At 39.8% G+C, this 282,016-nt stretch overlaps 21 protein-coding genes and 1 long non-coding RNA gene across 37 annotated transcripts in view; 7 read left to right on the forward strand and 15 right to left on the reverse strand.

Annotated features, from left to right (window-relative positions):
- Positions 1-16,918: 16,918 nt before the first annotated feature.
- On the reverse strand, positions 16,919-30,279 carry pde11al (phosphodiesterase 11a, like). Its single transcript, XM_084944199.1, has 20 exons — positions 29,182-30,279; positions 28,254-28,412; positions 27,103-27,192; positions 26,766-26,906; positions 26,549-26,613; positions 26,256-26,388; positions 26,035-26,110; positions 25,882-25,949; positions 25,682-25,774; positions 23,695-23,745; positions 23,366-23,512; positions 23,172-23,279; positions 22,759-22,868; positions 22,588-22,678; positions 21,692-21,792; positions 21,382-21,459; positions 21,225-21,288; positions 20,268-20,342; positions 20,110-20,193; positions 16,919-20,018 (listed from the first exon to the last, which is right to left on the reverse strand). Exons 1-20 carry the CDS (start codon positions 29,953-29,955, stop codon positions 19,773-19,775), a joined length of 2,754 nt encoding a protein of 917 aa, XP_084800325.1. The 5' UTR covers positions 29,956-30,279; the 3' UTR covers positions 16,919-19,772.
- A 6,566-nt stretch (positions 30,280-36,845) lies between these two features.
- On the forward strand, positions 36,846-41,094 carry spmip4 (sperm microtubule inner protein 4). The gene is made up of 5 exons (XM_084944156.1): positions 36,846-37,030; positions 37,101-37,189; positions 37,268-37,442; positions 39,101-39,189; positions 39,266-41,094. The coding sequence occupies exons 1-5, from the start codon at positions 36,847-36,849 to the stop codon at positions 40,160-40,162; spliced, it is 1,434 nt and encodes a 477-aa protein (XP_084800282.1). The 5' UTR covers position 36,846; the 3' UTR covers positions 40,163-41,094.
- Positions 41,095-42,042: 948 nt separating this feature from the next.
- osbpl3b (oxysterol binding protein-like 3b) lies at positions 42,043-81,474 on the forward strand. Of its 3 annotated transcripts, none has more exons than XM_084943218.1 (23): positions 42,043-42,262; positions 59,448-59,597; positions 62,043-62,159; positions 62,822-62,875; positions 63,188-63,301; positions 63,579-63,743; positions 63,956-64,079; positions 66,461-66,564; positions 66,801-66,893; positions 66,986-67,145; positions 67,697-67,827; positions 68,494-68,595; positions 69,646-69,783; positions 70,416-70,509; positions 70,642-70,886; positions 72,765-72,902; positions 73,046-73,109; positions 73,210-73,288; positions 73,570-73,714; positions 79,020-79,164; positions 79,264-79,390; positions 80,265-80,387; positions 80,538-81,474. In XM_084943218.1, the coding sequence occupies exons 2-23, from the start codon at positions 59,502-59,504 to the stop codon at positions 80,632-80,634; spliced, it is 2,655 nt and encodes an 884-aa protein (XP_084799344.1). In that variant the 5' UTR covers positions 42,043-42,262; positions 59,448-59,501; the 3' UTR covers positions 80,635-81,474. The 3 variants fall into 3 exon arrangements, with proteins under 3 accessions (XP_084799344.1, XP_084799345.1, XP_084799346.1); XM_084943219.1 differs by having other exon boundaries at positions 59,470-59,597; XM_084943220.1 differs by lacking the exon at positions 68,494-68,595.
- A 1,268-nt stretch (positions 81,475-82,742) lies between these two features.
- On the forward strand, positions 82,743-88,719 carry gsdmeb (gasdermin Eb). The gene is made up of 10 exons (XM_084942941.1): positions 82,743-82,869; positions 83,167-83,396; positions 83,501-83,693; positions 83,933-84,107; positions 85,249-85,369; positions 85,546-85,671; positions 87,426-87,553; positions 87,671-87,854; positions 87,996-88,069; positions 88,188-88,719. Exons 2-10 carry the CDS (start codon positions 83,192-83,194, stop codon positions 88,404-88,406), a joined length of 1,425 nt encoding a protein of 474 aa, XP_084799067.1. The 5' UTR covers positions 82,743-82,869; positions 83,167-83,191; the 3' UTR covers positions 88,407-88,719.
- Positions 88,720-89,443: 724 nt separating this feature from the next.
- On the reverse strand, positions 89,444-101,537 carry pals2a (protein associated with LIN7 2, MAGUK p55 family member a). Of its 3 annotated transcripts, none has more exons than XM_084942937.1 (14): positions 100,362-101,537; positions 99,077-99,161; positions 98,430-98,553; positions 97,573-97,691; positions 96,040-96,192; positions 95,494-95,643; positions 95,049-95,276; positions 92,344-92,475; positions 91,616-91,718; positions 91,426-91,497; positions 91,171-91,332; positions 90,864-91,066; positions 90,654-90,782; positions 89,444-90,536 (listed from the first exon to the last, which is right to left on the reverse strand). In XM_084942937.1, exons 3-14 carry the CDS (start codon positions 98,458-98,460, stop codon positions 90,360-90,362), a joined length of 1,659 nt encoding a protein of 552 aa, XP_084799063.1. In that variant the 5' UTR covers positions 98,461-98,553; positions 99,077-99,161; positions 100,362-101,537; the 3' UTR covers positions 89,444-90,359. The 3 variants fall into 3 exon arrangements, with proteins under 3 accessions (XP_084799063.1, XP_084799064.1, XP_084799065.1); XM_084942938.1 differs by lacking the exon at positions 100,362-101,537 and adding an exon at positions 99,267-99,711; XM_084942939.1 differs by lacking the exon at positions 98,430-98,553.
- On the forward strand, positions 99,783-106,913 carry LOC146377604 (uncharacterized). Its single transcript, XR_014801600.1, has 3 exons — positions 99,783-99,884; positions 105,966-106,119; positions 106,650-106,913. It is a non-coding gene; the product is annotated as an uncharacterized LOC146377604 (long non-coding RNA).
- Positions 101,623-105,866, reverse strand: LOC146377605 (peptide YY-like). 2 transcript variants are annotated; one of them, XM_084942943.1, is made up of 4 exons: positions 102,520-105,866; positions 102,119-102,301; positions 101,943-102,032; positions 101,623-101,756 (listed from the first exon to the last, which is right to left on the reverse strand). In XM_084942943.1, exons 2-4 carry the CDS (start codon positions 102,280-102,282, stop codon positions 101,732-101,734), a joined length of 279 nt encoding a protein of 92 aa, XP_084799069.1. In that variant the 5' UTR covers positions 102,283-102,301; positions 102,520-105,866; the 3' UTR covers positions 101,623-101,731. The 2 variants fall into 2 exon arrangements, with proteins under 2 accessions (XP_084799069.1, XP_084799070.1); XM_084942944.1 differs by lacking the exon at positions 102,520-105,866 and having other exon boundaries at positions 102,119-102,510.
- Positions 106,114-109,375, reverse strand: malsu1 (mitochondrial assembly of ribosomal large subunit 1). Its single transcript, XM_084942942.1, has 4 exons — positions 108,951-109,375; positions 107,597-107,772; positions 107,434-107,515; positions 106,114-107,342 (listed from the first exon to the last, which is right to left on the reverse strand). Exons 1-4 carry the CDS (start codon positions 109,285-109,287, stop codon positions 107,188-107,190), a joined length of 750 nt encoding a protein of 249 aa, XP_084799068.1. The 5' UTR covers positions 109,288-109,375; the 3' UTR covers positions 106,114-107,187.
- A 3,540-nt stretch (positions 109,376-112,915) lies between these two features.
- Positions 112,916-117,366, reverse strand: smpd5 (sphingomyelin phosphodiesterase 5). 2 transcript variants are annotated; one of them, XM_084942936.1, is made up of 9 exons: positions 117,131-117,366; positions 115,451-116,134; positions 114,944-115,306; positions 114,360-114,435; positions 114,097-114,237; positions 113,911-114,000; positions 113,754-113,817; positions 113,485-113,644; positions 112,916-113,297 (listed from the first exon to the last, which is right to left on the reverse strand). In XM_084942936.1, exons 2-9 carry the CDS (start codon positions 116,033-116,035, stop codon positions 113,190-113,192), a joined length of 1,587 nt encoding a protein of 528 aa, XP_084799062.1. In that variant the 5' UTR covers positions 116,036-116,134; positions 117,131-117,366; the 3' UTR covers positions 112,916-113,189. The 2 variants fall into 2 exon arrangements, with proteins under 2 accessions (XP_084799062.1, XP_084799061.1); XM_084942935.1 differs by having other exon boundaries at positions 114,944-116,134.
- Positions 117,367-118,521: 1,155 nt separating this feature from the next.
- LOC146377608 (speriolin-like protein) lies at positions 118,522-120,541 on the reverse strand. The gene is made up of 4 exons (XM_084944396.1): positions 120,382-120,541; positions 119,275-119,493; positions 119,051-119,175; positions 118,522-118,930 (listed from the first exon to the last, which is right to left on the reverse strand). The coding sequence occupies exons 1-4, from the start codon at positions 120,539-120,541 to the stop codon at positions 118,598-118,600; spliced, it is 837 nt and encodes a 278-aa protein (XP_084800522.1). The 3' UTR covers positions 118,522-118,597.
- Positions 120,542-120,629: 88 nt separating this feature from the next.
- grinab (glutamate receptor, ionotropic, N-methyl D-aspartate-associated protein 1b (glutamate binding)) lies at positions 120,630-124,858 on the reverse strand. The gene is made up of 7 exons (XM_084944395.1): positions 124,690-124,858; positions 123,758-124,111; positions 123,587-123,687; positions 123,173-123,373; positions 122,803-122,931; positions 122,563-122,706; positions 120,630-121,515 (listed from the first exon to the last, which is right to left on the reverse strand). Exons 2-7 carry the CDS (start codon positions 124,053-124,055, stop codon positions 121,363-121,365), a joined length of 1,026 nt encoding a protein of 341 aa, XP_084800521.1. The 5' UTR covers positions 124,056-124,111; positions 124,690-124,858; the 3' UTR covers positions 120,630-121,362.
- Positions 124,859-126,328: 1,470 nt separating this feature from the next.
- On the reverse strand, positions 126,329-133,495 carry rbm24b (RNA binding motif protein 24b). Its single transcript, XM_084942956.1, has 4 exons — positions 131,045-133,495; positions 130,808-130,931; positions 130,565-130,619; positions 126,329-127,927 (listed from the first exon to the last, which is right to left on the reverse strand). The coding sequence occupies exons 1-4, from the start codon at positions 131,210-131,212 to the stop codon at positions 127,567-127,569; spliced, it is 708 nt and encodes a 235-aa protein (XP_084799082.1). The 5' UTR covers positions 131,213-133,495; the 3' UTR covers positions 126,329-127,566.
- A 1,373-nt stretch (positions 133,496-134,868) lies between these two features.
- Positions 134,869-172,598, reverse strand: kif13a (kinesin family member 13A). Of its 5 annotated transcripts, none has more exons than XM_084942946.1 (40): positions 172,237-172,598; positions 171,920-172,010; positions 161,506-161,518; positions 159,038-159,098; positions 158,003-158,095; positions 157,241-157,421; positions 155,085-155,172; positions 154,431-154,565; positions 154,202-154,314; positions 154,006-154,117; positions 153,700-153,912; positions 153,476-153,586; positions 153,250-153,384; positions 151,185-151,315; positions 150,828-150,914; positions 150,568-150,743; positions 149,826-150,045; positions 149,338-149,500; positions 149,061-149,204; positions 148,821-148,970; positions 148,298-148,462; positions 147,994-148,167; positions 147,715-147,866; positions 147,503-147,635; positions 147,243-147,389; positions 146,675-146,707; positions 145,633-145,732; positions 145,425-145,551; positions 145,268-145,323; positions 145,062-145,186; positions 144,028-144,204; positions 143,818-143,910; positions 143,581-143,733; positions 143,390-143,458; positions 143,227-143,277; positions 143,050-143,134; positions 142,823-142,974; positions 140,932-141,096; positions 137,567-138,773; positions 134,869-135,371 (listed from the first exon to the last, which is right to left on the reverse strand). In XM_084942946.1, the coding sequence occupies exons 1-40, from the start codon at positions 172,289-172,291 to the stop codon at positions 135,238-135,240; spliced, it is 5,970 nt and encodes a 1,989-aa protein (XP_084799072.1). In that variant the 5' UTR covers positions 172,292-172,598; the 3' UTR covers positions 134,869-135,237. The 5 variants fall into 5 exon arrangements, with proteins under 5 accessions (XP_084799072.1, XP_084799071.1, XP_084799073.1 ...); XM_084942945.1 differs by having other exon boundaries at positions 143,381-143,458; XM_084942947.1 differs by lacking the exon at positions 146,675-146,707 and having other exon boundaries at positions 143,381-143,458; positions 172,237-172,597.
- Positions 172,599-173,245: 647 nt separating this feature from the next.
- Positions 173,246-175,547, reverse strand: LOC146377612 (E3 ubiquitin-protein ligase NHLRC1-like). Its single transcript, XM_084942955.1, has one exon. The coding sequence runs from the start codon at positions 174,941-174,943 to the stop codon at positions 173,705-173,707; it is 1,239 nt and encodes a 412-aa protein (XP_084799081.1). The 5' UTR covers positions 174,944-175,547; the 3' UTR covers positions 173,246-173,704.
- Positions 175,548-175,642: 95 nt separating this feature from the next.
- Positions 175,643-186,657, reverse strand: ptdss1a (phosphatidylserine synthase 1a). Its single transcript, XM_084942954.1, has 13 exons — positions 186,018-186,657; positions 185,420-185,511; positions 185,073-185,117; positions 184,869-184,993; positions 184,591-184,749; positions 184,193-184,344; positions 183,798-183,939; positions 179,425-179,537; positions 179,243-179,308; positions 178,737-178,836; positions 178,501-178,569; positions 177,403-177,469; positions 175,643-177,200 (listed from the first exon to the last, which is right to left on the reverse strand). Exons 1-13 carry the CDS (start codon positions 186,197-186,199, stop codon positions 177,106-177,108), a joined length of 1,407 nt encoding a protein of 468 aa, XP_084799080.1. The 5' UTR covers positions 186,200-186,657; the 3' UTR covers positions 175,643-177,105.
- Positions 186,658-188,418: 1,761 nt separating this feature from the next.
- LOC146377614 (uncharacterized) lies at positions 188,419-191,337 on the reverse strand. Its single transcript, XM_084942958.1, has 7 exons — positions 191,252-191,337; positions 191,005-191,170; positions 190,750-190,845; positions 190,575-190,631; positions 190,093-190,191; positions 189,872-189,988; positions 188,419-189,744 (listed from the first exon to the last, which is right to left on the reverse strand). Exons 2-7 carry the CDS (start codon positions 191,164-191,166, stop codon positions 189,715-189,717), a joined length of 561 nt encoding a protein of 186 aa, XP_084799084.1. The 5' UTR covers positions 191,167-191,170; positions 191,252-191,337; the 3' UTR covers positions 188,419-189,714.
- Positions 191,338-191,351: 14 nt separating this feature from the next.
- Positions 191,352-198,854, forward strand: LOC146377615 (uncharacterized). Of its 2 annotated transcripts, none has more exons than XM_084942959.1 (6): positions 191,352-191,751; positions 193,757-193,933; positions 197,362-197,481; positions 197,570-197,626; positions 197,731-197,838; positions 197,930-198,854. In XM_084942959.1, the coding sequence occupies exons 2-6, from the start codon at positions 193,769-193,771 to the stop codon at positions 198,029-198,031; spliced, it is 552 nt and encodes a 183-aa protein (XP_084799085.1). In that variant the 5' UTR covers positions 191,352-191,751; positions 193,757-193,768; the 3' UTR covers positions 198,032-198,854. The 2 variants fall into 2 exon arrangements, with proteins under 2 accessions (XP_084799085.1, XP_084799086.1); XM_084942960.1 differs by having other exon boundaries at positions 197,933-198,854.
- Positions 198,586-228,405, reverse strand: plekhg4b (pleckstrin homology domain containing, family G (with RhoGef domain) member 4B). Of its 3 annotated transcripts, none has more exons than XM_084942951.1 (24): positions 228,293-228,405; positions 218,113-218,310; positions 215,956-217,189; positions 211,288-211,491; positions 210,436-210,559; positions 209,919-210,012; positions 209,304-209,390; positions 208,962-209,078; positions 208,442-208,540; positions 208,096-208,238; positions 207,845-207,983; positions 207,631-207,753; positions 207,378-207,539; positions 206,373-207,244; positions 205,544-205,793; positions 205,179-205,268; positions 204,585-204,809; positions 204,241-204,411; positions 203,972-204,149; positions 203,735-203,851; positions 203,269-203,547; positions 202,614-202,840; positions 200,984-201,053; positions 198,586-198,925 (listed from the first exon to the last, which is right to left on the reverse strand). In XM_084942951.1, the coding sequence occupies exons 1-23, from the start codon at positions 228,368-228,370 to the stop codon at positions 201,009-201,011; spliced, it is 5,256 nt and encodes a 1,751-aa protein (XP_084799077.1). In that variant the 5' UTR covers positions 228,371-228,405; the 3' UTR covers positions 198,586-198,925; positions 200,984-201,008. The 3 variants fall into 3 exon arrangements, with proteins under 3 accessions (XP_084799077.1, XP_084799078.1, XP_084799079.1); XM_084942952.1 differs by lacking the exon at positions 228,293-228,405 and adding an exon at positions 223,261-223,517; XM_084942953.1 differs by lacking the exon at positions 200,984-201,053.
- Positions 228,406-236,780: 8,375 nt separating this feature from the next.
- Positions 236,781-261,715, reverse strand: nkd2b (NKD inhibitor of WNT signaling pathway 2b). Of its 2 annotated transcripts, none has more exons than XM_084943761.1 (10): positions 261,445-261,715; positions 261,291-261,317; positions 261,081-261,172; positions 241,294-241,354; positions 240,676-240,803; positions 239,174-239,269; positions 238,740-238,881; positions 238,450-238,507; positions 238,224-238,345; positions 236,781-238,084 (listed from the first exon to the last, which is right to left on the reverse strand). In XM_084943761.1, the coding sequence occupies exons 1-10, from the start codon at positions 261,467-261,469 to the stop codon at positions 237,468-237,470; spliced, it is 1,368 nt and encodes a 455-aa protein (XP_084799887.1). In that variant the 5' UTR covers positions 261,470-261,715; the 3' UTR covers positions 236,781-237,467. The 2 variants fall into 2 exon arrangements, with proteins under 2 accessions (XP_084799887.1, XP_084799886.1); XM_084943760.1 differs by having other exon boundaries at positions 238,224-238,348.
- Positions 261,716-265,164: 3,449 nt separating this feature from the next.
- Positions 265,165-273,023, reverse strand: trip13 (thyroid hormone receptor interactor 13). Its single transcript, XM_084944399.1, has 14 exons — positions 272,891-273,023; positions 272,601-272,684; positions 272,154-272,313; positions 271,933-272,059; positions 269,418-269,473; positions 269,225-269,315; positions 269,062-269,134; positions 268,906-268,969; positions 268,733-268,819; positions 268,513-268,619; positions 267,815-267,968; positions 266,639-266,751; positions 266,475-266,544; positions 265,165-266,399 (listed from the first exon to the last, which is right to left on the reverse strand). Exons 2-14 carry the CDS (start codon positions 272,672-272,674, stop codon positions 266,304-266,306), a joined length of 1,272 nt encoding a protein of 423 aa, XP_084800525.1. The 5' UTR covers positions 272,675-272,684; positions 272,891-273,023; the 3' UTR covers positions 265,165-266,303.
- Positions 273,024-273,049: 26 nt separating this feature from the next.
- On the forward strand, positions 273,050-279,220 carry brd9 (bromodomain containing 9). 2 transcript variants are annotated; one of them, XM_084944398.1, is made up of 17 exons: positions 273,050-273,205; positions 273,751-273,971; positions 274,353-274,487; positions 274,578-274,707; positions 274,801-274,858; positions 275,589-275,733; positions 275,845-275,955; positions 276,502-276,689; positions 276,866-276,998; positions 277,128-277,203; positions 277,318-277,413; positions 277,506-277,638; positions 277,726-277,837; positions 277,945-278,001; positions 278,108-278,213; positions 278,655-278,825; positions 278,932-279,220. In XM_084944398.1, the coding sequence occupies exons 1-17, from the start codon at positions 273,157-273,159 to the stop codon at positions 279,030-279,032; spliced, it is 2,022 nt and encodes a 673-aa protein (XP_084800524.1). In that variant the 5' UTR covers positions 273,050-273,156; the 3' UTR covers positions 279,033-279,220. The 2 variants fall into 2 exon arrangements, with proteins under 2 accessions (XP_084800524.1, XP_084800523.1); XM_084944397.1 differs by having other exon boundaries at positions 276,866-277,203.
- Positions 279,221-280,958: 1,738 nt separating this feature from the next.
- The window catches only part of zdhhc11 (zDHHC palmitoyltransferase 11), a 3,041-nt gene continuing 1,983 nt past the window's right edge, over positions 280,959-282,016 (forward strand). The window contains exon 1 of the mRNA XM_084944940.1: positions 280,959-281,241. Within this exon, the coding sequence (XP_084801066.1) occupies positions 281,218-281,241 (24 nt within the window). The 5' untranslated portion in view covers positions 280,959-281,217. The remainder of the gene's footprint in view (positions 281,242-282,016) is intronic.

Below are 282,016 nucleotides of genomic sequence, written 5' to 3' on the forward strand. Positions count from 1 at the left end.
TTCCATTCAGAGATATTGAAGAGGAAGAATTTGATTATGAAAAGGACTGTCAAGGTGGTTATTTTGCCACACACACTGAGAAAACGAACTTCAAAACGTTTAACTATGCAGAGCACAACATGCATGACCCTGAAAGTAACATTGACCCAGATACCCACTTCTACAATAACACCAATAATACTTGTGAGTACTATACAGATGACCAATTCAATATGAATATTAAAATGGCAAATGCATTGTCGGTCATACATTTCAATAGTAGAAGACTGTATAAAAAAATTTCTAAAATTACAGAATGTTTAAGTAAGTTAAAAAAGTTTAATATAATTGCAATATCAGAAACATGGCTCGATAATGAGAAAGCCAGTGAAATGGGACTGGAAGGATACGAATTATTTACAATGAACAGGGTGAATAAAAAAGGAGGTGGTGTTGCTTTATATGTAGATAAAGTTTTGAAATGTAGTCTGATTGAATGTATGTCAAGCACCATAGATAACGTATTGGAATGTGTTACTATTGAAATCCATGTTGAAAAAGCTAACAATATAATTATAAGTTGCATCTATAGGACACCAGGTTCATGCCTTGAGACATTCAATGAAAAACTTGCTATGTTTAGCAACCTAAATGATAAAAAAGTGCAAATAATTTGTGGTGATTTTAATATAGATTTGCTGAACCCAAATGGACATCAGAAAACAACAGATTTCATCAATACAATGTGTAGTAACTCCCTTTTCCCTGTAATTATAAAACCAAGTAGAATAACAATTGATACAGCTACACTGATAGATAATATATTCACAAATAAAATTGACCATGAAATAGTAGGTGGACTTCTTATAACTGATATAAGCGATCATCTTCCTGTTTTTGCAATTTTTCAAAATTATTTTGGGATTAAAACTAAACAAAAGAATCAAATATTTGATATGATACACATAGAACAACAAGAGCCACTGCTGCCCTCCAGGTGGACTTAAAGGAACACAATTGGAATGAGGTTTTTGCAAATGAAGATTCAAATAGTGCATATGATGCATTCTTATCAACTGTAATTTCACTATATGAAAAACATTGTCCTTTAATGAAAATCACTAGAAAGCATCACAGATCAAATAAGCCATGGATCACAAAGGGGATAGAAGATGCATGTAAAAAGAAAAATAATCTATATAAGAGATTCATAAAACAGAGTACAAAAGATGCTGAAATAAAGTACAAGTTATATAAAAATAGATTAGTAAATATTATAAGAACAAGTAAGAAAGAATATTACCACAAATTATTGGAGCAAAGTAGAAGTAACACACAAGAAACATGGAGGATATTAAATAGTATAATCAAAAAGGGCTCAAAAAATAAGAATTATCCAGATTATTTAAAAAAAGATAAAGATATTGTGCTTGATAAAACTAAAGACATTGCAAATGAATTTAATGATTTCTTTGTAAATGTTGGCTTTAATTTAGCAAAAGAAATTCCAGAGTCAAGAAATAATAACGACCTAAATAAACATATTACTCAGAATGTGTCCTCCATGTTTATTGGTGCTGTAACTCATAGAGAAATAATTAACATTGTGAAGACATTTAAAAATAAAAAGTCCACTGACTGTTTTGGTATTGACATGATATTAGTTAAAAGTATTATAGAATATATAGTGCAACCTCTCGCATACATTTGTAATCTGTCCTTTCAAACTGGTGTATTTCCCTCACAAATGAAAATAGCAAAAGTTATTCCCATCCATAAAAACGGAGAGAGATGTCAGTTTACCAATTACAGGCCAATATCACTACTCCCACAGTTCTCAAAAATTTTAGAAAAGTTATTTGTTAATAGACTTGATAAATATATTGAGAAGCATAATCTCCTAAGTGATAACCAATATGGCTTTAGAGTGAAAAGGTCCACTTCGATGGCAGTGATGGAACCTGTAGAAGGGATATCTAATGCTATAGATAATAAGGAATATACTGTTGGTGTTTTTATAGACTTAAAAAAGGCGTTTGATACAATTGATCATTCTATATTAATGAATAAACTAGAGAGATATGGCATAAGAGGCATAGCATACAAGTGGATGAAAAGTTACCTGGATGACAGATATCAATATGTCGAATTCAATAATGTAAAATCTAAGCAGTTGAAGGTAACTTGTGGTGTTCCTCAGGGCTCTGTGCTGGGCCCTAAATTATTTATATTATATATAAATGACATATGTAGTGTTTCCAAACTGTTAAAATGTGTATTGTTTGCTGATGATACCACTCTGTATTGCTCAGGTAAAAACCTAGAACAGCTTCTGACTACAGCGGAAAAGGAGTTAAATATATTAAAAAACTGGTTTGATGTAAATAAGTTATCATTAAATATAAAGAAAACAAAATTGATTATTTTTGGCACTAGACAAATGAAAAATGTATCTAAAATCAGGGTTAATGGAATTGAAATTGAAAGAGTGTACGAAAATAAATTTCTTGGAGTGATGATTGATGATAAGCTGAGCTGGAAGTCTCATATAAACCATGTGAAAACAAAAATGTCAAAAACCATTGCTATTCTCTATAAAACAAAGCATGTCCTGAACAAAAAATCATTATACACACTTTATTGTACTCTGTTGCTTCCATATATGACTTACTGTCTGGAGATATGGGGTAATGCATATAAAACGAACACTCTTCCTATTTTCAAGTTACAAAAAAGAGCTATAAGAATTATAAACCAATCAAACTATATAGAACCAACTAACATTTTGTTTATTAATCTGAATACCCTGAAATTTTATGATTTAGTTGAATATAAAATGGCACAGATAATGTATAAAGCACAAAATAACTTACTTTGCCCCAGTACTCAGAAGCTGTTCAAAGTCAGAGAGAGTCAATATGACTTAAGGGGAACAGATTTCTTTAAAAAAAACAAGATAAGGACAAATATAAAGCAGAGATGTGTTTCTGTTAGAGGAGTTAACCTGTGGAATAGTTATGACAGTGATTTAAAAAGGTGTAGTTCATTTTCCTTGTTTAAAAATATGTTTAAAAATAGAGTATTAGAAAAATATATATATCAAGAATGAAAAGAGCAAAAAAACAAAACAAAAAACCCCCCAACTCTTGATTCTTTTGCTTTGATGTAGTTACTTATCTAAGGTGGAAAGTTGTTGTTTTTTTTTTTTTTGTTCGTTTGTTTGTTTTGTTTTTGCTTTGTTTTATTATTTGCTTCGAGCCCTGTGTACAGGAGCTGCATGCAAAAAGATCTTTTGTTAAAAGGGTTGTCGTAATAAGCAAATGCTTCAGCCAATACCTTTTGATTAGCCTTGTCTCATGCTTTCTTGCTTTGTGGTAGATCTTTGTTCTGTCTTCACTGAGATATTTGAATGCTAATCAATAAAATCAAATCAAAATCAAAAATTTGATATGAATCTATAGTGTGTTAATAATATTATAATATCAGACTGACTCTCTAAAATACATTATTTTTGTCTGAGAATAACTGGCTGCTAGCCTATAAGCATGCTGATTTCAAGAAGAGGAGGTTTTATAATCTACTTTGCAAAAATAAGAGCTTTTTTTAGGGATCCTGGGGGAAAATGGTAAACTATATTCAAACTATAACTATATTCAAAATCAAAAATGTACATAATCAGCATTAGACAGAATAAACATGCAGCGTATCAGTGTCAAAAATCACTCAGTGTTGAAATATACGTTTAAATATGTAAGTTTACATACATTCGTGAATGTCTTGGTAATTTTAGGGCTTTTAACAATTTCTTAGAATTTAAAATGAATCTTTGAAAAACAAGAATTAGGGTGAACAAAGTTTGAATTTATTTGGATTTTTATCCACACAGAGTCGAAATTATACATGAACTCACTTAAATCTTTTAGTAATGAGACCCAAACTGATATTACAGAGGAAATTGGTTATGATATTCAAGAACAATCCAGGAACCACAAAGGCTCAAGTTTATGATGAACGGGAAACTGCCAGAACACCAGCATCAATGTCCACAGCCTGCAATTACTGTAATATTTATGCTCAAGATGAGTGTATGCAAACTTCTGACCACAACTGACCACAACTGTAAATACAATAGCAAAATACTGTTGGAAATCACTGGACATCCTGTCGCCCCTGTCTGTTTGCTACTGGTTTTAACACTTAAAAGTCTGACTATACTCTGCTCCTAAATTATGTCTACACCACCACACACATCCTTACTCCTCTTCCACTGGCAGGTAGTTACCTTCATAAAATATTTATCAGAGTAGTCTCCTTCATGTTCACAAATTGTTGCAACTCACTCGCTCTCAGGCTCCATAAATGCTTTACAATACTCGTACATCATAATCGACACCTGTGCGCTCAGCAGATTTTAGCAATACGATGAACTATTCTAACACGTGATGACTCACACAGTGAAACAATGTAGTGAAGTGCTGAGAGTAAAACTGTTCTGCTTGCAGAAATGTCATATCTGGCAATCACTAAAACTTATTTAAGCAGTTACTGTTCAAACTGAGGAGTGGAAATTTCAAATTTAAGGATTATGATTTTTAGAGAGTTGGCTTTAAGATTTGTATTTATTTATTTATTCTTTCAGATGGGGGCTTCTGTATAGGATTACATTTTGGGTTAGGATCATGACTTCTTGCAGTCTCAGCTGGCTGGCAACTGCAGTTCATGAAACAAAGTCAGTCCCCATAGACACCCATGTTATAAAAAGTGCTGTTCACAACCTGATGCAAAAGAATATTTTGGACCTTGCGGATACTTTTCATAACAACTGCATGATTCTTTTTTAAATAACTCAAAAGTTAAGAGCCTGGCTGCTTTGATTAACAGTTGTGCTTACAGGGAGTTGTAATAGACTGATGTCTCATAGGCCTTGTAGTTGCTAATTTAGTCACACAGGCCTAGACACTCGTCAGCGATCCACTTACAACCACCAGTTCCTAGGGAAAAATGTGAACTGCTCAACTGATTGGCAAGCGGTTGCTGGCTGTTGCTTGGTGATTTTGGACACAAAGAAGTTTATGGTCCAATGCCAAAATCCTCTGTGGTTGGTTTTACTACCACTTGGTGAGTAATTATGAAATTATGAAAAGTGCAACACAAACAAATGCCTATAAAGTAAAATTTTTGGCTTTTGAAAAATGTTGGTTGCAGTGGTAAAGCACAACTTTTACTTTGAAACCAAACATCTTTCTGGTTTGTGTCACACCTTTTTAAATTTCACAACAATCAGCATGTAGTTGATGAGTGTCTGCAGACAATGCAGTGTCTTCTTTGCACTCAGCCAAAGCAATAACAAGGAGCTGCTGCACCCTTGTTGCGACCAGTTACACCTAGCAACTCCAGCAACAACTTGTACAACTTGTAGGGGGAAAGGCACCTTTCCTAGCAACTGGAGGTTGCCAGGGAGTCCCTGACTGGTCTCTAAGCCTACCTCACTGATGCCTTGTGCTACTGAACTGGACCTCTTCTCCATTATTGTGGGGTTAATACCTTCTGGAGCATTTTAAAAGAAATATCTTAAAAATTGTCTATTATTTAGTACCAATTAGCAGACATGTACAGAGTAACGCGTTACTGTAATCCGATTACCTTTTTCAAGTAACGAGTAAAGTAAGGGATTACTATTGCAAAAACGGTAATTAGATTACCGTTACTTTCCCGTAGGAACGCTGCGTTACTGCGTTACTAAAACCGTGATTTTTTTGCGAGAATGTCTCATGACAGTGACGTTTGTGACAACAGCTGTCTGCAGATCAACAGTGGATAATATATCAAGTGCGGAGAGAGTATGAGCGTGCAGCGTTTAAAGCGTGGAAGTACTGACCTTACTTTGAGTTTGATTCCATAAAAAGTGACAAAAACATTAGCATCCGTTGTGCATGGGAAGAAAACTTCTTTTTACAGCGAATAAACCCACCCCCCTAAACTTCCAAGCAAGCACCGAGTGCGCAACGACGTAATGGGAAATTCACAGAGAAACTCGCGGATTCTTCCACTGACCACCGCGGCACACCTGCACCAGGGTAAACCTCCGCCTACCCTACTCCTGCTTTACAGGTGAAAATAGAGCAAAAGGACCGCTAGTCTTTGATTTTATTTATTTTCTGTTGTGTTTTACTTGCATCTATTTGAAAGAGTGAGTGTAAACACAAAAAAAAAAATTATGTGCTGGAATGTGCAGAAAATAGGTTTAAATATTAAACAAATTTCTTCCAGTCAGAGAATGTTGCATATAATAAAATTTTTGCTTGATGCATAAAGTTAAAAGATTAAAACTAATAAAACAAGTTTTAAAAAGGGACTTTTCCATTTGATTACATTTTGTATGATGGATTATGCAGAAAAAGTAGAATTGGGCTGAAAGATCTATCGCTTTATCACCTATTCAGGTTGTAAATCGTGTTTTTAAAAAGTAACTAAGTAACTAAGTAATTAATTACTTTTGAAAATAAGTAATCAGTAAAGTAACGGGATTACTTTTTTGGGGAAGTAATCAGTAATTAGTTACTGATTACTTTTTTCAAGTAACTTGACCAACACTGGACATGTATGTGTCTCCCTTGAATCTGTTTGGTTTATGCCACATGCTAATCAAGCTAGCTAGGGCTAGATGGTAAACCTGTTGTACAAATATAGTAACTTTTCAGAAAGAAAAATAATATTCCTGTAGCCAAATCACTAAGACTTCAAAAGGAAAGCATCAAAGGGAATATATCCACCTTTTGCATACAGTCTATTGTTTTAACATATCACACTCCAAAGGTCATGCCCAGGCTGGCCAATCCATTTTAAGCGTAGAGTGCTTTCAGTGTCATCTGCGAAATGTTATCCTCGTGTCTAACTATTAAAATATCTTGTCCCTTTCATGCCAGCAGGGTTTTGATCCCACCTTTAATCACTGACCATTGTGAAGCCATGGTGCTAATGTGGTCAGATTGATAGCTTATACTCAATCCAATCTTAACTTGTAAACTTTTGCCTTAATATTTAGTATACAGCTAAATGAGTAGTGTCTATTTTCTAATTATTGGAAGCTAAAAGTTTTCCTTTAGTCATTTGCAGTTCAAGGGGGAAAACCAAGATGTGTAACATTTGTCCGACATATGCACCACATAAGTCTGAGTTCATTAAAATCACAGCCTCCACTCTTTGTAAGCAAGACAGCTTTATACTTGCCCTGAAATAGTTCCTAGTGTCAAAATTTGTTTCCATAGCTTCCTTTCCGCAAGTTGGTATGGAGTGCTGAAAAACCACGAGCACTCCCTTGGTTTGAACCGCTGCCTGGTCCTGACAAACCATGAATGTGATTTACATTGTCCCTCCTCCAAAATGTCATTTTCAATTTGAATCCTATCAAGGGCTAATCTGGAAACTGTTACTCAGTGTGTCTTGAATATAAATTGTTTGCAGCTGAGAGTCAAAAGTGGACCGGTGGTAGCGGAGGGGAGGGGGCAATACGGCAAAGTCTCTCCTGTGAAATGCCATGTTTAGGCTGATGCACAGGAAACAAGCTCTTACCAGCCAGGAAATGAAGTGGCAAGCACAGGCCGGCTTGTATTTCCCCTCCTGCTTTCAGATGGGCCTTGTTAGTGTGGAGACATCAGGGCTCCAGCTTTTTGTTCACATAGAGCTGCAGCGTTTTGAAGATGTTAAGTGTTTGTGATGGCTGACTGGTATGTTGCTACGAGGTCTTGAGTTTCTCAGACCTCCAGAACCACTCCCCAGCTGCCCCCATCCCCCATCCCCTGCCTCTACCCTCCCTCTGTCTTTATGGTTGAGATGAGTGATGTGAAAGAGCTGAAACACACTTATGTGTAAGCAAAAGATAAAATCTCTGTGCGATACGCTGTAACAGTGAAATTTGTGGCTGTACTAAAGCTTGTGCTGTTGTTTCTCTTTTCCCATGCCATAATAAATAACAAAAAGGATTTGTGAGTTCCACTTTAGATGAGTATTGATAAAATACTCATTAATAAAATCAATACTCATGACAAAACACATCTGTTCTTTAGACTCCCTCCCTGCTCACTTGAAATACTCCAATACTGGCTGACTTGCATGAACAGCCTAAAAACCAAAATTGTCATCCACACATTTTCTAAAGATGAAAACTGGTGTTACACTGAAACAGACAAAGTATGTTTTGTGTTTCATGTTCACTCAAAGGGATGGATAAGCCTCACATCTGCCAGCGTTTTTCTACAAGTTCAGGCTGAACCTGTAGACTTTAAGAATCTGAAACGCTGACGTCAGATCAAACCAAACAGAAGCAATTAGACAGAGAATGGTCCCTTCATCTGAAAATGAAGAATCACATCAAAAAATGTCAGGTTAAAAATCACAAGTGTGATACAAAACTTGTGAGTTCTCTTAGCTCTCTTGAAAAAAAAATCAATCAACTCTGGAGAATAAAGTCAGGACATTTTCCAACCTTAATTTTGACACAGAGCACACAGCAGCTTCACATGGAGTCAGACTACTGGAAACAGCGGTTTTAGAGACAGCGCAGGATGGGCAGAGTGCACTGGAGATGCGAGACCTCCCCGCTCTCCATGAATCCACTGGACAGTTAAATGCACTGTTCTCACATGGGTGCAATCTGACATCACGCAGACCTTTTTTTTTACGAGGTAACCGAGTTTAAAAACTGTTTAATGTCTGATTACACTGGAACACTTGCACGTCTGGCGGCTGAGGTTCAAGGCTGCAGTGCACGTATGAAAGCAGCTTGGGTAAAAGTTAAACATTGTAGGTAATTTTTTGATCAGCTCTGGTCTTTTGTTTTTCAATTCACACAGAATTCCGATTATTAGCTATACTATGGTATCAACGCCAGGATGTTCAGGAGTAGCCAACCTTTTAGTAGCATTTTAGTTGGAGGCAGGATGACAGGTGACCGAGGCTCACGTAGAAACAGATTTCCTGTTTGCATTCACATGTTCCAAGGTCAGAGCTGGCTTCATGCCCACACAAACCCGCCGCTGCTTCTCTAAAAGGACCACCTAAGTGTGAAGGCCTGTCACGACGGTGGTGAGTAGTGATTCATAGCCTAGACCTCAGGGCTAAGCTGAAGTCAGTATAAACATTTATAGCTGAGAGGGATGTATGCTGAGTGTGTTTGTGAGTCAGAGAGTGGTGAAAAGAGAGAAAAGAGAAATACTGCTTTCTGACTGAGCTGGGACTCAGTGTACACATTTGCCTGGATTATACCTTCTTCTCACAGGGAAACAGCGATGATTCACTGTTCGGAGAGTCTAAGCTGCTCTCTTCGGCACTCACGTATGAACGGTCATAGAACACATAATGATCATGGTGCGTTAAAGGGCTGCAGTTAATGTCATAGAGCCTAAACACTGCAGTAGCATTGTGACTACCAGACACACAACAGACTCTGAGTTTTCTGTACATACAGTCAGTTACATAAAGGTAGCGAGGGAAAAACAAACATCTCTCTGGCCTTGTAGAATAATAAAACGATTGCCTGTAGGAGTACGAACAGAAGTAAATCCCTGTGTTATGAGGTTATTCAAGTTTGAACAGTATATTGATGGCCAAGGCCTGTGTTTATATATAATGTTGTTCACAAGACTAGCGGAAAGTTTAGAGGTGAATAAAATTGTCTTACCTCAGATACAGCTCACATCTGTAGACACACGAGGCACTTCTTTGCTGGTAGTGATGTTGAGTGTGGATATACATGTGATTGAGCGTTTATTACCCAAGTATCATACAGACCACCTGGACTTATTTTGTAACTGTCACCGTAAGATTAGAAAACAATTCTTATATTTCTGGAACCATTTGAATTTTCTCTCCCTGTGAATGCTTTGTGCTACCATGGCTTTTTCTATCTGAAAACATTTGCATTTCACCTCAAGCACAAACGGTAACAAAGTTGCAGTCATTTAAAGAGCGCTTGTAAAATGGGCCATGAGCCTCGTGGCAAAATTAACTACATTTTTTAATAGCGTTCTGGTGTTTAAACTAAATTCACATTTGTATATACACCTTCATTTACAGGGTGGCACAGTGGTCCAGTGGTGAGCAATATTGCCTTACAGTTAATACTGACTATTTTCTGTGTGGCCAACACATAAACAACACATAAATTATAAATAATTTTGGGACATGAAAGCAAATTAACGCTGTTTCCATATTATCATGTGGATTTTAGTATCTGAAGGCAGGTGTCTGACGTGGGGTTCAAAACCAAAGCTGACTTTCTTTGTTCTTTCTCATGAATATGGAGTATTTCTTCTTATTTTTCTTTGACCTGTGAACACATAGACACACTACTGGACTATTGCATTGAGCTAATTAGAATTTTGTGGTCTAAGAACATGGTCAATGAGAGACCACAAAACACATTTTCTGCCAAAACTCAATAATAACAAAATTATGTACTGATGACGTTTTATATTTGAAAGAACAAAGGTCAACAGAGACATCATATATTTCACAAAAAGGCTTTTCTTCCCATAATTCACTCTGTAACTCAGGAACAGAGGGAGAGAATTACATTATGTTTCACATTTGTTTGGATAAGAAATTATTGGTTGTTATATTTTTGGTGCTTTTAATTGACATTGAATTCATTTAAAGTCTTAATTACACATAAAATATCAATCTGGATGGATGTATATCAGCTGTCACGTGATTTGTTGATGGAGCCACACAGTAGCATGAGAAGCTCAGCTTTCTTCTCCAGCGCTGGTAACTACTTATCACAGGCAGACGTTGCATCACTTTTGCACTCCTCGTCTTATGGTTGTTTCCATCTGCCTGGAAAGAGGTTAGAAGTTGACTGGCAGAGGTCCTGTTCTTTAAGAGTTAGTGGCTCACTGCAAGGGGCTTGTTTCTATCAGGGGTGAAACAGCCGCCCGTCCATCATCCTGACAGAGCTGACAGCCATTCAGCCAAACCAGAGGAGTTTCTGCCAACAATCAAAGGGCTTTTCATTGAAGGAATTCAGTTCTGGTCTGTCATCAGGGAGGGGCGTTCCCAGCTGTCAGCAGGCCAGGGGGACACTCTGATTCCTCCTCTGCTTTCTTTTTTCCTCTCTGGTCAGATCCATGGATTGGTCAAGAGCACACGCTCCACCCTCTCTCTCTCTCTCTCTCTGTCTCTCTCTGTCTCTCTCTGCCCTTGAAAGTCAGTGTGCCATCTACTTTATTTATGCAAGCAATTCAGCTCAGCTGTGTTGTGTGACATTGCACAGCTGTCTGCATTGTGGTAGTTTACTTGTACGCTTTCATTATTTTTGATTTCTCATTATACCACATGTATTTTTTAGTAACTACTCTCTCCAAGTACCCTGCAGAAATGTTACTTTTCTTATTCACCACTTGAGGGAAGCAAAACCAAGGAAAACGCAAGGAAGTGCCACTGTTATCTGTAGTATTCAGATACATGACACATTTATCCTGACTATAATAATGCAGTTACATAAATTTTTTACTTGATTTTAGGATATTTCCCACCAAGCATGAAACAACCTATTTTCATCTTGCTCAGATGACTTTTTTTCACAGTTTTTTTTTTTTACGTTTTCTTGCTTTTTCATCGGGTTGGATGAATGAAAACACCATTTTTTGGGCTGAAGCTATTAGCTATCTTTATTATCATTTATTGTGACAGTTATTTTTAATAAATATTTAACTGTGCGGTATTTCAAACCCCATGAATATTGTAAAACTTAACAGTGGCTGTTTTCAAAATCTAAAGAAATTAAAAAATCATCACATGCTGATATCAGCAGTGATGATTTCTATTTGATGCACAATTAATGCATGTTTGCTGAATAATACACAGTTGATTGACTGATAGATTACAATGGAGAAACGTGACACCCTGATTTTAACACCATTCAATGTTCTTTAGTATGTTTATAGTGTGTAGCTAAACTGTGGTTTATAGTGTTTCTATCTTAATATAATATAGTGTATATAGTACTTGTGTAATCTTTGCACTATATTTTCTTACCACATATTCTTTATTCTTCATGTGCATGTTTAAATGTTTGCATTTGCACCATTTTTTGTAATGTTTTGCATGTCAGGAGGTGCTCAAATAATTTCATTGTTTTGCTACCCTAGTTTGCAATGACAATAAAGCCACTCAATAAACCAATTAATAATAATTTGTAATCAAATCATTTGACAAATTTGACACACATGCACTAAATATCAACAAGCTGCTGTAACATTTATGTCTTTACTTGCGGCACAGTTTCAGAGTAGGGTACTCTCTGATGCTTCATTACATAACCAGTGAGCTGCCTGCGTGAATCAATTATTTATCTGCATGTTGTAACACTGAGGATACTTTGATTGTGACAGACACCAGCCAGACAAGGCAGATCAGTAAATGGCAGAAAAAGAAAAAAAAAACCCACCAATCTCCACTGGATGTGGCTGTGCAATGTGACTGCAGAGGGAAAGAACCTTCAGATAAAACATGTTTCTCCACCTAGACAGAAAGACAGCGAGGATGCTTGATTTTAAAAACAGCCCTTGGCAGTAGAGGAATCAGCACAAAATTATTTGTCTGCAGGTCTTTCCACGTGGGATTTGTAATGAAGCGGTCAGAGAAGTACAGGCAAAAGAAGGAAGATATGTCTTTCTCTTTGTGCTTCATGCCTCTGTCCTTTTTTATTTAACTCTCATTAAGGCAGGTAATACTGACTAAGTGGTTAAAAAGGTGCAGTGCATCTTGATTTACCTACCAGGATAATCAGCCATGAGCATCTGTTCTGTAAAACATATCTGATAGCCTATAATGAAATGATTACAGGCTGTAAAGGTTCAAAGCTTATTTATTTCTTTATTTTTTAAGATAGCTGTGACTTTCTCTCTGCATTCAGAGATGAAAAAACTGGCCTATTCATGTCCACAGTACAACACAAGGTAAAAACTCACCATGCTTCATTGTGAGACTGTGTCCTTCACTTCCTTTGTATATTTTCTCCTAAGTCACAGCTCTGCAAAACACTATCTGAGCTGAAGTAATAGTATATTAGTCTCCTGTCACTAAAGTTATCATTAAAATTCTTTGCTAGTTTCTTTTGAAAGCTACAATAGCCACACTTCAGCGTCTTAATGCGCACGCACAAACATACATTTTGATCTATAATGGGTCCTCGTCCAACCAATGAAAAATCATTTATTCAGCCACCATATTTAGAGAATTTCATATATGGCGTCTGTTGGCAGATGGCATAAATTGAATAGAATACCGGACATTTTTATGGGCTGACTTCATGTGTGTAAACAGTGCACAAGTATTTTACTAAAAGCAAGAATAATTTTGCAAATATGGCGGTGAAAAGCTTTACAACAACTACTAAATGGACCTTAAATTATGTTTTCATCCACACTTTATAATTCCATTTTTAGTGATATGAGATATTCTGCCTTCCAAGCAGATTCTTAGAGTCGCCATGGAATAAAGGGGAAGTAAATACACTAGCTTCTACTTTGTTGATTTACTTTTATACAGAAACTGTGCAATAGTCTTGAGTCACTGCTCATTTCTGTATCTTTTGCTTCCTGACTTTTTTGCAATATTTAAAGTGGTCAAGGAATGTTTCTTTGTTGAATCAGTGTTGGGTCTACATTTAAAAGACCACTTAGCAAATAAACAAGTTTAAATTGTATCTTTAGATAATTTATTACTAACAGCCTGTCACGAAAACTCATGATTTGTTCTCATTTATTTAAATGAATCCATGAATAATTCCAAAGATAACACAGTTACAAACATAAAATAGTATTTCTGCACCAATAAGTTGAAAATCAATGGCAACAGGTCTTAGGATCAAATCATCATCTGTGGAGGCTCTGTCATGTTTTGGGGCTGCATTCTGTGGTGTTGGCGATCTTGTCAAAATCGATGGACTAATAATTGCAGAAAAGTACCATCAGATGTCGATCCACCATGGCGTACCATCTGAAAGCATCTGATTAGCCACAGCTTCACTTTTCAGCCACATAATGACCTCAAACCCATGACCAATGCAGTTAAAGCATGGATAGAACACACAGTGGAAACACTATCAGTTATGGAGCCTGGACCTCAGCATTGTTGAAGCAGTGTGGGATCATCTTGGCAGAAAACGGGACAAAAAGAAGCCAACATCCAAAGAAGAGCTTTGAATATCCTTCAAGAGGCCCAGAGAACTATTCCTGAAGACTACTTAAAGAACATGTTTCAATAAATCACTGCACCTATTGTCCATTTTCCTAGAAAAATATATGGAAATGAGGAGTGGCTCAAGGTATGTACTGTAGTTCTCTAAGTACAGTAAATGTAAATGTAAACAAATAGTGATTTACAATCACTGAAGTGTTTTAATTTTTTCTCCCCCAAAGTTTCTTGTTTGCTGTGTTCAGACTTGATGTGGTGTTGAATATGTGATTATTGAAGCCATCACACTGATGCATGCCCAACAAGTGCAGTCTGCTTTAAAATTCATAATAGAGTTCCGGCATTGTATCATAAAAAAGATTTGCACATAATCAAATAAATAATCATGAGGCGAACACAGCTATTTCTAGTACACCACCATTAGTAAGAGTGTGTATTAATATTTATAGTCTGCTTCACACTATTACATTTGCATGGCAATCTAGTTTCTAAAAATGGATAAAGGACATTTCCTCTAGATTTACAAAGCAGCAGTTGGGGCGATTTCTCATTACTGTGATAATGTTTACACACACTGTTTAAAACCTTCACTGTAACTCATTCTCAGAGATTATTTCTTATTATGTGTTTTTATTTTTTGAGCTCTGGTTCATAAAAAATGACTCAGAATATAAACTAGGCATATAAATAGGTTATTAAACATTACATGTGTCTCTTTGGGGTGTTTGTTTTCCACACAGACATTTATGCACTGCATCTTTTTGTCAGCGTGTACCTATAGTACAGTATGTCAGACAGGATATGAGTTAGAGATGCTGCTTCTGTGTGTGAGGGAGACAAAAAAACAAAAAACAAAAAAAAAACAAGCGCAGCGAAGAGGAAGCGAGAGCAGCAGAGAGATCAAAGACTGTGCTGGAGCCAGACTCTGTATCAAAAATGAGGTTGGAAGGCTCTCTCTCCTGTCTCCATCCAGTTCTCCCTGATCACGGACCCTGAGGAGAATAAACTCAATCCATGTTAAATTATAGATTAAGGCCCGGGTCTGGCTATGGCTTGGCAGCTGGCGGCTGAATACGCATCAAGCTGTACTGGGTTTTATACATTACTTCTGCTTCTACTGTTGCCTCACCTATTAAAATCAACATCAAACACTCTCCACAGACCAATACGAGGATTTAACAGAGGCTGTATGAATATGTAAAGAATCTCTATACAATGTTTCAGCTTCTGTTTTGAGGCTTTGCGGATGATTCAACCTTTATCGTTACTTTTCAGTGTTTTTCTCATTGGCAGTCTTTCATGTCACTTTGCTCTTTTACCTGAGACGATTTTGAAAGTGCAAGTTCGTCTTTTCTTATGTGCTGTCAAATATAAAAAGGTAAAAAGAGATATTGTTGCTCTCCATGTTGTTCTTCAGTATTCCAAAGAGACAGGGAAATCTCAAAGCCACTGCGTATCATAAATACAGATGCTGTCTATTTCAGTCACATAAACTCTATTAATATCCATATGCACAAGAAAATCAAACAAAAACGCTTTACTCTTATTCTACTTTTTATGAAAGACATAAGAAATAAATGCAACTTGAAATTAGAAGCATTAAATTCCAAGTTTAATGACATTCAGGTAGCAGATGTGGACAGATGTTGTTTTGTTATCTGTGATGCTGCAGATATGCACAAGCAACGTGTTTGGTCTGTATCAACAGTGAGAGAAGCCACACCTACAGTCATGTGAAAAACAAAGTGTTAACAGGCCTGTATGGAGCCATGTGAAAAACTACATCTACGCTGATTTTCCATAAAAATTAAGAGCTTATATAGCAGAAAACTGTTTCTTATCAAATGCAAAAACAGAAGTTTGGCAGTTTGCTGGTCTGGACAAATTAGATGTGTGTTAACACAATCTTCACAACACAAGGAATGGATGTCACAGCAAATTCACCATGAAGTCAGACTGTGCAGTGCTGCGAGAAACTGCAAAAAACCTCAGGGTCTACAGACCTCAGTTAGTGTCTGAAATGTTAAATTCCTAACAATACAATACTCAGAGAACGCAGCCCATCAGCCTGTTATGGCATCATTTTGATTCCATAGGATGTCTTATTGAAAAAATAAAACTAGTGTTGTAAAGCTTTCCCCGTGCCCTTTCATTTGATATGTTACTCGATATTGTTTCTTAAAAAAAATTTCAAGGTCAACTTTGACACTGGACACTAACAGCGACTGCCAAGGTCAAATGCTTAGCCAACCTAGGTACTTAGCTCCCCCATGGCCTGGTATACTGTTGTAAAGTTTGAAGATGATCCAAACCCAAACTGTGAGTTTTTACTTCAAGTTATTGCTGCTAAAACTGTTCCTACAAGCTAATGAATCATGGGGATTGCATGTTTAATTGATTCATAATCTTCCAGAACTCAGCTGCCTCAATGTGCTTCAGTGAAAGAGTGCATCAGCATCATCCTTGGCCACAGTGCATTGTCACATTAGGCATATTGTGTATATCATTTACAGTGGAGAATGTACTTGATGGATTATCATATTTATTCATGTATTTTATTTTATTTTGTTGCCAATAGCCTTACAACAGTAACAATACATTCACATCATGGTGCTACTTCCTCCTTCTGAATGTCAGTAAACTTCACAATTGTCAGACGGTCTGATATAAAGAAGCAGCTACTGTAATTTTAAACAATAGCTATGACATAACTCTGGTTACATAAACACCAAACAAACAGTTTTCATGCCACAGAGTTTTATTCACAAAACCAGATGGAGACACATTTAATACTTGCTTCTCCCTTTTGTCTGAAGTGAAACGCCGTCCTGTCTTCTCTAAGAATTTATTTTAGGGAATAATTATAAATATAGAGCCCGGTGTATGAAAAATAATGAATGTATCATTTTGGTACAGTTTGTGATCTAAAATAGAAATCTGTATCTGTTCTCAACAACAGTAGTGCAGTAGCAACATTTCGTATTTCCATTATAATACTTTCATGCAAAACAAATCTCATTGGGCAGTCGAAGGCATTGAGATAATGTCCAGTGTCAATATTAAATATGATGCATGCAGTTTCAACATAATCACCATGCATCAGCAAATAAATGAAAGCATAGTGTAAAGTGCCATGAAAGAGTATTTGCCCCATTCCTGATTTCTTAGTTTTAGTATTTCTCAGACTTAAATGTTTCAAACCATCAAACAAATTTTAATATTATAATATTAGGAAAAGATAACCAGACTAAATACACAATGCAGTTTAAAAATAATGATTTCATTTACTAAGGGTACAAAAGCCATCCGTACCTACACAGCCGTATTTGAAAAATTAATTGTCTCCTAAGCAAAGTAGCTGTTTGTGCCACCCTTGGCAGCAGGACTTGAAATTAAGCATTTGTGATAGCTAGCAATGAGTCTTTCACATTGCTATTAAGGAATTCTGGCCCATTCTTCTTTGCAGAATAGTTTTTATTCAGACAGATTGTAGAGTTAGGATGCATGAAGAAAGCATCTCAATTGGATTTCAAATTTTTATTTTTATTTTTATTTTTTGGGAGCCATTGGACTTGCTGGCGTGTTTTGGGTCACTGTCCTGCATTGTCTTTAGAGCACAAACTGATGGCTGGACATTCTCCTCCAGGGTTTACCAGAAGAATTCATGGTTCAGTCGGTTACAGCAAGTTGTCCAGGTCCTGAAGCAGAAAGCACCTGCGGACCATCACACTACCACCACCATGTTTGACTGTTGGCATGATGTTCTTTTCCTGAAATGATGGTTAGTTTTATGTCAGGTGTAATGGGACTCAAACCTTTTAAAAAAGTTCAACTTTTGCTTCATCAGTCCACAGAGTTTTGACAAATGTGAGCTCAGCTATGTCCTCTTCCTGGTCAGCAGTGGTTTTCTCCTTGGAGTTCTCCCATGGATGTCATTTTTGTTTAGTTTCTTTCTTATTGTTGAGTAATGAACTTTGACCTGAAGTGAGGCAAGTGAGGCCTGTGGTTCTTTAGATGCAGTTCTGGGTTCTTTGGTGACCTCCAGGATGTGATCGAGCTCTCTTGGAGTAATTTTGTTAGGAAGGTTCACCACTGTTCCAAGTTTTCTCCATTTGTGGATAGTGCTGTCCTTACCGCTGTGGTTCACTGGAGTCCTAAAGCTTTAGAAATGGTTTTATAACCCTTTCCAGACTGATAGATGTCAGTGACTTTGTTTCTCAGCTGTTGCTTTTTGAGGTCTTTTAACCTACTTCACTTTGTCAAATAGGTTCCATTTAAGTGATTCTCTGATTCAACAGGTCTGGTAGTAATCAGTTCTGGGTTTAGCTCATGAAACTGAACTCAGCTTTTTTCTTTTATATGAAAATGCGGTTAATCAAATTATTTTCATGATTTTCATTATTTTCAATGAGGCAGGCCATGACTTCACATAGATTAGGTTTGGCTAGCTTTTTTCCTTAATAAATGAAGTCATCATTTAGCATTTCTTTGATTATCTGAAACATGTAATTGTGACAAAAATACACAAAGCTTAGAAATCAGTAAGGGGGAAAATACTTTTCATGGCACCGTATATACTGTATGTACACAATCTGCTTTATGAAACTTCCAGTTGGATATTTTTCCATATTTTATATGTACAACACCGAAATCTTGTAAAGGCCATAGTACGGGCACTGAGAAGTCTTCTTTTTTAGCGAGAGTAAGACAAACTCATCCCACTGTGTGTAGTTTAAAGACAGTAAACAATAAAATTAGTAGCTTACAGTCGGGGCACATGTAAAGAGAAAGTAGATCTAACACTGAACTGAACACATGGACATGGACTTATAGGCATTCATGTATTTTTCTCAATCAAGTGAGCATTCATTAAACATTTTATGAGTCTGGAAATTAAACTATCCCGCTGCAATAAATTATTTTAAGATTCATTAAATAACTACCTAACCATGATATAACACAGACTCACAGAGACACGCGCATACAACAAGCCAGCAGACTTTTAACCCTGACCTCTTGTTTGAGTCTTTGACGCATATCTGCCTGTTTTCCCCCAGAAAATACACGTATTGCACACAACACTGAAAATTACACCATATAGCCAAAGATTTGCAACTGAGGTACCACAGCTTTATCCAGAACACAATCATGCTCCAGTAAACATTCATAATGGCAATTTATATGATTTGTCACAGTGATTCTTTTTTGTTTTGTAAAGGCATTCCAATAGTTTTGGGATTTCTAACACAGTTCCCATTAAAAATATTATAATATTAAGAGACCTTCTTTGGTTTCTTATTCATCCTTCATTCTTATTCAATTCTCATTCATCCCATGACAAGCTCTCAGATACATCTGAGGGAGTCTGACCAGTAGGGATAAAGCTCAGTCCTGAGTTTAACGTAGTGCTTGGGACACCTAGCAGATGAAAGCTGCATTTCATTTACCAATAGTGGGTAGTGCATTTCTCATCAAATCAGAGGACATTTGAATGTTTTCAACTTAATGCAAAGCTTGCCAAACACTTAGCTTATTTTACTTCTTTCCTGCAGATGCTATGTTTCCACCTCCTTGTTTTCTCTGCATCTTTGATCCTAACTGCACTTTGACCCAAACAGTGAGTTTTCGACTGGCTTCGCAGTTTCTCTAGACTCTAGGTTTTCATTGTTTTCTCCATCTTCTTCACCTGACTCAGTGTTCTGACCTGATTCTGTACTCTGATTAGACACCGAAGCTCTGCGTGTCTGCTGATAGGATGAGCAGAGATCCTGCCATTTCTTTCGATTGGCATCGATGCCATCCATCATTGGCTGTAACTTTCTGTTGAGTTTCAGCAGTGCCTGGAGAGAAAGAATGATATTAATAGTTTAATTACTATTACCTTTTCATAAGACCTAAATGCTTAACTTAAATCATAAAGGGTTGTCTGACCTGGTAAAGAGGTTTACAGATCCCATCAATCCATTCAAGCTGTAAGGCAGGTAGTTCATCTTTGCGATTGCGGTCAAAGATTGCCTAGAGAGAGATCTAGTTATATTAAGAAAATTGTGGAAAATTGTGTGACTGACTTTTAAAGCTTCCTTACTTACTGCTGGGATTAACTTAAGCTCTGATCTCTCCCTATCACCTTGCTCGAAGAATTCACTTGTAACCAGCTCTGCAACCTGTGCAGATCGAGGGAAACAAATTAGTTAACTCTAAAAATGATGTACCAGTTTGCTGTTAATAATGACTTAAACGTACTTTGCTACTTTGTCCTTATTTTCATTTAAATTAAATGAGAAGAACAATTATCTTTCTATTAGTATGGTACTATTATGAGTCATGCTAACGCATCACCTGCATTATTTTAGAAAAAAACCCACATGCACAGGACTGTAAACTAAGCTTTGGAAATATAATTTGGTTGTATATAAAAAAATCAAATGAGTGTTTGTGTCCAAGTAAAATTAAGTAAATGGATTAGTGAGCTAATTTAATTTAATGAGAAAGCTCTAGGAAATATGCATCCTTGACCTAGATAGAGCAACTGTATGGGTCAAGGATGCAAAAAAAGCTTTTTAAATGGCCTTTAGGAAGTGCCCTTATGCTCTTTTTGGAAAAGTCCCAAAGAAACTGAAGCGATGTTTGTGGCACTACCTTAGATGGATTTTTTAATCTAATCTATCCTCCAGTGTCCTGTACCTGTAACATATTCATGACATGGATATATTATAAGAATCCTCTTAATATAGCCATGACTCAGGGCCACTAGGAAGCAAGTGCATATTCCGGAGTGTATGGAAAAGACCTTCTTTGGTTGTATTCCAATTATGTACTTCTTAGCATATATTGAAAAAAAAAAAAAAAGATGTATCACAATAAGGATTATTATAAATGCAGCTTCTAACAATATCACAATGCCCTGGTGTATAAGGTCATGTACACAACCTAGCATCCTTTCCGGCCATTCGGACCCATACATAGCAAGAGCAGCTGCGTTATTAATTACTATCAGTGATTAAAACATTAGCAGCCTGGATGAAGGGATAGTGAAAGGCTCAAACCTGTTTAGATATCTTCCAGGGACGAGTGACTGCACCCAGATCACATGCTGTCATCAACATAGACCTGTTGATGACATTAAAGCTCATTTCCATCTCTTTTTTTAAATTCAGTTATAGTTTGTGCTATTTTGATTTATTTGTATATAAATGTAGAAACCTAAGAACTTCTCTGTGTCCTTCATCAGTCCAGCTGAACTCTCCAGACAGAACATATTCAAAAAACTTGGTTCTGCGCCTTGCAATTAAAAGAGATAATCAAGGACAGAAAAAAAAGTTGAAGCACAATTTGTCCCCCTCCCCAACTTGGTAACCACCCAAGTGGAAGAGCTTTGCAATGACACAAAAATGTGAAAATTATTGTTAAGAATATGGTAATACATCTAATAATTTATAATGATGTATGTAAGTTTACAAGTCACAAACTATTTTGGCCTTGAATGCCGTGAGGAAAAAAAAGCAACACTTACTCAAAGTGCAAAGTAAGGTCTGTGGAGAGAATAGCCTGCTTCAATAGTTGCATCATGTTGCTATACTCTTTAGAGCTTAGGTTTGCAAAGATATTGTGACCCTGTGAAATAAAAACACAATAGCATGCAATACAGTGGGTACACACGCAAAAGCAGACGAGGATGAGTAATAGTGGCTAAAATGTCTCCTTAAATCCAATGCACCGGTAAAGTCATTGCTCACTGTCAAAAGAAGCTCCCTTTAGAAATGTTAATTAGCAGCGTGTTTGGACTTTCTCTGTCCGCTGCTAAAAGAAATCGATAAAAAACACGGATCCCAATGATCAAACTGATTTTCACCTGAGACAAAGCAGCCTCTCGACTTTACTCGAACTCTTTAAACAGTGGCTTTCTGTTAGCCTAATGGTCTCAGTCCAACACTTTTAAATTGAATGCAGTCTGTGCATTTGTGTTTTCTGTTATTTTGAATGTGTTTTCTTGCTGAGCTGATGTTTAGTTTAATCTAAAGGGACAGAAATTGCAGACTAGCCTCAGGCTATAGCATGTATTACTGATCCACAATTGAGCTGATTAAATAAGATTTCAAAAATACACCAATGTCTGTCCTTGATTTTTTTTTGACTCTGGCATTTTCGTTTCATATTTAAACTGCTATCTATAAGAAAATAAAGAAAAAAATATTAATTTATCTATCTAACTGACACCATATGACGTTATTTATTCAAATGAATCATCAAGATTTCATTAAGGATTACGTAAATATTATTTTCTTTTATCAGCTGGAAGTTACAGAACCTTGAACAAGGAAAGCAAACTACTAAGATAAAAAAGAAACCTCTGCAAAAACATAAGAATTACATGGACTTGATCAAAAAATAGAAAAATATTAGCCTGACCTCACTTTGCAGGATCATGACTGCATGGTTGAAGTGATGATGCTCCAGGGTGGCTGATGTCCCGTAAAGCAGGGCCAGAGCAGAACCTGTCCTGCAGGAACAACAGAGTAGTTACACTTCTCTGCATCAACAAGACACCAGTTCCAAAATCCACAGGCCTCTGTGGCGTACTTAGCTTGAAATGCATTGTTGGTGCCTCGGTGGTCTAAGTCATGGCACAAACAGCCAACCATCAGTGCCAATATCTCTGCATCTGACAGGACATCCTGGAAACTTGCTGTCTACACAATGCAAAGCAGATGGCCACATTCTTACCAAGTAATTTTAAATCTATTCTGTTTCATTTATTTTAACTAAATATTTAATGTACTTTTATAGGATAGGACATAGAAGCAACCCTAAGCAATAAGAGACCAAATCCACCACCATATGACTTCTTAGAAATTCCTTGGATATACCTCTTAGAAATTTTTATATAGTTTATTCCATAGATCTATCTATTTGTGGGCATGCAAAACAACTTTACATCATTGCTTTCTTTAAAGATATACATCTGACTTTTTTTGCTCTATGTTAAAATTTACCGTGATCATAACGAACATGCACTGCGACACATTGAAAGCATGCCTCCAGTTATGGTATGCCACAGTTCGATAGTTCTTCCTCACAGTCAGAAGCCAGCGGCACAAAACCTACAGACAGATATACAGAAGGTATGAATATGTTTATGTATGGATGGATAAACATGCATATTACAAGGCACATTTCATGGCCTTACCTCATAGTCAATTTTAAACTTTTGGACAACACCAAGTTCCAGAAACATCCTGAGAGAAGCCGTGATCATGGCGTCGTTGTCCAATGAAAAGTCGTTGAAGTGAAACTCATCAATGCCTAACTCACTGCTCAGGGGGATCTTGGCAGCCTTAGGGGGAGAGGACAGTGCTGTCAGTCACAGAGTGCCACTGAAGGATGACAGCATAGGCAAACAGCCTTCCAGTTTACGTTGCACCTTTATCTACTGACACATTTCACTATTTTCCTGACGTTGGTATAGTGCCTTTATGCATTATATAATGTTTTTATTTGATTAGTTCTGAGGATTACCTTCAGTCTGTCAACTTCCACCTTGGAGCAGGTAGCGTGATAGGACAACATCTGAAAAACAGAAAATAATGCAAAACACTGACATATTCAAAAAAAAAACTGTCCCAGATAGTGAGGTGATGTCATGAGGGGATGGCCTAAATAACATAAGACTAGCTCTCTAATGTACACTCACTGCTAAACAAGATAATTAATATTTACCAAGAGTGTTGATGTTTTTTATCTGTGTTCACCGTCCTATGTAATCAGATCAAAGTAAATATGTATCTGCTTTTAAAGCCAATTTGTTGCTATATTATCTCTAATCACAAAAGAAACATCAAAGATTGTGTGACAGAAATACAGCTGTGTTTGTTGTCCTTGATGAAAACTGAGCAGACCTGCACGTGTATTTATCATTAATAATTTAAAAGCAACTAAAATATTTATGGTAAAGAAGAGGAATCATGTTTTCTGAGGATAATGTGACTGCTCAGGTTAGATACTGGGCACTGGAACAGAACGCAGACTGAGACACCAATGAATGTAAAGAGCCTCTGCTAAGATTAGCAGTAACAGTGGTGACACAGCATTTTTCTGGAATCGATAATTTCTCATACAGGTAGTTTGAATTCATTTTACTGTGTGTCCTAAAATATGTTTTCATTTTAGAGTAGTGTCACTGAAAATTATTATTTTTTCCCGTGTATACCACATATTTCTAATACTGCTCCCAAATTGCTTAGTAATTTGTAATATCTTACAGTTTTGGAATTGTAAGATTTAGCATTTTTTGTATATATAAAACATTAAGTTTATTGAAGTTTGCTTTTTTCCCCACAATAAATATAGACCCATTTATGAATAAGAGTTTATTGGATTATTGCTACAGCTTATATTGTTATTGATACCATTGACCATAGTATGTTACTGCAGAGATCAGAACACACTGAAAGTATTAAAGGAATCCAGCTCTGCAATAGCGTGACTCTATCTGATAGATTCCAATTTGCGTGTGTAAATGGGGTTACACATAAAAGTTAGTCATGGAGCTCCACAGCGTTGCATGCTGGTATCAATACTTTTAATATTTTACATGCTTCCCTTAGGCTGTATAATTAGAAGACATTACAGATATTTCCATTGCTATGCAGATGACACTCAGCTTTATTTACTCATTCACACTGTCCTGTATCTCTAAAATTAGCAATATTCTGTTTCAAAGTGATGCTGAAAAGCTAGTTCATGCATTTATCTAATACTTTTACTCTTGTAATTCATTATTTTCAGGGCACTCTAAAAGCTCCCTGAAAAACCTTCAGTTGAGCCAAAATGCTGAAACAAGAGTACCGACAGGGACCAGAAAGAGAGATCATATATCTCCCATATTAGTTTCTCTTCACTGGCTCACTGTTAAATTTAGAATAGAATTAAAAATAAATTTCCTTACATACAAAGTAATCGGGTAAAGGCTGCTGGCCTACTTTTTATTTGTAGAGTTTCTAAAAGTAGAATGGTAGGCAGAACCTTCAGCTTTCAGGCTCCCTTTTTCCTTCGTACTCTTATAAAGTGCTTCCTTATTTAGGGTTGTGTGATTGATGGGGTTTTCTTTCTAATTTTGTTGGGTCTTTACTCTTACTTTGATGCAACTGTAGTTGTGAACTTGCACTATATAAATAAAATTGATTTGAATTGATATCAGATTATACTAGCCATTTGATAGACTGGTAACTTGTGTAAACCACCACTCTCCTGTGTCAACTAGAAAGGCTTCAGCTCCTCTGCAACCGTAGTTAGAGAACTGGTTAAGAAAATCGATGGATGGATTACATGGAATCATCAAAACATAAAAGAAAACATAAAGTAAAGTGCTGTACAAATACAGGCCATTTACCATAAAAGAAAACTGGCACATGACAAAAAAGAAGAAATTATTGTATAGAAAGATACATAAATATATTTTATCCTCCAGAGAGACATAGAGTGATGGATAGAAGAACAGGCTTACATCCAGTGCTACAGACTGTTTAGCCCATGTCTTCTTAACTTGATTGTACATCATTGTGTTGTTGATTCCAAGGCCACAGAATATCACAAATGCCTGCACACAAACAATAGGCCAGAGGAAAAATATGAAACATGAAAAGAACCTGCGGATCTACAGTGTCACAGTGCAGACCAAACAGAAGGTTGCTAGTGTAGCTTAACCTCAAATAGCCTCTGATCTGCATCATCGAAGGTCTTCCTGTCCAGGCGGTTCAGAATTTGTGCAACCCCTGTGGAAAATATACATAAATCATGACTATAACATGAGGACTCGTTTCCAGTGAAACAAAACTGATTATTTTCTGGTTCACTTACCAATTATCTGATGAGTTCGATTCCAGATAGGAACACATAACACTGATCTGATATGAAACCCTGAAGCTTGATCTGCCTGCAAAGAGAGAAGCCATTTTTTACTTTTTTGGGGGGGAAACTGATATTCTTGCAGTGATAACAACGGTGCAAATGGCTCGTATTATCTGGCTGTTTTTTAAATAAAAGCCTCAGATCTGATAAATACACTACACTGTGCATACCTCAGCATCAAAGCGTGGGTCCTGGCACACATCACTGATGTTAACAGGCAGTCCTGTTGAAGCCACCAGCTCAGCAATACTGTTATTGATTAGCCAGTCAGAACAGGATAACTTCTCCATGCTGATGTGGGCACTATTACAAAGAGGAAGCAACAGTCATGTGCAAACATTAATATACAGAAACACTGACTACCATTTTTGTCACAGTGAAATGCAAGTCTTCTTTTAATGTTAATCATATTTGTGTTTATTGTAATTCTGCAGTAGTGATCTATGAGCAAAATCTCTTTAACCTGATGTCACGGTCCACATTGCACAAAGGAGACATGAGTTCAAATGTCTTTGAGAACTTCACAACCTATGAGAAAAATCATATATCACTGCAATCAGAAATAAAGTCATTCAGCAAATTTAAAAAAAAAAAAAGGTTATAATGACTTTGGTTTAGTTATACACTGAAAATCAAGCAACAGATGAATCTGTGAGGAAATGGGAAAAGAAAGGTCTCACAGGTGAGTCAATGTCCTCCAGAAGAAGCACAGAGCAACGTTCACACTGCAGCAGAGTCAGCGCTCGCTGCATGATCTTCCTGACAATCTTTTCCAGGTCGGTCTGTTCCTCAAACAGGTCATTGACCACCTCCAGCAAAGCCTGTGGCAGCAACAATAAACACCGTAACTTTATTTGTTCATTACACAAACATATTTCCACATTCCTGATAGAATATCACGCTGCTGAAGTTAATGTAAGCCTAACTTGTGAAAGGCAAGCATACATGTTAATGTGTTTTGGAGTGATTATTGTGTTCAGTTATGTTTTTGTAAATGCACAGTTTAAAACTTCTCACCCTGCTCCTTTCATACTCCTTGCGAGACTCTGAAAACAACTTAGCATTGGAAATCGATATTCCACAGAATGGTAGATACATCTGCAGCACCTGAATGAAAGCACAAAAAAGTGGAGAAAGGCATGCGCAATGTCTGCATGCTAATAATGACATAAAGCCGAATAAGAGAACCAGAAAGAGTAAATGCGCATACAAAGATCATGATGGAGTCAGCTGCTTCTCAGTGCAAATTTCTCTCAAATAGATTTGCTGTTAATGAGGTACTGATTCAGAGAAAGAGACTTAGTAAGACATCAAGGGCCTTAAAATGTCTGGACAAGCTGCCGGATGGAGCTTTTTCTCCTCCCTATTTTTACAGTCCTTGTTGCTGAAAAATCGTTTCTGAGGTTGCTCTGCCAAAGTTATATTTAGTGTTTTGTTTTATATACACTTGAAAAAAAAGCTTAAATCTCTCACAGCTTCTTTGAAGTTGAGCGAGAGAGCATACTATACGGATTCACAATGTATTTATTTCCACAAGTTTTTTCTGCCACCTTGTGGATGAATTTGTCAGTGCAACTGGTCTGCACGCAGAAGCAAACTTATGATTTTTACAAACTGCAAATATCAGCATTGATGCAGTTTTTTGTTTTTGTTTTGTTTTTGATTTACCAAACCCTCCAATCTCCAGGATGTACGAAATATTATTGTCACGTCAGCAAACTCTGAGAATTAAATTGTACTCATAAGCAGTGGAACCGTAATGAAGTTATAACACACGTATATTCTAGTAAGCCCATTTCAACTGGAACAGGGACCAACTGAAAGTAACACTTTTCTTACTGTGTGTATGCACAGGCGAACGTATTTAATGCTCCACGCTTGAGTAAAAGCTTGACCTCTTCTCTTCCATTTTCTTGTGTTTCGATTCCAAGGGAACACTTTACACCTCTCCGCAGCCATTAAGATGCAAATTACAAACAATATTTCCAGTTGCATGGCAAGTGTTAGTGTTGGGTGGTGGGGTACACGATGCACCAGTTAAATTTAACTCCCTCGTTAAATGCCCTTAATGGCGCGATCAGTAATATTGAAGAAGATGAATATGAATGTGAAGCCCGCTGGTACGACAGGCGAATGATTTTCTTCTCTTCAGCATAACAGAGCCTCACCTTCTCGTCATCCTCAGTAAATGGGGTGCCGATTGGATTTTTGTTAATAGCTTGTACAACACCTATGACTTCTCCATCACTGTTGCAGATGGCCATACAGAGGATGGACTGAGTCTTGTACCCGGTCAGCTTGTCAATCTCATCACTGAAGCGGTGATCCTGGAATTGTGGTCATATAAACATACAGGCTATTACATATTTATTGACAGGAGTCCACATTAGAAAAAACACACACACATCCCAGCTTTACATTCCTTCACCATATGCGCGTTTGTCCCGTAAAGCCTATGATAAAGCATCCGCAGCGTTTAGGTCTGACTCTTGGGCTTGTAAATATGAGTCTCTTTTGGATGAAACTGTTTTTACTATAAGCAGAGAGACTCTTGTACCCCTCACTGACACGTAACTATGCTGCTGGAGTAGTAGATCGCAGGAGGATACATCATCATGTTTCCTTAGTTTCCCAAGCAGCCCAGGGCGATGATATAATGATGTGGTGCTCAAGTCTAGCATATAATACCAGATTTGGTTTGTGGAAAAGAAAATATATAGTGATAGGTTTTCCTTTTCTTTGACTATTGTATTTTTTGTATCCAAAAGTACCTGCATTTCGTATTCGGAACAACGTGCGCAGTTGTAGTTCTGAGGAGTGGGATAGTTTTGCCAACACCTGAATTCCTCTGCTAGCAAAAACCAAAACAAAAAAGTCCCATTACTTTAAAGAAGACACACATTTGTGGATGCTTTTAACTTGGGAATGTAGCTGAAGGTGGACCTGAAACGATGTGTATTGCAGAAATTTTTCTTTTACTACTACAAAACTCGGGTCCAATACCCGACATCATCATGTACTGATATCCGCCAGCTTAAATGGACGCACATAAATTAAGAATACAAATTCTAATGATCAAAACGGTGTACACTTTACCTCATATGCGTTTGAGATGTTTACAGTCTCCCCGTGCTCTGCCACATATCCAATGATGCCTTTCCCCCATGGCACTTGCACTTCATTGGAGTTAAGAGTGCTAGATGATGGCCTGACTGTGGTGCCTGAGTGCACATCAAAGAACTTGGAAACCAGAGTCCTCTTGTGAGGGGGTCCTTCAACGAGGAAAAGCGAACACCTGTCTGCATCCACAAGAATGCAGACATTGATCAGGATCTTATAACTCAGATTTGTTAAGTCCAACTCGTTGGAGATATCTTTCACGAGCTCTAAGAAAAACTCCCTCTCGTTGGTTTCTTTAAGTCTGTATTTATAGTCAATGGCGCTGGATGCGTACTGAGGCACATTGACCCTGGACTCCAGCAGGGCGCTCAGGATGTGCGCGGTAGTCGGAGGCAGTGAACTGGCTTTACGCAGGAGCGCACGGCGCCTCATGCTGGACTGGGACTCGTGTTCGCTCAAGCTCACATGCTCGTCGTATGTCCAGTGTGCAGTGGTGGCTTTGGACCGAGCAAAGTTCCGTCGCAGCTCCATGTGGGACGATCTGCGCCGGAGTCCGTCAGCACTGGTCGGCCACAGTGGGTCCATGGCAGCGCCCCGCTTCTCCTCGACAGAGGACACTTTCGACGGCTGATGCTCCTTCAACCACCTGCTAACCTGGTCACATTTGGCTTTCCGAACGAGATACTCCTCGAACAGATCCGGGTGGCAATCCAAAAACGCCTCTATATCCGAGAAGTCAAACGCTGTCATAGTGAAAGCAGCTGTGAAGACCAAATGAGATTCTTAAATGTAACAGAGCAGGAGTTAGATGGGAGTGAGGGAGTGAGGCAGCTACATTCGAGCTTCACAGAGAAGTGATGATCTCAAAACATTTTTATATGCATTCCTAGCATGACCCAGTATAGTTCCCCTTGTTCTCCCCCAAAATACAGGCAGCAGAAGTGGTCAAATAAATTCACTTTTCACAAGAGACGAGCTATACAGCTGTCCGTCAAACGAGAGATTGAGCTGTTTCTCTGGGGATTTCTGTGGGATAGTATGCAGAGGTGTGGAAAAACACAGCGCCTACATTCTCCCCAGCAATAAAAAACAGAAAAAAGAAAAGACAACTGCAGGGCAGTGTCTTTAGTGCCTCTCTTTATTCTATACCACCAGAGACACTCAGCTCACTATAAAGTCAGTGATGTTTCATTACATTACATTTACAGGCAAAACGCTGTTTTTAATGTACATTTAAATAATGAAGCTGTTTGAACAGATGGCCAAAGTAAACATGCACATTGTATTTTAAATGTGAATTGTAGATAGATAGATAGATAGATAGATAGATAGATAGATAGATAGATAGATAGATAGATAGATAGATAGATAGATAGATAGATAGATAGATAGATAGATAGATAGATAGATAGATAGATAGATAGATAGAGCTCTGACTTGCTTTATGAACAGCTCTGAATAACTCAAGGGCACTTGCCTCCCAGCTAACAGAATGTGACTGAATAGTTGGAGAATGAAATGAAAACATTTAAATAAAATCTGTTAATTGACCACATTTTTTCCCCAAGCAACTCTATGCAAATGAGGAAAAAATGATGTAATTTTATTTAAAACAATTTTTATTGTACTGACAAATGCACCTATGTTACCTTGGAGTCTCACGCACACACACACGCACACGCACACATGCCCACACACTGTGCTCTGTGATTGTGAAATGTGTGTGTGTGTGTGTGTGTGTGTGTGCGTGTGTGTGTGTGTGTGCGTGTGTGTGTGTGTGTGTGCGTGTGTGTGCGTGCGTGTGTGTGTGTGTGTGTGTGTGTGTTTCCTGAAACATGAAATTAAAGAAAAATTCTCCCGAGCTGTGAGCTTTGAAGTGTGAGTTCACAGGTTCATCTTTTATTCTTTCATCCCCAGCTCACATGAAAGAAACATCATGAATGTCTTCATAAGTCCTTTCAGAAAGCTTATAGTCCGCCAACAAGACAAGGACGGATTTGTAACTGGGCACCAAAGACCAGTGCAAGAGTCAGTGTGTGTGTGTCTGTCTTTCAACCATCAACACATTCTCTTTTTTCAGCAGTTAGAAAGTAACATTTTTATTTATTTTTTTGTCGTTTTGCCTCTGTACACCACTAAATCTGATTTTAAGTCATTATCCATTTCCCACCGTGAAGTGTTGTTTGAGCAGGGAATATAGCCCTGTGCACTTCTCAATTAATCAGCAGCCACATCATCAATAAACACCAGTGACCCGGTTCCACTGGCAGCCATATATGCACATGTCACCATGTTTGTCAGACGCATTAGCTGTTTCTTTCCTTCTCCATACTTCTCCCATTATTCTATAATCTTTGTTTCATTTGTCAAATAATGCAGCCTCCTTTATCTGGTTTTTGGCAAAGTCTAATCTTTTACTGAGTGTAAACAGTGGTTTGCATCTTGCTGTAAACCAATCTCTGTGTTTCCATTCATGAAGGCATTTCTTGGTTGCAGACTTTAACAATGAATTGCCTCCCTCGCTTTTAACTTTGAACATTTTTAACTTTGTTAGATGTTATTAAGTTTTCTGGCTGTAATTCTGAGACCTTATCTGTTTGCACTGAAGCTGAATTTTGTTTGTGTCTGATTGTGCTGTGTTTGCAGGGTAAGATAGCTTAATAAAATTGCAAAAAGCAATATTACTACAACATAATTGGCCATAATTTAGGCCATAATAAGACCATAATTTCTGCTCTCCTTTAACAGGTTTTGACCCTTGAGGTTATTTTTTTGTGAAGTTAGTCTTTTTCTGACAAAGTTGTATTTTTACTCAGTTGTATAAAGCATTTGTATTCTATTTTTATCCTATTGTATATTTTATTCTATTTATTCTACTGTATATAGTATTTTATTTTATTCTATTCTGTACAGTTGTGTACAGTATTTTATTCTTATTGTATTATAATTTTTGCCATATAACGTTTGCACTGTCCACTTCCTGCTGTGACAAAACAAATTTCCCATGTGTGGGACTAATAAAGGTTATCTTATCTTATCTTATCTTATCTTATCTTATCTTATCTTATCTTATCTTATCTTATCTTATCTTATCAACAAATGTCACATGATTTTCCTTTGGAAAGTGGTGAGCTAATTTTTCACAATGTGTCTGAAGTTCTTGGCATGAGAGCTACAGACAAGGCTGGTTTCCTGTTGTTGTTGCAAATCATCCACTAACTGTCAACTTCCATCTGCACAATAACCTAATATTAGGGAAAGCACTGCAGCTGCACATTTATAATGCAGCAGCGGGAACTATAATCCAGAGAGAGAGCGGCAGCTCTGCTGGGCCAGAGCAGGGTAATTGGTTACTGGACTTAGCTTATGCTGCTTGATAGGACTTGCATGTTTTGCTGAGACTTTGGACAAGGTCTCTTGAGAATCCCAATTAAAAAGCAGAATGCAGAATGGGTCTTGTGAGTTAACAAACAAGGTTTGCTGCTTGGAAAGCAGTCCAAATCGCGTTCAATAAAAGGCAGCCGCACGCATTGATTGAAAAACTGGTATTTTAATGCAATTTTCAGGTTTCTGGATTTAGTGTGTATTCTTCAATAAACTTCTTACTACTAGGCATAAAAAAGACCCTGCATGAATAATAGAGTGTTTGCAGTGGTTCAAACCATTTTTGTTGTTTTATTTGAGAGCTGGTCTGGTCTGGAAAGGTCTCTCCCATAATTTTCACATATTAAGCAAATCTGGATCCAGTAACATCTGAATGTGAATCTAATGCCGTAGTGGACTTTTGGTCACTGTGCATAAAGGCAGAGCATATCACAGCAGCTTTAAATGTAATGTGCCTATGTTTTGTTGTTACTTGTTTAGCCATAGATATTTTATGTTACATAATAAAGAAACATTTTCAGGGGGTTTAATATCATAAATCTTGTTTTCAAATTAAAAACGAATGTAATTGTTTTTGGGGACAAGTGTGAAAAGGAAAATTGTTGGATTATATCAATTTGCTATCATTACACATGAAAGAGCTGGCTCAGCAGGAATAAAAGTTTTTCAATCACCTTTATTTCTTTAACAGGAAGTAAGTGCAGGAATTTACAAGGAAATACCACGTATATGGTAAAACAGCAGTGTGTACAATTCTAACAAGGCTGACAGTCAATATTTGGTATAATCCAAACACAGCCTGAACTCTCTTAGGCAAAGCTTCATGGCATTTCTTTAAAGTCTTCAGAAATAGTTCCCCAGGCTTCTTGAAGGACATTCAAAGCTCCTCTTGGATGTTGGCTGCTTTTTTGTTTTGTTCTCTGTCAAAATGATCCCACACTGCTTCAATAATGTTGAGGTCTGAGCGCTGGGGAGGCCTTTCCATGACTCACAGTTTAATTGTGTGTTATTCCATCCAGGTATGCTTTTATTGCATTAACAGTGTGTTTGGCATCATTGTCATATTGAAAAAAGAAGCTGTTGCATAGTGGATGAAAATCTGTCTGTACTTTTCTGTGTTCATAATTCCATCAATTCCATCAAGTCCCCAACAACACTTCCTGAAATATTTCCCCAAACCATGATGGAGCCTCCACTGTGTTTTGTACACAGTCACTGTGGTATCGCTCTCCTGATCTCCTCTGTACATATTGATAACAATTTGAACTTGAATCAAATCTTGATCCATCTAACCATCAAACTGGTTGACACAAATTTTCTGTGCAGTTCTTGTGTAATCTGACATATCTGAGCCTTTCCTTAAGAAAGCTTAATGACAGCCTCCCTTCTACTGAGCCCATTTCTTATGAGACTTCAGTGAACAGTAGGTGGATCAAGGGCCAAATGCATCACTCAGATCCTACCTGAGTCTTTGTTGGATATTTTTTTTTCCTATTTCTTAAGGACATGAGATTCAGATACTGTTGTCTGTTATGTGTAGACATAACACTGGTTAATCCCCTCAGTGACTGAATAGGTCTGTGTTTAATGGCTTAATTAACAATTAGACATTCCTCTGAAAACAATCAGGTACAAGGACTGGACTAAAAGTAAGTGAAAAAGCAGCTAATGTCCAAAGAAAAACTTTGAAAGAACTTTAGAGGTTTTCTCCAAAGCACTATCACTCAATAAAACTTAAAAAAAATAAAAAAAATAAAAAAAAAAATACAAGAAACTATGAGGCGCAGTTTGTAAAGTGAAACATGGAAAATGAAAACAGAAAACTAAATATTTAGTTTCCTGTAACATTTAGATTTAACATTTAACATTTAGATTTAACATTTAACATTTAGATTTAATATATAACATTTAGATTTAACATTTAACATTTAGATTTAATATATAACATTTAGATTTAACATTTAACATTTAGATTTAATATATAACATTTAGATTTAACATTTGACATTTAGATTTAAATATAATATTTAGATTTAACATTTAACATTTAGATTTAAATATAATATTTAGATTTAACATTTAACATTTAGATTTAACATTTAACATTTAGATTTAAATATGAAAAGTTACAAATATTTTACTAAATATTGTAAAAAATGACTCGGGAAAAAACATGTTTTTGTAAGGTTTTGAGCTAAATGTGGAAAAATGTTGCTGTTAATTTCAGCATGTTTCACTTTACAAATGGCGCCCCACACGTGTTACTTTTTGGCATGCCAACACTGTCCATCAAATGTAAGTTTGATGGACAGTTTGGGGGCATTCACTAATGCACATAATCTGGATCTATTTCAGTCCTTGTGTTGCGCAGGAATGGACACAATGAAATACGACTCCTGCAACCCAACACCAGTCGCACAGCTTGTATCTGGTGTCGGTGTGTGCTAGTCAGAGCCAGCTTCATTTTCTTTGCACCCATTCACTGAGCTGTGAATGCGTAATATTATCAGATCCACACTGGATGACTGGATGATGGGCGTTCTCAGCAGTGATTGTAAGTAATATTAGTAAATCAGCCGAGACTTGATTCTTGAACAATAACGCTTAAAGAACTGTAAAAATTATATCGCACTGGTCTTAGAGTAGTCAGTGTTTAGTTAGGTTAGTTTTACAGTTGCTTTTAAGTGACATCAGTACTACACACAGTGGGCTGGATTGGGTGTCGCTCAACAAGACATTTGCCCGTATGTGTTTATCACAGACAGATACTCGGAACTTCTCTGGACTTCCTTTACACCACTGTCCAGGTAAGTTAATATTACGAAAATAGTAATTTATATTAATTAATGATTAAACAGCAAGTATACTCTAGAAGATTATTCGCTGTATATATAAAATAATGCACAAAAGTCTTAGGCTGCCCCTCACTTCATGTTTTTCTATGAAAATGGGAAATAGATCCAATGATATTTTTATTTCTTTAAGTAGCTGTCCAGGCTTCTTTGAGATTCAAAGCCTTTCTTTGGATGTTAGCTACTTTTTGTCCCATGGTTTGCAGATGGCTGGAAATTATCACTCCATAAGACCTGTTGCCACTTTTTCAGGGGAGTTATTGTAGAATTTGCCATACCTCAGCCTTCTTCTCCTTGTTTCCCTTCCTTAAGGAGGGCTTCTTGACAGCCACACTTCCACTGAGATCATTTCAGGACAGTAAACAGATCAACCGAAAGGCCAGATGCATCTCTCGGGTCCTGTTTCAGGGCTTTCATGGATTTTTTCCCTTTTGGTTAAGGACATAACTTGCAGATCCTGTTCATCTGATGTAGATTTTTTTTTTTTTTTTTTTTTGGGGGGGGGGGGGGGGGGGGGGAATCCCCTAGTGTTACTGCTGGCATTTTTCATAGATTCATCTAAAGACATAGAAACAAATGATAGCTACTAGCAATAAAGTGCCTAAAGATGCAATTAAATAATAGGTTCTTTGCTAAATTGTCTTGTCTGTGCTTTCTGACTATCCAGAGAAGTGAAACATTAGATTTTCCTAATAAGTAACAACATAATTTTTTGTAAAAAAAACAAACAAAAAAACTTACATTTTTTTTCTAAAATATGCGTGTTTTCTTGCTTTTATGACAGATGGTCTAATAAATTTGTTAAGTACTGTGTCTCAAGCTAAACTTGTGTGCAATTACAAACATCGTCTCTTTGTCCTTCTATACTAGTGGGGGTTTTTAGGGCTTTATCCTTCCTTCACATTCACTGATTATGAGTCAGGTCTTCAGCAGCCACATGGAGCCTTCACTCACCAGTGGATTCAGGGCTGATTTAAATAGACATTATCCCTGCGGTTATGGAGGAACCATACCTGGGTGAGTGTGATGCTGGCTTCATTATGAGACAGTCTTAGAATTTATAATGTAATATATCAAATGTAGTATAATTATATTATTATTTCACCTTCACAGGAGTATCACCAATCAACGCTGTAACAGCAGTGATGGCAGAAACAAAAGTCATGTTCGACTTAATGACCAACTGTAAGTAGCTGCTGATTTTATATAAATATTATAATCACAAACTTCCTCTTCCTGCGTTTGTGGTGATACATAATAACAGGTGTTTTTTGTTTTTTTTTACCAGAATACCAAAACCAACGGACATAAATATAGCGTGAGTACTCTTTCCATAATGATAAACTGATTTGTTTTTGCACATAATTCGACCCTTTCTTGTCTTTGTGCCTTTCATAGGGAGAAAATGATAAAGATTGCCATCCCAAAAGAGCATCCCTATTCATCGCACATCTCTCGTTTTGCAATGTTCCCATCCTTCCACTCACCAGATGACCCACATACAGGAGTCAGAGCTGCGTCTCAATCTTTCCTCAACCTCAGTATCCCAAATAGTGCACCTGATATCACTCTGCTAAGCAAAACTAAAGGTGGGATATTCTGATAAAAGGGAGTGGTAGAATGGTTAGGTCTTTAAGATGCTTCTTTTTTCACACCTAGGTGCTCCATATAGACTTGAGAGCTTAGAAACACCACTGAAAACAAGGAAGAAGCCTGTTATGTGGACAGGAGAACATGGCTTTTTTGATGTGAGTGATGAAATATCAATGACTTCACAGTTTCACTGACGTTAATCGAAGCATAAAGTGTCTTCCGCCTTCCACCAGCATGCAAAACCAGCAAAGGGAGAGAGCCAGGTTTTCTACCCCACTCCCCCAAAGATGGTGCTGCCCAACCTGAAACTTCGAGACTGGGATTTGACGCTGTCGGAGAGGACAAGCAACATCCTGAAAAACATGGAGAAGACCCTTTGGGTCACTTCCTACCAAATGCACTACACAGGTAAGAAGTGAAAATACTGAAAAAATAAATCCTTGTTAAACAGAAAGTATGTCTTGATTCAATTCATCAGTTTTATCTATCAGGACATATCTTAATGACCTTGTAGTACCATATCACCCTATTAGAGCACTTCGCTCTCACACTGCAGGCTTACTTGTTGTTCCTAGAGTATTTAAAAGTAGAATGGGAGGGAGAGCCTTCAGTTTTCAGGCCCCTCTTCTGTGAAACCAGCTTCCAGTTTGGATTCGGGAGACAGACACTATCTCTACTTTTAAGATTAGGCTTAAAACTTTCCTTTTTGCCAAAGCATATAGTTAGGGCTGGACCAGGTGACCCTGAATCCACCCTTAGTTACGCTGCAAGAGACGTAGGCTGCCGGGGATTCCCATGATGCATTGAGTTTTTCCTTTCCAGTCACCTTTCTCACTCACTATGTGTTAACAGACCTCTCTGCATTGAATCATATCTGTTATTAATCTCTGTCTCTCTTCCACAGCATGTCTTTATCCTGTTTTCCTTCTCTCACCCCAACCGGTCGCAGCAGATGGCCGCCCCTCCCTGAGCCTGGTTCTGCCGGAGGTTTCTTCCTGTTAAAGGGGAGTTTTTCCTTCCCACTGTTGCCAAAGTGCTTGCTCATAGGGGGTCATATGATTGTTGGGCTTTTCTCTGTATCTATTATTGTAGGATCTACTGTACAATATAAAGCACCTTGAGGCAACTGTTGTGATTTGGCGCTATATAAATAAAATTGAATTGAATTGAATTGATGAAAAATCTTCCTGTATTTAGCAGGTTCTAAATTATTCACATACAGCACATGAAATATTACACCGTGCTGTTATATATTTAACAAAAAAAAGCCAAAATGCAGAAGCAATGAGGGGAAAAACTAAGTACACCCTGTGATTCAGTATCTGGTCAAGCACCTTTTAGCAACAGTACCTTGAAGTTATCATTTCTTTATGACTTTATCTCTCACATCATTGTAGAGGAATCTTGGCCAAGTCTTCTTTACAATGTTGCATCAGTTAATCTGAGATTTTTGAAATTTCGTTTATACACAGCTCTCTTAATGTCATGCCACAGCATTTCAATTAGGTTGAGGTCCAAATCAGCAGCCTTCCACCACTGGACCCAACAGTTGGTTTGATGTGTTTCTGCTGATATGCTATGTTTGCATTTCTTGTTGTTTGTCAAATGTGGTTTTGTACATTATGGCCAAGCAGCTCCACTTTATTCTTGTGTGTCCAAAGGACATTGTTCCAGAAGTCCTGTGATTTGTTCAGATACAACTTTGAAAAACTAAGGTTTGTTGCCATGTTCTTTTTAGAGAGATGAGGCTTTCATACTTGTTCAATCTTCCTGTTTCTCTAAGATCATTGTTGATGTCTTTTCTCACTGTGACACACACCTGAATGCTCCAGACCAGCAAACTGACAGGACTCGCAGAGGTTCTCACACTTACTGATGATCAATCAGTGATGTGCATTTGGTTAGCAGCACCCAGCTAAAACTTTTTCTCTCAAGTCTTTTGGGAGTATTAATGGTATATTATTACCCCTCTGCATCTGCATTTGTAATGTGTAACGTTCTGTAGTTGATATTGTATTTTGTGCAGTAATCCAAAATCTGACATTAATGTGAAATCTTGTTTTAAGGATCAGGGCCAGCAAATCCTTTTATGACAGATGATTTCAAGGAAAAAATGACTAACTTTGCTGGGATTAATTCACACACGTCAAACCTGGTAAAAGCCATTGCATTTATTATATGGTAGTATTAACAGACCAGAACACTAATAAGTCTAATTATTTTCCCTGCAGCAAGAAAGGTCACATCCTGTGTTTGTTCCTTCTAAAGCAAGGCAAGGATGTAGAAAAAGACTGGGGAGCAATGTCAGGAGGAGCAGCTGCAGTCCCACTGCTGCTGAACTCCAAAATACATCTCCAACTCTAAACCAAAGCATTGCCTCGCCTGCTGTGAACCAACCACAAGAGATCACAGCTATGCGTAATGAGGCACCAGATCTGAACCAAATGGGTCATACTCAATCAGAGTGCAGCACTAACTCTACAAAGGCACAGCAGACTGAGCTGTCCCAGGAGGTCTTACGCAAGCAGCAAGCTCAGTGCAAATGCTCTGCGCATAAGGGCAGAAAGAGGGAAAACTGCAAAGTCCAGTTTGACAATGTCATGCAAGGATCCCCATCACAGAGCAACCAAGAGGCTAACGCTGCCAAGATCACAAACACAGAGCAACTCTGGGACCTGTCCAACCGCCTACATCCCCAAGGAGGGATAGAAGTCAACAGAGAGGAAAGCATCTGTGTAAAGGATGTGCTAAGTGACAAAAAACTTTTTAAAGTTGGAAGAAATATACCCAGCTGTAGTCCACTACTTGAAGACAAAGACCAGACAAGCAGGGAATCACATCCCAAATTGTTACCAGGAGCAGAGGACAGAGAGCGGCTACATGGCAACTCTAATCCGTGCATCATGCCACGCTCTCCTGTCCTGCCAGGCAGTTCTTCCATTGGGACTGTGGGTAAATCAGGTGCAGCCCTGACCCTATTAGACCTTCAACATTCATTCAGCAAGTCAGAGGCTCATCGCAAGTTCAACAGCTCCATCACTCATGCCGCTGTGAACCATAGAGACAACGTAGTCTGTGGGAAAAAACACAACTTCTATGGGATTAACTGCTACTACATCCATGGATGACCTTCCATCCAGCCATTTTCCCCATTTACCCAATTCAGAATTGCAAGGATGGATAGAGTTGTTCCCAGCTGTCAGAGGAGAAACGGCATGGTACACCCTGGACAGTTTACCACTCTCACATTTACACCTACAGCCAATTAACCTAACCACATACACGTTTTTGGACTGTGGGAGGAAACCTGAGGACGGGGAGAGCATACAAACTCCACATAGGAAGGCCCTGTCCAGCTGGTGGATTGAAACCCAGGGCCTTTGTGCTGTGAGGCAACAGTACTAACCACTGCAGCTCCCATATGGCCTTATAAACATAATTTTAATATCTCAGTAAAGCAATAGCAGTTCTAATAACCTGAATCCTGAAAGTAACTTAGTATTAAAATTTAAATGACTGCATGTATTTAACATTACTTAAGTGTGACTTTTCATAACCAAAGATGCAGTGGACAGTTTTTCAGAAGCGTTATTGCACCTATAGAGCAATTTATTACAGGTTTCAATATAGGTTATTGTTACATAAAACCGCAATAAAGACTTCTTGGCACAACTAAAATGGACTTTCATGGACTGACCATAAGGAATACAGCCTATTTTGTGCAATCCCTCATATGACTATAGTCACATTTAATGTTTCTCTGTAACTGTATAAGAATGCAATTTGTTTTTTGTTTTTCTTTCAGACTGAAGCTAATTAGAATAAACATATTACTGCGAGCACAGTAAGTGTTTCATCCATGTCGGAAGCATTGTTAATTTGCTCTTTAGTTTCACACATTTCATTTGCATTAGAGCTCAGGATTTATTTTACAGTACTGGTCTCTTACAAGCTGTGGCTAATTGTATCAAGTAAAATAAAAACAACAGCCTTCAAAGCTCACTTTTCAGCCAGCCTGCACAGTGCACACAGAAGCAATTCAGCTGTACCAGATTCATAATGCTGCACAGATGAATACTTTAGTCTTCCCTGTAACCTTTCCAATTTTACAGAGAGAGAGAGAAAAATACGAGGCTGATTTTTCCAGCAAATGTAACACAGAGTGCAGCACAGAGCATTGTGCTGCCTGTGTTATGGAATCCAACTCTGCGTATTATAGGTGCCGCAGTAACCTTCCAGCGTGCCACTGTGAAAGGAAAAAAAGGCTCTTTTGCACAAAATCTGTTGCAGTCAGGCTGACTTGTGTGAAATGATTTTTTTTTATGACAGTATGTCCTTGAGGTGCAAGCCTGCAGCCTTCACTGATACAACAGCGTCTCATTCAGACTTTCACTGAAAAAGAATAATGGCTCACAAAGCAAAGTAGACATGCACAGTTTGCTGTTTAATAATGGAGACAATATCAGTTTGTCGACGGGATGGAAATAAAAATTATATGGCTTTTGTTGAGTTCTGTTTCTGTCTGCTGTCATAATTATGCAATAAGTCTATACTTAAATCACGTGAAATGACTTAAAGGTATAAAAAAAAGTACCTATTTACTCAACTGTTGTATGTTTGCATTTTAATCTGTTTGCAGACGCTTTGACTGTTTAACAGTACAGATGTGATTCAGCAGTGTATCCAGTAGGTGGCGGTATATGCTAACTTTTGTCGTTTGAACTTCATTTATCGCTTCTAATGACAGTTATTTAGCCATTTTTGTGATATTTACTAATGTGAATAGTCAAATAAAATAAAATAAAAAAGTCAAATAAAATATTTATCCTCTAAGATCCACTATAACGCATTAATTAACAGGACTGCATGTAAAATATGAAGATAACTTCTACACTGTGTGTCCTTGCGCTTTGGGGACCTCCTATACACGTCTATGCGTCACGGAAACATGTCAGTGATAGAAACGCCGCCCCTTTAAGTTGACGCCGAGCTTTGCTTTGCAGTTTAATTGGAGTTGGCCTCAGTCAGTCGCCTCTCTTCTCCCTCCTCCGTACAGCGGTGGAGAGACTGATGCTTTTCAGCGCGGCTGGATGGTGCATGTGTGTACTTGTCATAGTAGAGTAGCCAGGCTGTTTGGTTGGGGCTCTAAATTGACTATCTCTTCTCCGGCTGTGGCCTTTCCTGTAGTTAAACATCTGTTCACCGATCGTGTCCATCTGTAGCTCAAGGTGAGTGTGTTTTCTTTCTCTCTCTCTCGTCCAAGAAAAACTCTTTGGCCTTGTAATTTTCTCTTATGCAATGATGACTCTCAAACCCTCTGGAAGTTATTTGATTGATTATGATCTTTCAGCCGAGCAAATCAGGTGAATGTGAATTTTTAGTTGTAATGTTCTTCGAAACACTTCAGCAGAGTCATCAAAGTTTAACAACCCATCGATAAACTGGATAAATGTAAAAGCGCTTGACCTTAAATGTATGTCCTATAGTTTAACAAGCAACTGGTATTTATATATTTATTTATTTGAAGGTCTGGACATGAGACAATATGAACAACAATAGATCACTTTGGTCTCCAGACTCTTGAGTCTTCTACAAGTTATAAAAGATGGTCTGTTGTTTCTATGATAAACCTAATATGCAGTAGAACTCATTAGCTTCACAGGCGACAAGTCATAAGCCAGGACTGTGAATAATGTGCCTTTATGACTGTGTGTATCTCTCATGCTGAGTGGATGTAGGTGTGTGTGATATCCATTTTCAGATTCAATCATGGCTGGAGCTCAGCATCTCATGCTCAACAGATAGTGGTCAAAGCAAACAGGATTATGGAGGATTTTGCTTTGTTTCACATGTAATATTGAATATTTATGGTAGTTATCAGTGCACCCGAGCAGGATTCATAAATCCAGCTGAATAAGAGTGACTTATGGCACAACTTCACAGTGAAAAAAATATGACTCAAAGCTGTTTTGTCAGAGGTCTATGTGGCTCATATACAGAGTAATTTTACAGCTAACACAAGGTCGCTCAGTTTTCTAGAGTGCTGTGTAAACAGTGCAACAGAGGAGGCTTTTCAAGTGTTGCTTGAACTGTGTTTGTTCATACATGTATGGGGAAGGCCACTCAGAATTTCAGCATAAATGCACGCTGGCGTGGGGTGGAGCAAAGGAGGTAGATAGTGTGCACGCTGCCACAGATTTGTACACAGTTAAGGAGAAAGCCAAGGTTATTCAGTGGAACATTGAGTTTTATTTTTATTTTTTTCTTAGAGATTGGCAATGTTGGTTGTTGTGACAGTAAATTCTTGAGGGCTTGGTAAGTTTCAGTGTATAAATTACTTCTCATTTTCTGTCACAGCTGTGCTCACTGGGGACTATGGTTTGTTTGGTGGCTCATCTGTCTTTCCTGCAGCTCCTGAGGTTTTGTGCTCCTATCACGCCCAAGTCAGTGATTGCAGTCAAACACAAAGAGACTGTGAGAGAGAAGAATCAATAGAATCTGTGGAATGCAACAGCGAGAAATAAAATAAAATTGCTTTGTCTGGGGAAAAACACATATAATCGCAGAGTTTCAAAAAGAAAACATGGTTAAGGAGGATTTTCTAAATTTATTTTATTTTATTTAACTGGACATTTTGTACAGTAGAATATTTATTTTGAAAATCCTAAATAGTAGGTGTGGTGCTTAATTTAATTTCATGGGTATAGCTAGTATTAGCAGTAAAGCACTGCATTTCATAAGGTGACCTCCAGCTCACAGTAATTTCACTGAATGTTTGAATGGGCCTATAATCTGTCAGATTCTACAGAATTCGTTCATTTTGGTGCTGAGTCTTTATATTGCATGGGCTGTTTCCAGTTTTTTAGGTCACCTGCTGTTGTGTTGTTTATAGTGTAACATCATATTGCAGAAAATTGCACAGCACCGACGGTCAGGCCAGCACATTGATATTTACCAGTCAATAATTTCCTTGCAATGATCATCAGAATTCAGATAGCAGAGGATGTATAGAGCTATCATTTTCGCACACTGGCTCATACAGTGACCTGTGTAAAGTAGTTGTGGCTTCAGGGTGTACGTTACAAAAACCCCAAACTTATTTGTAATAGCCGCTAACTGGCAGGTGAACAATGCAAAAAAAAGTGTCAACAAAGCAGCTGTTGTGAGTATGTGGCAGGTGTTTTTGCTATTTTTGCAGGGCCTGTAGGTCTACATAAATAATTCATGTGGTTTCATATCTAAAAATATACATGTGGTTTTGGGCCGGCACGAGAGAAGCTCCTCCTTTGAGCTGTAGTTTCTGTAGTTTTCAAATTCAACTTAAGGGTTTTTTGTTTTGGTTTTTTTTTGGTTTTTTTTGGGGGGGGGGTTCTAAATAATAGAACTGAAAGAAGCTTCTCGGATGAGAGGTGAAACGTCTTCAAGCAACTTAAAGAAGTCCAGACGCTTTTCTTTACAAGCTCCTTTGACTACGATGACCTGGATGACTGAGAACCTTCACAGACGTTTCTAAATAATAAAACCCTGCAACAGGCTGATGACTTTTCCTCTTGCCATATGACAGCTGAGATAGCCTCCAGCCCCCCAACACAACCCTGAATTTGATAGCAGGATAGATGGTTAAGATCATCACTCCCGCTGTTATGCAATTTGTCCATCTACTTTTTGTCCAAATTAGTAATATAGTTTTTTAATAGCAGCTTGCTACTCTTGTCTTCAGCCTCCTCCAGGCATCGGAGAGACTGAAAGAAGCTCAAAGGCTGGTTTCATAACTCCCTCACAGACTGCCAGATATCTGCATGAAATTTTAACGAGGGCGGCACTAGTTGATACTTTTTGATAAAAACCAATAAAGCACAGTGAGGGGGAAAAAACATGTTTTTTTCCAAACTCCTGCATATAATAGCGGTCTTTCTGTGGCATTTAAAACTGATCCGATACTGTCTTTAAGAATGACAGTTTTTATGTAACAGAACAGTTACTTCTGCTTTTCAAGTTCAAATCATATCAACAAATACCTACATAATAAAGCATGACAGTGTCATTTTATACAGTCACTTGCCACTTTATTAGGTACACCCTTCTAGTACAGGGTTGGGCCCCTGAGCTGCCTTAATTCTCATGGCATTGGTTCAACAATCCCCTGAAAACGTTCTTTAGAGATTTGGATTCATATTGATGTGATAGCATCACACAGTTGCTTCAGATTTGTGGGTGAAGGCCATCTGAGTACAGTGAACTCATCGTCATGTTCAAAAAATCTGTTTTAGATGATCTGAGCTTTGTGACAAGGCAGGATTCACCCCTGCTTTCATGATGTTTACACCAAATTCTGACCCTACCATTCGAATTCTCACAGGGAAATCTAGACTCATCAGACCAGGCAATGTTTTTTTTCCAGTGTTGCCTGGTCTGAGAAGTTTTAATTGCTGAGGAGATGCAAATTCTAGTCCTAGTTTCCTGTTCTTGGCAGCTCATTGTGGTATTCCTCTGCTGTAGCCTGTCTGCTTCAGGGCTGAACATGGTGTGCATTTAGAGATGGTCTTCTTCATACTATTGTTGTAACATTCTTCACTAATCTCCTGCATCATCAAAGCATTTTTACACAGATAACTATCGCTCACTGGGTAGTTTTTCTTTTTTGCATGATTCTCTATGAGCCTTTATGCCATCAACAACCATTCAAAGTCACTTAAATCACTTTTTCCCCAAATCTACACACATAAATGTGCTCCCATGTGATGGTCAACGAGTGCTGCAACAGATGTACCCAATAAAGTGGTTGGTTAGTGTGCATATTTGGTGGTAGTGCTCTGTTCTGAGACCACTCCCCATTCAAAGTCACTTAAATCACCTTTCTTCCTCATTCTGAACTTCAGGTCTTGTCTTTGTATCAACATGCCTAATTACACAGAGTTGCTGCCATGTGATCTGAGTAGTTGCAGTTGAACAGATGTACCTAATAAAGTGGTGAGCTGGTGCATAAGAATCTATACCTGCTTATTTTCACAGCTGTAGATGAAAGTTCTGTTAATTTGTAGTTCTCGTTGCTTTGTCCTCACTGGTTGAAAAACCAGGATATTGTGAATTTTAAATAAGTAACATAACACTCCATATATATCATGTCAGTCCATAAACTTTCAGAGATGGTTCTCATCAACCATCTTCATAAACAATGATGAATCCAACTCTTTGATTTTGGATTCTTTGATCCTTGGACTTTTCAGCTTCTTGTCTTATGACCTGGACATGCAGTGATGTTCCAGCTTCATCAGAGCTCCCATCATGTAGCGTCCTTGTCAGATGTAAATATAACCAGCTAAACATGTTCACAGCTGTATGCTGTGCTTTGTGGCTAAGTACTGCCTCACAGTCCTGTTTTGAGTTACTCGAATTCTTGTTGGCGTGATGTGACAGATTTCAAAATATGATAGTGGTTGAATTAATTTGGTACTGAAATTGGCAGTCTGTTCACATTTTTTAGTCAAGTGAACTTTTTAGATTTGGTGTGCAATATCAAGCAAGAAATTAAGGTGTCTATTAGCAACATCATATGAGGAAAAAAACTTTATTTGGGCACTAAATTAGATCAAAAGACAATGGCTGAAGTAGAGTATTTTCAAAAACCTGTAGGTGAGATCTGATCTCTCCGCGACTGTAGCAGTACTGACTGCAACTGACGTCTTCCAGAGGATGACTGCAGAGTAACCACAAAGCACGAGCTTGTCAGAGAAGAAAACTCAGCGCTGCTTTGTGTTGGCTCCTCATTCTTTTGTCACTTCAGGGATGCCACAGTTTGAGTCATCCTCTGGTGCTGTGACAGTTTATATGCTACAAAATCAGGGAGGGACTCATCTGTGCTGTCCTGATGTAGTTCGTGCATGAAGTAAATCTCTCAAAATGTGGTAACTCCTCTCAGTCAGACACTTAGTCTTTGTCTGTTCATAAATGGAAGGTAAAGGAAGACGATGCCATGTCTAAATATATCGTCACTCCAATGTCTAAGAGGTGGCTTGTGGCAGTGCAGATGTTCATTTAGCTTTTTGTGATTTCTCTTTATTAAACCTGTTTTTTGTCCCCATGAGAGTCATAACTACTGTTATCTTTAATTGGGGAAGCAACAGCTGCATCACCTGACAAGCAAGTTGCTACATGATACATCATAAAGAGCTCTCTGGGCCCGGAAATCCAGCCAATCTATGTTTTTCCCCTCTCTTATCAGCAAGTGTTGAACCAAGCTGCAGCTATTCTGCATTCTAATAGGCTGGTGCTGAGTTATGAGGCTGTCTGGCTCCCTTACACTGAGAGTACAACAAAGGAAAGGACCTCTGTCACCCTCAGAGCTGACAAGAGAAAGAGACAGTGAGGGAGTTACGGGGATGTTGGAGCGTAGGTGGTGCACCGAGGTTATAGCTGATTAACAGGATGCGGTGTAGTAGTTTTGAGAGTGTGACACAGAGCCTGTGACGTGTCAGGCAGTTTTAGGCATGAATGAGAAAGGTGGCTGTGTTTCTAGCATGAAAATAGCTCTACAAAGCTTTCCTCTTAGGGTGATGAGCAGTGACAGCTTCACACTTCTGCTTCATACTCCTGAAAATGTAATACTGCAGATAGTGGAGAGGCACTTTAAGCTCAGCACCGTGATCCCTTTTTTTGGAGCAGCTCCCTGTGGCCTTGGCAACCTTTCACCACGACTCCTTAAAGCAGATCAGGAGCAGGCGTGACTGTATGCGCGCCTCTTTCAGGAAAAGGTGTGGCTCACACACAGGGAGACGTGGGCTGGCAAACATTGCCATGTTGGAGGGTCAAGAGCTGTGAGAATGAATAATATCAATATATTGGGATGAACTAGTGTTCTTTCTGTGTCAGTCCACAATGCTGATGGCTTGTTGGGTGCTCCCATGATAACCTGGGATACTGAGAATAATCAGGTAATATATGAATAAATAAAACAAATATAAAGTTCTGTAGAGCCCTTGATCTGCAGACAATTTAAGAAGAAGGACTGCTTTCACCCTTTTCACATTTACACTGATTAAGTTTCTTGGGAAGAGATAGATCACATAAGTAAGGTGATTAATTACTGAACCTAAACGTCACAGTCTTTCCTCTTACTGATAAACTGAGGAATTGAGCGTGTTCTTGACAATCATTCATCTAAAACTTTAAAGTTGACCGAGTATTTATAATACTTTATTTATCAATTTTAAAGTTTTATTGATTTTAATTTTCTTTTCTTTTTTTCCGAAAGAGACCTGGCCAAACGAGCAGCAGAGCTGGGGACCCAAGTGAGTTTGAGGTCATTTGAATGAGGGCTGGTCTCATTTTGGGGTTCTATTCCGCATTGCTAAGCAACAGAGTAGCCCTGTTGCTAGGCATCATCATCTTCATCATGCTACAGTTCAGATAGTTATGACCTATCAGCGATCCGATGCTGGCTCAAGCATAGATCTATGCTCAAACTCTCATCTTTTAAAAAGCTGCATTGCTGTGTCCCTTATTATGAATAGTCGTGTTTCCTCATACGTCTCCAGCCATTAGCGCTATTCCTGTGCAGCACATTTTTAAACTAAGTGTTTAAAAAGTCATAATAATGTACACTTAAAATACTGTTGGCTCCAGTTTACCCTTGTTGTCTCTTCACTGACTCTCACTTAAGATGGGCTCTAATTGAAAACAAACTTCACCACCAAATGTTCAGTGCTGCTATCTTTATCTTAGCCTAATGATATCTCTGTAGCTAGCCACTGGGTGACAGATCATAATATCAATTAGTTTAACTTCCTATTCCTTCAAAGCTTTGCTGGTATCTAAGTTTTCATCTTAGATTTCAACCAAAGACAGAACAGTGTAGAAATTGTTATTATCATTTTTAGACATAATTAAGTCATGATATCTTAGCTTTAGACTTAAACATGCTAGCTAGCTTAAATCTGTTCAGCATTTGAAATCCTCTTCTTCATTAATGCCTGAATGCTGTTTGACTGTAGCATCTGGGCAAACACTGCACTGCTCACTTTGTTTGCTCTGAAAGAATCTGTACCATTTTCAACTAAAGACATATTTAGACCTGAAATTGCTAATTACATCAGACCTAACAAGCAGACTGCCTGCTCTTTTGCTGTGACATCTGTGGCCACTGATGTTACAGAGTAAGATGTAAAAGTAATTAAGAAAATTCAAGAAATTTAAATTACTTTGGCAAAGCAGCAGTAACTAAGAAGATCAAAGTAGTGAGATTAGAATTAGAATTTTTGAAGAAGATTTTAGAATTAGGACAGGGAATAAGAAGGTCAAAGCCGCAAAAGAAGGAATCTCTGTATGTGTCTATTCCCTTTCACATCAGTTACGTCAACTTTTGCTCACACTAACACATCTAAAGATAGAAAGTCTACGCAAAGTGACATGCAAGGATTTAATGGTGATTTAATGGTGCCCAGTCGTGCAACCTTAATGCCTGCACCATTGGGCGATACACCAGTAACGTGTATAAGAGAAACTTTAAAATTTCATATTCTGTTTTCTGTGCAATTGTTCATGCTCTCACTAAATAATTCTTACAACTTGAACAGGAAAACTGAGATAGGAGCTGTCACTTCTGCTCTTCTGTTCTGATTGCATCCCATTGAAGAACCCAGCCTGCACCTCTAAGCAGTTTTCAACATCACGATCTCTGAAATAGTCTTTCAGATTTGAATTATTTGTTTTTTCTCTTCTGCAGTTCCTTATGAAAGCACAGCTTTATGATGTGTTATCATTTCATGAATATTGCAGACTCAAATGTGTGAGAAACCACAGATTGGAGAATAAAGAGAGTTCTCTACCTCATGAAGTGAGATTCATTCAGTGAAGTAAACAAGGGTACTAGTGGGCTGATCTCTCTGAAAAATAAGCATCAACGGTTAAAGGAATGCTTGAATATTCACGTTGAATATTAATGCCTTGAATTTTAAGTTAATAGCAGAAATTTTAGCAAGTGTGATTATTCCGTTCAGTGGTAGATGATGTGCACTGTGATGACAATCAAGAACAGTTTCCAGTTGTTAATCAGAACCAAATTCTTTTGGTTCATTTGATTCTTTTGAATCCTGCCTTCCAGCTTATGACTTTGTTTCATCAATGATATGTTTTGCACTTGACACCAAACTCAAAGAAGTGAAGCGTCTGTCCATGAGTCACATGCTAGCCTTCTTTACTCTTTTATATAGTGTTGAGACTGTGCATTGCTTCTGTTAACCAGTGATGGCCTCTTTTGTTCCAAAGAGAAAATTATTCATGAATCTATAAAGGAATCTATACAGAACCAGACCTATAAGAAAAATCAATAATGGCATTGGTATCTGTGAAATAATGTCAATATTCCTATCAATATAACTGATCTGTATAATTATTACTATTTATATGCTTCATAACTATGACACTAAAGCCAGCAACAGGTTTTTTTCTCAGCAGAAAGACTAAAATAGGGGTCAGCATCCTGTTAATTTAAAATTTTATTCTAAATCTGTGTATTGATTTTATAGGCTTTTTTCTTTTTAAATCTGCGATACATTACATCATTCAAATCAAAGAAAAATGTAGATGTAAAAGTACTTTTGCTTCATTTATGTCAGTTTCTCATTTCCTCTCATTGTTCATTTGTGTTTCAATAAAAAATAAAGCCTAAGTGGCATCATCCCAGTGGGGCAGTGTGCAGCTGTAATATGATTACTGTTATTAAGGTGGTAAGTTTCAGATGCAACAAATGAGTGTGCCTCCTTTGTCAGCTATCAGATAAAGGTCTATCTTTCTAAGGAAAATACATAAAAGGGAATAATAGAAATACATTTTGATGTATGCCTGTAGTTATATCGTCAGAGGGACAAAATTAGAAGAAAGATAAATAAGTGTCTAGTTATTGCCAGATTTTGTATTGTTTTCAGAGTGCTTTTAACTGGGAGGGATAAGCTCCCGGAAAAAAAGCTGGTGGACTGCAAGGATAAAGTAGCTACTGCAACATCATGTTGGGTGTGTTGTGTTTGCAGAGGCAGTTTATAACCTTTAGGCTGGTTGTTTGAGAGCCAAAAAAGACAAGAGAGAAGAGTGATGTTTACCCTTGAACCAGTTCTAAATCAACATTGACTTTCTTCTAATAAGTTCATTTTTTGTGATCCAGCCACTCTCACAAGAAAATGATCAGTTTAGATTCAGCCCATGATGAATGAGAGGCCATTGGTTTTATTGAATAAAATTAAAGACTTGTCTTCTGCTGTCCAATTCTGGTAAGTCCATGTGAATTATAGCCTCTGTTTCCTGTTCTTAGAGTGAACAAGTCACATCTACTGTGGTCTTTGGAAGTGACATCATCAGTGACATCATCAAGGCACTTTCTCTTAGAGAACTGCTGCTGACTGATATTTTTTCAGACCGTTCTCTGTAACACCTAGAGATAGTTATGTGGAAAAATCTCAGTGAATCAGCAGGTTGTGAATTACTCAGACCAGCCACAATGATGTCACATTCAAAGGCAATTAAACTGCCATTTTCTTCCTCTTTCTGACGCTCAGTTTGAAACTCAGAGGGTCATCTTGATCATGTCTGCAAGCCTAAATGCAGTGAGATGCTGTCGTATGATTGGCTTGTTAGATATTTACGTTAATAACCTGGGGTTGTGATTCCCACTTCAGCAATTTTAAGCACGCTCTTCCTGCTGGTATTTACTGAACTCCAGCAGCGTCTCGCCTCTTGTGAAATGAATCTCACTCTAAAGTTCACTTCTGAGATGAGGGAGTCTTTCCCCACCCTGTTACATCTGAATTACTGTGATGGATCAGCAGCTAATATGAGCTTAAGTGCTATCATTTTTGCAAGCACGACTCTATTTTCTAACAAAGCTGCTCTGTGGGGGTTTACCCATGAGTCTTTTATTCTGGTGAGTCACATCCTAATGATGCCTAAAAGCCTGCTATGCATGTCATCCTCATTGGCAGACTGGATTTAGTGAAAGGACAGAGGAACATCTGCAACTTGAACTGCAGATGAGTTACAATAAAGGGCTTTCAGCTTCTGTCAATGTGGTTAGTGCAGCTTAGAGGGACATTAAACCATGTATAACTTAATTTGAAACCTACTGCTGACCAAGGATTTGTTGACAATTCTCTGGTACGCCTTAAATTAAAAAAAGAGAGAGAATGGGCTTCATAACAGTGCACAAGGGCCTTGAAAGGCTTATGTCTCAACAGCTTGGGAGGTGTTTTATCAAGCACTTGCTGACATTTATGATTATTTTGTGTTATTAATCACACGATTAATTGTGATATGAATGTGCTTGCCTTTGAGCATCTTTGTGTGTTATGCAGCTGATACTAGTCCAAACTTTTCCAAGCTTTTATTATTTAGTTTTAGCTCATCGTGTGTGTTCGTTGAGTTACAAAAATCAAGTAGACGATAAAACATTTTTCATATTTTTTTGGCATTTCGTAGCCTAAGCAGTTACTCAGATTCATAAATGATGAAAAGAAATTGCTGGCTGCAGGCTAAACTATGCCACCCCCCTATCTATTTTTCTTTCCTTTCTGCTCTGCACTCTATGTCACCATCCTGTAATGGGCAAAAACACCCCCATATTACAGTAAGACAAGACTAGGGATGGGTACCGGTAGGTTCTAACATAAACGGTAGTAACCAGACCGAAAAGCAGCGCACATTTCGGTGCTTTATTTCGGTGCTTTTTCCTGAGATGTCATATACATACATTGGATTCTAGCCAATCATTTTACCTTTGCAAGCGTAGTAGGCCGGCCCAGGTACGTAGAGCAGAGCTACAGATTAAAAATGCCCAAGGCGAAGCGGTCAAAAGTCTGGCTGTACTTCACAGCAAAAGATGCAAACTCAGCAGCCTGCAACAAGTGCTTTAAGGTGATACTGTGCAAAGGAGGTAACACCTCGAATCTGATGAAACACCTGGCGACGCATAGCGTTTTTTTAAAAGCTGAGAAATGCACCGTATTTGATAGCTTGCTGCGAGACCTCACACCGTGCACATCTACTGCGGGGTGGTGCCTGTTATCGGACCCGGAGTCAGCAACATCCCCCAAGAACCGGAGGAGTACAGTCCTGGCCCCTAGCCCTGCCAGTGTAGCAGAAACGATGACGGATGATGATGGCAGCAGCAGCCGTTCTTCTCTGCGTGAGTAGCTTAATGTTGTTTGTGTGTAATTTACGTTGAGTAGGCTAACCACGTTATTACATTAATGCATGTAAGGTGAACTAGCAAACACCATCGTAGTTACATGCAGCTGTCTTCTTGTTTGATGGCAGATACTCCCTTCACCCTGGCCAAAAAGGCTAAAATGACCAAAGAAAAAGTGGAAAACAGCTAAACATGAGAGGTTTTTGGACGATGTTTGTGTTTTTTCCATTGTTTAAGCACTGCTTCCAGCCAAGAGTGATACCATATATGCCCTCTAGCTGCAGAAAAGGCTAACATTGTTATCTTTTTACAAAAAAACAGCTAAACATGAGAGGGTTTTGGACAAAGTGTGTGTTCTCCATTCTTTAAGCACCGGTTCGAGCACCGTTTAAGCACCGGCACAGTTTCAAAAGTACCGGTTTGGTACTGATAAAACCTAAACGATACCCATCCCTAGACAAGACTAGTCTGTGAGTAAGAAAACCAGGACAGCCAGTAAAGGTCATAAGACATCTGTCTCACTGAAGTGTTATGCTAATTTGTCATTACAGAACAACTGTGGGACTCACCCACCCATACTGAAATATTCAATAGATGTTAGTCACTTCTTCATTTAGCCTTTTGTGTTTGAGGATTTTTTTAAACATTATCATGCAGACCCACTAAAGAGTCGCAGTGAGGCTGTACACAACTGCTTATATCATTCTATAAATCAATGAACTTCTGGTAGGCTCACTTTACCTTTGCTGTCTTGTAGACCTATAATAACCCTGCATCCTCAGATATAGCTCTATGTGTTTTTTAGCTCTATCCAACTTATTTTACCATTATTAGTCACACTATCTGTAATGTTTTCATATAGAAAAATGAAATGATTAGTGAGACATTAATATTGGTGAAAATTTCACTTGTAATATTGGAGAATATACTGTGTAATATATATAAAAAAAACTTTAAAAAATCCTATTAAAAATTAATCTAATGGAAATATATGGAAATATTTATTTTTATTCTTTTCAGCTTGTCAATAATGGGATGTTGCTGTGATGTACAGGATATACATGTAAGATGTTATGGATGCTGATTTTCTTCATACTGATATTTTATTTAAATCAGCTCCATCAATGGTAATAATTCTTCTTAAAGGTAATTTTCATTTTGATTGCAAAAGGTTAGCATCTTGTCTCCCACAAACAAAAACTACCTGGCTGCTTGACAATATGTTTTTTTGACTACCTTAAAAGTTTTCTACAATATTTTAAATCAAGCTTTCTATAATATTTTTTACTCCATACATCCATTTTCACTACTTATTCATTTCACAATTGCGGTTGAGATGGAGCTCATCCCGACTGTCATAGAGTGAGATCCAGTTCTCTTGCAGGGATGACTCAGAGAGACAGACAGTCGTTCATTCTTACTGCCAATTTAGAATCACAATTAAAATAACATGAATGTCTTTGGACTGTAAAGAAGCCAGAGCACCCAGAGAGAGCTCACACAGACACGAGAAAAACATACAAATTCCACAAGAAAGGCCCCAGTCTGGATTCAAAACTAGAAACTTCTAGCTGTGAGGCAGTGGTCCTAACCATTGTCCTGCCATAGTAGAGGCTTTTCCTTTTTTTTAACGAACTATAAGCCAATATAAGTCTGTAACAAGCCATCAGTTCTTTTTAAAGTTTTATACTTAGGTATTAAATAATCTGACCACTCTAATCCTCAGCAGTTTGATTGAATTCTCTAATGGCAGAATCAAAATTTGCTTTGTAATTGTGTTAAACACTGTAATTACAAGTGTTATCATGTAGGAACAGGAACATCAGCACATAGTAGAATCACAGTACTTTTGTACTACCAGAGTCTTTGCTCTGTACCAGGTTTATTGTTGGGCCTCAATGATTTTGATGTGTACCTGAAAGATCATAAATAATTCAATCTTTCTGCGCAATCAGGCTGAGCATCCAAGTTTATAACTTAACAGCCATATTCTTCTCCATATTAGGATGGCATGGTGGTGCAGTAGTTAGCACAGTTGGCTTCCACGAAGGTCCCAGGTTCAGATCCAATCTGGGTGCTTCCTGTGTGCAGTTTGTATCTTCTCCCTGTGTCAGCTAGGGTTCTCTCTGGGAACTCTGGTGTCCTCCCACAGTCCTAAAACATGAATAGGGTGAGTTTAATTGGCGATTCTAAATTAGCTGTAGGTGTGAATGTGAGAATAAGCCCTGCAGCAGATGGATGACCTATCATATGACAGCTGGAATATGCTTTGGAGTGGCCACCACGCTCTGCCATCCTCTCGGTAGCCAGTCCTGTCCTGGCTCTTTTGTTTTTTTAGTGATTTCTGTTTTTTTTATTAATCAAGTGTCTACTAGAGAACAATTATGAGTTTTAATTAAAGAAGGCATATTTTAACACTTATATTTTTGAATTAATGGAAGTGTCACACATCCACAGAAGCTATATTTTAAGTTTTAGCTCAAACTACCTCAGAGCTCTGTATATGTTGCAACTTCACTGCTAGCAGCTTAAATTCAGTTAAGCGATTGCTACCCACACTCCTCACAGTATGAGGGCTTTGAGGAACAGAAAGCAACTTTCTCTCTGAGGGGTAATTTTACATGTAAGTAAAGCTAAAATGACAGCACAGCCATTGTCTCGAAGGTCTGTGTGCTGTGATTTTGTCACACAGTGAACAGGATTACGACTCTGACAGCGCAGACCAGCATCTTGGGCCTCCTTAGTGTGACTGTCTCAGTGACGGTCAGCTGCTCTGGCGAGAGAAGCTGACTGAAAAATATGGAAATGAGAACAACTTTACTGTGAACTTGGCTGTTAAAAAACAGCATATGTGAGCATGGAGAGTAAAGGAGAAGCAAACTGATGTAAACAGCTGACAAAAAGCCAGCTGAGTCTAACTTGCACTGAGCACAAAATCACAGTAACCCACAGCCCTTTCTTTTTTTAATTGGTTTCCAATCTGCCTTAAAATTTATACTGTTTCTGATTGTTCTTCAATTTTGGCCTTACTCTAACACTGTTTTCTTCCAAGCTAATACATTTTTTACCACAGTCACAGTGTAGTGTATGTCCTAATGTTATAATTTAGCAAGTGTCCTTCACTGAAAAAGGGTAACTATTGGAGCTCTAGTATCTACCACTGCTGTCATGCAGATGAAAGGCTGAGAAGTGGTTTTGTATAAGATGAAAGGCTTCCATGAAGGCAGACAGTGTTACAGACCTGTGCATAGCTGCTGTGATCTGTGGAAAGTGGATGAATAATCAGTGAAGATAAGGATAAACTGGCTAGATAAACACACAGATAAAAAGATAACATTTAATTTGTTATAAATGACGTCTGTCTATAGATTCATTTCTTTCTGTGGAGGTTTCAGTAACACCATACAGCAATAATTTAGATACAAAATTTCACAAGCTACATACTGTCCTGCTGTTGGATACATGTATTTGTCTGTCTAGCCACTTTGATCCATTGTTGTGGCTGCATTTTGGACACCTTGCTTTGTCAGTGTAAACCACAGCCTGTGGTCTGGAGACAGAGGGGTGGTGCAGGCCTGCAGGTTTCAGATGACCACTCCTTTGTCTGTCCAACACACACGGCTGTAGCCATCACGCTGCACAAAGCTTGCAAATGCAGAGCAGGTAATGCAATTAACCTTGTTGTTGCCTCATAGTTAGCACGGAGATGCGGGATGTCTTATTAAATCCAAGAGGCCACAACTGAAATTTGTAATTATTTATAGATGTTTTTTCTCTTGCAGTCTAACTACAACTGCATGAGGAACCAATCAGTGTGCTTTTTATATTTTTGCAACATGTTTATTTTGCATTACATATAGTTTGGAGCTAAAGTGGTTAAATTTACAGTAAACAAATCAACAACACGGCATTTAAGACGATGTCAGGATTTGGTTTTATAATATCCTAATCCCAAATACTGTGGGATTTTAGGATGTTTGGAGAAAACATGCAGATGCCACTTACTGGAAAAAGTACTGTGTAAGACATAATCAGCTGTAACACTAAAATGTCCTGCATTTCAGACGGAATCTCTCAGATGATCACTTAATACAGAAATGCTGTAGCAGACCTGCTGCTTTATGTAGAGTTTGCACAAACACTCAGTGTGCATGGGTTGTTAATCAGCCTTCCATACTATGACAAAGTGCCACTCACATTGCATTAGCAAAATGTGGCTTTATGTGTTGATGTGGTACACCAGGCACATAATGTTAATTAGACTGAGTGTTGTGTGTGGCAGTTGACTGAAGGTTGCTATTTCCTAAAAAGCCCCAACAATTTTTACACTCAGTTGAAGTGATGGTATTAAATTTCGCTGATGTTCTCACATCTGACTGCGTCTTCACATGTGACTCTTGTCTTTTCATTTCCCCACCAGCGTGAAGTTATATCATCCCCCATTCAGTGTCATTTAGTCAGATAATGAAGCACAGGTTGAAATCCCACCTTAAAAAGACATGATACTGAGTATCAACAGGTAAATGCAGGTATAAATTCAGCTTGATTTGAATTTTAGCTTAACTTCAATTACAATAGTAACTTTAATTGTCATTTCAATCAGGAGCACTATTGAAAAGGAGATTAATACACTCACTGGACACTTTATTAGGTCCACTTTGCTAATACAAGGTCTAGTAAGAGATTCAACAAGGCAATGACATGTTAGCATATTGTTTTTGCTCCAGATTTGTCAACCGCAAATCCAGGTTGTCAATCCTTTTTTCCACCGCATCCAAAAAAGTTCTCTATTGGACTGACATTTGGTGACTGTGGAGGCTATTTGAGTACAGTGAACTCATTGTCTTGTTCAAGAAATCAGTTTGAGATCATTTGATTTTTGTAAGATTTCTGGAAGGATGCATCAAAAGATGTGGTCTGTGGTAATAAAATGCAGTAAAAATACACAGTTGATACAAAGGGGCCCAAAGTGTGTTGATAAAATAGCCACTATAACATCGGCCTGAACTGATACAAGGTAGGATGGATTTGTGTCTCATTTGTGTTGTTTATGACAAATTCTAATCCTATACCATCCAAATGTCACATCATACTCAAAAGACCAGGTAACATTTGTCTAATCATCCACTGTCTAATTTTGGTGAGCCCATTCAAGATCTAGTCTCAGTTCCCTGTCCTAAGCTGACAGGAGTGGCACCTCGTGTGGTCTTCTGCTGCTGTAGCACATCTGCTTGGTCCGATGTGTTGTGCACTCAGAGATGCTCGTCTGCATATCTTGGTTGTAACAAGCGGTTATTTGAGTTACTGTTGCCTTCCTATCAGCATGAAGCAATCTATCTATTCTCTGGCATCATCAAGGTATTTTCACCCAAAGAACTGCTGCTCACTGGATATTTTTTCTTTTTTACTCTATTCTCTGTAAATCCTAGAGATGGTTTTGGAGTAAAATCCCAGTGTTGACAACCATGTCATGCTCAAAGTCACTTAAATCACTTTTCTTCCTCATTCTGAATCTCAGTTTAAACAATCTACATGCCTAAATGCACTGAGTTGGTCCAATGTGATGGCTGGCTAATAGTTACTTGCCTGTGTGTTTGTTAATGAACACGTTAACAGATACCTAATAAAGTGGTTGGTGAGTCTATATACTTGGTGTTAGTGCTCTGTTCTGGGACCTCCTCGTCATTCTACCACCAATACACCCCACACCCCCCTCCCACCCACCATATACCACAGAGTACTTGTAAATAACTGATCAATTCAGACACAGGATGAGTCAGAGGAGCTGGGTGGAGGTGGGTTGCAAATCAGCTTGTAGATGCAGAGCAGGGATAGAGATGCTAAAACAGCTAAAACAACATATACAACATGAGATTTGCCAGTTTCATGGTTGGACAGTAGCTCATGCTTTCGATAAGTAAATCTTAATACGTTGCTCTACACTGTAAGTGTTCTTCAAGCAGAGGATTTGGATTTGTGTGGCTGTTAAATGCTGAAATAGTGCGATATGAATAATTTCAATCTGTGGTCTCTTCATCTGCAGTCCAAGTTAGATCCTCCAGTCCTGTCAGTCATCTTTGTTTGCTGATGCTGCGAAACTTTGAGTAGCTTTTGAAGATGGAAAAACTGATCACTCTAAATAGCCTAATGTATTTTTCAGTGGGATCTAAAAGGCTCGTAAAGTATTCAAACCATCTCCACCCCCCTCTCCCCGGCCTCTTCTCCACTCCTTCTTCTCTTAGAGTAATGTTCTTTGTACACCAGCTGTAGCCTGGACCCGGCAAACCTGCAGCAAGATGAGCTCGGAGGAGCGCGGCTCAGCCATGTCACAGAAGATCTCCTCCCTGTCGCGCAGCAACAGCAGCTCTTCATCCAAACATGACAGCCGACAGGTAACACTCGCGTTATACTTACAGACGTTTTCGCTGGTGTCATGTATGTGGAAGGGAGGAAGGCTGGATTTTCTTTTCCCATAATGAAGATTTAATTGAAAAAGTTGTAACTGCCAGTCCTCAGATATTTTTCTCTGCCTCCTAGGAATTATAATACTAGTATAAGATCTAGCCACGTTTTGCATTATAGATGTCATAAAGCAAAAACTAAAAGCTGCCTAAAAGGAGGCGTTTTTTTATTAGGATTTACCTACCCCTTTCTCACTATAAAACCAGGGTATTTCTACAAATGTGGAAGATATTGGAGTGCTCTAAATGACTAAACTGCAACTATATCCTCCAAAGTAATTCTCAGACACACCACATAAAGAAGATGTTGGCACCATGAACAAACTGTTTTGCATTTGCCTCAAGCGTTTATCTGCAGGCTGTCGACTCATTAATTTTTCATTACCAGAAACAGCCTTTTCCTTTTGGAAATGAAAGTAATAAAGTCTTACTCTAGTACTGTCCACAGGACAAGCAGACACTTAAGGCTCACCACTCTGGGGAAGCAAAAAGTGGCAAAAAAAAACCCATTCTCGTTAGCAAGAAAAACTTTGAATAAGGAAATATTCTGACTGTCGTGACACTGCTATGTGGGTTCAGTTACGTTCAGAGAGAGCTTGGTAACCGTTTTTTCCCATTTGTTCCAAACCAAACCCTCAATATTTAATTTGTAAAGTGTTTTTGTAAATGATGTCTAAAAGAATGTCTAAATGCAGCAGTCTGAACACATTCACACTTTATAATTGTGTGACGCTGAAACGACGCTGTCTTCTCGGCGCTCCTATCAGAGCCTTGTTACTCAAAGTGTCTCTTGACCTTGAGGAACAGTGTCCAGGCAGTGTGTGACAATGACGCACTGTGTGACTGTGCTGCCCTGGAGCTGTGACGAACACTGAGGGAGAGTCGAACTGTAGCCCACTGGCCACGCCCTTGTTCAATCCCCTTCAGATATAAGGGTTTATTTTAGATTGCCTCACCCACCAGCATTCAGTTTCTCTGACTAATACAGTGTGTTTTTATACAGTCAGGGACACACTGACACAAGAAGCAAGGATTAACCTCTCCCAAGTGCCCAAAGTCCCTCCTACGGTGTAACACAGACATGATTTATACTTAAGTAGGATAATTTAAAGATAAGCCTGAGGTGTAATATGCCATCATTAGCATTATGAGTTCATATACTATGAGTCAATTTGTTAATTATTTCTAATAATTTGTTGCACATTGACAGTAGATGTGTAAACTGCCCGTCATAATGTTTTCAGCTTTTCTTATTATGTCAATTTAGCAGCACAAAATTAATGAAATGTAATTATTCTTTTACACCTGCATCATTTTCTAATGACTATATGTTGAAAACTGTTTTTGGGTCTCATTACCAACTGAGGTCACTGCGTCATAACTACTTCACAGCCCACTACTGTTCCTCTGGGTTATTTTTGCTGGCTACATGCCCATTCCACTATTATTTATAGGCTTACTGCTAAGTAGTCATATGAGAATAATCTATAACATCGGCTCATTTGAATGATAGACCCCTTTCTGTTGATTAATCATCTTATTGTTTCAGCACTAATAGAAACTAAAAGCGAAATAGTTCACAAATGATGAATTATTCTGTGCCCACAACGGTATTACAAAAGCCTCTGTTATACTATTCATCCTGCGTTCCTGGAACTCTCACTCCTGAAACACATAACAAAGCTATCTGGATTAGTCCGTGATGAAATATCATCTTAATCTCTGTATTGCAGGGGATTTGGGCTTGACTGTTCTAATCTCATTCAGGAAATTATTATTATAGTGAAGAGTGAGATTAAACAGGTAAGCTAATTTTGTAAATTCAATTCAATTCACTTTTATTTATATAGCGCTAAATCACAGCAACAGTTGCCTCAACAAGCTTTATATAACAAGCTTTTTATTTTTGATAATACAAAGAAAACTGAGAAAAACCCCAGCAATCACATGACTCCCTATGAGTAAGCACTTTGTTGACAGTAGGAATGAAAAACTCCCTTTTAACAGGTAGAAACCTCCAGCAGAACGAGGCTAAGGGAGGGGCAACCATCTGCTATGCCCGCCCATGAGGGGAAAGAAGTCTGTATAACTTCACCCTGAACACCTTATTCCATAGGGCTACATCTATAAAAACAAAATGCTAATCTTCCACTTATAGAGCCTCCCGCCGATTGACTGACACTGATGAAAGTGAGGCATCAAATTTAAATCACTCCAGCAGCCACAGATTATAATATGTTTTGAGTGTTATTATGGCACTTGCTGAGTGGTTGATTCGCTCAGTTCCATTTATAAATCCTCCTCTGAAACTTTCATTTGCATGGCGTGCAGATGTCTGTCGTCTCAGAGTTCTCATAAACCATTGTATTCCAACAGGACAGCTGGGAAATCGTGGAAGGCCTGCGAGGAAGCTTCAGCAGTGTCCAGGAGCCTCAGAAACAGGAGGGCTACATGATGAAAAGAAGAAAGTGGCCAATGAAGGGCTGGCACAAGGTAACATGGAGCACCTGTGTGGTCTTCGTGTGACCCATGTGACTCATCTTTCAGAGTAGTGACAGCTTAACGTCATTTCATTGTCCTCGTTTCACACGGCACTTTTTAGGCACTTGCCTCTGCAAATCTGCTGACACGAGTCATTTGTGTTTTAAACTAATTGAATGAGCTTATGTAGTAGATAATTTGACTCGCAGAGGAGTCACATGTTACCAGGGTCAGTGCCTGTTTACACTCTGTCTGAAAGCTTTTCCTGGGATAATGCCTAGATACCTTGGTGGTCCTCTCAGATGCATTAGCTGATGGCCTGTTGGTTACTAGGGTTGTATACATTTAGTATTGACTTGCAGTCGGAGCTTTTTAGGTCTCTGTGCTTTCAACAGTCTGATTCTGTTGATGTACAGTAAAAGCACCAAGAATTGCATTTACAAATTGAGTGGAAGAGACATATTGCAAGTGAGTGAGAGGAAGTGTAATAAAGGAAGACAGATGCAAGACAATAGCCTGGAATTGCATACATCCCACTGCAACAACATACATTTTAGCAGACTGACTACCATGACCTCAGCCTCATAACACTGACTTTAGATTTGCTGTCAGGGATGTTGCATATCATGTCCAGTTGTATCTCATTGGCTGATTGTCCTTCTCTCTCCCTCCAGAGATACTTTTTCCTGGACAAGGGTATCCTTAAGTATGGCAAGTGCAGTGCTGATGTGAGTACAAAAGGCTGCTGGCTGAATGCTGTGTGAGCTCATCATTTACAGAAGATTAAAAAGGACACTTGATGTCTTTTCTAATGTTCTTGTCAGGCTCCTGACCGCCTGCGCCCAGAGATACAATAGGCCCTAATTCTCTCTCAATCTCCTCATTGTTGATAGCAATCAGACTGTGTATTTTACCTACAGATCACACATAATTACGCATGGGCCGCGTCACAGCCTAAAAGGGGATTATTATTTTATGCATTGTTTGCACTGAGTTTCATCTGTTGCATTCATAACATTGAGAGCTGTCTCATCCAACAGATTGAGAAAGGGAAGCTGCATGGTTGCATTGATGTGGGTCTCTCTGTCATGGCCATTAAGAAGAAGGCCAAGTGCATCGATCTTGATGCCGAGGAAAACATCTATCACCTGAAGGTAAACCACAAGGCTAATAAAGACAAGGGAATCCCTACAGGCTTAAATAGGCTTAAGGCTTAAAGGGGTTAAACATTTTTTCCCAAGTTTTTGCTTTTTAATTCCTGGTACCGATGCCATCATTAAAATGACTTCAGAATTACCTCATGTGATATATATGTGTGCCAGAGGGAATAACTGCTCACTTCATACCTGTGTGTGTGTTTTTCCACTGACACACCTCTTCCATCTTACTTGCCCTTGTGCTGATTTTCTGATTGCGGTATCTGCTCTACAGATTAAGTCTCAGGAGCTGTTTGATGAATGGGTATCCAAGCTGCGTCACCATCGTCTTTATCGGCAAAATGAGATTGCCATGTACCCTAACGAGAAGTCCTTGTTCTATCCCCATTATGCCTCCCCGAACTCTCCTGGCATCGCCGAGGGACCCCCTAATAGAAAGGTATAACTGTGCCACACAGCATGCTGTTGCTGAAAATGGTCGGGTCTGTTTAAAATGAAAATGAAAAAAAAGATGATTCTCGTGTGTTTTTCATCATGAGCATCATTATTCCATGTGCTGTATTTAATGAAGTGAATTCCCTTTGCTGAAAAAAATTAATGACACAGCCAAAGTGTTTTTGAACTCACCTTTGGGTCTCTTTGTTACTGCAGTGCCTGTCCATACGAAGGCAGTCCACAGTGCATCATGCCGCAGCTTTCCCTTTAAACTCCAACAGCCAAGCAAAGGTGGCTGCCTGGCTCCAGTCATCTGACGAAATGGACAAATGCTTCAAAGGTGAGAGACAAGAGCAGCCTCTCACGATTTGATTTTTTTTACACTTATTGAGGCCTTTCTGAATTTCTGAGCAAAATTTCCACAACAAAGAACTTGCCTGGCTAAAATGGGGAGAGCTCATAGCTCTAAGACACATTCTTTAATTTGGGGGTTTTATCTCTGTCTGGGATAATTTGCACTTTTATTAAAGTCATAAGATGCATTCTTGTACTAGTTTTTCCACCTTTCCAATTTTCCACCTGGATGATGATCTCCAATGTGATTACGGTTTTGCTGAGGAAAATAATCAACTCAGATAAAGCCATTTAAAATTTAATCGTACCTTCCTCGTATTGTGCCTTTGGCTCTTTTTTGCAGTCCTTAATCTGTGGAAATGCACTCTTCCTTGTGGTAGAGTGTATCATGCTGCTGCTGCTGCTGCTGCCATGGTCGGTGTGTTTGGTATGCATCAAATTTTATGTGGGTGGTACATGTTAAACTAATATCTGCACGAACGCCACAACCCAAGGTTTCCCAGCAGAGCGCTATATTGTGCTACAATGATCGATGTTATTCACTTCACTTGGTTTTATTGTTGTGGCTGATCGGTGAATATGATGCAGATAAGTAAGAGAGTTCATGCAAAGTTTCCTGCTTACAACGATGCTACCGATACCTGTCAAAGACATTAGATTGTTAGAGAGCCCAGCTTTTTCATTTATACCCATTTTCTACTTCTTGTCAGGGTCCCGGTCATGGAGGAAGCGATCTAACCAGTTCTAATATATTTATGTTATTTGGGAAATGCTTCTATAATTGTGTATGCCTGCTGTCTCATTTGCAAGTTAGATGAGGCTGGCAGAGTGGTGATCATAAAGAAACAAGCTGGTGATTACTAATGCACTGTTTGTCTCAGTTTTCATTCATTAAGAATCTGACGATGTGCTGTCAGCACTTTGTAATCCAGAAACTTTGGAAAAATGGACACGACAACTCACGCGCATATTTACAAACACAGCATGGTTTCAGTTGGACTGGTGCTTATTTAGTTGTCTGTCATTTCATAATGTGTATGTTCAAATACTGTCACAATTTAAACATCTGTTTATGAGACCTCTCTGTATGAAACCATGGCAAAGCCAGTCCTTTGGAGAGAAAGAAATCCACGTGGCATTGTTTTTAATGGATGGCAGCAATGATTGATGATGATTGAAGGGTCGACTTTCAGCTTTGATTCAAAGGGTCTGACAAAAGTATTTTATTAACAGATATGAGATTAAACATAATCCCATAAAATAATAGGACACGTTAACATAATTTTAAATGTAATATTTATTTTTAATACTTGACTGCCAAGCATGCAAGCAGTTTCCTCCTTTGAGATGCTCTGCCAGGCCTTTACCTCAGCCACCTCCAGCTGGTGCTTGTTTGTAAGTCTCTCTGTGTTTATGAACCGTGTTGGGCTGAGATCAGGTGACTGACTTGGTTTGCACTTTGTTGTAAACTGTCTGTATTTTCATTCATGAAAGTGTCACTTGACTTTGACAATGATACAACTATCTCCAATGATAATATAACTTTAGTCTTTCAGGGATTTGGGTGTTGCTGAGCTGGCCAGAACATTGTTAGGAATATACCAGGTAGTAGATTTGGCCCCTCATAAAGTTTTTGCTATGTCTCTTATAGGTTTATCTGGGCTTATCAGCCTAAACCCCGTCATTCACTTGCATCAGCATTTCTTTGGAGCCCATATTTAAAGTTCAAAGGTACTAAACGCAATTTTAGTACTTAAAATCGACTCGAGATCTTTAATTTGTCGTAGACTAAATAAGGAAAAAGCCTCACTGAGCTCAGCCTCACCTCACCCATGAAACTGTTTGTCAGTTGTTAAATGTCTTGGACATTTGTCAGGTCATGGACAGTCCAGATTGATTATCTCTTGCCTTTGACTAACCTTCTCTTTCTGAGGCAGATGCAGTTTGAAGGTGTTTTTCTGATTCTGGTAATATGAGAAGCTTTTAGGCTCGCTCTACAGGCTGCTGTTCATGCTTGAAAAAGATGCAAAAAGCAGAAATAGATATCTTGGGAGGTGAATCGCCAAACTGAGGACTCTATTTGAATAAAGCATATATAACATAGTGTATGTGGTTCAGTAAGCACATGTGGCACCCTCTAACTTTGTCAAACTGAAATCACCAAACTTGTTGATGACAGATTAGGATATGTCAGCCCTCTCTGCTGTTTCTACACAGACTGGTTTTTGAGTTCACTCAATAGGCCCAACTAACATGTGCCCATTTGCGGGCACTGCCCTTTTTCTCACTTTAGCCTTTTTAACTGTCTTTTCTTTTTCACTTCGTACCTCCTTTTATAACTATTAGTGTTTGTTCTCATCCGGACAGACTTATCAGTATGTGAGGCCTATCTCCTAGAGCTTAACCACCTGCTTCAGAGTATGGAAGTAATTCACCGGACTTATTCTGCTCCATCCATCCAAGCACTGCAGGTCAGCACTGCAGTATTTCTGGTTACTTTACATGCAGGGTAACTTTTCTGATGATACAAAACATTATTAAGTTATTTTCTGTTGACCTTAACTCACCTCTTATTAAATATAGAAGATATTTCATCTTGCATCTTGCTCTGGTAGTTGTGAAACCACTTTCCATAAAAAGCCTTCCTTTAAAGACAAAAAAATCCTCTCTGGCCTGACTGTCAATAATTTCACATCTGCTTTCTTAGGCGTCTACTTTTGACAGCCCCAAAAAAGAAAAGAGACTTCCAAAGAAGTGGCGCACTAAAAACTACAACAAAGATGTCAAAACAACTCTGCAGGTAGACAACATGACAGAGAAGTGTGATCATGCTTAATTTGTTTTTATGTTTCATTGTGAGTATCTCCAGTTTTTCTTCCTGCTCTGCTCTAGGTACCGAGCTGCATCTCCTCTGGCTCTATCCGCCTCCATGCCTCAAACCCCAACCTATCCACTGCTGCACTGAGCAATGATAAAGCCGATCCTGAATCCCTGGACTCCCCTTTTGATGTGGCCAAGCTGCAAGAAGACTTCTGTCGTGTTGCCACCAACTGTGAGTGAAAATAATTTAACAGTTTTATGAACTCTAGTTTCAGATAAAACTCTGTAAAGCACACATTTTTAAAATTCCTCAGACTGCTTCCGATAAATCTGCACGAAAGCTAAGACTGGTGTGGTGCTGCTACTTCTAACAAGTTGAAGTGTTAGTTGCTGTTAGTTATGTGGATGTCTTCTAGCTGATATTAAGTCAGAAGTTTGTTTTTTGTGCCACAAAACCTGTTAAATCTCTTTGTAAGGAAGTGGTTGACGCATAGAGGATGAATATAATTTTCCTTCTGTCCTCTTTGGAATTTTCTATGCAGATTCTTGGTGCTTGACATGGAGTAATGAGATTCATTTGTTTTTTACATAATGGCTTTACAGTTTCAAACTTACTCCGGAGAACTGCTGTCAGTTCTGCTGCTATTTAAACTGACGAATTTATGCACACATTTAAAATTATGGAGCTAAAGATGTGTGATGGGCTTAATCATTTATGATGGCAGGGTTTTCCAAATAATGATCTTTTTGATTCCCTCTTTTTGTGTCTCTTGTTGCTGCCAGTGCATACAACCATGAAGGCGGCCCTGAGCACACTGACATCAGAGAGAGAGAGATTAAAACAATGCCTGGATCACGAAACCTGCCCCCCCACCTCTCCACAAGTTGTAAATTTGAAGAACACGCTGGCTGCGGTATGTGAAATAACACACCCCCTTGCACATTTTTTGCAAGCGGATGTTTTCAACAGAAATAGGTATTAGCTATTCTCCTTTTTTCTTCCTTTTTTAATTTTTTTTTTGCTTTTACACTTCTCTCGTATGTCGTGTCCTCCCACACCATTTGTCAAGCGTGACACATTTACGAGTATTTTAGAGGGATTGCTAGCTGCCGGTATGATGTCAGCCCCCCTAAACGAGACTGCATTCAACAGTCATGTTTCCTGTGGCTGCTGCCTCCCACCAGAGGCTTGTTTTTCTGTTTTCTGTCTTTGGTTGTACATGTTCATTGTCATGTAGTCAGCGAAGAAATGTGTTGGCGTCGAGACCGCGCAAATTCTAATGCGGCACAAGTATTTCTTTACACATTCAGATTTGTGTGGTCTCTGCTATAGTCTGCTGGATTTTAGCTTTTTGCTTTTCTTATTGGTTTCTCTGGTTTGCTTACTCTGTTCCACTTGACATAATAACAGGTGAAAGCATGCCTCTCCAGTACGTAAATGGGTAAATGTGACGTTTACTGATTTTCTTGAGATTACACAACTCCAAATTAGCCTGGTGTTGATGTATGTTGAGGATTTCAAGCATTTCAAGGCTCGGGTGTTTGCAGTAAACAGTGTTTAAACTGGTTATTTTTTCCAGGCTTTAGCCCAGAACTCAGAGCTGAGAGAACGCCTGTGCAAGATTCATGCTGAGTCCCAGATCATAGAGCCCACACTAATAACGCTCACTGCCCCTGTGCAGGTGGGTGCAGGAATGCAGTGACTCGATTCCCCCACCTTCATGACGATTATTCTTATATATCTGTCTTTATTTTTATCCCCCGCAAGCTTGAATTTGCCACAGAATGAATGAGCTGTCCTTTTCCTCTCATCTAGAATCAACAAATGTCACTCTCCTCTCACCCCCTCATCCAGCTCAGTCAATATGAGAAAAATTAACAGAACTTTCTTTTGGGGAACACTGCCTCTTCCTCTCAGCCTCGTCGTTGCGTAACCAAATGTCTCACCATGACACGGTTCAGAGGAAGGCTTCTAGCTCCATATAATCGTCTTCTAAAGGAAACTCTTTGCTCGTTTAATCGGATTTGCTGATCACACAAAGCGAGCCGATCTGCTTAATTGTGTCCCTGGAAACACGCAGAGCAAAACTAATACGCCTCCTCTGAGAACATCTCCATGTTAATTAATCAGCTTCACCAATAACAAGGGGTAGATTGGGACGCTCAAGTCCATGTGTGGAAAGCTATCTCATATTGGCAATCAACTGCATGCTTGTCAGTTATTTTCTGAGATGTGTGCAGGGCAGGCATGCAGCCTCACTTCTCACTGTAATTGTTCTTGTAGTATATTGTCAGGCAGTCTCTAGGTAGGAATAAATTGTCTTATGAAATTTTGATTCTGAAGAGTTCATGTTTTCAGCACTTCATCATTTGGCTTATTTGACTGATAACAGTATGATTGAATGCAGACACACCCATGTTGAGACGCTATGCACACGACTGCATAATGTCACTCAGCTGTTTGTTAATGTTTATAAACCTACATTTGTTAAATCAGTGAAGAAATTAAAAAAGTGCATGACGGGTGTGATGTCAGCCAATATATTTACGTATGTATTATAAATGACTGTCTTTCAATATATTGCAGATTAATTTTGTGGGTGTTGTGATTGTCATACTCTGCATGTTGTGATTGTGTTGTATTGTCAATGACACTGTGATTGCCACCCCGGGAATGATGGTGGGGCCCCTTCCTGTGTTCTTACTATAGCTGTGGACATTGTTTCTCTTAGAAACAGGAATCTGTAGATGAAGCCCATCCCCTCGTACACCAAGTATCCAATGAGAGCAGAGCTTCAATCGCGGAGTCTTTGTCCGAGTTCTTTGACGCACAGGAGGTTCTGTTATCTGCTAGCTCTTCTGAAAATGAGGTAAGTGTGGAGACTAAACTCTTCATTGTCAGTAGTTGTGATGTTGGGTCTTTTTGCTTGTAGCAAACTGATGTTTAGAGCTACGTAATAGAATTATCATTGCTGTTGATGTTTGGAGTAATTTGTCTTGTTTACACAAGCACAACCAGAACAAAACCTCCACCAGTGGCTCTTACTTTATTTATTGCCTGTCACCCAGGATTTCTTCACTTTTGTCTCTGTGTCTGATAACTGGCCTAAATTGTGTAAGCACACTGGACAATTCATGGTATTTTATTACAGAAAAGGGGGAAATGCCATTTAACTTAACGTCCTGTCTTAAATCCATTTTTTTATGATATGTGTCATAAAACAAATCTGCCCTATGTTAGTTCAGCCTCCTCTTCCTTCAGTGCTCATGTGGCATGCTTGATGAGGTAGCACCTGGAGCGGAAGCAATGGGAAAATGAAAGTTAATTACTTTCATCTAAAAATACAGCGAGCCGAGGTGCAGCTCTGCCACCATGTCCTAAGAGAACCTTCATCTCCACCACTTTAGATCTTCTGCAGATGTGACAAGATGTTAAAAGAGACTCGTTCAGTCCCTTTTTGTCAGTGATATTAAAACAACTTGAATGGGTTTTTTTTTTTAGGTATCAGAGGATGACTCTTATATCAGTGACATTAGTGACAACATTTCCATGGACAACTTCAGTAATGAGACCGAAAGTGAAAGACCAAACTCGGGTAAAGTCATTACAGTACTAGCCTTGGGGCACTTTTATGCATTTATATACAAATTATATTTTGGTACACTGGGTTGTCAGTATGTATTATCAAGGTGTCCCTAACCTCAGCTCTTAAACCGACTCTTTTCAGGTTCTGTGGAAGAAGGCACTGTTCTTTATCGTCGTAGATCCTGTCTGCCCACACCCAGCCCAAGCAACACCTCCATCAGCTTGTGGAACATCCTTAGGAACAACATAGGCAAAGACCTTTCCAAGGTTGCAATGCCTGTGCAACTTAATGAACCCCTCAACACCCTGCAGAGACTGTGTGAGGAGCTGGAGTACAGCGAGCTGCTAGACAGGGCCGCCAACACACAGGACCCGTTTGAACGTATGGTGAGAATGCAGTTTCGCTCTTTGAGTGTGTGGGCTGGGCCTTTTTTGTTCAGCTTACTTGTTTTCTTTGATGATTCCTCTGAGAAGAAGAGCTGCTGTTGGTAAAACTAGCGTGACAAGTAAGAGATGCCGTATATAGCCAAGTAAACTAGAGCTAACGCACAATTGTTGCTGATTGGCTTTCAGGGACTGCGGTGCACTGCCTTTACGTGAGAGAGTCTGATCTACCTTTAAGATTTTTAGCAGGAAGACGGCATGATGAGTTTTGCACTGACTAACTTTGTTGTTTTTTGAGATATACCCTGTGGAATAAGACAAATAAGACATATGCACAACATACAGTAAATACGTTCAGCAGTCACTTTATTAGGTATACCCTGCTAGTACCAGGTTCGACCCCCTTTTGCCTTTAGAACTGCCTTAATTCTTCATGGCATTGACTCGACAAGATGCTGGAAACATTCTTCAGAGATAAGAGTCAATATTGATATGATGCCATTACACATGCTGAAGATTTGTGAATGTCCTTATCCACCACATCCCAAAGGTGTTCTATTGCATTGAGCTCTGATGACTGGGGAGGTCATTTGAGTTAAGTGAACTCACTTTCATGTTCAAGAAGCTGGTTTGACATGATCTGACCTTTGGGACATGGCACATTAATCTACTGGAATGAGCCATGAGAGGATGAGTAAACTGTAGTTATAAATTATGAATATAGCCAGCAACAACACTCAGGAAGGCTGAAGCAATGCTCAGTTAGTCTTATGGAACCCAAAGTGCGCTAAGAAAATATCCAGTACACCATTTCATTCTGGACCCATGTGATTTACGTCGAACCAGGCAACATCTTTCCGATCTTCTATTGTTCGATTTTGCTGAGCCTCCGTTTCCTGTTCTTAGCTGACAGGTATGACACGTGGTGCGGTCTTCTTCTCCTGTAGCCCATCTGCTTCAAGGTTTAATGATGTGTTGTGCACTCGTAGATGCGTGTCTGCATACCTTGGTTGTAAGAAGTGGTTATTTCAGTTACTGTTGCCTTCCTATCAGTATGAAGCAGTCTGTATATTCTCCTCTGACCTCTGGCATTATCAGTTCTTTGCAAACCCCAGGAAATGTGTTTGTAGGCAAATCCCAATCAGCACTTTGTAAAGTACTCAGATCTGTCATCAACAACCTTCAAAACTCACCTAAATCCCCTTTATTCCTCATTCTGATGATCACTTGGAACTTCATTAGGTCATCTTATTCAGAGCCTAAAGTCACTGAGTTGCTGCCATGTGATTGACTGGTTAGATATTTGTATTAACGAGCAGTTGACTGGGTGTGCCAAACAAAGTGGCTGGCCAGCATAAGTGTAAAAAGGAAAAGCAGCTGATGTGAGACTTGGTGCAGTACAAATACTGACAGTTTATTAATCCCATGAGGGGCAATTTGTTTGGACTAACGAGTTATAAAACAACACATGAAGACAAATAAATGAATGAAAAAAATTGTGCTGAATAAAAAAAAAGGTCATAAATAAAATCCATAAACAAGCTCAATAAATACCAATATAAAAGTTCAAATAAGACCTTGACAAACAATGTTTAGACCTACAGAGGATCACATAGTGAAATTGCAAACGGGCCGAAAGCTCCAGGCTGTGGCCTCTCATTATGAGGTGGAGAAGCTATCAGTGCTCTGTCGGTTTACTGAAACTACTGGAGGACTATTCAGACACTTACTCTGCTCATTAGGCTAAAAAGAAGAACACACATATAAGATTAAATGAAGTGGATGATAGAGCTCAGTTCAGTGTTCACTCAGTCACTCATCCTGTAATAAAAATTAAAGTGGTACTTGCTGCTCAGGTTTATGCTTTTATCCTTTTTGTAGATATACGTCGCTACATTTGTTGTGTCCGGTTATGCATCCAGCTACTACAGAACTGGGGGAAAGCCTTTCAACCCTGTTCTTGGAGAAACATATGAATGTGACCGACCAGATAAAGGCTTACGATTTGTTGCAGAGCAGGTATGAATGATTCTTGATTTGTTATCTGACTGGATTCATATGAATATTTACATTTTTATGTTTTATTGTATAGCACTGTTCAAAAAAGTTAATTCAGAGCTCTTTGTGTGATTAACAAAGCATTTTAATCCCCTTTACATCAGGTCAGCCATCACCCACCAATCTCAGCTTGCCATGCAGAGTCTAAAAACTTTGTGTTTTGGCAAGGTACTGGAATATTGATTTTGATCCATTCTCAGTGATCTTAAATACTAGAATAGCACCTGATTGTCTGGAATTAATGTTCATTTGTTAAATTTTTTTGCAGACGTGAGGTGTAAAAACAAGTTTTGGGGAAAGTCAATGGAGATTGTTCCTGTGGGGACCACTCATGTAACTCTGCCAGGGTGAGTCTCTTCTGCCTCATTTACATTGGCGCTGCACAGACCCCTGCCTGGGCATTGTGCAGACGTGTAGAGAAAATCACGCAGCGGGGGTGTAGCACGATTCACAGTATTTTTCCTCTCCTGTTCTTTTTCCATTCAGATCAATAACAATTCCCCATTCTTTGTCTGTGGTTTCATATTTTATTTTTGTGTCAGAACCACATACAGATACAGATAAATTATTTATATTATAACTCTAATATGTAACAGTGTCCATATTTTTTTTTTTTGGAAAATGACAGATTTGGAGACCATTACGAGTGGAACAAAGTGACCTCTTGCATCCACAACATTCTCAGTGGGCAGCGCTGGATCGAGCACTATGGGGAGATCACCATCAGAAACTCCAGCAGTGATATTTGTCAGTGCAAGATCACTTTTATTAAGGTAAGGTAAACATCCAGCCTGATGGCCTCTATAACAAACTCTGACAACATTTATAATGCAAAATCTTCAGGAACAAGACCTTATTTGCAAGTTTTAGTGACTCTTTTATTATTATGTCATTTATCACAGTCTCTTTTCAAACCTCTTTCATCTACTGTCAGACTTTAAATCAAATAAAAACTTTTTAAAGATGCGTAATTTAAATCATCCATTTGTATTTATGCACTACTTGTACCATACACCATAGAAATCTTTAGGTTGTTACACAATAAACATAAAATATGCCTGTTGTACTAAACAGAAAAACAGTGAACACATGAATTAATATTTAAGTAACATTTACATAAATATGACATGAATAAACTGAACATGCTAATATTTTCATTAGGAGTGACCAGAAAGGACAAGATTAGAAATGTATCAGAGGAACAACTCAAGTTGAATGGATTGGAGATAAAGTGAGATGGTTTGGACAAGCGCAGAGGAGAGATGGTGAATGTATTGGTCGAAGGATGTTAAATATGGAACTCCCAGGCAGGAGAAAAAGAGGAAGACCACAGAGAAGATTTATGGATGTAGTGAAGGGTTGGTTTGTCAGACGAGGAGGCTAGGGATAGAGGGAGATGGAGGCAGATGAGCCGCTGTGGCTCCCTAAACGGAGCAGCTAAAAAAAGATTACATGAATAAATTTACCACATAGCTACATTTATAAACGACGTCTAAAACACAAAGGCAGATTAAATTGTATTTGGTGTGATTGCATTGTCGCATCACCAGATGCATTATTCATTAATGGCATACATTTCTGAAAAACCCAAAGTAATCTGTAACAATTAGAGTGAAGTAGAGAACTGCACTGAAGATTACTTTGCAGGACCACGAAAAGTAAATTATTTCTGAAATAGAAAATAGGATTTCTTTGTTTTTTCTCCAAACAATTTGGTTTTGGAAGCATGTTGGATGAATATACTGTAGTCACAAATCAGTTTATGAAAGGTGCACTACTGTGAGGCGACAGTCTTGTTTCATATTCATACCAGAGCGCTTTTCTGTAAAAGCAATCAGCCATAATGATGGCTACCACATTAGCATGTCCCTCTATGAATCTCAGGGGCTTGTAGACTGATCAGCAACAACATTAAAACCAGCTGCCTGTCCATGTTGAACTGTCAGAGCTTTCGGGGCTTTTAGCTGGGGTCTCTACAGGGAGTGCAGAATTATTAGGCAAGTTGTATTTTTGAGGAATAATTTTATTATTGAACAACAACCATGTTCTCAATGAACCCAAAAAACTCATTAATATCAAAGCTGAATGTTTTTGGAAGTAGTTTTTAGTTTGTTTTTAGTTTTAGCTATTTTAGGGGGATATCTGTGTGTGCAGGTGACTATTACTGTGCATAATTATTAGGCAACTTAACAAAAAACAAATATATACCCATTTCAATTATTTATTTTTACCAGTGAAACCAATATAACATCTCCACATTCACAAATATACATTTCTGACATTCAAAAACAAAACAAAGACAAATCAGCGACCAATATAGCCACCTTTCTTTGCAAGGACACTCAAAAGCCTGCCATCCATGGATTCTGTCAGTGTTTTGATCTGTTCACCATCAACATTGCGTGCAGCAGCAACCACAGCCTCCCAGACACTGTTCAGAGAGGTGTACTGTTTTCCCTCCTTGTAAATCTCACATTTGATGATGGACCACAGGTTCTCAATGGGGTTCAGATCAGGTGAACAAGGAGGCCATGTCATTAGTTTTTCTTCTTTTATACCCTTTCAGGGCTCTAGACTAACTTTTTGCCATGGGCGTACAGGTACGCCTAACTTTAAAAAGTTAGGCGTACCGGCACAAAAGTTAGGCGCACACAAATTTTATAATAATTTATATAATATAATGTGTTTTTCTGGATACACTGTGCTTTTTCAGCATTCAAAGATTGATGACACCGTGTCAGAGCATTTGCTATGAATTTCAGAAGGATCAGGCCTTAACTTAACAGAAAAGTTAGCAATAGTTCTTTTCCTATTACAGCTACATCCACTTCTGTCGTGCCTAGGCTGCTCACTAGGGCTGGGTATCATCACTGATTTCTATAATCCATTCGATTCCGGTTTTCAAAGTCCGGATTCGATTCAACTTAGCCTCAGACAGTCAGAAATATTATAATTCTGATCATTTATCAGTACTGACTTCATCAGAATTGTGAACATCACAGCAGATGCCTCTGTGTGAAAGTAACTGAGAATAAAACACAGAAAAACGTGAAGGAGATTTTCCTGGTCTGGCTTTTTATAGCAGATAACCTTAAAAATATTCTACAATGTTCTGCATATAAAGTTTAAATTTCTTCAGTATTGAACAACAGAAAAATAGGCTTTCTTGTCCGAGGTCATTTAAGTGAAAAAAAGAAAAAGAAAAGAAAAAGAAAAGAAAAAGACAGCAGCCGACAGCGTTGTAAACAACGGTAGACTGGTGGGTAATAAGCGAATGAATAATACAGAAAACAGAGATTGGAGACGGGAAACTGTTCTTGAAGTACAGAGAGCGATAGAGAGAGCTAGCTGTGCATGAAGTGTGATTTTAATAGTCGTGGAAGCAAAACAGCAAAATTCATGACGACATTGATCAAATGTGAAGCGCAGTTTGCTGCTTCTTTTGCTGCTGGCTCTGTGAATTTTGGTTGGAGAGAGACAAAACCTGCAGCTCAGAATCAGCACAAAAAGACGTAAACACAGCGCGGACCGGACGCATCAGAATTGCTAAGCTCCGACAGCGTGTCCGTCTACGGGCCGTCAGGTGAGAAAGCCGAGAAAGACAAAGTTGATTCTGATGCGTCGGTTCCGCTCCGTGTTTACGTCTTTGTGTGGAATCCGTGTACCTGCTCTCATTTGCTGTTTGGTTGTTGTTGAAATGGTTTTGTGAGCTTTAATCTGAGAATCTGGCGTTTCTGGCAAAACACAGTTATATTTAAAAGTCGATTCAGGATTTAATGAATTGATAGCGCTTTATTCAAGCTACTCACCTCCCACTTCCACCTGCACTTTCAACTGGACCACGGCCAATCAGAGAGGTCCCGCCCCTTACTATCTCTGATTGGTTTAGTCCACGATAGGGGCATAATGTTGTCTGTTGTTGACCACAGGGAAGGTTGCAGATTTTTTTTTTTTTTTTTTGCTACCCGAACAGTTGGTCGCACTGGTGCAACCAAATTTTTTTTTTTAGTCGCGCCACTGAAAAATTTGGTCGCATTTGCGACCAAATTGGTCGCACTCTAGAGCCCTGCCTTTCTTGCCAGCCACGCTGTGGAGTACTTGGACGCGTGTGATGGAGCATTGTCCTGCATGAAAATCATGTTTTTCTTGAAGGATGCAGACTTCTTCCTGTACCACTGCTTGAAGAAGGTGTCTTCCAGAAACTGGCAGTAGGACTGGGAGTTGAGCTTGACTCCATCCTCAACCCGAAAAGGCCCCACAAGCTCATCTTTGATGATACCAGCCCAAACCAGTACTCCACCTCCACCTTGCTGGCGTCTGAGTCGGACTGGAGCTCTCTGCCCTTTACCAATCCAGCCACGGGCCCATCCATCTGGCCCATCAAGACTCACTCTCATTTCATCAGTCCATAAAACCTTAGAAAAATCAGTCTTGAGATATTTCTTGGCCCAGTCTTGACGTTTCAGCTTGTGTGTCTTGTTCAGTGGTGGTCGTCTTTCAGCCTTTCTTACCTTGGCCATGTCTCTGAGTATTGCACACTTTGTGCTTTTGGGCACTCCAGTGATGTTGCAGCTCTGAAATATGGCCAAACTGGTGGCAAGTGGCATCTTGGCAGCTGCACGCTTGACTTTTCTCAGTTCATGGGCAGTTATTTTGCGCCTTGGTTTTTCCACACGCTTCTTGCGACCCTGTTGACTATTTTGAATGAAACGCTTGATTGTTCGATGATCACGCTTCAGAAGCTTTGCAATTTTGAGACTGCTGCATCCCTCTGCAAGATATCTCACTATTTTTGACTTTTCTGAGCCTGTCAAGTCCTTCTTTTGACCCATTTTGCCAAAGGAAAGGAAGTTGCCTAATAATTATGCACACCTGATATAGGGTGTTGATGTCATTAGACCACACCCCTTCTCATCACAGAGATGCACATCACCTAATATGCTTAATTGGTAGTAGGCTTTCGAGCCTATACAGCTTGGAGTAAGACAACATGCATGAAGAGGTTGATGTGGACAAAATACTCATTTGCCTAATAATTCTGCACTCCCTGTATGTATCCCACATTTGACTGATCAAACTGACATCTTGGAAATGTGGAAATGCTTGACTAGGATAAGATCATATTTGCTTTACTTATCTGAAATGTTTAGAAATAACTATGTGATGGCAAAAATAACTCAATAACTGAAAAGCTCAATAGAGTAAATATATCACAAGCATGGAAAGGTAAGAAACGTAACTAAGGTACACAAAAGAAGGAGGGCGCTTAATAAAAAATTGATGAACTCAGTCAAAGTCTACATATAATAAAAAATAAGGATCTTAATTTATAAAAATCTATTAGATAAATGCAGGTATGAGGTGTACAAAATGTTCTGCATTTGTCCTCGTGACAGCAGAGGTGAAACAGATATTAGAGAAAGTGGTCCACTGCCTGCCCAGTAAGTGGTGCAGATGGGGTCCAGGTTATCCATTACTTATCTACCATAGCCACAGTCATTTATATAACCTCTGCGTTACCTGATGGAGGAATCTACAAAGTGTGTTTATCCAAACTGTTGCTCTTGCATCTATACAGATGGTGTCCTTCACCTGCGTGCCAACAAAACCCAACAAACAAATGATCGTTTTTTTCTCTTTTTTTTAACTATGGAGTCATTTGCCAAGAGGAGAAGGTTCATTGCTTTAGTTTGCGTCACTCGAAAGACCTCTCGAAGCTGTGCAGTATAAGTCAAGACATGCCAGAACACATTATGCATCCTCATCTCTCATTAACCCTCTCAGGCTCAAATTAAACTTTTTGTTGCTAATGCACAACCAAGTCCTGCAGTGGTACTTCTGAGTAAAAAAAAACTATAAAATATGTATGTGGGGTAATCAGGTTGTTAGTTTTTAACTGTTGCAAATCGGCAACGCCTGCCTCGAGAGGGTTAAACACACCGGCCCAGCAACACAAACACACTGGGGATCAAATGGTTGACGCAAGAGCAACATCTGCTGACTGCAAGAGACACTGTCGTGGGCTATGTGCATTCTTTCATACTCACCCACTATAACACGCTGCTTTTTTTCTAACAGGCCAAATACTGGAATTCGAGTGTAAATGAGATAGAGGGGACTATCACAAATAATAAAGGAAAGGTTATCCACCGACTCTTTGGAAAGTGGCACGAAGCGGTTTTCTGTGGAGACCCGCCTTCAGCTACATGCATCTGGAGAGCAAGTATGAAAGTCAAAATTAAGTAGGAAAAAAAACCTCTTCAATAATGCGTCTCCCTGTTATAGCTTCTCATGCTGTTGATGTTACTTGTGTACAATATAGATGCAATGCCAGTAGACCATGAGCAGTACTATGGCTTTACGAAGTTTGCAATTGAGCTGAACGAGTTGGACCCATCCCTGAAATTGCTGCTACCACCTACAGACACTAGACTACGAGTGGACCAAAGGTAAGAGGAAAAAAGTGAAAAACATTTAGAAACCCATTAGTATATTTCCATGCACTTACGCAGGTGATCGGTGAAGGTGATCGTCAGCTTAATTTTAATAAATGTCAGTGAGAAACATACAGGGGGAAAAGGTTAAAAACTAATTTAGATATAACATCTAATTTTCCTGCCAGAGGACTGTTAGACATAGCTGAATTAAAAACCAAAGCATTGCCAGTGAGTATCTAAGCACCACACCATCATTGATCTCAGTCATGTCCTGAAAAATTCACCTTGTGATCAAAAAAGTACAAAAATAGGCACTCGCGTTAAGAATAGTACGCAACTGCACGCCCTTTCAGGCTATCACAATCAGACTAATTTTAGCTCATCTTTTAAGTTTTTTAAGTCTGCAAACTAAATGCTGCTGCCCCGAGGTGCTGGAGAAAAAACGAAGCTCTCAGCACTTTGCCATCAAAGTATGAAGCTGCACTGCTTCCAGCTCTGCAAATAAGTGGTTATGTATTCTCCTTTTTAGCCCAAGCTCCACCATCTTACAACGATCCAGAGGTAAAGTAAAATCAGCAGCAAAGTTATATTGTTTAACCAGTTCTCTTAACTGTAGGCTTATTTACTTTTTTGTTCAATACTTTGTCATAAATAATAGGAAAATGTATAGATTTCTATAAATTAAAGTGGAACAGGCTCACCGCCTTTACGCATACAGACTGTTTATGCCCACGTTGGAAATAACCCTGTGACAGGGCCATTCAAAAACAGGAAAACCCCTAAAATTCACTCAAAATGAGAAGACGCGAGTGAAGATTATGCTTGGATGTGGAAGATTAATGTTTTAAACATCTGCATAATGAATGCGTCTGGGTCTCATCGGCAGACTGCTGGAGGAGGGGAAGTTGGAGGCTGCAGAGGAGCATAAGCAGAGGATTGAACAGCTGCAGAGAGACAGACGGAGAGTCCTGGAAGAGAACAACGCAACACATCAGCCTAAATTTTTCAGGTACCCTGAGTATCTAAGCTTAAAACTTTCTCACCTAGAAAGTCACTTATGGAAAAGTGACCACATCTCCGCTCCTAATGGTGTTACACAACTTGTAAATCTGTCGTTGACGGTGTTAATTGCAGTTGTGCGTCTTTTCTGTCTCCACAGGAAGGCACAGGACGATACCTGGGTGAGCAACAACACGTACTGGGAGCTGAGGAAAGAGCCTGGCTTTGCCCATGTAGATTTCCCTACACTGTGGTGACCGTGTGCTGCAGATCATACAAACATTTGGACCTGCACAGCCTCTACTGTGATTTGTGATCCAGACTGGTTCTGGTGATGTCTGTATCTCATTCTGACCATCCACATTCTGTACTGGAGTTCATCAGAGTTATTGCCTTAATAGCAAGTGCTTATCTGAGTTGTATAAACACATTTATGCAAACATATTATGAGAATGTTGCTCAATTTGCAGTAGGCCAATTTAATTTTTTTTCCTGCATTCCACATATTATGTTGTGCTGAACCACTTAAACTAAGAAAAGGAAAGCTCCTTGGTATGAAGGATGAGAAGAAGAGTTTCATAGTTTATCTACACTAGCTTAAAATGTACTGATCAACTGGTTATGTTGGTTGTTGTCTTACCATGGACATTCTCTACCTCTGAGATAAACTAGCCTCGCTACGCCATTGATTCAGTGTAAACATCCGATATTTATTCTGCATCTGCCTGATGCCTTACTGGTTGTACTCAAACTTGTTTAATTTATTTTGTCGTACCTGCCAGATGTTTTAAAAAATAAAACAAAAGTCTATGTTTCGTAAGGAATTCTTGCTAAAAAAATATTGTGCAAGCGATCTCCGAATCCTTACTGAAGTGATTTTTCTGTCCGTTATGAGTAATTACTGCTTTTCGCTATGAATGTGTGAATGATTGTGCAACTATGAGCAGCTGTAGCAAACTCAGTCATATCTTTTTCACTTTATTCAGCACACCATTGTCTATATGGACCCTGGGCTTTGGGACCAAAAAAAAAGGGAAAAGAAATGTCCAAAAACTATGCTCCATGAGCTCAAATAAAATTTCTGATTGTTTTCTTTTTGTTGAGTCTTTTGTGGTTGTTTGTTCAAAAAATAGACAGTTGAAATAATTCCCTCTCATCTCAGATGATGAGTTGGCAGGTAGATTGCCTGATTATAATTTTGGTGCATAAAGGAAAAATGCAATTAATTGTAAACATGATGGGTCAGGAATGCCACATGAAAATGCCATTTAGGAAGCTATGAAAAGCAATTGGGGTATAAACACTAGGTTTACTGGGAATGTGAAGCAGTTCCCTGCTTCTTACTATACATATTCTTTAAGTGAAGTAGCAACTCTTAAAGGACTGTGGTAAAAGATCATCTGCTAAATTATAGAATTTTTTGCTTGTGGCTGCACTTCATCCCTTTATAATTTTCTTGGCTTTATGGGTTAAATCTAAATGGAAACCTGTGCATGATACTTTCCAATGAATATCCTGCAGTATACAGTAGATATGTGGCTACGTTTCACAAGTGTTGAGTTTAGAAACAGCTGTATGTGTTTGACGACGGTTCGTGTTTATGGCTTGTTTTTGCCCATCCTGCTAAGCAATGACCAGAGTTCAAGGTTAATGAGCAATTATGGAGCCGTGCAACAAGTAAAGGTTATCATTTATAAATAACGAATGCAGGAATGTTGTGAAAGTCATGTTGATGAAAAGAGTAAGATACCGCTAGTGATCCTTAGAGCCTGTCTGCATTTTTGACATCCTACAATATGATAAATGACTTTGAAAAAGGGCTCCTTGAGTCCACCTATTCTCTTTTGTTTTCTTTTTTTTTTTTTTTTTTTTACTCTAATAATTCACTGTAGTATAGTTTGTTTGTATTCTTTTTCTTTGTTTTGTTTGTTAATCCACGCTAGCGAACATGGGCTCATCAGATTGCTGGGTGATCTTATACAGCCGCTAGGTGGCGACAAATGCATATGAAAGCGGACTACTGATAATCTGTTTTTACAAAAATGCCCTATAAAATATTGTCACTGGTCAAATAGGACTGAATAAATTATAATGCAGAGCAGTAGATACATCAATGCAGTGTAATTAAGATACTTGTAAAATAGGTTATTTCTTTATTTTATATATATAGTCCCTACATAAATCCAGTTGACAATTTACCAGTACAAGCAAATATAGAAGAGACATTATTATTATTATTATTATTATTATTATTATTATTATTATTATTATTATTATTATAAGCTGGATTGTAAGCGTACAGGAAGAAAGGCCATATATGCCATATATGCTTCGGCCTCTCTTATCGTGCAGAGGGCGGAGCCTTTTGTCCAAAACAAAGAGTGCAGAAAACCAGGCTGAGCTACCACAGAGGAACTGACTCCTGTAAAAGTCTGACCACCGAGAAAGTTTCTCTTGCAGGTCACCAATAAAGCGAAGACTCCGTGGAAGCGGTAGGTGGAAAATTAGCCAGATTAAAAAAAAACTAGCATATTTCGTCTTATCTACAGTGACTGCTGCACCGATGGACTTTCGGTTTCCATAATAACCGGTGCTTTGATTGTCGTCGTGCAGCCTGGAGGTTTTAAATGTAAAGAGCTGTATGGTGTCTACTATGTTTTTGTTTGAAATGAGTACAGTGGCTGAAGTAGGAAGTTTATTTGTGTTTAGTCCTAAGGAGGAGCTCACATGGGTGAGGTCTTCTGTAGCTGTGTAGTAAACGCCTCCCCTCTCTGCTCTCGCTCTCAAAGCTCGCAGGCTTTATCCAGCCGGAAGATGTTTGCTCTAGCTACCAGAAACTTTGTGGAGGAGGTGGAAGATAACGGGTCCCTGATCCCGGTGACCAGCCTGAATGACACCATTGCTCTCCTGACGGTGGTGGTGAAGCGCAGGCGTTTCTGGTGCTGGCAAAAGTCCAAATATCTTCCCACTGATTTTAATCTCAATGATATACTAACAGGAGACACATCCATAAAGCCAGGTAAACCTCAAAAGCAGCACGAAAATGGCCGCATGTGTCACAGTTTACTCTCCCGAGATCACAGAAATTTGATTTTTTTTAATATATTTATTTACCTTTTGCAGTTGTGGTTGAGACAGACTTCATCAAATACAGTGGGACATTTAGTGACAACATTCAGGGAACTGTGGATGCAAATTTTTCCAAATACAGCGTTAAACTTCAGGGTGAAGACTCATCCAAACTCCAGTCATCTTTTGGAAGCTTGAAGAAAGAGGAGATTGATATGCAGACGCTGCTGCAAGACTCAAAAGACAAGTTGGTTCACAATCTGTACCTGGTGTCACATGTAAAGTTGTTTCAAACACTCTAAACATCACCTGACGATCAGCATGTTAAAGATCGCATAAGTGATCTTTGTCCAGCTGTAAAGTTTCACACAAAACACGATGCCCGGTTGAATATTAACGCAAGAAAAGATGATGTAGGATAAGTCACAATAAAATTTTGTTTCCAAGAATGTTCCTGGTGAAACTCACCACATTTTAATTGTTTAGGGTTCTGGACATGTCCCACTGTCTAATCCAGCAGACAAAGGAGAAGCAAAGACGGGTATTTGGGATTGTAAAGGATCGTATTGTAACCACTCAACCCTGTTCAGTCATAGAGGAGGTGCAGCAGGGAGGACAGTGTGGGGGAAGTCTGAGCACCTGTGGCCCCAAGATGACTAAGGTACAATATCAAACCTCATATCAGACCTAATAGTTGCTGGTATTTAGGGTTCGGTCAGTTTTTAAAGTTGCTAATACATTCCTATATTAAGTCAATAAGCTAAGTTCACAATACAAAATTCATAGGTCCTGTTGCCAGGTGAGCAATACATGTGCTGCTTTTACCCGGATGAGTTTCAGATCTGCGTGTGCCAGCTTTGCGTGTACATTTTGAAAGCAGAAGAGAATAAGAAGAAGTGGAATAAATCTTGCCCACTATGCATGAAACAGTTGCATTGTGGTTCCTCTTCAGAATTCAGGTCCTTCATTTATCCTTGGTTTTTCCTCGTCATTTCCAGAAATCAAAACTGGGAATTTATTGTTTATGTTCTAGCTACATACAGTACTGTGCCAAGGTCTCCAGACAGACTTGACATTCAAGGCTCTTCCTTGGATGTTGGCTGCCTTTTTTCTGTTTTCTGCCAGGATGATCCCACTGCTTCAATAACGTCGATGTCCGGGCTCTGAAGAGGCCAGTCCTTTTTGTCCTCCACTGGTCCAGTTTCCTTACATTTTTTTTAAGGACACGGCACACCATACTGAGATGTGCCAAGCCTTCCACTAATAGCTCTTGGGTATCACCCTGTGTATGTCAAATTGTGTTATCTTTGATATATTTCCTACATTTAACCAAAGAAATGGGAACAGATTATGTGCTTTAACAGGCTGTTAGTAACAAAGTTATTAAAGGCTTTTTTTTAAATTAAAGATGGATTCAGTTGTAAATGTTAAGTGGCTTAAAAAAATAAAGTAAATAAATAAATAAAATTCCTCTGAAGGGTCAGGTATAAGGATTGGACTGAAAATTAGTGAAAAAGCAGCCAGTGTCCAAAGAAAAACTATCAAAAGACATTCAGAAAGCCTGGAGAACTGTTGCCTAAGACCACTTTAAAAAAATCACAAAAAAGTGTGACTCCTTGGACCTAAAACTCAAGACCTTTGCAAAGTACTGTAGTTAAAACTATATCTTATATTAAATTCCACTATAACCTTAAAGAAAATATTGAATCTTTAAATAATTCTTTAAAGTAGATTAATATTTGTGACACTCACTGAGGAATTTTGTTGCCATTTGTTCTGATTCGGTGTTCCTGTTTCTTCAGTTTTTATTGAAGGAGAACGCAAGCTTGGGCAATGACAGTGACATTACCATGGAGATTCCTACCAACACTCCAATAGCCTATAGCCTTATAGAACTAAAGATCAAACACGATGGACAATATGGTGAGAAGTCATTTGTATTTGTAGAGTAACTGTCTTACTTCATGTTAATTTAACAAGAACAACTGATAAACTCAAAGTTATATTTAGTAATTGCAGGATCAGCATCATTAATTCTAGGCTATTGTTGGAAATATCCATGTTCTGTCTCCTTGAACTATCACGTGCATTTTCCACAGAGCTGTGTGTATTGTCAGACACCAATGGAGGCTTTGATAAAGTTGATGGCACTGCTAGAATGAAAGACCAGCGGTCTATTTCAGGAGCTCCTGCACATTCATCTGACAATAGCTGCCTTCAACAAGGTAAATCACTGTTTTCGCCTCAGATTTCTTACCTTTTCCAGCAAAAAAACACACAATTGCATGCAGAGAAATGTCCTGACTGAAAATGAGAGCATGTGATTGGCTAGTCTGTATGACGAGTTCTTATATATTGCATTCTGCTCTTTCCTCCATGGATAGCTTCTCTCTCTGCTTTTCATTCTTTCCCATGAAAGAGATGGTTTTCCGCTCGTCACTTATTCTCTAGTGAATTTTGAATTCTGCTGCTTTTCACAAAGTTAACGTCAGAGTTATGGATATATCTGACAGCTCAGTGTTTTTTACAGTGTTCTTTATGTTCTAAAAGGGACGCTCCTACAAATACTTGTAAAACTAACTGTGTCCACTCTTTGCAACAGAGCCTTGAATTTTTTGTGGCCTTAGATTCTTTGAAAAGGGCTCTATAAAAATACAGGTTATTATTATTTTTAATAATATTATTTTTATTAGTAGTAGTAGTATTAGTATTAAAAGTCTACCGTTGGGATTTAATATAGAGGTGCAGTGTTAGTTTTGCAGCTGAAAGGTGTGAACGCGGATATTTTGGTGGCTAGCCTTGTTGCCTATTCATATTTATAGGACTTTCATCTTGATAGCACAAAATTTAAGGAGAAACATACAATTATACTTCACAAGGTTTTGTGGCATACAGTTTAGCTCTAAATTTAATGCTGTAAAAAGCATGTCTTACTTTGGTTTGAGGATTTTTGATAGTTGGAGCGTTCATTTATTGGGAACGAGGGGGAAATATTATTAGAACTGGGTTTCAGGTATTTGTCACATTTCTACATAAAGCTCGGTACATAATTAAAAAATCTTTGCATGTTTTTTCTCAGCAGTGCACACACAGTTATTTTCATATAGGTTCCTTTTGATTAATGCCAGAATCTTAAAATATGTAGTAATGACTTTAAGAAGTACCAGCAGCTTCACACAGCCTACAAGAAATTACCTTTACTTGTAGCTTTATTCATGGCCACAGTAATATTTTCATTAACACGAGTATGAATCAGGATATGACTATAAAGGGTTTTGTGTTCCTCTACACATCGACATCACTCACTCCGTCATACTCCTTCATTGGGTGTGCTCGTTTTTCAGCCACTAATTTGTGCTGCTCTAGGCATGTAGTTATTGAAATGAACCAACTACATATTTGTATATAAATCAGCACATTATTAGTAAATTATCCACTTTCATGGGTGTACTTTTGTTAATGCAGATCCTTTGGCTCTTTGGCAAAAAAAGGCATTTGCTTTTTCTGTGTTGCGCTCCAGCAGCACCACACCTCTGCTGTATACAAGTCAAAGGGTCTCAAAGATAAGAGACCTTGCTGCATCTTATCAGAAGGGTGTTAAACGTATTTGTAAACACAGTTTTGACCTATATTAACAGGGTACAATGCAGTACAGTTTACTCTTTAGTTTGCTATGGAAGTTATGTACTGACTGTATGATTTTATTGGGTGGAATTTTGAATCAGGACTTAACCTGCTTGGAATAAGCCAAGATAATAGTTTTGCATTCACTGGCCACAGCATGCATGCGTGTATTGACATTTTTTTTTAAATAGCATGTATATACAAATGCAGTGTTTTATTAGCTTCTACATATTGTTGTGGTTTACATCAGCATGCTGTTCTTGCTATAATCTCAGTTAACCTTTTTAACGTGCTCCGGGAGAATGTTTTATCTTTGACAGTGAATGACAAACTGTCCTTATTTTTCTGTCTTCAGAACTAGACCAACTGAGCGATCATTTCCAGCTGCTTTCAGCTCTTCCGGCATCCACCAGGTCTGCTCTGCTACAGCAGATTACAAAAGTTTTGCAGGACCAGATCACCATTAGTGCACTTCAGGATGTGGTAAGAGGGACGGAGAGGTCTAGGCACTGGCACTGCACATTCACTAAAAGAAAATGGACATAATGAAATTCAGTTACGTTACGTTTAAAGTCTGACCTGTCTCCTCCTCTGTCTCAGCTAGAGCAGATGTGCGTGGATAAGGGATCTGCCTCAGTTGACTTTAAAACAACAGCGTCTCAAAAACAGAATGTCCAGGCAATTTTGGATCTTTTAGAGCAGTCTAGTCAAGAGGAACCAACTGAAAAAAGCCGATCCACATCGCTTCACACAGCCCTTCACCTCTTAATCAGTGCATTGGATGGTGAGAAAAGTTGTACTCTACAGTCATTACTTGTGGATTTCTTTTCATATACTAGAGACCTAGTATACCCACTTCATGCACACTGCAAGTTCTAAAAACTTAATGCAGGTTCCTTCATCATGCGTCTGTTTTGTCTTTCAGAGATGACAAATGATTGTCTTGCTGCCTTGGAAATGTGCTGCAGCCCTGCAGTGTTGGGGATATTGGAGCTACTGGTTAGTAAATCCTCTTTTTTATAAAATGGCACAACATGTTAAGCAGGTGTTTCTTTGTATATTAAACATTGCACATTAAGTCAGCTGCCCCTTATGAATCTCTCAACACCTGTTCCAGGTGCAGTGTGCATCAAAAAATGGAGAGTTGCCTCTGAGCGCCGAAGCGTTGTCTGTACTGACAGAGGCCATCTATGGAAAGATCGAACATCTGTTTGCCTCCTGTAATGTGTCCCTGCGGAGAAATGGGGACATGGTGAAGGCAGAAATAAACAAGCAGCCAGGAAATCTTCCTCTGGTCCTGTCTATCGTGATTCGAAGTCTTGCCTCATTAGCTTAGGGTGTTTGAACTGAAACCTGCTTTACAGCCACCAGAAACAAGTGTCACAGTGGAATTAGGTAAATGGAAACATGTAAATAATTCTTTTTGTTATTTTAATAGAATATTTTAAGGGGTGCTACGTGACCAAGAAGTCATTCTAAAAATACTGAATACTTGATCTGGACTCATATGTGACTACTCAGTGTGTTTAAAATAATAATAATAATAATAATAATAATAATGAATTAATAGTCAAACTTGATTTTTATGTGAATAAATATGCAAAATTGTATCTATTTTTTTGTAACTTTGGCAGTTTCCTTCAAATAAAAAATGATTTTGAGCTGTTGTCTGATTGTATAAAAAAAAAGTATGAACCATATTACAAAATTATCATGGGTGTGGTGCTTAGCACAATCCTCTCCCAGCAGAGGTTTCGGGTCTGAATCCCGGTTGAAGCCTCCCTGTGCAGAACATATTCCTTGGAATGTGAGATTATATAGTCGTTACAACTTAATTCACATCTAAGTGCGCAAAAAGAAGCGATAACCTAAATATGGTCATCTCAGGCACACAGCTTGCAGCAATATCCCTATAGACAAATCTATTATGCTCCTGGTTCTGATTATGTTGGGTATTCTCATGGAAAAAAAAACGTGCTTTGTCTCTCAAACTACCATCATTTTTTTTTATTATTAACAACATCTTATTAACAGTATATAATTATGTCATCATCACTAAGATTGTATTCAAATCAATTGTTCTGAGCAATAACTGTTTCTCAAACGTGGACTGATCACATTCTTTGACAATATTATAGCAGTAACTTTTCAGGTTATTTTTACTCTCAGATCAATTATTAATTCTCCAATGAGATCCATGTTCAGGATCTTTGACGCTCCTAACACAAACCTCATTCTACACCACCCTGGCTTGTGTACATTTAAACTTTTTGTGTCATTTGCTGCTATATACACTTTTGATTTTTAATATGCCTGAATGTAGCATGTTTGTCGGCAAGTTTGCTTAAAGAAATACACCTAAAACACAGCGGATCATTAGAAAACACCAGTTATTTATTTGACATCTGAAAATACATCTTATGTGAAATCTTGTAAAATATAATTTTATAAGTAAATATGAATTTTATTTAAAACTGTTAAATTTTAGTACATATCACATCAAAAGGGATGGTTCACTGAGGTGCAGTACCCTGTTTGAGAGTCCTGTGGAAAGTCTTTCTTTGAAAACACAAACACAGCACCAAATACTCAGAAACATTTACATGATCCAAACGTCTGACACAGAGTCAGCGTATTTAATGTAATATCTTTCGTGCTTGAGTTAAAGAGCCATAGGTAAACACTACAGGATTAGTTTTCTTCCTGTACAACTTCATACAGTGACTGGCAAATCGTTTTCCATTCATTAAGTTTGGCTGAGGAGTTAAAGGTTTGCCTCCAGGAGGAAAAAAGGTCTCATATATATGACACTATTCTACACGAATGACAAGTCTGTAGTGACAGAATGAGATGAGAAACTGGACGCATAAGCACTGTAAACTGTAACACTGAGGTATTATTCTTTTCAATGAGCGAGCCCTCATTTTTATGTAGAATAAATACAACTTAACTGATCTTACATACAGATGTAACATTAAAAACTGGGTTTGCTTTCAAAAGCATCTGACACGAGTGCCAGTACTCTTCCAATCCATGTGAGTAAAAAATATCATTTAAAAAATACTTGCCAATAAATAAGTACACTTCCTATGTGTTGTGAATTGCATAGTGTGCTAGAAAGGAATCTGGCAATTCAGGTTAAGGTGACTCTGATGCAACTTTGTGTGAGACCAAATTCACACAGGCTTGATGTCCAACACTTACTTTGTGTGCAGCACAGTGTTGAATCCCCTTTTATCCTAAGCCTGGCAGCTCCAACAGCAGCTTCTCTCCAGTGGGGGGTAAAATATCAGTAGACCCAGCTGACTGGAACCCACTGTGGCTCTATGATTAATTGCTCCACTGCTTCCTGGAGCTTGTCAAAGGCTTTGTCCAGATTGTCATTAACAATAGTCAGGTCAAAGTAGTGGCTGTATGCCCGGCGGATCCTGGCGCTCTCGTCTACAGTCTTCTTCAAATCATTCTCCTGTTACAGAAAATGGATTAAGCCCATTTATAGAAAGGAAGCCACAGCCATTACAGTGACGACCACTGTAAAATCCCACCATCGTATTTAAGAATGTTTCATCGGCTTAAAACTTACCGTGAGTAGTTTGGTCGTAAGTCCAGCATCTACCACAGCTTTGTGCATAGCTCTTAGTGTGTCCAGCTCAGGAGCAGCAATAAATACCACAAACGGCATAAACTCAGCAGTCTTCAACACTTTCAGGGCCTGGGCATAAAATGTGATGTCACTACCAAAGCTTTTAGGAAAAGCAGATCCAGATATTGAGTGCGTGCATCTTTGACCGACCTGAGGGTTAACATCTAGGATACAGGTACAGCCGGCAGCCACCACTTCATGGATAGAGTCGATCTTGGTTCCATAAAGGTTGCCATCGTACTCGCCGTGCTCCAGATAGCGGCTCTCTTTGATGTCCTTCTCCATCTCTTCCCGTGTAACGAAACAGTAGTTTTGCCCATCTTTCTCCTCTTCTCTGGGACGGCGTGATGTAACTGAATGTAGAAGGTAAGAAAAGGCATTTCATGCAGCCTGACGGGTCTAAAGTCGGAACATTTCGGTGGTCTCAGGTCTATGTCTCACACATGCACGCACTCACATGGGACAGTGGTTCCATATCTCAGGGGATTCACGACAATAAGCCTGTTCTTTAGGCTCCGCCTCCCAACTCCCTGAGCTCCAATCAGAACCAGCGTTTTCCTTTGGAACGGGGGCATCCTGGCTACCTCTTCATAGGTCTGCAGCTCGTAACGATCAAACTCTGTTGAAGGCGATACAGAGTCAGTACTGTGTCACCATTTAAAAAATGTAAATATTTAAGCGCGAAAACCCTAAAACTGCAGGTAATACACACCTGCATTCTTGGTAGTGAGGTACATCATTTTTTTCTTTTTTTTCTTTCCAGTCAGAGTCCCACAGAGCATGCCTGAGTCAAATGCACAAAGTATTAGTGCTACGCATTTTGGTGCTGAAGTCTAACCTTCATTAAATCTATACAAGAGTAGCTGGTACAGTTGGAAAGAGGGTCAGGGAGTCATACTAACCTGTACCTGACGTGTCCCAGTCTCTCCTCACAAAGGCTTTTCTCTTCTCCTCCAAGACCTGACTAGGGATGAGGCCAGTGGCTCCACCAACAACTTTCTGTGCCTATACGGGGGTTAGAGTAGTTGAGAGATGCTTCAGACTATTGATTTAAGTATATAGAAAGAAAAAAATAATTTGATTGTTATTAAGGGGCGACCGTGGCGCTGGGGGTTGGGAAGCGCATCTGTAACCGGAAGGTCACCGGTTCGATCCCCGGGCTCTCTGTCCTGGTCGTTGTGTCCGTGGGCAAGACACTTCACCTACCGCCTACTGGTGTTGGCCAGAGGGGCCGATGGTGCGATATGGCAGCCTCGCTTCTGTCAGTCTGCCCCAGGGCAGCTGTGGCTACAACTGTAGCTGCCTCCACCAGTGTGTGAATGTGAGAGTGAATGAATAATGGAATTGTAAAGCGCTTTGGGTGCCTTGAAAAGCGCTATATAAATGCAATCCATTATTATTATTAATCTTTTAGAAAGCTGTAGATTCTTACGAACTGACTCAGAACTCACACTAAGCAGCAATGGCTTTAGAGTTCTGCAGTGAGTCTTTGATGTAACCTATGTAAGTGGCCAACGTTGTTGCCAACATTCATGGTTGTGTGTAGTGTATTATGTATTAACTACTTTGCGATCCTTGTGTTTTACATATTGTGGCAGCCATAAATTTCCAGTAATATGAGCACACTCACCTGCCACCAATTGGGGTCTTCCTTGTTGACTACATGAAGCACATCTCCTCTGGAGAAGGCCAGACCCGCCTCTTTACAAGGGATCAGGTTATCTGTGGCTGGGTTGTAGTTGAAGTGTGACTTCACATAAACCTGCAATTTAACAGAGGTGAGGTGTAAATCTGTACTGTGACATTACAACACTTAATTAAGCTGCAAAAAAACTACATATGTCTCATGACTCTTGATTTTGAAATACAATATGAAAGTAAACCTTGTTCTTTCCCAGTCAGAAGTCAAAAGCCTGAGTGAGGTGGACCACATACAACTCTTAAGTGTGAACAGGAAGAAACATTTTTACTCTTACTAACAGTAGATAATTTATCGTCCTCAGTACAAAGTACCAATAGCCTTATGATGTAATTTTACCTAAGGCCTCTCAGTGTCAGCTGCTATGTGTGCTCCATTGAATAAAGTGGTGCATGTCCTACTTGGTGTGTGGAGTGTTATTAATAGATCCTCCATGGGCTCAGTTTTCAAGAACCTGGCATTCAGAGATCACTCAGCTCTCAATCAATATATTATTCATTAGAGCACAATTTCAGAATATATTATTGCAAATCAAATCAAATACCAACAGCAAATATTAAGGTGCATTTATATGACTGAATGTAACTTAATATTAGATGAAAAACTCTAAAACTAAGAAAAATGTCATTAAAAGCAATTCATCTTGCATCCAACTTATTAATTACCGTACTTTCTGGACTATAAGCCGCTACTTTTTTCCTAGGTTTTGAGCCATGAGGCTTATACAAAGGTGCGGCTATTCTGTGGATTTTTCTTCCACCACTAGGGGGACTCTAACCAGAATTAGAATAAAAAACAAGATAGATGAAAAATCAATGCAAAGAAGAATACACTACTTTTTCTTTAGCAGATAGAACACGCACAACAAATTACCAACGGGTAATTATTTTCAAATCCTCGCCCCTTCATCATGGAAACCACACGAAGAAGTTCGTATGATGCAAGTTTTAAGTTGAAGGCCATCGATCTTGCTATCCAGGAGGGAAACCGCGCTGCTGCACGCAAGCTTAGCGTCAATGAGTCTATGGTGAGACGTTGGAGGCGACAGCGGGAAGAGCTCATGCAATGCCAAAAGTCGAGAAAAGCTTTCAGAGGACATAAAAGCAGGTGGCTTGAACTTGAAAATGTCCTGGAGGAATGGGTGAACACACAGAGAGCAGGTGGCCGAGGTGTATCCACTGTACAGATCCGACTGAAAGCCAAAACAATCGCCCGCGAAATTAATATTAAAGATTTCAAAGGTGGGCCGTCATGGTGTTTCAGATTTATGAAACGTAAAAACCTGTCCATCAGGGCACGGACCACTCTCTGTCAGCAACTCCCCCCTGACTATCAGGAAAAAGTTGAAAACTTCCACAAATTCGTTGAAAAAAAGATACAAGAAAACTCCATCGGACCAGACGACATAATCAATATGGATGAAGTACCTTTAACATTTGATCTGCCTCTGACCAGGACCGTTAACAAGACAGGTGCATCATCCGTGTTGTTGAAAACAACAAGCCATGAGAGGACGCACTTCACCTGCGTTCTGGCATGCACGGCATCCGGACAAAAACTTCCACCAATGGTGATTTTTAAGCGCATAACTATGCCGAAAGAACAACTCCCGAAAGGCATAGTGGTCAAAGTTAACACCAAAGGGTGGATGATAGAAGGTCTAATGAAGGAATGGTTAACGGAGTGCTATGGGAAGCGCCCGGGAGGATTTTTTTCACCGGAAAAAAAGCACTGCTTGTTTTGGATAGCATGAGGGCCCACATCACAGATTCTGTGGAAGCAGCGATCAAGAAAACAAACTCCATTCCAGCTGTGATTCCTGGAGGTACAACAAAGTTTTTGCAGCCACTTGACATCAGTGTAAATCGGGCATTTAAAGCTGCACTACGGGTTGAGTGGGAGACTTGGATGACAAGCGGTGAAAAGTCATTCACAAAAACTGGCCGCATGCGAAAAGCATCCTTTTCTGATGTCTGTCAGTGGATCCTAACAGCGTGGAGTGCTATGAAAGAATCCACCATCACCAATGGGTTCCGAAAGGCTGGACTTCTGCGCGAAGAGAGCGGCGCACCTTCAGAGCCAACTTCACCGGAGGATGACAGTGACACGGAGAGCGAGGCTGATGGAGACAGATGTGATGAAGCGCTTCTGAGCCTGTTCAACTCCGACACTGAAGAAGACGACTTCATGGGTTTCAGCGAAGATGATTAAAGTGACTTGTGGTTTCAAATACAGGAAAAATGGAGGTAAATAAATAGCGGTTATTTTCTCTTGGTTCTGTTCCGTTTTAATCAGCAAAGTTGCTGCCGTGTTAAAAGGCATTGTTCGGAAAGAATCTGTTCAGGTACATACATGTACATTTGCAGTACAAGATTGTTCTGTACATGCAGTAAATATCTATTTTTTCATCATAGATATCTGCGGCTTGTATATCTTTTTTTTTTTTTAATTTTTTAAAAATAGAGCTGATGCGGCTTATATTACAGGTGCGCTCTATTGTCCAGAAAGTACGGTAAACATCCATCCACCCATTTTCATCCGCTCATCCAGGGCTGGTCGTGGGGACTGAAAAACTAAACTAAGATTATCAATCACCTCCGGGTGAATTCAGAAAATGAAACCTCCCTTTTCTGTACCTGCGGAGGTGCTGGTGTGTCTTTGTAGCTTGGCAGGACCTTGAGTGTAATACTCCCGCTGCAGTCCCTCAGCAGCTCCTGGAGCACATGGGGGTCGCTGCCGACCTCTCGACCATTCACCTCTCGGATTATGTCCCCTGTGTGCAGCATGCCTTGCCTGTCAATTGAGCTTCCGTGCAGGATCCGGGCTATCACCATCTCTCCTCGCACCACGCGGAATGTTACCCCCTGAAAGAGAGCAAGAGTCAATAAAGTACTGTACATCCGCACTTCATAAATCATAGAGGAGGCCAGTTTCATGCGTTGGTCAGCCAGTTTCCTCTAAAACATGATGATTAACTATGTAAGGCTAAGTCACTGCATCCTAACAGATGGTCAGTGAAAGGGCATGTGTAAAACTCTTTGCAGCTTAACAGGAGTGTTTACCCATGCCTTGCTAACTCACCAGTGGTTCCCCAGCTTTCTTCTGGATGCCAATCATCCTGACAGCATCAGCTGGCATCAGTGAACTGGTCATCATGGAATTACTGTTAACTGCAGTCTGCGATGTTTCATAGCACTTTGCAGCCACTTTGTCATGAGCTTCTATCAAACACTAAGACAGAAGAAGAGAAAAATACACACGGAAAGAAATAACTTAACAATACGTTTCTTGGAAAAATGAGAAAACACTCCAACATGCATTAGATGAATTACTATGAACAAATGAAGACAAACTGCACTGCCAATAGACTAACTGAAAAATAAGTCTCCCCCAAGCAGTTACAGACAGTGAAGACAAACGACATTAGATTTACTCAAACAGTGCGTAGGAATCCTCTCAATACTCTCCGAAACAAATTAGTCGATAGTAAGAAAGCGAGACCAGTTAGGTGAAGCTTGCAGACAGGTAAATCATAAGAAATGAGGAAGGGGTTGGAGAAGCAGCTCTGGCTTCCATTTCCACTCCAGTAAAAAGCCCCACCCCGCCACTGAATAAGACTTAAGGTACCTTGAAGTGTGGCTCCTGCAGGATTTTGACAAGCTCAGCAGCGGCAGCATCCTTATCTGTCAGATTGTTAAGGGCATCCAAGATCTCAGTGACAAGCTGAACATTATCATCCCGCACAGCTTGTAACGCAACTTCCTCCAGACGCTCATGTGCCTAAACACAGACATGTCCACCAAAAGAGTGTACACAGCAAGTCAATGTTTGTATCAAGCATGAGGTAAATTTGGTTAGGCTTACAAACTGTGATTTTATAGCATAATAACATTCCCAAAGCTGTAATTACCACTTGATGTTTTTTCTATATTTCTGCCAACCAGCCAGATTGCACTTTAGATCTACTCAGTTGACCTGTTTGTTCCACTGAGTGGATTTATAAAGTTTGAAAACTGTGGCGTGAAGGTTGTGATTTTAGGAATTTGGACTATATTTTGCACATGTGGAAGCATGGGGGCTTGCAAGTTGTTAAGAATGGACTATGCCATTATGTTCCTCAGCCAGAGTTCTGAATGACTTCTTAATACCTTCTTACTAACAAAAACACTTCCATAATTGTCATAATTCCATAATTTAATCCATAATTGCACTGGCTACAACAGCAGGTATTCATAAAAACCCACTTGCTGATATTTTTATTGAATTTTAACATATCCAAACATTTTTAACAACTCAATAACAAAAAAAAATCACAGTGAATTAATTTACCACCTACACCAAGAACAAGCGGGCTTTGTTTCTGTTAAACTATCACTGTGATATGCAGAAGAATGAAGGAAAATTAAGAGCAGAATATAAAGTAACAAGGGATTCAAATCCATTTAATATGATTGATGGGCCATCTGTGTAAAATAGTGTATTTTGTTTTTTTAAAGCTACAAACTCTTGTTACGAAATAAGGACAAGAGTTTCTCTTTGTGGACGGTTTTCTATAAAAAGCTATCTATTTATAGTTATGGTAGTTAAACCTGATGACCTCAATCTGCACTGGAGATATTTTTTTCAGAATGTTATGTAAGCCATTTGTTCTTCATGCTTTAAGCCTCTTTATTTGTGTGACAAATTGATTGATCTAATTTTAAGAGGTTTTCTGTTTTACTTAAGCTCCAACATGAACTTAAATTTGTGGTGATTAAATAAAAATAAAAATACAAAAAATCTGTGCTATACAGCCCTGCAGAGAGTAGACCTTTGTGTTTTACTCTTCCGATGACAGGAAGGGTATTAGATTGCAGTAGCAAGATTTCTGGTAACTAACTTAAATGTGGACACGAGAAAAAGACACACAACAAGTAATCAGTTCATGTGATTAGAACTCTTGCACATAAAGCATGAATTCCCCATTTCTCCCGTCTCCACACATGAGAAAACACCAGCTACAATTCACTTCCTCTGTCCTACACAGACTTCTAATCTACTTCAACTATAGCTAACAGAAAAATCTACCTGATGAGATTATGGTGAGATGTATCTGCGCATGTGTTTGTAGGAAGTGGAGAACAAGCAAACAGAAGTAGTATCAGTGAGTGCACAACATACCTTAGCAAGGGAACGGACGATGGGGCTCTCCATGATCCCTCTGAGGAAGATGAGGTCAATATCTTTAGCTCCTGTGCCTGATGGCATGTCTCTCAGGTTCTCCAGCACCTGTTGCATGGCTGTAGAAGAACAGATAAACTTAAATGATTTAGCTAACCATTTGCCAACTGCTCTCTTTACTTCTTTTAAGCTCTAAAATGCACTGCTATGTAAAAACAGAGGCAGAAATGCTAGTGAAAAACCAACCTCGTGACCAGCAGTAATAAATACAATTAAAATTCAGAGCCAGTGGAAAACTATTTCAGTATACTACGAATGGACAAGGCAAGAACAACAAGTGGGGAGCGAATCAATGGGCCAATTCAAAGAACATTGCTCATTTCCATTGCAACAGCAACAAGGACGCACGGTCACCAAGGAATTGTTTCACTAATAGCTTTGTCTCGTAGTGACTAGTGACACAGGTCAAATTATTATTATTATTTTACTTCTAGCAACAAAATTAATGCAACATCTTTCTTGTCACCAAGAAAGACGTAGCAATAAAAACACTTGTCATTTTTTTCTCTTTTGTTTATACGAGGACTACAACACTGAATTTAAATGTAATCTGAACAGATGAGTCTGAAACGTTTTTATCAAGAGAACCATGTATTAAACATATTTTTTTCTACATTTTTGTCCATAAAAAAGAACAAATGGAATTGTTGACAAGCGGCCAAAGGCACCCCCACAACTATCTCTGAGAAGTGGGCACAGTATCATTCAAATGGTAATTAAATGGCAAATATGGTAAACAACACTGCTGCAATTCCTGTGCAAAAGGCTAGTCGGGGACTTTGTCTCTTACAGCTTACCTGAGCCAGACTTTGCGTTGGCCACAGTCATGTTTATTATTCCACAGCTCAGGATGGTGAAACTCCCTAAACACGGTCAAAAGCCACCCAATTGCTGTTTACAGAAACCAGAGCAACTGGAGAGCTGCAGGATGTAGGAAACCCACTCGAGTCAGTACAGTATCACACTAATCAAGCCTTTTTCAATGATTAGAATCAAGCCTGCATTTACTGCTGTATGAGTGATAAACAGATGCAGAACGGAGAGCAATTAGAAAAGAAAGCATTTGTTGGTCTTTGTGTTTTATGCATGTTAGCACAAAGGGCACTCATGAATTAAGCAGATGACAAAGAGGGTGACTGAATGACAAAGGATGAGTCTTCCATCCTTCTGGCTAAAGGTTGTGCCAGCCACACACAGAGAGGGCCCTGGGGATTTTCTGTGCAAACACGGTCTCCAAACAGAGTGAGGAAAAAAAACTCTCAAACTCCCTCAATACACAGTAAGACAAACAGTCGACTCAGGAAGCCTTGTTTGACTACAGATTGTGAACTGTATAAACATCATAAATGAAACACTGTATTCTAGCTATGCACTATCAACAAAAGCAGCAAAACAACCATGCTGACCTAAAACAAATACAAAAAAAAACATGGCAACAACTCACCTAGTTACTGATTTCAGATCATCAGTGCAGTAGGCCAACACCGAGCCCCACGTTTTCTAAAAAACACTCATCTGGTACCTCTGGACTAATGAAAGAATGGAGGGAGAAAAATCAGAAATTGAGCAAGACCGTTTTAACACCATTATAGCTATCAATAAAAGCAAATCATGATAAATACACAACTCCCTACCCTTAGGGTCCCTTTATTGTCCACACTTCTCCTGCCCATTCAATGTTATTGTAATGCAGTCATTGTGATTGGCCAAGATGATCACATGACCACTGTCTATTTAAAGAGGAATTTTATTTTAAAGCTTAAAGGAGTCAAATTATGGACCTACATTTTATCCGATTTAAAGTAATCAAAAAATAAATCATGTAGTAAAACAGTTATAATTTGTATGGGACGCGTGATTTTGGTATATTATATTTACATTAATTAAATATTCTGTTTTACTTCTCAATTACATTTTTCAGTTGTTTCGTTTGCATTATACACAATATATTCTACGTAGGGCAGACAGCATTTCGTTGGTCCGTATCCTTAGCATTTGAATAAGGCAAATGTTTAAACATTACTTCAAGGAAAATAAAACCTATGCACATCACAGCTGTGAGAGTGTTCTCTCTTCTTCTTTCTTTAAACTCCTGCAGCACTTCTTAGAAGAAGCTGAAATTGTCACCAAACCTCAGGCAGGACGAGTGACTTATAAATGTGTTCTCTGCAGCGGTTAAATTAACTGATGTCAAGCTACACGCGCACTGGGCACGTGTAACCACTTCAACGTGAGGTAGCTTAGCTGAAATGGTAAGTTGAAGCCGTGAATACTAATTTTGGCGTTAATTACAACGACCAGTTGCTGGTTGAAATAAACTAAACCGTAGGTCTCTACTCTCAGGTCGTCTTGTCATTAACACCAGAGCTCGTGCCGTATCCGTTTGGATCTCATATGCGGGCGAATTAGCAGCGCTAACTAGCAACTACGAGTGGCGTGCGCTCTAAGTTTTATTTTTGGCCGACAAATAATGCTAATAATACATAATAACAGACATGCCAGCAAAATTTAAACAGGCTAGCTTCGGTAGTTAACGCTCAGTTAGTATCGGCACTAGCAGCAGAGAAGTAAAATCAGCTAAAGTTAGCTTTGTAGTAGCTAATAGTAATATGTGGCTCACAGTAGCTACTTAACATTAGCCAGTGGCACAGTGAAATCCGAGAAACTACTAGGTCCCGTACCGTTACATAGCCTCACATAAACAAATGAATGAATGAAATATACTTTACCCAGTTAAATCAGTATCCAGTCAAGCTTTCATGCTTTTCTTTATTCCGGAGTTTTATAATTCGCCGATCATTCGCGCACGAATAAGTTGTTACTGCGTTTTCAGAGTGCGTGCCTGCATGCGCCCCTGCTCTCAGTTCCCAGTCCACTCACGCACTGCTAATGTCATCCAGTGCCGTTCAAGTTATATCTAGTGCAGTGAAAACCCGCAGTCTTCTCATATAACTTTCTGTTACACTAAAATAAATAACGGTAGAAATATTAAGTAGAGTAAATGTTTATGTATGAAACTAAGCTGTATCAAAGTTGTTGCCCTCTTCAGATTTTTATGACCCCCTTAATGTACTTTTTGTTTTGTTTTTGACTAAATGTATTTTAACAACAGTACTTTGTTGAATTAAATATGCGAGTACTGTAAATTAAAATATACAGTTGCCTTTTGACCACCTATTGTGCCTTTTCATAGTTCTTATGAATAGGGATGAATATTGAGTCAATTATCCATTACTGAATTGGTTTATAGGTCTCATCCTTTATGTATTTCGTGTATTGATTCCTGATCTACTGTAAGTGAGTGTGTGTGTGTGTGTGTGTGTGTGTGTGTGTGGTCTTTAAAAACAAGTATGGTATATACAGATTAGTTTCTCTGCTGACTCCAGAAAAGCATGCACAATGATGCCAGCTCATATTGCATAGCAAACAGCACAGCTAAGAACTAAACTGGAAGGATACGCTTACCCCAAGAGATACTGTAAGCCTCACTGCCATCTTTGATTCCTGTAATAATTGTTGCCAGACATGGCAACAAATAACCTCATCTGCACAACCGACATTCATAAAAAGTGACATTTTCTCTCAAGGCACATAGAGACTACCATAGCATTGCATGATTTGCTTTTATGTATCCAGGTCACTTGATGAGATTAAAGTGTTAATCTGTTGTGAGTTAGGGTGCAGGCAAATCTCAGTAGGCTTGATAAAAGAGGTAAAAGTAAAGCTGAGAAGAACACTTTGATGTACTCTCATTACTAATTTCTATTTCACATTTCCCCTAAATAGGACTCTTGCAGCAGACATGTTTTAAAAGCTATTTGCCCCACTTAAGAAAAACCTCAAAATGCTTAGATGTCAGCTCACCATCAGAGTGCACTGTTACTCCATCAGTGAATGACACAGAAAACACTGTTCACCACATAAGACACACTTGTACTATCTAGCAACATGTCACAGTGCAGCAGTGGCAATAACACAAACAGTTTAAAGTAGTTTCTTTACACACAGCGTTTATTCCATGCAACACAAGTTCAATTCATGGGAGTAAAAGACGTCATAGTGGCAGCGTTATGGTAAAGTCAACCTGGATGTAACAGCTCTAGCAGCATGGCAGCCCATCATACCTACAGAAACACATTAAAACATAATAATTAGAAATTGAGTTTCTAGAAAACACATTAAAATATCTGCATAATGTATCCCTCTTCCTAATCAGACTCAAGTAATATTCAGTCCAATGAAGAATATATAATATACAAGAATATATATATGGTAGTTTAACAGAGAGATAATGGGGTAAATAAATTTACCTGATATAGCTGGATCCTGGAACACTTTCTGTGCTCTCCCTCACTAGCACATCAGAAAATACAGTATCAGGACTGTCTCGTTTCCCATACCTGTGCATAAAGAAGATATCAGCAATTAAACAATATTTTTTTCCATATAGGGTCAAGATGGACTAATATAGAAGTAGATAACTAACCTCTGTCTTGTTATGAGGTTGATGTAGTGTCTTAGTGCAGAATAATATTTGGCAAGCTCCTCAGGTGGCGCCCCTTCCTGTGGACTGGCAGGTTTGGCTGGGTATGCATTTATGCCAGAGTGAATACAAACCAGCAGGCAGAGAGCCAGAATACTCAGCGACATCACAGCGTTGGAACACGTCCTAGATCACAGGGAAAATTAAGTGAAAATACAGAGTAAAAAAAAACAAAAACACAAATCCAGCAACTCACGGCAAAATCAGAAAAAGAGCTCTGCAATAGAGTCACCATGTTCATGTTCATGAAACATAAAGGCAGTCAAATCTGTAAAGACATGCTGACTTTAAATTTAAAAAACAAGCCTCTCCATCAAATTGTTACAAATAAAGATTTTGCTTACACTTTAGTTCTGCTGTAGCTGCTTTTCCCGCTGTTCAAGGCACGTCTGTCTGATTCCCTACATTGCCCATGTTTTATACAGCTTGTGCCATGTGGGGAGGGGTGGGGGGTAATTCTGTTCTTTTAGGCTACTCCTGAGAAATATCTATGGTTGCATTATTTAAGCTCAAAGTAGCAAAGCAGTGAAACAAAAATGGCATTATTTCAGAAAAAAAACTCATAACCTTTGTTTGTTTATAAATTTAAATTAAGTACATCACTAACATGCTACAGAAATTTGTGTTCTACAATAGGACCAATTCATTTGGAACAACCCAAAAGGTCTGCATCATTTTTGTTTCCCCTAATAGCTTTGTTTTCTATGTTTTGTTTTGTTTTTTTTAAAAAGAAGGTCTAAATAAGCAATAAGAGTACACCTGATTACAGCAAACTTTTCTTTGGTTCACAAAAAGATTTTGAAGTTATCATGGAAAAGTACTGATGAGTGGAGATGAAAGCTAAAAGTTTTATTAATGTAGAAAATCTACTTAAGACCAAAAGCAGCATGATATGTTTTAATAAAACTGATGATGTGTAACTTAAGATGGCCATGGTTTTCACATTAAGCTGAAAAATGAAAGGATGCCCTAGTGTTTGGAAAGATTGTTTCACTTCATAGAGAAATGCAAAGGGGGTCTACATCAAAAGCTACTTTTAACTACTACCTTAATCACAAGGGGCTGATACAGCAGGAAGCTCCACATGTTTGATTTGACTTTTTTTATTTTATTTTATTTTTTTGAAATGCCGGATGCCTTGACTGATGCAGCTCAAAAGAACTTGTGGCTCATCAGGAAACAAAATTAACTCATGAAATTGTGCATTAACCATCTCAAAAATATGAAAAGCTGCTGGAAATAAAAGAACAGGCATTCGTGCTCCTTGCTATCACACAATTGTGTATTGTGTGCAAATTATACAAGAGCAGCCTAGTCAAAGCCTTTAAACAGTTAGCAGTAATGAACCAAAAGTTCAAAACTCTTAAAGTATATGTTAAATCCTTTGATTTTATGGCCTTTTAAAACTGCTTCATGTATCTCATCTTTAAGTCCAAATTAAACACTACTGAATACAGGCAGTTGTCTTAAGAAAATAACTGCAGCAATTTCGGCCAAACGAGCAAGCATAGCTCTAAATTACTCGAAATCGTACAAGAAAGGGCAGGAAATCACAAAAAACTCCTTAAACTTTCAATTTCAGTTGATAGAGGGCACAAAAAGCTTTCAGCCCCAAAATGATAAGACAACTTTAATGGCAACTATTTTCTATTTTCTTAGAAGGGCACTCAACAAAAATTTGGCAGTAAATCGTTGCTGTTCTGTGGCAGTCATATAAGCGCTGCACTCCAAAGCAACAGCACAAGTCCTTGCTGGTAACGTCGGCTAAACACAAACAAAAAACTTTTTCTGGCTCATATTACAGGCAAAATATTCAGATGCTGTAAAAGAAAATGACATTGTTATTCATAGAAAGCATTTACATGTTAATACTGCGATTTTCATAGCACTGAGTATCACTGCCAAGTGATCAGGTTCACTGTTAGTATGAATCTGTCAGGAAAAATGCTCCAAAACAACACTATGCTGATCAGATCAGTCAAACTTGGCATGCTTGGAGCAGACACCAACTGACTGCTGTGGCAGGAGCTGCCAACCAGGCATCAATCATGTACTTCATTGTCATCACCGGACACAGGCGTTGGGGTACAAGAAGCTCAAAACTATTTATTTACTTTTTACAAATACTCCCAGAATCTTTGCAAGCACATTTGCACTTGATGCAGAACACCCTTTACGGACTGATTTAAATAGTTTGTGACATCAGGTATTGTGATGACAAATGAGGGCCAGGTGGATAAAGCACAGAGAGTCCTTCAAGTGTCATTTCTGATAAAATTGATGCGCTCTCTCGTAATGCTCCTCACAAACGTTATCTACAAAGAGAGAGCCCACCTGCAGGACTATCAGAAGGCCTAAATACACACATTTACTCGTACTAAAATATCAAAAGCCTGACACCCAGATGGACTTCTAGTTGAGGATTAAAGCTAAAACTTTCAGTGGGAATTCTGGAAGATAAATTATTTATTTTAGCCAGTTGCACTGGGTAGTAATGACCACCTACTAAATAATATACTCCTTTCTTTATACAGAAACCTAATGCTGAACAAAGACCATGATAGAATTTAATTGTATATGCACTTTGGTAATGTATGTGAAAGTAAGCTGACTGTGTGCTTTGTATAGCAATGAGTCATGCAAGACATAAACTCTGCTATTATTTACTAATTAACCTCCCTTTCTTCATAATCTCCTCCATTGTAGCACCTGGTCCCTAATGGGGAGAAAACAGTGGGTGAAACAGCTGTATAGATAATGAGAACATTATCCACTCAAAATTTGAGTGGAACAAAAAAAGATTTTTCAAACTGCAATTTTCCCCCAGAGCCTTTTTTTTTTAAAAAAATTAGAAATAAGCTAGTTTAAAAAAATAAATTACTATATTACAATAAAGACAAATAATATTAAAAATAATTACTTGATAGTCTTATTTTTTAATTTAAACTACTGAATAAGTAAGTGTGATCAACAAAGTCCAACTTTCATCTCAGTGGGTTTCTATTGGGAGTGTACTGGAAACCAGAGACTATGTTGCATGAAGATGTCCAAATTCACTGCTTCCCCATCTGTTTTTAAACATTAGCCTGACTCATTCTTCATTTTCCATTCATGTGCAAGCAGCACGACCACAAGTTAAAAGCATTCAAACACCAGGTCCAGTCGGCTCTGTGCAGGCATCTCCTGCCTCATTACATTTTCACATTTAGCTAATGTCCTGACAATAAGTCAATGAAGCGTAATGCTTGCATGCAAGAAAATTATGGGGATATAGTGCGAGTTGTATCTGTGTTTGTGTATGTTTTGGCTTAGTTTCTACCCTCAGGCTCCGTATTCTTTAAATGTCAAAAAGGTCCAAAAATCTATTTATCAGTCTGTTTTTTAATGTGATATTGATGTCAGGAACCATGAAAAAAGACAAACTCTTAATCTGTCCATGTCCAAATCAACCTAGGTGTTGGATACTTACTTTTGAGTCTTTTATTGTCTTATTATCTTGTAAGTGCTGAGTGAATGCGTGTAACGAATAATGGCCTGGGCAACAATTTTTTTTCCGAAACAAAGCACTCAGATGGATTTGGCTGAAAACATCATCTTAAATGACTTGTTTTAGTGACTCTATATTCTTCTTTCTCTTTTATTCATTTATTCTTGCTTGAATTTTGCAGAAAATGTGTTTCTGAGACTTGAATATATTTTAAATACAGACTATTTTTTAAATTATACCTGCAAATGTGAATACTGCTTTGCTGCTGTCAGGTTTAAATATTAAAAGGCTCTTGCTCTTCAGACACAGTTGCAGGTGCTTGTGAATAAGTATATTCACACCTGGGGAGACTGAATCAACACTGAACCTATGCATTTCGTCTGCTCGACAGCAACGTCTGCCTCTTCTTTGTCCTCACCTCGACACCATATTAATCATCAATCAACACGTCTGAAATGTAAGAAAAAATAATTTACTTCAACAATCTAAACAGGATAAAACTTACATTTTATCTGCAAACTCATGAGTCATTTAAGCATTTTACAAACACCATATCACCGTACCAGTGATGTCAAACAGTATGAAAAATTAACAGAATCATTAGAGGTTGTCAATTTTAAACACAAAAGGTGTTGGGTTTCTGGATTATTTATCTAAAGAAAAATACTGAAGGCTGACCAGTATACAAGTATACATTAGCCTATCACAGATAAATCACTATCATTGTAAATGCTGGGATGACCCCTGCAGAAAAATGATGTGATGGCTCAGTAACATGCTTTCTATATCTACAAATTTGCAAGAGCATATGTCCGAGTGGTGTGTATGTCATAACAAAGTGTAAGGCACCGTGCATAAGTCTACACAATTTGTTGTTTCTGCATATTTGATGTTACAGCATCGTACTTTCTATTCTTCACATAGTATTACCAACTACACATGCATTCAAGAACAATAAAAACTACTACTCATCCATTTTCTCTGCAGAATTTTTCAGAATGAAGACCCTTCTTAAGTGAACCACTGTTTGCACAGCTTTGCTGAGAGTGTTGTAAACACTGGAGTCGGTGCACACTTCGTTGGACAAGTTATGTGATGCCACAATTTCTAAATAGCCAAAAGCATGTATTTTTTTCTTTATGTTCCATTAAAGACTTCAGATAGTAGCTCATCTGGCAAAATGCAACCTTGAGAACAATTTGGAGTATATTTTCATTGTGTGCAAGTTTTATTAAAACCTGCCCAGTAGTAGATGGAGTAACAATTCTTGTGAACTGCAGACAGATGGATGTCTTGCCATGGGATATTATGCTCATTGGTCCTTTGGCCAGATGAGATATAATGTAGATAGTACAGTTAATATATCTGAGATCAGTATATACTGATAAGTTGGGCTTCAGCATTTCTGTCACTTAAAGTACTTTTGGAAATCCAACAGATTTGTTTTTGACTGCAAAGAATGTATCCAAAACTCAAAGGAAGTAGTTCAGTCTGGGCACATCTTATTATTTAGCCTTAGATGTTGTCACTTTGTAACTTCAACATCAAATATGAAATCCTCTGGAAGTGTCTCAGTTGGGATACTCTTCAGCTGCTCATCGTAGCTGCGGAGAGTCCAAAGTTTTTCGAGTTCATACACTTCTCTAGTCTCTGGCAGCATGAAATGAACAACCATATTACCTGAGACACAGAAAAACAAATACTTGTAACTTTTATATATGGTTAATTTAGTGGATAGGAATTGTTAAACAAATAATAAGGATATACATACCAAAGTCAATACACATCCAATCTTCTGCATCTTTTCCTTCAATCTTGACATTTGGATCTTCATCTTTCTTCAGAAACTTGTACTGGAGTAAAAGCATCCTTTGTATGAGTTTAAAGAACAAATATATTTAGCATGTAACAAAGAATAAACAGAGGTAAGTTACCACTTTAATGGCATAAAGTGCCATTGCGCGCAAGTGCCTTGGTGACACACCGCTGACGACAATGAAGTACTCAGCGTATTTGATTTGCTCTGGTACTTTAATCACACAGAGGTCTACTGCATTTTCCTGACGCAGAAGAGACACCAGCACATCAAGACTGAAAGTCTCCAAGGATCCTTGACAAAAAGAAAAGAAAATGGTAAAGCAGTACGAGCATGTAAGCAGCACAGGGGTCCTACTTTCTTTGAGTCACTGCAAGGCAGTTTGGAAAAAGACATTTTACAGAAACATACTGGTACTTTGAACATGAGTCACCCACAATGAAATGGCAAAACTGCATTTATCCATGTAACTAAGAAGTATTTTCTAGTAATTTTATACAGAGTTGGTCCTGGTGAGGAAGTTTACACAGGTGTTCATTGAAATCATTGAATAAAAAGAAATGAGATATAATCAAAGGTTGTTTATTTGATATACGAATGCAAATACCCTCCAAATTATGATCTAGCACATTTGCATGTCCTTTAATACTAGTTTTTTAAGTGTTACATGTGTAATTCTATACTTCTGTGACTATAATTATTTTTCTTCATTACTTCCTCTTGTCAATATGTGAAGGTGTGGACTTTGTCAGAAAAATTCTGCAGTGTCTGTAACATTACACACCCTGAGTAATACATCAGCAAATATAAACATTACATTACTTTTTAATTATTAATAATTTCTGTATATCCCGTGGACATGCTGCAGTTTTGTGCAGCCTGTTGCATGCTGTAGTGTCCATAACAGTAAATGACACACATCTGATGCTTATTTGGCTTAAATGAAACACAACAGCCTAAATGACAAATGGTTTTATATTTAATGCGCAATCATGTCAGATTTTAAAATATTTAATATTTTTATTGGCGTTTAATTGTTTTCAATGAAACTGCACACACTTGATGTGAACCATCTAAACCGTGTGAATCATCTTTTTAAGTATCCCAACTGTCTATTTTCCTTTGTTTTATCTGTAAGTAAGTAGTAGATATTTACATTCTTTCATCCTTCATGAAATCCCAGTGTTTACTATTACCTGCCAATTAATTATTGGCACAAATAATAAGCATATTAAGCAAGAATTTAGGCAACTGCCGTCATATTGGCAGTTTTGTCAGAAATAACAAGCAGGACTTTGTTTTTGTGCTTCCACCTCACAACCTGAAGATACGCCATAAAAACTTTTCAGGTATCACACTTTCAAGACCAAATGTCGCGTAACCGCGAAACGTCAAGAAATTCAATTATATTACACATGATAAAGCAAGTAAGCGACTGCTCTTGAAACCTCTATCACACTTTAAGTACTTACTGCGACTTAAGGAGCTGTTTTCGCTGCTATTATCGTCCAGTTCATGTGAATCATCTTCAATCACGCCATTACTCTCTGAATTTCGGCTCTCTTCGCTTTCCGAATAACATCTTTTTATGTCAAAGTGCCCGGTGAAGGACGCTGTGTGACGCGAGTGTTGACATGAGGTCAGATTTGCTGTAAAATGTTGAGGCACAGACAGGCTAATGCACCGAGCTTTGGAGATTGAACAAATGCTTCCAAAAGCCTCTGTTCGCTTTAGTAAAACACTACTTCTCAACACCGAGGACAGCACTTTCCGCGAGTGACAGAGTAAATTCATGGTCTTCACCTGCATAACATTACAGTATCATGGAAACAGCTATCCACGAGTTTACAGCGCTAAAAACAGGAAGTGTTTCATGTCCTCGGCTTTTGATTGGCTTTGAATGCATTTTTGTTGGCTTTAAGGTCGTGATTGTGGGGAGGAAAATATAGAGCTCCCCCTATCGGTAGCGAAAGCTACTGAAACTTCAAGCTGTGGATTTTTTTTGTACTCTGATTTCCACAAGTAAGGTTAGTCTATTGCCCTGTGATTTACTTTGACTTGACTGATGAACCCACTTTAAACACGTGAAACATGTTTGGAAATTACATTTTAATGATGTAATTAATTTTTTGTTTTTTTTAAAGCCTAATAACAGTTATTAAATCAATCACAACATTTCATTTTAAGTACCTGACTTATATTTTGGAACCAAATCGCAATTGCGATTTTATTTATAGCACATTTCATTCTGCAGAATGACACAAATGCACACACAGGTGTTAAGTGAAGGCCTGTGAGAGTAAACACGATTGAGTCTGGGGGGGTTTTATGTACTTGACCTCAGGTCAGCAGGTAGCTTGTTCCAAAGAATGGGACCACTGTAATTGAAAGCACTTTCAACACACTTGGATCTAATTCTGGGAATAGTTACAAGATCTACATCTGATGACCCAAGCGAAAATATAAACTTAAAGAGGGATTTTAAAGGTAATTCTGTATTGAACTGGAGCCAATGAAGTGATTCCAACACTTGGATATGCTCAAGTTTCCAAATGAAACAAACAAGATGTGCTTTAACTGCAGGCTGTCAGCTTTTATTTGAGGCTATTTACATCCAAATCAGGTGAACAGTGTAGGAATTACAACAGTTTCCATATGTGCCTCCCACTTGTTAAGGGACCAAAAGTAATGGGACAGAATAAGAACCATAAATCAAACTTTCACTTTTTAATACTTGGTTGCAAATCCTTTGCAGTCAATCACAGCCTGAAGTCTGGAACACAGACATCACTAGACGCTGGGTTTCATCCCTGGTGATGCTCTGCCAGGCCTCTACTGCAACCGTCTTCAGTTCCTGCTTGTTCTTGGGGCATTTTCCCTTCAGTTTCATCTTCAGCAAGTGAAAGACATGCTCAATCAGATTCAGGTCAGGTGATTGACTTAGCTATTGCAAAAAAAAGTCCACTTCTTTCCCTTCAAAAACTCTTTGGTTGCTTTTGCAGTATGCTTTGGGTCATTGTCCATCTGCACTGTGAAGCGCTGTCCAGTGAGTTCTGAAGCATTCGGCTGAATATGAGCAAATAATATTGCCCAAAACACTTCAGAATTCATTGTGCTGCTTTTGTCAGCAGTCACATCACCAATAAACACAAGAGAACCAGTTCCACCGGCAGGCATACATGCCTACTCCATGACACTTCCACCACCATACTTCACTGATAAGGTGGTATGCTTAGGATCATGAGCAGTTCCTTTCCTTCTCCATACTTCTCTTCCCATCACTCTGGTACAAGTTGATCTTGGTCTCATCTGTCCATAGGATGTTGTTCCAGAACTGTAAAGGCTTTTTTTTAGATGTCGTTTGGCAAACTCTAATCTGGCCTTCCTGTTTTTGGGGCTCACCAATGGTTTACATCTTGTGGTGAACCCTCTGTATTCACACTGGTGGAGTCTTCTCTTGATTGTTGACTTTGACACACATACACCTACCTCATGGAGAGTGTTCTTGATCTGGCCAACTGTTGTGAAGGGTGTTTTCTTCACCAGGGAAAGGACTCTTCGGTCATCCACCACAGTTGTTTTCCGTGGTCTTCCTAGTCTTTTGGTGTTGCTGAGCTCACCGGTGTGTTCCTTCTTTTTGAAAATGTTCCAAACAGTTGTTTTGGCCATGCCTAATGTTTTTGCTATCTCTCTGATGGGTTTGTGTTGTTTTTTCAGCCTAATGATCGCTTGCTTCACTGATAGTGACAGCTCTTTGGATATCATCTTGACAGTTGACAACAACAGGTTCCAAATACAAATAGCACACTTGAAATGAACTCTGGACCTTTTATCTGCTCATTGTAATTGGGATAATGAGCGAATAACACACACCTGGCCATGGAACAGCTGAGAAGCCAATAGTCCCATTACTTTTGGTCCCTTAACAAGTGGGAGGCACATATGCAAGCTGTTGTAATTCCTATACCGTTCACCTGATTTGGATATAAATACCCTCAAATAAAAGCTGATAGTCTGCAGTTAAAGCACATATTGTTTGTTTCATTTGGAATCCATTGTGGTTGTGTATAGAGCCAAAAATGTTAGAATTGTGTCGATGTCCCAATATTTATGGACCTGACTGTATGCATAATGACTCTGCCTGTTGCTTTCTGAATGAGCTGAAGTTGTCCCACTGATGCAAATTGAGCATTCAAATAGTCTAACCTGCGTGATATGAATGCATGGACCAATTTCTCACAGTCAGGTTGAGGTAAAACATTCCTCATTTTGAATATGCACTTTAAAGTGGTAGAAAGCCCATCTAGTGAACAAACCAGTTATCAAACCAGACTTGCTCATTGTGTTTCCGAGAAATGAATGATAAATATGAACAAATGTTCTCTGACCTTTTTGAGCAACAACAAATATTTGTCTCGTCTCTGTTCAGTTCTAAAATAATGTTGAAAATGATGACAGCAGATACTATGATCATTTATTGCTCCATTAATTTGCAAAGAAGAGTTAGATCATTGGATGAAAATGATGACTACAACTGTGTATGATCTGAATAGGATATTTTATGCTGGAACATGTAAAAGCTAAAGAGTAATAGTCCAAGAACAGACAACTGAGGAACCCCTGATTTAATTTGTTACATTTGTCCAGATCTAAAAACCACTAACTGAAGCATATACACTTCCTTCTTTAAGATATGATGAAAACCTGACCCATTAAACCAGCTGACCCATTCAGGGAATGGACACAGGAACTCTGGGGATGTCTTGTGATGTTTGGTTGTTCCTTTATATCCAGTGGACGTGCAATTGCATTTAGATCTGCAGACTTTGCAGGTGGGATCAACAGCTTGGTCTATTCTTCTGAGCAAGTCTCAAATGAAGTGTATTGTCCTGCCCCGCCGTCTGGAGGTGCCTTTGTAGTGGATGTGAACATCACTGTTTTGGTGAGTGGTGTGCGTCACAATCACATCCACATGAATGCCAGGACTCAAGGTTTTCCAGAAGAACATCTAATTGTACATATCAATTCACCTGCCATATTTTATTGTTGCATCTCATCAGATGTTGCAGCTCTTAAATTGGAGTTGTTGTTATATTCATTATTTCCTTAATTTCAAGTTCAGTTTCCAGCAGCATTTAAATCACTCTTTGTTTTGTATTTACTTTCTTCAAAGCCTCTGCTACTTTGATGAACTGTCTGTCTGCTTTTTTTATTTGTAAGGTAAGACTGGCATGGTTGTGTATATAAGAAAACAAAGCTGTTACTTACTAATGAACTGTTTGTTGAAGTTTTTGTTCATTATAATCATAATTGTGTGCTGTCAACATTTTGTCTAGCAGCTGGATGACAGTCACAACAGTACTATTGTCTGCTGTGTCAGAAGGACAAGTAAAAAAAAATGCACCTCTTAAATGTTGTCAGAAAGAAAGGTATAAAATCCATTATTTGCATTTATTTTGGTAGGAAACTATGACAGGAGAATGCTACTGTTTTATAAAATCAACACCTCTGGCCTGAACAACCCCTGATGTATAAAATGCATCGATTATAAAACCTTTATGCTATAAATCTGTATAAAGTTCACCTGAGGTATAATCTCCTTGGTCATTAAAATTACAAATTCAAGTATATAGTCAAAACACTCTTGTACCTGTACAGAGTAAAGCAGTGCACTTTTTTTGTGCATTTTGTACTGTTGTTTGAATGAGTCCTCATTCATCAGCAGAGTCTGAGTCCATAACCACATTCAGTTTCAGTCCCACAGGAATATGGTCCGTAAGCCCAGCCAGCTGAGTTATAAAGGTCACCTCTTCAATTTCCTAAATGGAAAAAAAAGATTTTATGCATTTTTTTAATGATAAATTATTCTTCTAAATGAGGAGGCTGTCAGTAGTTCTGCAATTTGCAAATATTTTCTGAATGATCTACAGACATAAACATTTCAAACACAAATGAGCAAATGAAAAGACTGGGGACTGAACACAGGGAAATAAGAGAGGCACATACTGTTCGGCACTGCTTCGAAATGGAGCTTTCGCGGTACAGGATATAGTCGATCCGTCGTCCGATCCACGGCTGGTCAGTTTCAGGGTACACCAACGGAAAGTCCGCCTTAGGTACAGGAGGAGCGATAAACCTCTTTCTCAGATCCTCACTCTCCAAAGTCCTACAAGAACATGAAAAAGATAGGGCAGGTTGCTGTAACCATAAACAGTGTGTAAGGATTTCTTATCAGAAATTTAGTTTTCCTGAAAACAACAAAGTGGCAAAAGTACCTCTGTAGATTTTCTGGGGTGTTTACATCTTCTTCATACAATGTCGGCTGTTCCAGCAGAGTACCTTCAAAAACAAACCATAAAAATTCTCTAATCTTTGTTGAAATTTGTCATATAGTCAAACTATGAAGTGCTACAGGGAATAAATAGTACAAACCAGTGACCCAGGGCTTCTCCTTTCCAGGTCCGGCCCTGCAAGGGTCTTTGTATTCCTCAAAAACAGAGTGACTCTGTTCCTGACGATCATCTAGATGAATACATTTTAAAAACGGGTTAAAAACACAATATTAACAAAAAGGAAAAATATTAACAGAATAAAGTCTTGCATAAGACAGCAACACACCAGGTGAGCAGTTGTCAAAGTTGAAATCTCCACAGAGCACATCAAAAACAACATCCTCATCAGGTTGTTTGTTGGCAGCTTGAAATTCCGCGATCCACTTAGTTACCATTTCTAACTGGATACAACGAATTTCCCCTTCACCTGAAATAGGATTACACAGAGGGTCTCCTAAACACAACTAAAAAAAAAATAAAAAATAAAAAATAAATATGAAAAGATTTTAGAATTTATTTAATTAAGCCAAATCAGAAATTGGGACCTACCCTCTGGTGCATGAAGGTGTGTGCAGTTAAAATAGCCAACCACTCTCTTCTGTTTCTGGTTCTTCCCGATAAGCACCTGGGAATTAAAACAAAAACAAAAAAAACAATCATGGCATCATATTTTGTGTTTATTCAAACTGATACAAAAGCCCAAGTATTAATTCTATTTTACATAAAAGCAACAAAGTCCAATGAAATCAACACTCCATACCTCACTAAAAATGTCTGTAACTTCATAAGATGACCCTCCTTATTATGCATGCAATCCACTTCTATATATCACATATTTCCACATCATAAAGTTAACTAATGGACCTAAACTGACTTCTAAACTTTTTGAGGTGTCACGAATTTTGCTCACAGTTTCAGTTCTTTATCTCAGATCAGCTAAGCTCTGATGAAATTTCCACTTCCTGTCCATAAATATAAAAGCATACTTCTAAAATGAAACGTTGAACACAATTTATCCTTATACGATGACGTGCAAGCATCCAAAACTAGCAGATCTGAAGATTTCAAAAACAAAACAAAAAAAAGGGAAAAAAAGAAAGACAGATTAAAGAGGGGGACGTTAAGCAATGCACCTTAACAGAAAGCAGACCCTTGGCAGCCAGTGCATCCTCGCCTCGGCTGTTTGGAAAGCAGTGGTACTGGGCCTCGAGGACAGGGAATCGGCTGGCGAGGAAGAGCCCACTGTTGAAGAACTTAAAAGAAGAACATCTGCATGGTGGCTGGCATGCATACACACCTATATCATACAGTATGTGTCCAAATTCAAGCTTCAATATATTGGTGAGCTTCCGTGCAGCCCTCTTATCAAACACTTCTTCAAGGCACAGTATGTCAACGTTGGCTGGAAACAGTGGAGATATCTCCCAGGGTACATCACTCTGCTGGCGGAGTCCCTGAGAGCTCAAAGCTCGGGGATTTTGCTGACTTGATTGGTCCTGTTGGTTAGAGTTACAGTTGGAATTGAGGAGGGGAAAGGTGGACTCATTCAAAGGCTCTTCTGTATCATCATTGGGTACACAATCTATGTTAGAATTTAGATTTAGATCATGCATTTCAGCTGGGTCAGGATGTTGACTTACTGTAGCCCCGTATGTAGGTGAGTTCACTGTGGGAAGAATGCTGCTGGAGGGGCTGAGAGTACCACAGCTGCTGGGGGAATCAACTAATATGCGGATATTAGGGCGAGACATGCCCTGCACAATGCATTGGCCAATAGCAGTTGCCCTACGTTGAGTGTTAGCCAAGTTGTTAAAGCGAGCCAGGCTGTCAGGCAGCAGACAAAGGTTGGCTGAAGCAAAGACAAATGACGCCTTACCAGTCAGCTCAAAGCCCTTGTTTGTTGCCTTCTCTGGTAAGGATGGCATCTCTCTGTGGTAGCTAAATGGCCTGCGGCAGGCCTGAAGAGGTGCCCAAAGCAGAAAGCCAAGAAAAGCCAAAGGGGCAGTAGCGAGAAAAAGAATAAAGAAGGTAATGGAGCCAAAAAAGACCTCGAGGGGGCGAAGATAGCATTCCTGCTCCAGCCGCTGACTTTGCTCCAGAGTAGTGGACTTGCACACAGCAATGAGGCGATCAAGAAACCAGAAACATGGCACGATAAAAGCCCATCCCACAGCATGGATGCCTGCAACAAAGCCATTAGGAAAGGCAGAAGCCTGCAGGGCCATGTTGATTTACAGTCTCTAAACAACAATCAACAACGTCAGAGCTTCTCGGCCTGGCCTCATTCCTGTGCAGCGTCTCCTCTTCATGGGATCCACTGGACACTGAAACAAGAAAAAGGAAATAATCGTTCTCATGGAATAACCTGCTTTACAACTTCATGCCCGTACATGCATTTCTGGAAAGCATGAAGCAACTGGCATCTGTACAGAACTGAAGGCAGTATAATCAAAGGCACAGGAAACAACCGGTTTACTCATTGTTTACGCAATGCATAATGATTGCTTTTAAAAGAAGAGAAAAAAAACATGCTTGAAACAGCCTTGACATTATCCAGCTGTCACCATCTGTAGAGTTTTTATTTAACTAAAGGCAGAGTAAGGCTTCAGTGAAAATTTGCCTTGAGCACCACACCTTTGTGTCTTTACAGATCTAACACACCATCTAAGGCCCATGAGTTTATGTAAAGTAAAACAGTACAAATGTTTATCTTGTTCAAACCTTGTACTGCTGCTTTTTGTCGTTTGAAAAGCACATACATATTATACACAATTATATCGATCCAAGGCGAGCATATTCTCTATCAGGGCGTTAACTGTAGCAATATGAGCTGGTGATGCATTTAATTCACAGTGAAAATCCAGATCATACTACAAACACTGCTTAACAATGGATCCCCAGGGTGGTGCGTTCAAAGGTTGAGGACCATTTCAGACTTTCGATTAACATTCCTAACTATTAAAAAAGCACAAAGAATCACGGAATAAAACTAGGTTACACAAACACAGGCTAACGTAACTTAAATCATCATCTAGCCTCTTAATCAGCAAGAGATCTCTGTGCCACTACTCGTAACATACTCGTACAGGTAAATGGTAAATGTAGCTGAATAACACGTTCTCTCTTCATCGGCCATCTGCAAGTAAGCTTAAGCTAACAGTTACACTTTCAAATTTCAAATTCATACTTTTGAATTCCCACAATCTTTTTCTCAGTAAATGCTAACACTTCTCTTTACATGTCGTTTATCATTATACACCCTTGATGTTGCGTTGCTAGCTTAAAACCCCAGCTAACGTGGAAGTCACACGTCTACTTACCTTAGCATGTAAACTGGCACAGTCCGTCTGATGAACCCACACAACGAGCAGCCGGTTGAAATGTTTATTTTATTTCATTTCTTTGTATTGTTCGCACATGCTCGGTAGAAAACAGGTCTAGCTTGAAAGCAGATAATAACGTTAGTAAAGCAGTCCTTTTGAACATACATAAAACCATATTGCTCTTATTGCTCGGTGTGTGTCACGTTATTAAGCCACACCCCTACAGCGTTGTCATGGTGTCTGCCCCGTGTGGCACGTGACCTCACCTGGGGCGACCTACAGCATCAGCTGCTGCTGTTCGCCAAATGAAAAACTGCATTGAATTTGATATTTCTAAGTCACTGTGCTGTTTATTTTCCATACATGTGTTTTTTCTTGAATTGTTTTGAGTATATTCACTTATTGTTAGTGACGTAAATATGACTTAACGTAACAAATGAAACTTTCCGATAATAACAGTAAAATAATAAAGTCCTACTTGACGACAAACTAAACTACATACTGCGGAGCCAGCAACTGTCCTGCTTCAATTTCAGTTTTTAAAAATGCATAGCATATACAGTACTGTGCAAAAGTCTTGTGTCAACCCTAACGTAACTTTTAGATACTGTTCATCTGCTGTAGATAGATTTTAGACTCACTTCTCCCTTTGTCCTAAACTTATCCAATTTCCTCTTATTTATTCATTTATTTATGTATTTATTAGGGATGAACTGCACAACATGGTAACAACAGCTCTTTGTAAATCACCTTTTAGGTGCAGAAACACTATTTTATGTCAAACTGTGTCGTCTCACGTGGTTTAACAGACAAGAAAACAAACAAATTCGTCTGACTTAATCAGGCTGAGGAAGCAGCCAATGTGCAAAGAAAAACTTTGATAGATCCTCAGAAATCCCGAAGAGCTATTTTTCAGGACTATTTAAAAATGACAAGAACGTCACTGCAAGCAAAAATGAGGGGTGCCTTGAGATTTTAGAAAGTACTGTAGAATAACAGATTACTTCACATGTGAAACAAAGCGAGTAAACAGAACTCCAGATTGCATTAGACCTATATTTGCCATTTTGTAGTATCACCTCTTTAAAGTTAGGTCCACGAAAACTTCCTGATGCTGTATCTCATGATCCCCGATGTTGGGGATACCATAGCAGTCCACACTGCACTGAATATCGGCCGAAATCAAATTACTGTTAAGACATCTGTCATCAAGCTGTGCTTCTTATTTGTGTATGACAGTTTTAAAACCCCTGGATCATTGTTTTTCTGGTTAAATAAAGCTGGCTGATTGGTGTTGTTGAAATGACTAAACACATGTGCAATTGTGAGTTTCATTTTGGGCTTTCTCTCTATTAAATGGCAGACATTTATCATTAAGCACAAAATCATAGACACACATTATTTACTATGTCGAATCATTTATTCCAGCTTCAGGATGGTGCAAAGCCAAATTTGGATCTGGAGCTACCAAAAAAGAAGTGGCTTTCTGTCCATTTCTGCCATCATGCAGAGGCAAGTGAGCACAACCAGCAGGTCCTTGTGAAGCTTTCTAGGTGCAGTGGTCATTATCACCTTCTTCAGGAAGTCTGGATTATTGTAGTCCATTTCCTGTGTGCTGTGTTCACTTGGCCTTTCCGTTAGGATCCCGTAGGTGTTCACAATGAACTCAGTAAAAGGAGGGTGAAGTGCTTCTTTATACCCACGCTGGCTCAGCCTTTCCACAAGCTCTGCATGCCTCTGAGTGAGATGAAGCTGATAGCCTTGATCCACCTTCCCTGTCAGTGGATGTGTGCTAACCTGTAATGAGTAAATAAAAGGTGAATATGAGCACTGCCATATTAAACGGGAAACTCCTCAACAGACACATTTGTACTAATTAAATTGAGCTCCTCGTTATATCATTGTGAGAATTCTTACCTCTATGATCTTGTTTGGTATATTGGCCATTATGAAACCGTAGAGCCTCGTGTGACCCTGGAAGATGTAGGAGAGAATTCTCCTATCCAGCTGATAGCAAATCTCTCCAAGAAGCCTGTTTGGGGCTGAAAATAGATAATAAAAATGAATTCTTTCTTTCTTTTTTAGAGTGTCAACAGTGCAATTACAGCTCAAACATTTTCTGCATTTGAAGTAACAATCACCCTTGCTGTCAAGAGGAACATCAGTTCTGGGGCTGTGACGCTCAGTTGTCTCATCTGCGTCTGTGTGCAGAGAGCTTTGGATGAAAGACTTGAAGTCGATGGGAGACGAAGATCGATGTTCCCATTTGGGTTTGGTTTGTTGCAAGTCTTTTCTGAATTGTTTCTCATCAAAGGTGCGCTGCCACTGAGTTAATGGTTCTGATCCTGAGATGGGGCAAACTGATAAAAAACAACGGCCTTGTTATTTGTCATTAATAACAAGCAGAAAATCAGAGGTATGTGCACAGTGAAAGTTATGGGCTTCTGTCTAATAAACCAGTGATTATTGCAAAAGCTTTTCTTTGATTGTAGCTCCAGAGTGGAGGCGTAACCCCATCACACTTGTTTCAGTCCTTCTGAGCTGGTTGACCCCATGGCATAGACCTGATTTTAAAGTATGGATTAACCGAAGGATTAAAGAGTGTGTGTCTGTAATGATATTCCCCCCAAAATGTCCCATTTTATAACCCAATTTGACTTAAATTACCCCTTTTATCTCTCTAGTACTTTATATTATCGTACTGTATTTGAACCACTCTTTTTTAACCACAGATGCCTGAAAAGCATGTTGCTCGTAATACGCAGGATAACAAATACGCCTCTATAAATTAAATTAAATAAAAGCAATTGTCATTATGCTGCACATGCATTTACCAAGGATCTATTGTTGCCCTCGCTAGCCTTTGTACGCTTCAAAGAACGGGGCAATGCCATTCAAACAATCAACTTGAAAATTACTTTAATGTACACTGAAAATAATATTTATTAGTCATTAATACAGAGAGATTGAGGACAAAGCGATTGGACCCAGGCTATTTTTCTTTAAAATAGCCTGGGTCCATTTATTCTACTACGAAGTGTTGTTTTTTAAAATGCTGGATCTACATATTAAGTAAGGACGATTAATAAAATACAGAAAAAATATATTTATAAATGCTTACACTTTACTATACATCACATAGACAGAACATTACTTGTTTAAAGAAGTAAAAAATATAGATTTCTAAGCAAAGCCAGTCAGAAGTCAACACTGATGCCACCACCTAGTGGCAAAGAAAACCACAATACCTGTTAATTCCTCCAGAGTGTCTTTGTTGAAGCTCTGCATCCTAGCTCTGAGGTCTATGTTTTCTTTGACCACACTTAATATCGACTTCAGATGATCATTGTCCTGCCTGAGCTGGTCATTTTTTAACCGCAAGGCCACAGCGGTTTGCTCCAGATCCATTGGAGGGTCTCAGTTTCACAGCTAAGCCACAAAATGCCCCCAAAACAAAACTGTATCAATTCAAATGACAACAGAACTCTGGCAGCAGTTGACTTTGACAGGATTCTTTTAGTTCAATGAAAACACAGAGAAAGAGAGAGAGAGAAAGAGAGAGAGAGCGCATCAAGATTTTAAAAGTTTCCTCAATACATGAAGGAATGACCATTAATTCATCACTTTTTAAAAGGTTTCATCAGTGGATGAATCTTGCCTGGCTGTCATGGAGTCGCATATATTTATATTTAGGTTTGGCTGCAGTTACGGTTTCATCTACTGCACTTTTTAGCCCTTCTTATTTCTGCTGTTTTTTTAGGTTAAGCATTAAAGATTCACTTTTGATCCCAGCAAACAAAAATTTGACAAAACAATCCCAAAGTCCACATGCTAATGAGACTAGATATCAACAAAGCACTCTTCTGGCTAATTAAAACTCCTCCTGGTAAAAAAAACCCCCACCAAAACAAAAAGAAAAAAACCTTGGGATCATTTTGGCAAACCTTTGTCCTTTTTAATGGTTTTGTTTGGCATAGGATACAATTTTCTAAACCAAAATACAAGTTTTGTACATATACTGCAGAAAACTGTAGCAATCTCTAAGCTGGAGGCTATGTGGTCCTACTTACACTACATAGCATCATACAAAAACTACATTTACTGGGTGAAGCAAAAGCAATCTTCAACTATGTAACGAATACACACTACAAAGCAAAGCAAAAATCAACATTATCAGAATTCGCTTCTGTGTTTGAACGAAAAACAGTTTTGATTGTCGCTCCTTTTGCTCAGCCTCCTCTGGCTCTGCCAATGATGGCGAGAATGTAGAGGAAGATGTTGATGATGTCTGTGTACAGGTTTAGAGCAGCAAAGACGTATTCCTCGGGACTCAGGGCCAGTTCCTTGTTGCCAAGAAGCATCTGAGTGTCCACAGCCAAGAACTGCAACACACAAATTTAATACAGTCAAAGATTTTCACCAATAAATTAGAAAAAAAAACCCAAAATAAAAAACGTAAAATTTATATATAAAGATCTGACTTCTGTTCATGTGTGGTGCAACATTAGTTCCAGTTTCCATTATCCAAATTACAGTTAGCACCACTATCAAGCTACGGAGATAGGTTGGTTACGTTTTGCTTGTCCAGATGAACATTCAAATAACCTTTAAAGCTTCAATAATGTGTCTCTGCGAAACCACCACTCTGTTATTCACTACATTCACTTTCACTTTATTCCCTTTCCGACCAGACTCAACATCCCATTCGTTTAAATGTGCACTCACCAGTCACTTCACTGGGTATACTGGTTTAACTGCTTGTTAAAGCAAATATCTAATTAGCCAATAACAAGGCAGGAATATGTAGCTACAGCTAAAATGAGCACCAGAATGGGTGGAACCTTGGCAGATAGGCTACAGCAGCAGAAGACCACACCGGGTGCAAGGTCAGAATTTGGTGTAAATTATACAAAAGCATGGATCCATCCTGCCATGTAGAATTAGAGTTCTGAGGGCAAAACGGGATCTAGCCTGGTACAGCTAACAGTGTCTGGTGAGTGCAGTCCTTTAATTATTAAAAAGCTGTTCTGTGATGGTAATGTTTCTGAAAACAAACACTGCTGTCACACCGAATGTTTACATCTTTAATGCTGCCTGGGGTGCTGTGGCAAGTCTGGGTTGAAGACAGGTGTTTCGTAAAGTCTGTCTTGTTCATTTCTTTCTTCCTTATTTTCTGTGGCTGTCTGCTCCTTCTTATAACCACTGACCAGACTTCTGTGAAAAGCATCTGTATGAAATCCAGCCACAACGTACATCAATAAACCCTGAACTCTAAAGAAAGACCCTAAACAAATGTCAGCTGAGCATTACTGTTGTTTTGATGTGTGACCAATTTAGATTAAGTTACAGCATCACAAAATAACAGCACCAACACAAAATTTCGCACAAATCCGACCTAGCAGTAGTGACGAGTTTGTTTAGGGACTTACACAGGTGAAGAGTAATGCTCCCAGTCCAGCATAGACAATATGCAGGATTTTGTCACGGATGAAGATGCAGAGGAAGCCAAAGACGATCAAGACAATTAAACAGACGAAAAGTACCCCGTAACAGGAAGTAAAGTCATACTTGGTCTGTTGGAAGAAGAAAAACCTATGATTATTTACATATTGAAGAATGATTAACGCACTCGACATGTAGACCAGAGGCAGAGATCTACAGGTACAAACCTGCAGAGAGAAGATGACCACCGTGAAGCACACAATTGCTGTGATGCCCACAGCCATGATCACCGAATCGGTTTCATGGAAGCTGGCGATCATTCCCACCATGTAGGACATACTTAGAGTCAAAATGGACTGTAAACAAGACAAGCACAGTACATCAGCGGGCAGATAAATCACAGATGATTTTACAGTTACACAACTTTTTACTGTAAACCTCAAATACAAAATGTCAACACTTCAGGACAAAAGCTGCCTGACCCCTCGACTTCTTATAAATTAACCAACTCAGTTTTTGAAAGAAGGAGTTACATAAGTGCAAGTAGGATTTCCTTCCCCAAAATCTACACAGTGATGAAAACACCCCTTGGCTTACCAGTGCAACCAGGTTCCAAGGGTGTCTACGACGAACATTTCCACAGCAGCTGATCACGCAAACGGACACAAAGAACACAATGTAGGACACCAAATATGTCCACATGTTCGCCGCTACAAACACCTTGACCTGTTCCACAAAGGTGAAAACAGCCACGAATGCGAATGTCACCATGAGCTGAGCGGTTAACACCAAGAATACCTGTAGGGAAAAGTGAACACACATTTGTAAATAATAAACAAGGTGAAAATCTTGTTTGTACTGAAGTATCTGTTTGACCCTATCAAGTAGGAAATATTAGTTTTAGTCATTTGTTTCAACTTTAAGTAACATAACCCTGCTGATTATTTCAAAGATACTTGATGAAAATATTACAAACATACGTGGCTCAAAATAACCAAAGCATCTTCTTACCTTTCGTATAAACGCTCGACGTATTGTCTTGTTATCCAATCCAAAATCAAACTCTTGATTCTCATGAAAAGCTGGTGGATCCTCATTATGGAAAACGTCTCCTGCAATGGCAATGACAAACTGAGAACAAAGTTAAAAGGAAAAAAAAGTGGCAGTGTTTCAAACACCCACCTGCGATATTTTCATTAAAGCCATATGCTGGTGGAGGATATGCAGGATATGATGGGTTGGCGAATCCTGACTGTCCTTGGTTGGGGTTCACGGCCATTCCGAAATCTCCCGGGACACCGGGTGCAAACGCAGTCGGTGGAGGGAAGGGATGGACACCAGCACCAGGTACGTGGCCCTCGAGCGTACTTGGACCCGGCACGTTCGTGCCAAAGGCAACGGGAAACGCTGGCTGCCCGGGGAGAGGTGGCTGAGATCCTCCCACCACCACGGGAGTGTATTCAGTCTTCTCGGTAGTCATCTCCGCCTTAGATCAGGAGCAGATACCGTCCGGTGCGCAGGGATACGAGATAACCTCTGAAAAGGATAAAATACAAAGAAGAACAACAAATATGCTACTTGACAGATAATGTTGGCAGCGAAGTATACACATACACACGCAGCGATACAGAAGTCACGTGGAAGCGGTTACTTCCGGTACCTATTGTTTTCCCACAAACACCGATATCTCAATTAAAACAAGCGTTTTGTAACCACTGTACATATTGTCAGTGCTTCTGCCGCTAGCACGAGTCCACACGTGGAGCTCACTTGACACCAGGGTCGAAAAAAAAAAAGAATCGGCACCGTTTGAAACATCCCGAGAATCGCGAGGTTTACAGGATAAAAGAAATAGGCCACAAATCTGACTTTCATCCACGAAACGACCCTTTAGCTCACGTATTCTGCACACCGCAGGCCCTCTGAATTAAAATAAGACATGGGAATACATGTCATATTTATGAAAAAGAACGAATTAGCATGTGAGTTTTTTTCTGTTAAATTGATTAACATAATATAGACATGTTTTTCTAAAAAAAAAAAAAAAAAAAAGGCAAGCGAAAGGAAGCAGAGATCAACAGTTATGATAGCTGAAGTCTCTAAATGCTACTCACGGTGCTGGGAAGAAACGTTTCAGTTCCAAATGGCTTCCCTTTGAATCATTTGTGGATGTCGTTTTGCAGGTTTTTTGAATTTTAAGGCACTGTGATTGCTAAAGAACGACTTCCTCTTAACGCGCTCGACAGACGGAATGCGTGCGCCGCGTTCACGAAACATGGGAGAAATGGGACAGGTGATACCGATGTTCTCACCGCAATGATTTGCGAGCTTTTTCTTTCCGTTAAGATAGAAAGTTTTCTGATAGGACACTGGCTATATATATTTTTTAAATACGTCACATAAACACCAAAACTCGATATTAACTAAGCCATGTTTAAATTTATTTTAAATGAGTTACTTTGACCGACGTCAGGTCATGTTCGCTTAACTTTCACGTGATTAACCAGCATTTTTGTGAGAGAAGATTTCGCCCCCTATGTCATTGGTATTCAACATATAGTGTGTGCATAAATGCTTTAGCAAATCTTAAAATTAAAAACAAATCAAAGAACCTCCTTAAGTAATTTTGATATGGCTTGAATGCGTCAGGCCTGGCAGTACCGCTGGCCTTCAGCTCCGCCCAACGTGTGAGTAAAATTGAAAGTAATATGCTCAAAGCTCGATGTGAGACAGGCGTTCGTGGGAAAACATAACCACAGAGCTCAAGGTGTCACGACTCAATGGTGTGCAATACTCACATTAACCAGCAGGTGTCAGGAGGCAGCAGCTTTGGTAAGAAAAACCGAGAGATATTAGAGAAAAATCGTTTATTTCCTAACAAGAACGTGTTTCTGAACAACTGTACAGGAACACTCTAAGACAGTTTAGTAAAGTCAAACAGGTTATATGAGTATGTTTCACATTGTTGTAAAGCATCATAAACATGAAGCTGGGCAAAAGTCTTGAGCCATCCCTCATTTCTTTATATTTTGTTCTAAACAATCAGGTATTCTTGTCATTTTAAAAAAGTGGTCTTGAGCAGCAACTCCCAGGGATTTATAGACTTCTTTCGAAGTTTTCCTTTGAAAATTTGTTGCTTTTTCACTCATTTTCAGTGCAGTGTACACAGGGGGTACTAGTATTTTTGTAATAGTATTTTTGCCCCAACAAGGTTATTCTCAAAGAACATTGTGTCCTTAAAAATCTGACGAAAGTGGACAAGGAGAAGACGAAGGAAGAAGTGGCAAGCCTAAAAACTATCTTTAGCAAATGAACAGCATCTGAAGGTCATTTTCTTAAGAAATCGGGGGGGAATAAATTCCAGCAAAGACCTGACACAGAACCTGACCTGACCTATAAGCGGTTCCATCTGCTGTTCACTGAAGCCTCATAAAAAATGGTCTCAGAGGAAGGTGGCTGTCAAGACGCCATTCTTAAGGATTGTCAGCCCTGAACATGAGTGAGGACACATTTTATGGAGTGATGAATCCAAAGGTGAAGTTTTTGGGTTCAAATCATCATCGGTATGAATGGAAGAGGTCAGGAGAGAGATATAACAGCGGGTGTTTACAGCTATCCCTAAAACACAGTCATCTTGATGGAGAACAGAACAAAAGGCAGCCAAGATCCAAAGAACAGCTTTAAACGTCCTTTTAGAAACCTGGAGAATCTTCTTTCATACTGCCAAACAATTAAACAAGAACACAGAAACAGTTGAAGGTAAATTTTGATTTATTTTCCAAATAAAATATCTGTATAGTTGAGTCATGCATTACAAGGTCAACAGCTGTTGCTCTTGCATCAGAAAACCTTTAATGTCAAAAGACATAAAATGTGATCAATTTTAAAAACAGCCTGTCAGTTATCAAATTAGTCAAGTATCAAAAGTGACATTAAAGAGCTATTAATCTATTAGACAACATAAAAACAACAGAACAGTATAGAAAAAAAGAAACACTTTAAAGTTACTGCTACCTTTCCACTCATCATTTGTTCTTTATACAGACGACAGCTTTGCAAAGCCGAGTGTTCACATCCATCATATGCTCTTGATCATGAGAAATGCAGCAGCACACATGGACATGTTCCACAGTAGACTTTTATACTAACATATGAAAACAAAGGGTTTATTGCTGTAAGGCTCCATAATAAATACATAAATAGCATAATTTAAACACACGATGAAACATTTTATGAAAATGAAAGATTCACATTCAACAGCGTTTCTTCCCTTTAGCTGAACATACTTGAGTGATTAAAAGGGAAGAAGCGCGAGTGCTTTTACCAGCTTCAGCTGTCACCAGAGCATTTTGTCTTATGTACCGCAGAAAAAATACTTTTTAAAAGGGATTTCTTTTCCCAAGGGTCTCTAATCTACCTCACTCCAAACAATAATATATATGTGTATATATATAAAAAGTCTTAATAAACACTGACGTTTCCATCAGTGCCTGGATAGCTTTGTGAAACAAAAAGAAAAAAAATGGTCCGAAACTATTTCAATACTGAGAACTGCATGATGGTGTAACATACTGTCGCCAGGTGTTATCGCTGATTTTTAAATTAGCGTGGAAGAAATCTGATCATAAGACATGAATGCACTTTGGACTTACCCCTGCAACATATATACAAAACTCAGCAACAGCTGTCTTGATGTCCAGTGAGTCAACTTCAGTTAACCTGACAAATTTTTTACTGCTGAATAAATATTAAATATTCATTTATATCCAATACTGATCTCACTTGAATAAAATATACATTCCTCACTTGTCTCAACATTGTCTTCTCGCTCTTTGGTAGAGGTTCTGCTTAGTTAAAACCTGGAAGTGACAACCTTTTTTTTCTTTTCTTTTTAAATCAGCCTCAATCTGTCTGCATCTCCTACCTTCACCCTCTTCATGGAAAGAGCTTACCTCCCCTTCTTTTCTTTCTGTAAGGTAGTCTTAAAGCTTTTACTGCATGCGATCTGTCTGGAGCTGCTGAGGCTGGTACTGACTGAAGGCCGCAGCAGCTGCTGCTGCTCCTGGGGTGGCAGCGGTGGCAAGCGGCTGCTGGACAGCGTACCCATACCCCGCTGTAGTCATGTAGCTCGTCGGTGCTGGTGAAGCTGCGTACGGATACTGCTCATAGGCAGCAGCTGCAGCAGCAGCAGTCGCAGCAGCTGCAGAGTACTGGGCATAAGCTGCTCCAGTATAGTCAAGGTATGGGGAAGTGGCAGCAGCAGCTGTTGCTGTAGCCGTAGACGGTTGTACATGAGGGATCACCACACTGGGTTGGACAAAGGCTTGAGGGAAGACATAATGAGCTGGGATCCTGTAGGACACAAAGATGCACAGGGTCAGAACAGAGCCACAGTCAGTCATCTTTCCAACGCTGGAAAACTGAAAAGCAGGTGCCAAATATGTCAGTCCAGTCCTCAGAACACAGCAAATCCATTCATTAACGGAAAAAATAAAAACCCTACCTAGAAATGAAACATTAAAAAGCAGCAAAAACCACAAAGAAACACAAGCGTAGCTTTAAATTTCAAAAAGCACCCGAATCTGAAACAGTGAGGCATTAAAAGAAGACATAGCCAAGCTCTGCACCCCAACGCTTCACTGAAAACCATATTTGACAAAATGCGAGCTTATCGCAAAAACACAACATATCAGTTCGAGAAATGGACATGGTTCTGTCCACATACTGCAACACCAACACCACACATACAAACATGCCCACACATGTTAATAGGTCCTTAAACGCAAAAAAAAAAGAGAAAAATGACTGTTTTGCACGTAGCTGTTAAAGTAACCATACAGCATCTTATCAAAAGTAGGTGCTTAGCTGTATTATGTTGTGCAGATGGCTGTTTGAAAAAGAAATAAACAAGACTGTGTAATAAAGGGACATCTCCATTTGATGATGATGGAAACATACGACCTTTGTATCTGGGTAAACTTGCCTCCACTTTAAACTTCTGTCAGAGTCACGCTAAGTAAATACACCGAGGAGCAGGTGTAAAGTATATTTATCCACTGACACGTGCACCTCTTCTACCCTTCCAGACATACCACCACCCCGCGCAAATACACACGCACGGCCAACTTGAGTGACAAGGGAGGCTGGCTGCATGCTATTTTTGCTCCTCTTGTCATCGCAAAAGGACAAGCTGATCTTCTCCTTCAGTGACACATGGCAGAGCTCTCCTCAACAACTGCCTACACCTCACTACGATCAGATTGAAGGTGTCCCCACTGATAAGTGAAAACGGGAGGCGAAACAAAGGCTAACTCTTTTGTCTTATAGAGGCACATCGATTCCAGAAAACTCCCAATGCTTGTTTTTGAGCGTGACCCGTCTAATTACTTTAACAGCTTTCAACTTGACAAGACAGAAGCCATCACGCTGGTATCCTCGCTTTATGACGCAACTTGGTTTTACTACAAAGTGTTTAAATGCTGTAAAGGTCACAGCTGACTTTAAGTGTGACTACTGAAAGGAGGGCATGGAGGTTTTGTCGTCCTGCAAGTGGAGAGCTAAATAAAGGTGCATTGTAAATCACCAGGGCACATGGGTAATCCCCAGCACATACCCAAAACGCCTCATGGGCGCATGGCTCGTCCCACCTGTCGTGCGCAGCCGAGCGGCTCCGTCTCTGCCATACATTATTAACAGCGCTGCTGAGTGACTCCCTTTTTTCCATCTGAATTTGAGAGGCCATGCGGATCACTGTAGCCAACAGCTGCTGCCTAAGAGACGAGCTAAGAGCTCTTGTCTTCACCCTATATTGCAGGGACTATATGAGCACACCTAAACTCATGTGTCACAGCTAAAATAATGAATTCATAACGATAAAATTTCAACAGAGTGATCCAGCTTTAATTTGAAACCTTTTTTTAAAAAAAATAACTTACTTCCCCAAAGCACAGCCTTTCTGCAAAGAGGAAGGCAATCGAACACACTCATACACACTTCTTGAGTGATGGCAAAAAAAACACTGAATATTTGTGACTGATCAGAAAGAAAATGCTCAGTATATGTACCTGTAGATGTAAGCTACAAATGAAAGCAGTAGGTTAATTGAAAAAAAAACAATAAAAAAAAAACAAAACAAAACAAAAAAAACACAGCATCATGGGTAAGGAAACAGAAAATGAACTCCCACATGCAAGCCAGTGTTTGTTTTGTTGCCGGGGATTGAATTTGAAATTAACACACTGAGTGATCGTCAACCCCAACCCCTTTTGACAACAAAACACAGTGAACTTCATGTTAACCAGAAACCAGGAATAAATAAATAAAAACACAGGCTAAAGCACAATCATTAAAACGGGAAAAAGAATCAACACCCCATCGCAGAGTTATAACTCCCTATGATGACTGGAAAAGTCTGTATGAAAAAATCCCCTTCTGAACGCCCCACATCCCCCACTGCAAGTAGAAGTAAGCACACAGTTAAGCTGAACGCCACATCATACTGAAAACAAGGCACACACCAATCTATGTACTATGGAAAACTGAAAAAAAAAAAAAAAAAAAAAAATCATCAAAGAAAACAACAACAGCAGAAGATTTCCATGCATCTAGTCACCATTTCTGTTCGTTTGTGTATGTCAGAGTATACAGGTAACACTTTAGCGCTCTGCCCAATGCAGACTCAGCTATTCCTCAAATCATCATGTCACTTCATCAGCTATTTTAACCGTTACCGACCCTGTCAGATCAGAGAGAAATAGACAACATGAAGACAAGTCCTGCAGTGGCTGGGGACAAACGCTCACTTCCTTCACAATCAACCTCAAGCAGAGGGGCACACATGTACACTCACATGTCATCAGTCAGGGTGAAACAGATGGAGGCAATAATAAATACACGTTTAAAACAATAATAATGAAAAAAAAATATAGTCAAGGGCATTTCTAATAGAGACAGATTTTTGTGACAGAAACAAAATGTAGTTTCACATACCCGTAAGGTCTCTGGATGAATGCTGGATGGATCTGAGGCACACCAAATGCAAAGCCTGGAGTTGATACAGACCATTGTGAAACATTTGTTTAAAATCTTAAAAAAAAAAAACCCAGGAAGAAAAATACCTACAAGTTTTCTTAGATTTGTTTCCATAAACTTTAATTAGCTTAATTTAGTTTAGTTCTTTTTATATTCAATTGTAAAAGAAAATAAAAACAAAACTGAGGTCCAGTCCCTCACCTGGCTGAATGACCCTGGGTTTGGCCCCAAGATACGCCAGGTTCACATTGGCTTTCCTTCCATCTATTATGGGGTTGGGGTCCTTGCAGGCTCGGTCGGCAGAGGCCCGGTCTGCCATGGTCACCTAAATTAGGACAACGCGTTTTCCATGAGATGATACTCCTGCACACGAAACAGCGCATTCTACTTGACTTGTTCAGCTGACCGGATCGTTATATAATTACAGGATTTACTTACGAATCCATAACCTCTGGATTTGCCCGTCTGCCGGTCAGTGATAACGACGGCCTCTTCGATTTCTCCAAACACCTCGAAGTATTTTCTCAGACTTGAGTCGGTTGTGTGATAAGGAAGACCTCCCACAAAGATCTTGGTGAAGGTGGTGTCTTTCTGTGCCGCGTGCATTGTGTGAAAGCTGTGTTTCAAAATGATTTCCGGGGAGTTTTAAAAGTTAGATAAAGGAAAGAGGAGCGTTCAGTGTGCGGACAGGAGGCCCCCCGAAAGTGTGACTGTGCGTCTGAAAGAGGAGGAAGACACCTGTTTGTTGTGTGTGTGCTTCCCAGTTGTCAGTGTGCGTGACACGGATCCTTAACTCCACCCAGATCCAGACCACCACACCGTGTTCAGGCTCCCTACTGTCGCACAACTGCTGAAACTGTCACAAGGGCACGCAGCGTAGAGCTGAATAAAGTTACTCAGTTACTTCGACCATGTATGTTCATATATAAGTTAGGGTTGACTGGGAAATAATAGCATGTTGGGAATGTCAGTTCTCCCCGGAAACTCGTGCAGTCCGTGGGTGCACAGCACTTGCTGGGGTGTAATTTAATAAGTTCATAATGAAAGTGCAAAAAACAAGCTGAAAATCTTGCTCAAATAATGTATTCTTTACTATCGTCTCAGTTTACTGTAGTATAAGCTGCTTTTTTAAATATTTTTTTTATTTTCCTATAGCATCTCCTCCTATTGGAAATAAACATAATCAATCATCAATATCCGGTTATGATAGACATTTTTAAAAATAGTTTGTTTTTTGTTTGTTTGGGGAACAATTTAGGGAACTTACTTTACAGTTGTGGTTAGAAGTTTACATTACCATGAGCATGACCTGTCGTTGTAATTTGGGGCTTTTAATGACTTCCATGAACTTTTTTTTTCCAGGGTGGAGTTATTGCACAGCATACATCTTTATAATGACTTTAAGAAAACAAGAATTGGGTGCACAAGTTTGAACTTCTTTTGGATTTTCTCTAATCCACACAGGGTAAAAAAAAACGTATACTCAAATAATTACATATGCTCACTTGAATCTTTTAATAACTTTTGTCTTTTAACTTTGCCAACGCCAAGGCCCATGAAGTTTCAGATTTGAGAGAATCAAAAATAAATTCAAACTTGTGCGTCCAGTTTAAAATAGTTAAATATGTATGCTGTAAAAATCATTCCACCCTGGAAAAAGAACAGTTTAAACAAATCCTTAAAAGCCCCAAATTACCATGACACTCATGCCTGTGATGAGTGTATGTAAACAGACTACCATAACTGTAGGTTAAAAGCACCTCAAACATGACACCACTGGCTACAGACAGCTTACATTTCAGACTGTTTGAAGCAATGAATTGGCTGGAAAGATTTAAAACATTAAAGGGCTTCATCATTTTAAGGGGGCAACGTACTTATTATTCCTGTTTCCAGGATGTTTATATTGTGCCTGGCGATATTTCACACATGCTGCACATCTTAAAGTAAAATGTGTTCTATTATAACATCATTTGAAAGTTTTTTTTAAAAAACATGAGATTATTGTAAATTCATTACCCGTATGCTATCTTCTCCTGTACACCTTAGACATAGGATTCTTATTTAGATCTCAAAACAGTGCAGTTATATGAAAAAGAAAGCTTTCAAACAAAGTACACCCTCACTGCTTGCATAGTAATTAAGAGGGTAATTGATTAACCTGATTAACAGATCATTCACAGGTGTGTGTGAGCAATCAGATGTGTGTTGGCACAACGCCACGGTCTTCCCAAGAGTGAACGCCCCAGCAAATTCACCCCAAGGTCAGACCATGCAATACTCTGGGAAACTGCAAAAAACCAAAGAGCTACATCTCAGACTCTACAGGCCTCAGTTAGGATGTTAAAATTCATGGCAGTAGAATTAGAAATTAGGAAGAAGAATTCGGAAGGGTTGCCAGGAGAAAGCATCTTCTCTCTAAAAAGAACATGGCAGCACAGCTTATGTTTACAAAGTTGTAACTAAAGATACAACAAGACTTCTGGACGCTAGTGTGTTCTTTTGAATAATGCTGTGTTTGGTGAAAATCAGTCACAGACTATTGGCGCAAACACATCATTCCCACCGTGAACAAGGGTGGTGGAGGAACGGTTATTTGGGTTTGTTTACAGCCACAGGACTTGGGCATCTTGCAGTCATTGAGTTGGCCATGAACTCCTTCTCATTACCAAAGTAATGTAGAGTCAATGTAGGTAGTTCTAAGAGCTACTGAATCATAGGGTGCACTTAGTTTTTCACTGAACTGCATAGAGTCCTGTGAAAACTTTCTTTTTGCAAGGACTTAAATTGCTGTATACTGTTGCTGTTTCCTATTCCAAATATTAAAACTGCACTACATCCCAGCATAGGACGGAACTAAAAACACAAACTGCTGGCTAATCCTACATTATCATCAGACTTTTTTTTTTAATTGAAAAAAAAGTTAATATTAGACTACATTTTAATATATGTGTATACATATGTATATATATATATACACATCCAGGAAACAGGTTTGTCAGCCTTAAGGTATCGCTACATTAGAAAAATGCAGTGGTTAAAAGTAACTTCTTGTTTTTTCTTTTTTCCTGCATCTGAATCCTGAATTTCAAATTTACTTGCATATACTAGTTAGGTAAATACACTAGGTTAGCATGCATGAGCAGAATGAAGAGTCAACACATACACTGATTGTAAATGTTCTATTCTAGAACATTTTGTACCAATTAAACAATTCAAGATACATTATAAATACAATTCTGTACATTATAATAGTGTATGTTCAAATACATTTCTATTTACAACTCCTTTTTAGGGAGAGCAGCTTTGTTCTCTTCTTTAAAGTAAGGTTCTTGGGTTTCTTTCTTTTACTTGCAATTACAGCTTGAATATTTACTTATTTCTAGTCAGTTCCACAGTTCACCACTTTGATAAAACACACGTTTGTAGGAAACTCTTCTTCATACCTAAGCTAATTTTCTCTAACCCGATGCTGTCCATCGCCCCTTTATTCAATCCTCCATGTGAAAAACTGAGTTATTGAGTACCTTTTAACGTGTAGCATCACTCATCAGTCTGTTAGCATGTAAAATGGAGATGGACGTCAGCTAAAAAGGCATTCAATCAGTCAGTCAGCAAGGCAGGATGGCATTTTGAATACTTGTGGGTTTCAAAATATACATACAGGTTCTGATCCATACAGCTATGGTTATAACTACTGAGTATTTTGGGACTTATGTGCCTCTTTTTATAAAAACAGGGCAATAAGGCATCAGTATAACCAGCCTCAGACAAAACCTAGCTGCTTTGTACATCTAGTGTTGACACACAGTTCATCGGTTGCAAATATTTCATCAGTCCATCGTGGAAGACAGTCAACAAACTCTCCAAGAATCCTTTCCAGTGCAAGCATTCGAACACCAACAGTTTCGTGCTGGATGGATGGGGATTATTTCCTCCACAGTGTTACAGTACGTCAACAGCAACATTTCTAACTGCAACTCGGGTTTGCAGATTCGTCTTATGCTCAGGGTATGTGGCATTACTCCTAGAGATATGGCACTAAGCTTTAATTGGACACATCGATTTGTAGCAAATACGTCCACATACGCACATTAGAAAAATAACATGTAACTCATAACAGCAGATATGGAACCGAAGTTCTTTGGTTAGCCCTGATATTTCATATTGATGTAAATATCAATGTTTATTAACAGTAGTACATTCTTAATCTTCATATCCCAGATTACTCCATTGTGAGCCTAGGGGGAGCTGGGGGGGGGGGGGGTGGGGGTGGGGGTGGGGTTGGAGTGCATTGCCTTACAAAAATACGGTAGTGTTCAGAACCAATGTAACAAAAAGTATGTGGGTAATATTGTATAAAGACTCCCAGATTAAAGTTTTCTATAAAAATATCACCATATAGAAAACTAAGATATGTGCATAGTGATTTTTTTTGTTGTTGTCAGTGAACAATAATTAGGATATACCTTCATTAAATGCACAGGTAAGATATGCTTTCAGACAGCACAGACTCCTTCAGCTCAGAGACTTGAGTGGTCAAAAAGATAATACGAAGGGAAGCCGAAGAGGATCTGAGGACCACCCTCAGATCCCTGCAACTCCCCAGAAAACATGTCCTTCTTTGGGTCCTATCTGATCAGAGTCTGCGGTTCTGTGTCCATGGAGGGTGGTCCTCTGGTGAGACGAGATGGCTTCACAAACACGCCGTGACCTGGGGGACAGCGGAAGTACACCCTGCCCTGGACTGTCCCATTGTGCTTACCTATAGGATGAGGCATAACTTATTAGAGGACTTACGGCTCACTTCTAATCACTTTTAATGTAGACATCTCTTACAAATACGTTTTACAAAACAAGTAAAATGTAAATAAAATCAGAATAAAAAATACTTTTTAAGCCTTTCAGAAAAAAAGTCTTTTTAAACTTGATGCCAACAAAACATTTCCAGAAAGCTGTCTTTCAGGAAAAGAATATGTGGATTAGGATCCGAAAGAAGAAGAAGATGAAGAAGAATCTGCACATGCAACTGCAGGGATCCTTAATAAAAAAAAAGTGCAAAGTAGCACCTCTGCAGTCCAGACCTGTTACTCTCTCAGAGCATTTGACACATTGTGAAATGAAGGCTGGACTGTTGAGCAGCTGAAATCTTATATCAAGTATGGCCATAAAACACATTTTGATGTCATGACTTTTTAAAAATGTGTTTCTGAGCTTTGTACTAAATGCTTTGTTCTACACGTCTGTCTGCTGCTGGCACTGTCCCTGTGTCCAGCAGGTTTGGATCACAATTGTTCAACAGTTTAATGTAATGGCCTATTTTCACTACAGAGACCTTTTGGCACATTCTGCTCCGCTGTGCTTGGAAATCTATCTTGGTCTAGTGGATCACTGACAGGTGTCCTACTCTTTCTATCTGAAGCTCTTCTGCACCATTAAAGGATAAACCCTTTTTATTCTACCAGACCTTGGACCCATTTCTTCATTACCTAATCGCCTCTGCATTTTCCGGGATGATATATGAGTCAACAGTATGTATTGTGTTGCCTTTACTGGAATGTGATGTTTGTTTAGCTTCCTTTTTATTTTTTTTCTTCCTCTCTCAGTCAGGTTTAGTTCCCTGTGATTTATACACAGTTTGTATTACTACAGTATTTGCCTGCTTTGCAAAAAAAAAAACAAAAAACCCCACAAAACTTTGGCTTTTTTTTACTGGCATCAAAAGCAAAATGTGCAATTTTTATAGAATTTATAGAATTTTATAGAATATAGAATGTATTTGTGCTTTTTTCTTTTAAATATAGGGATTTACTCATTTCTGTGTCCTGTTTTACTAACATTCACGCTGTGCTTCAGCTTTATTAGTAACAGGGTAGCACACAGAAAAAAACCCCACATGTCATATGATATGTACAGTATATTAAGTGGAAACTGCCCTGGGGTCACAGGTTTATTGCTGTTTGTTACAGTCTGACTCATTTTCTAGACTATGAGTCAGTCTGTGATGACTACAACACATTAAAACTAGGACAACTTTTTTCCCCCCCTGTTTTTTTCCTCTTGTATACCACTTGGGGGCAGCAGAAACCCCCTCAAAAGTATGAGATCCCTTATCAGATTGATATGGAAAACTACGAAAGCTTGTTTCTGCTATTTAAAAAGAAATATTTTTTGCCATCCTCAAGGCAAAATATTCAGGTTATGATCTCAAAATGTTGACGTATCTATCTAATGTACTAACTCGTTAGTTGGATACTCGTTAGTTTTGACTTATCTTAGCCAATCAATACATTTTTAAGCACAATGTATAAACTGGATGCACAGACAGTTTCCTGTTTTGTACAGCCAGAAAACCCAAATCATCATTAGCATTCATGTGAAGTTTGTGTTCACTTGTTTGTAGTCTCCAAAACAGACCAAAGAGAAATACCAGTTGCTAAATGCTCCACTATGTTTATCCATTAGCCTTTAACAGAGCCTGTGAGATCTTTCCTACTTGGCACTGAGTGCACAGGCCTTAAGTGTTTTGGTTTTTTTTGCTTTTGTTTTCTTGTTTTGTTTCCTAGAAACAACAGCCTGCTGACACGAATGGACCAGTCAGAGTGGATTAACAATCCCACCACTAAAAGCAAACCTTGCTCTCCTGTAAGTCGCTCTTCTAATCCTCTAATAGACAGTCAACAGGGGGTTACAGTGATTTTGTTTCACCACATAGCCCCACATGTGTGTTAGCCGTGACTGACACCAGTATTTAAGGGATTAATAAATACTATATTTATATTGCTGTTAATAACTGCATAGCCTTAAAGACAACATATATAAATTAATCATTAGGTTTTTGACTAAGGAATACAGGGCATGAGATATATGGAACATTCAGACTGTTTAAACGAATCATTCTTTCCTGTAATAATTACGTTTTCTTGGGGGTCTACAAACAGAAGTTTTAAATGGACTCACCCACTGCCATGTCCAGCTTCACACCAATCCAGATCCCCTTGGCAAACTCCACCCCTCCCACATAGTGGACCGTTCCTCTCCTCTTCCCCACCCACACCTGCTCACCAGGTGCCATCCAGTCAGGAAGCTGAGCAACAGGAGTGCTCTCATCCCCACTGGAGTCTCCAGAGGGCTCGGCGCTGCTGGGATTTGGACTGGGACAGGGACTTCCATGGGGCAGATCCCCTTGGGCTGGCTCCTGAATGGGAGGTTCTCCTCCTGCTCGCAGAGCTGGAGCTGAAGACGTGGCTGTAGGTAACGATGTGAGTAGAGATGGCGATTGTGGAGGTGGGACCGATGCAGCAGGATTTATTTGGGCTGGAGAGGCGGAGACTGGGGCTCTGACTGAAGTGCAAAACACTGTTATGTTAGGGCAGGACACACCTACACTAACGGCGTTTTCATAATTAGGATATTTGCATATTGTCTTTTCGGGAAGAGATGTCTTAAGAATACCAGAGACATCAGAGGTGAGCTGATTGTCAGTGTCACGTGTTTCTACATCGACTGTTTTCTTCTTGTCGTTTGTACAAACCTCCAACCCCTCCTCCCCCCATCCCTCTGTAAAATGTTCCAAATCAGCTACACCAACGCTGTCATCAGCCCCTTTAAAGTCAGTAAACTCCTGGCTGGTACTGAGTACACAGTTGTTTGGTGAAGGGAATGACTGTGGCTTATCAGTGCAATTAGGAATACTGATAGGTGAGGAGGCTGAATGGATGAGCAGGTCCTGAACCCCATCTGCCGAAAGAGGTCGTGGCTGAGCGTCACTCACTGCAGAAACACTTTTGGTTCGGGTGCTGCCTCTTCCAACAGGGCAGCCAAGAGGGTCATGGGAATCTCTGGAGATGCAGCTGATATGGTCAGAGCTCTCACTGGCACTGAAAGGCATGTCAGACAGCGTGGCATTGGAGGCACTGTGTGAAAAGTAACCACTAGTGCAACTGCTGTTCGTGGGGCTTCGCGACACCTCTCTCTCGCTGCTCCCACCTCCACACCGGCTCCCCTTCAAGTCAGAGCGAAACCCCTCCTGGCTCTCCAGAGTGGCGTTGTAGATCTCAAAGTTTGCAAAGTCCTCTGGGATGTAAGGCTGTAAGGTGCTTTGGTCCTGAGAGCCACGATTTAGACTTAGAGCCATGCGCACATCCGTCTCCTCGTCTTCAGAGTCCTGCCGATCAAAAGAAGAGCAGCGGGACAAAAGACACACCAGGTCTGATGTTAGTTACAGCACGTATAGCCTATGTAAAGACTATTTACAGAAAGAGACTGGAGACAATGAAAATGGTTGAATGTAATGATGGAACAGAGCATAATGTATGAATATTGTGACACTTTTTTCTTTGATCTTTGATAACTTTACTGGTGTTTGCTGCTTTAAATTTGCATTCACATGCTGCATGTCCTTTAACGTGACCCATCAAGTTAAACACTATCATACCCTATCAAACCACTCATTCTACACTTAGGTCCACGATTTGTTGGGCAAAGACATAATTTGTGTATTTCTGTAGACCGCCATTTAAATGAAACAATTAATATATGACTGAAGTGCCTGCTTCCAGCTTTAATTCAAGAGGTTTAACAAACGTCGGAATTACAGTTATTTGTATATACAGTCCCCCAAATTTTAAAATTATAAGAATTAAGCGGACAAACCAACATAATTTTAAATATGAGGATTCTTTTGAATACTTTTGCAGTCATTGAGGTTTGAAACCCATGGACATCACGAAATGCTGTCACTAAATCACCGACTTTCTCCATTGAAATGCGCTGCTAGGTCTTTACTGCAGCCACCTCAGCTGCTGCTTGTTTGTGGGTCTCGCTGCCTTCTTTTTTGTACTTATTAATTGTAAAGCATGCTTTGTTTGGTTGAGATCAGGTGACTGATTTCATCATTAAAGAAACTCTTTCTTATGATCCATAAAGTCTGTTCATCTTGACATTTCTTCAGGGGAAGAAATGTTTTGTCACTCATCCAAGCTAGACTGGGATTGGATGACTGAGGATGCATCTTATACTTTCACCCTCCCATCATTCTGGTAAAAGTTTATTGTAGTTTCTTAGAGGATTTTTTTCAGACCTGCACAGGCTCTTTTGGATGTTAGACATGTCTGATCTGACCTTCTGGTTCTTTAGTGTTTTGCTGTTTTGCAAACCCTTTGTATATACATTTATGAAGGTGTCTCCTGATTACAGACTTTGACAACAATAATCCTGTGGTCTTGCACTTTAGCTGTCTTCCGTGGTCTCCCAGGTATTTAGATCCTGTTGAGATCTTTTTTTAACAATGTTAATCATTTGGCCATTCCTAAAGTTTTTCTCTCTGATAAGTTTATTTAGTTTGTAAGCCTAATGATGACCTCCCTGAATTACACTTTGGGGATGATGACAATAAAAAGCTATAAAATCCAGTTTCAACAACTGATATTATGTCTGCTCAGTTTGTGTTGAAATCACACAATAACCTTCCTTTTACCATGAAACTGCTTTTCAGTCAATTAACAAACTAATTTTGAGGAAATATGTATATATATATGTATGTATATGTATATGAAAATGGCTGTAATTCCTAAATGGTTAGTTAAAATTTATTTTTAATTTAAATTAAAGCTGAAAGCCTGCATTTCAGTTTTCTTTTGGTTGTTTGATCTTAAATCCATTTTCCTGGTTTACGGAGGCAAAACCAAAAAAAAATGTATAGTATAATAGTATATTTTAGCATTTCACTGAATATTTGAATGAGGCTGTTTAGAAATTATACTATAGTATATCATAATATTTTCTCCAAAAACATATATTTGTGCCAACCCATAAAACCCATGAAGCTCTGCTTTTTCAGCTACCTAAGTATTAAAATTTGGTCATAACTTATTTCAGCTTGTGATTTTGATGGTAATCTGGGGCTCATAGTAGCATTTAATATGCTACTATGCTATTAATCTTAATATTTTCTATGCATGTATTAGATGTGTTGCATGTATTGCATTATAATCAAAAGTATTACCCCATTAATATCACAGTATTACATATTTTAACCAAAGCATTGAACTGATATAAACACTTTTTTTCTACCAGGTTAGTAGCAACCTAAATACTATTATTTCTAACTAGCTTTCCTGACTAATGCTATGTTATTACTGAGCCAATGAAGATGACTCTTGTTGTAAATGCTGTCAGTTCACGTATTATCTGCCCAGCAAAAGGACAAGTGTATAGTTGTGAGTGCGATACTTACAGCACACCGACTACTTGTTACGTCAGCACGTGTTATGTCTGTGCAAAACTCCTAGAGTAACCCTCAGTGGAGAGTGCGTAACACTTACAGCAGTGTGTGGCAGTGTGTGGCTGAGCTGTCTGCTGGTGGGAGTGGAGGTGGGGGTGGAGGTGGAGGTGGAAGGCTTGCAGTGGCCCTCGCTGCCTGCCCTGGGTCGGCGCCAGGGGCAGGGAGGGGGGAGCAGTGCAGGGCTGTCCACACATGAGCGCATGCTCTGCAGATGGGTCAGAACAACAGCACACACTTCACACTCACACACACAGCATGCATGGAGCTGGGCAGGCCAGTTATATCATTAGTGCCATGCAGTTTAACATTTCACAAAAACACTGCTTGAAGTGCACTAAGGACGAGGGACGGTACTTTTTATTAGAGAACACTGGTGAGCAGTTAGTCTGTGTAGTTTCTTGCACTCGTTTTGTCATGCCCCGTGAACAAGTATAATCTGCATCAAACACTTAAGCACTTCCTCACACTTAATACATGCACAAGACCATTTTAAACAGACTACTGCTATTTATGTACTCCTGCATTTATACATTCAGAACTTTTATGCTGATTGTTAAAAACCTAATTCTGAAAAAGTTGGAACTGAAAAATGTAAATAAAAAAGATTCCAATGATTTACAAATCTCATTAAACTCATATTTTATTCATAGTAGAACAAAAAAAACCCAACCCATGTCAAATGTTTAATCTGAGGGGTTTTACTATTGCATGAGAAAAATTCGCTCATTTTGAATTTAAAGGCAGCAACTTTAAATATTTCTTCATCTACAGTACACAATACAACCAAAGGATTCGGAGAATCTGGAAAAATCTCTATGCAAAAAAGACAAGGTTGAAAATCAGCATTGGATGCTCTCTAAGGCAGCACTGCTTTAAAAACAGGCATGTCACAGAAATCACTGCATGGGCTCAGGAACACAGCTCCCTGTGCCATCCACAAATGGATGTTAAAGCTCTATCATGCAAAAAGAAGCCATATGTGAACATGGTCCAGAAATGCTGCTGTCTCTCTGGGACAAAGATCACTTAAAATAGACCATGTTTGGAAAACATCGACTCTGCATCCTCTGGATTAAAAAGGAACGGCAACAGCTGACTTGTTTTCAGTGCTGAGTTCATAAGCCAGCGTGTCTCGTGGTATGGGGGTGAATCAGCGCCTATGGGATTGGCACCTTTAAAGGGACTATCAGCGCTGAAAGTTATATACAGTCCTCTCCACAGAAGTCCAACAACTGGTCTCTCTGGTTCCCAGCCATTTACTTATTGTAGCTAAGCAAAGAGGAGATACCGATCCCAACTTATTTTTTCTGAAAATGGTGAATTTCTTAGTTTAAATACTTGATATGTTTTTTTTTATTTGCTATTGTGAATAAAATATGGTCTTATAAGATTTGCAAATCATCACATTCTGCTTGTATTTGCATTTTACACAGCATCCAAAAATCTTTGTAACTGGGTTTGTAGAAACTTCTATCTGCGAACCACAGTATTCCTGATATAACCTCAGTCCTTACACCTCTCTTAGTCCACTTCAAGAAAACAAATGTGCAGTGTTAGTTTAAATGATCGAAACAGTGACAAAAATATCTGGAAATTCAACTTCCACAAATAAAATGAGACATAACACAGCACAGCTCAGTCAAGTTGAAGTCGTGCTCCTATGTGTCACGCACCTTCTGCTCAATAAAGTGACAACAACAAAGTGAATGATGTCATCACGCAGCTTCGGACAATTTGTCCTTTTTGTCAGCGTCGTTATACTGAACATGTTTTGAAAGTGTAACTTGATGTGGTGAAATTCCGACAGTGATCTGACAAAATGGAAATGTGGAACTGGAAGAAAAGTGCAATGGCAAAAGGAGCAACATGCAAAAAAAACCACAGAAATGAACACCACCCATTTAGAGTGATTTCAGCTCCATCCTCCTTACCTCGTGTCCCAGCAGCGGCCGGGCCTCAAGAACTTTCTTGGCCTTGTTTTCCTCTTTGACGGGAAGAAGAGACTTGAGGAATTTAGGAGGTTGTGGGGAGAGGACTTTAAAGGGGCTGGCAATAAAAAAGGTCGAACTCTCTGGAACCAACCCTGTATGGGAACATTCGGTGTTAACTCTAAAGTCAGAACAGAGCGCTTCCACACACGTGCTTTTTCTGAGGTTACCTGAGCTCTCCTTTTTAATGGGTGTGGTACAAAGGGAGCCATCCTGTGGATTACAGTTGGTGCTGTCCACACGGTCACAGTGATCCTGTGATTACAGTCACAACAGACCAAAGTCATCATACAAATGTACTCTTGCATGACAGTTACAGAAAATGTTGAACAAGAAGCCCGACGCACCTTACAGTCTTCATCTTCACAACCAGTCAGGTCTGTTTTACTACATAAAGACTGGAGAACAAGAAATAGGATAGTAAAATTATGTGTATAATTTTATGGTCAAGTTATTTCCATATGGCCAGCAGGACATGCAGTGAGTGATTTCTTTAATTACTTGCTGTACATTTGGTGTGCTGATACTCCTCCTTAAGTGTCTCCCCTTGGCAGCGAGTGCTTCCTTCACTGTCACAGCCTGCAGAGACCATTAAACAAAGGCAAGTTTATCTCTATACATCATCCCTAAATAATTAATGATTATGATGTACATTAAATTACATTTTTTACTAAATTAGATTGTGTTACTGCGTAGGTTACCTGTCGTAGCCTCTCCAGGCTAAGGATGTTCTCCACCTCCAGAACTCCCCGGGTGTATTTTTCTATGTAAGTTTCTCCATCCTGAGTCTCCTCGCTGTCCCCACGAGCAGCCATGAGAGCCAAGGTTTCCCTCTCCTCTGGCTCCTCCGAAGCCTGGAAGAAAAAAAAGGAAGGAAGCTTAGAAAGAGAAGTTAAACTCCAAACACTGATAAAACAGAACCAGAGTTTCCAACATACCTTTGGTATGTTGGAAACTATCTCATAAGTCACACCGCAGGAGTAAAGCATGTTCTTTAGAGACATTCTTCTCTTGAGGCTCTGAGTGAAACTCTGTAAGAAAAAAATATTCAAATTATGTTGATCATTAAAACATGACAGACTTCTGTAAGCCTAATATGTTCTTTGGGATAACCTCCTTTGGTTACATCTAGAGTTTCAAGTATTAACCTGTTTGTTGTAGATGTTGACAGCAATCCTCTTGCGGAGCACCAGCTCCATGGAGGCAGGGTGGCTGAGCTGCACCGTGGCTTTAATGATCAGGTAGATGCGTTCATTTGGCGACGTGACCCGGTTGAGGTGAACAGAATCATGAATGGATGAATCCCAGGAGCACACTGCTGACACCTAATGAAATTTCAAACTTGTGTTTAATTTATTTAATTTCACAATTATCTATACAAAGAATGTGTGGCAGTGGTTTTGTGACAGCACAGGGAGACACATGGATTACGATGGCATACGTGGACCATAGCTCTGGGTTTGTCTAATTACCATTTAGACAGCATTTAGCGCAACGATTACTGTAGGAAGGTCCTGCTCAACATCACACAAAAAGGAATAAAGATTAATTTCATTTAATTACTTCCTACCACACATGCTGCAACCCATCCAATTAGGCACACATAATTGTAGGAAAAAAGTTGCCCTAAAACCCTTTTATGTATCAATTTGTGCAATTATGTGAGGAGAAAAACTTTATAGCAGCAATTTAGCAAATGAAGATAATTTAACATGGAGCCATAGTAAAACCAAAGACACACAAATTTACATGTTTAACAAAAATACTCTACAGACCATGAGTTGACTTACAGTACATTCATTACACTATTGGATATCTGTGAGCTTCTCTAAGTAAGTAAAGGGAAAAAGCAAAAGAATAATAATACTTAAAAAAAATATGGCTGTGTGTGTGTGTAAAAAAATATAAGCTTAATTAAAAACATAATTCAAATTCAATAAGGAATTCAATAAATTAATGAATGAATGAACTAAATTTTTTTTATCACGTTGATGCATCATTATTATTATTATTTTTATTTTTTGGCAGTTTTGGGCCTCCATAGATTCTCTGAGTTGCCAAGAGAAACCAAATTTGAAACACTTTAATCTTTTTTTTGTCTATGATTCAATTCAATTAAAAAATAATAATGCTAAAGTATTTTTGACCAGGAGAGGGCAGTAAAGTAACCGTTGTTACTTACCTCCTCATCACTGTGCCTAATGATAGGTAGATAGAAGAACTGGCTGCCGTGCTCTTTGGGCAGTATAGAGTTAACGCCTGCAGCATGTGGGCCGGTCAGCTGCTCGTTCACGGTCAGATTATCCGCTGGTGGCGTACAAAAAGAAGGCCGTTTGCATTTGTGAAGCCAGTGAGGAGTCTGTGAAGTAAAGTATGTGTCTGCCTTACCATTTAAATCCAGGAAGAGTACAGGAATGTGAGCTTCCATTCCTGCAGGTGGAGTCCTACAAACAGTTGAACAACAGGGTATTGGTTCAAAAATAAAATTTAATAAAAGGCAACAAGAAGTTTTCATTTCTGAATGTTTTGTTTTGCTTGTTTTCACCAGTCTGCAGGAGCTCCCGGGATGCCACTACCAGGTGCAGGTACCAGCACTGCATTTCTCTCTTCAGTTAGCCCGACCCACTGCTCCACCAGCCGAGCTTCACGCTCAATGTCCTCCTCTGACTTCTCTACATGCAGTGAGAAGGATAAAAGTTAAAAAAGAAATGTTTAAAAAATGAGCAATCTTGTGATCAGGGCCTAAAACCCACCCTGTTTGTTGATGATTTTCTTGATTTGTTCGTCAAGATACTCCCGACGTTTGATTAGTGCATCTGACCAGCGCTCTCTAACACAGTTGAGATCCTCTTCCTGGAACCAAAGAAAGAGCTGAATTAATGCCAGCTGGCTCAGTGAAGCAAAGGTTCTGCTACAGGGCAGAGTGAATTGTTACCAGTGGATGATGAGCGTGCACTGGGCTGATTTGTCTGAGGGAATACTGTAACTGCTCTCAAACACCCCCAGCTAATACTTTGGAAAAGTAACAGCTTTACCAAACCCAAGATGTTAAAAAGTAAAAGTCTTAAGCTCTCCAATTCTGGCTATAAAACAAATGTGATTTCACTTAATAAACACATACACAAAAGCTCTCCTTATCCCCCTTTTGCAATCGCACTCATCATTCACACTCACTTGCATGCACCTCCTCGCACGCAGCCAAAGGTCCCCAAAGTCCTACCTGAATACATGGGAAGTATCTCTCTGACAGAGCAGCAGAGAGTAGATTCCCCTCTGCAACATCCCCAATCCCCAAAATACCTCAGAGCCAATCATGTTACGCTTCTGCAATCAGCACACTCTCACAATGCAAAGTACTGTAAATCATGCAGCCATGCAATGCCCAAGTGATTAATTGAGGCGTATTACTTCTGCAGCTCTTCGGTAGTGACAAGCAAACAGTAGCATTAGTGCGCAAAACCTGAGGGGAAAGGCAAGAGAAGGCGGGACAAGATTCTGGCAGACATGCTGCTCCCGGAAGCTCAGGGTGAACCTGTAATTTGTTCGTTTTTATTCTAGGAGATGCCAAAGAGTTGTTGGTGCGACTGGTAATCACAACACATCAGAATACATCCACGTGTGCAGCTGATGCAGATGCTGTTTAATAAAGCGCTTCTTTAGTCGGCAGGGACCTCCTGCCTCTCATGCCCTCAGCACAAGGCCTAGTCACAAACACATGATCACATCAGTTGGTGTCCTTCATGCTGCAGTGTGAACTAAAGGGCGAGCAGCAGCAGGAGGAGACTCGAAGGGTACCTGATAACTATCCATATCGTCTTCCACCTCTCTCTGGCAGGAGAGAACACACTGAGTCAGATGTGGAGAAGCAGTAAAGGCCAGTTGCTTCTCATCTAGCTTACTGTGAATTTCAGTGACGTTTACATCCATGCTCACATACTTTTTTGAGTAAATAGTTATATTTATAACAAGAATCGTCAATTTATTTCATAGTTAATTTGAAAAAAAAAAAGGGATTCTGTTACTACTTAGAATTAACAAGCAGCCCCTTTCTATACCCCACAACAGAACTGTGGCACTAACAAGTCTTTATTTTCTTGGCCAACTCTATGCTAGCTGCCAGCTACCAGGATGGACCAGTCTAGGCATGAAAGCTGAGAAAGACTAAACATAGTTTGGCTGAATTGGTGTAATATTGCGTCTTTGTGGTATGAAACAAGTAGAATGTCCCCCAGAACATCTTCCTGTTTTGATACAGAAACACCTAAAGGCAAATTACCATCCTAATGAAGCCAGCACAATAGGCTCATAGTCAAAGTCCATTTGTGTGCATGTGGAAAAACGCAAACATATGCATTTTGCAGACCTGGTAGCTGTCGAGCGGTCTCTGTAGTTTGGTGGAGCGAGCCGACACACACCCAATAGAGACAGACAGAACAGCCTCCACCAGCAAGGGCAGAGTGCCTGAGTTCTGGACCGGTTTCACGGACACCTGCAGTCTCCTGGAGTGACCCTGTTTGAAAGAAATCATAATCACATAATTAATTTTTATCCTCTTAAATGTGTGTTTAGTCTAAAGCAGCCAGCCCGACCTGAAGGAAACCTCCTTCATAGTTTTTCTCTGACCTGTCGGAGTTGGAAGACTCCTCCTGTGCTGATGTCTTTCCCAGGTTGCAGCTCCACAGATGCATACTCTCCCTGCTCATTAAGCTCTTGGATGGCGATCCACAGCTCGATCCGGCGAGACACGTCGCTCCACCTTGAACATGTAACAGCCGGGATTAGAATCAATTTTATAGAAATGCAAAAATGTCAGTGCAACATGTAATGCATCCGACCTGTCCCGGAGCGTCTGGGTCTTGGCTTCCAGTGCATCCAACTCCCAGAGAGAACGACCATTCCCAGCACAGCGATGACCCCACACTTCTATGGCCAGCGCTCCATCTGATATAAACTCTAAAAACTCATCTGTCACGTGCACAACGTAGTCCTGGGAAAAGAGTTTGGGGTAGAGAAGCTGAAAGTTACTAACAAAAGTTGCAAGAATGTAAAATGTGTCCGAAACAAGGCATTAAAAAAAACCTTGAATGAAACAACAAGCAGCTCATTTTTCCAACCTTGCAGTGATCAAACTGGACCGTGAACTGAGCATCTGGGCTTCGAGGGGAAGGTCTGTCTGGGCTGACCATGGGAGGAGCCACAGTGGGCTCACCATGCTCCCAGAAGGTGTACTGACAGAAGACAAAGTTGGACAGGTTGAGCGGCAGTCCTGTGGCATCCCTGATCCGCACCTACAGCAGCGAAGACAGGATGAAGATTGAAGACTTTGATGTTTTTTTAGAACTGAAATCTCGCCGTGCGCCGCCTGCACAGATCCGTTTTGAAATCTTTGGTTAAAATCCACTGATGGTTCACTCGTACCCTGCAGGTGAGCCTTTTGGCCATGTGGACGATCTCTCCGTTGGTGTCCATGACCTCGTAGCAACTATTTTCACTGGAGTTCTCCGAAGAGTCGTCCCCGCTACACAGGCGCTCTGGTACAGCTCCACTCACTCGCATCAGCTCAACGTGCAGCCTGCCTGCTACCTGTACATACAAGCAGAAGGAGTGGGACAAAACCTAAACTGTTTGAGAACTAATCCATGTATCCAGAGAAAATTGGCCATTTTTTATTCATTTTAACCAGTATGCTGATTTTTGTTGGTCTATATCTTTTCATATGGACATAAAAGTACTGTGAATTATGAAAAGCTTTTAAATATATTAAGACTAAAAGAATAAGACTAATTGTACTAACAGCCCACATGAGAAGTGTGTGATCTAGTACTTTATCTTTATTTTATTAAGCATTAGCTAGTAAAATAATAAAATCAGGGCTTCAAAAGAGGAATTCACGAACACAATGACTGACGTCACAGACAGCAAGTCTACAGTGTGCCCTTACCTCTCCCTGCTGGCTGATGATGGGGACAGCGTACTGCAGCTTGACATCATGGAAAAGGCACTCGAGAAAAATGTTGGCCACCCCAATCAGGTTGTGGTTCTCTTGTGCCTCGTAGAAAGGATCACAGTGCTTACTGCTTGCTTTGTTATACTATACAAAGGAAAACAAAAAGAACATACTTTTAATTACTTTCCCGCTTCCTTACTCATTTTTTCCTGTCTCTGGTCCTTTGTTACTCACCGTTTCCTCTGTGCCCTCTTTCCAGTCTCTGTAGTGGTCTCTCATATCTACAAGTTTGTTCTCCAGCTTTTCAATGGTCCAAACCTGGGTCCCCTTCCCTTTCCTCCGCACCTGAATGGCTGGCTCGCTCACGATAGCGCCACGCTACATTAAAGTGTCACATTTTAGATCAGATTACAAGATATTCACACCCTCCCTAACCCTAAGCTTAACTGACCAAAACACTGAAATAACCGAATGAAGTGTAATCGTTTCAAAAAAGGTTCAGCAGTCTGACCTTACGGTTGGCGCTGAGGTTGGCTGCGGGAATCTGAAGGGTGACCTGATAATCGGTGAGTTTGTTCATCTCCTCTGCCAAAAAGTTGGCTTCTCGCACCAAAGTGTTGGCTTTGACAACCTGCTCTCTGAGTCGGGAAAGGCTCTGGCGAAAAAGCTCATCCCTGTCACAAAGAAACAAATACACAGAGACGCATTTTATAGAGTTTGAACTTCTCGTGTCCTCAGTGAGTAAAAGAATCACTAATTTCTTCCACTCAGATTTGACTTCTTTTGGCATTTTTATGGTAGAGAAAATTGTGCACTATAGTTTGTATTTGTGTGTGCAACAAGTATGTAAAAGTAGAAAAAAATATACATCTAAATTATTATATACTAGTTTCATCTGTGGCTACGCATTTATAATTTTGATGTCAACATCTTAAGTAGCACGCCTATATCTTCTGGAGTATGTATGAGGCATCATATGTGTGTGCGAGCTACACTAACCGCTCCTCCGTCCACAGTCGCAGCTTGCCGTGCGGCGCGTGCGTTGAGAACGTGAGGCGGTCGCTGCTGCTGCGGTGATGCTGTGAGGTTTTCTCTGGAGACAGCTGTTGCCGCAGCGACTCCAGCTCTCTTTCGTACATCATCCTTTGCTCCTCCAGGGCCGTACGCTTCTCCTCCAGATACTGCTTCTCCAACACCTGGACCACATTCTGCATGGGGTCTACATACAATTAAAAACAATTAATTGTATGTATTGCAATTAAAAACATACACTCACTGTTGTTAGCTACACCGCTCTGTTTCAGCTGCTTGTTAACATAAATATCCAATCAATCAATCACACGGCAGCAGCTCAGTGCATTTAGGCATGTAGCCATGATCAAGACAAAGAACAACTGCAATGTGAAGTTACTCAACAGAAATGCAAATATTAGTTATTATCAGTATCATCACAGATTAAACTACTGTTCTACTCATGAACACTCACTGAATTAATATTCATGAGCTGCTAGAAACTGTTTTTCTTCTAAGAATAACTTCATTATTTGTGCCATTTAAAAAAAATGAGTTGCTATTTACACATGGATACTGTAAGTCAAATAGAGAAATACTTTTTTCCCCTTTATTCAGAGGATTAAACCCAGTAATACAGGAATGGTATTTTAAAAGGATGTTAGGATACAATCAGAGTTTCTGGAATGAGCTGGCAGTTCATAAAATATGTACATGGTCCCAATCATACCATTGTTTCCAAGAGTCTTCATTATGACCTCCATCTGGGCAAACTCATAAGTGTAGTCTTGCTCAGAAGAGGCCTCGCTGGCTGTCTCGATGTCTGCCTCGACAAAGCTCTCTCTGGGAGATGCTCTCTCCAGCTCCTTCAAACGGTCCCGCCGCTTTCGTTTAGGCAGATTGATCCTGGAGCGCAGTGCAAATATCCAGTCAGTGACTTCATAGCTGTTCACACGCTTGAATGTGGCAACAAAAACAAAGGACTCATACCTGAAGAAGTGATTATTTCCCCATAAGATACGGTCTCCATGCCACAAGTGTACTAATGAATCAACCATAGTTCCATTCACACAGGTCCTGCAGAGAACATACATTTATATTTTATTGTTGAAGAATTGTATTGTAACCTTCAGGTTTTCAAGGGGAAGAAGCAGGCTAATCGAGTAGGAACAATGGTTTTTTAGGGGGAGGGAGACATGCATCTGATATCAAAGTGAGGAGCTCAGATCATGAGATTCCTGTGCAGTGAGGTCATGTGAAACTCTGAGGTCCAGTCATCCAAGAGGGCAGATCACAGACGGAAACACAGACAGAGAGTATGTTGGAATAAGTTGCACGACAGCTCACCTGGCATTCCCTACTGGCATCAGGGTGACATCACCATCTGGGCACACCTCCAGGACGCAGTGCTCTGGCTGTATCCCAATCCCAAAGAGCTGGATGTCCTGAGATGTGTCTGCACCCACACGCGTGTGCTCCTACACACAGGTGCCGGAAAGATTAGGGAAACTACATTGGCAGATCAGGATGTAATTACATCTCACCCTTCTTATCCAAACATTCTGGCCATAACCACAAAAGGCTGCTACCTTTTATCTACTGAACTGATTTGAACTAAAGTAGTGAAAAAAACAATAAACACAAGAATACGAATTTGGGAAAATGACAACTAGACATAAAGCAAAATCAGGCCTAAGCAAAAAAACATGTGTGCCGAGGCGGGGTTGTAAAACAAACATCCTAGCTTCTAAAGGATGTCGTACCCTGCAGCGAACGAACCTATTTCACATTACCATAGTCATTCCACACTGATATGCCAGGCTGGCCTGCAGGAACTAGACAAAGGCCTGTTGTTCTGTAAGCTGTGCAGATTGCTGTCTCACATGCCTCAGCGCTCACACATCCAACTAGACGGCTGGCTGTTCCACTTCAAAGTCCAGACCTGCTCTTACTGGACTTCTCTCACTACAACATGTGTGCTTCAGTGTGTGTTTCAGGGCCTCTGTCAGTGCTAAATATTACTGCTGTGGTATGTGACGCACGAAGAGACTCACTGTGAGTGCTTAAACAGTAAACTGCAGTATTAGCGAGTGACTGAATAAGTGACTAACTGGGTCTTTGTGGTAACTAATGAAGAGTACAAGGGGATCTTTTTGGCTTGTTTTCCACCATATAGGCGTTCTGGTCTTTTGCAGTCACTATGAGCAAAACGCTACAGTGATTATAATAAACATCATAGGAACATCTTGCTCTATAATTCTGAAAGTTAATTCACAGAGAATTAATAAAGGACAAGTGATTAGGTTTCACTACAGGACATAAGATGACATAAAAACACAGTAACCAGCTGTGCCCCCAGCTCTGGTCTGGGAGCATTTTATCAATGCTAACCATGATATTAGCCACATTAGCTCATTAGCTATCAAAATGCTAACACTGACATCACAAATAAAAGAACCAGTCTATTTACCATTTACCAACTGTATACTTAAGTCTCACTTTAACATTAGGCACTCGTTGATTTTCTAAACCCAAAAAAATCATACAAATATATGTCTGTAAAACTTTATTTTTTTATTAAAAATGTCCTCTTGCAACTTTAGAAATTTAAATCAGTTTAAATTTAATATTTAAAATCACTGGGATAATCACAGAAATGCAATACGGCAATGCAGTGTGAATAATCTCTGTATCTTTTTTTCTATGAGACTCTTAAACTTAAGTAACAGGGCAGATCCAGGCTATGTGTTTAAACTAATTAGACTCACCGTTAAAAACAAGCTGTATGCTATATTTGCATTAAGCAAAGAAATTGTTGAGTACTACATAATCCAGTGTGATAATATCAACAGATACTTTGGGTCTTGGACCTCTTGCATCATATTGTAAACCTGCTGTAAAGAACCTCGGTGCTTTCATTGATTCCTTTCTGAAATTAGATTTGCAGATTAAATCTGTGCCCTTTTAGCTTTTAGTTTCTTTTTTTAAACAACCTTGGCAAGGATATCCATGCTTTTATCACGCCCAGACTGGATTCCTGCAGTTTGTTTTTTTATGTCAGATTTTGCAAGGCACTATTATCATGAATGCAGTTGGTCTAAAATGCAGCTGCTCGACCCCTGACTGGTAGACAGACACATGAATGCATTTCATCTATCTTAGCATTGATTAGGATTCATCTTTAAATTTTGTTGACTTATAAGTGCTTGCATCAGCACATCTATAAGTAATTGATTTTAATTATGTTAATTACATTCCTTATTGTTTTTAAATTACCGCCTCCTAATTGTTTTATTGATTTCTGTGCATCACCTCGGATAGTGCCTGTTGTGCTTAAATTTGCTTTATAAAAAAAACGGCTTGACTGAGGAGCTGAGCTTGGAAAAAAATGACATTGCAAAAACAGCATTACCTTCAGGTAGTAGACCAGCAGCTCATTTAGGGCAGGATCAGCATTCAGATTGACCAGGAAACACTTGTCTTCACCCACTTTAATCCCAGACGTTTCCAAGGAGATGCCCATGCTTTCCAACTGCTTCTGACGCTCCTGTGAACATGGATAATAACAATGTAGCTGTTCATATAAACACACTGAATTAGAGTTGAGGTTTCACAGTTTTCATGAGTAAGGTGTTTACAGTGGCAATCTCCTCTGTCTTTCTTAGCTTCTCCTCCCAGGTGACTGTCATCTCTTGGATGAGTTTCTCAGACTCCTGCAGTTTCTCCTTCAGCTCAGGAGCCTTCATGGACTGATGGGAATAAAAAAAAAGTAAAAAAAAAAAAGGAGAATAAGTCAGAGTCAGATGTCTGGCATAATCTATTCCTAATTGAACAGCATCTGTGGTTCAACCTCTCTTCTCACCTCGGCCTGAGAGAGCTGAACTTTCAGCTTCTCCACCTCTTCCCTGAGCTCTCTGATGATCCGAGCGTTGGGGTCTTCATTCACAATGGCATGGTTGACGATTCTCTTGGCCCTGTCGGCGTAACGTAGAGTGGACAAAGTCTCCTCATAATTATCAGCAGCTGGACTCACCGTGGCTATCATGGCGGTCTTGCTGTTTCCGCCAAGGTTGTCCTGAGTTTAAAAAAAATCACAAGAAGCTGTTAAAATAGACTTTCATGACAAGAAAGTTACAAAACAACACCCCAAACAGAACGTGGGTCAAACCTTCAGTAGCCAGGTGAGCACTGAGTCTCTGTAAGGCACAAACTTGGCCTTCCCCTTTCCTGCAGACTGATCAGCCAAAGCAGAAATCACACATCCTAATGTGGTGAGAGACCTAAAAACCAAACAAAGATACATTTAACCTGATAAACGATTGGACTTTATATACAGCTCATATACAAAATAAAAATGTTCTCACTTGTTTATATTGCTTCCTTCTTTGAGTCTCTCCCCAGCAGCTCCAGTCTTCGACACACGTTCACTTCCTGCCAGGTCAACCAGACTCATTTTGCTCACTTTCTCCCCTGAATTCTGTTGACAGTCACAGTGTGCCCAGACAAATATATTTAATTAATAAACAAATGTTTGTCCTTGTGAAAAAAATGATTGTAAATGTGTGTGAAATAAGAAAAAACAAAAAGACTTACTCCAGACTGCAGATCATAGAGCGTTTGCGTGACAATGATACTGAAGACGGCGTGTGATCGGCTGCTCTCCTCATTCATGTTGGTGGCTGCAACTGTGCGAGATTTGTTCCCCTCTGACATCAACACCTCAATGTCCTAAAAAAACAAAAAAGAGGAAGTTTAGGACAGCAGAACTATTTAAAGTGTTTTTCTTGCTCAGGCTTTGAGCACATTTCGGTGGCTAAATCTTTAAATTGATAGTTGTGATAGATGTGCACATCTGGCTGTATGCCACTTCATTTAATTGGGTCACAACAGCGAGAGGGCCAAGGCTGTGGGAAATCCATTGGACTAATATCAGGCAGAGCAGAGCGCAGAGGAGCAGGGCGGAGGTGTTTAAACTTAATTATGGAAGGGCCTGCCAAGGCTTGGCATACACACTACACAAAACCCCATGACTACATCCCACATCAGGAATATGTGTCACTGGAGTCTCTGCGCTTGGGAAGGTTTTACACAGCGAGGTTATTCCAAATGTAAATCAGTGGTTTGGCGACTGAAGATACAAAGTAATTTCTTCTGGATGTTATAAATCATGTTTATGTGGCTCTGATAGAGGGTGGATATCGCCTCATTTCTGGTCGCGGCATGATGACAGACGGGTGAAAGACTCACCTCAAAGCTGGTCACAGCCAGCTGAGACAGGCCGTCCACATACGGACCAAAGACTTTGTGTTCCCGAACTTTCAGGGACTGTCGGCTCCTTCAAAAAATAGAGAAGGCAACACAATGAGTAAAAGAGAACAAAGAAGCACTCTGAAGAAACTTAAAATCTTTTATTAAATGCATACAAGCTGTAGTATGGAACTGTAACATATACATGAACATTTATAAGAATCAAAGCTTTTTCAAAGGGAATAATACGTCATTTTGATTAAGCTTATCAGCACCAAATAGATTTCCTGTGATTCACAATGCAGCAGTGCTTTAAATCTGGTGTTTGTGGTAACATTCCCACATTGGCACACCAGTAGAGATGGGTTCACAACAGGTTGAGAGCAAGGCCAAACAAAAATACACACAGGTGTGGATTTTTCTTGTTTAAGGCATACACCATGGGCAATCATCAGCAGTGTAAACTCACTGGACACTTTATTAAGAACTTGCTTGCTGGACCCCCTCTTATCTACCTTAATGCTTAATGGCATAGATTCAACAATCTACCTATGATTCAACTTCAGGGATGTTCAGCCCACATTGACTTTAAATGCAGGATTTGAATCTCCCGTTCCACCGCATCCCAAAGGTGCTCTACTGAATTGAGATCTGGTGACTATGGAGGCTATATGAGTAAAGTGAAGTCATGTTCACAAAACCAGTTTGAGATGATCTGAATTCTGTGTGGTCTTTTGCGTTTGTGGGCCATCTGCTTCGAGGTTTGACGTGCTGTGTGTTCAGAGATGCTCTTCTTTTGTGGCAGGCACCTTACTGTAAATTGCGCTACATTTAACACCAAAAAGCATGTCCTATGTTGCACCCAGTGTGTGTGTGATAGTTGCTAGGATGGTTTATTTATCTGGAAAGAGAAGGGGAGATGTTATCAGAACAAGTGCATAATTGGCAGGGGTGGAGAGCTTAAAGATAGGAGCTAAAACCTTTTTTCTATCCTGTTGTTCTTTACTCTGAGGACTGCTCTGAGTGCTGAGCCCCACATACTCCTGCTGCACAATAATACTGGTATTTTAGCGAAACACAGCTGAACTGAAATTCACAGCGCGTCACATGGAAGATCCCAACAGGAGACAGATACAAGGATAGGTCTTGTTTTCCTTTTTACAGTGAGCAGAGTGGGCTCCAGTGTTTCAGGCTTTTTAGCTATATTTCTACACAAAGACCAGTACACAATGAAAACATCTCTGCATGTCTGTTTTTAGCAGTGAGAACATGCAAGGCAAATTCTGTAGACACTACTGAATAACAATATCTTAGGGTTAAGGCTAGTCAAATTAGTATGTGCAATATTCACTTTCTTCTTCAGACACACAACCAAATGCACGTCCACCCTTGACTCCTGTATAGCTCTGCTCCGGTTTAATCACATTTATTATTGTAAACAGATTGCTTGGAAGATTTCAGCTTTGTCTTAGTGCCATTTTCTCACCATCTCGATACATCAGACTTGGTTTGAAGATGTCTGTCTGTCAGTGGTCTAACCCACCCCTGCTTTATACAGTACTACAGCTAACGTTTATTCCTATAACTGACAGAGTAAATTAGGATGCAAGATCAAGAGCATCTGGAGGTTACTATATACGTGACAGGAAGCTGCATCTTTTGACATCTGCAACTCACAGAGCGCTGCACTGTAGTCTGTTTCTGGCGCTCGGCTCACAGCAGCTCTGACCGCTCTCTCGCTCACGGCTTTACTACCAGATCTCCCTGAAACATCCCCATTCACAGCTCACCCATCTTAGCAGTCTGTCTGCCAACCCACATCACACCACAGAGGCGAAGAAAGCAGCACTGTCAGAGGACGACACTGGCTGCTGTTCTGCAGGAAATAACTGGGTTGAGCTTCCTACTCACATCATTCTATCTCCATCCCCCCCATCCTGGGTACTAGACACAACAGAGCTATAAAAAGAGACGCAAACCAGAAGACAATGCGAGCTAACGGACAGATCACTCTCTGCTTGAGCTGGAGAGACTGAAGAGAACAAGAAAACAACTCCATAGTTTGTGAAAACAGCTGCGTCTTGTCGCCCCCAGGTCCGAAAGCTGCTTCGGTGAGCTGGAACATGTGCATTTTTAAAAGCAAACATCAAACTCACCCTTTGGGATCCAGAAGGTCACGGACTTTCTCATTGTAGATCTCCATGTAGGAAACTTCCACCTTAAAAGAATGGCCTTCGTTTGCCTCCCTGTGGACCCTCTCAAACAACGAGCAGCAGAGTCGAGGAATTAAGCCTGGCTGCTCTCCATTGCCCATCATGGAAAAGGACTTGCCTGAGCCTGGACAACAGAGTCACACATGAGTTGCCAACTTCAGAAAGCGAGTTAGTTAAGTGTAGTCTCTGCTATGGCCACAAATAGTCTGCTTTAAAGAAGTATTTAGTATTTACATCTGGAGAATAATTGCCATCATCATCGTGTTGCAAAAAACGAACATGTAAAGAATGAGTCTCCAGCTGTGCCAGCAGCTGTGTCAGGCCACATTTGTGCTTGCACATTTGCATGTACTGGGTGTACAATGGATTTCCTTTAGCATGTTAGCATGCTAACATTTGCTTATTAGCACTAAAAATTAAAGGGGATGGGAGCACGTTAAAAGTGAAACTTCTTGATTCATTTCAAATCACTTCACATCATTATTTACGATTTGTGATCTAAGTTAAACTAAGACTGTCCAGAAGTGCCGTCATCACTCATGTGCTGCTTGCAGGATGTTGCTTCAACCAGATGATTATATCGGATTTGTTTTCTTTCTTTCTTCTAACTGATGGGCGTGCAGGTGTGTCCCTCTAAGACAGGAAGCAGGATAAAATAGCTAATGTGATTTTAGGGCGAGGGAGGAAATGAAGTCATTCAGTTACCTGTTTGTCCGTAAGCAAATATGCAGGCGTTATATCCCTGGAATGCATTTTCAAGTATCCCCTCTCCAAGGCACTTGAACACCACCTCTTGACCTTTCAGAGAAAGACACGGTCACCATGGAGATTATGGTAAACAGAGGAATAATTGTGTCACACAGGGTCAGAGGCCACGTCCTTTTAAGGATCCAGCCTCTGAGTTAATACACAGTTATACTGTATAAGCACTATGATCACACATACTGTTTGGCTGTCTTAGTACTAAAAAAAACCCTCTATAAATGGAGTGACAAGGGGCACAAAGGGCCACGAAACAGTGAATAAGATTCATGAAAGGTGGCACATTTCTGTCTGGTCATGTGGAAAATGCAGAGCTGTGTAGAGAAAACTCTTGTGCTGCTCACTGTCATGCCCCTGCTCAATGGCCCAGCTGTTTAATGAGCTAAATAAAGCCTTGGCTCGGGCCCTTGAGGCAGCCCTTAACTGAACAGATTGCCTTGTCGGTTCAGCACAAAGGAGATGTAAGCTTAACATTTCCATCGGGTAAACAAGAGTTATTTGACAAACACAAAGTATCCTCAATTATTATGTAAATCCGCCTCACACTGGCAGTAATAACCTCTTTTATGAAGATGTTACAGAAACTGCAGCTGAGGAGAAAGAAGAAAGCGACTTTACCGGGTTAGCCGGTGCACGGGAGTGTAACAGTGGTGGATAAATACATAAACACAATGATAAATGTGTGTGAACAACTGTGATGCCACTATAGCAGACATGTGAGTCCAGACAATACAAACACAACTGCCTTGTTGATTTTAATTCATTCACTCAAAATGCAAATTTTCATATACACCCGTACTATACTCTGATTTGCATGATGCAAAAACAGCCTGCCGTCATGCAGCGAGCTTCTTTGCCCTTGCAATGGTAACACAAAGCTCTGCAGCAGGTCTTTGCATGGCACATAATTTGAGCTCTCTGGTTGAGTAAAGGATTGTTTTTTTGTTTTTTTTTCTAGCCTTCACATTTGTGACTCACCGGCATATTTGGGAACGTTGGACTCATCCATGGACCAGAAACAGTGGTCAAATGCGAACACCTGCAGAGGCGACAGCACAGGGAGTGTAAACACACACTTGCCCAAGCATGTATAGTACAACATAAGCCAGTCTCTCTTAGTGGTGGTCGTCTTCTGAGGTTCACAGGATTGATGTGCAGTACCATGTAAATCAGCAGGACTGAGCTTGTCTGAGTGAGTAAGATGAATCCTAACTGAGCATTGTTCAAAGTAATGTTAGTTAAGACCGCATCATGTCTGTCTGCACAAATTCACTCTCAGCTGTTTTGTCATAGTGGCTGGAGTTAAATGAATTCATAAATCAGGGTCAGCGCTCCCCAGAAGAAATTCCAGCACTCAGTGACCCTCATCTCCAAGGAGACAGGGGCATAGCTGTTCCACTTGGTGTGGGCTGGCTCTTAGCCCTCTAAGTCCCACAACACAGACTTCTGCAGCAGCATGCCCTTCTATCACCCAGGCACCTGCAAGCGCTCTGGATACATAACACACAGAGAGGATACTCTTTCTGAGGAAAGAGCATTAGTCAACAGCCCCTCACAGACAGAACAGCTCCTCTTACAATGTATCTGTTTATGCACTTGACTCCATATTTATCTGCTGTAACGTTCTTAAATGTATCCTTTAAGCAACTGCAATGCAAGTCACCCATTACATATTTTTGTTTGCTGTTGCAACACCTCATTTACCCATTTTCTAGAAATGCATTACCTGTGCCAGCGCTCAATCCAGAACCATTCCCACACATTTCCAACAAAAAACAACCCCCCCGCCCAAAATAAAGACTGCAGTTGTCATGGCACCATGTACTCACTGGACCCAAGAGTTGGAAAGACTGAAATCAGCAGATATAGGAGGGGCTACTGCAGGAACTTCACTGATGTTTGGGAGATGCAGCCCACAGATATTGTATTGCCAAAGGAAATTACCCTGAGATTTGTGATAATGTAATGCTAAATAATATCATAACATTTTCTCCATTGATGGAAAAGAGGTTATTTTGTGTTGATTCAAGAAAGAAGCACTAGGACAAAAAGTGTGGCCTGAACTCGGTAATGGGAGCTTTATGTATGCTTCTCCCTCCATTTGCCTTAAACCTTTAAAATCAGATTAACATTTCAGTCTTGATCTGATTTTTGAAGTTTTTAGGCAGATTTTTGGTTGCTTAAGCAGTCATCTAGCTTGTATTTAGGATAAAAAGCTTAAAATTATAATCACTATATTCAGGATTTTAAAAATGCATTGCAGATTTTTTCGGATTATCGTTCATATGTTTTTTTCCACATCTGTATTATTGCAGCCTATCTTGGTCAGGGCCAAAAAGTCCACATATTTTGTTCGCTTGTGTTTTTCTGATGTTAGAAGAGTAGCTGCCGTCCTGTCAGTGGTACAATTCCTGGCTTTAGTGCTCTGCCAAAACACTTTTCTCTACACAAATACCCCATAATAATTGACCTTTAATCATAATAAGGGCCACTGGCCAGGGAAGAAGTGGTTGCACAGTCAGCATGGGAAGCACTGAGATCACTGAATGCTTTGAAAGCAAGACCTCCTCTTGTGACTTCAGACAAGTGAGTGGGTGCCATTCAAAGGAACAAAAGTGCCATCATTCTCAATTAAGGCTGGTTTGGTAACTAGGGCTTCAGCCTCCTTTGGCCTGTCTCTGTCGGGCCTGAGGGTGTGACTGCACCACAAATTGTTCTAGACTGGACAATTACTATTAATCAGCAGTGCAAATAATGATGCAGCTGAGGCGCACAAAGCCCTTTTTGTCATTTCTAGTATGAAAACTGTCCAAATGTGATTGGACTGCAGTGTCTGTTTCCCCAGTAGACGGCAGGGAGAATTTGAGTGGCACTATAGCTCAGCAGACAACCACGTGCTTGTCTAGCTGAAAGGTATTATAGGGTAGCTCGGGTTCACAGGCCCCAGAGACCATGCACACCCGTGGCCCGGACTAGTGCTCCCCTTGGTCCAGCCAGGGGCTGACTGTACTGAGCACAAAGCCCGTCCCTGGTGTGTGAAACATCTCTGAGCTAGTCACCAGCGTGTTGTCAAGGGGGGAAGTGGGGGTGCACTCCAACAATGCAGCTTTGAATGTGCACACACACTGCCCCAGTGTCCGCGCTCATCCCTCTCTCATTGTAGCGCCTTTGTGGGTGTTCACGAGATCTTAGAGCGCTGACACATTCACACGGACATCTATCCGGCTCCTGCTGACCAACCAAACTACTAAAACACCCTCAGTCATGTCCCTAGAAACAGCAGTGGACTGAACTGTGCAGGATGTCTCACAGCTCCTCGGGGGAGAAGCGCTGCTTGTCCCGCATCCTGCTACTGAACGATCTGTGAAGTCACTATAAATGGAATTCAGCTCTGTTGATGTCAGCAGGTTGTTTTGTAGAAAAAGAAACAGATAAAACATACATACCTTAGGTTGTTTCCTGGTGAGATTGAGGGGAAATAGTAGGAACCCAGCAGATGAACCAAAAACAGAGAAAAACACAGAGAAATGAACATAGTTAGCAAACAATTTCACAGTCAGAACTTGATATCCACAGTGCTCTGAAACGTGTAACCTCAGTTCTTTCTTTGAAATTCCTTCTTTGACTTCTTTCACTCCTTCTGTCATTTTCTCACTCACTCATTCATTTCCACATTGTTGCTTTTCCTGGTGGGAGCTGGTGCTGTGATTGGGTTCATAATTGGGCCAGTGGAGTGTGAGGAAGGGAAGAGATTTAGGATTCAATGTCCCACTGACTCTGCTGAATAAATAGCTCTTATGCCTGTGGACTTAACACAGAGGCCAGCTTGGGGAAGCTGCACTGTGCATTACAAGCTCCCGGAACTAAGGACAAAAGTGTAGCATATATGGTTCTAACATATGCAGGATTATTCTCTTAATTGGACCAGTCCTCATCTTACAGTAAGGTACAGCCTCTACGGTGTGTGGTTAATTAAGACATGCATGCTCCACAATCCAGTCCTTCAAGATTCAGCAGATAACTCCTGCAGAAGTCTTCTGGCACAGACACAAAGGTGGGCATCACCTTCACACAGTAACCAATACAGAGCAGAAGCTTTGGGAAGACTGAAACACTGCACCAATGTTTCTCACACAAACTGAGCTGAGTCACCGACAACGGCAGGGCCATGGAGTGCTCAGCATCCATTTAAAAATAGCCTCTGTTTTTTAATTTCTAAGATTCAGAATAATAGAAAATCAAGGGGAATAGATAAAGAATTAACTGTGTTTTAGCTCTTACAACAGAAGAGTGTGGTTGAAGAACAAAAAGCAAGAGGACCTCATCTGGGTTCATACCCTGTATCTAAATCTGGGCCACTAACAACACTGAGACTTGGTCTTAATCAAAGCACACAGAGACTGCAGCAGGCAGTTCCCCTCCACCGGCCAGTCGCTCCATACTGCAGCGCAAAGAGGGGACGCCCAGGAAGCGCTACAGTATGACATATGCAGGCTATGTGGGTCTCCAGACTAGAGGGACTACAGATAAGGTCTTCATGCATGCTAAACTGAAAGGCAAAATTTAAATTAAAAAACATGGCAGAGATATAAAGATGGAGTACTGATGAAGAACAAAAGGAGAAAATTGAGGAGGAGTGGAAAGAGAGAGCCAGAGACACACACTTGATGATGAAAAGATGAAAGACTTGCTGTTTTTGAATGAGTGCACTCCACAGCAGAATCTCCACATCTGCAGCATAAACTAAGCAGCAGTAACAGGGGCTGCTGCAGTGGTTTGGCGGCTCATGCTCACTGTGTCATCTACTGTATGTACAGTTAATGTATCCAGTTACGGTATGCTGGGAATGCTGAACAAGACAATAGGAGGAACTGTTCCTAACTGGCTATATTTAGGATTTCATAGAGTTCCTACTTCCTTGTCAAAATCTCACAAGACATTCATTTAATTCCAAACAGCTGACTTCCTTTTAGCCTCCTATTCAAAACGAGTCCCTAACCTCCTACCCTATCACAGCCAAGACCTCCTTCTCAGTAAGTTAAAACACACTATCCTCCAGTTCTCCCCCTTTGCTTTGGACATACTCTCTAACTGAAAGCTGTCTTCCCTGACATTGATCTCACAACATATGAAGTCACATTTGGATGTGTAAATACTTCTAATGATGCTTCCTACACAGAAAAAAAATTATTTTTCAGGCTATAGTTGTCAAATGTAGTAGTTTATATTACAACACTCAAGCATGAAGCCCACAGGCAGTCTGCTAAATAATCAGCATGGATGTCAAGTTATGTCTTGGGGGCTTATTAAAGACTATGCTGTGGTTGGACAGTACAAATGTGCGACACGCATGTATGGCACAGAAGTGCCAGGTGGTATCAGGTTATTATCCCCTCAGAGGCAGATGCACTAAGCCACTGCAGCCTCAGCAGGGCATGAATGAAATCTAAAGCCCTTTTCAGACATGGCAAATATAACATTTCTGCCTTCGTCAGTTTGACTTAGTGCATTCTGTCTTTCAGATATAGTCCACTATTGCATCATCCAGACACACCCATGGCAGTGTGCACACAATATTTGCAATCAAAGCAAAAAGACTTTTTTGCACTTGTGGCAACAAGCAGTAACTCTGGTGATGCGCAACCACACTTTTGAATATTAAGATCTCTCCACCATTAAGAGCAGGGTCTCTCCCTGCATGCATGCTGCATGGTGGTGCTGCGCAGGCTGACCGCACCCTTCACACACAGGCTTGGCAAGAGAGAGAGAGAAAATGAATCATAAAGAACTCTATTAACCTTAATGCAAACATGAGGTAGTTAGATGAAATTATTATTGTGTGCATGCTTTTGCTGTTTAGGTCACTCTCTGATGAGCCGAGCAACTCACAAAATGAGCGACAATGTGACGTGTTGTGTATTGGAGGCCAAACAATTCAAAGGCCTGACCCGCCGTTGTTGTGAGCAGGGTGCTCAATCCGACATACTGCAAAGCTGACATCCTCATGTACCACAGCACGTGCATTAGGGACTTAAAAATCCTGTCAGGATGGGTAAAGTGTGTCTCTGTGCTTCCTTTTAGGGGAACGCTTAGGTTCCTGCAACTACAGCTACCTGATGCCAAAGCACCCATGTATGACTAACTTGGCCAAAGGGAGGAAACTGGCCTCTCACACTGCTATGACTCTCCTCCTGCACGTGGTGTGAGATAGATTAGAGGAGAAAATATCCTCGTTTCTTGTTAAACGATAAGAAATATCACTTCAGTACCAGACCGTGACCAGTTTCAAAGATAGTCTGGAAAGGGTCTGACAGATTTTTGTGGCCCTTTCAGCTTAAATCCATGGGTGTGGCAAAAACGAAGGTATAAAAAGTGGAAAATCAGCACTGGAATCTCCCCCGCTGTGGTTATGGAGCAAGATTAAGGCCACTGGGTTATCGTGCCACTGAAAAATGCACTCTTCTAAACCAGCAGACAACACATCAGATTAATGTACTGTATTATCCACCCACTGAAGCAGAGATCTACTCTAAAAAATTACACTGCATTACATTCTATGCCCACAAGCTCACACAATTATTAGACAAAATAATGAGTTTTTATTGTATCATTTAATACAGTAGTTTCTAACAGTATATATACTACTTGCCATTATTTACTGAGATTCCTCAGCAGCCTTTCAAAGACTTTATGATGACATAATCCTGCTCTACAAATGGAGTATGGAAGAGGTCCCCCCCATTAAGACTGCACAGCATTCATCCCCTCTGCACATACTCTCGCATACACATAACATATTTTGCTGCCGCTCCCACACGCATATTCGAATTCCTCCTCTTGATCTATGGTTGAAACATCACTCCCCCATAACACACACACATACATACAACCTTTTCACCTTAATTTAACCACACATATGACCTTTTCCCCGGTAAGCTTCTGACATGCTTCAAGACAATTAGATTTCAGCAAGCTCTAGAGCCAAACACGATTTTCAGACTGTGTGCATTTAAGTGTTAGGTTAACATTTCAAATTGCCTGCCAGTAAGTTTAGAACCGGACATGCCTGTCCCCGCTCAAAGCAGAGGTCATCTTGCTGCATAGACACCAAGCAGAGTTACAGTAGAGGGGTGCTGGGGATGGGTGCTGGGGGGGGTGGGGGGGGGGGGGGGGGTGGTTCCCATGTAGCACCCAGCCTTCATGCATAACTGACCACACTGTCAGGAAAAATGAGTACAATACAAAATAAAACATGACAAATAACTGTTAAGAGCTTTACATGCTGGACAAAAACATTTCCAAGGCAGCACTGAAGGAAGATAATTTGTTAATGAGAAAACCAGATTTAAGCTACTGAGACAACTAATTCATATCATACAAGCTCAGACTTTGTCAGCTAAATATGCAACATCTTGGTCAGTGTTGGACCCTTTAACAGGACCGCAACTCAAATTCTCTACTGCAAATGAAAGCCTTGCATTTAAAACGCTTCCTAAGAAAAGCATAGACTTATCAGCTATGTGCACATTAATATTTTGTCATGTATGTGAAAGCAGCTTTTTGCTGTTTTAGCAGCTGAGGTAAAGCGACTATTACAGTTTGACACTGTAGTGCACTGGTCACCACAGCATAAAGTTTATAAGGTACAGACTGAAAAACTGGAGATTTTGGTCCATATTTACATGACAGCATCTCACAGATTTGTCAGCTGCACATTCACAATGCAAGTCTTTGGTTCCACCAGATCACAAAGGTGCTGTATTGCACTGAGATCTGGTGACTGTGGAAACAATATGAATAGAGTGAAGTGTCATGTTCAAGAAACTAATCTAGCATTAACAAGGTATTTTCATTTTTTTGGACCACTCTCTAAACCCTAGAAATGGTTGTGTGGGGAAAATCCCAGTAGGGCAACCGTTTCTGAAATATTCAGACCAGTCTGTCTAGCACTGGCAGCAATGCCATATTCAATGTCACGAAGTCCCCTTCCTACCCCATTTTGATGCCCAGGTTGAACTTCAGCATGTCGTCTTGACCGTATGTATGACCCTAAATGCACAGAGTTTCTGCTGTCTGATTGGCTGATTACGTGAGGCTTTTTTGTGAAATAGTGTTACTTAAGTATGCACAGCCATTTAAATTACACCATTAAAGCTCTAAGGCCAAAAAAGTGGTGACAATTCTGTTAATGTAAACTGCAAATTGATCAGTAACACCTGCACACTGTTTTGTAAAGCAGTAATATTGACAGGTATTAAAAAATTAAAATACTGAATGCACTAAATGATCATTTTTTAAAAAGCCTAAAACAAAAGAGTCCTTGCATCATTGTTCTAAAAGCTAAAATTAGTCTGAAAATATTTGGAATGAGCGGCTGGAGAATATCATATCACTCATGAAGTCATCAAAATAACTTCAGGACTTTTTCTGTATCTTGAAACTGCTGTTGCTAAGTGACGGTGGTAAACATGGAGGGCGAGTCAACCAACCAGCCTCATGAGTCAAAGTTGGAGTATGAAAGGCGAATTTACGATCTCCAAAACAACCCTTAATGAAGAGCACTGTCACCAGCAGCACACGTGATGCTCATACCAACTGCTGTGTGGTACCTCGAGGTTTCCATAACAAATGTTAACAGCAACATATGATGCAGCCAGGGTCTAATTTGATCCTCTCTGGCATCTCTGACAACAATGTGACAAGGTGGGTCACCAGGCTACGTGTGTGTATGCTAAAACACAGACCACATCTACTCTTAAATCCAGTAAGTTCCAAACAAGCCAGAAAAGAAGTGCAATTCATCAATTATTTCGGTACAGTACTGAGCAAATGAAGAGAAAAGGAAGTGACACATTTACTACTGGGACACACCTCTCATGAACCCCATCTGCCTGCTGGATGTCACTTAGCTGAATAGATCTGGCATATGCCGTGCGAGGATAATAACAAAAGCCAGAGTGAGAATGTTTAAGAAGTACAAATCACATCATTAATGTCATTAATTGGAGGCAGAAATGTAATTTTAACAGAGTTATGGGCTTGAATGGCTCCACTTCCACAGAACGAGACCAAAAGCAAATCCACAATAAAACACTACCTCATTATGAAAGCAAACAGAATATAACAAGCAGGCTCAAAAACTTCAAAAAGGCCTCATCTCAGAGAATCACGCCAGGAACAAAAAGCAGAATAATTATAGAAGAAAAAGTGTTTGAGAGTGAATTTTCACAAATACTGCCTGTAGAATTAGAGGCCACATGTGAAATTAATGAGGCACAGGCCTGACAAAGAGGGAAGGCACCATCTTTTCTCAATTCCGGATCAAGATGTAAACAATGTCCCACCCGCTAAACAAACAGGGAGCAGTCCTCAAGGGAATGTAATTGTTATATCAGCATGCTCCTAGCACTTTCTCCTAATAGCAAAGAAAGCAGCCTTAAAGTGAAAATCTGTGCTGATAGTGTGCAACTAACTGTGAGAACAAGATTTTAGTGTTGATTATTGGCACATGAGAAGCACCAGTGAAAAAACAAAGAGAGCATTCCTGAGGTCGGCCAGTGGACAAAGCAGCATTGTCATTTAGTAAAGGCTTGTTTTGGAAATCTGGATGACACTTGGTGATGTGCAACGAAGAGAAAATGTGACCAAGGCTCTAAAAAAACAGTGCACTGTCATGTCTACTCAACACCTTAGTGCAGAAAGCCTGGTGTCTTTATTAGCTGTGTTTTAGTGAGGGTTAGCAAACAAATAAAGTTCTTGGATGCTAAAAAGCATTAGTAAAACACAGGATGATTACATTTAAAGGAGACATTTGAGATTCTGGAAAAGTTTGATGAGATTTTGATGAAAAGACTGCTAGTAAACTTCACGTCTATATGGTAAATATTAAAAAAATATGTTAAGCCTAGCTTAGCATGAAGGCTAAAAGCAGCTAGCTAACGCTACATAAAGGTAAATTAGTTTTTAAATATATTGTGTTTTGTTAATTACTGTGTGCAGCTTGTAATACAGGGTGTGATATGCTGGGAGGATGGAGAGGAATCCCTCACCTACTACATAAACTGCTTTTTGTTTTGTGTTTTATCTAAATAAAAATGTATTTCCCCCTCTGATTTTTAGCACTGCATCTTGAAACAGTCTATGAGGCAAACAACAATGAAATCAGAAACTGACTTTCACTTTCAGCACTCCTGATGGGAGATGACACAGCAAACATGGAGGTGATCTGGATCCCATTCTGTTTCAGCTTTTTATTCTTCCACCTTCACACCAATGCTGCTTCAACATGTAAACTGCAGCTAATTAAATAACAGAGAAATGAAACTGATTCCGAGTTGAATCTGAGGCCCGTCAGGCGGCAAAACACATTACAGAGTATTTCATTATATTAATAAGAATTACATTTAATCCAGTTAAATTATTTATATGGAAGTATTACAGGTGTTGCTTGATTTGGTTTTTAATTATTATTAATTGCAAAGACAGTAAGGGTTGCATAAATCTTCTCGGAACAACATTTTAAAGTTGAGTTCCTTATTTCAAAAAAATGAACATTTAGGAAAAATAGAGAAATCAGGACATTCGGGACCAAATTACTCATCTTTCTGAACATATTTAAAAGAATGTATTTGTTCATGAAATTTCAGAAGAAGCACAGGTTTTTTAACTGAAGCTGCATTCCACACCGCACAGATTACATATTCAAGTAAGCAAGATAACACTAGTAAGTGCAGATAAACCCAATTGAGCTCTTGTGACCATCGGAGATAAGAAGAGATTAGACGTGAAATTACAAGCTTGGGGACAGACATTATCAGATAAAGACATGCTTCCACTAATCATCTTGAAATGCAGGACTGCAGAGCTAGAGTGACATGGGGGATGAGAAGCCCCAAAAACTTGCATATTCGACAGGACAAAGACAAATGCCTTCTGAAAAAAAATGACCACATGGAAGACAAAAGGCAGCACCTCCATGTGACATAAAACAGACTCCATTGCGTCTGTCTAAAAAGTGATTGTGGTTAGCTCTTGTCTTTTCCAATAACTGTGCATCTGAACAAGACAAGCAAGAGATTTACATAAAGCAGATTTTCCAACACAACATGACTTTGTATTCAGTTGTTGCACGTTGATGGACATGCTGGGACTTGATAGATGTAATATGGCTCTATTGTGTGAGTCGAAGGGAGTTTTTTTGGTCATATTGCTCAGGCACTCATCCCCTGTGCAGACAGCAGCCTCAGGTATTTCTCTGCCTGTCCACCCCCACCCTGATTGTGACAGACTGTCACATGAAAACTAAACCTTTCCCAGATTCCTGTTTCAAATATGCCATTTGTGCCAGCTTAGCAAGCAGACGAAAGACGAACCTTAGGAAATTTAACCTCTAGCCCTGAAGTCATAGCCCACGTTTCATTTGCAAACCGCTGAGCTTACTCTTCATTTCTCAGGGAAACAGGAGAGTGGGGTGGGAGTCACGAGTGTAGCCATAATGTTCTGTGGTGCAGAGGCTTCAAACGAAATCCTTTCTTTAAATTCTTTACACGAGTCACGTTTTTAGAGGTGTTGTCCAACCTGATAAACTTATTCACTCGATTCCACCTCCCAAAAAGACATCGTTTCTGTATTTCATCAGACTGAAGCAATATTTAAAAATTTTAGGCACTGAGCAAAACCGCTGAGGCAAAAAGAGTCTCACTGAGATCCAGATGTTGTCATCTTTTTCCATTTATAAATCCTCAATTTCAAAATATGCAGCCAAAGATATAAACAAAATACCTATTAAATTAAGATGTGTCTACATTAAAAAATATCTGTTACTGCTTATCCCATTCTAGGGCTGTGCCTCATCATTCCCATGAGAGAGAAAAAGTTCCCAGGATCTTGGTCAGCCATATTTGGTATGCTAATACCCACTCAATCTGACACATTCCCAACACACAGGAACAGGTGTCTTCAAAACAAGGCAAAGTCTTAGCGATCAGGGTATCCTCTTTTGTGGCTCCACAAGCAGCAAAAGGGGAAAATTATATGGTTTGGGAAAACCGTGGCAGCCTAAGCACAGAGACCCAAAACACACACACAGCACTAGTGCTGAAATGTTAACAAGTAATTATATGCCTGGACTGCACTATAGAATAGCGATGAGACATAATAAAACCAAAGCGAGTCAGAGCACAGAAGGTCGTGGCTGATGTGCAGCTAGACAACAAACCATTCCAGGATCTAATAAGGTGAATTCAGGGGAAGCTGAAAACATTTAACTGAGCTTCCATGAAAGGAATCTCTGTATAACTGATGCAGCATCTAATCAGATATGGAAACTCACGCTGGATGAAAATGTGAAATGTGTTTGTGTTTCACCCATCAACATGGCAACTGGGAGGAGGTGAAACATCCTGACTCTGAGACGAATATAATGCACGTATCTGCATCTCGGTTACTGTCGCTCCTCTGACCGCTTGCCCACAGCAGCTTTTTGTTCAGCTCTCCCGTTCCACATGTGTTAGCTGTGAGCGGGATTTGTTTAACTGTCTGGAAAGCAGCCACTGTATGGTAATTTCTGTTGTGATAATTGCCTTAAGTACAGGTTAATGTGCGTGTACCCGAGCTGCTGGGCGAGTGAGCTTAACACTGTTTGACGCTGACTGCGAGTTACTTGAAAACTTTAACAAGGCTGGGTGCAGGCCATGAGAAAAGCCTTGACTGGAGGCAGTTGCCTCCTATGACTTCATATTCAGCAGTCACACTGTGGCTCAAAGAGTTGTTTGTTCACTTTAACTAATCAGTAAGGACATTACGCAAATTATAAATATGCTGTGTGTGGGGGGGCAACAAAGAACCTTGGATTGTGTTCAGACTGAGCATCCTTTTAGCTTTATTTGCGCCTGCTGGTAATCAGGTCAGCTGTCTAACCATGTGTGACAAGAGAGAAAGCAAACCAAGTGCAAAAAAAACAAAAAAAACAGCAGAAAATCCTCCAACCATGATGGGAGGAAATATTACATATCTGACTATTGCTAACAGGCATGAAATTTATGAGCATACACTCATCGTTGGCCTATATTCTGTGTGGCTCCAGACTTGTCCTCAGTACAGTATGAAATCATGTCAGAACACAGCACAAAGTTTTAATGACCTTCAGAGTGCACAGACAGTGTGAAATGTTAAAGGATGCTTAGCTTTCTTAGAAGCTTTTCTTTACTCTTAGATAAAATGCGCAGCCCGTTGTGTCTTTAAAAACCATCAGTGTGATCCAACATGTCTTTGAACGCAACATGACAAATTACCTCTGACTTCGGAGATTTACAGTGGCACCCCGAGGCCAGACATTTATCTGCTCAGCCTTGTACATGTCTTCATATCAAAGAGGCTCAACCTCCTCTCGTGGCTTTGAAAACCCCAAATCAGCCATGCAAAATACCAAGGTGGTGTTATTATCCCGAGATGATTACTCTTGGAAAGTTCACATGAATTACATAACATAATATCATATTGCAAGCAGGTGGGTGACAGACACCATGTCCTGCTGCAGCAGCAGCGTTGCATTTGCACATATTTTATTTGACTAAATTCTCATTGGAATTAAAGATAAAGTTTTTATAAGTGCTCTTGCTTTAGTGTATTTTCAGACACTGCTGCAGGAGGTCACTGTGTGTACAGTTATTTGCTCATTTTGAATGCTTTTGTTACCATATTACAACCAGGGTGGGTTACAGACATTTCCAAAACACTCATGACTACAGCAAAATCTTAAGGCGCCCTAACGCAAAAGATGGCCACTGCACAATAGTTCTGTAAATAACTTCGTGCACAAATATTCATTTAAACTCTTGACAGTATGTGAGTTTTGTTTACCTGTTCTCTCCTTTTGCATTGGAGGGCGGTGGGTGCAGAACAGTTTGGTTGTCCTCCATGTCCACGACACATTTTGTATTCAGTTCAATTTCTGCAGAGAAAAGTTTGTTTGGAAAGTGAAGCAGAATGCGGGGGTGTGAAGAATAAAATCGGAGTTACTTTGGCCTTCTTTAAACTATTCTCAAGTCTGACTTCAGGCTCACAACTCAAACTGAAAGCAGCAATGGCGAAGAAACCAAAAGTTTATGGTAATGTGGCACGAAGCCAAGGAGACAGAAAAGGAGTCTGCAAGCAGAAATCGTCGTTATAACACTTACCCCTGCGGTTCATGGGCCGAACTCTCACTGCAACTTTTACCTTTGTATCCGACATTTTCGTCCACTTTTCACTCCCACCCTATCTATTCGCCCAGCTATCAACGCAGAGTCTCCGACAAGAAAGCCCGGCTTTTTGCCAGAAAAAAGGGCAAAAGAATCTAGCTAAACAATCCCAAAAGAGTCCGATCCTCGATGAGAAGTGATGGGAAAGCGTTCATTTTTGTCTTAGTATCCATCCGGGTTCGCTTCTTGTGCAAATCCAGCACTCAGCTCCAGCCCCAGACAGCATCCCCACCGCCATCTTCCACTGGGAGCACGACTGCTATCCTCTGGCAGACTGGAGAGGCTGTGCCAAAGAGGGGGAAAGGATTTACGCACCCCGCCGGCGCATCGGCGCATTGGGGGAAACCAATGAACGAGAAATGTGAGCGTGTGTGACAAGTTAGTTCACATGCATCAGTGAGCATTGAGAGGCAGTGCGGAGCTAGGAGTCAACTTTAAACAGTTGTTATCAAATATGATTTTTGGCTACGACTTATTGGCGCTTAGTTCTCTCACACATACACACCGAATTGTTTAATTATTTGCGTTTTTGGTAAGCAAGAAAAGGGGTCAAAAATTTACAGTTTATATAACTTTATTATAAGGTTTAGCAGAATCATTTTTTGACCCACCACCTCACTTCTGTTGACGTAAAGCCTAAAAATAATGTCTGTTTTTCACTCTTATATCCCCAAGCTGCCAAATCTAACCGTTACATTAGCATTTATTCTGGGCTTTTTTGAATTTCTTTTTAAAGTTTAAGTTTTGCCATTTGTCAATCACCTTAAAGTTTTGCATTAAAAAGCTCTTACACACACACACACACACACACACACACACATACATCATTTGTAACTTCTGTTTTAACAAATGTGATATAATCTAATTTAAAAAGTCTTTTGTTATACACGGGAAAAAATAAACATATAATCTGTAGTTGTGGCATATAACGTTTGTACAATCTATGTATGGTCTCACTGTCTGCTGTTAGCAGCTGGACCTTTATTTCTCAGATAGTTTCAATTGGCATCATTTTTCAAAAGCCTTGGATCAGTTCAGAGACTGAGAATCATCACATTGCTATATTACACCGTCATTAAATAACACAACATCATATTCAACAACTGCTACAACATTAACACAATAACAGACATAATTTCATTCCTGACGTCCTGCTGAAAATGGTTTCACCATATACAACCTTTTGTTTTATTATTATTTTGACACTTTCAAAGTAACACAATGACATTTTTACACTCTATCTAAAGTAAAACTTGACTTGTAAACTAGTCACAGAAGGCAACTCAAACAAAAAAAAAAATTAATACAACCTCTCATCACTTCATCCTGTGATAAGCTACATTTCACTTCACTTTATTTAATTTGTCTCACTTGAACAGCTACTTTGGGATTGTTCATACATAAACTATGTCACAGGTCCAGCATCAGATTTGGGAGAATAAATCTTCACTGTATGGTCGCCACTGTCCAGTGTAATGAGAAGGTTGTTCAATAGCGCTAATCCAACAGGGCGAATAAGATGGTCTCCCACAAGAGGAGTACGGACTGGGCCACTCTGGAACTTCCCTAAGCTCCAAATCATCCCCTGGTCTGAGTCAATCACAATTAGATCTCCATCTCTGTCGAACGCCACGCCTGAGATGCTGAGCCTCACTGTGGACTGCAGGGTCAGGCTAAAAGTGTCTGTCTGGTAAAGGAGGTGGAACTCTTTTGTAAACACCCTGAGCCTTCTGTGTTGGTGTCTCTCCGTTGGATTGGTGACATCAGTTAGATGCTCCGTCACTGCAGTGTTCCCATTCACGCAACAATAGGCCACCGCTTTAGGGCACTGAAGGTCTGAAATGGTTGTTTGATGCTCTAGAATGACGCTGTGACTATAGTCCACCCTCACCTTGGAGAGGGTGCCGGCCTCAACATCAGAGACCAGGATGTGTCCACAACTGTCAGTGTCCACGCCCCAGGGCATCTGGAAGGAATCTTTGATTGTCAACACGTGATTCCCCCTGGATGTGAACACTTTTACAGCTTTATCACCTGCATCAGTCACAACCACGTGACCAGCTGGGGTCACTGCCACATCCACTGGGTAACAGATCTCCCCACTGGCTGCTCCTTTTCGCCCAAAGCTGTGCAGCTTCTTTCCCTGTAGATTGAACACCACCACTCTCTTTTCTCCATCATGGACCACAACTATTGTTCCTGAGGACCCCAAAACAGCTATTCCAGTTGGGTTGATAAGAGTCCCCCACCCACCAAATGCAGTACGCAGGAGAAGAGTTGTGCACGTCAGAGCTGCGGGAAAGATAAAACCAGCTTTTGCTCTACACGGAGGAGCAGACGGTGAGGGACTTTGAGACAACAGAAGATCCTTTAGGTCACTAAGAACCTGGCAGTGGGAGGTGCTGTCAACACTGCATAACTGTCGACAGAAAGGGCACTCCAGCTTCCTCAGGAGAGGGTGGGACAAAGCTGTGATGCATTCCAGACAGAGTACATGGCCACAGGAAAGGTTCTGCGGTCTGCGCTCCCTTTGCTGAGAGCTAAACGTCTCGAAGCAGACTTTGCACTCCAGTAGGTTGATCTGTATCTCTCTGATTATCCCCTCTGGACTGAGGCAGCCACGATGTTGGAGACTCTTAGCCATGACTGAAATATCCTGTTCTTTAAACCCTGTGGGATGGTTCAGTCAGCTGATGCAGGCAGCAGCAAATTCAGGAAACCAAAATAGAACGCGTGCCAATTTACGTGGTGAAATAGAGAATCATGGAGAGAGGCATATGAAGCACAATTTTGTGTAAGCACTCGTGCCCTGGGCTTTTAGGCCTCAACTGTCACGTGGTATTTTGCACATAACTAAGGCTCTCTGCTGCCCTCCTTTGGAACAGTCACAGAACCCAAATTGCAGATATCACAGAGTAAATTCAGTGACAAAAAAAGCCTGTATATTACTTTTAAAAAAGGAAAGAAAGAAATATGCCTGGCTGGAGTTCAGTGCACAATCTCTTAAATGTGCAACAGTGTGTCAGCCACAGCTCTGCCACTACTCATGTTTAAGACTATATGTTTATTTCCAAAGGAACAGCAACCGTACCTTCAAATACATCTTGCTGTAGGTCAGCATGCGGCAGCTATTTCAGTCTGCGTTTCATGCTGTGCAGACGGAGTGAAATCTGATCTGTTATGGGCCGTGCTTGAATCAGCCAATCCAGCCCTCCTTTGCTGCAGCGGGACACTCCTCAGGGGTCAAACAATGTCATTTAAAATTTCTCTTGTTAAGTACGCAAACACAGAGGGGCTTCCTGCTAATAGGACTGTGACAGCAAGTAAAAACGACCAAACAAGATTAAGAGGAAATGAAAACACTTTTAATACATTTCACAGTGGAAAAGAACAGCACAGGTCGTTTTCAGCAGAATTGTTTTTGGCAAATGACATCTAAATCCACAGACGAGGTCCTATTTAGTGTCTACTGTATGTAGCACGGGAGCCAGGTCTGTTCCAGAGAGGTCAGCGTCTGGATTGTCAAGGATTATGAGGGATAGTATAGCTGTACTGAGATGATACTGACACATGAAATGGAAATATAACCTTCAAATAAAATACTCAAGGCCAGAAGAATCAAAGACACACAAAAAAAATCAGTCTTAATAGAAACTGAAAGAAGATAGGAATTAAAAAAACAAAACAAACATGCAAACAGGCACACGGGGTGAATTAAAATGTTACCACGACAGTGAAAAAGGTTCACATAACAATACTGGCATCTTGCTGTGTGGTGAATACAAAGACTCTTGTAACGGTTTCCTACTACAACACTTGTTTTGATTGGAGTCAGCCATGCAAATGCAATATACGCAACAAGGTCAATCCAGACACAGACAGAAAAAACTGACAATACATGCAGTAATTTGAATAATTATCTTCTCTTATTAGTAAAAAAAAAAAAAGAAAAGAAAAGAAAAGAAAAGAAAACAAATTAGCAGCCACAGGAGGACAAGGAGAGTAAAATCACTCAAGGTCACAATGATTCACAAAATACTCGAACATTACTTAATGTACAGTATTTTCAATAAACTTTCTGCAAAGTGCTTAAACTGTGTGCTTTGCTTCATTACAGGCCAAACGCAGACCCAAGCCGGTGATCCTACCACGCTAAAGCTGTCTGGTATTGAACTCCTGCCCACATTCAAGTTAAAAAACATAAAATAGTGAACATCTATGATGTAAATAGATAATCAGTGACAGACATTTATATAAAAATGCTTTAGCTTCTTTTGTGCTATAAACATAGACGCTCCACTAAGTGATAAATTCTACATAATGGCTTTTAACATTGAAATGGGTTTGATACCAGAGTTGGTATAAACCAGTCAATTGTACATTAGCCTTTAATGATACTGCTTCATAGGATAACTGAATTATAGCTCACTAGCTACAATGATCATGCAATTATATTTAGAAATGGCAGTTTTTGTTGCCACACCTTTCTCTCACACACTCGCACAAAATAAAATTCTCCCACTCTTTCATCCAAAAAGTAAACACAAACAAAAAGTGATCAGTGGTTTAGGAGCTTTTATGACTACAGCACACACCAACGTGTGTATCTCTGTAGTTTGAGCCACTGTGCACTCCTAATAACACTGCATGGACCTGTTTTTCCACTTCTGCTGTCTGCACTCCATCTACTGTAGGTGGGTGGCTTTCTAGGCTTCGGTTACATCGGGAAGTGGTCGTAGCTTTACCCTCTTCTCCATCTGTAATCTTTCACACTTTGGGTTACCCAACAGCCTCCGCCTCCAACTCCTACTGGCTGTCGAGGCCGTTGATGGATTTGGTCTTTCCTGAGTCCTTCTTTCTCTGTCTGGCTTTAGGGCTGTCACCGTCTACATCAGTTTCTCCTGAAACATGAAGCTCACATATTTCAAATGAACCCATAAAGAGATGTAACTGCACTGTGTTTCTTCTCATACATGTATGAGTATGCATATGTAAAGCACTATAATAAACACTAGAGGTCACCCCTTTACAAGACAGCAACTGAATACTGGTATGCATTTTTTAATGTGGTGTGCTGGATGAATTACAGTGAAGTCAGTGTACCTTTAAATCCCTCATACACATGGTCAGCAAACTCTGCGAAATTACTGTCTTCACATTCTGAGAGGCTCTGAGGGGAGAAAAGGTTTAAGACACATGACACACACATACCTGTAACTGGACAGAGACCATACTGTACATGCATCACGGCTAACTGACTCCGTACCGCTTTCTCTGTAAACAACCCGATAACAACCCCTACAAGGAAAACCTTGAATGTTAATATTTACTAATGATCTTTGAGAGTAGATGATTATTTAGCTACAGAGCATTAAGCATGGTTGGCTTCACCCAGGACATTTGGCCTTTTGCCATTCAGGCACAGATGTCAGTTTGTTGCAGCTTTATTTAGACGTAACAAGAGTTTACAGAAAGGCACTGAAGTGTGATGCCTGATGCTATTGCACTGATCTATATGTGAGTAAAGTTTTTTATATTGTTAATGATTGTGGGTGTGGGGTATGGCCAACCAAACCGTGTATTTGTTAGAAAGGCTGAGAATAAAGAAACAAGTTGGGATTGAAATTAACTCCAATTTGCACGTTTTAAGTGCTTTTATGGATATTCACATTGTTTTTCCTAATTCCGATCATTCCTGTCCTCAACAGACAGGAAAAACTTCAGACTCCTGGCAACCACAGGTCACTAAGGAAACTATATTTTCTGTGAGACCGGTTGGCAAGGGGTTGCTAGTGGTCGCTGGTTGAAAATGGTCATATACGGTGCTGCACCGATAGCCTCTTAACACTTACTAGCTATCAGCTGAGCAGGGATACTTTTACTTTGAAAGTGTGACACCTTCAGAGTAAAAGTTGTCTCATTTGAAATGTTTTGGTTGCAGTGGTAAAGCACAGCTTTCACTTTGAGGGGGATTGTTCTCAGTTTCTTGTTGTACTGCTCTTCAGGTTTCACTACTGCTCTGTGAATAGTTAGTCTTGGTAAGTTTTTGGTGCAGGGACTACACTAGTTTCCAGAGGCTGCCAGGGGATTGTCGACTGGTCTGTAGGCCTGTGTGACTAAGGCCTTAAATTCTTTGTAAATGCTTCAAGGTCTAAAGCAGTTAAATGGAAAAACTCATGAAAGCTAAAGCAATAAACATACCTTTTCCCTTGGACCATATGTTTCTGCGTACCATACCATTCCATACAGGCACAGGAATGTAATGAAGGCCTAAAAACAGAATGAAGGGAACAGAAACTGTAAAATGATTCATGGAAAACGTGTAAAAAATTACTTGCAGCATTCTATTTTATTTGTATGTTAGAATATTCATATTAAAAAACAAAGATATATGTATAAAATAAATTATACGCATTTCAGTGCACGATAGACCTTACCAAACACAACAGCCAGAGGATCACATAGAGGATCTGTGTTTTTGAGAACAAGTCCTGTCCAAACTTAATGCATGCTAAAGCCTCCAGAAAGGCTATTGCCCTGTGAATGAGAGGGAGGGGGCAAAACAAACACATAGTTCAGTATTTTAACTCACTGGTAGCAAAAAGAAGAGAAATCCAAACCTAAAAATAACATCCAAATCAAACATGTCAGTTTTGGGCTTTTATCTGAGAGCAGTGCTTGGGTCACTGACCTACACATTTGAACTTTTTTGGATAAAAATATTCCTGATGTAGGTCAGCTGTTTGACAGCTTAGTCCTTGAGTGAGGCAGTGAAATGCCTGCATGAATACCACTGTTCATAATCTCTGGTAGCTCAGGTAACATCTCCTCCTTGAGCTGCTGTCACTGCCCATGGCTATGTGTACACAGCACTAAATGTTCATAGGAATACAAGATGTTGAGCAGGCTTATTATTAAAAATCTTTAAAATCAGGTTACTTACCCAAATACCCAACACTGGGTCCCAACTCTCTTGCACTGTGTGTCTGTTAGGTACGCATAATACTGCCTGAAGGAAAAAACAAAGCAAATTTTTAGCAAATTTCACTGGAACTTCTAGTCTGCGTCTCTGTTTCCTTTTACCCATCTGCCACATAATGAGGGTAAATGCATGAAATGATATACCTTACTGTTGGAGCTGTGATGATACCGATGAACAGGATTCGACACCAGCTAAGAGCATGGCTTGCAGGAAAGACGAAAATGTGCTTAAGGAAGAATGTGTTCAACTCAGTAAGCTGTGAAAAAAAGAAAGAACAAATGATAAAAAGGACTATAATTAAAAACAAAAGCAAGTATAGAATTGTTTACAATTATCCAGACAGTAGGACATTTCTATTCATTTTACCATACTGAAACTTTAAACTTAAACTCACAAAACTGTTTAATATACTCTAGCCGGCCACTTTGTTGGGTACACCTGTTGCACTTGTGCATAACGCAAGTATTTAATCAACCACCCGCTGAAGTTAGATGGAACCTTAAAGCAGATGTGCTACCTTAGCAGAAGACCACACCGGGTGACACTCCTAACAGCTAAAAATAGGAAACTGAGGCTACAATTTGCATAAGTTCATCAATCTTGAAAAACAGAAGTTTGGAAAAACATTGCCTGGTCTGATGAAACATGATTTCTGACATGAAAGCATGGATCCAATCTCTCTTATATCAACAGCTCAGGTTGCTGGTGATGTAATGGTGTTGGGAATATTGACACAAGATAACTCACCATGTAGCACACCTCAGATAAACTTCACAAACTGGTTTCTTGAACTCGAAAATGAGTTCACTCATTCACTCACTGTAGGGCTGTGCGATATGACCAAAATCTCATATCCCGATAACGATATAAATCACAAAAAATTAACATTTTCTGTAAATTCTGTGAATCTCGGGCAGCTCGACTTGCGTGAAGTGTTTCCAGCTGCGCGTCCTTTACCCGGAGTCGAGTGTTTTAACCGATGCATGAAACTATACATTTTTAGACATAAGTTGTAACAGCCGCCGTTTTCTTTGTATTTATTACACGGCGTGCTGCGGGGAAAAGCCTGTTCTAACGTTTGAGTCTAAGGTTTATTTTTTAGCACCTGGCGGCTCTTTTTTACTTCGCATCCGTAAATAATCTGCTCTTTCACGTGATTCAGTTTATTTTGAAAAGTCTCAACAGGATCTTGAGCTTTATTGTGAAAGGTTTATGTGGAACATAAACAAGCGGACACGCGAAGGTGTTACCGTCGCTGTTGCTAACGACAACGCATAAAAACAGGCGCTTGTCCGTCCGTAGTGTGGTTATATTACATATAAGAGAAAGAGAGAACTTTAAGAAATTAATATAGCCACTACAGTAACCATCAAAACGATGAAAAAATATTGCCGTAAACAGTTAAATTTGCGACACCACGAAACAAACAATAGCGTAAAATGAAACGATAGATGTTTTTATATCGTCATCTGATATATATCGTTATATCAAACAGCCCTAACTCACTGTGTACTCAAATGGCCTCCACTGCCACCAGATCTCAATCCAAGAGAGCGCCTTTGGGATGTGCTTAATGTAAGATTCAAATCATGAATGTGCAGCTGATAAATCTGCATCAACTGTGTGAGGCTGTCATGTTGATATGGACCTAAATCTCAGGAATGTTTCAGCACCTTTTTGAATCTATACATGAATGATTAACCCTTTAAAACGGATCGGAGCGGGCACGCTCTGTTTTGCGTAACTATTTTTAAATCCAGGTAGCACTGCAACCACGTAAGCTAGCGCAATAATTTTCTTTTGCATATGAAACCAGAGGAGTTGTACTTACATCTTATGCCATCAGCTTGTCCTAAGTCACAGTTTCCTTCCACATATGGCTTTGCAAAAACTGCATAAAAAGCACTTGCAGCAACAAAAACATAATATTCCAGAAACACGCTTTGCCGATCCGATCAGCTGTTCATAACACTTCCTACGTACATCAGCGTGAACTATTGCATGTCCGCCATGACCTGCCCGAAACCGGAAGTGACGTCATTTTGCGGAAATGTAGTTTTTTACCATCAGAGCCTCATGAGCTTATACTGGTGTTTTTAAAAGTTATCTTTGACTTTATGACTTTCTGTGTCGTTTCTGGGATGCTTAGGACTCATATTGCACTGCTGGAAATAGTTTATTTTGATGCACATGCTGTTTGCATCATAATATTTATTTTCGTTTTTCCTGCAGTATATAAAAATTGGTGTATTTCAAAAATAAAACTATGAAGACACTTAAAATAAATTTCCTGTGGTGGGAAACTATTTTGTGCAACTTTTTTGTATTTACAGTTTTGAGGGATAAGCCTCTTAAATTTCTCTAACTAGAAATATATGTTAAAAAAACAAAAACGATTTTAAATTTTTTTGTAGTTTATTGCACATTTTTGCAATGTATGTAATTACTATGCACTTAATGCAGACATATTATTAAATTTTGGGCTATAATGGTTGTATTGGTGTATATCAACTTGAAATGCTCCCAAAAATGGCACTACAGCATGTAAAAATATAATATAAGCTCTGGCGGACTTGGTTCTTTGGTAGGTCTTAAAGGGTTAAGGCACATCTGAAGGCAAATGTGGTCTTAAGACAAAAAAAAAATATATTAGCATGTACTACTAGTTATAAACAGAACTGCATTACCCTTTTTAATATTAACATACTGTATTATAAAATATAATTTAAAGGATGCAAAGGCAGCCAGGAAAACTTGCAGTTCAACTTTTCCCATCATATTTTAGCATTTTTAAAATCAAGCAGATAATATGAGAACGACTTGGCTGTGAATACAGAAATGTTGCTGATATATGTTAATTAGATCTAATACAATTAGGCCTTTAGGCCTCTGCAGTCTGTTCAGTGTCATCAAACTACATTTACTCTCATGAGGTTCATTTGTTGTTCCACCAGATTTTTTAAGGATCTAACATTTCTCTCACAAGTGTATGCCACATTAGAATAAGCACATAATTAAAATTTGTATTAATTAAATGTATGCTCTATTTGTTTATAGATCAGCTAAGTACTGTTGTTAAGTTGACTGAATAGGTTCACATTCAGCCTGTACAACAACCGTGCAGGAAAAATATAGTAAGCTGTAAAGCTCTGATTTAATAAAATAGATCACTGTATATTTTATCATTGTTCAGGTAATTATTCAGACAAACAATATCATCCACGGTTTTTTGTTGTAGGTAGGAGGACCATATCACAACAAACTAAATGTGAGGCAAACACTGTGTCTGTGTGGGGAATAAAGTGGGAAAACAGCAACAGTACTGAGAGGTAATCTGAACACCTTCAATTTTATTTCTCTGTTAACTTTATTTCTCTTAACACTTTTTTTTAAATTTCAGGCTGTATGCGTCCATAAATTGGCATACTTTTTTGAGCCATATCTGACAATTTTGGCTATTTTTTAATCCAAAAATACCCATATATTGCCTCACTTCACTTTGTATTAAACCACCCACGCAAAACTGAAAAACATTTTTCAGCAAAACCCCCACAAAAACTAAATATATCTTGTGAATATAGTAAAAAGCCTTCCCTTTGTGTCCACGGGGTAAAAACCAGACAATGGAAAAGTGCATGTCCTGCAGAAGTAGTCAAACTGTGGGACACTATCTGAAGATGTGGGACAAGTAATAAAAACGCTGCACAGTCCCACATCAAAACAGGAATCTGGTCACGCTGGTGGGAGAATATTTATAACAATTGCTTACTCATTTCAGAAAAATATAACATTTACTGAACTAATTTTGGGTTGAATTAAGGACACCATAAAAAATTCTCTCCCAATACAAGTCACACTTAAGAGTTTGGCAACAGTCACAGCAGTGCATTTAGAGGGCGCCTTTGTAAAAGCCTGCATTGGCAGATAATGAGGCGGAGGACCCGCAGCAATGTTTTTTCACTCATTTGGCCAGGAGCCTGTGTGGTTGAATTTAGTGAAGAGCAGCTCAACTGTCACCATGTGGAGTACAGCTGTGCCATGCCCAAGCTCTTCAACTAATTCTAAAAGACTGCTAATTACTATTTAAGGCCTCAAGAGAGTTCTCAACTGGCTGAGAGAGAGAAAGTGGAGGATGGTGCCGTTTCATCACCAAACACAAAAAGTGGAGCAACACCAGCCTTTAGCTTGCATCACCCTGGCAGCTTGTGGCTAGAAAATTTGGCAGCTATACTCGACTTTCCAGTGGAGAGCAATGAAGCTAACTTAAATTCTCCATCGTTTTCTCATTTTCATAAAATGCTCCCAAGTAGTTCAGCCTGTCTCATTCTCATGGGATAAGCTTTTAATATGCAGCCAGCAGGACACTTGAGCATTATGTGGGTACATGTGGGACAGGTTTTAGATTGCAGCCAATTAGATTAGCCAGGACTTAGACGGCAGAGCACACAGGATGATCTCTGACTAGTCAGCACTAAGTCACCATGAGACGACAAAAGCAGATTTCTCACGGACCCACCTGCCAAATGATCATGAACAGGTAGACGCCTGTCACTCGCTGCAGAGAAGACTTTGGGTCAAGCCAGCGTACATAGGTCCAGCTTGCAGGGGTGAACTGCAACACGGCTCGTTTGATCTTCCCTGTGGTGGTGTGGATGTCCCTGGATGGAAAGCATAGAAGGAGGGTTTCAAAGGCATGCAGATAGATTTTCAATAAGTATTATGTTAATGTTAGCAGACAAAGCTACATGAAAGCAATACCATCACATGAATCTTTCAAACCAATCCCCCTTGATAAAGATGTGGGGTTACTTTCAAAACAATTTATGAATCTTATCTACAATATAACTTGGTGCAAAAGAGGATAAAAGTTTAGACATAGCTGTAAACACATCCCACAACATAAACTCATACTTAATACTGGCCCAGTGGTAGGTCCTCATCTCCAAAAAGCGGCAGACAGTCATGCCAAGCCAGATTCCCCCTCCATTACACAGCAGAATATCGAGAATGACTTGGTCCCACCAGCATTCAGCAAAGTTAGGCAGCAGGTGCATGAAGAATAGCTATGGACACAGAAAAAGAACATTTAACAGAATAGTGTACACAATACATGCACGTAGCCTGCAGTTTTCTGAAGGAATATGTAAAATCAAACGCCACAATTTTCCACAGGATAAACCACTGACATCCCCAGCTTAGATGACCTGAAAACTTCACCGTTATCAAGAGAAACAGAGAAAGAAAGGCCAGCGGGCAGAGAGAAAGTGACAGCTTGTGATGGCAACCTTATCTGCTGTGTGCATCTCTACCTCAGTAAGTTCCCACGTAATACTGATGGTCCAGCACAATCCATAACTTCGAATGAGAAGTGCCTTCATACCCCAGCCCCAGAAATGGCTGAATGCAAAAATGTCAAAATGGCTCAGGATTCTCTCCCAGGTGATGACATGGCAGTTCACAGCGTATTCCTGCAGGCAGAAATGCATGCAGCCTCATTAAAATGATTAATAATCCCTCGGATAGTGCCGCAAGTAGAGCATGTAAATCAACAGGAAAATGATTTTTGCTGCAAGCCTCCATCGCTCACCATTATGTCTGCCTCTCTTTTGGCATAGCGCAGGTTTGGATCCAGCCAATACATCAACTGCTTCACCTGCTGCCAGTTGAGGAAAATGATGAAAACCAGGAACAGGAAGTAGAGAACACTCAGACCTTGGCAACAGAAGGACACAATGTTAGTAGAGGAAAACCAAAGATCTGAATAAAGATAGATTGTGTAAAAAATACTCACCAAAGACTATTCGCCATATCGCTGGGTGTGGCCTGGTGAATGGACCTAAAGAGAGGTATATTAAGACGTTGCATAAAAGACATGTAGTAACAAAGTTCTCTTGACTTCTCAGATAGAGTAGAAAAGAGCCATGTAGGTAGCAGTTCATTTTATTCCACTAATGGTAAGGTCTTTACTGAAGTTCCTCTTTCTTTCTAGCTACAGATCTTCTTGTGAGAAGCAGGGTGTTATTTACAGTTCTATAAAACACAAGTGTGTGTGAAGCTCCTTCTAACCCACTGTAATTAAGGTCCTTTATGCAAACACACTTGACTGAGCTTCACAGAAATAATATTGTGCTGTCTTACCATTAGGAAATGCCAAAACACTGATGACAAGAAAGAAGGAGATGACCAGAATGACCCCCACCCAAAGATTATTGTCAGGGTTTCCATCATCTCTGCAGACAGGGAGGGGAAACAGAAAATTGAAATCTCAGCGACAGTCAGTTAACCTCAGTATCACTGCTTATGTTAAGTTAAAAGGCACGTTTTTACAAGTATGGTTAACATCCTACTTAAAACTAAAGTGATGTGGATGCTCTTTAAATAGCTTTAAGCTTCTAAACAGCTGATAAAGAGATCCTATAAAGCAAACAAATACTTTAAATCTAACATTATGAGTCATGCCCTTGCTAGTTACACTGTTGTAGCTAATGCCAACACAGGAAACAGAGTCCCCTATTTGGTGCCATTGTATAACTAATGGATTATTGCTATCTGACGAGGTTAAAGTCTAATTACCTCACAGATTAAGAATGTGACCCATTCCCAGTTACTGTAAGTGCGCAAAGCTAACGCTATCGTTAGCTAGCCTCCTAGTGTACCTGGCGCTCTCTGAGCATCACTGTTCCTGCTAGCACAGCTAAGCTAACCCATTAGCGAGCACTAGCTGTGAGCGACTCACCTTGTGAACGCGAAATACATCAAACTGAGCACGGTGCATGTCAGCAGCGTTATCGTGTGCGGCTTGTAGAAAAACTCGATTGTGATATCTTCGACCTGCTGCTCGTTTATCATTCGGAAATGCATCCTGTAATTCACATCATCCTTGCTTAAGGTATGGGATCCGCTATACACGGCCGCCATAGCTGGACGCAGCCAGGCAGGAGAGGAGCAGCAGCAGCAGCAGCTCCTCACGGCAGCATGAGAAAGTGAGCCACCTCGAACAGTGAAAAATACCAGGAAAAACAAAAAAACACCAGACACAGTGGAAATAGTTACATTACTAACGGTACAGCAAGCAAAGCAAGCGGCAGAATTAGAGAGGAGGAAAGACTGTTAAGAGTCAAACTGTTCACTTCTGATGTTGATTGGTTTGCATGCTTGCTGGGAGTGTCTCGAGGCGGAAGAGTTCACGTGCTCGTATGCTGATTGTTTTTAGCATGGCTTCCAGGCAGGGACTTTATGGCATGAGTGACTGCGCACGTTCTTGACTTCGAAAATCTCTCAGTTAATTATGTGACTACACAAAAACACCTTAAAGCTATGCATAGGTTTTGGCGGCTTGCACAAATTACAGGCGGACATCCGTTTGCATGTAAAATGAACGCGTTTCCTGAGTGTTTTCTCAGAATTGGATGCGTCACTTGTTTAAAGACTTAAGTTGGTGCGTGCTTGTCTCCCCCCTGTGGCCCCTTATGGTTTCACATGCCGCGGTAAACAAAGCTCTCCGCTCCCTGCAGGGGTCAGAGGCATCCTTTATACAGCCTTTCATCAGAGGTAAAAGAAGTACTCGCACTTAAAACAAATACTTTTCACATTTTACTTAAGTAAAAATATTTAAATGAAATGTGCAAAAAGTGCTTAAAGTATGAAAGTAAATCATTAGATATCAGGATATGTTTTTATTTACTTTATGGAAGATGAGCAGTCTAGACATGGTTATATAAATTTTATATACTGCAGCCGCTAAATTAATCGTATAACAATCTCTTTCCTTCGACTGCTACCGTTAAGGGTCATCATCTGCTGCCATCCCAGCCTTTCCTTATCTTCTTCGTCTGTCACGTCACAGCATGACCTCCTTCAGTACATCGATGAATCTTCTCTGTGGTCTTTAACCCATTTTTCTCCTGCCTGGAAGCTCCATGTTTCAGCATCCTTTGCCCAGTATAGCTAATATCCCACCTCTGCACATGTCCAAACTATCTCAGCCTTGGCTCTCTAATTTTTCTCCAAAGTTCTCGACCTCAGCTCTGACGTACTCATTTTAAATCCTGCCCATTCTGCTCACTCCCTAAGCATCATCAGCTCTGCCACCTCCAACTTAGCTTCGTGACTTTTTGTTGTTGTTGTTCTTTTGTTTTCCAGCCTTTCCTGTCCAGCAGCTTTATAAGATTGAATCACTGTGTTGAATGCATTGTTGTGTCAAACACAATAGCTTTGCCACGAGAAGTTCTATAAACTCTCTATAGGCTTGTCTTGTTAGTCAGTTTCTTTCTATTATTTTTATATATTATTAATATATAGTGTAAGTGTAACACTACCAAAGCTGACAGACAGGGAGGGCCTCCTGTTTGTTGTTTGTGTCACTGTATCCAAACCATAGATCACACCCGATCTCACAAACATAAATTTACTAACAGTAAAATAAGCTATTATTATTCCATGGGCGGCTGTGATTCAGGTGGTAGAGCAGTCATCTACCAATCAGAACATCAGTAGATCACCCCCCTGTCCATGTGTCAAAGTATCCCTGGGCAATGCTGAACACTGAGTTCCCCCAGATGCCTCCATCAAAATGTAAACGTTAGTCAAAGCACTTAGGCATACATAAAAGTGCTGTATGAATGCACTCTGTGTTCAAAACACACTTTTCTAAACTTACATTGCAAAGTTCAATATATGGGAAAATACTATTGCATCTAAACTTACTGTAAAGCAATACAGTGACTGATTATTACCTCAGTACACAAGCAGCAAAGAAAGCTTGTTGAAGAAAAAGGGGCCCGTGCAATAAAAGCAATTTAAAATAAAAGAGAAAATACACAACAGTAGCAAAGATCAAGTGAAATCAAGTGAAACCAGGAAATGTTCTGATTGATGTGAATCTTGCTGACCTCATTTCAGGATCAGATAAGTGTCCTCTGCCCAAGGACCTCACCTACAAGCACGCCATTATATAGCTGTGTTATGTTACATATATAACAGATCTTAGAAGTCACTAAATCCTAAAATCAGTTCTAAAACAAGCTATTTGTCATATTTGGTGACCTTTGTTTCATCATTTTAGGTTTTTAAAGTAATAATTACCTGTGATCTGAGAAAGCGGAGCGGAAAATAAAACACATTATTTCCTTCTTAAATACGCGCAAGTCCAAAGCAGATATTGACACAAAATCAAGTAACACACAAAAATTTATTTATAAAGCACATTTAAAACCAAAGTGCTTTACAGTGAAAAGAAAACGAAAAAAGAAAGACTTCCTCTCGAAACGTTCACACTATCTGCACAAAATAACAAAAAGCGCCCCTTCATCTGCGGTCCTAAAGATCAACAGTTGCTGAATACGTGATGAAAGTACAAACACCTTAAAAGTAAATAAATCTGCTCAGTTGCTTTATTTTACTGACGAGTGTCTGTGTCATTTTTCATAAACAGCAGAAAACAGCTGTAAAGGCAGCTGATTTTTTACAAGATTTTAGGATCGTGCAGAACAATAAAAAGTTCTTTACACACAATATATCCAAATAACTTGTTCTTACTTTATGTTTCTTTATACACTATATATCTTTAAATTGTTATCAATAATCAGTTATTATAATTATCTATATTTACATATATAAATTATTTGTTCCCATTAAAACTATTACATCTTACAGACTGCATTGCATGCTTCACCTAACCCTTGCTTCTCGGATTCATTTGTGCATGTTGTATCGGGGTAGTATTACATTTACACAGGATACAGAGCAAAACACACAGAGAACTGTTTATTTAAAAATATAACTATGTGCTGATTCACAAACACCATAAAAAACATATAATGCTAAAATGCATTAAACAGCAAGCAGTTAAATAAGTGTTTACAAATGGTTTAAAATACAAATACTGAGATTTTTTGAAAGTTTAAATTTCAGGAAAGTTTGAGGAATTCTGTCAGCTTGTCTGCTCAAGGATCCGGGGAGCAAAAGTCTCTGTGTTATCGTAAAAGTCAGAGACGTAAAATCAAACTAGGAGTTGATGACAAGCACTGGAGTCCAGCGGCACCGAGCTCACACCTGTATTATGTTTCTCCAAGAATATTCTTGTTAAAAAATTATGAATGTTCAGAATTATAGTTTGCATCTCATTAAAAAAACAACTACTGCACGTTTACCTTTTTGAAAAAATCAAAGACAGCTTACAAACACGTTTTTCTTTTTTTCTTTTTTTACTGAATACAGATGTGGCCGCTGCTTTCATATGATCCAGAAATAAACATGGGATGCAACTTGTGACTATTCAAAAAGAAAAATAATACATACAAGTTATACTTGAGCAGCAGTGCATGACAAATACAGGCTTTCACAGTCGTTGTTTGTTGCATGCTGAGGAGCATATGACACTGACAGGAAAGTTAAATGTAGGTCGTTCACGGGTTTCCATCTGTCACTAAAATTCAGTCTCCCTGTTTCAGCAGTACGGTGGGCTGCAGAGAAAAATGATGAAGATCATTATTATTATTATTATTATTATTATTATTATTATTATTATTATTTATAAAATATCTTGTTTTTGCTACAACTATCTTGGAGTATGTAAAAAAAAAGACATACCAAAGTGTTGAAATGTTCTCTGCACACAGCTTTGCTCAACCAGTAGATCAAGAATATGGCTATCAAATTTTCAACAACCAGCAGGGTCATTATCAGCACGCTGATTCCTTGAGCCACCTGTAAAGCAAATCAAAAGCAGGTCAAAGCAGTTCAACTTAACTTGGAATTAAAAAGAAAAAGCAAACCAAACAAAACGAGAGTGACTGTAAGCCGCAGCTTACCTTGGTATCGGTAGGATAAGGAAAGAAGACCAATGCAAGAGAAAATGCTGCAACTGACCAGAAGAAGCTAATAATGTTCAGAGAGAACGACAGCTTTGTCTGAAAGATTAGAAAACACATTTCATTAGAAGCATCAACCGCACCAGTGCTACCAATGTGGGTTTAGCGTGTTCCCCATTTAGGACAACAGTCTGAGTTCGAAAGAAGGACTTTTTAAAGAAGCTCTCCGTTCAGGTTCAAGTGAATGTTACATATCTATAACTGAACGCATCTGTGTAAAACCATAAAAACTGTTTCCTGACATAATGAAGTAATGATAATTAATACATGCATAATGATATTTTTTTTCCCCTGATCAAGGCAATAGTCACTGTTATGTCATAATTTTTATGCCAAATTGCTGTAATCAGCAGAAATTTTCTTTTCTATGAAAAGTAATTTCACATGAAAAAAAACCCTTAATTTTAAATCAAATTACTCACCACATGCATGTTCGGAAATTTTCCTGCAGCAAAGGACAGCATACCACAGACCACAAACTGCAATAATAATACACATAAATTGTTGAAAGCATGAAAATAATTCTTTCCAAATAACGAAAAGTTTTAGCAATTTGCTTAAACCCCCCCAAAACAAAGCATTTTTGTTTGTTTTTACCAGAATACTCGGTAGAGTGTAGAGGAACACGCTTGGACTGTTTTTTTGAACCAGTCCAAGTGTGAAAAGAAACACACCAGCGATGGCTTGAGCTGCCTGATAAAAAAGAGAAATCATACTAATAAGCAGAAAATAGTGTGCATAATGTATAAACAAGCAGGGAATTATTTGGATAAAATGCAAATTATTTCTTTACACTTATTTAATGCACGGCCGCCTGCCTTTCTATCTGCTTAGAAAGAAGTTTAAACTTACTCCCATAGGTGTAGGTTTCCCCTTAATAACAAAGACCTTGTAGGAGTCTCTGAAGACACAGTGGAATTTCTCTGGCATCAGCTGACCATCTCGGAGATCCCTGAGACTTCCAATTGGGATGGTGATGATCATCGATTCATCACATACGAATGTCTTCCTCATTCTCCTGTGAACGAGATGAAAGAGCGTTAAAGGAGCTTGTAGCACTCACCAGTTGCTGAGGTGATCTCTGCAAAACACGCAATACCTTTTTTCTTCTTCTTCTTCTCTGAAGTTGATTCAGACTTGAATTTCTCTTCTTTGGCTCTTCTTTGAGTTTGACAAGGAAATGACCTGACGCATCAGTTGTCTTTGTTTCTGAAATCCCCCCCCACGCCACAAACACACATGCACACCTCCCATCCCCCTTCTTTCACACCCACAAAAGGCTCGCATGCAAACTTTGGCCAAGATTTAAAACTGACCTAACATAAAATCTAATATTTCAATGAACATTGTTTTTAGAAAATCCTTCACAAATCATGTTTAGGAATAAAAATAAAACACTTGATATAGAACATACGGTAGTGAGGCACGGAAACTTGAGGACATTATTATGGCAGACTTTTTTTCAGAGGGAGGAAGTTGAAGGGCACGATGACCTCATCTGTGAGCTTCTGCAGGGAAGTTGAATTCATGCCTAAAGAGAAACACTCATGAGCGAGACAGATGCAGACTGTGAATTAGAGACTGCTCAAGCCAAACGGGGTAAGACTCTCGATCTTCTCTACTGCACTGAAAAAAATCTTTGCTAAAATATACATATTTGCATTTGTGCACATCCATCTATATTTCTTTGTAGATTTGTTTGTTTTTTTCATGTTAGAAAAAAATAATTTTAAAAAAACATTAAAGCCTATGTGGATTACAGCTGCTGTCACAATCCACTTTTTGTCGTGGATTTTTTTCAGATAATTTAAGTATTGTGGTTGAAATAAACATTACGGCAACATTTCTTTCATATGTGTTATCATCCGTCCCTTGTAGTGGACATCAGGTCTTGTTTGCTCACAGGCTGATGTGATGTAATGATATTCGTCCATTTTTCTGTGCATTTCTTTTTATTTCATTAATATTAAAACTGTTAAATCCTGGAATACTGTTATTATAACAAAGAACTCCTCATAGTCGAACGTTTTTTCCATTCTGTGCATGTAAATACTCACCTAAACCTGGGTTTAACAATGATCACGGATGGCATTACAAAGGACTGAGCGAGAAAGGATCTTACTCGTACCTGTAGAAGGGGAGTCGGACTCAGTGCTGTCAGGTGAGGTGGAGGAGGGCCAGATTGAAGGGTTTTGAGGGCCCTGAACAGGAGCAAAATGATGACACCCTGTTATGGATAGGAAGAATTGTGTAAGTTAGGACTCGGAAGTTGTGGGATTGTGTTTCTCAGCGGCCATACAGGACACCGACCTGTGAAGGGACTCATCCTTCGGTGGTCTCAGCGTTGTGGTCAGGACCTCTTAAGAGGGGTTTAATTATTTTCTGTTACTTTGATGGAAGCCTAATCTGTCTTGACCTATATATACTACTAGGAATCACTAAATTTGAGTCATGCGTGAACACAGATATGTTGAAGAGTATTTTTGGTTTTGTGTGCATAATATATGCACACTCCCTCTGGTCTGACTTTTTTTTTTTCTAAAACCTAGTTACCTATTTTCCGTCTGATATAATCAGCGCCAGCTGTGGTTATGAGCAATGTTGTTCTGTTTTCATTTTTCATGTTAAAAATAATTCTCTGGTTGAAACTGAATTGATGAAGACAGGAGAGGTAAAGCTTAATGCACTTCTAGTATGAATTATATAAATCAAAAGCTGGTGTGTGTGTGTGTGTGTGTGTGTGTGTGTGTGTGTGTGTGTGTGTGTGTGTGTGTGTGTGTGTGTGTGTGTGTGTGTGTGTGAAACAAGGCTTTTCCTTCTCTAGAAATTGTAAGGCCTTTATCAAAGAATACTTCTTATGACATATCACCTCAAAACCTGGTATATTCTCCGCCGAGCTTTCACCTTCATCCTTTAATGTCTGGCCTTCCCCACGTTGTCTCCTGACAGCTCTTGATCTGACTCTACTTCCACAATATTGAGTAAAAATCTTTCTGCCTCACTCTGCCCTCTGCTTCTTGAAGTATTGACCCAGGTTGAAAATAAATAAGAGGTAGTAAGTCCTGCTGTCTAGTGCAGAGATAAATATTTTGTTTTCAAAGGGATTGAATTACTATACATTTCTAAAGTCCCACTAAATCAAAAGTAAGACTCTCAAATTTTATCGCTCAAACTCCTGTGTGGCTATTTTATGCTGTTATTTTGAAAAGAAAGTCCATGTGCTCTATTAGCCAGGCCTCACAAATGTGTTATCAATAGAAAGACCAGGATGTCCTCTTGACCACACAGTAGGGCTCATACAGAGTGCATAAAGTGTATTCTCATAGTTATCCCTCTGCAGAGGACAAAAGGGATTGCTGGATCTTTTACATGTACAGTATTATATTTAAAAAAAATACCATGTAACTGTTCTCAAGGCCTTTGCAGTAGTTGCGCCATATAAAAAAAAGCACCACACAACATACACAAGTTAGCAATTAGCTAACAATGATTTACTTATGCCCCGCGACCCTGAAAAGGATAAGCGCAAGCGACTGGATGGATGGATGGATGGATGGATAGATGATTTAATTATGCATGATAATGAAAACAATTATCTCTCCAGACCAGAAGCACCATGGCCTGCGCTGATGTTGATATGGACATCCATGATGAGGACAATCGCCACAGAGGTGGACAGAGGGAGCAGCCAGTAGTGCGTTATTATCAGGCCTCTGAGATGATACCAGACAAGAAAGGGCCACTGCATGATCTGATGCAGAAACATCCAGCTGTGTTGGGGGTAAGAGGACTCAAACAACAGTCTTTGTGAAGTGTGAATTTGAGTGATGTGCCACAGAGCATTTGCACGCTGATGGTTGCTAATACCAGCAAAAGGAGAAAATACAATAATACAAACTACTTTGTCAACAAAGATATGAGCAGTCATTAAACACTATAAGCTCTCATAAATGCCCAAAATTTAATGACCTGCATAACCTCTCACATTGGATTTGTTTTGTTTTGTCTGCTATTTAAGAATATGCTTCACACTTTGTATGTTGCACATCGAGAAAAAAAAGCAAGGACCAAAGCTGTTTTATTTTCTCACACCTAAATGTATGAATCCTCTTTTCAAACGTTGCATAGACATCCACAGGGGAATTTTTATTTCTTACTTTTTAATTTCATGTTTAAAAACATTTATGAGTGTTCATGCAAAGCACATATGATGTGTAGACCTACCCAAAATAACAAGAGCACTCTGAGCAGATGTGGGCAGTAGCAACAGGAAATGCTCGGTGTTTTTGTTGCTTCATGTATAAAAACTGTTTCATATAACCCTTTATAATGTGCTAATTGGTAACACTAAAAAGTGTGCACAATTGCTTTTAAAACTAAAGGATAGATAATAAAGTTCACAAACTTATTTATTTAATATTAATACCATCGAATAATTGCTCATAATCAACTTTCCCTTCTTTGCCTTCATTTGCTTATGTAGGCATGTTTATTACCTCTTTAGAGTAATGACCTACAGTAACTGATTATCATGCATAAGAACAGTTTTCCACATTAAAATTAATTAAGAATGTTCTCTTTAGGAATTTATAAATAAAAAAGGGTTATTGTAAGAGGATCTGAGATTGATCTGTCCTGTTGCTGTGTGAATGTGTCTAGGATTTATTAAGTTACCTGTATTTTACCAGGAAGTGCCACTGAGATACTGTCAATCCATCCAATTTACAAGAGAGATGGGATCATACAAAATGTTTGTATTTTATTGTATAAAATACAACATACGCATCATAAAATACAAAATCTACAGTATAACAAACAATATACTAATATCCACCACAACCACATTAAAAAAGTTCATCCACATCTCATTAACTGTTTCCTATATTTCAACAATAGATATACGCGTCAAAGTTTAACCCTTTCTGCGAACTAGTCCATGCCACAGTACATAGTACGAAAACACAGCTTTCACCAGGTCTGTCAAAACCCTCGGCACGTCTAATAGCAACTGTTAGTGGCACATAGCTGGTAACTATTGGTACTTGGACAGAGATGAGTACAAAGTACAAACTGGGAGTTTATCGAGTATCGTTACCTACCATAGAGAATGCAGCGGCGATTCGGAGACTTTGCAATAAATTGTAGAGAAGTGTGGTATGCTGAAACAAGAATCTGTAAACCCAAGGAGGTGGCGAGCAGTACAGTACATCTATACTATACTATATCTATACTATCTATAAATCTATACTATAATAAATCATAGAAAGAAAAGTTGCTTGCGCCCATTTTTTCTTAGAAGAAACTGTAAAGTAATTTTGATTCATCAAATAAAAACCTTCGCTCTGAGCTTCCTGGAAAGATTAGCAATGTGCACATTATAAAAAGCTTATCATTTACCCATACACCCAAACACTTGTATGTGTCGAATATAACAGTGGTTAAAATCATCAAACCGCTGTTAGCAAGCTTTTCAGAAGACCATAAACAATGTTTTGTAAATGTTTCTCATACCTGTCCACAGCACAATGCCGTTTTCTGTCCAGGGCACTTATCATGTGAGCACAATAGTTTTCATTTGTAAAGTAATATTGTTGCACCCAGGAGTGCATGGGATAATGATGTTTCTTTTCGTATATGGTCATGTGAAAATGAAACTTTTCATGGGACCTGAATAAAAGCTGACGTTTTGTCAGTTTGTTGGTGTGGAGCAGTCCGGTGCATGTAATCTCCCTGGACTGGAGGTCTCAGCAAATTCACTCCTAGGTCAAACTGTGCAACGCTCAGAGAAATTGCAAAAAACCCAAGAGCCACATCTCAGGCTCTACAGGCCTCAGTTAGCATGTTAAATGTTAAATGTTTATGACGGTACAGTTTTAAAAAAGCCTAAATTGAATAACTTGTTTGGAAAACGTGCCAAAAGAAAGAATCTTCTCCCTAGAAAGAACACGGCTGCTCAGTTTAGGTTTGCAAAATTGGATCTGAAGCAAGCTACAAGACTTCTGGAATCTTTGGGGCATGTGAGACCAAAGCACAGATGTTTGACAAAATGCACAGCAGCATGTTTGGCAAAAAAAACAACCCAAAAAAACAAAAACGCAGCATATTAGCAGAAACACCCCATACAAACTGTCAAACATAGAGGGTGGAGGTGTGATGATTTGTGCTTATTTTTGCAGCTACAGGACCTGGGGACTTTACACTCATTGAGGTGACTGTAAACTCCTTTATATATCAAATTATTTTAGAGACAAATGTGAGGTCATCCGTCCAACAGCAACAGTTTTGCTGAAAAGCAGGTCATACAACAGGCCAGTAGAAAAGCTGAAAAAACAACCCCAAAAAGAAGATAATCAAGATGGTGCAATAGCCCAATGAAAATCCAGACCACAACTCTAATTGAAATGCCCTGGCTGTGGCAAGAGCTGTATATAAATGAATGCCCACAAACCTCAATGAACCTAAAGCTTTTGTAAAGAAGAGTGAGGCACAATTCTTCCCCACCAGTGTGAGAGACTGATAAACTATACATACATACAGGAACTTGAAGTTATTGCTGCTAAAAGTGGCTCTAGAAGCTGTTGAATCATGGGGTGTGAAAAAGAAACTGCTGCGAATAATTAGCCGACTGTGAAAAATCTTTTTCACATAACTGTATTTGTCATGAAGCGATCCTTATCTTTCTGAGCTTTATATAACAGGTGAATGTATCCCTCTTATGTTAGGCTCAGAAGCCCCACACAGCACAGTGTAATCTCAAATAGGCCGACCAATAAAACCATGAACTCGCTAAATGCATGAATAAAAATAAGTCCAGGTTCTACAATATCTCCGTCTTTTCACATGCAGTCCATCTGATAAACAGAAATGTGTTACCACAACTTGTTGGCTTAATCACTTTCCTCCACTACCTCCAGGCCACGGCCGCAAGTCTGTGTCAATAAGAAGCCTTTAAAGGTGACAATGAAGAAATCAACATTTCAGACTTTGTCTATGATGTGATCCATGCTTGAGAACTCACTACAGAATGCTTCCTAATGCGAAATACAGTTGACCTAAATGCTTCTGCAAGGGCCTCAATTCGATTAAACCCCAGGCCCTTTCATGCATTTCATTCCTTCTTAGAAAGGCCAAAAATAAATCTTAAAAAAAGACTGTTGATCTTAATGCCATGTAAATATTAATAATTTTATGTCTCTGTTGCTCCTTCAGTCTTTGCAGATGGTGAGTGGCCTCCTCAGCATCGGAGTGGGAATAGTTTTTGCAGCAACCCAGGAGATCCATGAGTCGCTTTTCTCTCTGTTCAGAGTTTCCCAACTGAGCGGCTCGCTGGTACGTCTCTGCTCAAACAGAAAATTACGTACTAAGTAGAGAAGACTAATTTCTGGTACTTTCTAAACTCTATTTTCCTCCTTTGCAGTTCATAATCGCCGGAATTGTTTCCAACCTGTTGTTCAAATACCCAGCATTGCTTAGTGTGAGTAAAACCCAGCACAAGTCTGACAGATAATACAGCTACAGATGGTGAATGTGATAATTAGTTTAAAGAATACTGTGTTTTTGTTGTTGTTTTTTTTACAGGTGTGCCTCACAGTAAACAGCGGCTGCATTATTGTGGCCTTTCTTGCAGTTCTTCTGATAAGCGTCGACCTGGCCAAGTGGGATCCACAAAATGAAGATCATCTGAGGGTAAGACACGTTATAAATATGACAAAACAAACTGTTCCTTTATATTTTTGTAAAAGAAATGTAATGTTTTTATTTGTTTGTTTGTTTCTAGCAGATGGAGATACTGGAGCTTTGTGTACTGGGGCTTGAAGTTTCCCTCTCTGCAGTCCTCTGCTTCTGGTTCTCCAAAGAGAAACGTGCAAAAAACAAATAATCAAACTGATGAAATTTACTGAGAAGAAAGTGAGGATAAATAATACTATTCTGTAAATGAAGTGTTTGAATGAAGAGGAATAGGGAACAATATATTTATGCTTAAAAGAAGTTAAGTGATTAGCGTTTTCTATAGTCTGAGTGTGGCTTTCAGTTTTGTCTCAATTGTCTATACTGGAGTAAAACCCCCGCTGCACAGCCTGGGCTGTGGTCTGCGTGTAAAGACTGACTCGGACTGAGAACACAGGACTTGTGGTAAACGAGTGTCAGCTTCTCTCATGTGCAGGAAAAACCACTTTTTTTTTCTACTCAGCCCCTGCATCTCTTTGTTTAACGGTAGTGCTGAGTCTCTTAGTTCACTTCTGTATATTTGCAAGGGTCCCTCTGTGTGTGGTTTTTACACTCATACTTTTTTATCAGTGGAAATATCGGTTGCATGTTTTTGTGTGCACTCACACTTTTGAGATGTTTTCACGCACTGAGCGTTTTGCTCAACTTTGAAGACTTTTGTATGTAAAAGAACAGCTTCCCCCAGTGTAACAACAAATACAACCACGTGTTTAAAACATTTTAATCTTCTGTACAAGGACTGACTGCAAGAGAAGTGCAACAGTACAACATTGTCGGGATTGGTCAGCTATGTTTTGTTTTGTAAAATACATCTACAGTATAAACACATGGCTAGCTTACAAAAAAAATGTACAGACCTCTGACGTACCATCACGACAGCGTATATTATGTGTCAGTTATACATTTACAGTATTGTAACGAAATGTAATATGTAATAAGTTGCATTTTAGTCATTAAAGTTGTAGTGCTGTGAAGCTTTAATCCGCTTATTTTTCCCATCTCCTCGCTGTGAAGTACAAGCTGCTGCCTCCTGCAGACCTCAAAGCTGCAAAGAAATGCAAAAGGAAAAATGTTAAAAGACGTTTAAAAAATACTTTTTTTTAAATATGATGCAATCAGAAGGGTTTAAGTTGAGTAAACATGCAGCATTAAGCATGTCAGTCAAGAAAACGCTCCCAATACACCTTTTAATAAAGCAAAACCACATCGCATGCTAGATGAACACCTGTCAACTGTAAAATGCTTAGTGATTTTAAGGCATCAGGGTTTCACACAACATCAGGAAGGTGAGCAAAATGTAGACAAAACTGTGCACTGTGTAAAAAAACGACCAAAACAACACAACCTTCAGCAGTCGAAATAAAGATGCCAGCTTTTTCTTTACTAAACGTTTTATTTGTGTGGCATTTAAAGCAAAAACATTCTGAATAGGTTTTTTAACCTGTAATGTTGATTAAATGTATTAAAGTTGGACAGAAAGTACATAAGTGATTTATTTATTTGTCACAACGCATACCTTTAATATGCTTAAAGGTAGAGGGATCATAAAAAGCTTTTACCTATCAGGACACCCAGTTCTTACCAGCTTTTAAAAGATATAAATAAATAAACTGTGTTATTATCTATGCAGTCAAAATGCAGAAGCAGCGTGTAAAAAATGAAGTACAGTGCACAATTCAGGAGGCTGTATAACCACTTTTAGCAACAGTAACTGGAAGTTATGGTTTTCTGTGTGACCGTATCATTTTCTCACACAACTGTGAAGAAACTTTGGTCTTTATTACTACAGTGCTTCACGTTACTGAGGTTTGTTTTTGCTTATCCGCTGCGCTCTTAACTTCAAGAACTGGACATTGACTGGACGGCAGAACCATGATTCTGCTGTACTCTGTAATTTGGGCCAAGCTTTAGCTGTTGGAGAGGTGGCCTCACATTTGATGCTAGAATACTTTTGTATAAAGAAAAGTTCACGGTCAACTCTGTGATTGCAAGGTGCCCAGGTTCTGTGTTTGAAAAACAGGCCCCAAATCATCACTCCTCCTCCTCCTCCGCGCTTGACAGTTTTGAGGTGTTTTGAGGTGTTTGTGGTGATGTGCTGTGTTTGCTTTTTACCAAACATGGTGCTGTTCATAACTGCCAAACATCTCCAGTTTCACCCCCTTTCTAATTATACTGTCACACACTTAACATGTGAAGTGACATGTGTAGCGTCTGAGATGTAGCTCTGTGTATCGAACGGTCCGACCGCAGCAATTTGCTGGGAACGTTCGGCAAATGTCTTGAGCGTTACATTTGAAAATAAAAGGTTCTCTAGTTTGTAAAGAATAACTTTAAATTGTTTGGAAAATGACCCTGAAACCCTTCCTACACCTGAATGCTCCAAACCTGCACAATTCCCAGACTTTTTCTTTGATCGAGGTTCTCACGCTTGCTCAACAGCGCCTGGCTGTTACTTACGCTCTTCATACTTAATTCTTCACACACTGCTTCTGCATTTTGCTTAGTTTGGTGTTACATAAACATCGATAGGGTGACATTTAAATAACCTTTAGAGCCACTAAGGACAAGATTATCTTAGAATTTAAAGAGCCTGTGCTGTCTTTTTTTTTACATAAATATATTACGTCTACACGTTAATACTGCCAGCTGCACTGGCTATTTTATAAATGCCTTGTTTTTTAAAAAAAATAAAATTTCCTCCACTTTTTGAGCTAAAAAACAGCAAGATTCTTAAAAACGCAAAACTCATACAGATGCTATACAAAAAAAAAAAATCACTCTTAAAACACAACATGCATGTGTTCAAGCATGCACGATCTCAAGAACGCATGTTTTTATTATGATACGCGCTTCACCCTCATGCCAAAGAAAAGCATGAATGCAAAAAAGGTAGTGAAACATGAAAAAGAGCCAAACCACCCATCAGAAGGACAGCCCACTAAACCCACTAAACCCATCAGGACAAACTCCCACGCAGCACACAACACAAAAGATTTTTTTTCACACAGATTAGTATTCAGGCCACGGCTACATCCTCACAGTTGTTAATGAGGTTGTGAAGGGAACATTACAGATGTCCACCCCTGTGACATCGGTTACTTACTGAGCTAAAACCCCTCAGCTCTGAGTCAGACCAATGTAGACAGGCCTACTGCTATATGAGAGGTCTTGCTCTGGTAAAAACAAAAGAGCAAAAAGTAGTGAGTGAAACTATAGAAGCAACTACTTCTGCTTCAAGACAGCCACCTTAAAAATAACATTTAAATAATCAGTTCCCCTTTACAGGACACTCGGCTTCATTAGTATAGCTGTCTAATAAGGAGTGTGCGCTTCGTAGCTAAAGATCCAGGTGTAGATATTTTCAAGAAAAGATCCTAAGAGGTTGCAGATGATGGACGGCCCGCTTTATGTGAAGTGCAGTATTATGTAAATTAAAATTATAAGTAAATTATGTTTCCAGCTTGAAGTTTCTTTAAAAAGTACTTTTATATTTCTTGTTCAACAGTTTTTAAACTGTTTTTTGAACAGCTGTTCTTTACAATCGTAATGTTGTTGCTATTTGCAAAAAAAAAAGATTTCAGAGAGACATTTTAGAATAACATGAGCGTAGATGTAAATAACTGCTCATTTCTGCCTCAGCTGTTTTATCTTAAAAACTATAAACTACAATAACAGGCACATATAGCTGCAGCCAATCCAGTCAGTCATGCAATTTCTTTGCAGAAATTGTTCAAAATGCTTTACAAACGTTGCTCGCTTCATCAAATTACAGCTTTATTTATGCAATTTTTGCCACTAATGTCCAAATGAGTCTGTCGAACTGTCATCACACTTTGGATCGTTTAGTTGTCTCGCGCTCGCGGGCATCATCTGTGTATTTACGTTTCAATAGAAAAGACTGCGTGCTGCAGCAGCTGCACCTGCCTCTCACGCTCGGGCTTAGAAAGAGAGAAAGATCACGCTTCCAGATTGAGAACGGCGAAAATGCGTGACAGATGAATTCAGAAATGAAGCCGACATGTTCAAAGATCAGCACGTTGCTGGGAGGGAGTGCATGTCTGAAAGGGGTTTCAGGAAATGTCACTTGGACTGAAAAGTCCTGTTGATTAGTTTTGGTTTGCTTGTGGTGACCTGTTATATATGTTGTACAAAGAGATGTTGTATTATTTAGCCCACCTGCGTTTATTAACTGAATGGAAAATGACTGTCAGAAACAAATGATGCAGTTGAATAACAGTGGAAACTGCTAACACTAACCACAATGACCACACATACAATTTAACACTTTTAAAAAAAAAGGTTTCCACAAAAACCTTAACTGAGTGGCAACTGAGCGTGTTTTGTCTTGGTCTTTTCTGTTTTCCAGACTGCTGCACAGAATCAAAGAGGCACATATGAACCACAAACAGGGAACAATGTGCCAAAGTTAAATGACAACTTCTTAGAAGGCTGTAACATGAAAATTATCATAGGAGAAGGGAAGAAGTGAAGCTACAAACTACTATGCACTGCCTAATAGTGCATATTGATGGAATCAGAAGAACAATAGAAAGACAAGTAGAAAGCAGAAAAAGTTTAGTACATTTGGTTAACCTGTGGTTAACACGACTAATGACATTAAATTTTTTTAAAAGGCAGAGGTAAAGTATGAAAAAATGTGATGGCTGCAACAATACAGCCTCAGTTTTCTTTTACATATATAACAATAACAATGACAGAAATCAAACACTCACTGCTGTGATAAACTTGGTGCCTTGGGGCTGGAGGTCTTCATCTTTCTGGAAAATCGAGGGCTCTGCTATGGAGGATGGAGGTGTGGTGGAGCAGAGGAAAGAAGAGGACTCATTGTTGTTGTAAGAGTCCATGGTGACGTTGGTGTGCCCGGGTATGGCGAGCGTATTCAGTCCTGTCACACTTTCACTGGATGTACACTGAGAGGATGTCTCAGAGCTCTCAATGACTGTCACAGAAAGCATGGAGAAAAATTAGATATATAAATAAAGCAATACAAGATCAGCAAGACAGGACTCTGTTCACTTCATTCACAGCTTGAGTTTAAAATTTTCTGTCATTTGCACGTTATTAAAGCGTTCAAAAAGACATTTATTTACACATTTTATGTGTAGGAATTTGTGACTTTGGTGACTCCTTGTGGTAGCAGCAAACACGACACCTAACTGCATGTTTTATTTACTTGTCTACTTATTTGTTCTATTGTTTATCATGCAATGCAATTTTGTGTAATAATTTTGGGTTAGTTTGAAGTGCAAATTACCAAAGTTTGCTCTGTTCTGTGCTCTGTGATTAGATTGGATAAGGTTCACACTTGAGAAACTGTGAACAAACAAAACCAAAACAAAACCAGCGAATGCACATCTGGTCACTCACTCATTGAGGGCTGGCTCACGGTGTCCTGCTCCAGCTCATCTTCCTCTATGCAGTCATAGGGCCACTGGGTAAAGGAGGGAACGCTGCCTGCTGGGTGCGAAAGTGTGTGCGGGTGAGAGGGTGAGGAGTACAGGTGGAGATTGAGGGAGCCCAGCAGGGAGGAGGACGACTGGCTGCTGGAGGAGGAGGTGCTGCTGTTGGAGATGGTGGAGTGAGGCCTCTTGAACGAGGCCACGTGTTCAAATGAGGACACTGCGATGGACGCTCTCGTCCTCGACTCTGGCGTTAGAGAGAAGTGAAGTGAGCTGTTAGATAAGCAACAATGAAAACCAATGTTGTGGTACTTTATTTGTTATCACACCTTCAGAAAGATTAATGCATTAATTGTACTGATTATGACGCAAATAGCAAACACAGATATCCCATTAGAAAGAAAAAGAATATTTAGTTCCCAAAGTCAGCTCACCTGCCCCCTTCATGGTATACTCAATGGCTCTGTCACTGATTGCTGCGTCACTTGGCTTGATGTCCATGAACGGTTTGCTTCCAATTCCCATAGACACCATCTCCTGCATGCGCAGCTCTACAATCCCAACACAAAAATACCTCCAATGACAAAATGTTCGTGTGTGTCACCTTATTTGTTTTGTATGATGTATTTAAGAGTTTGTGTCAAAGTGCACAGTCTGTCACAGAAACAGACCTCTGTTTCTGAGCGCCTGCCTCCACAGAATCTTCCCAATAATAGTTGTCCACACTGCCTTGACCTCTGCAGAGCTGGCTTGGAGTATAAACGTGTCTTGTGACTTCCTCCGACGGAACCAGATCTCAAAGCGTAGACCGCTGTCACCGACATTTTCAGTCATGCCTATCTCTGCTGTCTATACAGAAAACAATAAGAATATAAAAGTAAAGCTCTACTCTAAAAGCAGTCCAGACAAAAAAAATCCTCCTCAAACAATAAATTCTTACTTTGAAAGACTGTTTGTAGATGTAAATGTCATATCCTCCCTCTATCTTCTTGGTCTTGCTGAAGAGGATGAGGTCTTCAAACAAGAAGACTTGGCGGAGGTATTTCCTGCGACCACACCAGACCATGAACTCATCCTGGCAGCGGAGTTGACCCTGTTCTTTCAGGTTCACCTGGAGAGGAAACATGGCTGCTTGCACACATCAGCGAGAACAATGCGATTCCTGGTGGGATTCTGACCTTATTCTACTGTATCGCATTTAACACAATGAACTCCAGCAAAAATAGCTTTGATGACCTAAGTTTGAGTATCTCTGTTTCATATCTGTGCCTGCCTATAACTTACATCACATCCTCGAATGGCATCCATAGCCAACAGATCATTCCCATGGCGGAGCTGAAACTTGACCATCTCTTCTGCAGTGCGAAGGTCACTCAGCTCCTGCTCCTGGGACTGGCTGCACTCTTTTATCAGGTCTTTGAGCAACAGTGCATATTTACTCATCCTCTGAATGGGCTTCAGCAAGTAGGATGCCAGGTCCATCTTATCCCCGAGCTCCATCTGCTTATTCTGGAGGAAGAAATCATCATTACAGTTTTAAATACTGCCTGGATTAAAAAAAAGAACTACCATCACTTCATTCGTGGGTTTGTGATATCCTTACAAAGGCAGACATCATGAGGGATTGATGACTACAAACTACGTATGCCCTAAATGATATCCTGTTTTAACACCTAATTATGCTTAATTTACTGGATGCCGGATTAAAAAGAAACACCTAAAATAGAAACTGAGACACATAAATGAATAAGTTCAGTAAGCAGTAGGGTCATTTTCTCGTAAACCTTTCTATAAGCAGAGAGGTTGAAAGGTTGTTTTGCAGCCTGTATCCAGTCACTGTGTGAGGAATGTAACCAAAGTAAGAGATTCTAGACGCACCTTAAAGAATTCGTTCCCGTGGCTGCTGAGCAAAGCGTCGGACTGCGGCTTATTTTTGCTGTACAGAGCATACATTCCAAACTGATCCTCCTGCACACAACATTAACAAGTTACGACACTACAGCAAAATGTATGCTGACATGTCAGTATGATTCACAAAGCATGCTGAATGATTCAGAGACTGTAAATTCACCAGGTACTTTCATTTTGTTGCTGAGTACATGAGCACACAAGCTATAACGGACCAGTGTGGGATAATGAAACAATCACTACATGACAAACTAAGCTAGTAACTATACAGCAACACATCTCGATGAAGCAACGAGACCTGAAAGCTGTTTCAAATTAAGTGTAAGGATACTCACATGCCGCAGAAAACAGCTACTGATGGACAGCGGGGATTGGGTGCACGCCTCCAGTTCTTTTAAGAAATACTGGCTGTGAAAGTCCCACAGTTTCTCCACATTCCCAAAAATGATGCTCCGTTTCCCCCGCAGGTCCTGAGGCAAATCGAGGCGCTCCATTTCGGGGAAATAGTGCTCAATGATGTAGCTGAGTGAGCGAACGTACTCCCTCTCTGTGGAAATCATTTCGTCCATGATGTGCTGCACTTTACTGTTGAACAGAAGGACGCATCAGGGTTAAGACTGAGAACAACAGGGATGATAATGTGGACAATTTTGATTGTTTGACAGAGAGTTTCCCAAAAAAAAAAAAAAAAAAAAATCCAAATCTGAGGGTTAGATTTGTTCGCCTTCATTTCATAATATAAAAAGTTGAATATTTTGGGTGGCCTGGGTTGTTTTTACCTGTAATAGTTACAGGTACGCAAGTCTATGACTAATCTGACAATAACTGACTGTAACACCATTAAAGTAATACCACAAGACTGTCATTAAAGACTAGTAATCACCTGAAAACTACACACTACTTTTTAACAGGTCGGTTCCAAGAAAGTATGAGGCAGGTTTAAAGCAGTTACTTAATATGAGAATTTGAAGGCTTTTTAAAAACAAACCACTTCACATGACTGGCTTAACAGGACTGAGGCTGGTGTAGTTTGTCATGAAAATGTTAGTTTGTGTGGTATTTTTTTCCATCTCTTACAAAAATATCATAAACGTGTTGTTTATAACTACATACTCATCCGATTCTATCCCAGCGTATTCTTGATATAACTGATTAATTCCTCACCTGCTCTGTTTCTTTCCATCTCCATCGCTGCGCCTGGTATGGATCCTGCAGGGCGTAGACATGCTGCGGCTGCGGCCTAGCGTGGGGCTCATCACATCAGGTCTCTGCAGCTTCTTCTCTGCAGACACGTTATTGGTCACCTCCAAACCCTTAATGTAGACGCCTGTATATCCGTGAATGTGACTGACATCCGAGTGGGTGCTGTCTCTCGGGGATAGCTCATGGCTCATGGTCTTCTTCATGATCTTCTTCATGGGTTGCTTGCGCACCCGGGAGGCTCCAGAGTAGATGGGCTCGGAGCGGCAGGAGACGATCGAGTCGATAGTGCAGTCGCTGTCTGTGTCATCAAACATGGGTGGGCTCTGTCTCAGTTTGCTCTCGCTGTCGGGGGAGAAAGTGAAGTGCGATGAAGAAGAGATTGAACTTGTGGGACTCTTGGAAAAAGGCCTGACAGAGAGATTTTTGTTGTCCTCAAAATTTAATGGCTTAATTGGTCCAGGTAAACGCACACATCCATTAGCTCCACGCTGCTCTGGAGTGATGATCTGAACTTCTGCAGGCTTCAGAGAATCCGGCGTATCGGCAGCTGTGGAGTCCTGAGCTGCTGCCATGGCTCGAGCCAAAGTCTCTTCCAGCTGCTGCTTGGTCTGTTTACATTTGTGCCACACGGCGTTCCACTGCTGCAGCTGCTCAGGAGACTCCAGTGAAAGCACCATGTCATTAAGCGTGCTGAAGTTTTCCATGGAGAATTTGGATGCTTCAGTGCAGTAATCCTGTAGGACCTGCACCACAGAGGGTGAAAATCTTCCCCCTGGGCTGGCCATACTCAGTTGATGGAAGTAATCCTGACAGTGGTCCATCCACTGGTTTGCCTACAGGTGTAAAAAGGTGGTTTAAATATGTTAGATATACACAATATGGCTAAATACAAACCGTTCAGTGTTCAATCTTTTAAGAAAGGTCATCAATTAAAATGTGGTATCATTTTGCATGAATTTTACTTACCGAATCATAGAACTCATACAGGTTGGCTAGGATGTCTAGCTTCGCCTTCCTTTGCTCAACTCTGCTCAAAATGGAACCCAGATGTTGTTTAAAGTCGAGAAGAACCTCTGGAAGGGCCTCTGGAGACTCTTTGACCAGCTGCAGGCCACGTCTCTGCTGGTTCTGTGAGCGAAAAAGATAAATTTAGCACTGAATCCTTTCTAAAAGTTAAATATAACATAATCAGTTCACCTAAAAGTTGAGGTATCTTTACCACTGATTCCTCCAGAAATTGGCTCAAGCTCTCTCTCATCTCCTTTATTTTGGCTGCAGACAGAGTTAATGATTCCAAAGGCACAAGCTGCTTCTCTCCCGCTACACTGAACCAAAGTTTGATCTGAAAAAGAGAAAGGAATTGTCAATTACTAAAAAAAACAAGAAAAGCTCTGCAGAGCAGGTGGGAATATGGTACTTAATGTAAAAATCACCTGCTGAGTTTGCTCCTCAAACCTGTGCGCCTCCAGCAAGCTCTCTAACTGTTTCTGTGACTTGTTTGAAAGGATCACAAGCTTATGAACTTCTTCATCTACTTGATTGTAGAGTGCATTTAACATGTCGACAGTGTCCCTGAAAAAAAATGAAAAACAATATTCAGACAGGTTACAAGAAGTTTCTTTTAATCATCATGGGTACTACTCATTATGACCATTGGGCACCATTGCGTCCTATCATGATCTACCTGTAGTTTTCATTGTCGCAGGCTTCTTCCTTCCTGATACGGGCAAGTACAGTTCCACCTTCCAGACGGAGTCGGTTTAGACAGGTGTCATCTAGTACACACTTCATGAGATGCTTCTGCTTTTCTAACACCTCAGACACCTCCTGACATAAACACGGACAGGGGTAAATGGATGGTCACATTTACACAGTAGATTTTTTTTTTTTTTTTTTAAATATCCTGGAAACTAAGAATGAAACAAACTGGTAAACATTTTACTACAAAAAAAAGCCAGCAGACATCTATTGTGTGTGAGTGGAGACACATAAATCAGCAGGCCAGACTGTTTGCAGGGCTTTGCTCTGACCTTAGAGGTCGTTAGGTTGCTGCTGGCGCTCAGTGAGCTAATAGACTCCTGAAGGGAGGTGATGGCCGCACTACAGCTGGCGGCAAAAGGTTCGATTTTCTGTAAGTAAAAGAAGACAAGAGGAAGAATGAAAGCAAGGGAAGTGAGACTGTTAACACCTACACTGTCAAAACAGCGATATAACCAAATGTGAAACTGATCATGTTTCAACTGGCTTGCTGGTGGGGGAAGTTTGCCTTTGGGGCTTTCTGCCAGAACGCTTTTCTTTTTTTCCCCTTTTACATTATTTTCAGTACTCAGCTATAATTTGTTTTAGACAGCAAAATCCTTGGTTACATTAGTCATGTCTTAGTAAGAGTTCAAAGCAAACTTCTCCTATGTTTATCTGGCTTAGAGGTGCATTGCCCTGTAAATCTGGGTGTCTTTTTTCATTATGAAATCAAGCATCTAACCATGAAACTGGAAAAAAGGTATTACATACATGTTTACACTCTACTCCAGTCGCCTTAGTCACACTCACCTGTCTGAACTGGATCCAGTGGTTGTGATCGTAGTGGAAGGTGCCCTCCAGGTCTCGTGTGAGCTGGGTTTGGTCAATGTACTTCAGCAGGGCCTTCAAAGATGACACAGTTTCTGTCTGGAGAAAAAGAAAAACATAAACAAACATCCAGATTTCAGTCACAGCACGTCTCCTGCGCAGCTTAAAAAAATCTCTGTCATCACGGCTTGCAGTAACAAGATCAGATAAGAAACTTTCAAAAATCATCCCTGTAACAAATGGAAATGAATTCTTGCAAGTGTGTAAACAAAATTAGGCCTAGCCTTCACCAACATGAATACTGCACATTTATTCTATTTTTACCTGTACACTGAAGTCTCTCTCGGGTTTGCTTGCTACCTCCTTGTCCGACAGGAACAGAACTGAGTAAAGTGCATGTGGTATTAAAGTCTAGAAAAAAAACAGATGAGCATGTTTTATTTAAGATACACTTAAAGCACATAAATTATAATACAGCATATAGTTCTTATGCTATGAACAGCTAAGTACTGTGCGTTCAAAGTGACTTCGGATGTTTGTGTCAAGGTTTACAGCATTATCACCTTTACATCAGGAAGAAATGTATTATCAGAGTATGATATCTCTCCTGCGAGTCAGCTGCAGCCAGCCTGCTCCCAGCGTGTGGTTAAAAGCAGACAAGCAAGGACAGGCTCCTCTGCGAAAGCCCCGAGGCCAGCCTTTTTCAGAAAAATGTCTTGGAAGTGCACACACTACAAGTTTAAGGTGTGCCTCTTAAAAAGAAAAACCGCACTATGCCAGAGACAGAGAGGCAGAACAAAAGGAAATGTGTAAGGAATGAGGCAGTATTTTATCTCTGACAGAGAGCCACATAACATTACAGTGCAGGAGGCAGCAGAGGGCCTGAAAACTCTCCGGGTGTGTTGGAGGGTAATTACATGTTTTCCAGTGTGGGCTCACCTGAAACTCAGACAGCGATGACAACAGAGCTGGAACAGGCTGCTGCCTTCTGCAGTCTATTACAACAGTTATACCTTGATCACGCCTTTCTTTCCTAAAACCAAGCATTACAGTTATTGTAGCATCTGTCAAACACATGATGGCATGTAATACAATATTTTGACACCTGACAAATTTGTACACGAACACAGATTTTTGTGATGATGAAGTGACACTTAAAGTTAAGTTTCAGACTTTCTAAGCAATTTTGGGGGGATGGATGTTGACCTTAAAGCAAACACATTGTGTTGTCTAATAAGAGATCTAATAAGGGATGAAAAAATATGTTCAACTATACTTAATAGAAAGACTTCTTTGTTCTATAGCTCCAAATAAAAGCTGGAATGGAAAGAAAACTGGAAAAGTGTTAAAAACACTAGCTTGGATGGGACCGAGTTCACCTTAGAAGTTAATGATAGGTGTAGAAGTCATTTTTAACCCAGACAAAATAAACCGGCATACTGCATGCATGACTTACCGCAGAGTTGAGTAGTAGTAGCTAAGTAAGCACGTCAGATCGTGGACGGTGCAGGTCTCACTTGCCCACAATGGAGCTCTTGTGCACACCTGTACCACTGCTCTCCCACTACGGTCTCTGGTCCCTGGTAGAGAGAAAGCAGAGATGGGGGTCAGAACTTAACTCTACTTTCTTCCCACACCAAAAATATAACTGCTCAAGCTTCATAGTGATATGACAAACTAATGATTTTTAGAGCAAAAAAGTTTTGGAAATGCCAGTTTGATAAAAAACAAGGAGAAATATCACTCACATAATAAGAACACACATTTTTAATGGTTTTGTCTAGGCCTCCCTTAGATAGATAGTTTAGTAGATGTTTCAGTTTCTATTGCTGTTGCTTTTTTAGCATCAATAGAAAAGTTTAACATTCGGTCCATTGCCTTCGCTTTTTTTGGGGGGGAGAAATTTTTCCACTTAGACAAGTAATGCTATGTGTTATTTTATTTTTGAATGATTTCAGTATTGAAAAGAAGTGAAATATCTTTCATCATTTTTTTTTCTTAATTTTTGAGACATTACATCATAATTTTCACCAAAAAACATAAATAAAGTGCACATTTTTAAGATGCACAGAAATGTTGGAAATCAGAAATGTGATAAAAAATGAGCAAGTACGATCAAGGTTAAAACTCATATATGGAAATTGATATTCATTTTTTTCTTAATTAGTTAGAAAGTTCAATAAATACTGCAATTTCAAAAAAAGCTGAATGTTCCGGGAATTATTTCATGGTTCAGGATTTATGAGAAAATGGATGGATGGAAATAATTTCAGTACAGGCTGATGGGTCTGAATCAGCTGTCCTTTACCTGGCAGGATCACAGCCGCTGATGTGAGCAGCTCCTGATTGACCTCTGACACCAGTTTGGGGAAGGTTAAATTATAGTCACATGATGAGCTTTGTACCGAGGCCACTCTGATTGTTGTCCCATTAGCAGCTTTGGGACTGTGTGACTCTTCTCCACTAGCTCTGTGCCGCCTGCTTTCACTGTTCAGGCTGTCGTTACGCTGTCCTGTAAAGACAAATAAAAAAATCTGAGCACTAGTCTGATGTTTACTAAGCAAGCAATCAACAACACAGTGCAATCAATAGAAATTTGAAGCTTCCTTTCACTTCTGTACTCTCTTTCCTAGCGGTGATACCTCATGAAAGTGTGTTTATTAGTGGCCAGCTAAGTGCACTCAATTAGTGAGTTCACCTGAGTCATCACAGAGTCCAGGTGTTTAGTCAGGCTGAGTCACAGGCAGACTCTCATACCTGCACCTCCCCCTATTCACTTCTACATAGCTCAAGGCTCTTTTTACAAGAATTGTGTTCCTGGCATTTTTAATTGATACCACAGTTTACAGACCTGAACCTGAGGCTGCAAACCTGCATTCTAATATCCAATCCAGTATCTCTACATCCTACAGGATACTTCATGGTGTCTTGGCCAACAACTGGGATGAAATGGACAGATGAGCATGCACGGTACATAATTAGAATTAATCAACAGAAAATAGTGGTCCAGAAGCTAAAATCCCTGAAAACACTGATTTTATCATGTGTGATGTGACAATTTGCTGCTTTTCTTTGTTCTACATGATAACTTATTGAATTTTTGTGGTTTTTGGACAGTATATATGCCATTTTAGTTTTAAAAAAGTTTTTTAAAAAGTACTCCAACTATTAACAGAGCCTAAAACTTTACACAAACTCAGTGTTATGTCTATAATAAATTTGCAGTTATCTATCTGTGATGTGTTGTCTGTATAAGCAGTTTGAGTGTTGTCCTGCTCTGTTCTGTGATAATAAGCCCTCGCAGCTCAGCCTCTATTGTCTTCAGAGAATTAGTGCATTTCCTGTGCGACTGTGTGACCACGCTTGTGTTTGCTGCAGGTTTCCTAAAATGCTTTGTTTTGAGAGGAAGTGACAAAAGTAGGCTAAAGCTTCCTGTGTATTGTCCTGTGTCACAGTCTGCTTTCTATCTTCTGTGTTTGATACTTTTTTAAGTCATCAAAGACTAAACAAGCACTGGTTATTATCACTTAGTGATCACATATAAGATTCGGGATATTTGTTGGTTCATATCACAAGTAATTTAATCAATCATAGAGTCTTTGTTTTTCAGACTTGTATGAGTCAGCGAGCTTTCGGGTTTCTATAGATAAAAGACAAAGGCTCAATTTATAAAAGTTTGTTTTCCAAAAACATCCCCAGCAGCTGATTTGTTCACAAGTTAAACTTGTGTAAACGAGCAACCCATCTGGGATTGCTGCAGCCCCCATTCCTGATAAGGCTCATCTCACTATAGGATGCCAGTTTTTACAGAATTTACACGACTTTCTATAATGTTGCTGGAAAAACCTGCTTGCCAAAAGCTGAAATTCAATCCCTCTGAAGTAATCTCTGAAAAATCTGATTTAACTACTGTATTTTTGCCCAGTGCTGTTTTTTCAACGTAATTAAAACCACTTTTATTTTAAAAAACAAATACTCACAGCTAATGTCTGGCAGTGCCCGATGTTAAGTACTAGAGAATGAACAAAACTGCCTTTTTTAACCTCACATTTCAATTCACGGAAGAAGCTCTAAAAACAACATGATTCCCTAGGTGGTACTCTCACATCACTGTTTTCCTGAGCTACCCAGAACGCACCAACAGAAAACAAAACAGACTGACAGCAGTAAAGAAAACACAGGATTGGGACTAAAGTGCTCTTTCCAGGGTTGGGCTGTACCTGTTCCCTCAACGTGCCAAAAAACACACAGAGTGGGCTGTGAAAGGTTATCTGTCACCAATCGGAACGAAGTAGCTGAGAGTTATGAGCACTCAGACTCCAACTGTAGTCATCTAATGAACTGTTATAACCAGTCCTGCTGCAGGCTGTTATTGCAAAACCACCATCTAGCTATTAAGAGGTTTTCATAACCTCAGGGTGTATTATTTGATTAGTGACAAATGATGGGCTGCAGATTGTCACGATGATTTAACCATCGGTAAACCAAACCTGTTAAAACTGAAGATGTTTCAGATTCTGTTTTATCTGATTTATCACAGATTAAATCACCATTTGTTATACTAGTAATGGTCTATACTATTTTTGACCAGCATTTGAGTCTCTAAACTTATACTGCTTCTTTCAACTAAGAAAAATTGATAAAAACCAAACAAACCCCAAAACTAAACAAAACTAAACAAACAAACCTGTATTGTCAGTCAATAACTTGGACTTTTTACTACACGCTGTCTCCCTCACATATCTTTATGTGGAATCCTACCCAGCCCATCCTCCTTGTTAACAAACAAAAAAAGGCAGCTAGCGATGACATATCAACACTGTTTCTTTCCTTCCACCATTTGCTTCCACTTAAACTTAGAATTCATTTCTAAGTTTTATTAATCACAGCGTACTTACCTGCATGCACATAATTACCATGCACGTACTTGCCTGCATGGCAAGGCCTTGCCCATTCAGGTAGGTACATACATGTATGAACTTATGCTTGCATGTATGTCAGGATTTTTAGGCTACACTTGGTGTGGATTTTATCCTGACTGTGAAACACTTTTTAATTGTGTCTTTTAAAAAGTACAAATAAATTACTTTTACGATTTTATTAGTGAATATGTACTACAGCACCACCACAAGCCTGGGGTTAACACAATTTAAAGTGTCAGTGTTCACAGTAATGAAGGAAAATATGCAACTACAATACATCCTTAGTGTAGTAATAAATAGGCTAAAAGTCCCACTCTCTGGACTTCTTGTGTCATAGAGATTGTTTACAAAATAATCCAGATAATGCTAATGATGTTACAAATGACCTTCTTATAGACTCTGATGGTTGACACGTCTGTCTTCTTGTCTTGTTAGAACTTAGAACAGCATTTGATACTGCTGATCACAAGGTTTTCCTACGGAGATTAGAAGACGCTAATATTAAAGGAATCATAGACTCCACATTAGATAGACTCCTCTTTGTACAGGTAAACACAAGGGTTTTTCATGTGTGAAATGTATTTATGGAGTTCCACAGAGTTCTGTGCTCGGACCACTACTTTTTACATTACACGTGCTTCCCTCAGGCAACATTATTAGAAAACAGTGCATATACTTGCTACCCAGATGAAACTAGATGATACAAATCAATTAGTTAAACTACTGGCATGTCATAAAGACATACCAGCCTGTATGTAATTTTCTTTCTTGTTACATTTGGTCCTAAAAATCTCAGAAGCACAGTGCCCAGCTTACTCTGGATGGCATAACCTTGGCCTCTATTAACACCTTATTTACTATTTTAAAACAAATATGTAGGACTGCCTTCTTTTATCTGCACAACATTTGCAAAATTAGAAACATCCTGTCTCATTCATTACTTCTAGGCTGATAATCATAATTCATTCTTATCAGGTAGTTCTAAAAATTCCCTAAAAGCATTCAGTTTATCTGGAACATTGCAGTAAGAGTACTAAAAAGATGAGAAAGAGAGCATATTTCTCCAATATTAGCCTATTTTCATCGACTCCCTGTATTTAAAATCCTTCTCCTGATATATGAGGTCTTGAATGATCAGGCAGCACCATATCTTAAAGACTGCACTCTTACTTCACTCTCAGACTGCAGGCTTACTTGTATTTCTTAAGAGTTTCTAAAAGTAGAATTGGAGGCAGACCCTTCAGTGCCGAGTTTAAATTTGCGAGACAGACACCCCCTCTCTACGTTATCAATACTTTCCTTTTTGATAAAGCTTATAGTTAGCGCTGGATCAGGTGACCCTGAACCATCTCTTTGTTATTCTACTATAGACTCAAACTGTTGAAGCACTCTGTGTGAGGCGCTTTTCTTAGTATGTTTTGTCCTGTCTCCTTATGTTCTTCTTTTTCTTTTCTCTTTCCTCTCATCCCCCAACTGGTTGCAGCAGATGGCTGCCCCTCCCTGAGCTTAGTTCTGCTGGAAGTGTTTTATTTTGTTTTTTCTTCTTACTGTTACAAAGTCCTGTGCTGATAGGGGGGGTGGACGTAGCTTGTTTGTTGGGTTTTCTCAAGGATACTGTATGGTCACCTTACAGTATAAATTGAGTTTAATTAATGCTCCTGATATTTATGTATGTTTATCAGGTGTAAATAGGTATTTTAGCCATTTGGTTCATTCATTCCTGTTTCTTGAGAAATTTCTTAAGTACCCGCTAAATGAATTGCAGCAATTTTGCCATAATAGGATTTTCAGGACGTGAGCCACCAACTGGCTCCTGTGTCTTTACATTTGGCTAGGATCAATTAATTGCTAGGTTTGCTGTGTTCATGACATTACTGATCATAATCGTGATTATATATAATGACTACATTTCAAATACTGCACTTGAAATTTACTTGAAAAGCATAAAAAAACATTTATAAGCAAATGTTCTTTATGTATTGGTGCAATAAATGACCAACATTTATGACTTTAAGTGTAATTTTTGTGCACTGAGGTTTAACATCAGGACTTACCCGACTCATCCTTGCTGTTTCTCCTCTCAATTCCAGGAATTATGGCCTCCACATCCAGCTTTCCGAAACGAAAAGCATAGTTTAGTTTTTTGGGTGAAATTCCGGCTGATCCTCCAGAAGAAGATCGTTCCCGGTGGCCTTTAACCTGGCCTGCTTTGTTAGTCCTCTCCAGTGACTTGGAGCGCCTTTCTGCTCGTCTCTCAGCACTCCGCAAACCTCTCTGTAAGTAAAGTAAAGGTGTGCTGGGTCTGGAGTCATCACTGCTGAGCCATCCCCGGCTACCTAACCTCCGCGATGAATGTTCTCTGGAGGAGGTCTGCGTGTCGGGACTGTTACCCGGTGTCACTGTTCTCTCTCTTAGGGTAGCACTATGCTCTGAGCTCTCCTCCAAGATGGATTCAGAGCTCGACCCAAGGGTCATGGGATTCTGTAGTGCTTCCATGTAAGATTTTCTGAAAAGTCTCCTGGTCTCAAAAGTTGCAGAGTCTCTGTGGAGACGGCGCCGAGGGCCTGGGTTACTGAGGTCTGTGCTGAAAGAGAGCATCTTAGACCCCAGTCCTCCCTCTCTTGCACTGCTGTCCTCACCGCCCTTTCCTGTGCCACACTCCTCAGTGAGACTTTTTATTTTAATCTTGGGTATAGCATTGTCAGCTGTGCTGGTGCTATGACTCTCACTGCTAGAGTCCATGCGGTTTCTGTTCGGGGAGTTGGGCTCAGAGAAAATGGAGTCAGCTCCCTGAGAGTGCAGGGACTCTCTGGAGCTGCGATGGCTGTCCAGAGTCCCCGTAGATCCGCTGGTGCTGCAAGTGCTGAGATGGGCACGGAAACCACCTCGGCTGCAGTGCGCTTGCATTATAGCGTCTGCTGTGTTGCTGACAAAGAGCGGGTTGACCACGTTCTTCCACGGTGTCCTGAACACAGCCGTACCAGTGGTAAGCAGACAGTTCTGTAGCGGATGCAGGTTTCGGTCACGTGTTACATTCTGTAAGAACTCAGCTGTGAAGATGCTGCCGTACATGCTCTCTGAAATAGGGATTTCTGCAATGGCCTGCCCACTGATCGACAAACATTTTATCACTAGCTTGGCAGCCTTGCGTCCTAAAGGAACAATTTGTAGGTAGAAATCTCCTTGCTTTAATCTGACTTTATGCAGCGGTGCAAGCTGCAGGACAACTTTCTCATGGATGCAAAGAGGCCATCCCTCATGATAAAAGAGCAAGCCTCTGAACTTTACCTGTGAAGAGAAAGAGAAGTCAGTCAGTACTCCCGTAAAACATTGTTATCATATATGTGAGTCATGCCTCAGCTGTGGTACGACTTGGATCATTTCAACTGACATCTGCAAAGCAGTATTTAAACACATGTTTAGCTGTAATGGAGAGGCAAGGTGTTTTCATGGGGCGCACTGAGTGAATCACTGTCAGCTAAAGACGAAAACCTGTCTGATCAGGCCCGTTTTCACAGCAACCACAACACAAATCCGTGTTGTGACAGCATGAAACCCTAAGAGCAAAAACACGATGCTCAAGGGTTGGCTTTTTTCATCTCTTATGAATGTCATGGCAAAGGCTGAGGATGTGATCTTACTCCGAAGCCTCTCATATTGCCTACATTACAAAGACTCTCATGCACAGCAAGCTGTTCTCAGGGGCTAGGCTTAGATGAAACTATTGCTCTGTGGCTATCGTCACAGTGTAATCACCAGAGAGATGAATGCAGAGGAATAAAGTTTCAGTGCGTTGGTGATAAGGCCCTAACCCACAGCAATCAAAGCTTTTGAGAGAGAATATTGAATTTCATGCTGGACCCTAGAGTCCATGGCTCCCTCTCAAGCACTCCACAGTTTCCCTGTGTTTCGCTATTCAGAGAATGATGGCTGCTTTTCAGCTTGTTGCCTGTTTCCGGAACAATAATCAACTCTGTTTCAGTCTCACTTTTCCCACTCAGGAAAAATATTCACACTCAGCAGAACTGTTCACAGTTTAACTTCTAGTTGTTTATCTCTTTCCAGACAGTGAGATAGTTTTGGTTTCTTTTCTTAAATCCCCATGTCCTCTCTCTATATTTCTATCAAAAAAAAAACAGACATATAAAAAAATACAGACATTCTTGGTTTCCTCAATTTAACCTCAGATACCATTACTATCAAGCACTCACACAGGTTTCTTTCTGTATGATCTGTAGGATCCTCTTGGCAGGAAGCAAGAAGTCGATGAGGCAGCGGAGTCCGTCTCCACGATATTGCCTCTCCACCACGCTGAACAGCTGCCAGAGGACGGTGACAGCAGTGGCACTGAAGGGACGGTACAGGGCAGACAAAGTGCTCTGGATACAGTTGTCCAAAGACTCAGCGTCCTGAGAAAAACAAGAGACGGGTACATTAACATATAAGCAGATGCGAGTCTAAATAAGTGGCTTCCAGTCTTTTTGATATGGAGATTTTGAGATTTTTCTTTTAATGAATTGCCAATTTTTCCTTTTCCAGTTGTAAAAGCAAGAATTGAATAAAAGCAACAGTCTGACAATTTTGTTTGTGTGTGCGTGCGCGAGTGTGTGTGCCATCCCCTTGCCAGTACTTTTTACAATTCAAATACGTCTACTTATAGCCTCAGTGCTGTGTAAAGGAGTTTTCAGATTTTTGAAGTTTCCTGGATTTTACAAGAAAAGGAGAAGAGACAAACATTTCATAGTAAGATGTTTCTTGGAGTCACAGGTTAGCAACTCCTAGTACAGACAACTTGTAATGAATTTCTTGAAACGCAATGCATGCAACGACAATCAAATAAAAGCTATCTGTGCACAGTATACAAATATATAACTAGATAGACATATGCATGCAGGATCCCATTTAGCCAGACTGTCAGGAAGTTTGAACATGACAGGGAATATCAGGCATCCCGGCAGAGGGGAAACACCTGGTTACCATGACGTCACCTTCAGCTAACACAAACAGGCAAACTGGAAAGTCCAAACTGGACTCCAGTTGCGATCAGGACGGTGGAACATGACCTTCCAACAGCATCCGTGTTGCCACATAGTATGATCTGACCCCTACATGACCCGGGCCACCGCCATTGGTCCCCCAAACTGCATGTCCAACACAGTTTGACTGATGATGAGGACAGGATATTTGGGATTACAACAGATCTGAATGAGGATGACCTGTAGTAGTAGCCGGAGTCATGGTTCAAGCTATGACCTTCCTCTGTTCTGTCGGTGCCAAGGCCAAACATCACTCCAGTATGTGTCCTTCCTGAATGGAACACAGCCGTGGAATAGAGACATCTGTCTCTCATGATAAGCGCATAGATAAATAGCAATGTCAGGAAATGTCTCACATATAACAACTTTGGGTGACTCTTTATAAGACAGCCCACGACTAAGGGTATAATATTCCTGTATGAACTTATTTGAAATTCTAATGTTTACCAACAAATATTTAAAGGTAGGTACACATTTATATATAAAAGTTATGTTTTTTTAACAATATAAATATTATAAGTACCGTTCTCCCTTTTAAACTTAAAAGAAACAAATTATAGACCTAAGTATATACAGTAAAGTAAATTTATTTACTTAAGTTTACTCTTTTTTTCTCCTTTTACAATCACTGTTCAAATATAACTTTCAAAATGAGTAAATTAAAACAAAAATGCATTTATATGATGGAACAAAGACTCGAATAAATAAATAGAAATATACAATTAGAATTAATTCAATCAAAATTGAACACCAAAGAATTGACCCTATAAAGTGGGGAAATAAAATCCATCAGGCACATTGACATAATGAATATTAAATGATGATATTAAAAAAAGATGTAAAAAAAAAAAAAAGGAAATTACTCTTAAAATTACTCATGATGTAAAATTACTTATACATTAATTTAAATTTACTAACACAATTTCTAATGACACAATTTAGTTATAGTATAATTATTTTTTCCTGCAAAGACCTGCCTTTTTATGCCTTTATTCTAAAGTACCTAGCTGTAAGTATATAACTACACTGTAATTACAAGTAAAATACATTGAAATTCCAGTTAGTTACAGGCGAATTACACCCTCAGTAGGGGGCTGTATAATAAAGTGTTACCACTTTGCAAGATGTTGACCAACACAGGGCTTTAATATGCAGCTCCTCGATGCATTTTGCTACTTTCAGTTGAATCTCTATGCAACATTTGCATGTAAATAGAAGCTGCCAACAAATCAAGAGATCGACTTTACTCTATTGAGTTTTGGTGGTCAGACAGCCCATGTTTCACCCTTTGTAGGATCTGTCTTGTTGATCTAAGCAGTGCAGCACCATCAATTAGAGGAGCGTGAGTACAGTTGAGCGCATTCGTACACATGCCACGACTCTACTACAAGGCGCTCATTGTGCACTCCGCCTCTCTAAGTGGTATGTGCAGTACAGTGTCGGTGGCATGAAACAAAACACCCACTTCCATTAGCAGTCAGCTTGCTTTAGCGAGACAAAAACGTTTCTGGGCATTAGTCACTGTTGCGCTCAGGAGGAGAGGAGTAACATGGTGTTTTATTGGAGGAGAGCTAACAATGGGAGGAAAGCCTCGGCCGCATAGTTCGGACACACCAGCAAGTTTCAATTCAGGTTCCTAAGGCAGAAAAACAAGGGTAGTGACAGACGCAGTGTTTTGAAGAACAATTAGCCAACATTACGATTCAAAGGCTAGACATCGTGTTGCGCAGGAGTGGCTGTCTATGTAATCCAGTGCTACAGTATGGATACAAAAAACCCGCACTAAAAATAACAACAGATGGGTAATCCATTGTTTACACTCAGAGTAGTGACACGTGTAAATAAAATCCTACCTAAGGTAAGAGACACAGAACTTCCCACTGGCATGAAAAAAATGGAAGCTTTTCATTAAGTGTCACCTGTCTAGCACGAGATATATTTGCACGTCTCAGCAGAGTGACCAAGTTTAACCACCAGCGCTGAGCCTCCCATCCGCTCTGAGCCACACAGGAATGCAGTGTATATAGCTGTGTATGTCTAGCTTCAGAGCTTCAGGCAGGACAGGAGCAAATTGGGAAGTCCCAACCTCTCTGATGCCTGATCTTTCTAATGGGCTGCTTGTTTGATGGCAGACTGAGGTGGTAATTAATGGCTTTAAAGCTCAAGGTGGGACACTTTTGTCTGTGCCATCAGTAAACAAGCTGTCAAAAAGGTGATCAGAGCAAATGGGATGGTTAAACATTAAAGGGTTTTGTCTCTTGATGAAAAAAGCAAACCCAGAGGATTGATCCTGGTTACGTTTGACCTTTTCTGTTTTGTTAACCCCCCTCCACTTTTTATAAAGTTAAAGATACACGGATGGTGGTGAAATGCTTGATTAGTTGGTGATTCCTCTATTGCAACGCTTAATGAAATCATGTGTCAAGACTGAAAAGTCGGGCAAATAAGGAAAGAAGTGTATCAAAACCAAAAGAAAAAGTGAGAGACACAGAAGCAAACACGAGGTGGTCACTGACACATTTAGTGGGTCAGGGACACAAAAGACGCTGCCTGCCAGGACTCCAGTGGAGCATGAAGCCACCAGGGGAGTGTAACAGGAGAGCCCTGGAGCCCCCACAGAGGCTGCTCGCTAACCAACCTGCTAACAGCCTCAAAGGCAGCGGGACGACAAAGGCCACAGGTTGCTCAGACCTGCCCCGCTGCCAGGTGCCAGGATGCCAACAAAAGAGTCTAGTGAGACCTCCCCATTAAGCCCGCAGTAAGTTTCAGCTTTTGATCTGTACCAATAGAAATCCTATCTCATGAGAGAACGACAGTAAGAGGAGAGATGCTGGGATGTGTGGTCAGACAAAAGGTGCACGCTGTACTCTGAATACATTTAAAAGCCACAGTTTCTGATTATGTCAAGGAGCCATAACAAAGTCAATGAGGTTACTTGAGATCGCTGTTAGTTTGAAATACGGCCCTTAACGAGGAGCTTAAGACATGTAATTACACATCAAACTGTACACACAAACGCCACGCTCTCTGTACAAGACACAGCACACGCTTCGAGAAATAAAAGCATCATCATACTAATGCTGTGGTCCGTAAGAAGATTAGCTGTTGCTGTAAATTGTAGCGTTGTTATCTTAGCAGATAACCCGGCGAGACAAAAGGATTGTGATGAACACAGATAGGTGTGAGAGGTGAGGCGATAAACTGGACCACCCACATGCCCACAGCCAAAAGTACTACTTTTACAGTAAAGAAAGTAGGGGTGTTTCTGTCAGATTACAATCAACATATTTTTTAATCTGGGTCAGTAAGTCGTATTATTTTGATTTATTTAAAAAAAATTTTAATAAGACTGACAAAAACTACCACTACTGATGGATTAAAGAGTAATTTTCACATATTCCCACAGTGTTTATGGAAAAGACTCACTTTATACCACCGGAAAGCGACTAATGACTTTGCTTCAGGATGTAAACAGCACCGACAGGCTTGTTGTTCTGCCAGTGTGTATGAAACACTGAATCTCACACATTTAAATATTATGTTCAATTCAATAAAACTCATTAAGGAAGACAAAATAGTGAATGGAGGTCCTTCAGCCAATCAGAGCAGTGATAAGTAGTGACAACAGAGACAAAGGAGCCTGACAAAGTCTGTTGATACCTCTGCAGGGTAAATATAGAGTGGGTGCATTCCATTATAAGTGGGAGGTTGATAAAGATATCAGAGAGGATACAAACTTGTGTATCTCAGTGACTCCCAGAAATAATAGTCTGTTTATCATATCTTGCTTTCTCTTTTTCCCCCTACAGATAAAAGTCCACGTTTCTAATTTCTAATCATCATCAACACACACACGATTTATAACTAGTGCAGAAATAAATCTAAAACGCTCATCTTTTACAACTGCACAACAAAAGTAATGATACAGACAGGCCGTGCAAAAGGAATTCATCACCCTTTAAAGTGAAGAGAGCGCTACAAACAAACAAGTCCATGTTATATTCCCTTAAAGGAGAAATGAGCCGCTGGATATATGTGCATATTGAGCAATAACATAATCCCGATCATCGTTCGTGTCGTCCTCCCTTTTCTTCTAACACAATGCATGCATGAAAAGCTTCCTGCTGTGTTTTGACTACACAGCGACAAGTCAAAATATCAGCCATCTCTGAACAGTGACATCAAAAACATCTACCGCCATAATACAGAAACACACACGCAATAAAGTGGCTGGGAAAAAAAGGCAAAAAAAAGTTCAAGCATGTGCAAAAACTTCCAGAGAGTCACCGAAATCCTGTAATTAAACACATCTCAAGCTCGTACCTTTATACACAGGTAGTTGTCACAGCTCCGTGATTTTGCTCTGGAGTGCATTTTGCCCAAAGGAAGCATTTAGCCACCAGAGAAACAATTCCAAAATTCAATAAATCACGTGTCTCCAAACTCCAGGTGAAAGACTTTTGTAATCCACACTGTGAGTGTAGTAAGTCATTGCTGTGGTATCAGTGGGTCCGGCACCATTTCTCTCCCCTGTCTCTCTCCTTTTCTCTATGCTGTGGTGTCTGTAGCTGGAGTAGACTAAACTTCAGAGCGTGAGAGAGGCAGTGCGCTGGCTCCCCCGTCACTCACCCTCCCTTCCTCCAACATAACCTCCCCCGCCCTGCTGCTTGCTTTTCTAATGAAGCTCCATCCAGCTGGACAAATGCACACTCCTGCAACTTCAAGCTCATCATTCATAAAAAAAAAGACGGGGAAAAAAAGAAAAAAGACACATACACACTACCTGACCCGCACACCCCGACTCCCGTGAGCCCCAGCACTCCACCCAGCAGGCATCAGACGTTGACTAACTCCTCTCTGCCCTCCCTGACCCTCTACACCCCTACCTCCACCAGCTCCCCTCTACCCCTCTTGCCCACAATGGTCTCTCTTTGTCCTGACAATACAAATGGACTAGGGTTTCAGCTTATTCTGCTGCTTTTCAAAAGAAAAAAGAAAGGAAGACATCAGCATAGGATTGGTTGGCTCAGGTCACTCATTACAATGGCATTCCTCTTAAATATTGTCAGGGGACTGCCCTATCCTTTAACTGACTCACAAACCAATGACATATGGAGACATCCTCCCGCTACAGAAGCCAGATATAACTTCTTTATAATGACTCTAAAAATGTTTTGAATTATTAAAATAGGTTTTACCTGATTCCAAATTGAGGAATTGTGACAAGCACTGCAAAAATATCCCTCTCTTTGACACACAAGCATCAGAGGTGAGCATATTTTTACATGAGGAATGCAACAAAATGACATGTTTGCTAGCTGTGAATGGTAGCTCCTTCCCATTTTTTCCTAAACACAGGAAGTCCTTGTTCGGAGGAACGACATGCTCTGTAAGAATACACACTCTGTGTGAAAAAGATCACATTAGGTCAGTCTGTGCAAACAGGGAAGGTAGTGACGACGGGTAATTGAGTTTGCTTTATTTTTAGAGAGAGAGGCACTGGAGTCTCATCAGATGTCATTAAAGGCAGACATCACAATGACCTGAGAGGCACAAAAAGACACACACTGACTGACTGGAGTCTCGCACTCAGTGTGGGCACACTCAAACACACACACACACGATTACTCTCATATTGACAGTGATACTCAGAGACATTTATACTTTGGTGTAGTGCATTTCTGGGAAATGAAACAAAGAGAGCAGATACTGTTATGCACTCGGTCTACATTTAGTCGTAGTCTTATAGCTACTGTATAATCTTCTGTGTAAGCAGAAGAAGACATACCTCACATATGCACTCTGCAAATACACACTCCTCTCTCTCCTACTCGGAGTGTGTGTGCTTGGACTTAACCTATAATTTCTGCTGCCTTGCCTTTCCACTGGGCTGGTTTCAGCAGGTCAGAGTACAGATTTTCTTCTTTTATGTCTCTCCATTTTTGTCGTTTTCCTTCTTTTTAATTCATAGTTATCCCATTGAGTTAAAGTTGCTTCACATAGGCAACAAAGTAGGTGAAGTTATATGTATATATATATATATATATATATATATATATATATATATATATATATATATATACACACTACATGTTTACAAAAAAGAAACATTGTTTAGCTACAAAAGTAGTAAATTCAAGTTAATTCAAAGCTGCCTTGACAGGTGTCCACTGTGTTTGTGTCTCTAAAACACGTTTATTAGATTTTCAGCACTGAGTGACATTAAATTTGGTTTAATTTCTTTTTATAAAACTGGCAGTGGAGTAGTCAGCAGCTCTAATCTTTTTATGGCTCCAGCAGATCAGAATTTCCATGGTGTACAAATACAGGGATTCACACAATATGAAACAGGCTGCATACAGACACTTTAGTAGTATTTCTACTACACGCACCTCATCCTGCTTTGTCGTATTTTTACTCTACATAGGGATACTGTTTACAAAATGAGCTGGAATAAGCTCCAGCCCCGAGCTCAGGATGCTGATTTGGATACGTGGTTAAGAAGGTCTAAGAAAAAAGGGAAATGAATATCAGGTTGCGCTCATTAGGATTTGAAAATAGTGAGTGACACTATAAATTTGTCATGAAACTGTGTACTGAGGTCATAAATAAAGTGAGACATAGCATCCTTTTTCATAGACTTCAGCGCAATAGGATGTCTTTTTGCAGCCCTTTTGGAGAGTCTCCCCCTGCTGGCCCTTAAGAATAATACATGTTTAATGCACCTTTCCACTCGCTTCGTTTTTGAGACCTGGAAACTAACTTTTATACATACAGTTTTATAGGTCTTTTATTATGCGATAGAGAAGACTTCATCTGTCTACATTCTGCATTCATACATATCCTTTTTGGGATTGTGGAAAAATGTCTCAACTGTGGCAACAAAAAAAGGAATTAAGACATCAATGCAGCCCTGCTGCACTGCAATAAAAAAATAAAATGCACTCTACAGCCAAAATGTATATTTACATGCAGGGTGATTTATTCCACAGTGCTGATGACCTTGTTCTAAAGACAAGAACACATCCATCTGTGAGCTCTAGTTGTATGTACAGTGTTTTGATTCACATCAAGATAGCAGTTAAGTTCGAGACAGTAGTGCATGTTTGCACAACTACATAAATAAAACTTTTCCTGTTGTTTTTCCGTGGGCAACCATCAGGTTTTAAAATAGCCTTATTTACGCAGGCTTCTGGTAAACTACATTTATGTGATCTGAAAAGGCAGATATGGTCAGTCCCAGGGGTTGGTACGCAATCAGATAAACCTATCAAGGGAGCAAATTAGTCAGATGACACAAGAGCTGGAGTTTCATCATTTTTCATCATCATATCTTACAGTTTTTGAAAAGATGAAAACAGAAGACAGATTTAAGGGGAGGGTGAACGCAGAAGATGTTTGGATAAAGATTGAAATATTTTCATGGCTCTGCATTAGATGAGCATAAACACACACAGGCAAAGTGCACACTCCAAACGCTCGACATAAGGCAAAAGTCAAAAGTAACTCAAGTGCATGCCCTGTTGCTGATAGACGAGCGGTCATTGTAATGAAATCGCACACACAGAGACACACACACACACCAAACTGTGGAATGTGACACCTTGGTCCTACCTCACTTCATACCAAAACCACACAGGCCACCAACAGCTGTCATGAAATCTTAAAACTTCACCCTTTTTCCATCCTCATAAAGTCAGGACGGCAACAACTGTGGCAACACATCTTTACAACAGCATAACACACAGCATCAGTTTAAAATAATGCAGATCTTTGAAACAGCTCAGAGTTTATTAAACTTCTCAAAATGCCAAATAGCAGTGATTTGATATCTGCTAATATCTTGTTTATTCATTCTACAACAATTTAAGATTATTTAAGAAAAGCAGTAAATCTTCTGTCATAACTGAACATTTTTATTATAAAGTCGACATTCGTATCAGCTCCTTCCAGTCAACTGGCTGATCGATTGGTCTTTGCAGCCTCAGCCTTAGTGTGTTACTGTTAGCCCAAAGCCCTTGCTTGCAGCAAAAGTCTCAGTGTTACACAAAAACAATCCAGAAACACAACAGCATTTTGTATTAAGTTTCATACTTACAGATCTGCTTTTGAATTCAGGAAATGTAGAGGACAAAGTGAATGAGTCATCAGTCTCCGTCTGTCCGCCTCACACAACCTTGAGAACTCACATCACATCACCATCCAGCCTCACAGACCCTGAGCTATTGCCCCCTTTGCTCCTTTCTCAAACTGTTCCAGTTCCCGGGAACTCTGAACTGAATCGTTCCCCTTCTCGCAGATAGACTCAACTGGGCTGCTGGACATTTCAGATTGACTACCTCTGTATACAAATGCACATAGCTATACAAACAGTCACACTGCCAGGCCAACCCCCAGCTTCCTCTGCCATGCCAGAGTGCATGTAGACCGAGACCAAAGTCAGCATGCATCTTAAATGCCCATTAAAAACCTCAGACCTCCTGTATAAATGCTGTATTCCGCTGATGTCGTAGTTAGGATCAAGATTTACCGCCACCTTTAAGGCAGTGTGGTGCAGCTGTTGCGCCGACATCCCCACCATATTCGTGCTCTTTACTGAGAGTAAACATTAAGAGAGTATGCCACCTGTCATAGCCCCCTAATGTACCTTAGCCCCCTGCTGTGCGGACGTCTCACTCCAACACAAAAGCCAGTGTTTTCCCTGAGTATGCGAGCACAGGTGGCTGGAGGAGGCAAGGTCGAGTTACAGCAACAGCTCCCACAGTTCAAACCATCAAGGAGCCAAGGCAGACAGACTAAGCCAGACTGAATGTACTGAGGACAATAAATACAGTACGGCAAGCAATAATGGTACATAAAGTAATCCCTGTTGTTAAATCACAGCTACTTGTTAGTCTGGTAGACCAAGAAAACAAAGACTTCCCTCAACAACTTGACATTAAGATTGAGATTCTTTATTTGTCAATGTACTGTTTAAACTCTTGTAGCATATACAATGCTAAACAGTACATTGACTAAATAAAATCCATACTGCCTACTGATTTCACCGACTTTCTGTTTGTCTCTGTTTGCAAGTAAGACAACATGAACTAATTAGTGCCACTGATGGAGTCAAAAAGATTTAATATGAAACATTAAATATAGAATTAATCACCATTAACTGCCTGTCCTCTATCTAAAATACTGGTTGAGGAATAACAATGACAAACTTTAACTTATTTAACTTGTCTTTTGAAGAAATTGCATCATATGCCTCAGAGATTGGACAGCAGTCAGTACTTACAAACACAAATATACTCGTAAACCCAACACTGAATCCTAATGCTAAAAATCCACCACAAAAACCAGGACTTACCTTCTTTTGCTCTCTGCCCTTAAAGTCCAACAACACATGTGGGTGTTTCTGGCTCTGTGGACTCTGAGGAGCTGGCATCTGGCTGTCTAACCAGAGGTGAGGACCAGCCCCCAAGTCCCAGAGGAACCTGACACGTTACATCAAATGCACGGTTTTGTTGGCTGAAGAGAATCACAATATTAAGGTTAGCCAGGCAGAGAGTTTCCCAGCTCCACCCCCTCTCCCAGGCATCCCAATTCCTCAGCGGGGCGTAACCCATTCGTTTTATCTACACCCATCTCCCTCCTGTGTGTACACTGTGAGGGGAATGCACAGGAACTGGTCTGGCATGTTAACAACGTCTAGATAAATATACTCTACCTGTGCTTTCCGATGCCCGTCTTTCATGCCATACTTTTAATTTTTGTTTTTGTGATATTATTGTGTACGTTTCCTTAAATCAGACACTCCTTTTGTCACATTTCCCACCCACTTAAAAGGCTCTGATCATATGTAAACCCCGGGAAACCTCTAATCTAAAGTGTTTAAAATAAAGGGTTAAAGGTGAATGTCCCAATGAAGAGATCAACAGCACTGCCGACCTGCTGATCTAAAGAGATAATGCAGCCAGAGTGCAAACTGCCTCCAGTCCTTTTGATGGCAACAGATGTCAGCCTGCATTGTTATATGGATTACTTGAGCCACTCAGCAAACACCTCCAGGTGTGCATTCCACACCAGGAAGGAAAAAGGTGGAAGCCACTCCCCTGATTCAATAAAAAGTGCTGCCTAGCCTGAGCGAGAGGCTAGGCTGATGGAACTGGGTTAAGAGCTAATGCAGTCTCAAAAGTAGCTTCTTTACTCTATAAATCTGAATCTATACCCTTAATATGTACCCTTTGCATAGTGCAAGATATACGTCAAGATAGTTTATGTGCTCTTAGAAGAAGGCAAGTATGACGAATGTCTAATCTTTGGTCTGAACTCTACACCTGGTCTCCACAGAGTCTTTAATCTTTGGAGGAAGACGCAGAAATTAGAGGCCGTGCTACCACTTCCCTTAGAAAACCTGCAAATAGGGAGTGAAAAATATTCGCCACAACTAAATCACTAGGAGTCCAGTCCATCTGTATGGAGGCCCAAAACTGCCAAAGTAAATAACTAAATAAATAAAGTGTTGTCTCTAGCAACCGTGGCAGTAGATTGACTTGAAATGACAACATTTTGACTTGATTTTTTTCTTAATGTGTCGCTAACACTCCTTTAAACAATAATGAAAATGTCTATACAGGAAAACCTTCTATATAAATTTCCCATGTTTTGAATTTGAATTTATATCTTTATATCTATTTATCTATTTCCCTAAATGTACTTTTTTCCTGTATGTTTGTTTTTGCATTTCTTTTTGTTATCAACGAGGCCTAACATATAAACTGTGTCACCAGGATCACGGCAGAAATGTTTGGAAATTGTCAAAGAAATGAGGCACTTACATAATCTACTGAAAATAATACTCCATCACTGGTATTTTAATATTATTATGTATGCGTAATAGCATATTAACATATTTATTGACTCCTTTATATATGTATATCTATATATCTATATATATCTATATATATATAGATATAGATATATAGATATATCAATAAATATGTTAATATGCTATTTTTTACGACTTTTTGGTGATATACCCACAGTCTATGAACTACCACTTGGTATGTGACAGCACATGACTACAATAAAAATGTCTACTTACCTCTCATATTTGTTATGTTTCCCACAGCATGACAAGTAAATAACAACCAGAAATAGTCCGTCATTTGCCGCTGGGTGGTGACAACTTCCTTCCTAGTTTCATATCACTGCAACTTAAACACGTCTGGGATTTTTGGCAGATGGTTAAAATAAATGGGCATTTTTTTAGTCAGTCATGGGAATATTTCAGTAACATCATTAAAACATCTGTCCTTTGAAAATCAAAACAAGTGTGAGTCTTTAAAACAAACCTGGACGAAGGCCAGCCAAAGGCAGACTCTGCAGCTTGTTAATTGGTTTTTAGGCAGAAAATAATTAGGACAGAAGCCACAGCCTCATTTCCAGTAATTCAAAAGACGTAAGACACAGTGATAACCATCACAAGACTCATTATGGATACACTGAATGTTGACTGTGCACCTGATAATTTGTACAAGTAAATGCACATAAGAAACGAGAGAATGAGTCAGAGGAAGAGAGAGGAAGACAAGGAGAGGGACAAGGGGGTAGTGACGGGGGGAGAGAGAATGATAGGGAGGGAGAGGTGTTTCCTGTTTCCATAGCTCTAATTATACTCATCTCTTGAGGATAGGACTTATCAGGAAGAGGAGCTTTGTCATTGAGGAACTCCTCAAGGACAATGTCAGGTTTCATACTTTCTTAAACCCATCTGAACATCCTGTATCTGGTTTGCACACATGTCATTATTATAATTATATTACATTATTAAAAACTGTGGTTTGTAGTGCAAAATGCTTTGAATGCACAGTAGGAGTAAAATACTATATAATACATGGATGATAATTTAGAATAAAAGGTAAACAAATGTAAAAGCAAATAAAGTAGAAATATCAAATTTTGTTGCACTCTCTAAATTAATTGCCTCGTTTATTTATTTTTGGTGATATTATTCTACTATACAGATTAATATACAGATTAGGCTGTAAGTAAACTCCATGCTGATTGGTACATAAAATATGTAGGGCAATAGTATTCTGGGCAAATATATACGACTACTTTCATTTAGACAACAATAATTAGCTGTTTTGGACTTATTTACTACAAAATAATGGAAAAAGAGGTAAAAAAACAAACAAACTGTAACTTTCATGCTCATTAAAAGGATGTTTGTTTTGTTTTTGTTGCATTTTACCCCTTTTGCAATTGAGAGCGCCTGTCTTACATAAACTCAGGGCTCACTCAGTCTGTTTGCGAGTTGCTGTCAGTATAACGGTTCCTTCCTGTTTACAGATACGGTGGCGATAGACTCCTGGAAGTTTGTGGCTTTTGAAAGATGTTTGAGGCAAAATTACTTGAAGCCCTCGGAGACGTTTCACTAACATTTTACAGGCTAGAACGAAACAGTTAAAGCAGATTTACCACTCTGCTGTCGAGTTTACAGTTTTGTGCACTGCCCTCCTCTAGTGGAATACGAACACACAGAGAAAGACCTACTTATCTATAGTACAGTAAAAAAAAGCACATTAGAATTTTAAATATGAAGTGTGGACTTCTCTTCCCTGTAAAAACAGTGAATGCAGCAAGCAGTAATACTTACATACAAACTCTCTGTTTTAATAAACCAAACCAAAGGGATATATTATTAATAATTCATTTGACAGCCCAGTGGTTTATAATGAGCCTTTGCTTCATCTATTAGTATGCAAAAAAGGAAAGACAAGCTGAGTGGAGAGGTGGGGGGTGTCCAGACAGAAAGAGATTGAGAGAGAGGAGCTTCCAAGAGTGAAAGAGCCATCTAAGCAGCGTTCATCCAGCGGCCCGCATTGCCTGGCAACCTCACCACCAGCGAGAGAATGTGTACAGTGGCCTGGAGGCTGTTTCTGCTTATTCTCACCAAAAGAGATAATTGCTTGCAAATACTGGAAAACCCAACGTGAGAAATCATGAACTGAAGCTGTACGGTCTTATTTGCAACATAGAGAAAAGCAAAATGGGACACTGACATATGAGTTACCAGAGCTTTTTGTAGCCATGAACTCTGGTGGAACTAACTTTCACACGAGTCCCTGAAAACAAGTCAGCAGCACAATTGTGTATTTATTGCGGGAGCACTTTTCATTGTTACACTTACAGTCGGATTAAGTGCAACTTAAAAATTTGAAAATTATGCTAATTTTGTGTCTCTTTATTCCACAGGAAATGCATTTATGCCATCCACAGTCAGATGCAAGCTGCATTATATGGTTGCAAATGCCTTAAACAGTGTTGGGCAACAGATTTGAACATCCTAAGATGGATATAATAATTAACAAACACATGGTGTGATCTGTCTGCATTTATCAGCACAGTTTTTAGCCCAGCCTGAAAAGAAAAGAAAATTATCCTGCCAACTTTTTAAACCCGGCTGAATTTAGAGCAGAGAGAACAATTTTTCTCTTTGTATCAGACTTTAGAGTCAGAATTAGTGAACCATTTTCCCTCCAGATTCAACTGTGCTCAGCTTAGGGCTTAATCAAGTGGAAATTTGGAATAGGGGGTGTGGGGGGGTTGTCCGGGTTGGGGTGCAGGATAGAATGGAACAATTGTTCAGATAAAGGCCTCATGTTGAGTCCGCTTTGATGTCTCTCTGGGGGATGTGCTGGGATTTTACAGTAGCAGTTCACTCCATTACTTTTTGCTCACCTCTGGCGAAAACTGCACCCTGCAAGATGATGCAAAATCAGGCCCCAGATATGACCCAGGGCTCACGGTGTAACATGGTACCAGACATTTACCATGGCTCCTCTGACCCAGAGTGACCCTCATACACGTGGGAATTTTATATTTCTCAAAAATGTTAATGTCAAAAATGCTGCTGGACACCCAACAATATCCACATTCAAGTGAAATTCCCCTTGCCCCACGTCTATACATGCAGACGGGCCAGGCTCCCACTGATCTATTGTGCTGCAAAGCCTTTCTCATGCATGTCTTGAATGAAAGCCAGCGTATGGATGGTTTGAGGATAATCACGTTTTCCTGAGACAGGCTTAGCCGCACTAAATAAGCCGCACAGAAAAAAAAGGTGGGTCAAACAAAAGTGTTGTATATTGGGAGAAAAAAGCTGCAGAACCCCCAAAAAAGTTTGCCTCGGAAACTTCGTAAATAGAAATGGAAAGTAGTTGTGAGCAATGCAAAGGAATGCTGATGCACGAAAAGGCAGATTAAAGTGTTTAAGAGGTCTTTTCCCGCAGTATTTAGTCATACTGCACTTGTTGAAAGGGGACACTTCCTACCTCCGTATTTCGTCCGTCAGCAGGTGCATTTGGGGCATTTCAGTGATGCTGTGGCGCCCTGTCTCCAGAAATCGTCTCCTCTCCGCCGGGTGACGCCGACAAAGTTTCCCATTTGTTGCCGAATCGACCAAACCTCCATGTAAGAACTTTATCGGCAGCTTTGTGCGTTTAATATACCAAAAAACAAAACAAAAAAAAAACCCTGAAGCGTTTTTACGGCCCAGCGCCTACTGAACTCTAACTTTGGATGGAAGTTGGTAGTTGTCAGTGTTTAGAGCTGCCCGCTTCTCCAAGGCGTACAAAGTAGATATTTGCATTAGGGCGACCCTCCCCTCGCCTTTCATAGCTGCCATTGTTTGTCTCAGCCTGAGCTCGGATTCAGTCCTTCTCTAAATCCCTGACGGAGGGAGAAGGGAACGCAGCTTTCTCTGAGCCCAGGCTGGCAATTAAAAAGCTGCACAAAGAAACTATTATGCCAACATTTTTATGCACAATACATTAAACAATCGTTGGATTAAAGAAAAAGTGGAAAAGAAAGTGAGAACAATGATGCTATTTTGCACTTTTCCAGTGCCAACTTAAATGGCAGATTCGTTTGCAGCAACCACGTGAGAAGCAAAAATAACAACCAGACCTCCTTAAATACCTGAAACAGGTGCATGTTGAAGACACGAGGCTCTGATAATTCTTCTTTATTTGAATCAGATGTCACCATCTGTTTGAAGTTCAGCAGGTTCAATATGGAGGGCAAAAACTGTCAAAAAAAATATACAAATAAATGGCAAATGGTAGAACAATCTGAAGTTAAATGCACCAAAAATAAATAAAAAGTATGACAGTTAATATTTCCTTTGTTTCCTTTTTCTTTTTGTCTTTTCTTTTAAATTATTTTCCATTTATTGTTTAGTATTTTACTCTTACTGTGCATTCAAAGAACTTAATACAGTGTTTTTAATAATGCAATATAATAATAATAATAATAATAATAATGTCATGTGCACAAATGTTCACCGTTTAATATGGAAGCTTTTCTACCACTGAAAACAAACAAACAAACAAATAAATAACTGACAGGAAGAGATAAGTTCGTTTCAATCTCTGATTAAGTCGAAATTTTGAGATTCACCTTGCTTACCTTATCACACATTCATGCAGCACTTTTACAACATTAAGCTTTTTACAAACACACAGGGCCACTTTGGGGTTCAATATCTTGCCCAAGGACACTTCAAAAAGCCGGGGATTGAACCACTGACCTTTTAGTTAGTAAATGACATGCTCTATGTCCTAGCCTGACCTGAGTGACAAACCATGCAAAAGTCTTTAAGAGGAGAGGAAATCTCAGAACTCCATATTTCATGTGGGACGCTCTGCAGGGCCTCATGGAGCTGTAGCCGTGGAAGTATTAGGGACTCCCAGAGACACCCTTTTGCTTCAAGAAGCAGCAGCCACACAGTAGCTCTTACAGTCAACCTTCATTAGTGGCAAAAAAAGAAAGAAAGGAAAGAAAAAAATTGTTTTGTGAAACACTCTTAAGTTTTGTTATTCTCTGAACATGTGTTGTAGTTTCGGTTCACCACTGAGCAAGAGCCATGAATCCTGAACTGACCAATCAGGATAAGCAGAATGACAGCTTCTAATAAATACTAAAAGACGCTGGTATTTTTTAGCTTTGATTTCTGACGTATAATTGATATTTATACCGGAAAGAATTAAAATAATAGTCAGGCTTTTGTGTGGCCTAGCTGACAGTGGACCAGCTTGCAGTCTATCACAGAGCCAATGAGCAAACTCCTGTTCATTGAGGGTTATCTCCAGAGCGCCCTCTAGTTGAATTCCAGCAAACTTCAGTGCAGTGGGATTAACGTCAGCAACTGCCCTATTAATTTTGTTGCTTAGTTTAAAACCAGGACACAAAAAAGTTTGTACACATAAGCAGCTTGTTCTGATTTGATTTTGAAGTTTTGTTTTATAACAAGCAAGCTAACGTCTCAGTTTCTGATAATATTAGCCTAAAATTTCCTTTCTTGAACTTACAAAAAACTGGTTGCCAAAACCAACGTCATCAGTGCAGATGGACTGAAAGCAGTTTGAGCTCAAAGATTTCAAAACAGCTGCTAAATGCACCACGAGGTAAGACCATTTAGTTAGCCAGTCATCAGATGATCATACAATGATTACTTAAATGATCTGTACAGTCACCGGATCTCAGTCCTTTGGGATGTGATTAAATGGATGATTTGCATCAGGTATCAGCAGCTGACAAATCAGCTGCAACCGTGTGATGCTACCTTTCACTGTGGATCAAAATCTCAAAGGAATGTTTCAAGCACCTTGTTGAGTCTATGCCACGAGTTTTCTGAAGGCAAAAAGGGGTCTAACCCGCTGGTAGCAAGGTGTACTATATACCTAGTAAAGTGGCCAGTGAGTGTAATCACTTGTATGTGACGAATTATTGCCACCTAGTGGCTGGCAGATTGATTATAAACAGATTAGTATGCAGCTTGAAAGCCCCAGGTTATTAGTGGGGTAATGGGCTAGTAACAGTTTGATCATGAAGGCATGGTTTGGGGAATGTGCATCATTAGAGCACAGATACTTAATAAAATAAGGAGCCCCGTATGAACATCTAGTTAACTTATTTCAGTTTACATTGTGAAGGATCTTAAAAAATATAATGCCTGTATATAGTTAAGACTTTTATGACATCTAATGGACTGGGTGACTTGTATGCTGTTTTTTAAAGTTACTTAACACAAAACCCACACACAATATAGGACATTGATTTTTTCCTTGACTAAATTACTTCAATTAGTCAGATTACTAAAGTATTTCCAATAATTTCTATTAAATTTCCTATTAAATAGTTTCTTGTAATAATAATGAGCATGGTTGGTTTAAATCAGGGATCTCAAATTCATATGTTATGTGGGCCAGACCAGTGAAAGTCCCTTTTCTGTCAGTGTGAAGTTTAACTCAACATTTAATCCCAGAGATTTCTTAATATAAGAAAAAGAAGTGCACTTTCAACAGTTCAACATCTCAGTTTGACTTTTTTCCCCCTTCTTTCTCTTTTTAATTAACCTATCCGGTCCAGCAGTTGTAACAAGCAGTCTTTCTACATGAAAGACAGAAATTTCTATAGTAGATAGTGAAAAATCAGAACTTTTTATGTCATTTAGTTGTTTATTTATTAATTAATTAGTTTGGTGTAATATGAATGGCCAAGGGGAGATCTTTATCAGTAGGAAAAGCCGTAAAACTTATGAAAATACAATTAAAAGTGAGGAACTTATACCCTTTTCCACATTTTGGAATTTTCCAAGCTGTCCAGGGAGCTGGATTAGAGTCTTTGGCAGACTGAATCCAGTCTGAATCCTTATGTTTGACATCCTTGGTTTAAATGGTTGAAATTTAAAATAAAAAAAGTGTTTTTCCTCTTTCTGTCCACACTTGCAGCAGACACATTCTCATCAAGCATTACAAGGATAAATAAACAGACGTCCCCTGCAATAATATAAATGAACTATATAACGTTTATTAAAATATATAAAAGACAAAATACATATATGCATAATTATATCCATGATGAAATATGCATATAGAGTATAATAATTATACAGTAAAATGTGTTTACATATATATATTTTTTTTTATACATATACCAAGATATTTTTGCATTAAAACTGGCAGTGGTGATTTCATGTTCCCCCTCCCCCCCAAAAAAGGAAACCCCTCGGTCCACAGCAGGCCTCCGAGAGGAAATAACCCTCTGAAAAGCTTGAGAGCAGCAGCACCTTTACACCTGAGATCCATGTTTTGGAAAGGTCTCGCACAGAACAATACAACAATTCTGACAAATAGCTTCCATGAAGTATAATCAACAGCTTCAGGAAAGGAGGGGTGTTACATCAAAAGTCATCCTCTTTTATACTGGTACCATCCCGGCAGAAAATCTACAAATAACACTCACAGTGTGGCACACGATATCATCCTTGTGGTGCAGCATTATCTGTCACCAAGCCACACGCTCCCCTGGTACATCGAATCTCGGGATTTAACTGTTTAGCTTTCAGGAAGGAAATTAAAAGATCCTGGGCAGAAGAGTGAGACCCTCCCATGGGATGACATTTAGTCCTTGTGACTGGTGTGGTTGGCTGTGGTTGGTCCTGTACAGTTTCAGTCACTGCACGCTGAAAGCGGTCATGTCTGGTGGTAATGGTGGTAGTGGTGATGGTGGTGGTGTTCGTGATGATGGTGGTGCTCATGGCGCTGGACCACAGGAACCACAAAGCCAGGGCTTCCAGGAGGGACAGACACCTGCTCTCTCTCCAGGCCTGGCAGTACAGAGGGCACTGGGGGTGGCTGTTGGGGGTGGGACTGAGTTGGCAGAGGGGTTTTGGATGGGGATAGCGCCTCACGGCCTTTGGCCCTCAGGCGTTTACTGTGGCTGTATTGCAAAGGATGCTGGTGGTGGCCGGAGCTTTGGGCTTGGTGTGGCAAGTGGTAGACATCCTGACCTCCATGAGCTGCTGCGCTGCCGCTGTGGAGCGCCGTCTGCAGAGGAGGGTGGTGACCATGACATTTAGTGGCTTTACCACTTCCGCTTCCCCCATTGTTGCCTCCGCTACCCTTGGAGGTTCCTTTAGGGGACTTGACGAACTGTGCCCCTTTGCTTCGAGACTCGGTAGGATTGTAGCTATCACTGATGACCTGTGAGCGGCGCTGGTGCGCAACTTGGACTTCTGGTTCCTGGGAGCGCGAGCGGCTCTGGGAGCTGCGAGCATGAGCCTCCTGTGGAGGAAAGACAGGGGTGGTTCCTGACAGACAGGGCGGAGACAGAAATTAGTGTAGAGCAGCTAAATTAAAGCTTTTGTAAATACAATTACAATTTTATTTCTCTTCCCTCAACTTGCAAACAAGAAGGCTGCACGAAAACACAACAGAAAAGACATTTACCTTCAAATCTGGAGGTGTAGTTCTCTATACCAGCCAGGTCAAGGTAGTGATTCCTCCTCTCTGTGTTCTCATCCACACAGTAATGTTGACCCTCAGTGGCTGGTGGCTCATTACTCTGCCCTCTACTGTTGTAAATAAGCATGTGGGTGCGTTAAGAAATAAATAGCTAACTCTCAAGTTGAGTCAACACAGTGTACACAGGAAAGGTTTTAAAACAAGTGCTGACCTGATGTAGGACGATAGCCTCTTGTCGGCTGAACGACCCTCCTCTTGGTGACAGCGCTCTGATGAGGGAGAGATCAATAGTTCAGACAAGGGAAAACTATCTTTCCCATAGATTTGCCATATCTGTAAGCTGCTATGTATAAATCATAAGCCAGGCGTTGTAAGTGTTTGTATGGTTACACGTGAAACACTGGCCACATTTGTTGCTTCTGTTGCGGAAAATAATTCTAATAATGATAATCATAATGATATTACAACGATAATCTAAGTTATAATGCTGGTGCCATCTACCTGCCCCCGTTTCTCTTCTGTGGCTTCTGGGCTCTGGAGTGACAGTCAGTTTGACACGCAGAGTCTTGCTCTTGTTATGACAGGACTGATTCACAGAGGCATCCACCACATCATAGATGGTGTGCATCAAACTCGACATGTCCTACAGTGACAGATAAAACACTTTTAATACAGTTTCTAGTGCTGTCGTCTGACAGAATAACGTGTAAAAGGACAGACTATGAATAGTAAAAAGACACATGACACATGTAGAAGGCTCAGACAAGCACAACACAAAGGTAACATGATGCGAAGTAGCAGTGATCTCAACTCTGAATCTCAAAACACGTATAAGGTGCTTGGAATTTATAAAATATGAAACCAATAAATATATTATATGAATAAATATATTTAGAGGTATGCTCATCAGTACGTGTCACTATGTTGTCACATACCTCTTTAGTAACTTTTCCACTGTTGTCAAAGTCATAAAGAGTGAAGATCCACTCCTGGCGGTTGTCATCCTCCACAGAAACATCACACTCCAAATCCTGAGAATACAAACATTTAAATTTTTAGCAGTTGGTTGGCTTTAATCTCCATGTTTTTACCAATCCTAAGCACAGTAAGAGCATTGCATGCTCACTACTGCATGTCTGCAGTGTGCCAAAGAGAAAACACAGCAGCATTAATCACTGTGGTCAGTAAGTCCTTCAGCTATGACCTCTTTTAAGTCCTTCAACTTTCTACAGATGAGTCAAAAAATAAGTGTGGCCACCTTTCGGAGTTACCACTTTTTTTTTAACCAACTTGAAGTCAGAAGTATCAGGTAACATGTTCATAAATGGAAAAATAAACATCTGGAGTATAGAGCCTGCAGCAGTGGAGATGGAAAGCTGACACAGTGTGAATGAGCACGTGCATTTACAAGAGATGAGACCTCAGGGAAAGACAAAGCTCTTTATGGTTTCATGAAATAACCTCGGCTCACGTAACCAGTAGTGAACACCAAAGGGCAAATCCAAGCAGTTCTTTAAAACATGCAGGTCTAAACATTACAATATATTTATTGGTCCCTAAATTCAATCAGGATATGGTCTGGAGTGGTGTAAACCTACAGACAGATGTTCTGCCCACATGGAGAAGGCATGCCGCGGCAGCTTGAGCAGAGGCTACCTATCATCCATTTACTGCCTGCAGTAGATGTTTAAATAGCTTTTACTCACTAAAACACACAACTGGTTTACTGCTTTTGGATCTTAGCGTATGGCTTTTCATTTCTAACTGGGAAAAAAAAGTGTCATATGAGGCAACACTGACTCAGTGTTATATGCACTCGTTTAAAATGGTGTCTGAAGCTGTACGTGGCTTAGGCTGGAACGCCACAGTCCTGCTCTCATTAAAAAATCCAATGTCAGTCAAATTTATCCCAGTTATGTCCGTACACTAACCCACTCCTGCGCACATACTTTGTGATAAACATCTGAACTGTTGTGTATTTGTAAACGTGATCACATTACGTGGTTGAAGTGTGGTAAGTGTGGGTATGTACGGTGGTCTTGAGAGGTCAAGCGGACTGCAACTTAGGAAAACACCAGCAAATGCTGCAAAAGCACACAAAACACAACACGGGTTTTTCTGGGGACACAATAATGTGACGGGCCAGCTGGAGAAGTCACAGAAACCGAAATATTCAAAGGCTTGCAGAGGATTCATCGATGTTGTGTGGGAGAAAAAGATGCAAAGTATTATGTGTTTTAATCACATGATTCATATAATACTATAGATACATGCTTGCTGTTAGCCTTTACTGTTAGCTTGGCGCTTCTCCTGCAGTTATGTCATGTTATTGTGTCCCCAGAAATAATTGTGCTTCTTTTTGTAAATTTCTCTTTATTTATTTTGGGGGGGGTTTTTTATGGTTAACCACAACAGAGTAATGTCATAGTATACATACATCCAGGCTGATACGCTTCTTCCCCGAAGCTTTGGTTGCGTCTCTAAGTGTCTCCCTCTCGCCTTCTTCTGAGTGCAGGTACTGCAGGTAGCTTTCACAGCCCTCAGCCTTCTCTGGAGGCAGAACCACTGTTAACACAAGAGGACACATTTCAGTTAGACACAAACACACTGATTTCATTTCATTTCAAACATCCTCTTTAATCGGAAACCCTCACAAGCCTTTATCCTTTTTGTCTGGCTACAAGGTGTCTAAGCACGACTGTTTTTTCATTCCAAGGAAAATAGTGTTTCTTTTATGCTATGCATTTGCCTTAACCTACAAAATGAAGCCAAAGATCTGCGCTCTAATTGATGGCTTTTAACTGTTCCAGATGTAATTAAGGAACGCTTTTAAGATCTGCACGTGATACAAGGCTTGTTCTTAATAGTTTTATTACAGACGTTTATTTTGTAGTGGTGCTGTGCTTAGTCCACGTAGCTTGGTATGCTTTAATCAAAGCCATTAAAACCCAGCTCACTGCACGTTTTGCAAAAAATCACATCCAAAAAAATCTTGTGGAAAACTTGTAGTTTGACCACAAGCCAAATCAGTTGAAGCACATCCTTCTCCACTTACCCTCTAGGGGACAGTGTTGATCTGTGAACTGTCCTTCCTTCAGCTCACCATTTGGAAACTCCTGTGACAAGGAAACAAATTAGAAGAGAGAGAGGGAGCGGAGGAGGAGGAAGAGGAGGAGGGAGAGAGAGATGTAAGTGAATCTACAGTTCAGACCACAGACACAGAGAAACAAACAGTTCCAGCTAAAGCATTTCCTACTCAGATGAACGGGAGAGGGCTGGAGGCTCCAGCGCAGCCAAACACTTTGAACATCTGCACGCTTATTGTGTTTCACTGTCTGGGACACAGCAGGCCCAGCCACATCCAAGCTTTCAAGATTCCTCCAAGCCCTTCAAACAGATCCCTCACATCCATCAAAAAAAGACAAAAACCCCACCATGATGCACTTCATCATATGAGCTCTCTCTCTCTCAGCCAACCTGTTTATTCTCATCCTGCTTGACGCGACACCCACCGAGAAGCATTTGATGGCAGCTCTGAGTTTAGGGAAAAAAAAGTTTTGTCGTATTTCTCACTTGCGACTCGGCTCAGAGACGTTTGGTTTATGTAAAACAAACTTCACAGTGAGGTCTCAGCAACAGTTATTTTGAATGGAGAATAATTACCAGATGGAAATTTCCGTGCAGATAGGATGGGACTGATTAAATGCACAACTCTATAGCCATAAAACAAAAGCAGGGGAAAGGAGGGGAAAGGAGGGGGTGAAAAATATCCTGCATTAAACAGAACCACAATGCATTCATAAGCATCCTATATATGTTCAGGCACACTGAGGCAAAGGCAGCAGGGTGTCCATGCACACACACACACACACAGCTAATCTTTAATTGCAATTGGATTGTGGAAACAATGAAAATTAAGTGCAGCACAGGCCCTAAACCACAAGTATTTAAACAACAAATGATTCATCTTATTTACGTCATTCTCAGTACTCTAAGCTGCTCCACACACACTTTGAAATAAAATCACACCAGATTGAATCAAGGAGGCCCACTGAAATGAGGCAAATAAAAAACAGATAGATGCTAGAAAACAAAAGAACTCCATGTACCTTCAGCTGAACTGAGGCTCGAGCGGGAGTCTGAACATCTGCATGCGTTTAGGTGAACAAGCCCCCCCACCCTTTCCTCTCCCTTCCCCTTCCCCTTTCCCTCTTTCTGAGAGTAATCACAGCACCAGGGCCTGTGGTTCTATTTAACAATCTCCAAGCCTATGATTATTCCTCACTTCAGAGCATGATACCTCCAGCTTGTAATCTGGTCCTGACCTTCACCGCTAAAGGGGGAGCCCATTGAGTCTCAGGGTCAAGGCTTGGATACCCCTTGCAAATTGGCCACAGGAGACACTGAGAAAAAACAGCAAAAAGAATAGGAGTCGAGCCTCGGGGTGGGGGAAGAAAGGGAGGCAGGAGGTGAGGAGAAAGAAAGAAAGAAAGAGGAAAGCGGGTGCAAAGGAGAAGAGAGGAGGAAGGTGAACAAGAGAGACAAAGATAAGAGAAGCGAGAAAGCAGATAAGCGTCGAGGTAAAGGAGGAAGCAGTTTGGGAGATAGTGCCTATCTGTTGCTTACTCCAGTCTCTGGGAGCTCTGGGGGAGGGACGGAGGTGGGTTTTTAGAGGCTCTGGAAGGCTTCTTTGAGAGGTGGAGACAACTGATACCAATCCCTGGGCACCAAACAGGAAGGACTCTTTAATCATCAAAAGCACACACTGGAAACAAAGCGTATATGTATCCATAGACAAAAAACAAAACAGTTTCCATCTTTTGTGGTTTCTGCAGCCAAGTTGTTGTTTCCTCTCTGCACTGGATGCTTTTATCTCTCCTCTCTGTGCTCAGTCCCATAATGAAGGCCAGTATGTAAGGAAGAGGGAGTTCACACAGAGACACTGTTCTGTAGCTCAGAGGAACATCAAAGACAACCACCAATTCCTCCCATCCTCATCCCCATGAGGGTGCGAAGCAAGGTATGAGCACCTCCAAATGATTCAGCCTTAAATCCAATGAAACTAAATTAATCAACCAGCTGGTCTTTAATTAAAAATCACATATTGGGATGCATCTCGCTGAGTGCAAAATGAGGGAACCAGCGGGGCTTGGGTTGAGCACATGGCTCCCCTGACTACCACCACCACTATGCTCATTATATCTATGGGGGGAGCTAATCAGAGAGCAGGCTGGGGCCGACCGCAGTCTGCAGTTTAACGTCCAAACACATGGCATCTCTATCCCCATCGCCCACAGTGTCGGGCTCAAATCTGCCCACCACATGTGTAATTAACTGCTTTCTGGCATCTAGCAGCTCTCATTCTTTAACTGTCAGATCACAAACTGCTCTGCAGCCTGCGGAAATCTGTTAGCATTTTGGAGCAAAGTGTTCCTCATTTTTCTACCAGTGGTGTACACCTGAAATCCTTGAAGTGTGTCGCATTGGGTATGGAGGAAATAAAATACTAAAAAAAGCCAACACTGCATGTGCAGAACTGGCACTTCAACAGGAATGACAGGGAAATGATAAGGTATCAGATCTCAGTTTTCTTTAAAAAATGCATTGGAAAAAAAGCAGCGACAGTGTTCCATGTAAACAGATTCTGTCTCCCAGACACCTTGACATAAGAGACAGAAAGAAAGGTGTGTGATGTTTGTTCCTGTTTAATGCAGCAGTTCTGCCAAGCTTCCCTAAAGCCTCAGCCTACTGCCAGACTTTTATGTGGGATAGGGTAACCAGGGGATGCTTTCATAGCTCCCTACCAGGTGACATCAGACATCCCCCAGCAGCCCCTCTCTCTCCCTCTCTCTCTCTCTTGCAGCCTGCCTACCACCCATCCTCCCACTGGAAAACAGTGCACATCTTTGTTCTCACATCACTCCCTCTAGCTCACCCCATAAATATAAGTGCACACACTTCTTTTAGTCAATTCTTTAAACCATATGATGCACAAGTGCTTTTGAAAACTGCGTCTTAAAAAACACGAGGCTAACATGATTTTTTTTTTTACTCAGTTCCTCTCTCCTCTGGGTATTCTATATGGAAACTCGATCTGATGTCTGCATGTGTTTCCAAGTATAAACATATGGAAAAATACAAAACAGGATACAGTCTGTTTCCTCGTGTATTTTTGAAGTTGTGTGGTTTTCTGAACTCCTCCAGATTGCTTTTTTTTTTTTTTTTTTTAAATATAATTGGAATAAAAGTTCTCTATGACATTCACAGTTTGTGGAAACACAAAGTCACCTCGAACTGACACAGAAAGGCTTCATAGCCATCAGCCAGCCAACATTCCTGCTATTAATTGGAGATGACTGCTGGGTTCTCTGCTAATGAAAATGTGGACCGAGTAGAATCAACATAAAGACGGGAGCACCAGCTTGTAAACAAAGTGGATTTTCTTATGCATACCGGAGGATGAAACTAGAGGAGTGTGGGGCCATTGAGAAATAAAAGCCCTCCATTCCTGAAGAAAACCAACCTGGCCTTGACTCAAAACCAGATGTGAGCGGTTTTACTGAAGAGAGGCAGAGTAAAAGAAGGGGGGGGGGGGTTGTTCCTACAATAACGGGAGTTAAAAGACAAAAGATCAGTTGCACAACTCCCTGCCTCCTTTCTTGCAAGACAGTAAAAGAAAAATAAGTGTGTTACTTTTTTGATGGCTGGAACAAAAGGGTCTTTTTCTTTTTTGTTTATCTGACCTCTGGTTTCAATCAAAGTCAGTGACATTATGCTGCTCAGAGTCAACAGAAGCATTTTACCACAGTTAGCATTGTTTATACTAATTTCAGCCTGCACGATAATTATCTTCAGGACCGCAGTATTTTTGCATGCTATCATAAACGAGCCAAAAACAACTGTTTGTTCTAAGTTTGAAATGAAAACACCATCTGATCAAGTTTCAGTTACCAGACGGCTAAAATTTGCCTTTGTCTACTAATTATCTATCAGCGTGCCCTGACACGTCTTTCTCTGGATGGAAATGAGATCAGAGCAGAATGCCATCCTGTCATCTGGACTAGCCCGGGCACAGATATGGCAGTTTCATGGTAGCGGGATGCTCTCCGAGGTCAAACAGGAGGCAGAACCTCTCCTTTGGCACAACATGAATCGCTGGGGCGAAGCCTCGTCTGTCCTACTATAACAACAGCTGTGGTGAGAGATGAGCATGCTTGCTTGTCTATGTAACAGCAGCATGTAAACCACTGAAAGTCACCCAGTCCCCTTCAATCAGGATATACTATCTCTTAAACTCTCCCCTCCTCACCCCACCGCTGATCTTTCTCTCGCTTTGATTGTGACCTGGTGGATGGCATAAACAAAGATTAGCATCATTGGCTGGCCACCCTGCATCTGTCACTAGCGCTGTAATCAGCTTGCCTTCATTAAAGTGAGCTTTGATAGGAGACTGATGTAATGGAGTGCCCTTCTCTCAGCTGTCACACAGGCAGCTACTGTAGGGACTTGGAAACCATGTGCTTCATACCAGTGACTCGATCAGTCTTACAGATCTGGGTTAGGCGAATGTACTAAATAGTATTCATAGTAGATCACGACACTGTTCATGTAATTGATCCGAGAAAACATAATGTGGCTATGATGGTTCAATATGTCCAACACACAAAAAAGTTGCCACCGCACACATTCTCACTGCACCCTCAGAGCAGAACTCTGCATTACAACACTGACAGACTCTGCCACAAGTAATGCTGCTTCATATTTTTGTGAGTAAAGACTTAAATATTTTGTGTCTAAACTCTGGTCCAAGGGTAAAGTCTTTACCCCCGTTTGGACTGTTAAAAAATTAGGAGACTCATTCATTTAAACCAAGCAGAACATTAAGTTTGTACCATAATGCTTTCCCAAAGATTTAAGGAGTCTTCAGGAATAGTTCTACAGCTTCTTGAAGGACATTTAATCCTCATCATTGGATGTTGGCTGTCTTTTCTTCTGTTCTCAGTCAAAATGATCCCACACTGTTTCAGAAATGTTGAGGTGCAGGCTTTGGGGAGGCCAATCCATGACTGATAGTGTTATATTGTGTGTTTTTTATCCAGGTATGCTTTTACTGGACTGGCAACATATTTGACATAATGAAGCTGTTTCCCAATCAAATATTTTTTAGATGTTACTGTATGGTGAATCAAAATCTGATGATACTTTTATATGTTCATAAGTTACACTTTAACACCACTCATTGAAATACAGTCAAAAACCATGCCAGAGCCTCCGCCATGTTTTACAGATGGCTGTAGACACTCACTGTTGTATGACTGACCGAACCACAAATTTTACATTTGGAGTCATCTCTCCATAACACCCATTGCCACTGATATTCAGTGAAGTTCTTGTGTGATTCGGCATATCTTAGCCTCTTCTCCCCATTTCCCCTTCTTAAGGGGCTTCTTGACACCCACCCTTCTACTGAGACCATTTCTGATGAGCAGTAGGTGGATAAACTGAAGGGCATCTCACAGGTCCCATGCCAGGTTTTTTTTTTTTCAATTGTTAAAGGACATGACTTTCAAACATTGTTAATCTGCTATAGTTAGCTTTTGGGTCTTATACTTGTTTGTCCTCTACCTGTCCAAGTTCCTAAAACATTTTGAAGACACGCTACACACCATGCAGAGGTATGCCAAGTTTTCAGCTAATAGTTCATGCAAATCACCTTATGTCTGTGTCTGCCTATCTTATGTCTTACGAGCTTTTTTATTTTTGGCTTTTTTCTTTTGTAGATTAAATTAAGGAATTCAGAATAAATTTTATGTTTCTAGAACATGCTGCTAGTAGGCAAGTCCCTAAAAATTCAATTTAAAACTGGTTCTTTGCTAAGCCTATGTGTAGACACAACACTGGTTCATCCCTTGAGTTAGGTGCCTTTTTCATAAAAACAAATTCATAAACATTTCTCTCAAAATACTCAGGTACAAGGACTAGACCAAAAATAAGTAAAAACACAAAAACAAAAACAGACAATTTAAAGCCAGAAAAATTTTGAAAGATCTTCAGAAAGCCTGCAGAACTATTGCTCAAGACAACTTTAAAAAATGACAAGAAAGTCCAGTGGCTTAAAAGCAAAGTGGAAAGAAATAAGGGGTGGCTCAAGACATTTGCACATTGCTGTAATTAAGACTTTTGTTGTTTGTTGAGGACAGATATTCAAACCACCTTCGCCTACTGTGTTAAAAATATGAAATCCAGGGCTGGAGCACTCTTCATGACCAATTAATCGTGCTTCTTGTTAAAAATTTTCCCTGACCTTGAGATGATCCAGTTCTCATATTAAAGTGGGGAGATTTTTAATAAAACAATCAAAGGAATCATTCATCTTTTTCATCTTTTACTTTGCAGCACCAGATATTAAGAACACACATAAACTAGACAGAGAACACACAGCAAGCAATATTTTGAGCATATACGCACAGCCTGACAAACAAGAAAACAAGAAGGAAGCGAGTTCACAAGGCACCGGCATATCAAAGTCAGCGTAGGACTCAAACAGGATGTTCCTGTGTTTCTGGCCTCCATGTGAAATTCTGTAAGCTCCTGCACAGGCCCCTGGCTCTTAACCTCGGCCAATGGGGAGCTCGTCCAGGCCGATAAAGCTGAGAGGATTTGTTCCACATTCCACAGGCCCTTTAAAAAAACACAGAGGATCTCAGAATGCCAGGTTGTGGGTGAGGCAACTGGGACGCCAATACCATTATGGTCCAAAGGTAGCTACTCCATGCAAGTGTCCAGCTGAGCTTGAAACCAGCTGCAATGATCTCATGTAGCCAGGGGTTTAGTACATCAGCAATTCAGACCGATTGTCTGTCAGTTACAGTGAACAAGTGAGCATGTCTCCGTCTTGTCTGCTTCTAGTGGGCAATAAAAACACGTCAACACAATCACTCTCATCCGTAAGAGTGCTTTTTGTGTACTGTACACCGTGTCAGGTTTCCAGCTGTCTGTCTAGCAGTGAGATGTCAGTTGTAATAGCTCTCACCTGTGAGATAACCACCGACACACTGTTTTCGCTGCTCATTTTGCTAAGCTGCAAGAGATTTGAGTCATAGCATTGAAAACCAGACCCAGCAGTTCATAGGGGCGAGGCTCTGCGGCTGGAGGCTGGTGGAGCTACAGGCGTTACAATGCTCCTGTGGGTGACTGAGAAATGTAAACAAATCATGTTGGGTAAGGACAGCTGCACACCAGTGGTTAAGAGCAGCAACACTGCTTTACATGTAGCATGTCTCTCAACCTGTTTCGTCTGATGCACTCCCTCAGCTGTATCAGTCAAGCTCCAGTGCATCTTCATCACCACCCGTCAGCTCTCAAAAATGATCTCATGGATTACAAAATGAGTGTTACGTGGATACTCTTATAGAATGTAGTGTTTATAGGTATTTGAACAATGTATTTAATCCAGCAGTTTTAATCACTTATTTTAACTATTTATTAATTAGTAATGCTCAGTGCTTTTACCGCTTAGACCATCGCCTTTTTATGTTTAACGTTTGACTGCTATTGCAACTGTTTTTCTGTTCATTCATCTCTACTTTTATTCAACCCTGCATTTGTCTGTCAGCTATTTATCACTGATTATCTACAGATTGGTTATAGAGACTGTAATAGGAAGATGGCCATAGATGGGACTCCGGTAACATGTTGGTTTAGTCCACGAATTGCAAAAAACTGTTATGCAGGGAGAAAATTAGTTATACACAACTAGCCTACATTGAATCAGCTCTGGGTTAGGTTGCTAGATCAGAAATTTGCTGGACACAGGAATGAAGACTTCTAACACTTACCATAATATGGTCCAGTATGGAATATATTATGGACCATGGTGTTCCATAGGCTGCATGGTATGTACTTAGCACTATGTAATATACAAATAAAACACTACAATTTCAATGACAGAAACTGCAGCACAAATGTGATTATTGGTCAGACAACTGAATTAAAAATCCTTCAAAAGGGACCAACACCACAAACACAGTCAAGAGGTCCAGTTTATTAAGTCGAATTAGGAGGGGAAGGTCTAGCAGACATATAGTAGCCTAACTGGTACCCACTTGACACTCAAAGTAACTTAAAAGTGGGCTATAAAAAAAACCTCAGGCACCTGTAGTTTTTGTCACTACACCATTCGAGTTCTGTGCAGATTTGCTGACTATTTTTCAGTCACTCTCAAATACAGCAGCCCAAGATGTTGTGGCTCTCCTGCTGTTATTATAAAAGCTTGTGGTGTGGTAGATCAGCCATCTGCTGGTTTCCTGTATAGGTCGTCCAACCAAACAGAAGCTGGTTAAAGGTCAAAACCAAAAATTTCCAGTCCAGCAGTTACTTATTCCGATGTCTTTCAATGTAACTTACAAAGAAAAGTACAGATGGATATGAGTAGCCACAAAAAGAAGAGCTTATGGAGTCGGGACCAGTCGATTCTTAACACATCATTTTGGAAGGTGTATTAGGCAAACAGAGACGAAGGTCTGTTGTAGTGTATTATCAGTGCATCAAAACTCCAGGGAGATTCCGGCTTGCAGGTAAGAGACAGACAGAATCCTGAGCAAAACGCAACAAATGAGGGAAGAAGAAGGCGGAGCCTCTAAAAACCCATCTGCTATAGTCTAACCTAACTACTCTACAGACACGTTTGCCAAACCTCAGGTTCTAGGCGACACCACTTATTTGCATAATTGGTACTGTGCTCTTTACTGTGAGATATTTAAGGCTTGAGGCCCTCCTGTTCTCTGCAAAAACGTCCTGGCTTTGCAGACTGTGGTACAGTTTTTGACACTAAATACAGTATCTTAATCTGACATGCTGAAAAAAGTAGCAGCAGCTTATTCATAGTGGATGCACCCCTTTTATCTCCTTTCTCTCTTTGCTGTTGTGTAACTCCCCCTGACTGTCCTGTACCGCTGTCTCCTCCAGCCAGCAGCGATTGCCAGTCTCAAAGACCACAAGAATTCTTGACACTGCAAGAACAGGCTTAAATCCAAGCTGTGAAGTTCCTCACAGGCCTGGAACTGGACAGGGGGTCATCCCAGGGTCAAAACCAAATGTTTTCCTGAGGATTCCTAAAAATACACTCCTGCTGGGCACAGGAAGCAGAGGAGACTCCATGATCTTGAGATGATGTGAAGGAAGCCCGGCTATGTGAAATGGACAATTGCCAGTAAGTCACTGGCTGTGATGCTATGGCACGTGAGACGCAACCTCTTTTGAAAAAGAAGTAGAAAGTTGCAAGCTGAAGAGGAACAGATGAGATACTGAAAAGAGAAAGTAGCACATGGGCTAATTACTGATGCACCAAAATCATGCAAAGCTCATTCATATTTCTGTTGAATTATTCTCAAAGAAAATAATTGGTCAAAAAAAGTAAAAAGGATATGAGGGTATGCATGTGATGAATTGCTCTTGAAATCACAGCTACACGACAAGAATATTAAAGCCTCGTGGTGCAAACCATGAATTATAATTTTTACTTGCAACACATCACAGAAATATGCCAAGTGCAGATTCTTAGACCACCATCAGCGAGACTTAACATCTGCATGTCTTCTTTTTGGACTCAGGCTGCCATGTGTGCACTTTAGTGACCTGACAGACTAGCTGTGTTTCTGAAACACTGTTCCCCAGTGTGAAATTCTGAAACGTAATTCATCCATGGCGCAAGCAGAGATCAAAAGGCTATGGTGCAGAGGGCAGCTTAGCTCAGCTCCACCTCCATCTCCAGCTTAGCTTTTTTGCTGCAGAGTGCACGAAAACTGGTGCTTTCATGGCCGTAATATTGGAAGGTCTACAGGGCCGCGGAGGAGCCTGCACTTAGCTTAGTGTTAGCTTCCTTGTGTATTCTTATCTTATCTCCGATATAAAGCTACAAGCCCGATGGAGTCTTGCTCTCTATCATGCAGCAAGTCCGAAGGCAGTCCACTTGAAGCACTAAGTGTGACACTTAAAAGTCTGATAAAAGTTCTTTAAAGGGGATTTATGCTTCAAAAAGCAGAAGGGTGCTGATGTGCAATAACACCTTAAAAGCTATGAGATAATGAGGCGCTACCAGGATAGAGCAGCTCTAAAAGCCTTGCAAGCATGTGACAGTGGGGGTAAAAGTTCAGGTGTTCTGATACACTGGCATTTTTTGAAATGATAGGATCAGTTGGGCCCCTATCAGCATGAAGAATTAAGTGCTGGTTATAAAGAAAGATCCTGCGGAGCAACTGCACGAGATATTTCTGATGTTTTCATGCATTTCCAAGTCTCCTGTTGAGATTATTTTGCAACTTAACTCACTGTATTTGGGCTTTTTTAATACTTGAGGAACATCACATTCTGCTACACTTGTAAGCTCTTCTGTAAAACTGTAAGACACAAAAGGCAATGAGCGGCAATATCGTGAAATGATATCAAGATTTAAGAAAGTGTGTTTTCTTTTAGATCTGCCTCCTGTGAGCAGATTGTGTCTCTGAAAAGCTCTCAGTGAGGAGGGGCAGGCATCTCATGGAGAACTGCTGTTTATTTGAAATGAGCCTTTAGGTAAACATGTTACATGGCACACAGGGCTCAGGTCAGCTTTTGAAGTGGACGGGCTCGGGAAAAAATGGGTGGGGGAAGAAAAGAAGGCTGCCTTCAGAGGAAATAAGAACACAGGCCTCTTTCAGCAGCATTTCATCCTCTCCCTCCTTTTCTGTCACATATAGAAGGAGCACAAAAGGTGTGTGGGTATATAACCAATGCATATTGTGAGAACCGCTGAGCTCTCATTTCTTCTGAACACATGAGCAGAATCATCCTGCAGTTTTTTGTTTTTATGTTTTGTTTTGTTTTTTTCAAAATTAAATTACCACCAATGACAAAAATAACCACTTCCTTTAAATGGGGACTCACTGAGGGTTTTGATGACGGGAACAGGTTTGGGTAACAAAAGCACGTTTGCAGCCATCCCCCATCAGAGAGGAATGCGTTGTGCAAAAGGAGGGCCAGGCCTGTGCTGTCTGCAGAGCCTGGATCCAAGCTTTGAAGCTGCTAGTGTGTTTCAACAGCTAACCACTTTCAGATGGGGCTGTGGCATTTTATGAGCTGAGTAATAGCGATACCTACACATGTGCAGGGTTGGGGTCCCAAAGAGGGGAAGGCTCAGCTCAGAGAGAGAGGAAGACTCCTCGGGGGTCTGGGTTAGGCTGTGTTTGAAAAAAAAAGAATAAGGATTTGGTAATTCCTATGTACAAATTGAAGACAGGAAGGTGGATAGTTTTAAAAATCTGTTCATCAGTGAGAACAATTCTGCTATAAATTCCACCTTTTTCAAGTTACCTTGAACATCTTAATGAAACTTGAATGAACATGAAACAAAATCGTGGTACTACCCAACGTAGCATGTGTAACACTGAGCATAATGGATTACTACAGTGCTTGATCTATGCATAAAGAATAAGCTCACCAGCATACTCTTGGTCTTTTTTGTTTTTATGGATGGTTACAGGAAGCCAGGGTATGTGGCGTGTGTGGTGTTTCACTCTGAAGCCTCAAACCCAGCAGGGTGTCAGGTTCATGAATGCGGTGCAAGGATGAAGTTTCGACACATTAAGCTGCGACCCTGAAGGATGTTTATACAAGAGCAACACAGAAATTGAAGGTAACAAGAGACAAAAGGAGGCGTACACTGCATCGCATCATGAAAGGTGTTAATCAGCCCAAAACTATTCAGCTATACTTTGTATGAATGCCCCCCCCCCCCCCCCCCCTTTTCAATGCATTGATATTCCCACAACTCTGTTTCTTGTGATGCCCATCTTAGTTCCCTCTATGATTATCTAACATAAAAGTCATCTCTACATTTGATATGTATGTATTAGGACAATTTTCGACTGGCTGAATTTAATACATAACACACTTCTTTCCTAAAGAGTAATCTCCTGTCTTCTTTAAGCAAACAACCAAAACCTCAGACTTCCTTTGTGTCTTAAAACCTCAAACAAAACTAAATGTTGAAGAGTAGCAGATCTGGAGTGTCCTTTGTTAAGTTAAACACATATTCAGGAGCTTCTCACATCCTCCCCAAACGTATCTTGTGCACTACATTTAGCTAAATATGTAATTATAACAATGCAATCAATTAACAATGACAGAATACAATAACACTATGGGCAACCATAACTGAAAAAATATAATATTCCCCTGGTTGCTTTAAGGCTTGCGAAATGAAGTCCACTTGGAAAAGAACAGGGGTTTATGTGGAAACATACCTTACACACTAAAATGTAATAACCTTTGAGTCTCCCGGTGTTTTACTTGGCTTGGAGAGCACTAGATCAAACACACACTTGGATCCAGCAGCCTTTGCCAAAAATGTCAGCGCTAAGCACTGGATTCCAGCTTCAGGTATTTTCTTTCCCCTGGCAGGGATCGGGGGTAAAGACACCCACCAGCATTAACCCTCACCAGCGCTGCCCCAAACAGCCACCAGCACACTACCCATGATGTAGTGGAGGCGAGGTCTCCCTGCTGTCATCGGTGACCATGCATTTCTAGCTCATTGAGTGTGAAGGAAAAACCTGTGCTTCTTTCAGAAAGGTGAGATTTTACTGTAATCAATTTGTGTAAATCTCTCATTAATATAATGAAGAGAAAGCACTGATGGTGTGGCTGAGATTTCACTAACCACAACAGTGCTTCTGTCCAAAAGTGTGAAGATAAACAGTCCAATAATGAAGAAAATGAAATGATTGTAACTTCTTTTGTCTTAAAGAAAATTTTATTATTTTTGATGCCATCAAATATAACCAGTGGGTAAAGCTGTGTGTGAAGCCTGCTTACAACTATTTATTATGTACTTATGGAAGCTGATTTAGGTATTTTGATGACACTATTTGTAAAGGTATGCTCTTACTCATTCAGTGTGACTGTTTCTTAGCAACAAGAGTGGAAAAAAGAGCTGAATAGCTTAATTATCACAACATGGTGACTTCCCAGACAAACATGAGTATTTCATGTGAATATTATTTAATTATTTATGTTGAAGTTGTTAGGTTAAGAAAAATCGCAAATATTTCTGGATGGCTTTTTTTCGCCTTTTTCCCGTCTTCCTCACACCCAACTGATCGCAGATCCTTGTGCCTGATTCTGCTGGAGGTATCTTCCTGTTAAAAGGGAGTTTTTTCTTCCCACTGTTGTCAAGTGCTTGCTCACAAGGGGTCATCTAATTGTTGGGGTTTTCTCTGTATTATTGTTAGGTCTCTAACTTACAAAATGAAGCACCTTTAGCCGACTGTTTTTTGACAGTCTTAGACAGCTTAACACATAGTGAGAGGCTTCTATTCTATGTTCACATTAGTGTAATGACAACTTAAGTGAGGTTATATTCACTTCACCTGCCTCTCCTCAGCAGACAGGGGAAGTTTGCTTTGCCAGCACACAGACAAAGCAGAGTGGAAAAGACTTGACTCAGCTTGGTTTTCTGGATTGACTGTTAGATGGCAGTACCCAGTACCAGGTACCTTTTTAGTAGCTACTTGGCCAGGGTTCCAACTGAGCCGAGTCGAGCTGAATATGCAACATCAACAGACTGCACGCCACTGTGTGACTCACTAGATGAGTCATAAGAGTTACTCCTTCACAAGAATCAAACCTGTCATTTTTGAAACCCGACGACGAGGGAAACGGCTGCACACAAACCAGCACTGTGGTCCAGCAACAAAGTGCAGACATTTAGCATTGGTTTAGCAGCATGTATGCTTGATATCATCCATTGTTGTGTCGTGCTTGTGTCGCATAAAAAGTATGTCAAGGGACTTTTGGGCTGTGTGTGTGGGCTATAATGACCTCACCCACATTGAAGTGGTACTCAGTTCTAATGGAAACCGAATAGAGCTGAGTTGAATAGCTGTTTGTGGAAAAGAGGCAAAAGGAAACCATGTTCCCTGAGTTCCCTGAGTAAACTCCTGTAATTAGCACAGTTGACCTAAGCAGTAGACCCAGCCATCCATCCATGCTCAACATGGATGATGCTATTTGTATGTTTTAACTTCACTCTTCTCCACAGCCGGCTGAGGGTCTAACAACAGTACAAGCAAGAGTAACCCACAGACCGGTCGTACCACATGTCTTTGACACTGCCCCCATCTGACAGCAGACGCTCTCTGTGGGCAGAAAGGCAGACTATAGCTGCTCACAGATTTCCAAACCACAACCACCACTAAACCACGATTTTCCCCATCATACTGTGTTGTGGTGTGGGAGGTCACAGCAGGGTCTATAGGATGATTTTGTTATCTTGCAGGGTAAATAAGTAAATCGCTAAATAAGCCATACACAAAGAAGTGGTTAGGCTCTATCCATGAACTTGCTGCAGCGGCGTTTTTAAATGCAATAAAACAGGCATTGCGCTATATTGCCAGTGATGGATGAATGACTGTACCTTGCAAGGAGCAAAACAAATCCTGCTTTTCCTTGCGACTTTACTACTGGAAAGCAGTCAACTTGGAGTGATGTCACCCGACTTCCAAAGTAAAGGGAACGCAGCATAAGTGCTGGCAACATCGGCCACTTGGTGTGGCTACCTCGTAGGCTTTACACAGATTCACCATAGAAGTATAACTCAGGTGTTAAACCCTAATGTCGTAATCTACACCATAACCTTGCGTGCACTTCTCTCGAAATTTATCCACATGTCACACTGACAGCCTGCACAGGTGTAAATACTGGTAATGACATTGGCCACTTGCATAGTCTATATATATTCAACAGAGAAGTATACATGAAGCAGTAGGGAGGGATTCAGGCTACTTTTTTTTTTTTCTGTTTTAAGACTTTACGTTAAGCAGGTTGAATGCTGAATATAAATGTATTGTTCGAACAAGATTGGTCATGGATGTGCAGTAGATAAAGAGCTTGAATTTTAATAATGCAGAACCTGTATTAATGCATAGTTAAATGTGGCTTGGAGACTTAAGTGTTTTGAATGGTCAGCAAGACTAGAAAAGCTCTTTATAAATGTTAGTTATGTCCATAGAGAGACGAGAGTTTGATTTATCGTCGCAATAAAATCTACACAAATATTCCTTCAAGATTAAGGAGTTTTTTGTGACTCCAAATCTGTTTAGTAAAATGCATTTTTAAAACAACCGACAGGAAGGATCTATAGGGGCCCATAGCTCATTTTTAGTCCCAGTATCCCCTAATAAGATTAATTTGGCTCTGGTTTGTGCTGACAGGGTGTAAATCAGTATGTAGCGTGTGTTTCTTTTTTCTTTTGATGGCAATAAAGAGTTATTTTCATGAGCATTGGCCACAAGGGAATTACAGTAAAAGAGAGCAAACAAGTACTTCAGACAAATATCGTCAGAAAAATAAACATTCAATTTACTAACAGTGTTGTAATGTCTTTCTCCATTAGACTCAGGCCACGCATGCCACTCTGTAGCCTTTTATTCGCTCACAAATATACAGACACACAGGCAAAGCCATGTGGGGGTGCACACCTATGCGCTCAGATATGAAAGAAAGTCTAAAACAAGCACGTCGCACTTGTGAGAAGGGTCAGAGCCAAGCAGGTGATGATGTTTACACTGACAGAGGAGTGAATGTTCTGAGCAAATGGCAATCAGTGTAGGAAAAACCAAGAGAGTAGCTTGATTTACACGTTGAACACTTTTACAAGTTAATGTGGGAAGCAAGCTAAGATAAGATCAATGGTACACTTCTGTCTCCCTAAAGAAAGCAGTGAAGAAGGCAGATGAGGCTCTCAATTACCCCCCTTCCCCCACTACCTTTAAAACCCTCAAATATCTCCCTTAAGAAAAAACAACACCCGTAAACTCTATTCCTCCTCCTTGTACTCTTTTCCTCTTCCCTCCCTACCCCCCTTCCCACCACAGCCCCTCTCCCTGCTCCAGGATTTTTGCTGTACAAACCAGGAACAGATGTCTGCTGAGGCCGTGCTGAAAGACCCCGCTGTTCTGGATGCCAGCCACATGCTTTTCATTCAGAGATGAAGGCTCACAGCTCGCCTTCTTGTGAAGCCAATTTTTTTTTAAAAAAAAAAAGAAAAAGAAAGAAAAAAAAAGACGGGGTGGAAAAAAACAAACTAAATGCCTTCAAGTCTCTTCAAAAGCACATATACAAGCACACCTTTTTTGTCCCCTCTCCACCATGTATTGTTCCCTGCTTGTGCCTCATTCTAGGATGTTTTCCTCTTCATTCGTGGACTTAGATGACGGAAAAGCAAAAGATAAAAAAGTCACGAGATGCTGCTGACAAAAATATTTCTTGAAAGAAGTCGAGGACTTCAGGAGCTGCACACACAAATGTATCCAGTATACTCACAGCCGAAGCAAAAGTGATCTCCCTTTTAAAAACTTGCCCCCGTGTGCCAAAAAATAAAGTGTTATTTAGTGTCATAGTCTTAAGATTACACAGATATCCCGGCCTCGGATCCAAATCAAATACTGCTAACTCAAAATTAACGTGGCGACTAGAAGATATACCCAAATGCCCAGCGGCAAAACTGCCCAAAGAAAACATCCATTTTGAGCAGGATCACCAAATGAGTATGTTATATAAGGGGAAAGTCTTATTCATGAATTCCGAATTGAATGTTAAAAAAACATTAGCTTACAATTAGTTTAGTGAGCTGCTTGGGAAATTCGCTCTTAAACCTAATTTATTGTTGAGGGGTGAGCTCTATGTAACTCTTTGTAAGTCAAAATAAATTTGTGTCTTGGAGCTTTTGGCACATCGTTACATCCAGCTAAATCCTGACTGAATCTTTTTCTTTTTTTTAACTTCAAGTGTGATATTATTAACCTTTCAAAGTGGCATAATAAAGCTCTTTGTTGTGGAGTTTAAGATGTTGACACACTCCTTCTTTGGAGGCCGCAGCTATGGGAAGTTTTGAGACAAAAGGTGGTGCTGAAAAGCTGAATTAGCCTGTCAATATTTGGGCATTCAAGCATGAGTGTTTGAAGCTCCAACGTGAAGCACAGTGTGTGTGTGTGAGAGAAACTGTGGATGTGTTGGTGTTCCTGGAAGCTTCACAGAGCTTGGAGGTATCTTACATATTTAACAAGTGCAGATTAGGGTAATTTATTATGTAGTGGGGTGGGTAACTTTTCCGCCAGGTTGATCTCACATGTAATGATTAAACATCACACGAGGTGCTTCAAAAGAGAAAACTCATCGTGAACACCTGCACAGAAGTGTCAGTATCTTGACTGTAGGATGAGCAAAGTCATTGCGCTGAATCGCTCTCTCTTTGTCCCCTAATGCCGCACTTCAAGGAGACTATAGGATTACACTGAAGAAACGGTACAGCTGCAATCATGAATCATGGTTTGCAGTGATATCAATATTTAAACAGGTCTTTAAATCCTTTGATCCTTTCTTATTTCTTCCTGGGGCACGGCGATGCATTCACACTTTGCCGGAGTTAAAAAAACAAAACAAAACAAAAATCCTGCTTTATTGAAGAAATTCAGACTTACACAGACTGACGATGGGAACATGCATGTTATGAGGTTTTTGGTTTGTTTTTTTTTCTTTCTGGTAGCACACTATCCCCCAGCCCATCCCCCAGGACGGGGAAAAGGGGAGGTGGGATAGAGGAGTGAGGGTTCGGAGCCTTCGCTGATATCAGAGCCCTTTTATAACTCCCAGTTCTGTGCTTTGAAGTCGCAGCCAGACAACTCAGGAATTCTACTCCCCCGTTTGACAATGAGGAGGGGGATGGTCACAGCTCTGCCGTGTGTTTAGCCAATCTTCTCCTATATGAAATCATAAGGAATTTTCAACTGTCTCTGCAGCTCATCAGCCAGAACCGTGTGACGAAACTTCTATCTGGCATGAGGGTCATGTGCAAAAACACTGAGGTGGGGGGAAAAAACATGTCTGCAATGAATTAAAAAAAAACTCCCAACAATTTCTAAACACATTAAATCATCATTGCTGTTTTTCTGTTTGCTCGGACCTGTTTAATCCAAACTCCAGACATCTAAGAAGCCATAATCCAATAATTACAACTGGAAATGTGACAGAGTAATCCGATCCCAGCGAAGAATTAATTAGCAGAATGTGGGATCAAACAGGGAAATGGTGTGAGCGTCTGATAGCAGAGATAAATTTTATCTTTGAGGAAGCTCTGTCTTGTAGGTGGGGAAATTATAAAGCATTAAAAGGGTCTCCAGGGACATTTCATATCTTTACAGGAAAGTTGGTTTAGGCCCATTTTTTAGCAGCATGAATGGAGCTTCCACTTAATATAAGCAGGCAGTTGCATGCTCTATCTGGAATACAATACTGAGGTGAAACTCAAGATATGATCTAGTATAATTTTCATACCTGACTGTGGTTTATTTAGTAGTTTATATTCTGTATTCTGCAGTTCACTTTTTTTTTAGATTTATAAGCATACATGTTTATTTAGTTTTACAATTACATCTACAACATACAGAAAAATATTAACTATCCAGTACTAATAAGTAACAAAAAATTCTACTTTCCTAAACACAGCAGTTCAACAATCAAGGATATCCAATGGGAACAAAAACAGCAGCCACCAAAAAACAGTGATCGCTCACATCTCTATACAGAAATCGCCAAATCCTCAAGGAAGGTTTAGACGCCAAACTGTAACACAGAAAGGATGCAAATTGATTCTTTTAGTCACTTTCTGACATAAAATAACCACTACCAGATTACATTTTACCACAAAGACCCATCGAGACCATTATATGCAATGACTGTGCTTGAATCTATCTACCTTCTCAGTCCACATGGAGGTAGTTTCAAAGAAAGCATGAAAAGCAAAGGGTTTGCTAGTTATATGCTAACAGCCATCCAGTTTTGTGGTGTGATTGAGCCACTAATGCAACCAGCTAATAGCACAAATAAATCAGGGGTATGACTTTGATAGAAGTGAGGGAGGGAGCCACCTACTAATAAGTGCCAAGCTTATGCCTTTGGTGGTTTTCCTTCAGGGGAGTGTGAACTCAGCCTCCTCTGAAGCCGAGTAAAGTTCTCTTTAATTTGCCTTGAGTGGGTGGTTTATAGCCCTGATATAATCCATAACTCTTCCACTATTACAGCCACCTACCTCACAGATTGTCTGTGCCGCTGTGTGAACTTCTTGCAGTTTCTGTCTGAGAGCCTGAGACTCTCTAGTACCCCTCAAAAAGGTACGCTAATTGAAGTGATGTAATGTTATGCCACAGAGGGCTGCCCACTGGGAGCCGCGCTAGAATAGGAGGCACTGAAGAAAAAGACACAACCCGAGTCACGATGCCAGCAGCCACAAGAGCAAACTTTATATCCCTCAGTCTGAGAAATGACTACCTTTCCAACCAGCCTGTGTGTGTGTGTGTGTGTGTGTTTGGGTCTGAGTTGCTTTGCCAAGCCGCTTCACTCATGGCTGTCATAACCCATCCAGCAATGTTGGCAGGGGAATAACCGCTGCAGTGTTGTGCTGGAGCCAGACATGACAGAAAGAACAACAACCTACAACTCTGCGAAGACATCAGCATGTCTTCACACATGCCTGTGAATACAGTTTGCCTCCACTTAAGTCAAGAAGTTCTTAGATCAGCTTTCAGGGGAAAAAGAAATGTAACAGCTCTTAAGTGCCTGACAGACTCATCCCATCAGCAAATTCAAGCACACACAAAAACACCTGGCAGGCATTCCCCCCTCCACAATAATGAATTTTGTGTAAACTGTCAAACATATATAATGAGCACGCAATCCACATCCTAAAATTTCAATCAATAGATCACCTTAGGTTTGAAGAAAGTAAGAAAATAATAAGTGTAGTATTACCTGCATGTTCTTCAGCTTTTGATCCGCCGCGCTGTACCTCTCACATTCCTCCATCCCTCTCCGGAGGAAGGCGTTCACCACAAAACTGTCTCCTGAGACGCGGAGAATACACAGCGATTAGCAGGTACAAATCTCAGGCTAGTCCTGCGGTTTATCAGACCGTTACCATTTACAAACCATTACGCAAAAATGATGTGCGTTTATCCTCACCTTCAGGGTTCTCTCTGCGCTTGCACGCTACGGATCACGACGCACGAGGATGTAAAAGAGACACTAGTTAGTTTTTTTTAGGCTACAATATTCAAATTGTGTCATTTCGCTTTATTTTTATTTATTAATTTATATATGTATTTTGCTGTCTTACCGTGTTTTGACTGAAGTTTGCCCATTCTTTAAATCCCTGTTCCCTGGATCAGTAAATGTACTCCGAAATCCGCCACTTCTTACTCTACATGATCACATTGTTTTTAGTTTAGAAAGAAGAAAAGTCCAACTTCATCCAAAGGTGCGCACATATATCGCGCTATCATTGAATCATTGCTTGTCAGTGATGAGATGATCTGATAAAAATCGCTAAAATGATCTGTAAGCGGCTCAGGGTGCGCTCGCAGTCTGGCTCCCAGCTTTACTCCCGTTCAACTGATGTGAAACTGCTTGAACGCAACAGAAACGGGAGAGCGGGGCGTCAAGCTCGCAGAAGAAGAGAGGGACACTTCTGGTGCAGGCTTTTACAAAATAAAACACACCATTGGTGCAAGTTGAACTCGGTTTGAAATAGATTTGATCTACCATGTATACACGCATGCGTGATAAGGTTTTTAAAATGGAAATGTTGCCTACTCTGATATTAGATAGGCTCGTGGTATTTCTTTTAATTGATTGGTGTTAGTTTATTGGTTTTTGTTGCTATAACTGGTTATCATTTATAATGATTATTATTTACAAGAGTTGATTATTCTTATTTATTAAAGGGATAATAAAATGAAATTATCTCCAATACCCACCATTATCCAGGTCAAGTCACCCCCAACCCCCTCCCTAATTCAGACAAAACAGCTCTACAGATCACACCAAATCTCAGCGTGTGTCCAAACGTTTTGTTTTTGTTTTTTAATTTAAGACAGTATGCTATGATATTGCTTTTTTTATTGGAAATGGTATTTATTCCACTACTGAATACAAAAAACTTGTGAGTTATTTCAAAATGTCATCTTGATAATGGAAAGTTTAAAGTTGCTTTCGAAGAAACACGTTCCATACACTTTGTATTTTGTATAATTTCTCCTTTCAATAGTTTTTCATTTTTCCTATGTTCTCTTAATACAGCTGTAACACACCTCTACTTTGAAAAGTCAATTCCTTTTCCGGTTGCAGGTTATGTCTCTCTTGACGTGTTAAACAATTATTGGCAGTTCATGAGCAGTTGAAAGCTGAACCACGTCCTCTGTTGGTGTCATCTTCCTTTTGACTCCATTCATGTTTTTTTCCCTAATTCATTTCTTGTAGGTTCATATTTATGGCAAATACCTTTCATTATTCTGTCATTTGTAGTTCTGTTTACACCAGAGCTCAGTTAATAACTGAATAAAAAAAAGTGAATTATCTCCAAATAGCCTTGTGGTTATAAAACCTTGAAGAAAATTGTTGTAGCACAATTATTGCTGGACTATTTTACTACTTGCAGATGCTCTGGGTTAGTGTCGTGAATGATTGAGGATCAGTGTTAGGTGGCATATATAGTTTGTTTGGTTTGTGGGAATACGGATAGGCTTCCTATTGTCGTTTCCAGTATTTGTTTTTCATATATGCACAGCAGATGCCAAAGATAACTATTGTTTATTGAAGACAGCCAGGAAGAACATGTTGTACTTCAGCCCAGCAGACTTCAAAAGCTCCTCAGCACTTTTATAGTTTGTTTCCTTTGGCACAATGTTAAAAGAGCCCAATCGCAGGACACATTCCACGCGCTATATAAATATTAATTTACTACAGCAATGTCTCGCTCAGTGTGAAGCTAATGTTTCTGTTTTGTAAATGTTCCTCGGTCGTGCAAATCCTTTAAGAAATCAAGAAAGGTGTTACTTTGATCTTTTGCGTGGAAACCTAGACACAAACTGTTGTGATACACTCTGCTGACTCCTCCACGTGCTGCTGTCACATCACAGTCGTGCACTTAAACCTTGTTGTTGGAGAGCTGCGTGGATGAGCATGTATTCTCAGAGCCACTGAAACATGTTATTCTTTCTGAGGGTGGTACTGTATGATAGCGTCCCAGTTTTACTGCCATACCTTTAATGTGCAGCAGTATAGCTCTTTCTATCAGTGTGACTGCTATATGACTCCTCAAAGACACAGAAATCTTAGATCACTGTCTGCGGTTGACAGGACGAGTCGACATTTGCATAGCTCATTGATGGCAGCTTCCTTTGATCCTACTTGCTGCGCCTAATTATCACAATTTCTTCATGCAGCCCAGCTCCCAGGATTCAGTCTCTTTACAAGGTATCTCTCCTTCATCCTCGTTCTCCTACGCCTTCTAACATCCTGCTTAAATGGATGACAAACATATGGGGTACAGAAATCTCAACAGACTCAAGAAACAACAACTGTTCATAATTTCTGACAGGACAGTCTTGACTGGGAACAGATACAGAGAGAGAGAGACAGAAAAAGCGCGCTGCGGTTTTCTTCTGAGGGAAATGTTCATTTGGATAAAAGCACTAGTTTATGATCAAAGGCTGCCATGTAGAAGAATTGAAAAGCCAACACTGCTTCGGCTTTATGGGCTCTCAGTATGCATTTGTGCAATGGATGTGGATTACCATGCTGGCAAAGGCGCAAAGTATTTCTAAACTAACAACTGAGTATCACACTTTTAGACCAGCAATGTAAATCATAACCTCTTAAAAACTCAGAGGAGATGAGTGATAATTTCCATAGTTCGTGTGCAGCTTGGCTCACTTTCCTCTTACCGCGCATATAAGTAAGAGTGTAAGTTAACCCCTCCCCCCTCTATTTGAATCACCATTGGCACATAAAGGTATATTCCATTGCTTTCAGCAATGTACCTGAACAACGGTTGAGAGGATAAACATCAGACTGTTTTGTTTGGAGTTTTCTGACATTTTAAGTCTGCTTGAAACAGTGATAAAATCCCCATAACAATAAGGCTTTTGACTTTTCTTCCTTCTCCGGCTTGATTGCCTTTTAACAGCTGCCTGCTTTTGGAGAGACTACAGTGAAAAGAAAAGGGCCTGCAGACAGAGCAATTATGGTTTTATTTACCATGCCCGTTCTTACAGCTCTCCGTTTCTCTACTACCCCCTTTTTCTCTCACCTTTGTAATCACTGATCAGATTAGAGACAAGTTGAGCTCCCTCATGTGATTCATCTTACTCAAAAATTCACTGACAAATAGATATAATGGGAGCCAAACAATTAGGTATAAAAGATAACATGGTACTAAAGGGGCAATTCACACAAATGCAGTCTTTATGCATGAGGGGAAATCCATTCTGGGTTGGTCTTAATTATAGCATAAATCTTCTTTTTTTAAAATCTTAATTATAGACCTTTGACAGCATAATCAAATCCACCAATAAAATACAAGCTTAATAAAACACACAGTAAAGGTCACTGTAAAGGTGACAGTGTTATGATTGAGCAGGTCTGGAGCGTGCAAATGAAGACAAATCCAACATTTGCTTTCCTTTTACATTCAGGAACAGCCTACAGGATTCACCTTTGAAGTGGAATGAAAAAGCTGTTGCCAGCAACAAACAAAGGGCACATTGTTTGAAGCCGGCAGCTGACATGCAAAGCAGCAGAGCCTTCACAGAATGCAAAACATGTTCATACGAACAACGAAACCACAGATCTGTTCGTATAAACTGTGTACAGGACTGACGCATTTCAAACTCAGTCATCTTTCAACCTTTTGGTTTTTAGTCCACAATGGAAGACCGCAACATGTAAAAGCTCACAGTCCCAAATCATAACCATGTATCACTTTAAATTCCCGTGCATGGGCCTGTATCATAAAGGAGGAATATTAGGTAGAACTGCTCTTTTGTTGCTTTGTTGTAAGGTAACATTTGATATTTGCAGGACTTTGTTGGCAACCCTCCCAAAAAAAACCCATTGTTCATCTAGTTGATACAAACTTACCACAAGGTTAAATGCAATTAGCTTTTATTGCCACCTTATCGTGATCTATCTTGTCTTATTGCCCTTTCTGAGACAACCATGCAAATCAGAATCTGTAATAAACTGAATTCTGTTTATGTCTAGAACTGCATTACAGCCTCAGTGCGCCCCCAAGTGGTGGACTTAGTGTATTAAAATCTCCAAAATGCATCCGACACTGCAATCAGGAAACAATGCTGTTTATTACAATGTTATATACAAAATAAAACCAATAAACAACAAACCCAGATAGTTTAAATGGGATCACATTCATTTATAAAAAAACAACAACAAACAAACAAACAAACATGCGAACAGAGCACAAAGCAGATTGTATGTGAAGGGTAAAGTCCACTCACGTTTTTGTTTTGTTTTTTTGCATCGAGTGATTCATGCACAGGCATAAACCCCCTCTGTAGGGGACGCAGCCAGCTGAGCTTACAAACTTGTCAGGTGAAATAAGCAACCTTGAATGGGACTAATTAACAAGAACACATAATAACACACACAGGTTAACCGTTCATAACAAACTGCAACATGTTTACTATATTTTGGATTTGTTGTCTGGTGAGTCTGTTGGCCCATTGTGGGACTCACAAGCTGTCATGTCAGCATAGCTACACACTGACTGATCTAATGTCTGTGCACAAATAGTATAGGTTTAAAAAAAGAAAAACAAAAAGAAACAGTTATGGTTAAAGCAACAAAATTTAAATACTTTGGAAGTGAGAAAAGAGTAAACATATTTGTTAATAGCATATAAAACAAAGAAAAATTCAAGCATTGGGGGCTACAACTTAAAATTACAATTCCTCTGTCGACATAGATATGGTCTTGGTCATTTAAGAGAGAAGCACCAGCAAAATTACCTGAATAAACACTTTTGTGTTACAGCACTTGTTAAAATAGCATTTGTGTGTATGTATATTGAATGTAGTGCTGACAAATGAACTGATTAAGCGCTATAAAAAAGATGTTTTATAGGTTTTAAACCACAAACAAGGCACAATCAGTCAGCCTGTGGGAATTTCAGCAGGTTCAGATACCATTGACCAAGTTAGCTTTTTCCTCCATCTGTTTTTCCACAGCTTGGCCCATAGCCTCCAGAAACCTCTCAAGTGTTACTGTTGGTGTCTGCAAGGCAACAAACCATTTTAAAAAGCCCATGTGAATCTTATGTTTGTCAGGAGAAAACAATCAAATACCTACCTTTACAAAGAGTGCATGGGCTATAAATGGTAACTTCCTGAGTGCTCTTCCGCTCAAACCTTTGCTTTTTCTGAAAAGAAAAAGAAAAAACTGAGCATTGGCCTCCGTCTCTTTTCGCTTCCCACACTCTGATTTAGATGCTGCTTATTGGAGTGCGCACTTACATAGCAATGTTCCTCAGGTTTAGACTGTGTTCAGACACCTCACTCTTTGCAAAGCCCATAGTCTCGAGCTCAAACATGGTAAACAGCTGCTGCCGGGGGTAGATGATCTGGCACTGTGTACATCCGAGATCACAACTCAGAGACGTGTCGGAAAAAAATTGCATTTCATTTACATAAGCTGAATTTTAAAAGTGCCTCTTATGATTTTTCTGTCAAGAAGTTTCTGCAAAAAACCTAAATACAGGAAGAATGTCCTGTGTGAGAAAACTGAGAATTAATGTTAATTTAACAGCTAGTCACTGGCCCATACAGACCTTTGCACATCTGTAGTCCTTTGCCGCACTGCGATTACAAAGCATACGTGACTTTGGGATGTTTTTAGCTCAAATTTTTAATTTACACTTGGTGGTCTGTTCAGATTGGATCACGTTCACAAAATAAACAAACCACTCCGGAGTTCCTTTGGAGACCACCTCCTCCAAAGGTTCTCGTGGGGTTGTTTTGTTTTGCACCTGAATGCACTTATTTGCATTCAGATATGTCACATTTGACCTCTGACCTTACTTTTACATTTCACATCTTTCAAGTTGACCCCAAAATGCATTTTATCTTTTCAAGAGAATGAGCTGCCTAGTTAGATGTGTACTGTAGTAAAATATCATATTATACAACATTATAACAAGCCCAAGTTACAAATCAGTACCGCTTTGCTTTCCTTAAATATGCTTAAATTGTATTTTGCACCGTGATTTATTTTTATTTTTCTTCATTGTTCTATCAATATTTTGTTGGAATAAACTGCTATATGGACATTATGTAGCCCTTTTATCAAGAGCAATTTACAGTGTCTTCATTCAGTTACACAAACACTCATACAGAGATTGCAAGGTACAATGCCTGGCACTGGACAGCATGGTGGCCACTGCACCACATGGCTGCCATACGTATGTAACATTTCAGGAAACTGACATTCGTTTCCTACTGGCAAAGTGCTCTTTTTGGTCAGGTGATTACTACACAATATGGTGACATCATAATATCTATTATAGACCTGTATGCCAAGTTTGGTTGCCCACCTCGTGACCGTGTAGTTGCAATTTTAGATGGAAAAACATTTAAGTCAGATGTGTTTCACTTTAGAAGTGGAAATAAACTGCTGCCAGATTACTGGATTACCTTCATCAGCTCCTCCAGGCAGGAGAGGTAGATGTTGTAAATGCCTTTTTCAGATGGCGGACCGATGTACTGCTTGATATCAGCTCTGTCTACAAAGGCCAAGTCGATTTTTTCTGTCACATTGGAGGTCGTCAAGATCACTACATTGGAATGTCTGAAATATCAGCCCAATAGCCAACACAGAACAACTTGTTTAAAGTAGGACATAATAAGTAAATAATCCATCCATCTACTTTCTGTCACTCCAAGTTTGGGTGAGTAGCAGTTTTAGCAGAGAAACTCAGACTTCAGTCTCCACAGCCACCCTAAAAGGTTACGTCTCATGGAAATGTTATGTTCCAAGTCAGCCAAGAGACATATTGTCTTCAAGTATGCCCCGGTTCTGCCTCAGAGCCTCCTGTTTAGATGCCCAAACCATATCAGCTGCTCCTTTCAATGTAGAGGTGTAGCAGCTCAGCTCTGGGCTCCTCCTCTGTCTTAAAGGGAGAACCAAGATGACCTACAGAGGAAGCTCATTTCCACCACTTGTCTCAGCAATTTCAATCTTTTGGTCTCTACTGAAAGCTTTTAACCAGCTTTTAACCATGTGTTAAGCAACAGCTTCATTTTCACACCGCTCTCTCTCCACCACAACAGACTACAGAGTCGATCTCTAATTTAAAACAAATAAAATCACTAAGAAAGGTTTGCATTCTGACCGTTTGATCTGGTCCAGCTGCGTGAGGACAGAGTTGACCACACGAATGGCATCAGAAGGCTCTGTTCCTGCCTGGCAGGCATTTCTTGCTGCTGTCAAACTCTCCACCTGTTCACAAAAGAGAAACGGTTTCAATCACACTTCAACAAAGTTCTCCTGTCTTAGATAAACATAAAAGACACAGAAGTAAATCAAAATGAAATAAATACACTTCGTTTTACCTCATCAATCAGAACAAACACAAGAGCGTCTTTGTCATCAATCAGCTGTTGGATCTTTTGAAACATCTTTGTGACCAGCTTGCCACTCTGTGAAAAATAGGCATAATTAGCTACAGGAGACAATACGAGTAACAAAGACATTATAAAAAAAAAAAAGAAAGACTCAGGTGTACCTCTGAAAACCACTTTGAGAACAAACTGTGGCTGTTTATCTCAACAAATTGGCCATATAAATACCTGCAGGGGAGAAAAAAAAGGTGTATTTGGAAATGAAAAGTGCTGGTGTAGTCATAGCTGGAGCGGTTTCACTAGAATGAGGACGATCTTACCGACTTGACAGTCTGATTGACAGTTTCTGGGCGAGAGCTTTACACAGTGATGTTTTCCCTGTGCCTGGAGGTCCTGAATGTGGGCAAACAAAGAGAGACAGTCATTACTTTTTGTTCCAATGTAATAACAATCACTGTAGAAATTCCCTTCTTAAATATTTACCATGAAGCAGAACAACACGATTCCATGAAATCAGGTTGCTGTCAACGTTTTTGTCTGAGAAATAAATTGTTGTTGTGACATAATCCAGGAGCTAGAGAAAAAGGGAAATAAGGTAAAGTTAAGAAGCATTAGGTTACACATCAGGTTATTTGATCATTTTTCCTAATTCCTAAACAGCTGTAATTTATTTTACCTGAGTTTTGACTCCAGTTTCATAAACCAGACTTTCCCAAATCCCATGAAATTCAGCTGTTAAAAAGAAAAAACAAAGCAATTTAACATATATAATAGAACAGAAAATGCTTATGAGCTACAAGAAAAAAAATCATCCTCAGTAGCACAACATGCTCACCAAGCTTTACACCCACAGATCTCGAATGCTAAACCAAGATTATTTTATTTTTATCCCATAAAAAGAAGAAATAAAAAGCAGATGCTCCACCAGCAACATGGCAGCAGGATCTTGAGGCCTGTTTGACAGAAACATGTAGCCTGTACATTTGTAACAAGATGTAAAATACTGATACATTTGCAAAGTAGGTTTTGGTCATGCTGGATTCAAACACACAAATGAAATCCCAATTTTGATACTAGTAAAAAGTAAAGAAACGTTTAAATAAGTGCTAATTTTCACACTTCTTTCTGCTGTATAATACTCATTCCTACTCTTAATATGATCCATAAACATTTCAGCACAGACTTTGTACCGTGAAGATACAAAAATGTCATTTAAAAAGATTTTGGTTAAAATACGTCAGTATGTAACTCAATGCAGGGAGATTGCAGGGTCACATGGATCTGATATCTTCTCCCCCTACTTTTTTAAAAGTTAAATGAGATGTTTTTTCTGAGAACCTCCTGATGATAGATATTGCTGGAACATACCCAAATGACCATTTCCATCCTACATACATCCTATATTGTACTATTATCCTCCACTATACGCAGATGGCGTCACATTGATAGTCCAAATATCTAATAAAAAAACAAGATGGTCCACAGAACAATGAAAAGAAGATCCAGCATCTGGTGATACAGTCCTCTAAAAACAACCTTGACCTTAATGTTAAAGAGACCAAAGAAATGATGTCTATATTGCTGAGGACTTGATTTGGTCTCTTTGTCTCCCGTCTGATAAAGAAGGCCCAGTGTCGCCACCACTTTATGAGGCGGCTGAAAAGGGCCCATTTGTCACAAATAGGGCTGCCACAAACGATTATTTTGATAGTCGACTAGTCACCGATTATTTTTGTGATTAGTCGACTAATCAGATCATCATCCATTGGACGTAAAACGTACAGCTTATTGCACCAGCAGCATCTGCTCTTATATAACTATCATTAGCTTACAGCTTTAAGTGTTTAAGTTATGTGCTAACTAAAAATAAAGACAAGATGATAGTTTATTAAATTTAAATCAAATTTGCAGATTGTTTCAGTGGAGTTTAATAAACTCAGCCGTCTGCTCCTTGCTATCTAAAATATAACAGGACACTGGAGTATATTCTCGAGCATCTCACACTTCTGATAATCAGCTGTCTGCTTGACGTTTATTCAGCTGTGTAAAAACTATAACTTTAATCTCAGCCAAACCGATTTACTCAGGAACAAATAAAATACTAAAAAAAAAAAGCCAAACAATAACATTTTTTAAGTTATCTAAGTGACTTATATATCATGTTTAACCTGAGTAGTGAAAGACAGCAGTGGGTTTGAAAACGATTTGCCGGGAGTCCGGTGTTCTCACGGCTCTAGTGAGCCTTGCCCCCGGCTAGCTATCGAGCTGGTTGGTAACGTCGGAGCGCTTTTGAAAATATGTGGTGTCTTGATAAACTGAGCAGATATTTAAGGTTTACACAGCTACATTCGCGCCTGAAAATATGTTAAACGTTTATTTTGTGACCCAGAAAGAATAATAAGAGTAATATTAAAACTAACTAGTTGCCGCCATTGTTGGAAACTGAGCTGGGCTGCGCTATGAATTCTGGGACAGAGCTAGTTCTTCTTCTACTTCGGGGTTTAACGGCAGCTGGCATCCTTGTACATGCAGTGCTGCCATCTTCTGTTTCAGTCCGTTATTACACTCTTAAATCCTACTACTTATTCCTGCGTCTTTTGTGATCTTACAAAGCTTCAAACGACGCGTCGACTATTAAATCAGTCGTCGACGATTTTGATAGTCGACGTATTCGTGACTAGTCGACTAATCGTGGCAGCCCTAGTCACAAAACAAGTTTCCCCACTTCTCCAGCTTCACCACTGTACAAATATTATAGCATTATTTTCCATGTTCCCATCTTACAGTTTGGTACAGCAACTCTGCCTTGGCTGACGAAAGGGCACTGCAGAGGAAAGTCACAGCAGCTGAGCGTACTGTTAGCAATCAGCTACCTGTCATCAAAGATATCTACCAAAAACCACTGCCACCAAGTGTTTTTGAAATGCCACCAAGGCTCATTTTTTTTCCTTTCTCCACCCCAGGACAGTAAATCTCTCATGTCTCTATAACAATATGTTGCAAAGTCCTTTATGAATGACTTATTAAATGCATAGTCATACACTGTTTTGCACACAATCACTAGACCAGAAACTGTCACACACTGCCAACAACAACAACAACAACAACTGCAACCTACCTATAAGAGACAATTTATTGCACTGGTTTTGCCTTAATGACAGTAAAGCGAATTAAACTGAACGCAGTGTTACCTGCAGGCAGCAACCAGTGGTTTGCTGCTGAAAGCTCCTCATCCTCCTCCAAAGTGAGCATGCTAGGTCCATCTTCGCTCAGTGTGAAGATGTGAAAAGAGAGACAGCAGTTCTTCAAATCAAGGGGCTGAAAGGGAGAATAAAAATGAATAAGTATAAAGCTTTAAAAATACAATGATACTGCAGAGCTTTCATCCCCAAAACAAACTGAAATAACAGACCTGTGTAACTATTTCTTCTAGATCAGCTATAGCCACAGATGCCACATGCTTCTGAAGGAAGTCATCGTCAAACTCTGTCCATGCGTAGTTTCCAAACACCATGCTGTGACAGTTCAGTAAATTCTGAACATGTATTTTCACCTCAGACCGTTTAGCTGTGCTGAAATATGAAAGATAAATCACAAATCACAAGAAGGCATGCGTGTATATATCTAGCTTCTGGCTGGTACTATGACAATACCATTGCTGATTTGTTTTAAACAAACGTTATCGTCAGACATGACTTGAAACATATTTAAATCTTTGGTGGAAAAAAAGGAGTCATTTGAGTTCAAAGGGTCAAAGTAAACCAAAGGAGGCATTTTAGCTCTTCATGTCCTTTATCACCTGTGTATGGGTTTGACCTAATAATAACTTCACTGTTTACACTAGGATTAAACTACCCACCTGTCAGATTTAACGTGAACTTCCACATGGATTTGTGGTATGAGGTTTCCCGTCTCCATCCTGTCATCCTCCATTGCCGAAGAACTGTGAACACCAGAGCAACAATTGCCGCTTTAACAACAGCAAGTCTCAGAGAGCTTCTGTATTTTATTAAGTACTGAACCAAAACCCATCACTACATCGCGTTAGCAAGCTAGCTAACCCGGGTAAGGCTGTAAACGTGAGCTAGCTAACCCAGCTGCCTCATATGAACAAAACAACCTGCTGAGGTGACAAAACAAAACCCAAACCTTAAAACATTAGCGTCGTCAAACGGTTTAGTCTTATCAATCAAACATCTGGTGTATTTTTACTATCAACCGTGTGCTGCCGATATTTATGAGTCGAATTCCGCGCGTTTTGTTTAAACCGGAAATACAACAGTAGTTTTTGTAGCGTCACATCTGCCCACCGTCTCTCTCTTGTTGCTACGATCGTAACTCGTCACAACTAGGCTAACGCTAGCGACCAGTGTTAATTGGAATAAATTTACGACTTTCAGCATTCGAACAGAAACATGGGGAAAAAACATAAGAAGCATAAACCGGAATGGAGAACAGTTGACGGTACATTAGAGCACATTTTATTTGAACACCGAGCGCTCACTGCAGCGTCGCTTTTGTTCTAGCTAGCATTATGTTAGCTAGCATTAAAGCTGAGAGAGTTTAGTTTATGTATAGTAGCTCCATTCATTCATTCATCTACTGGTGGAATTATGTATAGCTAAAATCTCGCATTAATCGCTTTGCTGCATTACGTTGTATACTATTTTGTTCTTATTGTTGTTTGTTTTACGTTATAAATTATTATAAAACACTTCTAAAAATTACAAACTGTATTTGGGTTGTAAGTAGAAAAAAAATACATAAACAACATAAAAATACATACATAAAAAATAAACAACAAAGAGATTATTATGCCTTTTATTTTATATAAACCAAAGAGCTTATTATACCTTTTTTTTAATATAATAACCAGTTTGGCGTGTAAAGTCTTTCGTTTTTTAAAGAAAATCTGCATGTTAATGTCAACTTCTTTCATACTGCCCTTCTACTCTGTCACTGCTATTGCCTGACACAATACCTTTACCAATTCTTCGTTTTGGTTGTAGACTATGAGGACAAAGCTCTTGAGAAGCCTCTGAAGCTTGTGCTCAAAGTTGGAGGAAGCGAAGTGACTGAACTCTCTGGGTCCGGCCATGACTCCAGCTACTACGATGACAGATCAGACCACGAGCGAGAACGTCACAAAGAAAAGAAGAAAAAGAAGAAGAAAAAATCTGAAAAGGATAAAGACAAATATGTAGATGATGAGGAGAGAAGACGAAGAAAGGTTAGGTAGCTGAATTTCGTTCTTCTGCGTGACTGATGCACCATTTACTACTTTAAGTTGTTTGTTTTTTAATTGGCTTTCATTTCATTGGGGTGGCTGTAGCTCAGGAGGTAGAGCAGGTCATCTACTGATCGGAAGGTTGGTGGTTTGATCTCTGGCTGCTCCAGTCTGTATGCCATATATCTTTGGGCAAGATACTGATACTGATGCTCTCTGATGCATCCATTGACGTATGAATGTTTTTGATTGGTAGATTGCACTTAAGTGTCAAAGACAGTGCTTGTGTGAATGAGGCTTCTTGTATAAAGCGCTTTGGGTGCTCTGGGAGAGTAGAAAAGTGCTATATAACAATCAGTCCATTTACTATTTACCATTTCACAGGAGGAGAAAAGGAAGAAGAGGGAGAGGGAGCAGAGTGAATCAGAGGCGGCAGCAGTGACTGTTGCTAGTAGTAGTAGTGGTGGTGGTGCTGGACCTGTTGAACCATTCACACTGTCAAAAAGTATTGGATTGGAGGTGATAAAACTTAAATCTTAAGATTGTGACCAATAAATTATTTATGGTTATTTTTGACAAGTTGTTTACATTCTGTGTGTGTCTCTACAGCCAGAAGAGAAAAAGAAGAAGAAAGAAAGGTTTGAAATAGAGCCCGAAGGGGAGGAGTTTCACCCCACTGTGAAGGTGGACGTAGAACAACCAGGAGACAGGCCAGTCAGAGCGTGCCGGACACAGCAAGGCAAGACTACCTGTCTATAAGCGCATACAATTTTTACAAGCATTTTTTATTTGGGCAAAAATTTACTTGTAAGTTTATGTTTGCCCGATTTAGAGAATGAGTCCACACCACGGCAACAGCTGCTAGAACACTTTCTGAGGCAGCTGCAGAGGTAAGAAGAATGTTGTCTGTTTACAGCAAAATCTTCCAAATGCAGGCACCGCAGATGCCTTCATTGCATTTGATACCCTCAAATGAAAGCTGAGAGTCTACACATTATGTCCATTATGTAACTATAACTAGAAAATGTTTCGGTAAACAGGTAAAAAAACAGAACTTGTGTCAGTGTCCAAATATATGTGGCCCTAACTGTACATATTACGATGAGCACAGTCCACAGTAGTTCTGTTTCCTTTTTTATACCAGTAGGTTAAAAATGTCAGTTTTGCATGTCCACTTGGCAGATAAGCATGAGCTTAGATAAACACATATATTCTCTTAGAGAGGGAGGTTCGCATTACTTTCCTGCTAATAATGCTCTAAAAATAGAGTATTTTGCATTTGCTGTTCTGTCGTGGAACACCAGCATGCTACATTTTGAACATGGCCTATAAATATTGCCCCTTTGACATGCTTTCAAACATTAACCTAGCAGATAATGAATTATTATTCTTTTGAAGAACTGAGGGGGTTTGTTTATCACAGATTACAAAATGTGGCATGTGAATAAGGCTACATTATGAAATTCTTTGTTTGATAAAAGCACAGCAAGATCCATTAATAATGACCATTTTGACCTGAAAGATAACATTCGTGATCAGATCAGAACACTGGGCACGTCTAAACAAGTCTAAAAGCTGGTGCTTTCAATAACATTGATGGTGTGTCTCTCATCTTTCCAGGAAAGATCCCCATGGGTTCTTTGCATCTCCAGTAACAGATGCAATCGCTCCTGGTTACTCAATGATCATCAAACATCCTATGGACTTCAGCACCATGAAAGACAAGAATAGAAACAATGACTATAAAACAGTAACAGAATTTAAGGTGAGGGTGCCTTTAACATCTAATTGTGAATTAGATTTTCTTCCCAGCTTAAAGATGTTGGGCATTAAACCTGCAGCCTTCATAGTTGACTGAACACTTTTTGTTCCTCAGGCTGATTTTAAACTGATGTGTGACAATGCCATGGTATACAACCGACCAGAGACTGTCTACTACAAGGCTGCAAAGAAATTGCTTCACACAGGATTCAAGATGATGAGCAAGGTAACACGGTCAAGCAAACCAAAGGCAAAAACACTTTATTCATTTGTTATAACAACAGTGTATGATTGTTGTTGATGTGTACATTATATTGTTGTTTTATAAAGATAAAACAGCACAGCAACAGAGATCACAAAGGCAGTCAAATCATGTTCCATACACAGTGTGTTCCACAGTTATGGAATATATTCAAAGCGCTGTTATTTTTAGTAGCAGAGTTGTACGACTCTCACATACAAATAAAACTGATTTGGGTGTTGCAATCCAACGAATCACTCTGAAGATGTACCATTAATTTAAACAATATTCAATCGACTGCAAATGTTGTTAACTAATGCTACTAGTAATGCAAACCTTGATGTTCTAAACCTAAAACTTGAGGATATACGTTTTTGCTTTGGTTAAAATATACTGTCACATGTTTATGGAATCAGTACAAATGCTTTACTACCAATATCATTGTTTATTATTGCTTTTCCATAAAAGTGGAATTTATGTAATGAATGTAAATATTGTGTCTTTTTTTTTTTCTTTCTACTCGTTGTCCAGGAACGGCTTTTGGCTCTGAAACGCAGCATGTCATTCATGCAGGACATGGATTTTACCCAGCAAGCAGCCATTTTGGGGGATGAAGACCTGACAGCTGACATTCCTCCTCCAGAGACAATTCACATTCCAATGGAATCTCCAAGGAAGCCCAGGAAGCAGCCAGCCAAGGACATGAAGGAAGTCATCAGGTATTCCCTGAACAGTGTCTACATTTTATGTCACCTTTACTTTTTTTGCAAACGCGTTCAGACTAACATATTCAGAGAAGCCAGTGGGGAAGTGCTTGACACCGGATGCATTGTGAATCTTGTCACACAACACCTCGTCTCTTTACTGATACTGTGTAACATTTCTGCCGTCTCAGTTACCTGTATGAACCAGAGGGAAACGCATGCAGCTTGACTGACAGCACAGCAGAGGAGCACGTTCTGGCACTGGTTGAACATTCTGCAGATGAAGCTCACGACCGCATCAACAGATACATGCCAAACTCCAAGGTTTTACACTTTGAACACTTTTTATACAATCCGGTTGTATCCAATGTTTACACAAGTTATAGCTCTTTTTTATTATTAGAGCTGGCAGCTTTTAAAGCGTTTAATTTACCCAGTGTTTTGCTTTTTCAGATGGGGTATTTGCGTAAGGAGTCTGACAGTTCTCTTTTGTATACTGTTGTAAATCAACTCGATCCTGATGCAGAAGGTTTGCTACCACTACACGGCCTTTTATATATCTACTAAAACCTTTTTACTTCTGCTATATCATTATAATATGTGATATCTCTGTAAGAACCCAGTTTGATTTATTGTTTTGCAGAGGAAGAGACCCATAAAGTGGATCTAAGTTCTCTGTCAAATAAGCTTCTGCCTGGGTTAACAACCCTGGGCTTCAAAGATGACAGGAGACACAAAGGTATGTGATAACATACACTTTCGTTGATTTACTTAATCTTAATTATTTTAAATAGTTCGTGCTTTTTAACAAGTTTCTTTTTCTTTGTATAGTGACCTTTCTTAGCAGTGCCTACAACGTCCAGAGCCTCCAGAAGAACTCTGTCTTTGCAGACTTGTTACCTGATGAGATGGACATGCTCTATTCAGCCTATGGAGATGACACAGGGGTTCAGTGCGCTTTAAGGTAGGCGGTAATTTTTTTGATCGCACTGATAAATTATCCAGTTGTGGTAAGTTTTTCATTTTTGATCACCTTTTTTCACTACTTAAGTATACAGGAGTTTGTCAAGGGCTGCAGCGGTGTCACCAAGCATTGGGTTGACGGGCTCCTGGACAAGATGACCGCAGGCGATCACACAAAATCTGTAAATCAGATACGACAGGTATAGTCTCTTTTTTTTTTTTTCCTCTTTTTCTTTTTTTGCTTGCTTAAAGAAAAGTTTAGTTCCTCTGCTGCGTTTACGAAGCTTCTTTATTTGTAACATTTCAGAAGAGAAATATAATGCTGAAACCTGACGAAACCAAGTCGAACATCTGTGACATGCAGGTACGCTGTGGCTCATGAAAGGAGATACTATAATATGTTTTGATTATTGTTTTTCTTGTTTCAACTGAAATGATTGATTAATTCAAGCTGGATATTTTCTGTTCAGATGGCAGATGGAGCTGGCCTGGGAGAGGGGAGTTCGGTGCTGGATTTCATGTCAATGAAGACTTATCCAGATATGTCTCTGGATATCACCATGCTTAACTCATTAGGTGATTGTTCTCTATCAACATGCTGTATATACGTTCATATTTCTATATCAGTAATTCAGATACAATGACATTTAGATAAGAGAAGCCAGGTATACGTGATGTTACCATAGGGGTAGGTAAATATTTGGAGTTGCTGGAATAAAGGGCATTATTTCCATGTAAACATGTTTACTATTTTTCAGCACATGCGGCAGCCACGTCTCCTTCATTGGCATAGAACAGAAATGCTGAATTTGCTGTTTCACTTTCTTTTCCACTGAATCTGTACTCAAAGTTTAAAGGAGCTTTCTGTGGGAAAAATGTATAATGTTCTACTTAACAAAATTCAGCTGAATTGCGCAAGTTTTAGTTTAGTTATTTATGGATGTGCGCCCTTATTAAGGTCACATGAAGTGCCCTTTAATTCCCGAAAATGAAGCCATATTTATTTTTTTATATCAGGCAAAACAGTGAAAAAAGAGCCAGGTAATGAGGAGGGCCAGCAGCCTTTTGATGATGCTGATAAACTCCTGCAGGAGTTCCAAGAAGCGCAGGTGGACAGAGTTGGCTCCAGACCCTCATCCAACCTGTCCTCACTCTCTAATGCCTCCGAGAGGGACCAGCACCACTTGGGTATCTCCAGCAAATGCCTTCTTTTCCCTTTATTTTAATGATTATATGAAATGAGCTACTAGTGCCAGCAATACAACATAAGAACCATTTTTTCGTGCATCCATAGGGAGCCCATCTCATCTGGGTGTTGGGGACCAGTCTGAAATGGTTCATGATCCCTATGAGTTCCTGCAGTCTCCAGAGCCAGAGAACACGGCCAACGGCTGACCACACACTGCCGCACTGTTATCCTGTTGCCAACCACTCCGGCTACTCTGTTATGGACTGTTGAATTGCAGTGAAGAAAGCAGGAGCCTCAGACCTTTGTTAAAGACTGAACATAAGTGTACAGACTAGTGTGATTGTGTGTTTTTGTATGAGTTGCAGCACTTGAAAAATAAATGTTTGTGCCTGTGTTTGTGAATGTGTGCACTCAGTTATTAGACACAAATCTATTACTTATTCTGATTATATACAGTGTTGTTAAAAAGCATTTGCCCTCTTCTTGAGTCCTCTTTTTTTGCATGTAAATGCAAAATGCAGTTTTTAAATGCTGATTTCATTTATTAAGGTAAAGAGCAGAATTCATGGTTGCAGCAATTAGTCGTCCAGCCCCAGACGATAATACTATCACCACTATGGACTGCTGGTGTGATGTATTTTTGTGAAATTCTATGTTTTACTGCAGATGTAACAGGAATCAAACCTTCCATAAAGTTCAGCTTTTATCTGTGGGTTTTAAGTGGTGGAAATGAAGTTTCTCTAAAGGGTGGCTGGCCTCTCCCTTAGAGATAGGGTGAGGATTTCGGCCATCCGGACGTCAGAGTAGAGCCTCTACTCCTACACATTGAAAGAAGCCAGTACAGGTGGTTCAGGCATCTGACAAGGATGCCTCCTGGGTGAGGTGTCCTGGGCATGTTCCACCAGGAGGAGGCCTGGTGCAGACCCAGGACACGCTGGTGAAATCATATCTCCTGGCTGGCCTGGAGAAGGTGGCTGGGGGGAGGGAGGTTTGAGCTTCTCTGCTTAGGCCGCTGGCCCTGTGACTCGGCCCGGATAAGTCACAGGGGCCGCGTTCTGTCATGGCATCCGATGCCATTTTTATTCAGTATTTTTCTTATTGTTGAATCATTAACTGAGACTAGTGAGGCCTGCAGTTCTTTAGATGCTGTTCTTTTGTGATCTCCTGGATGAGTCACTGATGTGCAATGGCTCTCACTGTGGTTGACTAGAAATGTTTAGTCTTTTTCAGAGATAGATGTCAATTACTTTCTCATCTGTTCTTCAGTTTCTGTAGATAGTGGTGTGATGTCGTATGTGTTGCTTTTTGGACTTGTTTAGCTTGCTTTACCTTGTCAGATCAGTTCTATTTAAGTGATTTATTGATTCAATCACAATTAATTATTTTAAAGGCGTGTGTGTGCGCGCGTGCGTGTGTGTGTGTGTTTGGGGGGGGGGGTGCTAACTTTTTCACACAGGACCAGGAAGGCTTGAATAAATACAAATAAATAAATGTATAAATACAACTTTGTCTAATATTACAATTTGATGGATGATGTGAAGCATGTAAGTCTGACATCGCTGCAAAAAATAAGAAAACAGGAAGGGTACAAGTACTTTCTCACAGCACTGTATATACACTATGGGAGCACAAAAATAGGAAATGTCCGTGTTATCCAAATATCGTGCATTTGCAGCGAAAACGTAGTTTCAGAGTAACTGAACTGCTGAGTCCTCGGGGTTTCAGCATGGGTAAGCTTCCACCTGTAAGTTCTAACTGAGCAATGTACGCTGTTTGTCTCAGTGTGTTGGGGAAGTGAAACTGAAGCACTATGGGTGCTGCGACATATGCATTTAGCACGGTCTAATATGAGTTGAAAATAAAGCACGGACTTTATTTTTGAAAGCAGAAGTACCCTGTGAGCACATATGTCTGTCTGCAGTTCCTTCTTGTTCTGTGGAAGCATTGAACATTGGTTTCAAATTCCCTAACACCTGTAAGTATTTAATAGTGCGTTTAATAGGCGAGTTGCATGCACATCATCTGGCGAGTAAAGGTTGACAAAGAAGAAAATACACACAAACACATGCACACAAAAAAGGGGAAAAGGGCAGGTATCGCGAAGAGAGCCATTGCGCATGCGCTGTCGCACAGTTTCCATAGCGCTGCACCGTCCTGCTGAGTGAGTTGATTCTTCTACTTCACGTCCTTCGGCTTTCACAAATCCAAGGACACCGGAGGACCGGTGTACCCGTTTTATCCAACATACGGGAGCTTTAAAGTGATTTGTCGATGTTGTCGTGTTTTTATTATCATGTGACTTTTACTCATAAGAAACACCTGCTTGGCTGACAAAGTTATGATGGGACTTTAGGCGGTGAAAATCGAATGAACTGAAGAAACTTTAACGTTATGGTCGCTGTCGCAAGTAGAAAGGTAAGTAATTATGGGTTAAGACTAGTGTCGTCGTTATTATTATTATTATTATTATTATTATTGTTGTTATTTTAACGGGTACAAATGGAGTCAGCTAGATTGATTGCAAATTAAACAGCCGGGTTGATCCACTAAAGCAACCATAAACTGATTGCCAGCTACTCGCTTTAGTTGTTAAGCAAAGCAGAGGCAACAAAACTAGCTGCCAGGAATACAGCTGGATGGCTCTGTTGCTTCTTTTTCAGATTTCTAATGCATAGATGAACAAGAACATAATTAACTGCCTTTTTGCAGAAAGTCCAGAAACAGTTGACCTTTTATGCTTTTTATGTTAAACGGATTGCACAATTCATATGCTGTGCTAAGGGTAAGGCTAAAAGCAAAACATGTGATTGCAAGGCCTGTGGAAAAAGAAGGGGATGTTAAAGTTTGTGGAAGTCACTTTAATCAGCTGTTTCCTGCAGGCTTTGCGACTGAGTCTCCGTTCTTGTTTATTTGCCTTTTTAATTTAGTGGCTGAGAAATTAATGCTGCTTTTATGAAGTTTAAAATGTAAGAAATGTAGTTCGTACTGCTCCTCAGTTACACTTCACTTTACTATCACACTGCAGTGCTTATATATTTATTTTTCAATAAATATACACCCTTGAAAGTAAACCAGAGTGGCCGGATCACTGTAGAACATCTAGCTGCACCTAATACAGTCTCGGTATAGCACCATCTGTGGATGAACAGTCACTGCCATTATGCTCAACTCATTTTCCTAGCTCATTTCC

Source organism: Perissodus microlepis, chromosome 11, assembly GCF_051167445.1.
Source record: "Perissodus microlepis isolate ML-2025 ecotype Zambia chromosome 11, ASM5116744v1, whole genome shotgun sequence".
In the NCBI taxonomy this organism is placed as follows: Eukaryota; Metazoa; Chordata; class Actinopteri; order Cichliformes; family Cichlidae; genus Perissodus; species Perissodus microlepis.

Excerpts from the sequence above, each read along its gene's own strand:
- pde11al (XM_084944199.1), bottom strand. The coding sequence starts at position 29,955 with ATGACAGCGTTTGACTTCTCGGATATAGAGGCGTTTTTGGATTGCCAC. Across the intron at positions 28,413-29,181 it reads ACATCTCAAACGCATATGAG|GATCACCGCTTCAGTGATGA; the intron begins GTAAAGTGTACA and ends CCACAATTCCAG. Across the intron at positions 23,280-23,365 it reads AGTTTAAAATTGACTATGAG|GTTTTGTGCCGCTGGCTTCT; the intron begins GTAAGGCCATGA and ends ATCTGTCTGTAG.
- spmip4 (XM_084944156.1), top strand. The coding sequence starts at position 36,847 with ATGATAAAGATTGCCATCCCAAAAGAGCATCCCTATTCATCGCACATC. Across the intron at positions 37,031-37,100 it reads TCTGCTAAGCAAAACTAAAG|GTGCTCCATATAGACTTGAG; the intron begins GTGGGATATTCT and ends TTTCACACCTAG. Across the intron at positions 37,190-37,267 it reads GAGAACATGGCTTTTTTGAT|CATGCAAAACCAGCAAAGGG; the intron begins GTGAGTGATGAA and ends GCCTTCCACCAG.
- osbpl3b (XM_084943218.1), top strand. The coding sequence starts at position 59,502 with ATGAGCTCGGAGGAGCGCGGCTCAGCCATGTCACAGAAGATCTCCTCC. Across the intron at positions 63,744-63,955 it reads AGGGACCCCCTAATAGAAAG|TGCCTGTCCATACGAAGGCA; the intron begins GTATAACTGTGC and ends TTGTTACTGCAG. Across the intron at positions 67,828-68,493 it reads TGAAGAACACGCTGGCTGCG|GCTTTAGCCCAGAACTCAGA; the intron begins GTATGTGAAATA and ends TATTTTTTCCAG.
- gsdmeb (XM_084942941.1), top strand. The coding sequence starts at position 83,192 with ATGTTTGCTCTAGCTACCAGAAACTTTGTGGAGGAGGTGGAAGATAAC. Across the intron at positions 83,397-83,500 it reads AGACACATCCATAAAGCCAG|TTGTGGTTGAGACAGACTTC; the intron begins GTAAACCTCAAA and ends TACCTTTTGCAG. Across the intron at positions 87,554-87,670 it reads TTAGTGCACTTCAGGATGTG|CTAGAGCAGATGTGCGTGGA; the intron begins GTAAGAGGGACG and ends CCTCTGTCTCAG.
- pals2a (XM_084942937.1), bottom strand. The coding sequence starts at position 98,460 with ATGACTGTGGCCAACGCAAAGTCTGGCTCAG. Across the intron at positions 96,193-97,572 it reads TCGTCCGTTCCCTTGCTAAG|GCACATGAGCGTCTGGAGGA; the intron begins GTATGTTGTGCA and ends GTCTGTGTTTAG. Across the intron at positions 92,476-95,048 it reads ACACACCAGCACCTCCGCAG|GTTTATGTGAAGTCACACTT; the intron begins GTACAGAAAAGG and ends GTTAAATTGCAG.
- LOC146377605 (XM_084942943.1), bottom strand. The coding sequence starts at position 102,282 with ATGTCGCTGAGTATTCTGGCTCTCTGCCTGCTGGTTTGTATTCACTCT. Across the intron at positions 102,033-102,118 it reads AACCTCATAACAAGACAGAG|GTATGGGAAACGAGACAGTC; the intron begins GTTAGTTATCTA and ends CTTTATGCACAG. Across the intron at positions 101,757-101,942 it reads CCAGGATCCAGCTATATCAG|GTATGATGGGCTGCCATGCT; the intron begins GTAAATTTATTT and ends GTGTTTCTGTAG.
- malsu1 (XM_084942942.1), bottom strand. The coding sequence starts at position 109,287 with ATGCAGGTGAAGACCATGAATTTACTCTGTCACTCGCGGAAAGTGCTG. Across the intron at positions 107,773-108,950 it reads AAACAGCTCCTTAAGTCGCA|GATCCTTGGAGACTTTCAGT; the intron begins GTAAGTACTTAA and ends CTTTTTGTCAAG. Across the intron at positions 107,343-107,433 it reads TTGGATGTGTATTGACTTTG|GTAATATGGTTGTTCATTTC; the intron begins GTATGTATATCC and ends TCTGTGTCTCAG.
- smpd5 (XM_084942935.1), bottom strand. The coding sequence starts at position 116,035 with ATGGCCCTGCAGGCTTCTGCCTTTCCTAATGGCTTTGTTGCAGGCATC. Across the intron at positions 114,238-114,359 it reads ACACCTTCATGCACCAGAGG|GTGAAGGGGAAATTCGTTGT; the intron begins GTAGGTCCCAAT and ends ATCCTATTTCAG. Across the intron at positions 113,645-113,753 it reads ACCCCAGAAAATCTACAGAG|GACTTTGGAGAGTGAGGATC; the intron begins GTACTTTTGCCA and ends ATGTTCTTGTAG.
- LOC146377608 (XM_084944396.1), bottom strand. The coding sequence starts at position 120,541 with ATGGATCTGGAGCAAACCGCTGTGGCCTTGCGGTTAAAAAATGACCAG. Across the intron at positions 119,494-120,381 it reads CACTCTGGAGGAATTAACAG|TTTGCCCCATCTCAGGATCA; the intron begins GTATTGTGGTTT and ends GTTTTTTATCAG. Across the intron at positions 118,931-119,050 it reads TACCAAACAAGATCATAGAG|GTTAGCACACATCCACTGAC; the intron begins GTAAGAATTCTC and ends TACTCATTACAG.
- grinab (XM_084944395.1), bottom strand. The coding sequence starts at position 124,055 with ATGACTACCGAGAAGACTGAATACACTCCCGTGGTGGTGGGAGGATCT. Across the intron at positions 123,688-123,757 it reads CTTTAATGAAAATATCGCAG|GAGACGTTTTCCATAATGAG; the intron begins GTGGGTGTTTGA and ends TTGCCATTGCAG. Across the intron at positions 123,374-123,586 it reads GTCGAGCGTTTATACGAAAG|GTATTCTTGGTGTTAACCGC; the intron begins GTAAGAAGATGC and ends TTTTCCCTACAG.
- rbm24b (XM_084942956.1), bottom strand. The coding sequence starts at position 131,212 with ATGCACGCGGCACAGAAAGACACCACCTTCACCAAGATCTTTGTGGGA. Across the intron at positions 130,932-131,044 it reads AATCCAGAGGTTATGGATTC|GTGACCATGGCAGACCGGGC; the intron begins GTAAGTAAATCC and ends GTCCTAATTTAG. Across the intron at positions 127,928-130,564 it reads TTCATCCAGAGACCTTACGG|GATCCCAGCTCATTATGTCT; the intron begins GTATGTGAAACT and ends TGTGTCCTACAG.
- kif13a (XM_084942945.1), bottom strand. The coding sequence starts at position 172,291 with ATGTCGGATACAAAGGTAAAAGTTGCAGTGAGAGTTCGGCCCATGAAC. Across the intron at positions 157,422-158,002 it reads ATTTGCTTACGGACAAACAG|GCTCAGGCAAGTCCTTTTCC; the intron begins GTAACTGAATGA and ends TCTGTTGTCCAG. Across the intron at positions 154,566-155,084 it reads TGGCTGTGACCAGCTTTGAG|GACATTGAGGTGTTGATGTC; the intron begins GTGAGTCTTTCA and ends TTGTTTTTTTAG.
- LOC146377612 (XM_084942955.1), bottom strand. The coding sequence starts at position 174,943 with ATGGCTAAGAGTCTCCAACATCGTGGCTGCCTCAGTCCAGAGGGGATA.
- ptdss1a (XM_084942954.1), bottom strand. The coding sequence starts at position 186,199 with ATGGCGGCCGTGTATAGCGGATCCCATACCTTAAGCAAGGATGATGTG. Across the intron at positions 184,994-185,072 it reads GATATGGCGAATAGTCTTTG|GTCTGAGTGTTCTCTACTTC; the intron begins GTGAGTATTTTT and ends TCTGTTGCCAAG. Across the intron at positions 184,345-184,590 it reads TTACGTGGGAACTTACTGAG|CTATTCTTCATGCACCTGCT; the intron begins GTAGAGATGCAC and ends CTGTGTCCATAG.
- LOC146377614 (XM_084942958.1), bottom strand. The coding sequence starts at position 191,166 with ATGAGGAAGACATTCGTATGTGATGAATCGATGATCATCACCATCCCA. Across the intron at positions 190,192-190,574 it reads AATTTCCGAACATGCATGTG|ACAAAGCTGTCGTTCTCTCT; the intron begins GTGAGTAATTTG and ends CTAATCTTTCAG. Across the intron at positions 189,745-189,871 it reads GAGAACATTTCAACACTTTG|CCCACCGTACTGCTGAAACA; the intron begins GTATGTCTTTTT and ends TTTTCTCTGCAG.
- LOC146377615 (XM_084942959.1), top strand. The coding sequence starts at position 193,769 with ATGGCCTGCGCTGATGTTGATATGGACATCCATGATGAGGACAATCGC. Across the intron at positions 197,482-197,569 it reads CCCAACTGAGCGGCTCGCTG|TTCATAATCGCCGGAATTGT; the intron begins GTACGTCTCTGC and ends CCTCCTTTGCAG. Across the intron at positions 197,627-197,730 it reads AATACCCAGCATTGCTTAGT|GTGTGCCTCACAGTAAACAG; the intron begins GTGAGTAAAACC and ends TTTTTTTTACAG.
- plekhg4b (XM_084942951.1), bottom strand. The coding sequence starts at position 228,370 with ATGCCAGCTCCTCAGAGTCCACAGAGCCAGAAACACCCACATGTGTTG. Across the intron at positions 210,013-210,435 it reads TACTACTACTCAACTCTGCG|GAAAGAAAGGCGTGATCAAG; the intron begins GTAAGTCATGCA and ends GCTTGGTTTTAG. Across the intron at positions 207,245-207,377 it reads TGTATGAGTTCTATGATTCG|GCAAACCAGTGGATGGACCA; the intron begins GTAAGTAAAATT and ends TTACACCTGTAG.
- nkd2b (XM_084943760.1), bottom strand. The coding sequence starts at position 261,469 with ATGGGCAAACTTCAGTCAAAACACG. Across the intron at positions 261,318-261,444 it reads CAAACTTCAGTCAAAACACG|CGTGCAAGCGCAGAGAGAAC; the intron begins GTAAGACAGCAA and ends CGTGATCCGTAG. Across the intron at positions 241,355-261,080 it reads AAAAGCTGAAGAACATGCAG|GAGTTTCCAAATGGTGAGCT; the intron begins GTAATACTACAC and ends TCCTTGTCACAG.
- trip13 (XM_084944399.1), bottom strand. The coding sequence starts at position 272,674 with ATGGAGGATGACAGGATGGAGACGGGAAACCTCATACCACAAATCCAT. Across the intron at positions 269,474-271,932 it reads CCACTGGTTGCTGCCTGCAG|CTGAATTTCATGGGATTTGG; the intron begins GTAACACTGCGT and ends TCTTTTTAACAG. Across the intron at positions 266,400-266,474 it reads CCCATGCACTCTTTGTAAAG|ACACCAACAGTAACACTTGA; the intron begins GTAGGTATTTGA and ends GTTGCCTTGCAG.
- brd9 (XM_084944397.1), top strand. The coding sequence starts at position 273,157 with ATGGGGAAAAAACATAAGAAGCATAAACCGGAATGGAGAACAGTTGAC. Across the intron at positions 274,708-274,800 it reads AGCGTGCCGGACACAGCAAG|AGAATGAGTCCACACCACGG; the intron begins GCAAGACTACCT and ends TGCCCGATTTAG. Across the intron at positions 277,204-277,317 it reads ACTCGATCCTGATGCAGAAG|AGGAAGAGACCCATAAAGTG; the intron begins GTTTGCTACCAC and ends ATTGTTTTGCAG.